This window comes from Aphis gossypii, chromosome 1, assembly GCF_020184175.1.
Source record: "Aphis gossypii isolate Hap1 chromosome 1, ASM2018417v2, whole genome shotgun sequence".
Classification (NCBI taxonomy): Eukaryota; Metazoa; Arthropoda; class Insecta; order Hemiptera; family Aphididae; genus Aphis; species Aphis gossypii.
The window spans coordinates 3,559,521-3,819,494 of record NC_065530.1 but is presented as its reverse complement, the minus strand read 5'-3'; the positions used below and the strand labels follow the sequence as shown (position 1 = coordinate 3,819,494).

Sequence of the window (259,974 nt, the reverse complement as noted above, 5' to 3'; positions counted from 1 at the left end):
GCGTGTTCGTGGGGCACGCGAGGCAACGTGTTACCACCGTATAATGTTGTAAATGATATTATTATATATACTTAGTGTAAATTAATACGGTTGAAGCGTACAAAAAATTCGAACAAACGTCTTAATCTATGTTTTAACTTGACAAAATAGATTCGCAATTTAGGGTTGAAAATATAATTCAACTGTATGGATAAAATGTACAGTTTCAACTTGCCCTGAAAACTATTTCAGTTGACACGTCGACTAATATAATATTGCATTTGACTTTGACTTTGGAGTGCAATATAAGTACAAACTACATACGGACATCGAAAAAAAATTTACGATAAATTCGACCACAACGGTAAACATGGAGGAGTGGTATTCGTTCACCTGCACGCGATGAGGCAAATTTCATAACATGACGATGGAGAGAACTCTGGTAATTATTTAGCATTGTTAAATCATTATTAAGTTATCATTGTTGTATAATATTATTTTCGATCATAATATTAGACACATTTATTAGGCTTAGAAACTAATAACTAAAAAGCGCACATATTTGAATACGGATATGCACCAATAATTGAAAAAATATGAATTAAAAAATACCAAATATGTACTTAAACAAATAAAAATAACTGTTGATTGAACAATTCAAAGTTGTATTTTATACTTGTTTGTGTTAGATATCGATTTGTCCCTTATTCTATAATATATGTACAACACAATCAAATCACATGTCTGCTATGTCGTATACTATCGTTAAATAAAAACAAAATCATGAGTCAATAAAATAATATGGAGATTTTCATGATTGACGGATGAGAAATGTCGTAACTTTATAAAAATATAGCCATCTTGATTTTTAATTTACATTTTTTATCTCAAAAGAAATATAAATACATAAAAAAAAGAAATCACACAAATAATATTATTATTATAGTATTATTATGATTATTATTAATATAATATACTATAATAATTAAAATCCATAAAATTTGCACAATTATACAAAATATAATTTTGGATTTTTATTTAACCCTGCTATATTTATTAAATAATTCAAAAATACACACAAATTCTAGAAGTTATCACGCTTATAGTAAAAATAATAATAATTTAAAGCAATATGATATGAAATTAGAATAAGATACCTATTTTGTGAAAAAAATAACCATTGCAGTCGGTCTTTTCCATGAATTTTAATATAGGTACAATAAGTACCTACATATGTCATATTATATAATATATATTTATTTTTTTTTTTTTTGACGAATTGCCAGATAAGTAGGCGTCAGCGGCAGTGGCTGTGATTATTCAGCTGCGGTGGACGAGTTGAATACGAACAGACCGCGCAAATAGATAATACTATAATGTATTCGCAAAATAATTTTCGGATTAAAACAACGAATAATCATTTTAAACGTAGGTATAATAACAAACAAATAATAACAATAATGTTACAAGGTCGCGAAAAGGCGCCCGAAATATTTTATTATTATATTTTATTAACAGGATACCACACGCGTGTTCGTTGTTCGTTGTCTCAGCCGTTATTTGTGCACACATCACAACAATATATACTACCTATTGCATATTTATTATATTTACTTTTCCCCTTCGCAGTTTAGTTATTTTAGAAATCGTATTAAAACTATCTGTTATCAAACAAAATACGATAAAGTTATACTTGTACTTTGTGTTCAGTATTTTTTTTTATGCAGATTTAAATTTTAAATTAAGCTGTATTTTAAATTAATTATACATTGTATACTGTTATAGGTGCTCATAGCTACTTTTAAAATAATGAAATTAAAATATCGAAAATCCTATAATAATAAAATAGTAGCAGGAATTATTTTTTTAATATCGTCTAATAGTATCTAATAGTGTTGAAAATATTATATCAAAAACATCGAAAATGCTTTCTAAATAAAGCTTTTTGCTTAAAAGTAATAATAATAATAGTCAATACCTGACTATTTTATGAGCCATAATAGGTTTTTGGTGTTAAATCTTTTTTTTTGAAATGGTTTGATTTTTTCGTACGGCCACAGCACTAACCAAATACTACCCTTAACTAGAAATTTCCAATATTTTTTCCATTGAACAAAATATCCGACTCTGGCAACAGTAACAGAATTTCCGGTTACTTCATAAAACGTTATGATAACTAAACGTAACATCATAATATTATATTATAATTAACCATACTCGAGATCAACATTTGCTTTTGTATAATGTGTTTATGCTACATTACTACTGAACATTTTTTAATTTTGGGAATTGTTGATACGTAGTATGATCAGAATCGAGGAAGAAGGGTTTGGAGAGATTATGTCCAGATTATGATTCTTCTCTTAAAAAATAATTATGCCTACTCTTCTAATTACCTATATCTTAATCAATAAGACATTTAAATATTCAGGTACACAATTTTTTTTACACTAACATCCCCCTATTAAATTTTTCCAATTAAAATTCTGAAAATGATGAAAGTATCAAACGCCTTATCAAAGCGTATCAGTTTAAAACCACTTTGTATCCGGAAATTATTTATAGTAAATGAAAACAATAAGCCTAGACAAAACGAGAAACATCTAAACATCTCATGTGTTTGTTCAATGTAGGCGTTCGAATAAGTACCCCGCCCGCCAACGATCCGATTGAAAACGATTGTAATATTAATAATAATATTATCATAATAATATACATTATACATTATATTAAGTGTATGTATGTGTTCGTGAGGACGAGCGCGGGGAGGGTCGTGAGAACGGGCACAGGAAACGACACCGAACGGGTATCGGTCGCAAAAATGTAATTGTTTGACATCCTTATTTTTTTGTTCCCCCTTCTCCACTTCCTCCTTTCGATTTTACACATCCTCTCACCCGTCCACTGCAGCCCGAGGAATGTAAATTTAACGATAAATACATTTATAAATATATAATATACATTATATCTGTATGCAGCGAGTGTGTGTGTAGTGTGCGTGTATAAAATTGCACACACTTAAATTATGATGGCCGATGGGCCACGGACACTATTATTCCGTCAACTATGAATTAATACCGAAAACAAATTCTAAACAATTTTATGTGATTGAAAAACTTCATAAATCGGAAGACTCGGATAAAATATATGCACATAGGGTAGTATCTTACTCATATATATATTAAGCAGTGGCGTATTTACGGGGGGGGGATATGGGGGATAGATCCCCCCTTGGTATTTTTTTTACTAGTAAGTTTAATAACGTTGGTAAGTGTACCCCCCTCACCGTCGAGGAAATTATGTTTTCCAACTTATATCCCCCCCCTGGACAAAATCCTAAATACGCCACTGATATTAAGTATACTCGTCTCACTTTAACTTGAAAACATATACAACTATTACTGAGTGTACACGTAGTGCTAGAAAATAACTGCAACGTCTGCAACTAAATTATTTTTTTATTTTGAGTTAGAATAAACTTAAAAAAAAGTGTATGTATAATTAAAGTTTAGGTCTCAATATGGTAAGTAGGCACGTTTTAATAGTACATAGTTATAATTGATCTTCTTCTTCTTTTCGTGTCGGGGTTATAATTGATTGAAATCATACTTCGATTTTATTAAAAAAAATTTATTGACCGAGACAACTGTCAAATTAATAAACAGAATGAGGCACTCTGTATAATTTTGGGGGAAAAAATATTCTTTACTTTGGCTGAGACGATCGTGAACAATATAAAATAATATCATACGTACCTAATTTAGTTTAATTACGAAATTAAATTCTGTTTTGAATAATAATTCGTTTTGTCACCACCGAGACATGTTGATATGTATAAATATAGGTACTTGAACGTTAATCATTATTTTAATTTTTATTTATTTAATTGGTGTGCGTTTTCCCATGAGCAAATAAGTAAAAGGCGCGGGATAAAACACAATATTGTTATTTTACAAACATAGGAATGTTCGAGAGAAAAAAATAATCCGATGTTATGCATAGCGGATATCTCGGGTCCCGTGAGTACGACGATTAAACAATTTTTTAGACATGAATTTTGTATGCGTTTTGGTACATCATAAATTCAATGTCAAACAACGTGGAAGTCTCTCTCGTGCATTACATATACAAATATATCTTATTATAACGCAATGGTGATTTATTTACCGATCGAAATTTCAGCACATGTGGACGTCGGAATGACAAAAAATTCGAAAAATGTTCGTTTACGCCTCCTATTGTACATTATAAGTTATACAAATGTTTCAACGTATTTTTCATACACATTTCACATTGAATCAATACACACATGCTAAACTCATGAAAACCACACGGAATCGCATACTGTAGTTGGATTTTAGGAGATAAATAATCTACAAATATAAACAATTAAATTAAAAAATTAAGGCTAAATTAAAATTTGTTTATAATCTTTTAACTTATTTAGTTACAGTATTCATTATGATAATTGATCTTTTCCAGATTAATTTTAAAAATAATACATTTAATCAAAAAACTATGTTTATACTTTATACAAACTTATACCTGTATAGTTAAAACTTAGAAATAAGTAGTTACATATATATTTCGTTTAATAATGTATATTGCCAGAGTATACAATTTACATTACAAAATACATTATATTATACAAATTAAAATTAGCAAATGTAACATTTTCCTTGATTTAATAATATTTTATTTTATTTCCTAAACCTCTACAGTTATATTGTGCATAGTGAAATAAGAAATAAAAGTAATATACATTGTAAACAAAATATTTATTTATTATATATAAAATTCAAAAGTTCTACATACACACATGGTGTGACCTGACCCTAGTGATAATTTTAAAAATAATAACTTACTTGTAAATGATTTTAAAATGTTATACTTATTAAATTATTAAATACACTTCTAAAGTTAAATATACTGTTATATATTAGCTATAAACTTAATACTTAGTTATAACTAAACAATATTATAACGTTGATTTAGCGTATGTTGGTGGTTTTTTTTTACAATTTATTTATAATAACGAAAGAACGCTAATAATTTAATATTTGATCAAATAAAAATATCAAATCAAATACACAAAATGTTTGTGTAAGTGTGTAAGCGATCCACAGTTATTTACATTGCACTTATGACTCTGAAATTTAGTACGTAGGTAATCTTATACTCAAAGATATGCATCTTGAAGTAAATTTTCTAAATTTTGTATTTTAAAGAGGGGCTGACGCAAGAATTTGTTGGCTCATGAATAATGAATATTTTTTTTTTTGTTTATACAGGATTGCCCTTTATTGATATTGGTTATAAGAAAATAAAATAGTTTTAATGATAGGATATTATTTTATACGTGAATTTTGTGTTTGTGCAAAACGACCAAAATAATTGTGTTAATTACATGTGTGCATCAAATGTATGTATCGCATTAAATGGAATATTGGAGTTAAAGAAGTGGTAATCAGTATAATTTTATAAAATATCCATCAGTATCGAGATAAATTATTACAATAAATCTTCAGTTTTGTGAGACGTTTCAGCTGCGAGTCATGGCCTGCAACCTACTGTTATCGTATTCGTTACACGACTTGAGTGTGATATGCTGGATTAAATTTGATAATAGCTGAATACGCATTATTTAGTGATGGATAAACTAAATGGGTGGCCTGCGTACACTGGTGAACTGTTCGACCCTTGTGATATAGTGTCCGTTTTCTTAGAACGTATTATTATTTTTATTATTATTATTATTATTATTGTTGTTATTATTATTACAGTGACCCTTTTCGGTCCTCGGAATTGTAAGAAAAACATTTGGTGTTCACTTTCTGCGGCAGTGAAATGCGCAAAACTACTACATCGTGAACTATATACTATACTATTATAGTATTATAAGAATAAACAATAGATATTTCGCAGATTTTTTGCTAAATTCAATACCTACAATGATTTACAATATTATGGAAAAACGTACTTTTTTGAACACACACTTATAGATTTGAGGTCAAATCCGATCAAACTTATACATCAAACTACGTATATAATTATTCATTATTATTATTTATAACTCATATTTACACTTTAATAATCTAACTGTTAAAAAAGCAAAAATTAGAGAGAATAATAATATTATGTCATTAATATATACAGTTATAAACCAACATGTCTTTCAGTTTTCACTTTGTCATTAACTGAAACAGCTCAACACGCTAAAATATATAATTGTTTTAATTATGATGCGTTGATGCGTATAATAGGTTTCTATAAAATATTAATATGATTAAATCAATAAATTGTTATTTGATGTAGGAATATACATAGTTATAGGCGTATTACACTGGCATAGATAAAAAAAAAAAAAAAAAAAATGTTTTTTAATTATTATAATAACTGTATAACTTTTGGTTTTTGTGTACCTATATATAGGTATTAATATTAATATTTTAAACGATTTACACGCCTAATGAATCGGCGGCACCTGTTGTACTGAACGTGGAATTTCAAATGTAAATAGCTCTCAACGAGAACCGCCGACGTACATTACAATGTGTATGTAAATCGTTTTTTACTGCCTAATTGGAGGTTTATGGCCACAACTTACTGATCTTCATGTTATGCACCATTTAAAAACGAATATATCGTATATACTGACTGTTATAATTTATAACACTGTAGGAGTATAATGTGTTGTATGTATTTTAAATATATTATTTTAAACTGCTTCTATAGGTACAGAGGTGTTTGTTTGGTGTTTATTCCGCGTTCCACGATGGTGAAACAATCCAACTAAAAAATGTATAAGCATTAAGCATCGTTCAAACATGTTCATATTACAACGTTAATCTTCGGTTAACGATTTATGAGCTGTCTGTAGGCTGCAATATAGCACAAGTAGTTACATTTACAATAGTTAATAATCAATATAATACCTAGTTAATAATCAATAAAATTATTTATTCATCATTAAATCGCAGTATAAAATTAAAGAAAATAATGCGACGGAAAAGTTAAATTTAATTAAATATTGTGTATGACTAATGACTATGTTTGGTATTTTGTTTTTATATATTATTATTAATTCAGTTAAAGATATTACTAACCCACTATCATAAAATGAGGGAATTTTTTATGGTCGTTATTTTTTAAAACATATTTTTGATAGTTTTTAGGGGATTTAAATCCGATCTTTAATTATTATTAATGCAAGTTTAAAAATTGACTAATTCTTGATATTCAGTGTATAAAAAATGTAAAACATTTGAATTTGCTCGAATAGAGTAATATAATTTGATCATTGAGAAATGTCAATTATGAAATAATTAACGATTTTCATATTTCAATGTAGTCAACAGTTTTAGTATATTACTGAATACTGGTGAAGTTTGAGATTTTGTGAGCGTTGGTTAGTTACATGCAACTATAAATTAAGAAATCTTGTTTGGCGTATGCATTAATGGAAATCAAACCTGGTTTATTCAGGTCAGTATATAAAGTGTATACAATAAATTTATATTATATTTACCAACATAAAGTTCTACCACTTTCCAAAGTTTCAATATCGGGTAGTTAGTAAGTAAGTGTATACAAAATAGGCAGAGGATAGAAATGTTAATTAATTTTTTTCAATAGTGCTCATTTGACCGTTTATTAATAAAAGGTTCTAAAGAAATCAACTATAGGTATATAATATATATATAATACGCCACGATGGATGAGAAAATTCGTTTTCAGAATAAATAAGGACCTCCGTCTCGTCCTGGTACAACAATGATAAATTAAAAACGAATTCGGAATAGAGTCCTGTTGAAACCTGTTCGTATAACATTATATAGGTACGCGATGTGTTTGTTTTTTTCTCTGTCGAAACTCAACACAAAAGACACGAAAAGAGGGTCGGGGTGTGATGCCGTAGAGATGGTTGGTGGGACTCAGGAAAACTGGGGGATGGTGAGAATGGTGGGAGTAAATTTACGGGTTTCTGTGACGGTCCATTCACACGCTATATAATACTGGTATGATATTATATTGTGTTTATATATTACACATCATATACGTGTACCTGTGCCTAAACGAAAAAATATTTTGGGCTCGTCGAAATCATTATTACCTGTAATACTATGGGAGGGTATATCTATAAGATTCCTATAGCAGATTCGTTTATTGAATTACCACCTACACTGCCGTATTGAAAGGTGTACTCCTGTAACGTATATAGTAGATAATATTGTTATATAATTCCGCGTAAACGAAAAGGTCCATTGGCTAAAGGACGCGGATTGCGGAGCGAGCACATAATATATTGCACTTAACATTATTATTATCTACAGTATTATATTGCACCTGCGTCCGCGAAATATCGTCGTCGACGGCCGATGACCGTTTTGCAACCCCATTTGGCGTGTGTATATGTGCAAGTGTAAGTCCAACCCATCCGATATTCGGCCCACACTTCTACAGCTACAGGTAGTCGAGTGAACAATCCGCGTAAAGGTGTTTTGCGCGATATTCACACTATAATATGTTATATCTATACATTTTATAACCCGTATTTTTATCGAAAATCGTTGTGATAGGTACCTTTCAAATGTGTTAATTTCAAAACGCATAAGCGGAGGTACGTAAAATATTATAATATATAAATAATATAACAATACTCGTTATTATTATCATCGTCATCATCGTCTTCGTTGCCGTATTATTATTATTATACCTTCTGTGGCCTGCTGAAACTGCTGGAACCGTGGGATTTTCATAAATTTACCACATCGCGTATACATCACACGCTGCACTTATTACGAAACAGAACACACACGCACGCACATCTGTTGTACGTATTCGTCAGATGCAAACACACCCATATAGCGCGTAATATATCACTAGGACTTTAAATAATTATATCTATTTAACTCGACTAGTGACGATTTTCTTTTGGTTAAAAAATACCCCGTGACTATTATTTATGACCACGACATGTTATAAGTCCATGTCGTTAATTCCTAATTCACATACCTTATTATACGTTTTAATATGAATAATATGAGTAAAATATACTTATATATTATGTTACAGTAAATGACGTTATATCTGAAAATAACGATATTCGCTGGTTATTAACATTATTTACCTACGAATGTGGGAATTATCATTATTTTCTAGTGAATAACGTAAAACGTTAATAACCTTACAAAATGGAAAATTTTGATTATAGTAATTTATAAAATAAATTTTCAACGAGCATTGTTAAGGTGGCTGTTGAACTAATAAAATTGTGGTAGGTACCTACTAACTGGACAAACTAATAAAATTTTATCGTGTATACAGATAAGGCGTACCTAAAAATTATACAATATATTTTAATATAATGGTCACACAACATTGGTAGATGTTAAATTTAAAAGTATCATACTTAACGAAAATTATATAGTTGATTATATCTTAATATGTATGCAAACGTCGTAGTATACACCAATTTGAAATGACTATTGACATACAAATTGTTCGTACATCTTAAAACGAAAAAATTAAAAAAATCCTTATAGACAAATGGGATTATAATAATTCTTTTTTGCCTATTAAGTATAATAATGATCTTATTGAACAAATAAATTAGAAAATCAAAAATATTGCGCCCGTTTTACCTGTTTTATTTAACTATGGGGTTCAATCGCGGTGCAATGAACTATGCCAGTATGTCACTGCTCTACGAAACATTATAATGAAGCCTATGATTTTTCAAATCTTTTTGATCAAATCACATTTATAAACTATGGATTGCAATTTGTAATAATTATGTACAATAAATAAATTATGGAATTATAAAAGAAGTTCAAATAAAAACACATCAATTTTACCTATCTCTCTTTGAAGGATTCTAACAAAAAAAATGTATATACTATACGTACCTATCTATATATATTAAATGGGCTCAAATATTGAAATATCATACCTTAACTATTACCGAACATTTTATTTATCATGTAATATGACTATAATTACATTTTATCATTGTATCAATCGATTTATGTACGTGCCATTGCTCAAAAAGCATTAATTGGATCAATGCGATATCGGAATTAACATTTGTGTTTGCCTTTGACGGCCGTTCTGATAATGGCCTCGGATTAAACGAATTCCGACGCGATCATTACGCGTTTCGTCATTTCATTTGCATTTAAAATACATTTTTTTGCTTCGTAGACTTGGGTTACATGGCCTTGACATTAGTCAAAGAAGTTTCAAAATTCCGTTGTATAATCGCTTGTCTCAATATCATTCTATTTCGTATCAAAATTGACTACTAATTTTCTATTGTTCACGAAATCCTAGACAGCTCGGGATTAAATTAAATCGAAACGTTCGCGCTGCGCACTCGACACATATATTAAACGTCTCGATTTCGAAACGATTAAAACACGGAGACTATCTAATAATATTATATTATAATATGTTCACTATTCAGGTTACATAAAACGTATAATATGACGTGTCTGATAAAAAAAAAAAAAAATAGTTCACTCAAAGATTTTTATCGATTTTACAAAGGTACCTGTACAGAATAATATTATTGTCTGGAAATTACGGTAAATAATGTGTAATATTGAGAGTTTTATACGTTTACCGTCACCTATTTAGACATTAAATGTATCTATTTTACAATAATCAGCGGGGAATCGTATTTTTATTTTATAGTTACCGTATCCAGTTTTACGACACACGATTCTGCACAATATAATTTTGGATCTACACGATTCCGTACATTTTCGTCGATCAAAATATTTTTTTTTTTTTTACCAGGACGTAACACGATTTCGCATAAATATTGCTTTGGCATTGCCATCTATAGTAAAATAAAATAATATTATTGAGTGATTTTTAATTTTTTGCATTTAAAATGAAAACAAATCAGTTAAAAAAATAAAGTTATGATAGTTGTTTTTATTATTTCCCATAATATCAATGCCTATCATTAATTTGAGACAATAGTGAATACTATAATAGTTTGATTTTTATGCATACAACAAAAAATAATAATAATAATAATAAGTAATGATTACATGTTTTAATAAATAATTGGCTAAAATAATATATAAAAGTAAGCAAATAATATAAACTATTATACATTTACTATGATAGTTAATTACTCTTTAAAATTCTAAGCACAATGATGGATTATTGTTCCTCGATATCAAGTACCAATTTATGATAAAAATTTAACAACAGTAATTTAATTAAATGTATTAAATTACATTTTTATTCGCCTATTACTTTTTTTATATAAAATAAAATAATTTTTAGAATAAAATTTTCAGATAACGTCACAGTAATTTGTGTTTAATTGTGTAAAAAAAGTATACGATGAAAAGGTAATACCTGTACAGTTTATATTTTTGCAACATCGGGGGTACTGTCTATTTTTACTTATTTATTATAATACACATTATGCTAATAAATTTGATAATGTAGAATCTGATCATTGGCGATCGATAATGATATATTTTTTCTAATACGGTTTTATATAAGAGGAGAATTAGTAGTATTATTAATAGCACTAATTTCACATGTTATATATTATACGCGTAGGTGCGTCATAATATGTGAGCTTTATATCGAAACATCTGCCACTGCGTATACATAGTGTATTATAAATGTAAATGTATTTTATATATATATATTATAATACTATTATAACACGTCCTTTGGCAACTGTTGAACTTCACCAAAAGTATACTCTTGTCCATGATTGCGGTGGGAGGTGTAAGTAAAGGAGAAACGCTTTCCAGACGGAAATAAATTGTATGAAGCTTCAGACGCCTGTTCAAGGATATATTATCGTATAACAGTAACTATACGTATATATATATATATATATATATGTTATACGTATAATATATGCATTATACAATTTATGCATACATAAAAGTATATTGTTAAAGAAGGTGATTATTTTAAAGGTTTACCTATACATAAAAATTGTTGGTAACATTTTTTTCAAAAATTACCAAATTTTAGGAAATATATTTTTTACATACTTGTACTTTAAAATTATTATAAATAGAAAATTTGAATAATCTAACCCCTATCGAGCATTTAAACAGATGAAAATCAATCGAATTTTGAACGAATAGTTAATAAGTTACAATTTTTCATAGTTAAGATATGTGGGATGGAGTAGCACATGTTGAGAGTGACCTGCAAAATGTTGGTCTACTATTATAATACTTACTACTACACTCGTTTATATTATTTTAAATACCAATAACTACACTGAAATTTGCAGGTATCTATGTACTTATGAATTATGAGAATACATTATTTTAACTTATTTACCGCAATGATATGTAACATTTTCTAAACAAAAATGTTATTGAATTATTAAATCATTATAAATTTAAATAAAACAGTGTCTAAAAATAACATAATAGTAGCATAACACAATATACTCTATCGGTGGTGAATTTATAGTAGTCAAGTTGAGGGTTGACCCCCTTTTCACTTTTGTTCCTACTTACAAGATTTATGAAATAACTGTTTACGTTAACTTTATACTACTCACGATTTTATTTATAGCTATTAAATTTTATTGAAAAAAACTATTAAAAAGTAGCAAATTAATCATATAGGTATATTATACGATATGTCATCCATAACACTATTATTAACAGAAACATCACTGTAGTAAGATAAAAAACTCAGAAGTAAAATTGGTAATATAAAAAGCAAAACACTTTATACAAGTATTGAGTCTTTATGATTTAGAAATTTGGTTAAAAATTAATAAAATTTGTAAATCTATCGCAATTTTTTCAGATTTACACATCATAAAATATAAAATACAAGGTAATGTACTCGTGTTCTACACGTATTGTATCATCTCTAAACTAAACAATACAGCAACATTCCACTGAGAGAGAAAACAAAATTATGGATCTATGGATTGTCTATTCACTGTCGTTTAAAGTTTTAACACTAATTTCCGATATTTAAAGAAAAAAAATCAATTTTTAACCATCGATAATAAAAAAAGAAACTTAAAAGTAGAGTTACACTTTTAAACGAAACGTAGCTAAAATATTTATTATGATACTGATTACTTTGAAGAGTAAATTGAAAACTATTGTACCTGGTTTTATCCACCATTAAAGCAAAATGTCCAGTCTTAATAATATTGTTAATAATTGTTTGTTTGACAAGATCTGCACAGATTTCTATAATTTCAACGGACACTCTTTTATGTAATATTCGGCGCTGAGTGGGATGAAATGGTAATAACTCAAAATACGCACAGACACCTTATTCTGTGGCTCAGTAAATCTATAATACTCGTATACGCGCCATCGTCAGTTGGAAAATGAAATATAATTATTCATATTCGATTAATGTCCAAAATATTTGGACTACACTTGCGGTGATCATGTGCTCTGCAGTAGCTTTGACAGCTTGCCAACTCCGGCCGAGTCAACCCCATCCGCACACGACTAGCGACGATGCAGTGATGGCAAAACGGAAAACGGCAGCAGAAGACACCGCGAGCTGCAGGAAGTCGTTCTACGACCATCATTATACGGCCCGCCCGAGGTATCTGCAGTCTACTTCCGGACGACTCGTGTATTATAGGCGACTTTTTCGCCTTTTTATTATTATTATTACTATTATCGCCGTCATTATACATTTCGTTTTTACGAGTAAAGCGAACTGGAAGCCAATAAAAACGACAATATAATAACATATACGCACTGCAGCAGACTCGCATTTTACGCATTATTGTCTTACCTATTATAGGGCGTCATCAAGACTATAAATTATAGCGTTATGTACGCACATATAAAATCAACGAAATGATCCGAAAAATAATATTCGTACCAACTGACTTCTGCTTCTGTACTACAAATATTATATCACATAATTGTTCATATAAATGAGTATAATATGTCGACCGGGCAGATATAAAAAATGAAAATCAGATAGTGCGATTCCTCGAATGTATTTTATTTATATACCATATATGTATATATATACACTATATATATATATCATATACAATGTACACACTATATAATTGACTAATACAATATTACACGCTCAATACTTTTTACACTTCTGAATTATTACTTAATATATTTAAATGACACACGGCAGGCAGTTCTACACTAACCATCAACACCAGCGAACTCACAAATACTTATTAACATATATCTCTAAAACAATAAAGAATTATTTTAAATATAACTTATTTATTTATTTGTTTATAATTATTATTATAAACATCTAAACTAAACGTGTATTATTATTGATAAAAACCTCATACGCAGTGCTATAACCCCCAGCTATAAAAAACTTATCCATAAGGAATAGAAAACCTTCTCTGGATAACTAATATCATAACAAGATTCTCTCAAATACGTTACAATATACGAATCAGTTATGTATTATATTATACACTGTTGTAAGAAAATGTATCATTGATTACAATAATATTAATAAACGATCATTTGGAAGGTATAGCAAGTTTACTGCCATGTGGACATAAAAATATAGACATGACACTCCAGATCAGCTGATCGAGCCACTATATCCCTAAGGTATGAAGTAATGAACTCCCAAAGTTGAAACTGCATTCGTAATTTAAAGGAATGTCAACAAAATGTATTCCTTTTTTATATAGAATAACAAAAACAGAAACACTTTGAGTATGAGTTGTATTATAATTTATAATCTTACTTTATTACAATAATTAATACTATGTTTTAATATAAATATTAAATAATTTAGTATTCTGTAGTATAATATTAATATATTATTTATTTAAGAAATAACATTATTTTATATTATGTCTACGGCAACAATGCTACAGTGCTACACGGTATGGATAGCAGTTAATTTTTTGGCGTTCAAAGGGATCACAAAATTTAGCCAAAACGCGCAGTGTCTTAGAACTGGTATCACATACAATATTTAATATATTTTGACATTATTTATTCACTTAAATTTAGATTCTAGAGTATTTAATTATATTATATAATACTGTTATATATGTGTGCTCATAAAATTACCGAATGCACGAGTACCTATCATACAGAAGACGTTTAAGGCAACATCAATGAAATTGGTCGGTCAGTCAACTTGATACGTACTTACATTACACATACGTACGTGTCACACAACTACATAAGACATAACATTTGGTGGTTTAGTTTGTATAAACAAACATCAAGAAACTCTAATAACATATTATATTTAAACATTTTCAAAATAATTCAGTTATAGTGTTTGAACTTCAAAGCCTCCTATAACTTCTGCCTCAGTTGCAGATATCCATCCAAATTATCTATGTGTAATAGTATCCCACCTATACATGACGTTTATATAACATTTTGTACGGAGAAGACGGTGTATATCGTTCTTTGCATAATATAATACGTAGATATCTATCCTCTCACGCGGTTTAGCGAGTTTTGGGGCGCGTAATGCACGCGAAACATGGTATGGTAACGTGTGTGGGCGTAACGAACAAAAGCCTAAATGGGACTACATATTATATTACTATATTAATATACCTGTGCGGCAGCAATGTTAAGCGCCGCGTACCTTTTCTCCCATTCAATGGGAGAATAAAAGGAAACAGTTTCTACGATTGTAACGAGAAGATGAATAGACCTGTGACGTGTTCTTGTTGCGCCGATTTAACAATATACCTGCAACACACCAACATGCTGCACGAGAATATAAGAGTATGTAGATAATATATCCTTCTCAGCGCTCCGTATAAAATCATTAAATAATATCATGTCGTGTAGTGCATCACAAGTATGAATATAGACAGCGTGGTGCATTTAATGCACAATGCCGGGGGGGGGGGGATTAACTGTTATTGAGTCTTGGCGCCAATGTATTAGGGCCAAAAAAATGTCAGTCAGATCAAGCATAATATAACGTCAAGAATCTTCATTAGAAAAATCAACTAGTCACAAATTTAAATTATATTTATAGATAACTAATATATAATTAAAATGAATAGCTATTTAAATAGAACGAATGTATACAAACACAAGTTGCGCGTCCCAACGATAACTATGTACAGGTCTAATCGAAGTATGGATCGGATAATTCACGTTATATCCAAAATGCAATCCAATTAATATAATTATCAGTTTAAAATTACTTGTATTTCATACCTATAATAGTATCTATTATTGTCTCCAGTTTAATAATAAAATCCAAATCAACATATTTGAATAAAAAAAAGAAAAATCAATCAAGTTTTTATCGGTTTCATATACTATATACTATATGATAGTATACAAAAATATAACAAAAAGAAAAATATGATACATTTAAATAAATTTTATAAAACAATATTTTTAACTTATTTATAGAAATTATACTACAGATAGTCCCAAGTCTATAAAAAATTCCACGATAAAATATATAACACATACTTTTATAATTTGTATTTTTAATTAGTATGTACCCATAAAAAACCCGAATCCTAAATTAGTGTGCACCGCAATTCAGAAGACAATATTATTGCAGAACATAACTACTATTACCAAATTTAACTATAATTAGATGTTTAAGATTTAGTATTGAACAGTTCGTTATTAACTGTATAACTCAAAAAATACTATCAAATATTTTTTTACGTAACAATGTATATTAGAACTTTAGGAGGTATAAAATTAAATCCGATTTAAATTTAATATGTTTTATCATTTAATGAAATGATAAACATTAAACTATTATTAAACGAATTCTAATTGTTTGTATTTATAATACAATATGTATACTATAACACAAGAATGATGACATTGCTCAAAGACACGAGGCGCCATTGATATAACATTAGGAGGACCGATTAAGTAGGTACGCTTAATTGTTCACAAATTTGCAAATAAAACTAATTACTTACAAAGCAAACATACATGAGTAGGTAATTATTGCTAAAATAAACAGGTAGATACTTGCCAAAAATGATAACGTGATGTGTAATATAATTTGCATATGCTGTATCTTCAAACATAAAAAGACAATATTGATAAGTCTAAAATATTTATTGTATCTATATATTATAAATTACATATTACGTAACCACCTTCATTATTCTTTTTACAAAGAAACCTTAAAAATAAATAAATTAATTAATTAATGGTTATTAAAATAAATATTAGTATTGTTGACTACTCACCACTCTTGATGATGCACCTAAATTTATGTTACTAAGATATTGAATTAATCTTATCAAAATCGTTATTTTATACCTACAATATAATCCACTTTCATGAGATTTTCATTAATCATTTTTTTTCGCAATATGAAAAAAAAACAGATATTCCTTACAGACAACATGTAATATTAAAATCGAAAATAATAATTAATATGACTATATAATTTTCATGAAACGTGTGATTCACACGTTTGGAGGAGGGTATTGTTGCTTTAACATCAAGTATCGGAAACGCAATGAATATTTATATTAGATTATATTTAAATACATGCGTAACGCTTATTATATAATATTATAATGTACATCTATTCAAATCCGTCGATCCTTCAGCAGGATGTCTGCAGTCCTGCGTATCCTTTACACACACGTTACCTACATAACTCTCACTAATATAAACCTGGTATAAATGCACCCGGCCTACAGTATGAGCATACAGTTTACATGCACGTTCTGTAGACACCCGACCACATAAAACTTCTGATCATACGTGAAACCCTTTGCGCGATTGAGGCGTGTTCCATTCCGTGTGAAAAGAAGAGAGAAACATTTTTATTTTTGACAAGTGTGCAACGCCCATTCAGTTTGTATAGCTGCAATGTCGAGTGATTTCCCAACTTGATATACCAAGGAAATGGAACTTGTAATAAATGTCTATACGGAGTGATCCACTCAACGTAAGACACTCATTCATTTAGGAACACTAACTTTTTAAATATTTCTCTTACACAATTTTAATTCGATACTAAACAATATTTTTTTTTACCTATTTTTTATTATTATCGTTTTTTAAGTTTCATACTCTTAAAAATATTATTCACAGAATTTCAGTCTAAAAAAATTAAATTTCGAACAAATAGTTTATTGCTAGATTGAAAAACTAGTAGTTATAATCAATAGTTATAACTTAATAAGTATTTAAAGTTTAGAAGATCACAGTAGTAGTAGACCAACATTTTGTGAAGTATTCCTGTACCACTTCATTCTGTTCATAAAAACTTTATATATTTATAATTTACAAACTATTGAGATATTCAAAATTTAATTATATATATGTATCAAAGTACTCTAAAAAATATTTTTCTTTAGAATAATAAATTAAAAAACAATATTTGTATTAAAAAGTAAATTTTTTTAAATTTTTATCGATATAAAATATATAAAGTTTTTTTAGAAACGTGGTTATAGACCATAGAATACATTTTTTACATACTTTTCTCATTACAACGGTAAATATAAAATTATTATCATGTTTATTACAAAGTCTGGGCGATTGTTAACAGGTTCAATTATAATGATCTGTAAACTCTACCAGTTTACTTCGGTACTTAATACCTAAAAATTTTTATGTTCATTCTACTGAATCTGTAGCAACTTGATAATTTTTACATTTCAATGATTATAATAATACGAACTTTGAACATACACATTTAAAAAAAGGTCAATTACATAAATTATTATAAATAAAAATATAAATCAATATTTTTCATCTGCGAGCTATTAATTGAGATACTAATAAAGTTTATGTAGATTGTAGGTATTAATTATTAGTAATAAGTATAACTGAAAAGTCAAGTATATACTTGAATATATTATACTCAATATAGATTGCACTGTTAAAGTCAACTGAAACTAGAACTTTTAATTTTGTGATAAATTTAGATTATATAGTATAATAGGTACTTTAGATAAATATAATGTTGACCCAAGAGAATTTACACCACAGAAGCTTACTAGTTTTAAAAATTTAGAGAGTTTACGATTTAACCATCAACCCTAAAATACAACAAACAATATTATGCGTAAGTTAGCAAACAAAACGGTTGTAAGCAACATGTTGATGCTTTAATAACCACCAAACGATTATAACATACATAATACATTACGTACAGGCCTAATGTAGTAGTATAATTTAATAATTGTATATAGTAAGCACTTGTTGTAGGAAAATTCAGTAAAATCCAAAAGCAAAAGCAACATGATATTCACTGCAAGCGAGTCGAATATAAAACATTTTTCTCGGTTTCACGATGAGCTATTATTATCCGTTTGCTTTTAATAACACAAGTCGGATTCGATAATAATTTTTATTATACATTTTCATCATTGAAATGGCCACTATTCCCGTAAACTAGAAAACGATTATTGGTCATCCACACCCTGACCTTTATTATTACTTCGAACTTCACCAAATGATGCAAAATGTACAGATTATATCCAAACGTCGACTAGCTATGATAATTAAATATACAGCTAGCACTTCTCCAGATCATAATTTATAGATATAATAAATCAGATTCCAAACATTATTTAAATCAAATGTCAAATTAACTGGTATTGAAATAAATGCGAACCATGGAAAATAAAAAGCGCAATGTACAATTGGCAAAACTTAAATTAAAAATAAACAAAAAAATAATAATAATAAATAGACTAAGAATTGGATATACCAAGATAACAAATGTTTTACTATGTCGAAGATAACTCTAACTATTTACAAGACCTTCGGAGTACCTAACACTAACAATTAATCATCTACTAACGGAATGTTGCAAGTATAAAGAGGAACTCGAAGAATGCTAAATACCCAACCCTGAGAATAAACAAAATATTTTATTATTCCAAAATAAAACAAAATCATAAAATGTAATTCAAAACAAAATTTCTAGTTTAAGTAAAATTGTACATAATAAGTGAGTATCTATATTCTATATAATATCTTAATATCTTCTTTTTATATAATAAAAATTTCTATGGGCTTGTTAATAATAGCTAATCTCTGTAACCACTTGTCAAATTTTGGACGCATGTTCCTTAAAAATTGACGAAGGCATCGATTTTCTGATGAACTGCGTGATACACTAAAACAATATAGGATACACAGATATATTATAGTGCCGTACATTTTCGTTTATTTCTCCTGGGCGAACTCGAGTTATACAGTTAGTAATATACTAATATGCCTATATAAGACTTATATCGTTATAAAGCGTCTTGTTTGATATTATATATTTGTGTATGTAGATAGTGTTGATCACGATATAATAATTATTAATAATTATTTATAGGCACCAGTACGCCGGTAGAGTTGCATCCCATTTACATTTTCATCACTGAGATATTTAGTCTGAGCTCCGACACGCCGCAAATGGGAAATTACGAATTTCTGAACTATCTCGTCGTTGTCATCATCATCATTGCTGTCATTAATTTCACTTTGCTCCGAACGTGTTTTCCGAAACGTATAGGCTTATTTATAATCACAGTCGGTTTGCGCGCGGAAACGCCTACGCACGGCCGAGCGTCTCTCCGTAGGGGACTTATAATAATACTATAAAATTAAACACACACTGCACGCGGCGCATATGTGTGTGTGTGTGTGTGACGTACGTTCTGTACACATCACTCATTCGTGTGTATACATGGGGTCGCGCGCGAACTTAGGTTGTATATGCGTCGCGTAAAGAAACATTTTAGTAATTTAATTAATTACATGCCTGCACAACACAACCAAAGGGGTTCTCCGGGTGGTACAGACCCCAATTACGACCAAAACTGAAAACGAATTATTTACAGTGTTCAAAATGGGATTTGTTAGAGAGAGAGGTAGACCGACGAGATATTAACCGATAGAGTATCGATGAGTAGAAGTGGAGTGTGGAAGGAAAAAAATTAGAGGGAACAGAACTGATTGAAGCGGCCGCAAGCGATAAAAACACCTGTATAATATATATATATATATATACGTATATGCTCGAAGACATCATTATGTACGCTGTGTGTATACTCAATACTCATCTTTCTTGATTTTACTCGTCGTTATCATAATATTATAATGCTATATGCTATAGATTAACGATATTTTGCTTCTGGAGCAGTGGCTTCGAACACTATAGTAATTTATAATATTTTATAATAATATACTCAGACCTATAGGTTTGTTATTTTTTGTGAATGCCCCTATCGATGTAGTAAAATTTGTTTAATACCTATATTACATTATATACGGCAGTTTTGAAAACGATCAAACGAATATTTCAATCAGTAATTATGTGTCAGATTTTTGAGATTATGTGTTCATTTTTTTTATTATAATTGAACTAATACCTGTATAGGGTATTCGAAGTTTGAATACCAAAATCAAAAGCGTTCTTTACGTGTTAATATTTATTGATGTATGGATGGTAGGATTGCTCTATGGAAATTTCTTTCGAATATTATTTAGTGCTGCAGCACGATTTTTTCGTATATACACTACCGTTGGTATCAATACAGCTATGGTTATATTTTACACTTCTCTAATGAATTGGTTTTAAAACACTTAATGTCTTAATAGTCACCTTAATGATGTTAATTTTTTTAAGAAGTAGTTTATGCTCATTTAAAAACTTTTTTTATTATTATTATTAAAGCTTTAAGCATTCAAAAACTTATACTAAATATAGTTGCGCTAGTATAATTAGTAGTAAATAATAGATAGCTGTATTCGTGTGAATTTGTTTGCAAAATTTAAACTTAAGTTATAAGGCATACGTATTAAAAAAAAAAAAATTATACCATTCATATAAAATTCCACTAAATTTCCGCATATATTTAATACGTGATTGAATAATAATCTTATATCATGTACCTATTAGTTGATTATATCTAAAAACTTATTATAATATTATAATTATTATTAAGAATAAACTAATTAATATTGATGCAGTTACATAATTTTGGTCTAATAATTAGACGCCATCAAATATTTTTTTGTCTACGAATGGTAATTTGTATATAAATAGTATACTAATACATTGGAAACGATGAAGAGACTACTATGACGATTTTACACAACGAATCAATTAACAGACAGTCAAAATCACTTGAACAGATGTACGGTGTATTTTTTCTGTCGGCGAGATTTTAACCATGTTTTGATAAGGGGCGATGACGTCCATAACATATAATATGTATATGAATGATTATGATGTTCTTCATTTCATCGACACGAATACGCCTTTTACAGGGTACAATCCTTCAACGGTTTATATAAGATCCAACCCCGTGTATAATATAACATCCCGTTTTAACCGTTTGACACATTTTATACACAGGGTTATTCAGTAAGCACGATCACCCTCGTTATTTTTTTTTAAAATTGATTTATTTAAATACCAATTTTTTTAAGGATCGTATTTTCAAATACTATGATGTTTTATACTATTTAAGAAGTTAGTACCTACAGCTTCAGAAAACTCAGTAAACAGTATACAAAATTTAAATAGTTTAAAAATGGTCTTTAAATATAGATACTTGGACGTTTAACAAATCAAAATTTGATTAAATAAATTACCAATGAAAAAATGGGGCGAGCTGACTCATATCACCTTGTAGAATACGCTTTTTATTATTTGGCGCCAGCTGAAACAAAAAAATTAAATTGAAACTAAATGTATAATACATTTCATGAATAATATTCGTATAAAAATCGTAACGACTATTTCTTTATTATATATATTTTTTTATGTGTACATCAATGTTCATTTTTAAATAACTCGATTAACAACAATTTTACCATTATTTTTTTACAAATATTGTTGTGTTTATCACATACAATATATTTTAAGTAAACATACATCGACGCATTGGGAGTAATTGTAGTGGAAAACCTAAAATATTTATCTACTAATTGTTGTCGAGACACTAACACTTTAGTTGCATTCTAGTTATTTGGCAGGACCCGTTGTGTAACTTTTGAAAATTATAAATAAATAAATAAGTATTATCTATATGTTTCTAGTTATTGTGCATTAAATAAATTAGATAAACATTAACTTTAAATGACATGAGGAGAGAAACCTTCACCGGTGGGAACCTCAGGTTGATGTAATTTGTATGCACATTTTAAGAAAAAGGGAGGGAAAAAATAATAAATATTTTTTGCCTATTACATCTAAGACTATAGTGTAGGAGGTGATATCTTCTGGACCAAATCTTCTCCTTAAATAATTTACCAATCATACATTTATAATTTATAAACATACATGTAAATATGTATTATAGCTGTAGTTATTAAAGATTTGTAGAATTAAAAACTTAATAAAAATTAAGTTAGTGACTATCCATATGATTATATGTATAACTGTAGATATTTACGTAATATAAATTCATGTTTTAAACGATAATTACTTAAAAAGCACAAAAAATATAATATTCAAATTAAGTATAATATACTTTAAAAAAAGTGGTTTTATAATTGTAAAATAAAATAGACTTGATATTACAAAAAGGGTGAAAAATGACATATTATTTGCCTGGTATCTCCAAACTACGCATATGAACAAGGATTTGAATTAATTTTCTGTTAAATATAATATTCCTACTTACTTGGCTTATATAAAATCTAAAACTCCCAAAATATGGGGAAAATACAATTTAAAGTATAAACAGGTTAAATTAATTTATTATTTTATTTTTTCTTATTATTTTGGAATATTAATGAATAATAAATAATATTTTAAAAATATTTTGAATAAACCTTGAATATAATATTATTACACATTATACCTGATTATAAAAAAATCAACTTTATTTAGCTTAAGTAACATCTTTTTTTGTCAATATTTCTGGTATACCTAGATGTGACTAACATATTATAAAAAACATGTACATTAGAATTTCGTATGTTATGTGTACAGTGTATGTGCTAATTTATGGCCATCGACATTGGGACATTGGGTTACTTGAAATATTTAACACGCAGTATACGAGACGAGGCGATAAAAAGTTGAGTGAATGATCAAATATTCTAATAGCGTGAATCATGAATTCATACAGAAATAATTAGATTTTCCCAAGTCTTGTGGTCTGTGGATGATAATAAAGTTATTAAAACGACAGATCATGCGCGTTCGTAGTTTTTAGCATAGTTTTTAGATACAGCAGTCATTAATGTCACTGTGGGACATCATGCATACGAGTAGATAAACAGCAAAAGTAAATACTACTGGATGCTTACCCTGAACTTGTCTTTTTGTAATAGTATTAAATCATAAAATTAGATAAACACATCCGAGAGAGTTGAATACACGGCGTGTTTCAGACAAAGCCAATAATTCGAGAGAGTATTATATATAGCCTAAAGCTGACCCGATATATCGATAGAAAAACAATATCATTATCCGCGCATGATACCTATAAGTAAACGCGTATTATAATAACATACCTAGGTATAGTCGTATTTATGTTGAGATAGCACTAGAGATAGCTGGATATACTTACGCGCTGCACCTGGCGGAAACGACGAGTCTGATACCGCAATGTTCAGCGAGATTTTTTGAAAACAGACCGCCGTAGACTGGTCAGTAGCAGCGGACGTTCCGTTGATCGCCGATTTATCCGTGATAAATCATAATATCATACACAGCACATCCTCATAACAGCCAAATAAACGAGGTCAACTCGCCAGGTGCACGGGTTTAATAGTATACCTACTAATGATAATGTTCGGCGATAGGTATCGGCACGCTAGTCTCAGACTCACGAATCGCGTCACCGCCGGCGTCATGACGACACAAGTCCGATTACTAACAGCGGGACAGGTGCACACACGTATAATATTCCATGTACGTCGCTTACGGACGCTGCAGTGGCATTATCATTATAATAATCACGAGAGCTCGCGCGCGTGCACAGAGCGCATTTTTTTTTTTCATTATTATTTAACTCCCTGTTTTTATTACTATATTATTGGCTAGGCACGAGCTGCTGCAGTACGTGCGTATATATATATAAATGCAGTGTACGATGGTCATCGTGTACACGCGTGCCCGGGCGAGGGCGAAACGAGCGTGCTTGCGAGATAGCTGCTGATGATGTAGGTATGTGTAGCATCGGCCCGAGAGAGCAACTACTATACAGTATATAGTATACACGATAATAATAAAATATAATATCGTCGGATGTGGGGAGGATGAGCGGGGTGTGCGATGGGTCGGGAGGTGGGTTGCGCTCCGAGAGCAGGTGTAAACGAGCAAAGCGCCAGGTGGCCCCGACCACCTTGCGCACCAAGTCTTCATTGTGAATTTCTTTCGGTTTTTTTTTTCATTTCTTCTTTTTCTTCGTCTTCGTCTTCTTCTGCTGCTGCTGCTTTGAGATTTACAACAAAATATCGTTGAACCAACCTACCCGTGTTATAATGGGAGACTGGGCGGCTTATGCGCGCGCGTAAGACGAAACGGGTACACGACGCGTATAAATATACCTATAGGTGTATTATTATTATACATACGTAGCGGCATGTACGCGATACGCCCTGCCGATGTAAAAAATAGACGTACGAGAAAAAAAATTGAAAATTAAATCGACAGTAGTAAGGTATAAGCTATTGTTAAATTTTTGGCGTGCTAAAAATTACGAGGACAAACGTCCTATTAAAATCGTTTACTCGAATCGATAAATCATAAATACGTAAAATGGTATATGGATATAATTTATATTTTATACACATTTATATTAAATGTATACTTTGTAATCGAATAGGTATTGTATGCGTATTCTGTATACCTTACAAACAGGATTTTTAAGATTTTATTATCTATATGGCGATATGTTTTATTTCACATTAAAAAAATTAGGTACGTAGAAGACGCAAATGCCTACATTTAAAATTGTAGAAAATGCATCTTACTTACGAAATTTTAGTTTTATATATTAATTTAAAGATTTAAATAATTTTTTTTCATATTTATCTCCGCTATTCGTGGAAGTTAATAATATTATCATAATGGGTTGAATAGTTTACATAAGTTAAAAAACTAAATTTAAAACTTTTTTAATTTTATTTAAAAAGATATGCCTTAACTGTTTTTTTAAATTTATGATAGGATTAAATTCAATTTTATTGTGTATAATTTTTTTTCTTTAAATACTTGATCAAAGCACCACCTTTGAAGTAAAATAAATTGTTTTCTATTAATTTCTATTCAAATAGTTACACCTACTTTCTTATTTTAAAAAGTAAGAAATATGCATTTTTGACTTTTATAGAATTTTTAAAAACTAATTAAAAATGCAGATAACTACTAGGTTGTTATAAAAATAATTTACTGTGCATATTTGTATGTTTTTTGGTATTTATTGTTTATTATATAATACTATAATTTAATATAAACGTACAATTATACACGTTTTTTAGTGTTACAAGTTCTGGAAGGTCCAACCCTTCTTATAATTAATAATGAACAATCGAGACTCACCGCTGGACCAGACCGAAAAATATTTCGGAATTTTTTGTTACTGGCTTTAATTACGAACTGAAAAGCGGTGAAACCCGATTCGACTTCGTATTTAGCCGTCGCCGTGCCGATAAAAACGAATAAATTTCAAAAAGGTTAAACTCAAGTCGGTTTTTATGTAAAAATAAAATATAAATCAACGTTTTCCGTTCGTACGTATGTATAATATATATGTTCAACGCGTTAGACGTAGGTACAGATGAAACGATAAACTATACATACACGACATATACTCGTAGGTTTTATATATACGTATGTGTGTATGAACTACCGCGGTAGATTTTATATACACTCGACTACCTATTTATATTAAATTTAATTCGTTTAAAGACGTTTCAAAAAAAATAAAAATCAAAGTATTCGGTCCGATAAACACGGGAAAACCATTACATAATACTTGATTCAAACGTTGTAAAGTGCCTAGTGGTAGGCATGCAATAGTATTTATAATAACATCCGAGGCAGAATTAAAATTGTTCATGATATACTTATTAAACACTATATAGTTAACACATAAATAGGTACCACGATATCGAAGTGCTTATTGTATACATCGTTTGGTGTTAAAATTCGATTCATACTATATACATATACATACATTTATTCCGTTACCAATATAAGCAAAACATAATAAGTACTTATATGTGTTCAATAAACAGAAAATCGAATAAGATCTTCATTTAAATACAGTTTTAAAACATTTTATACCTGATGTTAGACACTTATTATTTAAAAAACTATTAAATTCATATAATTTTAAATCGTTAAAAAAAACGGTTTTCAAAAAAAAATATATATTATTACTATAATCATTATTTTTAATTTTTAATACATTATCTCTAAGCAAAATATTTTTTGGAGTACCTACTTATCGATAAATAAAAATTTTAAGAATTTTGGACGAGTAGCTTACGGGTTATAACTTAAAAGTATTTAAAGATTAGTTGTGTAAACTGATGGAACAGGAATACCTCACAAAATATTGATTAACTACGCTGCTTATCTAAACTTTAAATGCGTATAGCTAATAAACTATTTTTTCCAAGTTTTATTTTCATAAGTCGAAGTACTTTGAATAGTATTCTGCTTCAGAATACGAAATTAAAAATGTATATTGTCTTTCAAAAAATGTAAAAACTATTGTAAACAACCATAACAATCGAAAATAATATAGAAAACTGTTATACCTTTATACAAGTATTGAATAATTATTAATTATTGTATTGTTTATGTTGACTTTACTTAAACCAAATGATATAATATTATAAGTACTATATAAAGGTACGTGCAGCCCTTTTTAATGAAGCGTATACGATTTCAAACGGGTTTAATAATTTCGTAGTTTTTTGTACAATATTTTTTGGACGTAAACCCAGTATTGAAATACTTGTACATAAACTCTTTAACCAGTTTGGAGTGTAAACTATATAGTGTATTGATCGTATAATGTGTACAATAATGTATGTATAGAGACAAACATTAAAAGTACATATTTCGTATAACAAAAAAAATATTACGAAAACAAAAAGTCCGCTAAGTCATCACTCCCATTTTCAATTATTGATTAGATTCTGTAATAAAAAATTTTTTTATCAAATCATTACCTAATTGACGACCCGAATAATCATTATTAATAATAAGGGTTTTATAATTTTTTAAAAACCAAAAAAAATATCCTGATTAAAAATATATTTACGCCAAACTCAATCGACTCATCATCGAGACGACATATTGGTCGCCGGTCGCGTGTTTTACAAAATTGATAATTTTTATGTTGATAATAATGTATAAATTATAGTGAATATCACATTTTTTTAAATAACATTGTTGAAATATCATGTCATGCGCTCATCGTCTGAACGCCGAATATGATTTATACCGAATATAATATAAATAATAGTAGGTATATGATAATATGCGTGTACTCTGAATGATTTGTTTCGGAAATCAATTTTAAATGTCATTCTTTCGGCTATACCATGACAGCAAAATATCACGAACAAGACGAAACATGGCGAGCGCCCACCTACGTAGTATAACATAAATCATAATAATATGTGTAGCTTAAACTACCTTAATATAATAGCAATGATACGTCTTGTTCGAGTTGAATAGTTGACGTGAAAGATATAATAGTGATAATATTATAATAATAATTTGATTATTTGATTATAATATTATATTATATTCGTCGAACGTATGAACGTTATTTGGAGGCCCAGTTTGGGCAGCATTTCGTGAGGTGCATCCAGATTACGTGCCAAAAAAATAAACATATAGTATTATAGTTTGAAGCATCTGAATTGCCGGTGCAATACGATTGCACATATTTTACGTTTCTACTTGTAAAAAAACACGGACAGTAGATACTATATTGTGGCTACGGGTCAGTAAATAATTTTATTTACAAAAACTAACGTTGTGTATGTTATTTGTGGAATTTTAAAAATGAATTTATTTTGAATGAAATATTTCTACCAGACTTAAAATTAATAATATAGAACAATTAAACTATAGTATAATAATATGTACGATTTTATAAACAGTTTAATAAAAAATATGCAGTAGTATACAAGCAGAATCTTTTGAAAACTTAGATTTCATTCAACACAACTGTGATGATATGAATTATGAGTATTTTACAGATTTGTATTTTCCATTAGGGCGTTGTGTTTTACGTTTTGGTTCATTGATTTGAAACCATCGACGAACTGGTTTAATTGACAAAATTGATAGAACTCAAAAAAGTTTTATAAAAATAACTACTTTTATAAATGTCTAGACTACACATTATTATTATTGAAAATCATGTTATAATATCCTTTCTAAATATAAGTCGTAATTATATAATTTATTTTTTAAATATTTATCTGGTATTAGATGGATATATTAACTGTCCAGAGCTTTTGAGTTATATCAGTTTTAAAGTCTTCTCAATCAACATATTATAACAAGAAAATCAACTATTTTTTACCACACTTAGTAATCGTAATATTTTTTTAAATAACCCCATTTATACAATTTTACTCTAGCTTAGATTGATATTCAATAATAGACAATAATTTCAAACTAATGAATTTTTATTTATTTATTTTTTATATGTAGTATCTTACCCGACGGATAAATCGAATACACAGGAATCACATAGATGATGAAAAAAATATCGTTATATAACTTCGCTTATTGTCACTTTTATCAATAGAAAAGCTCAAATCTTTGTCGTAAAATGATATAATACAAGTAACATAATTAAACCTAGTTCCATTCGATAAATTTAGATTATTTATGTAATTATTATTATGCAATAATTCGATAAATATGAATTTACAAAATATTACACATTCATAAACTATAAAAGTGCATAACATAGATATTTTTTTCACTTATACCAATTGATGGAAACACGTTTAGCTTTTAGAAAAAACTATTTGGAGCCACATAACACCACATAATTTAGGTTTTGATCAGGGGATCAATCTTGAGAGAAACTAAAATTTTGTAATGTTTATTGATATATAACATAAACTTTAGGTAGAGATCGGGTAGAAGTAATGCGAAAGCAATTCCTACCAGTTGTAAATAGGGCCAAAGGCTGGATCCGGAATAAAAAAAAGGACATTACACGTTGAAACGTTATAGTATAATATAAACCTTTATCTTTTTCGCGTTGAATGGACACGATTGCTTTCGCAACTCTAGGCACCCCTATAAGTTTATACTTTAATCTATATTTACTGATAGGTATTGCACTCGATAAAATAGTTTAAGGGGTGTTGGGATTCAGCCGAGAAAAGGGATAGAACACGAATGGAGAGATCATAATATGAGGAGCGATTATCATCTATTTTTGTATATTTATAATAAATGTATGTGTGTGTTACCGGAAAAGATGACATTCGGTCAATGTTTACAATGACTAATCAATAACAATAATGCCTGATTTAGTAAGGAATTTAGGTCAATAACTAATTATTTAATAAAAAAAGGCATTAATGATAAAGTTAAAAATAAAATAATATATCATGTATAATACCTATTACTTAGAATAATTAATCATAATCTTATACATTCTTTATTACATTGATTATTTATTTATTTTTTGTTTATACAACGTCAATATTTTATATTATATAATTTATAGTTTATTGTTACATAGTAAACACTTTGAATTACATAATATAGTAGATGTACAGCAAGCACGTTTAGTCAAATTTTAAGCGAATTTCATTTAAATCCACGTTGAAACAAATATTATTAAACACAATTACCTATTAACATTTCGCTATTTACTATTTCAATGAACAAACAGTACTGTATCACTTACATATTTTACATTTGACAATTTTATTATAGTTAAGCTATAACTAATAAACAATAAAAACAATAATATAAAACTAGGTCAAGCATGCTCTATATAGGTAAGGTTATTTGTTTTAATACGATTTAATAATATTGTATTATTTTCCAATATAATACCAACATTTTAATAAATCTACGTAATATCCAATATTACTTATTCTTTCGTCTTTCCAGCCATTGTCAACAATGACTAGGAAAGTAAAAAATTACAACAACTCCTAAATTAACGTCTTTTTCGATAACATATAATATATTATATTACACTAAATTATAACAATAATTATGATTATTGTTTTGTTACTCATTTTGGAGTCTTCTATTTATGTATCGTTATAAAATGACAGCCAGAACCCTGTCACTCTCAACGATGCGACGTGCTCTTGGACAAGAAATCTCGTTTTCACGCATCGCTGGACTTTTATTGTTATTCTATTATAATCAAAGGTGTACGCACACTCATATAAATATTATACATAACAACATAACAACTATTATTCGCGATGTGTCATCGTCAGTGTGGCGCGAAAACTCGAAGGGTTTTCGAATATTTAAGGTGTACATATTTAGCATATAATATTATTATGTAAATAAATTATAAATTTATACGAGTAAAAATATGCACTCTCGAAGTCTCTAATATACCAATTGGTCGTGATAATTAAGACTTATACTGAAAGAATTTTTTTTTAGATAGAACTGATATACAGGCAGAAGATATATATATATATATATATATATATATCAATAATAAATTAATACATTGATCAATCAATCGTTTGCTTTTAAATTATAAATATTATACTTGTATGTAATAAAATTATATATATATATATATATTATACATGTTATGAATTTAAAACGTTAGGCTTACCATTTGGCATTTATTTATGTAACCCCGTGGCAGACAACTTCCGCAAAATGTGTTTCGACCGTTTCAATCTTCACCGCCGACACTACCCTATCAAATCATTAATAAATGTAACATTGTTTGAAATGATTGGTAAATAACAATTACAAATATAAATTACTTACGGTCAGGTTTTCACTTTTCACCACTACTGAAATCAATTTCTCCATAATATAATATACTGTATGGCTGTATTACAATAATGAGTCTTTTGGATCTTCGATTGACAAACTTTCTAAATCATAATATCAATAAAATTAATTCAAGAATTTTGCAATAATAATATTATTAAATGCATCGTCATGTATAATTTAGTAAATGTACATTTTTATTATTACTATACCATAAAAATGTGCAATTATTCAGCTTTATATTATAAGGGATTACCTAGAAATTAAGATACAATAATATATAACAAAGATATTTATTATAATTAAGAAAGTCACTCATTGATAACACCTTCCAACGTTAATTTACACAAGTTAATTACGAGTCCAGTAATATGTATGTGTTTAAGTCCGTAAATAGACTTGAAGTTTCCAAGTTATGTATTTTTCTAGAATTTTATCAAGGTATTTAATTTTATTAAGGACTGAGATGTTCGATTATGTATTAATTATAATAATTGGACATTTTCCGATTTTAAGGATTAACATGACTTATGATTTACATTAATTTATTTTAATGAATCAGCTATTAAATTAAATATCTATGAAATTCAAATGTTCTTGGACATACTATAGACGTCGAACGGTAATAATTATTGGCTATAAAATAGAAAATGTTGCATTTTATTTCAAAAAAACATTGTAATACATCATTAAAAATTCATATTTTTAGATGTTTTCAGCCTATTTGATGCATATAATATGCTTAGTACATAAACGCACTATCGTATGATACTGCAACACTACAAAGTAACATCTATAATTTATCTATGATTCCTTTCACAATAAGTACGTCCTAGTATCTCTACAATCGCCATCTAAATCCAAATTTGAATATTAGTAACCTTTCAACTTAATATACAAGTATAAATTCTATTGTAGAACTTATGTCTCTCTATCGTTCTATATTAGTACTTATTTTTTTTTCATACAGTGTAAACTACAAAAAAAAATTACTACTATTATCATCTTGTAATTGTTTAGATAAATAATCGTAAAAACAAAAATTTTCCGAAACAATTAATAATTAAGTAAGTATAATAAAAACCTACCTCCACATAATAAATAACAATAATTGTTATTTACCATTTATTATTTTTTATTTTTAACAATATAATATTAATTATTAATACCAATTTAATGTTATATATGTTATATACATATTTAGATTATATAATATTATAGTATGTGAAACATGTAGAAAATATATTATTATTGTGTACGATATAATAGTATATTTTAAACATACCAGAATCATAAATTAAACAAAAATGTTAATTTTTATTAATTGTTACTCTTGTTGTATATTTCTGATTTTAAATCTTTGTGATATTCTAAGCAACATCTGCAGAATGCAGACTATACAATTTATGGTTTAATACATGGGGCGGAGTGGCCCATCTGGTTATCTACGAACGATTTCTGATGGCGCACTACATCTCTAACTATTTTATATTGCCTTATGCTCATTTTCTCTTGTTTGAGATATCTGTCGAGTAAACCACGAAATATATGTATAATAAGCGTTTGGTACAAACAAATTTTTTCAGTTGACATGTGTCAAAATACTTAAATACCGTATATAAACTGTCACCACATTTTTTACAAAAATTAAATGATTATAATATGTCAAGTTCAATACAGTTTAAAGCGTAAAAGACCTACATGTTCTTTTAATTTCTATATAGATCCGTCGTGGTTAACTAAAACCACTAAATGTTTAATTTGGCAATCGAAAGAATAAATTAAAAAAAAAAATTATACTCAAATACAAACAAGATTTTTAAATTGTAATTGGGCTTTTATTAGTCACGTACTTACGTTTCGCAAAGACGATCAAACGTTAAATATCTATATTAGATATATTATTATACATCGTATAGCGTTATAAATTATCGTTAAAATTAAAAATCTCTTACACTTAAATTATGTTTTATTATTGATAGATATTTTATATGTAATATTAGTCTTGACAAAAAGTAAATTAAAATGAATTTCGTAAAAAAAAAAAATCCTATATTTTAATTAAGTAAACGAAATGATGTAGAAAGCTATATTCAGTAATAAATTCTGTTAAAGGCCAAGTCCTACTTAAGTCTTTTAAGTTATTAAAATTATAAAAGCATATTACAATGTCAAAATAAAATATTATCAGTCAACCCTCCTTTCTCTAGTGTATTTCAAAATACGTAAGAGAATTATTTTCAATAATACATTATTTTAATAATAAACGCTAATAATTACACTTATAACTTTAACGAACTTGTGAGAGAATCCGGAGTTTTTATTAACATTACCACAGTTGACATAGACAAAAATTATGTGCATAGCAATACATAATAATATTTTATTATAATATTATTACCATTTGATTTAAATTTTATATAAATGTATATGTTTTATTATATCATAGGTATACCTATAGGTGTATATAACCTGCAGTGATACATTGTCGTAACTATATACATTGTTTCTTAGTTTTGTGCTCACGATGTACTCTAAACTATGCAAATACGTATCATATAAATAATATATACACGTATTATGTGTGTCGTAAATATATAAATGCGTGTGTGTGGGTATATGTGTATGTGTATGTACATAAATTTGTCGTCAATAACGCGACAACGTGCGGTATACAATACACATAAAGCGGCGGGCGAGTTATGCGCGTCGACTGTTTTTTTTTCTTTGCTTTTGTTTTGTTCGTCAGTGACTACGAAATAAAAAAAAAAAAAAAACGAAATACAATTTAAAAACACCAAGAAAGAGCGATCACATAATATATAATATAGACGAAAGGAAACAATAATAAAGTATTATTCTTTGACCATCGTAATCATGTATTGGTTGGCGTACGATCTCCTCTCCGTCCGAATACTTAACCGGGGTGAATGATAAGGGTCGACTTGGCCACGGAGGTAATGACTACCCACAAATTGGAATATCAAACGAAGTCGACCGAATAATCAGCAGCAGGAAGTGTCCATAAATTGATATATTTTATGCGGAACATGAATTTAAGGTACGCTGTTTTAACGTAATAATAGCATACTAATATAATAATCATAACGCTATGCATACGAGTAGGTGTACAAGACGTATAATTATAGGTACACATATTTTAAATGTTTGTAATACACTAGTAACGCGCATACAAATACATATAACATTTTGTTATAAATCATAAATTAAAATATATCACATTTTAAAACTGTTTACTAATAGCCATAGATCCTAAGTTATGCTCAGACCTTTCTGGCAGGTTAGGTTACATCATATACTGGGCGATGTCTCGACATACTTGCAGTTCCTCGCAAATATTAATGTTCATCAACTCCGTAAGGTCATAAATCGTGGGATAACTCAAACGGTTTTTAATAAATATTTGAATCAATAGTATCTTACTCAATGTGAATACATACGCAGCAGTATATAGGTCAATATATTGACATAGCGTAGCTGTTCTGAGCGGCAGTTTTTTAGAAACCATCATTGAGATCTCCCAAATTTGAAATTATTATTTTAAAACTATCAGTCATAATGCTATATAGATTTTTAACACCTATTTTTAATCTCAGTCGTCATGTTTATTGTTTTTGTTCGCGTCCATATAACATAATAAAAATAGTAATATTATACAAAATGTCATCTTAAATCGAATTTCGGAAGAGGTCAGTCAACCTGGCACCCCCAAAAAAGAAACACAAAATTGGGGGTCAAGACTAAGGTTACAAATTCTGATTTTGCGGTTACAAATTATTACTATTGCTATATATTACTATTTTATTATTACTATTGGTTACTAATTTTCTAGAGTGGTCTGAATTAAAAATTTTAAATTCGGGGTGCCGGGCTGACGGACCTTTGCGGAAGTATAGTAATAATCTGGGAAAAAGTTATAGTGACAGCAATAAAAACTAGTCGGTAAGATATTATATAATATTGTATACCTAAAAGTTAAAACTGTTGTTAAAGTCATAGTGTAATGATAAATTTACACGTAGCATATCACTTGCAATATCTATACGGATATGCAGCAAATGAACGAGAATAACGAGACGGTTCAAGTGGGGGTGAATAAGAGGATTAGGTTAAGTTAATATTTAGAGGAGCTGTAGGGGAGACGAAAAAATTAATAATTAAACAGTGTGCGCCAACCGTCTGTATAACAATATGATAATAACAACGAACGGACAACTATATAGACACAATATACGAGTAGTGAACTATAATATAATAATATATGTATAAACATGCGTTTCAGATATACTTTCCCAGACGTGTCTTGAATACGGTTGTTTCGCAATAGGTTCGTTCGCGGTTTGGTCTGTCGGCGCTACAAGGACGGGCGGCAGAAACGCGGCGGAAATCGGAAGACGAAATTCCAAACCGTTCTTAACGCCACTACCGTCTTCGCATTTTATCATTATTATTATATTAAATCGTTATGTTGTGTCGATGATATAAATATAAACGATTTTTTACGTGATGATGCGATAAAAAATAATTAGGTAGGATACAAATTTGATTAACAATTCATCTACAACAATTACGAAATTGTGATTTGCATACAAATGTTTTTTATTACATATTATGTGGAGTAAAAAAGTATGAAATGATATAGGTATTATACAATATTTGTAAGTGTATACATGATACTTTTTTTGTTAAAAACCTTTTTTCCGAAATCATCATATTTTTAAAGTTTTCACTTCATTGGACACATTTATATAATATATAAATTCCTCAAATTAAAATAAGTTAGTTTTATTAGTAAGTGTTATTTCTTGAAAATATTTTTTTATAAGGCCCATCTTTTTTTTAATAAAATAAATTTTTTACGTACAATTTTAATATTTAACAGCCATAATAATATAACAACGCATACCTAATATTTATTAGCTTTCACCTTTCAACACTACCTTTCAAACTGTATATAGGAATACACTATAATATAGTATAACAAATTATACATTTCTTACTAAGTTTACTATAATTTTGGGTATTTTAAAATCGAATACGTATTTGTTTGTTTATAGTATATTAATTTCACAATTCTGATTATTATTATTGTCTATTACTTATGCAAATAAAATATTAATAATATTATAGAATGTATAATGACAGCAATGAAGTTGTTAAACAAATCTCCGCCTATGTGCGTTTTATATCAAAATAATAATACTGTATAATTACGATTCAGCGTGGGTTTTCATTTAATATAATATAATATATTATAATATACTTAATATTTTAAATGATTATGGTATCCAATATTTTTTTTTTTTATACGAAACTGAATGGTTTTTTTATTAACAATTATATTTATAACTGAAAAGTACTCTTATCACCGTGTGAATTTTAATTCAATTATAGTTGAACAAAAAATCTACAATAAACATATTAAATTTACAAACTTTACTTTATATACACTATACAGTGTGTCCCGTTTTATATGTACCACTAAATATCTCACCTCAATGGCCTTAGATTGAAAATCAGTTTGCTGTGATAGATAAGTGGTACCGAAGTGCACATTTTGGAAAAATTTCAAATTTTTAACTTATTTGGTTCGCGCATGCGCAATTCTAATTAAATTGTTTTTAAATAGCAACCCTTATTTTTGACAACAGATATAGATAGATCATTTTCTTCTAAGACATTTTGATCCATTGGCCGTGGTCTTAAATCTAAAATTGACCAAGTTACAGGCCAACAGATTTTTAAAAATTAAAATAATTCAATTTTTTGAAAAACATAGTAGGTTGTAATGAGTGGATTTTTAATTTAACTTGAATTGCGCATGCGCGAACTAAAGGAGTTAAAAATTTGAAATTTTCCCGAAATGTGCACTTTGGTACCACCTATCTATCACAGCAAACCGTTTTTCAATCTAAAGCCACCGAGCTGAGATATTTAGTGGTACATATAAAACGGGACACACTGTACATAGATATCAATTGTGTACACGTCGGACGGTATTGACTTATTTATAATGATTATAATATATTTTTTTTTGTTTTGCAGAAGAACTGTCATCAAAATGTCAAATGATTTCTCTATAAGGAGCTGAGAGAATAAGAATCGGATAGGTCAAAATCGTTGAAAAAATATCAGTAAAGGGTGGTTTGAACTTTAAACCACGAGCTTTAATTAAAACTCGACCATAATAATTTCACATAATATGTTTATAACCTACCACTAATCCTCGCCAAGGCAACCCAACAATAATAATGTGGTATCTGTATCTCCACCAATTTTTTGTAATCGAATTTCGGTTAAATAACATAAATAATAATGTACACAAACGGAAATTAATTCATCGATTACCGAATCGTTTAGTAAGCCGGAAATAATATTGTGAATAAGCTAAACATCCTATAATACGATAACAATATTGAATTTGACAATGAAAACTGATTGCGTCTAGTGAATATGTATATATACTTGCAGTCAAGTATACTCGAAAAAGAACAATATTCACAATATTTATATTACTTTATTCATATTTTTGTATCATTCAAAATTTATACCATGTAAATACTACCACTTCTAAAACCTATCACTATACTCTGTCCACCTCAAATATGCTCTAGAGGTTTTTTTTTGTCTTTTAAGATTTTGGTAGCAGCATATACATTCTCCGCGATCATATTATATGACCATGTTTCGTTAAATACCGATTGTAAAATTGCTTGCAGTATCGTATAACATAATATTATTAAATCATTATTGTGTTGTTGTGCGGGTCGACGACATGAACACTGCCAACTGCCAAGCTTTCAATAAATTATATTTAACTATTTAGGTAGAAAAAAATCAATAATATATTTGTGTGTATTAAAATTTAAAATACTTGAAATATGATTACTATAGTATAATGTATTATCTTAAAGTTTTCAAATAATAAGAACGTAATAGAAGCCATGTTTATATAGTTAGTAGTTTATTAAGGAGTAATAACTTACTAGTGAGACTCGATTTTCTCGTTGAATTATTGTAATTGTTAGCTATCAAATATATTATTATTAAATTATCTTGTTATATGTATAATATTATAATACAAGTAGGTGTACCTCCTTTATGATAATTATATTTTCAAAAACCAAATAAGGTTTAACCCACCCCCTCCCCCTAAAAAAAAAAATAAATAACACAAATGTTAAAAATGAAATCGTAATATTGTTGTGCGATAATCTAAATAAATTATGAAATTATCAATCGTATTAGAAACCTAAAAACCTGTGGGAAACTGACGTAACTAAAAAATTAACAAATTATATAGGATTATTATTTGATTATCTTTACATATCTCCCAGTTTGTGTATAATTACATTTGTTATAAATAATTTAAAACACATAACATTAAGTATTATAATAAAAAAGAAAATTATAAATTATGAAAAAATTTTCAAATTGATTCACAAAACGAAGACTTATACGAAAACAACACGTGGAAATCCTATAGTTATAGGATTACCCTATTCTTAACTCTACTCATACAAGTGAATGCATAATATATTAAAGCGAGTTTTTTTGGTAAATGACTGTGTTGAAAGGTTTAAAAATTTAAAATTAAGTGCTGTATACAGCAGTGGACTGTTGCCAAAATCCAAAAGTCTCTTTCGTTCGGCTGGCCTAAAAAAAAAATAAAAGTCAAGAAATTGATTATACACATATGCTATAAGTCAAATGTTCCGCCGAAATCGCTTATATATATGATATCTCTAAAGATATTATATTTTCTTCCAGCAAACAGTTAACACGTCCTCGCACACAAGTATAAAACTCTGATGCTATCTGGATAATAAACATTAATTTAAATTGTTAATTGCGTTCTTCTATATTATCTATATGGTTATTGTTTAAACAGCTTAAACAATAATCATCAAATGAAAATTTGAAAATCTCTTTAAGGCCAATTTTACAACTTAAGAAAAAAAAATGTTTTGTATTTAATGTATTTAGGTTGATATAAATAAAAATTATTACACTAAAAATAATTCAATAATTCGATTGTTGAACATAGTTAATGCTCATCAATGATATTTATTAAACTTACTAAATACCGAACTTTCATCGATATGTTTAATACGTTTACAATGGTGTAAATGTATTAGAGTTACATAATTATTATATTGTCATCATATTATATATTAGATATAGGACTCTTTTATTCAAATTAAAACCTAGTTTATTAAAACACGACAACAACGTGGGATTTAATCAGAATAAACAACGAGTCCCGACGTCAGAGAAATTAAATTATACCCGACGCAATTATCGTAATGGTCCGTACTGAGTTCCTACAGCGAATAACGCGGTGCAACAGTCGAGTGTAGGACGTTTGTAACAGTCTTAAACGGATTAGAGTTTTAGCGGAGATCGCTTTTACGCTGCTGCTGCTGCTGCTGCCTAGGTACAGAGTGTATGAAAAAATGTAATTTAAAAAAATAAAATTAATGGCGGTAACGAATGAATTACGCAATACATATTATACAATATACATTATATTAAAGTATATTATATCCTTGTCGATGACAGCTGGTGATGCAGCACACATCGATATATTTTATTCACATTGTTACATAATAATATAATTATAATAGTGTCGTAAACTGAGCTGAAAAAAGGACTAAAAAACTGTAATTTGAAAGTAAAAAAAAAAAATAGCGATAACGTAATTTTTAAAAATCTAAGAGTTTGAAAACTATTGATAAATAATTAATTTTTATTAAATAACTGGATAAAAAAAAATTAAAACAAAAACATTTGATAATTTCTTCGATATGAAATAACAAGATGTAACGTGAATTCATTAATAATTCACAATTTATTACTGCTATCATAAACATTTATATACGAGATAAAATATGACGTACCTATGTGAAATTATGTAATTATTAACAATAATACATCTTACTTCGACATTTTTCGTTATTTTAAATGTTGAGTCCGTCAAGTTTTTGATTTTCTCGAGAAGTAAAAATTCCATGACGTTATAAAAATACTATATTACCACTATATTATAATTTTAAGTTGATATAAGTTGGCTTTACGTAATAGTGCTCTTATATAAAAACAAAATAAATTTCTTTAACTTAATAAAAAGTTTAAACATGTTGTGTAAATATTGTCTAAGTTAACCAACAATTCATGAAATTAACAATTTTCTTATTAATGTATTTCAACCTATTTTAGCAAAAAAATCATTACTTACCTAGCTTTGTACTGCAGTTTATAATATTTACATAGGGATTTATGGTAAAAAGTCGTTTTTACTAGTTTACATATCATTACACTTATTTATGTTATAAAGTGCTGTAATCTGAAGTCTATAATATGTAATAGTATCCTAAAGTTTTATCTTTGTAAAATTATTTGAATTGACTCAATCAAAAAATATAATTAGATTTCAACATGTTTGCATAGAAAGGTTCAAAGGTTAAAGTATTACTGCGGACATGCGTTAAAGCGATAAATCGTACATAAAGGATTTATACAGTTTATTGCAACACATTTTTAGTAATTATATGTTGTATTAGTTCATTTGTTGTTAGTTATTTTAAAAAAAGTACTAATAACTATAAGTCTATAGGCTTAATCTTTATTTTATACGATTAAGAATAAATTGTAGGTTTGAAAATCCGCAATGATACATTATATATATTGTATAATTAAATACATATAAATAAAAACAATACGTACTGCAATTTACAATATTACAATTCGGAGCAATTGAACACTCACAACAATGACCTTACATCGAAAAAAAACTCGGCTACAAGCTCCATTAAATCCCATTTATAATAAATAATGCTTATTTTACGCGGTCAGACGTTGAACCAATGCAGATACTTGTGTATGCTGCTTACGATGGTATTCATTGTAATCCCTTCGAAATCGGATTTCAATAATGCCACCCTGCCACCACAACGTCAACTTATTGTAATCCGACGGGCAGACAAATCTATCGCAGATCGATACCTACTATGTGCACCGAAGCGTTCAGAACGTAAATAATATTATTATAATATACGCGACCTACGTTGCGATAATATTTTCTTCGACGTGACGTCTAAAACTTTAAGTCGTATTTACTATAAATAAAAATACAGTGCATATTTTATATATTATTATAACAATGGTTTTAAATCTTTTGTAATGAATAGATGAAATATCATATCACTAATCGATCTACATATTGTATGATAAGACCAATTATTGAATCTGATAGAACACTTATAATTATTATCTTATGACCTTAGTATTTAATGCACATATAGTACCTACGTCTAAATTCGATTATCTATATAATATATATATATTCCAATAAATGTAAAATTAGTTTTTTCAAACAGCTAATTTCAGTAACGATTTAACTAATTACATCAATAGCGTATAGACTCGACAATTTCTCTACCAATTTTGATGAAAGTTTCATGGAGATCAGGAAAGTTTAGTAGTAGTTTAAACTGCAGTATGTTCAAAAATATACCAAGTGTTAATTTCAATCAGCCACAGGCGAATTATCCATTTCGATTGAATTAACTCACAAATAGTGAAGTATACCAATGCCGAATAGCCCGTGAACTGAGTATACTAAAGCTGAGATATACCGTTAAAGCGACACAGCTTGTATTTGTTCATGTTTAGCCGACTAAAGTCGGGTTAAACAGCAAGTATTATATAAACATAGCTATGAAACAAATCGTAAGTAAATAGTGTAATGTATCTGCAGGCGCGATCTTATAAAATAAACCATAATTATTTGAGTAATATTATCTGCTCATACCTACACTCTTCTATAAAGTGCAAGTGTATTATAACAAAATGTATGCTGTACTTCAACCAAATCTATTGATAATCAACGATGGATCGCAATGAATTCTATTTACTAAATTTGAGTCGAGAATCTGCGTTGGTCATTTGTCGCCGCAGACCAAAGGGCCAATTAGAGCCAGGAATATATGTGCATATAATATTAAGTGTATGTGTGCAGGGACGACTAAACTTTGTACATTATCTTACTAAAATACACGAATATTATTGGAAGTCTACATTAATAAAATTAACAACAAAATAAAGATATATAATTTGCACCATCGCAGATATATTCGAAACAGTGTTTATAATTTGCACCAAAATTGACGAATCTTAGTATTCGATTATTTCGTTTGTTTTATGGTACCTCATTGAAAAGCTTACGATGAAATTGACTCGAATGACAATAATAATTAATAATCTTTTGGTATTTCTAACTTATCGGAAATCATAGAAAAGTTAAGTACGTATATTATTTCAAAGTTTGTGCAGGTATAGATACTGTATATTAATGAACAGAACTGCACTCATATTATCACCTAATATATTGTTTCATTTTTTATATTTAAAGAATAACAAAAAATACTTATAAAACATATTAATTTTTTACGCGTGTTAATGTGTGATAATAGTTAATCTAAATAATGAGTCGTCACACGATGACGAAGACGTTATATTGGCGGAAACGCCTCGCGTCTCTCAACGTCCGTTTAGGTCGTTTGCGAGTACGTGACCGCCGGAGCCGACGACGTCGGGATCTCACGGAAATCGCATACGCAAAAAGAACGACTGCATGCAATCACCATAAATCAGAGATTCGACTGGTGACGGATATGATGGGCCCCAGACGCGTCGTCGTCGTCGCTGGTAGACATTCCAACACCAACCTCCCCCTCTCTCTACATGCACACACACACATCGAACCGTATGAAATATGCATACAGTACATACGACGAAAACGACGATAATAATAATAATTTAATATGAACTATATGACTTGGTGGTAGGGATCGCCTCCGAGTCCTTTGAACCAATTTCTATGCATCCAATATAATATATAATAATGAAAATATTAATAATTATCACGTTGCGACATATTAAATAATATAATAAGTTATATGTATATAGTTGTCAAATGCCATCATTTAAAAGTCTCTTCATTCAATAATATACTAAAGCCACTAAATGCGTACAACACTTACGCTAATTTTATTGTAAGAATATTTTATAGATTATACAATAAAAACTTAATTAAAAAAATATACATATATACAGCGATATGATTAACAGTTATGCGTATGCCTATAATACTTCATCATAATCCTAAACCCGGTCTTACGACTCCTTATACGAGTATTATGATATATTTCAAATTTCAATTTTATCCATCGTCGTCCTATACTTGGCTGTCGTATATTATAAATAATATGGCAATTATTTCATACACTATTTTTTGACGTATGAATACACTATATAGGTATTGCGTTGGCTACAGAGAGCAGAATTCACAGGAATTGAGTACCAATAATTCGAGGGAAAAATGCGTATAGTTAAAATTCAAAGTTCAAACTAATGTTAAAGTTTCCTGGTAAACAGGTAAAGCTGGAATAATAAAAAGTCTGTCAACAATTCACAAAAATTATGTACTAATAATTATTATTAACCTTCCCAGAATTCGATCTGATGGAGCTTTCTCGAATTCAAATTTTTACGCATGGTTAACTAAAATAGCATACACAGTACCCAGTCGACCATCGACGAATATTTTCTTGATTGATAATTGATATCATTTAATTTCATTTTTCGGCTACATTGATTATTTTAATATATTTGTTATTAGTTATTACAATAATACAATTATATAAATTATGATCATTACATAGTGCTAAATGCTTATCATTTATCATAATTACATAAATTATAGTCATGGATTCAACGCACTAAAAACTGTTAAATATGTATAAGCTACGTTACTTATATGCGCTATAAATTGACAAAATATGTAAAATATATTTATAATATATTATGTAACAGCATATTTAATATAAAAACACGAAAGTATTGATATACAAGAATAATAAAAATACAATGTGTATAAGCAAATAACATTTTACCAATCCTTCTGATAATATTATTGAATAAATTATATTAAATATTATAATATATTATTATACATTGAGTATGCAAAATCAAAATTGTAATTTTTTAAATATTATACACTATATTGCGATCCAGTAGTAAAATTTAAAATATATTTTGATCCAACTCAATGTCCCAGCAAAAATAACAACCTTGCTAATCTATTTAATTCACTGTAATGTTCCTGGTTACAATTTATAACTAAAATAACAACATACCTACTATAATAATTATACACATATCATATAAATATTACCAGCAAGCAACAAATCATCGTTAAAATAATAACAATAAAATCATGTAAAGAGTTATTTTAGTGAAAAAACCTTTACTAAAATATTTCTAAAAATTCAATCACTCGGTTTCTATGTTTATCTTTTGTCTTCGCTCCTCACAATTTTTGACCATATATGACAGAAATCACTAATTAATTTTGACGAGGGTTCATTTTAAAGCGTACCAAACTTCCCGCAGTCTAAAATACTTTTAATAACTTTTATTTATACTAAATTATTTTTATTAATATACCAAAAAACAGTCAAAAAAATCTATATACCACCTCGTTACCAAAATATACCACCCACCACACCTTCAAAATTCTTAGGTATTGTTATTATAATGTTATTACTCATATAGCAAAATACGTAATACGAAAAGGAAAAACAGAAAATATTTTCATTCGTCATAATAATATTAACATATAAAGTGTAATGTAAAAATGTTGATTGACCACTGATATAATGATATATATTATAACTATATAGTCTAAGTAACCGAAGCAAATACGTATCTGAATAATAAATTCTATCCTAGAATTGAAAATTTCAATTTTGAAATTCCGCCAAAAATGTAGTATGTGGTAATATGTAGTAATAATATAGGTTGGGGCAATGTGACCCGTTTATAACATACATTTACATAAACAATTCAAATTTTCAACGGCAATACGACACATACATATTACATTTATATACACATAAATAATACATTAATCGAAATGGTAAACTCATATATTATTATATAATATATAGTAAATAATGATCGTTGATATGACGTAGTGAAAATAAGTATGATAACAAAAACTGTACTAAATGTTAGCGGTAATGTATGTAATCCGTTATTTTATTAAATAACTAGTTATTCTATACAATTCTTAAATATGCACGTTAATATAATATACATTACACGGTTTTGATAGTTAATATATAGAATACCAGCTGAGGTTTTGCTAATGTATGAAATTCATAGTCATCGTTTGGTAGTAACCGGGACTGGAATAGATAACATACAATATTTTTTGCCGTTATTGTTTTATCATTATTAAAAAATAAGATAGATATATTAAAACAACTTTATGCAAGGTCACAATTTAGTTAATGTGCAGTCGTACAGAAAAGTTTATTACGCTCAATGACGTCCCAAATGAAGATATTTGTCTTCGAAAGGCATCCGAACTCCAATCACTAGGTACCTAATGATCAATAATTTATCAAATGCACATGTCAACTAAAGTGCACCACAAAACGGTGCATTTGTTTAAAATAAATTCCATTCAAATAGTTCGTGTACTATTATAAATAAATTGTAATTTATAAAATTAAAAATAATTTAACAATTCTAATAAATTGACGTTGCACAAATCAGAATTGACTTTTTCAAAATGAATATTTATATTTTATACATAGAAAATACATTAACTAAACCGTTATTGTTAGTTTATAAAATATCTAGTTAGTATGTAGAATAACTAGTTGAAGTAAATATTCACGGATTCATTCAATACATTAACTGAAAGTACCCATAATTCTATTAAATAACTAATTATTTTATAAAATTAAAAAATTGCATACATTAAACGCTAATATAATATAATTATATAACTATACAAGTGCCTAATATTAATATATTATGCTGATACAATACCTGAAACGGCAGAATTAAAAAAAGAAATGGGCAAGTTTAAACTCTGCCCCATAATTTTTACCAAAGAAAAATAATAAACTTGACACGATTTGATTGGTATTGTTAAAATATAATATTAAACGATAAAAAAAGTTGATTCATTTTTTTATTTAAGTGGTGTTTGCGTAACTGTGAACTATCACAGTAGTTATCATTGATTTAATGAAATACTTTTTAAAGAATAATTAATTAATAACTAATGAGAATCGTCTTCTCGTGAAGTCCTTTGGCTGGTGCCGCTAGTCTCTGGATAATACTCTAATGGGCAAAATGGTACTCAAAATATTATAGATAAGTTAATATCGAAATAGATAGAGAAGAACTGTTTTTTATTCGAACGATTAATGACGAGTTGTGAGCAGCACGAGCGCGATGTTGATACGATACTCGAAAGTCGTAACAATAATAATATTATTTTAGGTATAACCACGATGTGGTGAACCGCGCGCGACGACGATGACGACGCGTGCCATTATGAACGAACGGTTAAATGGGAGAATCATCGGTGGCACGGACGGACGGACCGTTCAGCGGAAAAACAGAAATTCCTCTTGTTTTCTGCCACGCACATCACAATGACCCGATAATTAGACCATTTGCATAACACATATTATTATATATTATACGTCGCACGGGTCGTTTCATTTTCGGGGCTCATTGTTTCCCGACGAATTAACCGCGTTCATTTCGAAATTCTATACGATCCATTTACGCTCGCCCAGTAGTTTGAAATTATCCTATCGTACATTATTTACGTAATTGCGTTTCACAATAATATTAATATTGTGTTAAAAATACGCCGCGTTGTCTTCGAGGTTGATGGCCCATCGTGTACTTATATGTACAGGGCGATTCCCACAAACGTGCTCACCTCCCCACAATTTTTTTGAATGACAAATTTATTTAAATCCTGACTTTAGGTATAATTGTATTGTTTTTTATAAATATATACGAAATATAATAAAAAATTACTCGAGTTGTGTCCCTTAGCGATACAAAATTCCCGTTGTAAATATTTATAATGAATATTGAGGATAATAGTTTTACACAATAGTATAAAATAGATGTAATATTAAAACCAGAATTTAGTATGAGCACTTTGAAAACTTTTGCAAGTAATAAATATTGATGAATTAACATTAATTACTAAAATTTTCAATTCGTTATAGCCCCCTTAAACCCATTATCATAGGTAAACCTATTATCCTTATTACATAATTTCCAAAAACTCAAAAACCGCTTGTTTGATTTTTATGCACCAAATTTGTCAAAAAAATTATCTGCTAAAAATAGTTCTCGTTTAAAAAATAAAAGTTTGGATATTCTTAAAAAAAAAAGATAAGCATGTTTGATGAATCAGCCTGTATAGTGTACGGTCTCGCGAACGACGACGTGCTGCTCTATACGATAGGTAATAATAGTAATATATTATAATATAGTGTATATAGGTACAATACAAACATATTATAATATTACTCGGTGAACCCGTCAATTGTTTGTCTATTCATCAGACCGCTGACGACATGTTCTACGAGACTATATTATAATATTATTGCGACGTATAATAAGCATACGACATAAGTCGTGTTGACTCCGTCGCATAACGATGACGGTAATTAATAACACTGTAAGACGGTTCACTCTCGTGTGACGATGGCGAACGTTCGTTACCTAAATAGTAAAATGCGTAATGATGTATATATATATATATATGTGACGTATGTGTTATGTGTATATTACGATGTTATATCACCGGTGCGGATAGTGTCATATCGTTATTCCGAAGTAGTCCCGAATTCGTTTGTTTTTCCGCTGTTTGATTGCCGAACTTTAATGTTCCAAAAATGAGTTAATTTTTTTATTATTATTTATTATTCTAGGATTTGTGTGTTTTAACACTGAAAACTATATGGGTCAATTGTTTTAAATTCAGATAGGTACATTTGAATAAATATTAATATACCTACCTGTCCTATTATTATAACCAAATATAAACTAAAATCGTCTAATTTTCACTAAAAAACATCTAATGTTTCATTTATATACAGTTTTAAATAAACTTAAAATAAATGTTATAGGTCAAACAAAAAAAATAGGTACTATAGTAAGATATTTCAAAACAGCCGTACATGCAAAAAAATCATTGGACCACGATACTATTACACGATATATACATGTCTTTAACTCAAACTTATAAGTATCATTATTTTACATAAACGCAGTGGATAATATTCGAGATCGTTGTGTCTGACATCAATATACTTATTATTTATTATATAAATTGATGTATAAAAGATAAATATTATTCTGAATTCTTCAAAAAAAAAAATATATATATATATATATATATCGAAACCATATTCACATATACTAGGTTTAGTTGGCACTTCCATACGTTTTTATATTAAGAACTATATCTGATTATTTGATACATTTTATGATTGATCAATTGCGTTAGATCACAAAAATCGAATATTTTTTTGTCCGATTTTGAAAAAACTTTAAGACTTTAAGACTTTAAGACTTCTTAGATATATCTGAAAAGTTTAGAATAGTTTTAACCACGTTATGAACTATACCAAGTACCTACTATATCTAATCCGCCATAAGTCAAATTAGTTCATAAAGCGTTTTTCCATGATCTGAGCAATTGAGGTACCCTAAAACCAAGATACACCAATAAGACGTCATATTTTATATTTTTTCGTATTGAATTCGTTTCAAATAATAAGCATAAAAACACCTATCACAGACAGTATAATAGACTATAGATTATAGACTAGTTATATTTAACCAAGTCATAGAATTGAAATGTATTATAAAGTATACTTATGTTATATAAAATTATAAAATGACTATTCGGTTGATATATTCGTACAATATTTAATCTAATAAATTGATACTTGGAGCGATGCTATATTTTTGTGTGTTTTTACAAAGATTAATAACTGTGGAATGTAGAGATTATTGAATTTTAAACAGGAGATTTTTTTATAGCAAATGTAATATTTTTATTTTATTTAGATTGTTTTTTTGTTTTTTGGACCTATTTAAAAATCCAACAATTTTTTTTTTTGATGTATTTATTAAAACTTCAATTGTTTTGAATACCATAGAGTTCATAGGATAATATAACAATTTGACTATTTCAATTGACTTACGTATTTACTAATTTACATTTACTATATTAACCAAATCTATCTTTAGCTATCGATATACAACTATACAATAATATGTACGATATACGATCTCAAACGTTCAATCTATCACTATAAACAGTTGTTTATTATGTACTTGTTATGTTTTGGTTTTAAAATTACTCTGTGAAAATTCCGTACATACCTAATATAATATATTATTTATACACAATGATATAATATAGAAAATATAGTAATATGTACGGAAAATATCTTTTGTTGTACTCTCAAAATATAGAATTTTTAAAAAGTTTAGAAATAGATATTATGGTATCTGTGTCCTTTTCTAAAATGTATATGAATAATAAATATCCTAATATATAAAATATATACATAAGAAATCCTGATTGACTGATTCATAACCACTTCATTTCAAACTATAATATTTAGAGACTTCAAATTTGTATGGTACATATTACCATCAAGTAGGGATGAACCAATAAAGAACCAGACTAAGTGCATCTGGTCAAAACTATCAAAATAGCTGTGTAGCTTACATAATTACAGAAAACGTCGTGTGCGGGATCAACTAGTACTATAATACTTTGTATAGAAGTTATAGTAGATAGCTTTAAAAGTGTTATTTTACCTTAATATATTTTGAAGTCTTGAAGAAATAGCTAAAAAAAGTCATTCCTGCCTGTAAATATTATAATATAATTGTGTACGTGAAGTCGTGAACTGGACCCAAGCCAACTGCAGCGATTGCATAATAGTTTTTGGCGCCAGGCGAGGGACGAAATTGGAAGGTATACATAATAATATACTCACGCATACGACGACGTGACAAAGTTTCCTCTCGCACTGCTCGCATTTATTTCCTGATGGGCGACCGGACACGTTGAGCTGCAGACACCGCTGGACGAAGCCTTATAACTCATATTATAACCACACACCATTCAATCGGTTTCAGTTGTTTGCTCAGCCGTTACTCTGCTCCACATCTGTAATAACAATGTAATATCATAATTTTTACAACTACTATTTATATACTCGTGGTTTTGTAAAGTTTAATTTACATAAAATATGTCGTGGATTGTATAAGATATAAAACTTAAATGTAAATACAATCGTTTATAGACCATTAAAACGTCTGTAAGGCATATTATATTGCATTATTATATTATGAAGAGATAGCGCTGTTTTTCCTAAATTCAAGTAGTGTAGTATTATATTATTATATTGATGATCACTAATAATATTTTAATTTAGTGATCATCCTCGTCGTAATTTTTATTTTATGACGAAAACTGATTTTCAATAACGTATAATTATATTATTTATATCATAGGTATTATAATATAGTATAATACGCCTAACCGAACCTAACCTAACCTTGTAAGTTTGTTACCATATACGTGTAATATTGACGATAAAAAATAATCACCTAAATGTGTCTAAACCCTTTTATTATTATATAAGTAGTACGATAAAACAAAATTTTGGATAGTAAAACATTACCCATTGTTCGGGTAATAACCGGATTTCTAGTAACGTTCAAGATCCGAGGAGGTATTTATTGTACGGTGGTCGATATTTAGGTATTCCTTAAAAATATATAATATAGACATATACCTAGGAATAAAATACATAATAATATGTAAAATGTGTATAATCTATTAATCTATATATTTATACTCAAAAACTTTCCAAGCAAACATTTCACATATTATACAAAAAAACTGTAAGAATTAAATAAAAAAATCAAGTCAATAAATTCTATTATATAATGTTTTTGTTGAAAAAAAACATTTGGGTACTTATAAAAACAAGAAATATATCTTGTGAAATCCAATGGGGCGCTTCAAAATGATAATGAGACATGACTAATCTATCACGTGCATTTATTTTAAGACAATATTATACTCCCCGAAAAATGTCAAATCGTTAATACCACCAAACATAAAAAACGATGTAAACTTGTGAAAACTTGTGAAAACAAAGTGTGGATGAAGATTGATAAGAAAATAAAAACAAAATAAAAATATAGCCGCCGATTTGCGGACACCGCAGTTCGAGTGATATCTGCATGACACTTATCTGTTATCAAGAAACCGCTGATATCGGTATAAAATGTGTATAATTTACTATCAATTGGTATAAAACAAAAATATTATAAAATTGATTATGTATGTAAAACCCACTCTCATCATTTGATCATGGTCTTAATAAAAACAATTATTTCGATCCAAAAAATCTGCATACCGATAAAAGATAACATTTTAAACACTACTGTGTATAAGTTAATTCTTGAAACTTACTTTATGTGTTAATTGATTCCTGAGTTAAGAAAAGTATGAATTGATCTCATTACACATATTATAATATTTGATTAATGAATTTAAGCGTAATTTTACAGCAAACACCGTGTAAAAGTTAGTTTATATAAGTATTCCAAATTTTTTTACTTATTAAATTTGGTTCAATCGTCATATTTTATTTATACTACTATTACTATTTAAAAGTAAATCTAACCTTTTTTTATTCATTTTTATACTTTGATTTTTTCATAAACGATAACTAAGGTAACAATAAGAAGAAGGTGAAATATTTTAAACAACATCATTTAAAAAATTGGTACCTATTTGCCAATGAAGTTTTGGTTATATTTATGCGTCATTCCCCTCATAAATACTTATTTCCTCATTTTCTAATGATATACAACAAAAAAGGAATCAACTCTTACTTACACCTCTTAATTATTGCTTCGTGAATCCATTCACCGGTATCGATTTAGAGAAACAGATATCTGAGAATCAATTCGTAAGCGGCCGTTATACAAATGAAAAAATTAATATTAAAATTAGATTTGTTAGTTACATTAAATATTAAAATCTATGATAAATGTAATAATGTAATAATTAATACCTATTACCTACATAGTAATATACGTTTAATTTTTTTCAAAATGTTTTAGGGAGGTGCGTGATAGAACCCTCTCATTTTTACATTTAATTTATCGCCAAATATCGGCATATAAGAATATTGTGAATTAACCTTAACATCGGATCTGCAATTTATGGGTAAAATCTTTTCAAAATAAGTACGTTACTTCCTCTCAAAAATGTTTTATAACTATGCAAGTAGTTCAAATAAAAAATAAAAAAATAGCCATTAACGCGCATTGTAAACCTTTAGTGAGATTATACAACGCGATATACGCGCGTAAACCTATTATATAATACCTACCTAAATAAAATACCAGATTTAATAAAATTTTAAATATCTGTTTGAAAAAATAATAGTTTATAATAACTAAAGAGAAAAAATACCACGAGCCATAGGCCAACCAATAAGCGGTTTAGGTATAACGTGTATATGGGTAATTGGAGCGCGCTGACTGGAGGGTCTTCGTCGGAGTCGGTCGTAAATTTCGTTTTAGAGATTAAAAACGTACGATACGTAAACACAGTTCTAACTTGTAGGTACACCTATGTATAAATTAGTAGATGTTTCAAAAAAAGGATCTTTGGCCGACTGGTCACCTTTTTATAAAAAACAATAGTGGTTTCCGGAATACGCATAATATAATGGGCTCCACTGTCTCGTATGTGATATTGATATATGTGATCCAATAATACGGCTTCGATCGACCAAACTAAAACACTTGTGACTGACTTTTGCGTATGAAGCAATCTAATATTATATTATTATCACATCGACATCGACATCATCATCGTTTCATTAAAATCACTATTTATGATGTTAAATAATGTAAACGCAACTTACACGAACGACCAATAATTTTAAGATCGAAATTATATGCACAGAAAAAAGTGTTTTAAATATAATACAAATACTGTGCAGAAAAAAAAGGTTAAATGATAAAAAAAAAATAGAAAAAATGATGAAACATGTCAAATAATAATAATTAGTAAATATTATTATTATTATTTAATTCATTCAACCATTTTTTTATCTAGTTATATGTTGTATAAGCAATTTAAATAGTTAATTTAATAATTATTACATCAAAGTGGAGCAAAAAACAGTTTGTATATGTTTTTTATTTGCTTTTAATAATAATAAGTTGTACGTTGTATCATACGAGTACAATACTTCTATTCAATTTATTATTTAATGAATGAAATTTTGCTTACGAAATCAGTTCGATTTTAAATGCAAACATTTCGGATCCTTTGTCATTCATACACATACAATATGAACACGAGAATGCACATGATTCAAGTGGTTATTTATACCTAATTCTTAGATGTATACTATTTTTATCTTAAAACAATACAAAATCGCAATTGAATCGGCGACCATTCGACAGTTGTAGACGAATTTCCGCTGCATAAAACCTAAACTGCAAGAGTGTATTTCATAAGGGTGTACACGTAGAGGGGGAGTCATGGTTATTATTTCTGCGTGGGTGATTGCGTATTATGTGTTTATATGTTTAAATATCTACTCGTGAAACTCCTTTGCTGACGAGAAGAGAACGCAGAGTAGTTTTAATTAATTTCGTTTTCCGTTCGAATCGCATTTACTTTTATTATGGTTCCGGTCGACTTGCAACGGTCCTATTGTCGAACCACGTCGAAAAGCTTCTCTCCTAGACTACCACTACAATATTATTACACATAACAGTATTATACTATTATTAGTATACAACTAATATCTGGTTGTAGGTACTTTGACTGAATTAAAGTAATAATACTATTATATTACGAGACACCCCACCAACCCACTTTCTCGATAATGAACATTTATCGATCCTTATAATTATGACCCTGTACGGCTCTAAACATCGGTGTTCTCAAATCACTTAAAGAACGCTCAGAAACAAAAGTCTACACCACTCCGCGGATACAGTTTACACATACATGATAAGTAGAGATTTTTCGATAAGAAAAATTAAAAACTGTCTATAACTATGTTAAATTTTAACATAAAATATGCCAATAATAAAATACGTAATATTATTTCATGATATATTTTAAATCCATAGAATAGCGATGAATGTATAACAACTATTATACAATGATGAGTGTGTTTTTATTCTTTTTTATGTGTGTGTATTTAGAAGTAAAATACCTTAAATTTTCGTTTTTGAGGAAAAAAAATAAAATTTGGTTTGATCTTTGAGAATTTAAAATAAAAATTTTAAGATAATTAAGAAAAACTAATAAAACTGCCGTATAGTCGTACACGTATAGTAGACAACGTGATGGATTGTCTCGATTCCGGAAACGGTCTGTTTACGGCCCAATTATAAATACCATATTATATATATAATTTGTATAGTAAATACTTCTATCGACGTTTACAAGCCGCATGTGTATCGCTGCACACAGGGAATTCGTTTTTATTTTCCGTGTATTCTTCTTTGTCTCCACCACTTGGTCGGATATTCATAAAACCTTCCTATTTTTCTTCTCTGCTACTCCCTTGCCAGCACGTGAAAGACGCTCCCAAAACCAATTTAAAGTATATTGTGTTTTTAAAACATTTGTAAAGAAAGTACTTCAAAAATATGTTAAGTAGTTTATTTAATTATATTAATTTCATTACCATACTATAGAAGAAAAACCATTTTAAATTATGTAGTATTTTAATTGTTTATGTGTTATCTATATTTGGAATATTTCAAGATAAAATTGTTATAATATAAATTTAACAAAAGTTAAGCACAAATAAAATTCGTACTTCTATTTATTTATTTTTAAAATCAGGGATCCCTACAATCAGATATAATAAAAAAAAAAAACGTTAAAAACGTTATACATAATTGTAATAATACATGCGCTGTGTAATAATCCTTGAAGAGAAAACTTATAGGTAATATCTATAATGTCATATAACCCTATTCAATAACATATCGCTAGTAGAGTTTTAGCACTTAAATTCCAAACTGTTTGGAAACTCTTAACTATACTTTCCATTATAATACTATATATAATATTTTATGGTACCGTTGATAACAATAATAATTGTCTAAGATATCTGTTGTTCATAATAAACTTTTTTATTTTATAATTTACAATAAATTATAGATTTAACGATCACTGCGAAGAATTAAAAAAAAAAAAAATCGAAACGAACATCTTATTAATCGTAATCATTTAGGAATTACCTTTTTTTTTTTTTTAACTCGATCGTAATATTTTACTACATTTAAAATGTATATAATGTATACATAGGTAATAGTATAGGTACGAGTATATAGATTCAAGAGAAAGTAAAATTAAATTAAATAAATATTTTTTATACGATTTTTTTTTTTTTTTAATACATAATATTATGCTTGGGCTATATTATCATTTATTAATCGTATCAGGTCTTTTATCTATATAAAAATATTATACTCATGTACGTTATTGTTTATTTTATATAATGTATTTTTCACTTAGATTTTCTATACGTTTTCTGTGCTGTAAAAAAATATTTCACCCCATTTCATCTACTTATTACCACTTATTACTACCTACGTTTCTTTTACCGAACAACTAATAATAATTAATACCTTAGTTTATACTTGGTATTAAATTGAATAGTATACGAGATTAAGTGAGCTTAAAGAAAATATTCTATCAGATTTAAAATTTTAAACTTCCGATTTTACTGGTCGATTCAATCACTTCAGTTTTACGACTTAAATTTAATATACGAAAATGGTTTTAAACATCAAGTCATAAATATTAGTTATAATTATTTCACTGGATTTATTGCGGTTTTCTTAATATAATTGTAGTCATACTTAAAAATAATGTAAAACCATATAATATTTTATAAGTTATTTTTAAATTATTTCATTGCATATTTTATAATAATATAATATCATTATACTATAAAATCTGTATCATTGGTACATATTTAGTTGCATACTTAAGTTTTTTACTACGTTAAATTCTGAAGTCTAATTAATCAGTAACCAAAATTTTACATTTTAAATAACTATATTAATCGGATATCCTTTCGTCATTTTTTACCGTAGCGGAAACCTAGACCTTGTACTTGTTTGTAAGTGTTGAATACTGTTGCACAGATACGCATAGATGTATTTAAATATTATATAAGTAGGTATTCGAACGGAATTTTGTGATCTTCGTGGATATTATAATAAATTTATAGAATCTCCAATGCATAACAATACATAACAATCGACAAAATGCAATCCATAAAGAATAAAATCATATCGTTTGTTAATTTACGTGATTTGAATGCAAAGACGTGCAGCTCAAGAATAGTGTTAAAATAAAGTTTTAAAAAGTTGAACAAGTCTACCGTATCAATTTAAATTTAACAGTAGGTATTTGAATTGGAGTAAGGTCGTAAGGGGACGAAACTCCTTTTTAAACTCCTTTATTTATATTTTGGGGGCACCCCAACTAATTTTTTTTCTCTATGAGCGATAAGTGGTAAGGGTTTCTTTTTTAAAAAACAAAATATTAGTATCTTATTATATCATTAGATAAATTATGTTTGATGAATATTATTATAATAATACTATAGGTACTGAATCACAGCTTAAGTATATGGAATTTAATATAATTATAATTTAAATAAATAAAATTAATATGATTTTAATTATATTTTAATAATATAAATAAATAACTGTTTTTCAATAATACTTATTTTAATCAGTTAAGAGGTTGAGCTCAATCATTTCAAGAGTTAATTTTTTTCGAATCTAAGAAAATATATAAGAGCCCTATCTTTTATTTTCCGATTCCAGTGCTGGATGTAAAATAAGACTTACAGCTCAATTAATAGAGATTTAGGTAATTTACGCAACTTGAACATGATAAAAAAACAATTTTAAAATTTAAAACACAATTTCGGTTACAACAAGTCATGTTACAGACTACAGTGTATACCTACACTGTGCATATTTACTTATATTGTGTGTGTTTACTGTTTACAATATTTTACATCAAAAGCGAAACTTGATACGAATTACTAGTTAAAATATTTTAGAAAATGTTTCTTTTATGATAACCATCCGTCGTTTCTGTAATAACATGTACATAGATAATAAAGACGTATTTGAAATATTAAATCTAAGCATGGATGCATATTCGATGGAAAAACCTAATTACCTAATTACCTAATATCAAATTTATAAATAAGAATATTGTCTAGGGCACCAAATAGGCTTTTATTGATATTTTTCTTATGTGAGTTTATGAGTATTTTAAAGTTTTAATAATTTACATAAAAAAATGTATTTAAAAAAGACAAGGTGATGCTCTAAATAATATTTTTAACTTAAAGTTTGATAATAGGTCAATTGACTTTATTAAATTTAAGAACATCAAATTAATTCTGCTGAATGCTTAAATTGGTATAAATAAATCTCGGTATAAACCTACTCTTTTATATAATATAACCACGGTGTCTTTGGCAACAGACAGATGGACGATCGCGCGATATCTTATATTCGCGGGTCCCCGCCAAAAGAGACATTTCATACTCAGGTCTCGAACGAAGGGGCCATGGACTGCAGATGGTACCGTGGTAATGGTGGGTGGAGCGCTCACATAATATAGTATGTACAGGGCTTATACCTCGAAGACATTTTTAAATCGTTCTAACCTGGTAGTTGGTAGGTACCACTACCCATCAATACACACACACACTCACGATATAGACACCCTGTATACGTACAACAATAATATATATATATATATATTATTGTCATATAATACGAGCTGTACACGCGTTTCCCTTCGCCCCTCTCGGGCAACAATAGCGTAATTGTGTTGGCAAGCCGCTGCCAAGTATCCATATACACTATACACATATATTATATATATAGCCACATGTATGCATATAGGTAAGTTTTCGACCTCATCGGGACTTGGCCCACAGCGCAACATCGTTTATACGTGCGTGGTCCTCTCGGTGCAGCGGTGGTGCACACAATGATACATAATTTATTATATTATTATATTGCGCGGCGTTCCATTCAGGAATCGAGACCGCTGTTTTTTTTTCACGCTTTTCTTAGAATTTCGTCTGTGCAACGGCGGAGGCCCGAATCTCTTTTGACGGCTTTCGTTTCTTCCCTCCACATAATAATAATTATATACACACGACATTTTTTTTCCGCAATACGTCATTGTATACAGCATCATGTACGCTTTGCTGCAGCGACCAGGTCGGGTCAGAGATTACGCGCGCACAATGCGTCCGATGTACACGCATGTTTTAGACCCCGATTCACATATAAATATATCACACACACACACACACACGCATAAGAGTGTACGCGCAGGAAAGAGCACGTTGAATGTATATAATATTATATATACATTGCGGGCACACGCCACCATCGCTTCCGGGACTGTGAATTTCATGCATTACAAATGCATTGAACACACATGCATTTATTCACTTAAAAAGCAAAATTCCAAAACACGCAAAAATATCATACTTATAGAAAAATTCTCTGTAAACAAAACTTAATTATTAACAATAACAACGATTTATCTAATACCTTAATATATGGGGTGACATTTGTAAAATACAAAAATAAACAGGGCTATTTTTTTATATTTACCAAAATAAAATATAAAATATTGTACATACGATACAATTTTTTTTAAATTTTCAATACTAAATGCCTTATATATTTATAAATATTATAATCTAACTTTATAAAGTATTGTATATACCAAAAATCAATTTTTTTTAGTTCCTAATGAGTAATCATACGATTTTTAAAAATATGAAACTCAAGCTATATTTATGATACCTAACTATTTGTTTCAAAAAAGTATGAGTATATTTTCACTAAATTATATAAACATCATAATAATAGGTATATTCGTTTTCGTTTTTGGCTTAACGATCATATTGCAATATTCCGATTACCAATCGGCGACCGCTGTTACCGGATCCGAAAAATAAACACTTATTTACGCGATATACCTATTGCTTTTGGCATTTTCACGTTTTCTTAATCATTTAGTTAAAAATAAAAAACACGTTATAAGACGCGATATCAATGCGTGTTTTACCTTATTTTAAAGAGAAAATAATAACATGTTATTTAGCAAATCTAATCAGCCGACACGTCGAATACGTGAAAATTTTGAATAGGTATAATCCACATGTTATTCTTTTTAGATTAAATACTGTCGGGATAAATTATATTTTCATAATTCCTTGTATTATTATCGAAACATTATTGAAACCCAACTCATGTAAAAAGACGGATAAGCAGTGTTACTGCTAAACTTATCAACTATCAAATTCAAAACTTTACTCAGGACAAACGAACTGGTATGATATAACAAAAATAATATAGTATAGGTCTAAGAATAATAATAATAAAAAAAAAATTAGCAATAACTACATACAATTAATATCAGTCATATAAATATCAATTGAATGCCTCCACTCGTAGTCATATGGAAAAAATGATGAACCATAAACATATTATAAAATATTGTATATAATTATAACAATATGTCCAATATACTATTTAAATATTTAATATTATATTAACTCTAATTGCTGTGCAGTTGGTGTGAAAAATGACGATGGTTCTAAGAGACAGTTAGGAGTCGTGTTTCGTTCCAAATTTAAGTACATGTGTGCCCAATTAGTAATGTTAAAAGTAATGTTAAATATTATACTTACTGAAGTACCGAACATGATAATTTCTTTAATTTACTATAGTAATAGAACTATTGTTTTTATAATAATAGTCTATCTGGAATAAATGTTGGTAAATCCAATTTTGTTTTCTCTCAAACAAAATAAGTCGCAAGTAAGTTCACGCCACGACTAAATAGTCATTGCACTTTTTAATAAATTGTTTAAGTAATTGATAAAACTATCTTTGATAATTATAGTATCAACCCCATCGACCTACTCATTTTACGAAAGTAAAAAAAGCACATTGTCCATGCGAGCGCGGTAAGAGTAATAAAGTTGGACCGTTGAATAGCCGTCATTGTACATTCACGATGATTCTGTTGAGTATCATCGCTACTATTGTTATTGTTTTCGTTTATAGCAGCTGATGCGAAAAATAATAATAATGACTTTGTCCCAACCAGTCAACGCGATTTAATCGAAACGTAATTTATAAATCGCTCACGATAAAGATTATTTGGAGAACACGATGTATACAGAACTTGTTGTCAAATATTTAAGCAGTTTTATATTCAGTAATAATACAACCCTACTCTATAAGAACTCTGCACATATATAAGTAATAATTTAACTATATAATTAATAAAACTGATATCATAACAAACGCATTTTAAGCTTATTGTATTTCCAAGGTTTTTTTTTACTTATTAGATATGTATCTGATAGTTAGATATAAGCTATATATAAATTAGATGTATGTGAATATTTAATAATATGAGTTATATATAGAACGAAATAGGTATCAAAAGTTTTTAGTACATATTATTTGATCTTACGAATTTTAGTGAATATTTTTTTTTTGTTTTTAAGGGCATAATTTTGGTATCATTTTAAATGCGAGTGTTTTATGTAAAGAAAAAATAATTTTACGATTTGTGTATTCCGTAGAAAAAAAATAAACACCATAAATACATCCAATTTTTATTTTATTATTAAGCAAACAAAATAGATGTATCGATATTAAGTTTTTCCTAAGAAAAAATGATGAAAATTTGGTTTTTGTCTATACATTTTTGAACTTGTTGCTCAATACTTGTTATAACAACTAAAATTAATAAGTAATAATAATAAAAATAAGTCATATGTGTATATAGTTTTGAGACAAAGTGATTCAGCGAAAAATAAGTTTTGAAACCTAAATTTTGTTTTACGCAATTCAGCTCATCGAATTTGACGAGTCGTGTCGAAAATTCGATTAAAAAAAAAGAGCCAACATTTTCATTAGGTCACCTTTCTTATCAGGAAAAAAAATGATATTAGGAATTCGTCGTTTTTTTTTTTTTTGTCTTCATCGACTATCTCGGATCATTGAACTTGTGCTGAACATAATATAGCACATTAGGTAATCCACTGTCGCGAGGTTAGATCATGTTAGGTAGGTTATTCCCCCGCGAACGTGGCTGCCAAACGGATTAATATAATGATGAATGTTAATAATAATAAAATGAATGATAATGGTTACAATAAAATCGCTGTTGCCTGTTTCTCTTACAAACGCACGAGTATAACACACATATAACTGTTACATATCGGTGATCAATCATTAATATTATTAAATTTATACTTGAACGAAAGAGTCCAATTATTATTATAAGAAAAAACTCGCACTTTTTTACCATTAATAAATTAAAGTAATTATTATAATTTCTGTCCTATATATTTTTTTTTAATATTACACATATTATTATAATAATATTGTAAATTTTACGATAAAGACATTTTAATGGACGACGTCAGACGTAACAATATATTCCTTAATTGGACGTTGTGGAATAATGTGTTATAATAATTATTTACACTGTTCGACGTTCGTTTTTAAAATAATGAGAACATTATATAAATATGTTTTATTATATTTTATTCGTCAATGAACCTACGTATTCTTGCATGAGCTGATTAAATTTTAAGCTATATAGTGTAATAGTACAAAGTGATAACCTATCGGATACGAAATCATTTTAATATTACCACATCGTTATGAAATCGCATTCACAAATTATTATAACACATTCATGCATTATAAAATAAATACATATATATACATTATATACGTTTATGAACGTAAAATTCCGGACGATAACCAACTCTAAATTAAGTACCTATTATCTAGCTATTGTATGCAGAGACGAACGAGCGTATCAGTGCCGTGCGTTTTGATGGTGTGATCGAAATTGGATGATGTCTGTGATAAACCGTGATTATAATATTGCAATATTATCAATCGACGGCCGTGGAGTAACAGGTATGTGCCACGGTTGACATGATATAAAAATACGATCTGGCACAACGCAACGTCCCAAATATTAATAAGACATTGATTATCACGTAAAGCTATCGGATCAGTAATACATTATATTATATACATGGTGATAGTGATTCTCCAAATATGCTCAACTCCATTATTTAATTTAATAATGAATTTATTCAAATTCTGATTTTTGGAATTTTTTCACAATACTTTCAAATTCTTGATATTTTTTTTACTACTTACCCTGTGTCGATATAAACTTTTATTTTTCAAATAAGAACCCCTTTTAACCGTAATTTATTTAATCGATATTTTTTTATAAACTAGGGATAAATAGAAAAAAAATCCTTAAAATTGATTACAAAAAAATATAAAATAGATATAATATTGGATCTAGTGTTAAATATAGATACATCGACTACTTTTAAAAAATTATGAATTTTGATAAATTAATTTTAATTACTAATATTTTATCATAACCTTTCAAACTTACTATCATACATTTATAGTACACAAAATTAAATAACTCTAAAACTATTCGTTCAAATTTTTCGTTCTAATTTGAAAGATATAAATTAATCTAACTTACTCTTGTATTTCTACAGAATACTAAAATACAATTCAAACAAATCTCAATAATTAAAAATATGTTTAAAAATACCAAAAATCTGATTTTGAATTATTATTTAAGTGATAATAATTATTATCACTCTGTATAAAAAATTGTTTTTTTATTGTTTTCGGCATTATTATACGTCATATAAGATATAATCGGTGTATGTAGTTTAAAAAAAATGGTAATTGTATATTGTGCATTTACAAAACAAAACAAAAAAAAATATTTCTGTTATTTATAATCGGATATTGACTCGTCGAATAGAAAAAGTTAAGTGGACGTTTTTATAATATTATTTCGTGTTCTAGAACGATTAAGTACCTACTACCTACACACAAATCTTATATGCATTCCACGTATTTCGTTCATCATTATTGGTTTTATATTGTATACTATACGAAATCTCAAATAATTATTATGTCAGAATAGTTACATATTATATTATATTATACTAAATACCAAGGTCTATCAATGAATTACCAAGGTTTGATTTTCTATTTTGATCCAAGCTGTGCCATAGTACATTATACTTAACCTGAGTATAGTTTTAAAAAAATTATACTGTTTAATATTCATCCGATTGTACTTTTGTTTTCACTCAGGTGCGATGTTCTGAATCTGGATTTGAACAGTGCTTGAATTATATACTATAGAACCCATTGTATTGTATAGATAAAAGTAGTACTTAAAGTTAATTGAGAAATAGTTTTTTGCATCATGGATTCCAAGTATAAAGTTGAATGTAATGTATAAAATATTATTAAACCTTTTAAATGTTAGTTTTATTTTCTAAAATTTGTTCTATCTTTGCTAATTTACATTTATTATATTATTATGCACATTCTTTTTATGTTACTCATTATATTATAATACACATTCTTTTTATATTGCTCATAAATCATAGATTAATTTGGGAGGTTAAAAAGAAAGAGAAAAAATAAACAGATAACGAATTCACACTTTTTGTTTTTCAGATTTTTGTGTAGAATAGTATAATTATTATTAGTTTTAAAATCAATTAAATTATTTTTTTTCGTAATTTTTTTATTTAATATGAAATATAAAGTAAAAATATCTATAAGTCTAAAAAAAAATATTTTTATTGTTGTTTTTTATATTTTTTATTGATATTTTCAATATATTTTCAGGGTATAGTTAGGAGTATCCTGAATACTTTAAGATTATTTGAGTAGGTATTTTATATTAAGGGTACGCCATCTTATTCATATAAAAACATAATTCATCACAGTTTTTACGAAGTCAATAATAACGATCTTAAAACTTAATCCGTTTTGATTATTTTTATGCTTGAAAACCTACATAATTTAAGTGTGTTTTCTTTTATTTGGTAATACGATAATGTAGACAGATGATAAGACATTTTTTAAGTATTGTGCATACAAATATTAAAAATTTGATAAAATAATGACGATGCACATTACAGTGCATATTGTAGCACACTTTATTAGTGTTATAGCTATAACAAGTCCAAGCCAAGTAATGACTAATGACGTACAACGCAGCAATATTGTCGATAAATAAGCTATTATTAAAAGACCGAATAAATGAATCGATGACCAAAACCGAATTTTATCATCAAAAGAAGTATAATATTCTCAATTTAATAATAATAATAATCGTTCGGGATTTTTGATTTTTGAAGATAACATTGTAACGACGTTATCGTGTGGCGAGTGGAGAACTAATGTAGTAATGTATGTTCCGATTTCTGGTGTTTATTTTAAACGCGGCAAAACTTTGCAACATGTGTGCAACGCAAAGCAGGTATTCCGATCGCCGATGGAGTCTTCTGTATCGTATATTCATTCAGATGAAGATATGCGATTATAGTGTACACATTTTGACAATTTAATGAACGGCCCAAATAATAATTTAAGAATACGATCGCGGTGATAACTTATTTACAAAACGTCTACAAATTCACTATATTATAAAAGCTGACCTTTGAATTTCATGTATTATCATTCATAAATGCAACTTAGTAGCCAAAAGTCAAGAACGCGATACCCGTTCGACCGTTATCGTCCATTATCAATATGAAAAACTGTATAGATTCATACTATCAAACAATAAGAAATAGGTACCAAAATAATATAAAGATAATCAATTTTTTTTTTTTTTTTTTTTTTAATCATTTTAGAAATAATAGTTAACTGCATTATATTAAAATACGCTTAAAAGCACTGAATCCAGGAATCTAGCACGCTCGTTCAGCGAGCTTTCCCGACTTGTTGATAAAATATTTTCTATAACGAAGAAGTCTCAGCATTTTACGTTTTAATAATATTTAACCAAACTTCTAACGTCAGCGTTTTCTTCATTACATAATGTGTTGCTATCATTGCTATTGAATTTCTTTTATAATTTCATAGTAAGGTATTTAATATTTCCCCCCTCCACCACCTGAAAATATTTCTTATACATACGCTACGAACCCTCTATTTAAGGACAATTAATTTGTTTATTCATAATATTAATTATAATAATGAGACAGTAGTAAAAATAACAATATTTACGGAACGAACTCAATTTATTACTGCAGTACCATTGATTATAAGCACCGCATATATATAATAATATATAGATATACCAATTCCAGATACTTAAATGATATACGTGCCTATCTACAATGTGTCTCGCACCGAGGGGTTTCGCGTTCGAAAACGTCATTTCGTATAATAATAATATGATATCTAACATACACTGAACATGCACTTCACTTCGGCTCTGCTGCCATCGTCATTAGGTACAATGTAACTGTATATTATGAAAAATATTATAAGCTTGACGACGTCAAACACTTATAAAAGAGATAAATAATAATATAATATATAATAATTGTCGTAGAGAGAAAGTATACCATATAGCGCGGTAGGCCTTGAAAGTTGGAAGACGTCGTCATCGTCGTTTTAGAATCTTTTATTTCCAAAATTGAATTCCTAAGCGGCATGTATATCGTATAATACATGTATATACATCGTATAAAATTAATATCGAATCAATTTTAACGGTGAGAACTATATACAAGAAACTAAAATGCTTACACCAAAAATCTACTACATAATGGATCACAGAATTGTCTAGAATTGTCGTATAATTTAGCACAAGAAAACCAAAGTTTGTAATAAAATATTTTAATTTTACTTGTTGATATTAGGTTTTTCTAATTTCAATTTATATAGCAGGTATATTGATTTTATAATTTTATGATTTATATAATATTATTGCATAGATTAAAATCTTTTTTCTGATTTGTAGTTTTATTTTAACTGTTATTTTTTTCAATTTAATGTATACTCTTTTACTTTTTTATGGTTTTAATTGAAATTTCTAGTTTCTACTTGTGAGATATACATACAGCTCGTACCCCATGCAATATCATTTTCTGCGTGTTCCATATACATGTCATTAGGTACTCGTGGATGTAAAACTTTCCTAAGAAAACGTAATAATTGCCTGTACGAATAAACAATATTATTGGCCTGTTGGGAGTTGGTTATTGCTGAATTTCAATTTTAAATTACATTTTTTTTTAAATTTTAAATCAATTTTTATAAAATAATTATTATTTTGATATAATTATTATAGTTTATTAATTCTGGTTTTTTCCAAATATTTTAAAACGATTTAGAGTATGATGATAATTACTTTTAATTTTATCGATAATTTTAACGATTTTTAAAGAAATTATTTAAAATCGATTATGAAATTATTTCAAACCTCGAAGAAAACATGATTGCACACTTATTGTCTCATTCTATATATATGTTATAATATTTAGACGCTCGAATTATATTATATTCTATACATTTGTATAAAATTAAATGCGGATGCTATAGATACATCACATGTGTACAATCACTACGTCATATATTGTGTGTACTTGAACTATATATATATTATATTTACATACATCCATGTATACTAAGTGTATTATAAATTATAATATAAAATATTATGAAGCTATGCGATCGCGCGCCCGGGAGGTCTCGTAGATTCGGGTCGTCGAACGGGCTTTGACGAAATCTGAGGCGGCCGCCGCCGCCCGCGGAGAAAGAAACCACTCCGACCCGAAAACGAAAAAAAAAATAATAACAACCGTTGCGATGTCCAAAAGTGTCGTCAAATCCGCAGGCGTAATAATAATTATTATATTTTATTATAGTTACCTACTTACAAGTTGAATTATATAATATGGTCAATACGGGCGTAAGATTATAATATTATCATCTATAGTATGCCGGAATTTGAATTCAATTTTTGGTAGAGAAGTTGGCGCTGTAGAAAAGACGAAAGCAACAACAAGGCATATCCAATTAAAATTTTTTTTTAGGATAAATTTAAAGCTTTCCGGATATGTTTGTGTTGGGTTAAAAAATAAACCAGATATTTGTACAATATTATGTCAATTTATTGTTGTTCCTCCTCTTAAATTGTACAAGTACAAGTGGTAAGGGGGTAAAGTATCATCTCTAAATAAATATACCAACAATACAAATATTCTAAAAATAAAGAAGGAATTCAATATATACATTTACATTTAATATTATATACAATATACATTTATAAGATAAAAATATTTTTTTTCTCAAATTAGTGTACCTATATAAATATATTTATTTGATGTTTCTCCTTTTACATAATATATTAACATATTATCGAAGTTATCATATTATCCATATTATAAAAATAACCCATTAATATTCACATTATTCTTTTCAGGCGAGTCAGAACACCATTTTTAATAAACTTTTACCTACTAATCCTACTATACGTACTATTCAACAACATAGGTAGTGGATATCTATGATTTGTTTTCAAACCATAAAATAAGTTTTAAGTTTTGGGTAAAATCAAACAAATTAGGTTATGCTTTCCATTTTGGTGAAAAAATTATTTTGTCTAAACCGATTATACGTGCTTATAAAATAATAATAATATTACTAAGTGAGCAATGTACTTATCTACAGAGCGCGTGCCTCTGATATTCGATATCATGAAACACTGGCGTATGGCATGCAATTACATATATAGGTATGATGGTATGCTATAGGTTACTATAATTTTTATAGTCACACATTGAAATGGTTTTGTTTCATCTTCTGAACTATTTCAAAACAGTATACTATAGTCTATAAGTATAATGCGTACTATGGCAGTTTTTACCTACAATTTCGGTTTATATAAACTAGCGCTACACGACTAACTGTGGAACATAACGTCATTTGAGGGAGTCATACTGCGTTATAATCGTACTAGGTTAGCTTCCCTAACCCTATTCTCTGAATGCATATAATAATATGTGTCATAGGCCCGCATCAAGAATACAATACGGTAGTTTAACATATATTAATCGTGTAAAACAAATAATAATGTGTCAATTGGCGATCGTGTGCGTTTGAATTATGTTTGTGCATAATGAACATAAACATATGGAAGATAAAATATTATATGACTTCTATGGTGTGGCTCAAATAGATGGCCCAATAAACAAAAAAATATTATATTGATAGTTTAATTAACTAATACACGCGAGTGGTAGGTACTAGGAAGGCAGCACTCGTTTGTTTATTTCTCAAAAAAAAAAACGTTTTAAGTTCACTTTTAACACTGCACTCGTCATTCGGTTATAATACACCATGACGTCATTACACACTTGAACGATCTTGTTTAATTTTTCAATCATTTATTTATTTTTCTATTAGAATAACGCGCCACTGATGCTCAGCCACCGTCAAATGCTAAGCCACTGCCACCATCAGTATTAACATCCCTTTTATGTATTATATATTATGCATCGGCGGGGAGGTCGTTAAGCGCGCGTGTGCTTGAATAACTAATTTCTAAACATCGAAAAATTCAACACCACCATGCCAATAATGCCATATCATAAAATGCATGACCAGCGGTCGTGAAAGTACACTTATGTATTGTATATCTCAAGACCCTAGCAAAATCGCAAAACGATTTGGCTTTTTATTTTTGCGGGTATATGTGCATTAGTGGCATAGGGGAGAAACTCGATAGCTCTATAAGGTGAAATCCTCCTTAAACACTGCAGAAATTGAATTATTAAAATAGTAATGGTAGAAACTAATAAAAAATATAATATATTGTTATTATTATTTTATTGTATATTTAAAAAAAAAATTTTGTCAGTTATTATTTTTTTTTTTTAGTGTCATAATAAAAACCGTGCCCCCCCCCCCAACTTAGACATACCTGGGGGAAGGGGATCGGTTCAAATATAATACTGATATATATATGGATAAGAGTAGTATACGTACCTGGATAAGTTCGCGATTACCCACGTATGGTGTAATAAAACTTTGATATAAAAATTAATATAAAGCATACACAATGGCACGATGACAAAGATGACTTGAATAAAAGTTTAAAATTCGAAAACGTACGTTTAAACAGAGGTAAACCATTATACTTTATTATCATTGATATCCGATGTCTATACGATAAGTCCAAATTATACAATAAATATAGGTTTTCACAATCTTCCGGTCTTCGTATAATACTAGCACCACACGCATATTGACGATTAATACGGTTTTTATCACGTATATGCGTATTCGTGTGTAATATAAGCCGTAGGGGAAGAAGTCACGTGTCGGCAGGTGCTCGACAGTGAGTTGTTTATGAAAACTCTACCTATGAAAACATATTATTCTATAAATATATATTATGCATATACAAACGACACGTGGACGTACATAAATACTATAAAATAACGTGCTTATAATTCGCGCCTCGGAGTTTCGGCGAATCGAATCGCGCAATAATAATATATTTTAATACTTACGTACATAGCTGCATCTGCAGATATACGTAGACGGGCAGCTGGACGTGTATAATCGTCGTAAATCGCAGTTGACCGTCGCACGCGCGGCTCGTGCCACTATAATATATTATTATTATAATGTATAACCTCCGCAGGCGGCGATCGTGCGCTGGAGAAACGGCTGGAGAGTGTGAAATATATTACGGCGGTGGCGGTGGCGAGACCTTTTATACGAATTTTTTGGATGGTCATAAAAAAGAGAGGTAAATACAAACGCATTTAATGCCCGAACGTGTGTATATACGTGACGGCGCATCGGGTGCCTGATGTAATATTATATTACCGTTTAACAGTTGTAGGTACTCTATATAAATATAAAACATGTACATATACGGCAATGATTGATAATAGTAATAATAATAATTTGACGGTGAAATTCATTTTTCAACTCCTTCCTACTCACTGTTGCTGCCGATGCGACAATAATATGCGGCGATAGGCTGTATAATATATTACATCGTGTTATAGATCTCATACTTGTAAATCGGCTCTGCCTATATATAAATAAAACTATGCATCGCGAGCTGAGGAAAAGGATACAATCAAGTGATTCAGTGCACGAAGAAGGCTGTTTTTAGGTCCATGTCTCGACCAAATTTGGTGATAATGGGTCCGAGGTGGTTGGATGCGTATTGCGTAAGACTGTAGATTAGTGAGTTTGAGGTATTAAACTATAGTAACCGATAAAAATATACAACATTTAACTTTTGCTAGTGGTGAGTGTCATTAATGCATATAATTGCTTACATTGCCGGTAAATATTTTATTTTTATTAAAAACATATATTATAAAAATAAATATATATGTTTATTATGTATTATTCACTAATCACATACACTAATTGTGCCCTTAAAGTATGGATTGTTTATTTCAACTAAAGGAAAAAACATTTAACTTAGAGTACAATCTATAAAAAATGTATAGGAAATTCGTATGATATCATTATTTTTTTAATTATGTAAGTATAAGACATAATATATACATTAACGTCTCTCGAGCGAGACGAGCCAACACTGCAATAATGATACATATTATGTACATATTATACTCGTACGCTCTTATAGATCCGAACCCTCGATCGAACGGCAATGACGTTTACGTTATTATTATCATTATGATCATAATCATTAAATCGCTGGATAAGCTACCTCGTATGCACACAGCACAATAACACTCGTCGTGTACACACCCGTGTATAATATACGACAGTTATTGAATAATGAAAAAAAAAGATCGACAAGGAAATCCACACTCAACAATGCGTCGCGATGTTATAAATAAAATATGTTATTAAGGGGGTGCCGCGTGGCTTGACGGTTATTGGCAATATTTTAGGGCTCGAGTACGGCCTTTACATTTATAATATATAAATCGATCGCGGTTATTGAAATACACGCACATCTCGCTCTATATTTTGGCTCTTACGTGCCACCGTCATCGTCATCGTCGGCATTTTACAAAGGCTGAAAGGCATCATAAAAATAATTGTAAATAATGAAATAATAATTCGTATCATCTAAGCCGCAAGCCAGAAATTATATAATTGTATTATATATTTATATTGTTATTTATTACACTATATTGTCGATCGCAAATGTATTATAATATTTGTTTTGGGTAATAAATCAAAAGGTTAAACTCTAATATAATACTAACTTAGTGAATTTGTAGCTTAGTGTGATATAACTGGCTTATTTTTAAAAGTTGATAGATGTAAGATAATAGATTTGTATTGAAATGTTATAAAATTTAATTATCAGTTTGATGGTAAACTACTACTGTCTAGCTTAACTATTATCAAGTTTTGTCGTCGTCCCATCTTTAGACTTTGGCCTCTGACTCTCAGAAAAAACAATTAATACGTATTTTTGGATTTAAATTTCACTTTTCACCTTGTCTAATGATATTGTTTTGAACTATATGCCTTCATTTAGTTGAATATGGATTGATAATTTGGTTTGCGTATGCTAAAATAAATATACAACTAAATCAAAATAGATTTCTGAATTTTATCAGATTCATTATCTGAATTGAAAGGTGTTCAATTAATAATCATAATTATGAATTAACTGATTGAGGGTAAGATTAATAGCCCTAAACTTAAAGTTCTTAAAAAGATATATTTTGAATATGTAATGTACTAATGTATATACTATACACAATATACTTTCATGATATAAATGTAAAATCCGTTAGCCATTTGTATATTAAAGAATAAATAACAACACTTTTGATAAAAAAATAATATAATCTTGTTAGGTACGCATTCCTGTAGTGGTGCAGTATTGAGGCACTCGCGGGTATACTGTATTACAATTAATACTTTATCTATTTGATCAATTTACTCGTACATACAAATTTAATTCTGTGCATAACGAATATATAAGAAAAAATGATATAACTGTATACATTAAGTAAATTAAGTTAAAATTTTGATTATCTTCAAGTAATACCTCAATATATTTAATTATATTATGAAAATTGAATATGGCTTTTTAATTTATGATTTCAAAACTTGAAATTTGATTTCATTGTCATTTTAGCCAGAAGCAAATTAACCAGATTGCTAATTATTCGTAATATACTGAAGAATAAAAACATAGTGATAAAAATATAAAAATACAAAAATTATTTTATCAACAATATTATACTACGTATTTAAAAAAATCATAATGTATGGTAAAAATTGTATCTATTTCTATTATACTTATCTAAACTTTATTATGATTTTACCATAACTTTTATTAGGTAGCGTATGTGATATAGCTGTGTGCTCAAGCTATATTATATCGCTATGAATTTATCAACTAACATAATGTGGTATTCTATATTTTTATATTAATCATAAATTGTAACTGCGGGTCGCGGGTCCCAGGGTAACGGGTATCCTCATTTAGTAGCGCTTCGTCACCGATTTGTATTATTCATGTTTGAGCTAGTGTGTTTAGTGTGTTATAATTTGTTTTGCTATTTTTATTATTGTACTGTAATAAGCATCTTTAGGTATTATTTTATATTGTAGAAGAATTATTGATATTATTTATAAATAAAAACTCATTTGTGTATTATATTAATTAACTATAAATAAATTAGAATTCATTAATAAATTAAAAGTAAAACCGTTTTCAAAATATTTAATCTTAGGATAATGTGTTATATATTGTATTATGATAAAATGATAATGCCCATACTTCAGAGCCAGTATTCACCACTAATGCTAACATTTTATAGAATTTAAAGTATTGAAAAAAACATAATAGGTCTAAAAGGAGCGACGAGAAAAATGTTTTGGCATTAAAAAAATGGCGTATATACCTAATAATATTTACACAATGGGTTTCTCATTCATCATCAAGCAAGCAACAGCAGCAGTGGGTATATATGCATTATTAAATGCATCTGCAATGCGTTTTCTAAAACAATATCACCGGCTGTTGAGTACTGCTCAACTGCCAAAACTTTATAACCACGCTGCGGTATCGGTATGGCTCATATATGTATAAATTATGCATAAATAATAAATAATAATACACGTTTTGAAATTCGTTTGATGTCCGTGTCAATTATATTGTCCCACGCGACGTGTTCTCGATGTCTAGTCGCCATTTATTAATAATAAATAAACATTTGATAAAAATTAAAATATAATCATGATGAACGGAAGGTAGACAGGAATATACATATTTAAGACAAACGAATTATTCATAAACAAGCGTCTGCAGACATCCTATAGGCGTACCGTGACTGATTATTCGCGCGAATAATTTCGTATAGCAGTAAAAATTAGCGGTTATATACAGTGTGATTCGCCAAGTATTCCACCCTTTTTCTTTAATAACATAACTATTCAAAGTCTGATTTAAGATTTTTTAAATATACTTAAATTTTACACTTTCAAGATCTCGAAATGTGTGAAACACAACTATCTAGTATCTATATTTACCTTACACTTAAGTCGAAATAATTTCAAACAATCTTTACGCTGTGGTTCGGCCAACGAAGCGATTATGCTAACACAGGTCTCAACAAAACTCGTTTAAGTCTCCCCAATTCAATTTCTAATGTTTTCGGATTTGCGATTATCTGACATTAGTTGTTAGTGACATTTTTTTGTCGATAATATTATGCGGGGCTCGAGTTCTCCCGGATAAATATTATGTAGGCCATTCGGGCCTACGGGCAGTTTCGACAGACGCGCCCGCGAAACGCGCGCCTAGCCGTTATTCCCACCGACCGAACGTCACACCGCGGGCAAGTAAGCGTGCACACACGACACGGACTGCGGCGGTCCACGTATGATGTATATTGTATGTTTTATGTATACATCATCATTGTCATTGTGATTTTCAACACACGCACGTACGCGCCGCCTCGAGATGCGGGTCATACGATATTATTAATAAATAAAAAAATAATAAGGCTTATGAGGGTAGTGGGCACGCGTCTCGTCAGCGCCGCAGTGGCAATCGCTCATTTTCTACTCGACTTAGTACACATCACGGTACAGTATTATTAACATTATATTTTGTATACATATAGTTTATCATAATATATTATTGTACTTTTATATAATATGTGCATCTTGTTCACGGTTTATGCAATCGCTGCCCCCATGACATAATATCCATTCAGCGGCGGCGGCGGTTCATCGATCGGACCACATTATTATTCTTATATCATTGAATAAATAATTATAATTCATAATATCATATTATTTTATATGCACACGGGTGACATAAATCGGGATCGTTTGAGAACTCTTATCCGCGATAAATCTCTCGGTTGGAGAGTAAGAGAAACCAACTAACCCTCCTCGACCCACCGCGATGATCATATGCCGGTCTGTAGAGGGTGAAGGTTTACAGAACCAGTACCAATCATATATTAAAATAACACAACGAGTCTTCCAAAAATCTCGGACCGTATACTCAGAATTGAAACGTTAATATGACACAAAATATACGGCGCCTATTATAATAATATATTTTGTCGATAGGACGTCGGAATGTCGGACCGGAAACACGACGGTCGTAACGGATGTGTATATGCAACTATAATATTATATGAACGACGGTAATATAATGTATAATATTATATACATATCCAAAAGGCAAAAACCATAAATGGACACGTTTCTTCATCTGTCGCCTTTGGCGGCACTCTTTTTTCATCTTACATTTCTATATATGATTTACTCGCCACCACAATATGTAAGCCTGACCGTTCCATTTTAAAATTATGTGTTATTTTAACATTCTTGTGTAGTCTGAGTTTGTGGACATCGGTGGGATGACCTATATATTAGTTAAACTTAAATGGCTTATCCTATTGACGCAAAATACGTTTATTATTGGTCCATATGGCCGTATATAGTACACAGAAAAAATAAAACCAATCTTAAATATTATAATTACCTATACTCGTATGTATTATGTATATAATAAAAAAAATGTGGAAAACATAAATTGTATTATTTATTCAAATTTTTGATAACTTTATCAGCAGCATCAGATACTTGCATATTTTAAAACGCAGATAAAAGATAAGATGGCATTTCAAATAATACGGGGCTGCAGGACCGATAATAATTATTATGGACATAATAAATTCTTATCGAAAATACCTCCGTATATACAGCTACAATCTTTTGGCTTCAAGTGGTTTCGGTCACAAGGGTTAGACCTTGGGGTTTGTGGAAGGATATGAACACATTATGACTTGAAGATTGTGGCATTTGGACTCAAGGACGACGATATGATAATTTTCTTAGTTATAGTTCAGTAATTTTAACTGTGGCTCGAAGTCTGTGAGCGTATAACACTCTCGACTACAAGAGCAGATAAAAGGTGACAAGGGGTAGTTCTATCCTTAGTTACTATTTTAAAGATAACTTTTTAGTTTCTCTTTTATTAGTTAATATGTTAAAAAAATATATATATATTTTAGTTTTTATTAATTTTACAGGACACTTACGATATTTATTAATATGTATTATATAATACTATACATGATTAATCATTTTTTTAAAGCTAGATAATATGAATCTAAATTATATAAATTATATAACTTTTATATAGGTGTATTATTTTGTCTATACTCTATAGCTTCTCCTTTTTTTTATATATATTCTTAGATTTACTACTGCTCTCAACCAGGTAGATCATAGCAAAAAACGCTACCACGGGAAAGGTTATTGGAAACCAAGTTCTCGAGACTCATTAGCCTGCAACTACAACACACGTTATATACTATAATATAATATTATGCTACCTATATACGAAGTAGATTTATTTCTCATTTATTAAAAAATACCATGATATTATTATTGTTCGTATGAAAATGTGTAAAAGAACGTGAGGGGTATCCAAAAAGCCACGGGGTGCAGTGGATCCGTCTCGAAACTTGCCCGCAACGCGACTTTGCCCGGCGGGTGTACAGTAATGTATTTCGAAATACAATTACACACAATATTTAATAACCTCTCTCTTAGAAAAATCACAGCAAGCCACGGTTCAGACTGTTGATAATTTCTGTACCCTCACTAATTTTAGCAGGGAAGGATTAACCATTAGGCTCAGTGCCTAGGGCCTATACGAAAAGAACAGGGTATACTATTTAAGACGATGTTATTTCTGATATAATCTTCATGGTTACAAACCAAAAAAAAAAATCATTTATAAACAGAATTTGTGTTATAAAAATTATAGAACTCACTATGTTACTTTATTATATTTTAAGGGTCAAGTACTCAAGTGTATCTATCGTTAATGATAAGATCATTGTAATGAATGTATTATGATGTATTTTAATACACAATAGTATACTTACAATGAAAAACTATTTTGAACTGACCGAGAGATCTGTCTATGTCTAAGGATATTTCATTACATATTCATATTTCTATAAGTAATTATTTTTTTAATACTACGGTTGGATAAAATAATTTTTGCCAAGAACAAATCGCATAGTACAGTGTATTGTTATAATATTATTCAATATCATATTAATAGCTATTAATTACTTTTATTATGAAAATACGACGTATCGTTTATCGGCGTGAATAGATTCGTAGTAAGTAGAGTATAAATTAATTTAAATGTTTTAAACATTTTATTGAGTATTATTATACGTAGTAACGAAAAGTTCCCTAAAAACAATATTTTAAAATTACAATTAGCAGTATGTAATAATACTAATAGATTTTAATTATATGTTTAATAATTGCTTTATAATTATGCTTAATCCAACCCTATTGCATCAATTGCAGTTTTCAACGTTTTATCGGAATCTCCGAGTAAAACATTTATATTATTTGGACACGAAATCTTTAGCTGACTGTAAAACGGTTCCCCCTACACATTCGGTTCGGCGCTGAAAATGTGTTTTAGACGTCCATCTACGCGATGATTTATACTGCATAGACAGAAAACTATATACAAGTTTATAAAATTATTTGCAAGTGAGTCTATAAAACGAGCATAATGTGCACAAGATAAATTATTGTACGCAAATCTCGGAGAGGAAAGAGTAATAGGGTAGTACAATCGCAGTCGTCGTCGCCGCCGCTGCTGGTTTCACGTTATCGCTACGAACGGGACTACTAGGTATACATATACCGTGCGGCGCGGCGAGGACGCAGGATATATACACCTGGTCGTGGTACCGGCGGTAACGATGGTCGAGAGGGGCCCGTGGGAAAATGACAACCACCGCCGGAGCTTTGTGTTATTATTATTTCGCGTTAACAAAAGAAGCGAACGCGTATACATAATATTATAAGCAGCGACGTGCATATACGTTGTATAATATTATACACCCGACCGATATAGAGCGAGAATTATAAACACTGCACCGGTGCGGTAGCCACTGCGTAGACATCGTCGGGGCGGCGTACATATTATATTATTATCGTCATGCGGGTGTCGCAGTTCAGTTGCCTACCCCTCTCGCGTGCTCAAACTCAATCGGCCGCCCCCTAACTGCATTTTAACAATTTTTATCCAACGTCACTAGCCGTTTTACATATTATTCTGTCTATTCATTTTTGTAACGATAATATTATAATAACTGCACAAAACGACCGTGCTGCAGCTTCAAGAGCCAAACCATTCGAGTTGGCAGCACTGGGGACGGCGATGCTGTGGTCCAGAAAGAGAGAGCAGGTAAAAACAGAATTCTTGGCCCGGGATGGACATCATACACGCTGCGGCGCACAAAGCAAAGGTCCAAAAGGAACACCTCCGGGCCACAGCGGCGTCGAGGACGATCTTTTATTATTTATTTTTTTACTCTCCTCTGGCCGATCGGAATCTTTAGAAAACTATTTTCGACCCAAACTATTTTTATAAATATCTTTCCGACACCTATTTATCGTCTCCTGCCAATAAAAGCCGTCCGACCCTACAGCCGCTACACAGACAAAGTCGTCGCCGAGCGCCACAATATTATTGTCGTACACAATGATACTTGTTACTTGTTAAGGGTACGACAACGACGCCAAGAAGTAACGGTCGAAACATCGGAGTCTGCGGGTGTTTTTCATCCCGCCTCTTATTGTTCATTACGCGCGAGATTTACGCCACGGCGTTCGTTTTGTTCACAGAAAACAGTTTATCCCCACCCGCCCACTACCCACCGTACAGGGTTTTAAACGAAAACCTTGATGGATATTGTTATTATTTTGATAATAAAACAGTCGCACAACATGATATATCTGTAATGATATAATATGGGTACTGTGTGTATTATGATACCGCAGCAGTCATATATTATACATATATATAATATAGGTGTACGCGCGCGGTCGAATAAATCTGATCACTTGTAATATAATATATCTATAGAGTATAATATGTTTGTATATATATATATATATATATATAGTATGTGTGTGTGTGTGCGTGCGCGCGCGCGCGCGCGTAAGATTGTGTCCAATAACATATTTTGGTTTTTTAAAAATTCGCTCGATCCTAGTCTTTTTTAAATTTTGTAATACATACACTGAACTGGTATGTTATGTATGGAATTAAATTTTTGTTAACTGTCACAAAATAATAGGCATACGATACAACGTAGTTATTGTTGCTGAAATACGAAAACATGCACACTGGATAACGATTTACTCGCATAACACCAAACAATAATATTGATAAACATAAATTCAGTTACCTAAGGAAAAACAAAACTGATTTTTTAATTAAACTATTAAGAGACGGTTCAAAATTTCAAAATAGTTTCAATTATGACGTGTAGTCGTAAATTGATGCACATATAAAAATATCAAATACAAAGTAAATCGTAGTTCTTGAGTCGTGACAATCGTTGATAATAATATTTATTATTACATTATATGTGGAAAACCTATGTAGCCAGTCCTCAGTAAAACAAAATATATTATTCTAATGTATTATTGCAATATTGACTAATAACAAAACAACACGATTCAGTGATAAAATCACAATTATAATATTATAACATACATTTACACATACCTACAGGTGGAAATTTAAATCTGTATTAAATACAGTCCTTGGGATATAAAAAATCTGAAATTTAAAGTTGCGTATGATGATGGATGACTCTGAATCCAGTTATATAATATTGCATGTCGTGGGTGTACGTATATATCAATATATGTGATGTATGTATATGAATGTAATATTCATGTATCATGTATTCGTGTGCTACAGATAATAATATGCACTGGATTGAACAGTTTTATCGAGCGTATACTTTTTGGGAAAATCAACTCAAAATGTGGTATTTTAACCGAAGACTTTTATACCGTTTGTGAGAGTGTTTATTCCAGCAAAAATACCGTTTTAGTGAATAAGTATCAATTTTCTCATATCGGTAAATGAATAAATTTATATACTGTATAATAATGTAAACTGCCAATTGAAAAATAAAATAAAATCACATAAGATATGAATAACTTATAATAAACTTTAACTTAAAAATTAAATATTGATAGAGTAATATTGTAATAAAATAAAAATGTACAGTTTAAAATTAATAATATAAAGTCATATTCGCATCAAAGACCATATTATCGCCTACACAAGTAAAAATAATTTCACTCGTTCAAACAACCACAGATAGTAAAGTTCTATGAGCTATTAGAACTTGGGTAATACCCGATAGAAATACTAAAATACGACAAAATAATATAAGACGTACTTATATAATAGTACATAAATAAAAAATAACCATATTATTATACTTATTCTTCTAACTTTAATTTTAATTTATACAGTTATAAACAAGTACGCTTAATTCTTAAAGTTTTATGTTGTGTTTTTAATTTTTTCGAGATTTGATCAGTTTTGAAGAACTTTTCCGCTTAACCGAATCGTGTGAGAGTGTAACACGCTTTGTAAACGAGATACGATAAATCACAGATTTTTTCCTATAGAGTAATGTCTAGAGTAATCATATATACAGTTAAGATATATACTATATTATGCATACTATACTATACTAGACATGCAGAGAGACCAACTCGACGATCGTCGTGTGAGACGCTTAACAAAAGTTTAATATAAGCACCGTATGGTTTGAAAACCGAACGAAATATCGCTTCGGAAATAGATTGATATCTATTTGAGATGCACCACTAAATGATAAAAGACAAATATATTGAAAAATTGATAATATTTGTATTTCTCTTTATTGTATATAGTTGAAAATAGTATTATCAACTACATTATAGGTACACTTCCTTTCATAAATAATCTAAAGTTTTTAATAATTAATTAAATTCCATTGTAATAAACTAATAAGTAATAACCTATAGGAAAATACTTGGTTACTCTTAAGAGTTTGCCATTATGTACTTCAATATTTGATGACTAATAAAATTGCACCCAATTAATACAATTTTTGTTGGCATAGACACACACATTTACTATCATATTTGCTGGTAAAAATCGTAAATTATTAAAAATTGAGTCTGATAGTTACAAAAATATCCGAGTATAGAAATAATTAAATGTAAAATGGTTATAATCGTATAACGACATCATAATTTTAATCTTTACATAATAATTAATAAAACCGATGTAACCTGCAATTAGTATTCATAGAAAAAGGATTTCGCACATTTGTGTGTATTTTCATGGGAAGCGCCATTTTATAATACGTAACAGAAATATTACGGTACACACACACACACACCACATACACATACAAAAGAAATATACAATCACACACTATGCTGTTTAATAAATCTAACAAGCGGCATATTATACCCCCCGCCCAGTTTGACACGAATCTCATTATTGTCGACGACGGCGTTCTACTGATCTTTTATCCGCCTCCTTCCCTGTCCGTTCTATTAAGGTTTCCTCTAGTGATCTAAAAAATCCGATGGTTTTAATAATTTCAAAATTTTTCCCTTCCTTAACAATATTTATAACACATAATATTCTGATATATAAATAATATATACGAATGTAATTGATTTATATTTTTTAAAGCAAAGATGGTGGTGGCGATAAACTACATAAACTGGTATGATTTGTTGTGCGTGTGTGCATTGTGCACAAGTATTACACAAGTATTATAAATGTAGGTACGTACCAGACTACGAGACGACGTGTCCATGTACAGTGTATACACATATATTATCAATATTATTATTATTATTATTATTATTATCATTATATATACACAGTATTATAGGTATAGAGGAAAACGATGAGCGACGTATTAAAATGTTTTAGTAATAATATATATTAGGTATATAATAATGTGGCTATAACATAATAGGTATTATATAATCTTATATGTATATATATATTCGGCGAGCGGCTCGTTTGACGGATATGTTATTATTACATATTCAAAAAGACGTCGCTGATAGTTTTCATGTTCGACATCGTAATACGTGGTAGATATTATGTTTATAATTTCGTTAACGGATTTCAACCTAGTATTTACCGTCTATATAATACAATGCTAGTCGCATACATTAGAATGTTCCAGAAACCAAAAACCAAAAAACAAAGATAAAAAATGTTCTTCCATTCCTCCTGTAACACAATAGTTCAATACTTTTTAAAATCAACACGGCACAAGTGGTTATATCACTCACGTAGTAGACAAACATACGGCGGCGGTAGATAGTATCGTTTCATACTAACTCGAAATATCCAAAATTATTTATTACGCCATGATTTGTACATATAGAGCAGCTATAGGTAATAATTAACGAGTGCATGAAAAAAAAACCATCGACAGAACAACGGTTTTTGACGAATTTCAAATACTTTTGCGGCCTTCCACTTACGACTATGCTAGGTTTTAAAGTCCAAAAGATTGCCTTTATACTATGTATAAACTAATAAATATATTATACTCGTATTCTAAATTGGTATAATTATCTAAATCTTTCTCTCCTCCCCAGATATTTTTATACTAGGGATTCTGTACTGACATACTAATTTATATACCAACGGCGAAAATTGGAAAGTAATAATATTTCAAGCTTCCCTGAAAAACAAAAAAATATTATTTTCTTTTATAAACATTATAGAAAATGTCTATAGAAATGTCTTAGTAATTTTCGTGAATATTCTGAAAAAAATCTTTATTGTCCTTTAAGTGTTTTATTAACTTCAATTGACTATCATTATTTAAAAAATTAATTATACCGACTAAACGTAACTTCTACTGCATAGTCAGTTTGAATTCTAAACATTCAAAAAATCGTACTTACAAAACAATTGTGTTGATTAAGAGACAATTTTAATTTGTTATGCTTATCAAATAAAATTATTGACATGGTTTTTCGATAAATTCAATGAATGAACATTATATCTATCACATTTTAAAACTTTGGTTATTTTTAAATTAAAAATTTGATGAAGTTTTAAATACAAAATACTTTGTGAATTTTCAGGATTTGAATACTTACTTAGCACAAAAAAATATAATTCATTTTGTTATATTATATATAGTGAAATTTTAGTAGCAGGAGCTTGAGTGAAAAAAGAAACTTTTTTTATGGATTCTTTAAGTAGTTAGCTCCCCCCCCCTTTTTTGTACCAATAATAGTTCTCGATTTCTGACTGTAACTAACGGTCGATATTTATTACCATATAATATGTATTAAATGAAATAATTACGCATGGAAAAACAATAGTGCCAAATTCGTTTAATTAGAATATGTTTTAATTTTATTTTTATAGGAGAACCAATAAAAAAATACGATTTATTAAACATTTATTTTTAAATTACTATTAATAATTTTTTATAGCTGCATGATGGTGCATTAATAACAAATTAATAATTTGTATTAATACAGATTTACGTAAAAAAAAAATAATTGTGCAATGAACCAATAAACAGAATAATAGGGGTTAAAAATTACAATATAATAATGTATTAATATATATGTGTGTGTGTGTGTGTACTGTACTACTGTGTATTAATATATATTTGTATATCTGTTGGTAGAACCTATTCCGGAAACGTGTTGCACGTATACAAATACTCTTATTGCACCAGGACGTCAAGTCTGCCAAAACGAGTCACCCATGGTTCAATGCTTTACAGGGTAGCTGACGACACCACTATATTATACATTATTATACAGAAAGTCGATTGTCACACGACGTGTATATAATATACTATTGTATTGTTGTTGTTGTGTAAAGAAGTTATCTGATTACGAAACGATACCACTGCGGAGACCTAAACTTCCCGTACCGCGTTTGGGGGATGAGATTAGAGGGTCGAGTCTCCCGGTACAGTCTCCGGTGTTGATTTTCCGACTTGCCGCCGAGCTGTCTGAACGGAGGAAAGCGTATGAACGCTAATATATATATATTATTATGATAATAATGTGTACACTGTACATTTATATCGAAATATTGATTATAATATTTTATACGTGTGTGAACTATAAGCGTTATTAACGTAATAGTTAAAATATACCATTATTTAATTGCTTAAACTAGCATTTTTTAAAAATAAAAAATATTTCAGAATTATTGTCGTTATCTAAGTAGAATAAATTTTCATAACTACAATAACTTATAACTAAGAGAAACAGTTAGTGCTAATAAATTAAATTCCATTAAATAAAACTGCACATACTATGTACTTATGTACAATAATTAAAATTATAGAACTCGTCATCGCTTTACATCCCTGCTTATAAAGACGTACGAAGTTAAAGATTGGCATATAGGTTCTCGTTTGGTCATCGAAAATTGTGTTCACACGTTTGGCCACAACTTGCATTATTTTTAATCGACTCATTTTCGTTCAGATGTTCCAGTCAAAAACGCACTCGTTTCGACTCATTAAAAACCGATTATATTTTTTAAAATGTTTAACTGTACACACTACACATAAAAAATATTCAAGTTTTAATCGCATTATGTCACTATTCATTACTATTGTATTTTATATTTCGGGTAAATTCCCTTTTTACAAAATTATAATAAGTAATAACTAATGTAAAATTTCTGAAAAGTACGTATTATTCTACAAAAATTAATACTAAAATAATAATTTTGTTAATTCTAAGTTTAAAATCCAAATATGTTGCAAGAAAGTACGAAAAAATATAATTTGGCAGAAATCGTATTAGCCAAAACAAAACACCTTTTAAAAAAATGTATTATTTCCATTTTTGGTACTATAATAAGGAATTATGAATAAATCCAAGTACTTTATGTTTCTATATGGTGTACAAACACCAATTTTCGATAATAACTCAATACAGTTGATGAGATTGTTCAAAATACCATAAACTAACATATTAATATGTGCTACTTTACGACTCAATGAGTCTAGATTTGAGAAACTTTTTACAGCAATAACAGTATCTCTAGTGATATTTACCTATATTAGATACATAAACAAATTATATTATATACTACGCTTTTATATAATTTATAATTTAGAGACAGGTTTATAGTTCTTATTAATCCTTTTATTATCTGATTTAAAGGTTGGTGTAATATAAGACTTTTTCCAAAATTTTAGGAACATCTTGGTAGAGAGATAAATTCAATAAGTAAAGAAGATGTATGATAAGTAAAGAGAAAAAGATTTTTAAAATACAGATGGTAAATTGTTTGGTCCCACCCCTATTACTTCATTTAGCAAGTTAAGTGTTTTTATGCAGTATTTTTGTTTCAGAACTATCACAGGATTTTAAATTCAGATCATGATAATGTTTTACCATATAGTATATGGGTTTACCTTTCCGATTAGTTATACAAATTCGATTGTTAGTCAAGTGTCTAATGTTAAACACCAATAAACGTTGTTTTATATACTGCAGACAACTTACTCTAATCTGTCGTTTTTTATAATTATATTATTATTATATACGAGTTAATTACAGATGTGAAATAATATTAATAGCAGTGATAGTTAAACGCACTACATTGCTATTATTAAAGTTATTACAGCGACTTAGGAGGTAAACGATGTTTGTGGTAAAGGTACAACTATTAATATTGAACAGTAAACTCAATTTTAAGTGCAAAATGAGCTTATAATTACTTTACATTTTGTTTGTTCAGTTATTCATTACAATTATAATACTCGGACATCATGTAAAGAGACGACCAATAAATCAATACAATTTGACACATACATATTAATTTTCATAAGACCGAAAAATGCTTAGGTTATTTTTATGGATTTGTAATGTTAAAGCGTTTTATCAATTATATTGATTACAATTTAGATGTATGGACGAAAATATTAACTATACATTATGCCTTGCGCATAGAGTTTAGTATAATTATAGTTTAAAATACTAAAATATAAAAGTTCTTATCTGTACATAACTACACTTGGTAATTAATATAGTTACAAAAATTGATAATTTACAAGATCTGAGTAATAATTAAAAATTCGAATTATGGGGCTAAAATATTGTACTTTTCTTAATTAACGCATATATTGTATGAAGTCGTGCATCATTAATATCTATACAATTGCGTTAATTATAATATTTATCACTTTATCAGCATTATATGGTAGATCTATGGATTATGATAATTCACGAACATACTAAAAAACGCTTGTTAATAGGACAAGTTAAAACTGTACAGCAACATTTTTGGTTTTTTTTTTAACGGACCGCCATCGATGCGACGACAATATTATTTGGTTAAGTATATACGAAGGACAATAGTGATAAAACCGGTAACATTGAAATTATGCCAAAGCGAATCATTCTAGGACATATTGTTTCCCGTCTAATAAATACCCAAATTATTAACCGGTTTCGTGTGCTCGATAATATAATTAGACAATATATTATTATAACCATTATAGGATAAAGTAACGTCGCAGAGTCCAATATAATATTTATGGTAAAAAAATACACATAACAAATTGAATAATACCTACCTATTGTGTTGACGCGGAAATAAAAAAAAAACATAACTTCATACTATTTGGTACATGCTATAAAACCAGTGCTCGAGTTTGTTTCATCTGTCCCGCCTTTACACATACATATTATATACATAATACCTACATATACGGAGTAATTCACTAGGAAAACTCCTCCCAAGTTTTACTTTAATAATAAATTTATTTAAATAATTTTTTCGAGGAGGATTTTTTAGTATACTTTGAAACCATTTTTTCATATACTTACATATTTTATGTCATTTTAGCGATAGTCACTAAATAACCCTATGACGATACAAATTTATTTTTTGAAATGAGAACACCCTCTTTTTACTATACATTTTTAATAAATAATTTTTTTTTTTATTTATATATTGATGTATAATATAAACAATAATTTTAAAAAGTGTTTTCTGATAATTAAAATATATGTATATGTAGTAAGGATAATCGTACACGATAATGGGTTTAATGATAAAAAGCTATGATGATTTAAAAATTATAATAATTAGTATAAATATTAGCTATAATTGCATATTAATATATTTTATAAAATAAATATATTATTATATTTTAAAGAATTAGAATAAGAGCTAAGAGACGAGTTCTTGGTAAACCATTCTGTATATATACAATATACATAAGAAGCTATGAAATAGTATATATTATGTAACTGCGTACTATATACATAAGTAAGGATACCTAACACAATACATAACAATTCATACTGAGACTATTCTTCTTCACTTTTGCAGGAGGAGGGAGAGTAATAAAAATATATAAAAAACTAAAAATGTATTTAACATTTTTGTTCGAGGTAAAACTAAACTGTTTATGCGTGGTTCATAAAAGATAATGTTTATAATTCAATACCTATATGATCTATAGAAAAATGTTATTTATGTTTATATAATATATAAGAAACACCACCATGTAACTTCCTATAGTAGTTGCCGAACTATACTTATAGGGAAACATAATTTAATTTGAATATACTTTTTGAATTTTGGTTATGGTAGTACAATAATTCAAATTTTCGTATGCTTTAATATTTAATGTATTTTTGTCAATAAAAAATAATTTCCTTTATAAAATGTTCTATTTTATTTTTGTATCAAAGACCTGCAAATAAAAAATGTATTGATTGGTCACAATATCGGACTATACAATTAAATTAAATTCAAAAAACTTAAAAATAAGAGGTACTAAGTTCTACAGAAACATTAAAAAGTTATTGGCCTGAGGCCGGACAATTCATAAAATGATCAAATGAAACACAGTTCAATAAAAAAAAAGATGAGCATTTAATATAATATTTATGAATTATGATATTATACAAGTTTATTACATAATAATATGTTAATAAGACGTGTAAAGAATACGATGCTTATAAAAAAATTAATAATCGTCTAATTCAAGTAAAAAACCTGTAATACTAATTACCGATTATTTTTTGATTATTCCTAATGAATCGAAAAGAAAATAACTTGAATTATCTACTTCAGTGGTTTTCAAACTTATTTTTTTCGCGGAGCCCTTGAGATGTTAAAAAAAATTTACGGAGCCCCAAAAACTTGAAATAAAAATTTTACAACTCATAACAAAATATGGATCAATAATTTGCTAATATACAAACATTATACAATATAAATTAAACTTGTAACAATTTAACGAATAATAATATATTATGTACTTAATTCAGATATGCCCGCGGAGTCCCTAAATTAGTTTCGCAGACCCCTAGGGCTCCACGGAGCACAGTTTGAGAACCGCTGATCTACTCGTAAATTTAGCGCGTAAATATGTAGATATACCACTTTTATATAAATCATGTGTATTGGTTGCGATGGCCAACTTGTCTGTCCGGTGAACGGACACAATCACTTTGTTGGACGACTCAAATGATATGATTTTATATTTATTATTTGCTTTATAAGTTAATGATCGGCATTGTTGAACCAGTTTCAAAAATTGTATAAGTACAATTATATATATATATATATATATATAGTTATTAAGTACAGAAATCCAGAGAAGTTGACAAAATATTTTGGTACTTCATACTATTTTATTTCTGACTTCTGAGTATCTATCAAAATTATAACAAGTAAAAAAGTAAAATATAAATAATATTATACTTATTATTTTATATACTTCATAACTTCATAAAAAAAATGTTTTGTAAAAATAAAAAACGCTTTTATTATTTTAAGGCACCGACACTTAAATCTCTACATAGTTGTATCGTAAGAGAGACGTATATAAAATATTATGATTATTACGCGCAATTTATTTAATTATTGTGTGTACAATTTATTATAATATGCTTAATGCTTAAAATATATAGATAATTATTGTGGTTTTTTTTTAAATATCTAAAATACTGCAGGTTAGGTTACGGCAAAAAGTGTTATTTTTTTAACAGTGCCTATATAAATATAAAGTTAATTTGACACGTAAATTAAAAAATAATAATGTATATCGTTTTTTATAATAATATATATAATGACTTTAATTCACAAAAAAAATGTAAACATACATTATATTACATATTACTTATATTGTATATAATATGTATGTATACTATACAAATATCCGTATTAAAGAAATTGAATAAACTCATCTGCTATCGCTGCTATCAGAATTACTCAATTACTATAAAAACAAATCCATGAACACAGACGTAAAATTGCATCATAATAATCTAAATGTTTCAACACATTGTGATTCGTACTTCGTAAGTATACCTACTATAGTAAGTATAAGATATTAAACAATTGTAATTTTTATATGAAATGAGAGGTAAACGGTGTACCTATAACCTTTTTACAATCTATCAAATTTAATTAAACGATCGTCTTACATGATTACGTAAATGATTAGAGTCGGCGGTTGAGTGTTAATATAGAATAATCGTTTCAGATTTTTTTTTTTTATTAACCACAGCAAAATTGAAAAAGATTTGAATAAAATTAAACATTTTATTGTTAAAAATCAAATATTGCTTGATGATATCTAGTTATTTTTTACGAGTTATTAAATATTATATATTTTATAGCATTTTAAGCGGTTCCACCGTCTGGTGTTGGACAAGATTCACTACAAATATATAATATATGAACAATGAACATATATTGCGTTATAAATAATCATGACATGGTATGTATAATATTTATTTTAATTGAAAACAAAATACAATAAATAATAATAGCGAGGAGACTTAATGATCTCCGTAACACGTTTTTTTAATTTTGTTTCATTCATATATTTGTACATTCCAACTAGTGTAAACCCTTTCCCACGATGATTTTGCTTTCTTTTAGCGAAGACAAATGAAAAAAAAAACTAAGTCTCCGTCTGCGATACTTGAATAATTTATAGTCCACGTGTTCAACGTTGTTAATTTGACACAGTAATACAACACATATTATTACAATTATAATTAATATCACACGAGTCGAGTTCGAATTTTCAAACGTATAAAATCATTAAATCACATTCAGCTAAACTCTTTCCACCGTTACAAGAGTTATAATCAATGGTGAGAGCACGTGCCCGAGTTATAAAATGTTTTGTTATAACTAAAACACAAACGTTATCGTTTGAATGGAAAAATCTTATTATCCGAGAGAAACAATATTTCTTAAAAATCTTCTAAGTTTGTATAGTTATGAACTGTTAATCATATAAAAAAAGGTCTTTAAATATTATATGATTGCAATTATACTTGCCTAATCAATTTATTGTAAATTAAGCAATTAAAAGCTTAAAAAAATGTCAAAGAATTTTTAAAGAATCTCTTCCCCATAATATCCTCAATAATGGATAGGAGTAAGTTATTTACTTGCAAGTGTAAATTGTAAACTGGGGAATGCAAAAATTCTAAATACCTACGGCAATGACTCTGTTATATCGAATACATTACAATTATAAATAATTCAATAATTTATTTGCAAGAATTTCTAATTACAGCACTTTAGTAACAATATTATTATATCACGATGACTGATCGTATACTCGCATAGAAATTTTTGCATATTATACTACATTAATATTTCATAAGTACATCATAAACCTCTTTTTTAAATGTAATTGCCGTTTAACGATCAGTCGTTGTAACTGAATAATAATAATATACATTTATCCATGAACTCATTCGACGGATCGTTATGATTGTGAATTGTGATAATTTAAAAATATACTTTATACGTCTACGAAATTAAAACAATCGTATTATATACACGTAGGTACCTATCTATATCAATAAGCGTAATAGCTCACGTACACGGTGGTATGTACGTTTTAATTGGCAGTATTGAAAAAAAAATGTGTACATAAATATATAGGTATATTTATCATGAATAAAAAGGTCGACAAATGTTAAATTTTACCGTTACCGAGTTTCCCGTAATAAATCGTTTTCCCGGCACAAGCCGTCGACAATCATCATCGATATACGGATCGGGGGCACGTTGACGCGACGAGAATATAGTTATAATTATTATATATAGTAATTGGCTTCCCATTAATAATATTACATTTCTATATGATAATTAAATTTACTATAAATGAGAAAATACTTTCAACGTGGGGTAGTAGTTATATAGGTATATATTATACCTACGAGACGTAAGTCCGCAATAACCCATTTAATTCTTTTAAGTGTGATTTTGATTATTATTCCCTTTATCAGATGACCATTTTGGCCTCGTTAGTGTTTTTAACATTAACTGGAACTAATAAAAAAAAACTAAAGGTCATTTGAATATTTAAATTTACTAATTTGTAGGAAATTAAATAATATATTTTAATATAGTATTTATATTATTTTCAGTATTTGTAAAGACATATAGTTAATGGATACAGACAATATTAGTTGGTAGGTACCTATATTAAAATGTTTTTTTTTTTTTTTTGAAAAAAACTCTTGAAAACAGTTCTACAAATTGGCCAACTTGAAATATTAAATGAACTAAAATAATATTATAAATATATAAACGTAGGTAACTATGAATTATGATATTACGTAAAAAATGTATGTGCCCTCTCCGTCAAATATGTACTAGATGCATGTTTTATTGTAAATACAACTTTGTTTAAAAAAATTTTAACTTTTAAAATGTACCTAAAGTAATTATTTGAAAAAAAATGTTATAGTGAACACGTGACATATGATTTTACGTAAAGAAGAAGTATTTATTACACAATATACCATATTGTTTTAAGAATAGAATAATATAGGTATACACTATACAGTATATAATATATAGGTACCGATAAAACAATTTAATGTAAAACACTTATTATTTCAAAAACTATTAATGGTTATAGATATGTTTTTTTGTTTGGCAATAAATGTTAAAAAGAACATTTTTGAAAAGAAATACAATATGGATTTTTAATTCTTTATTCTAAGGAAGAATATTTTTTTTTTTTGAAGTATTTCGATACCTTAAACCTTTATAAGAATCAAATTTTTGATCATTAGTTTATGAGTTATAAGTATTTAAAAATTCGATCAGGGGAGAGTGGTGTAGAGATACTAAGCAAAATAGTGATCATTTTGGTCTAACAGAAGCTCGCATCCAAAATTTAAATACTTAAGTTGTAAGTTTATAACTAATTAACTATTCATCAAAATTTAATACATATTTGTAAATCTAAATATTTCAGAATCATATTTTGCTTCGGAATTTGAAATAAAAAATAAATGTTGTCAATAGCAAAACTTTTTTAATTGGCGCAGACTCCAACATCCCCACGATGTTTTAAATTAGTTCATCCTTCTGTATATTTTACTTTTGAAAAAATCATGATTTAATTGTAAAAAATCTTGGGATAATTTATTACAATCTGTTATATTTTTAAATCTACTTAGTAATCTAACCAAATAATCAATGCAGTCTATCTGATACCCAAACGTTTTAACTTGTAAATTCGTACGCCTACATTTAGTTGATTTAAATCTAGAAAACTTATTTAATAATAAAAATAAAATTTGAAAAGAATAAAATACTTAAAGAGATAACGATAAAAAATTTGTTGTTTTTAATGATATCATGTTATGTAAAAGAAATATTTTCAAAAACATTTTTTTTTCTGAAATAATGATTTTATAATTTAAAATGAATCACTCTGTATATATGTGTAATTGTATAAAATATATATAATACAATAATTAATGTAGAAAAGAAAATACTATATAATATATATTATTATAGGTACGGACTCAAATAATATGTGCACCTCGATGATAAACGAAACCAGATCATTTCGTGAATTTAATAATCGTAATAAATAACAATATTATTATAATAAATATATGTATATATATATATATTAAACCGGTTCGATTCTTCCATATAGTTGTGGTCGTTTACCGAGTACGGTAGGACGAGGTGTTTATCTATGCATAACTATTTTAATTACTTTATCTACCACGCGAGTGTGTCTACGCGTGTGTGCGTGCGTGGTCGAAGTAAAAATCGAACACCACTGTGGGTTTATATCTATACAATATCGACTACAACACCTACAATATAATATAATATTTTAATATATATTAATTACATATATATACATAAAATACTCGTGAACAGAGTGCCGACGACTACTACACGCACTGTCCTGCTGCTTAATTTTACTCCTAGGCAATAGGTATAAGGTATAACACTATCGAGTACTTTTTTTACTAGTCTACAACTATAATTATTATTATGTGAACAAGAAAACAATAAACGTTCGGCGCTAAAGAGAATTAATACTTTTCGTCCGGGCGATTACACCGATTAAACGCGTTATTTACACACGCCGATGCGTTTAATTGGCTCTTTAACAGTATACCTACTTTTAGTTCGTAAATATATTATTACACTCGTCCTAAATGCGATGTGAAAACAATACGTATGTATTATACAATATAATAATAAGACTATTAGTAACAATAAAATATATTATAGAAAATTTAAACACATAGCTACAACGCTCCAAGCTCAGCTTATTTTATTGGAAGATTGAGGTTTTAAATGGAATCGTGCAAATTATGTTAAAATAATCTAATAATGTTTCAAACCATTTTATCAATAAAAACTAAGCCAAAGTAATTATAAGAAAGGTCTATATTATACACTCTTTATCAAACTAAATTGTAAGCATAATTTAAAATTATATAAATTAATATTAAATTTTTTACATAAAATTAATACAATATAGTTGTGCATTGTGTTCCAAAAGTTGTCTAACTCTCGGTAACTACTCGGTACAATATTTATGTTTTTTTTTTTAAACTAGGTATCAAATTTGAATGTTTGTATTATATTAAAAAAGCATATAAGTATGTATAAAATAATTTATCGAAATAAGGTACATTTACTTCATCAAATATGAGATTTTTAGTGTTCAGCACAGATTTTAATAGTAAAAAATAGATTAAGCTATTTATTACACTGCAGTTGTATATTATGTAACGTATAACTTAAAGTAATCATCCAAATCGTGATTGTAGTTGTGGTATAGGCTTTAAATATTTGCAATATAATTATATAAATACCGCACGGTAATGATTATCTTATTTTATATTAATTTTCATTAATACGTTTATTTTCATCATGTTATATTATCAAAATGCGTTTATATAAATCGTAAATTATAATATTAAGAAACTTTCTAAATATATTTCTGTATACGAATCTTCTACCGACGTCTATCCCACCAATGAAATGATACACAATATAATATTGTTCTTGTATTTTATTGTAATTTTAATCGCTTAAGACATAATAAAAATAATATTAGCAGCACTGATATTAGTATAAATATAAGTCAATATTTATAAAAGAAAAAAAAATAATTTTTCAATATTATAATGTCTACATAAAATAAATCTGAGCATAAATACGTTATACAATTAAAATGCCATTTATTAACATTGGCTGAAGCTAAGACGAATAATAAGTGATGTATCATGATTGTCGAGAAATTAAGTTTTTACTTGTTCTAAACTTCTAAATTTTTGTGAAAATATTTAATTCGTAGTTGGATAATCCAATAGTATGGTTTCATTTTCATTTAAACCAAAATTTAAAAGTTAATGTTTCTATTTATACAACGAGATAGGTTTAACATTGAATATTTTTTTTTCAGGTCTGGCTATAAACTAATTTTATTTTGAATTTCTTAATATTCGAATTATCTTATTTTAAAATCTTTATAAATCATTTTAAATATTGGTAGATTAACAAAAAATATGTTGTTTGAACGTTTTAACAACTGTTTTAAGTTGATACATAATAATATATTACATTCAATTGTTTTATATGTATAATTAATGTTCAAAATAAATTCCCTAATAAATATATTTTAATTATTCATTCTTATCTACACAAATACTAGAAAAATGCATGTTTTCAAGGTGGAAATTAATTGTTTACTATTTCAATACACTTGAGCAGCAATAATTATTATGTAATTATTATTTCCTTGATAATATCCTATTTTAAGGTGCTCACAATTTAATTAATTATTTTATAAGATTAATTATAACGATGAAAATTAAATACAAAAGTGGCCAGCGTTAATGTTATATTCTAATTTTTTTCTCTTATAATGGTAATTTTATGTAAACGTGTTCAATTTAGATGAGTTTTTTCTATTTCATCCATTTTCCCCTTAGCTTAATTAGTTAATTAAATTATATTAGCAGTTATACATTATAGCATAGAAAAAAGTTATTTAACTTTTTTTTTTACAAAAATACACCAAATACACAAAAGACAATATTTTATGAGTAATTGAAAATGGATAATGTACAAATCACAGCCATTTAAAAATCAAAAAAAAAGTTTAAAAAGACACTTTTAGTGAACAGGTACCTACTGAATAATACTGAAAACATAAGAAAAAAATATTCGAATACTTATTGTGTAGGTATACCATAGTATATAATATACATATATAATGAATTGTATTATATTATTTCACCGGGTAATAGACGAACAGCATGTCGCATGTGACCGTTTTATTTTGTCCGCGTGACGATATTATTTTTTCTTTTACATCTTTCATTGGACTAGTGCGAGTCGGAAATTGACAGAATCCCAGGCATGCGGGTCCCCGCAAATGCGTCGTAGTGTGGCGACATAATATACTATTTTTGAGTCAGTCCGTTTTACATCGAAACCCCCTACAATGTAACGAACCGAGTAATTTTTCATTTCTGAACACGATAAACATTTATTTTTTTACTTTTTTTTTTATACATAATAATATCATCACATTACGAATATAAAAATAATTAATCTCGCTTGTTGGCCATGTGCACGCGTAGATGCTGCCATCGACGCCGCCGGAGATACCTATATCCGCGCCAAACCGGCGGGAAAAAATATTTGCTCGTCGCGAATGAATGAATGATGATCGTATTCACAATTTATTCACATAATAATAATATAGTTGTTGTTAAACCTTGAGAATACACCGATGAGCCGATCTCGATAATACGGTTTTGTTTTATACAATGTAAAAAATACTAATTAAATCATTTAAGTCACGCTAACGTACACATTTACGTAGAAACAAAATAAAATTCTTATTTGGAGCATTTTCGGGATTTAATATTCTTCAACTCGATGACATACTAAAAATATTTGGACTTCACCAATTTCCGTAAAAAATGACCTTACAGTTTTCCACCGATATCTTTTATTATCCGTCAAATTATAAAAACAATATTCATTTTCACATCATATAACTACTAATTAATAATTATAACATAACAGACTAGGTATAGCAATGTAAACTAATAACTATTAACTAATATAACTACATCAAAATATAGAATAATATTGTATACATTTTTTTAATGTGCGCATATTGACAAACGTATTATATGCAATATAATTGTATCATAATACCTATTTAATTATAAATTAATAATACATTACTATGGGTTGTTTTTTCTGATAAAATTATGAGATATATATCCTCTAGGTAATTTATAATTTGTTTATATTTATTTTAAATTATTTCTTTGACAATAATAACGATATAATTATCGAATAATTTAAGAATAACAATATACGTATAATAACTATAAAATATATATATTTTTATCTAACTGAGTATTTATATTATATTATAATATAACAATATAAACCTATACATTTTATCAAACATAATGGTATTTTTATAAATTAAGTGTGAATTTTCCGAACGACTATAAACTGTAAGAAAATTAATATAAAAAGAGTTAATTACTTGAATATCTGGATTTTAATTATTTTAATTTATTTTGTTAAAATTACTAACAAACTTTGAAAAATATATTTTATGTGGTTTTTTTAACACGCAGAAAACAAATTTATACATTTACGTAAATGGTTTGTTTTCAAGATATAAAAACCTATAGTTTAGAAATAGTGAAATAATAAATATTTTTTTATCTAATTTGGCGGAAAATGTTATTGATGGAAAACAGAAAGATCATTTTATTCAAAAACCAGTGACGTCTCAATGTTGAAGTCGAATATGGATAAATGTTACAACATATTATATATATAATGATATTACGGGCTATCCACTTAGTAACTATTCACCTGTAGCTCGTGGCTTGTTCAAATCGTCGAATTAAGTCAATTCGTGCATAATTGAGTACTATAGTTATACTGTTGTAATGATATTTTATACGAATATAATCAAAGTTCGAGATAAATATAAGGGACGAACAAGGCTGAAATTACAGATTATCGCTGGCACTTAGGGCAATCTAAATAAAACTTTATTTATCCAATGCTTATCTTTGGATACTTTGTACTTTCTATATGGCCAATATTATATATTATATATAATATATACTATATGATTTTGTATTAATTATGTATATGTACTACAAAGACACTTATTTTCTGCGGCTAGACATTGTTAAAAAATATAAAACTGTTACCACTATATAATTTTACAAAACTTCGTTGTTTACTACCGAATCTCGAAAACAATTTTATCCAAGAATTACTTAGAATAAGACTGGTTGATGAGCTGATTAAGATGACAGAGATAAAGCGCAGTCTCCAAAAACAAATAAAATATTTCACTGTTTATATACATATGTGCTGGAAAAAATAAAAATTTAAAACTTGAAACGGTATAGCGTTATGTACAAGTTAGATTTTTTTATCAGATTTGTATGAATGATAAACTTTGGCGAGTTATCCGGAAAGTATTATGTAATACATAAAAATTATTATAGTACTAAATGTTGATCATCAGCCTGCTGTTTTAAACCGTAAAGTTAAAACGGTAATACACTGTGACCCACTCTATATAATACCAGTGTGTATATATTGTATAACCTACATATTAACGTCTGGGAATATTGCAGTAGATTAACAAGAGCTCTAATGCCGTCCAAACGTTTATATTTTATAGACGATAAGCAAAACCATTGAAACAACACGATCGATTACCGCCGGACCATGCCGTCGGTATAGTTCTGGTGGGCCTCACAGCTAGTAATAGGCAGCGGATTGTTATTTATTTTAATTAATAAACAATAATTAGAAACATTAATGTTTAATGGCGGCAGAAAAAAATTAATTGAATAATATTGTTATTGAAGAAATTATTTTATTTATTAAAAATTAAAGTGATTGTTAGGCATATAAAAAACTATGAAATTTTTTTAAATTTAAAACTATTTACTGTTTTTATTAAGTACAAAATATGAGTTATTTTTCTGAGTAGTTATAACCAATTTGAGGGCAATATGTTTTACTGAAATTCAAAATAAACATCTATTTATGCCTTAAAATAGTTTTACCCAGTCAATTTTTTTTTATAGTCCACTAGTAAACCACTTCTGATAAAGTATATACAATATACCTACTTATAAATAAATATTAACATAATTATACCATAATGATATAATAATATAATTATGTACCTATTATTTTAGTGCGAATGTTCTATTTATCATAATATTGATAATAAATCTGCGTGGTTTATACAGCAGTATCATATATATATTTAGATGATCGCAAAGGACTTTTATAAACTGAGCTTATTATGAGTAATAAATACCTAATCAAAAATAATATATGTGTCTTCTTTACGCATGTGTTTCCGGGAATCGAGCTATTGCCAGCTTATGCGTTCTATCTCGGACAGAGATGTCTCAAGGGCGTTTCTATGTGTATTGCACGTGAGTGCGTGCGTGTGTATGTGTGCAAAACAATGCACATTCCTCCGAGAAGTCCGGTTTGGACTTATCAAAACGGATGGCCGGAGGAGGATGGACCGCCGGGAGAGAGACAATACGTATTGTACATTATATATTACATGTGTATGTGTGTGTGTGTATTTGTGTACTAAAATCGTTTGCTGCACGTTTACACATCATATGCATTATATTCCGGTCTATCTTTTCAACACTCTCACTCCCACCCACGCAACCCCGTCTGAACTATCACCCAAAGTTACTATAACATATACAACAACAATAATAATATCGCGTGCCCTCGTAAATACGATTAATAATGATTGTTACGCAGATCGTAAAACCTCGAAGGGTCTCCGTTTTCATGGTAAATATTGTTTCTCGCTGATCCTGCATAGTGTTGACCATGACAAATTAAATAATACCCGTGGACATACCCCGTAGTTGGCCATCTTGAACTCAATTAAATGCGAGATGCGCATCTATTTTATTTTGACCAAGTATAAAAGTCCAGATCAAAAATCTTATCCAGTCCTTATAACTGTTATATTCTCTGTAACCGATGGTCACCCATTACATAAATAAAAAAATATTATTTTTTGCGAGTCATAAAATCCACTTGTGAGCCCGTCTTTAAAATGAGAATTTCATAAAATCCCTTTTAAGTATGTATCTATATACATAAAAGATAATTAGTAAATTACCTCAATATGTATACGGCAATTTGTTGAAAACGAATCAGTCAGTTAGGACTACATCTTAAATATATATTAATATAACATATTACGATAAATATGATTACGGCACGAGCGTTTACACTCGATTGCGTTGATTGCGTGTATGATCGCGATTTTTCCGTCGCCGTCGCCGGTACACGAAATACATCTCATAGACAGACGCGAGTCAATACCGTTACGCTACACACCACACACACACACACATCGTTGTCGTAAGAGAAAAAATAATGACCATGTGTGGTCGAGACTATGGAACAATTTTCGTTCATTGTTTAGCGAAACGTTTTTGTCGGCGGTGCGCATTCCTCGGCGACCGCCGCCGAGGCTACATTATACGCAGTGCTCACGTATATATATTTATTATATTAATACGTGAAGTTTACCATATTATACTATTATTTTATGACACAAAGTTAAATCCAATAATCTTTATTATTTTGGTATCATATGATATCTGCACTTTCTGCAGGCGTATGGTAATAATAAACGATGAACAATCGCACGATTGCGGAAAACTATACGAGTAATTTGATTAATATGCATAGTAAAGTTTATTACTATTAGAAGTCATTTATCTATTATACTTCAACGGTTTTAGGTGAAAAGTAGGTATCCAATCAACAGTCGATAAATCCGTCGACCGAGGTCTCTCGTAACGAATTTAGCTGATTCGGATTTTTATTATAATATTATTTATCTATGATTTGTTCTATTATATAACCTACGACACGTTTATAAGGCCTGCGGATGTACCTTCAAAAATTAATTGCTCACAATCGTCTTTTCGAGTATAGCACATACTATTACACCCAAAAGAGTGCGACGCGGCCCTGGCTGTCTGTGCGTGCGTATACGCATTATTTATGAATCGCCGCAGTTAACAAGTCGATTTTGTAAGACAAGTATCCCAAAAAATAAAAACCGGTCGATAATAGCTACGACCGGTTTCTACGACGATCGGATGAGTTAAAATTTGACGGGAAAAAAAATTCCCACTTAATTTTTTCGCCTATAATGGGGTAATTGAACGCATAAAACTACTAAATACGAGGTCGCGAAACCGTCGACGGCGCATAGTGTTCAAATACGCGAGCACGTTCAACGTCCGTGACGCGAGTACTACGCTGTATATATAATACCTCCACTGTGCTAATGGTCTCTAGGACGCGCGAGCTGTGACGTTGTGTGTGTGTGTGTGTGTGTGTGAACGACGAAAATTAATTCAATTATTTTATAATAAGCGATTTCTATTCAAAACGACGTTTAAATGCAAAGCGTTGTGTGTATATAGTATCGTACGTATATATGTGTGAGTACATAACCCGGTATACCTAAGATAATGATAGGTGGTATCTGGTATAGTCGTAATGTTGAACCGAGGAGATCGTATAATATGTAATATTATACATAATATTATGGGGTTTTAGATTCTCTCGATACACACGCGCACGTCACAATATTATTGTGGTGTCTCCGAAGACGACGGCTGATCCGTAGAAACGTTTGTTTTTCAAATTTTATAACTTAGGTAGGTACTTACCTAAACGCGCATCGTTATTTTAATTCTTAATAGATACTTTTATATCGGTCACGCGACTGAGCACAGTGAAAAGAATTACACGTTTTCTTCCACTATGCGCGAGTAAAACGAGCGAATTGGTCATAAATCAGTGTCTCTCGAGTGTTTTCGCGCCAGAAAGAATTATTACTGCTGTTGTATATTATATTATTTTTTACTAAAATTTATTGTTTTTTTTTAAAAAATGTTAATGAAATACACATATTATATCGTTGCTTATACAACCCACTCAAAATATTTCATAATTATATTTTAGTCGAATGTACAAATTAAATTTCAAGTGTTTAATATGATTTTTTATACATTTATAGTTGAAACTCCTCGGACTATTATATGATAATTAATCACAGTTTGTGTAACTACCCTAAATATTTTTATGAGATAAAAAAGTCTATATTAAAAAAATTGTACACGCTTGGTATGTAAATTTGTATTCATGCAAAGAGTAAAATGCACAAAGTATAATATATATTAACCATTTTACACATTTAGATCAAATAGACAAGACAAGCATAAAATGCATAAATATATTAGTATGGATAAAATCGAATTGGAAAATATTCATGATTGGGTACATAATAATCCAAATCAATGGGGCCAACTAGTGATTTAAATTCCTTGTAAAATCATATAACAAAGTTGTCCTACACTATATGTATAATAATATATGAGACAAAATACTTCGGTTATGAATAGAAAACGATCAAACTGATCAAATGTACGTTTGGCCTTCAGCTTTGATCAAACGACATAGGTATGTAATAGAAAATAATTATGTATTTACTTCGATATTAACATAAATACGGGATTGTGTAAAAGGAACAAGTTTTTTCGGTACTTTACACAGGAAATCATGTTTTCGCATTAGAATCGATAAAATTTGGAGACACCATAAATGAGCATTTTTCAAATATCTGCCCCATATCAGTGTAATTTACAGACTGAAATTCTATACGACGCATCTAATTAACCAGCGGTCCTAATAAAGTCGTCATGAACGGACAACTCGGTATAAAGACACCATACAGGTATCTCAAATCTCTCTAAATTAATGAATTATTCACAGAGATAGTATATATATTATATACTATTGAGTAAAATCTAGTTTAAACTTATATACATTTTTACGTTAAAATAATTGAAATGAAATTGAACCGTTAAACCGTTTAAATCTGCTGCAGAAGGAGGTGTCCGGAAGTGCTACGATTTATCGACATCGCGATATCCGACATCGTGACGCCGATCTATAAGTACCTACACGATTCGCGATCAATTGTTGATTCGCGTCACGCTCTATACATGCCGTGCGTTAATTGTATACGATTTAAACGTTCTCGCGATTCGTATTGGCATTCACGTCCATATCTATATAATACATACAATGTATACGAACCGGAGCACAGTTATTTAAGTATCTAGTCTACTATTATAATATTATACCTTTCGTATGGGTTTCAAACCCGGTGGTGGTTCTCAGAAAATATATATGTATTTTAGGTATTAAGTTAAGCAAGACTAGTAAAAGTATAATATGCTTCATGTATTAAATAGTATTCTTAAATGGCTACACGCAATATCATGTTCTATACACAATAACGTTTCAATAAACGTTTCTAAAGAAGTTTCAGATCTATTATACGTAATGTGGTATATAACAGTGAAATACAGGGATATATAGTGCTTGTGACTTAAGTCGTATTACAGCCCTTCAACATTCGGTAACTATATTACTATAATATATGCACAGTGGGTGTATTGAGAATATATCAATATTTTAAATGTTAAACATAAACAAGAACAACATATACAATAATACGTCTTGTTTAATGTGTTTAATGTGTAACAATGGGAACGAGACGTTTCCCCTTCAACCATCACCCCCAACTCACACCACCATTCTCGCGTGGGTAGTGATGTATAGAATTTTGAAAAACTTAAGAGAAAAAAATCTAAAGCCGGCGCGGCTTAACGCGCAGCAGACACCGGAGCGCGAACAATAAAATTAAAAAAAAAATGTCACACATCTCATCTGGCTGGCTCCAAGGCCCTGCAGAGAGTTGTTCGCCGTGTGCGTATTATTATTTATATAATATAATAATATATTTCTACATGGTCCTATTAATACTCGTTTTGAATGTTAAAACAATTTTTTTGATAGTCGGTGATGTATGAAAAAACAACCGACGACGATTATAATGATTTCTTTTTTGGCACTACACGCCGGATTTGTATATATACATTATACAATATACATAAACGAACACACACATACACGTATATGTGTGTATATATAAATATAGTACGTGGAACAAAAGCGAAAATATTTTTTTGGGAATAAATTAGAACCGGCCGCCGCTGCCCGTTTCATTCATTCATTGTTATATTTGCACGCAGCATTTCCACGAGCAGCGTCTCTATGATAACCACTGTTGAATGAATAAGTAGACGTGAATAATACGATGAAATATGATAGCCCCGAAGTCCTTTGAACACACACACACATACACACACGGTTACATGCACGCACACGACTCATTTCGGTCATTCAACATTCCGTTCGGTCAGATGGTTGAGAAATCGCCCGCCGCCGTTTATTATTATTCTTCGGATCGCTTACGGGTTTTCTTGTCTTTTTTTCTGTATGGTTTTGTTTTATTACTTACACACGTAAGAATATATTATTTATATATATATATATTACGTGGGAGTGTATTATTATTGTCATATAGTAGTATTATAGGTATATAGTAGCACCAGTGGTGGCTGGTATGTCATTATAACTATATGGTATACGGTGATTGTCCATTTCGCCGGATCGTATAAAACAACGGATAATACAATTTACTGCGTGTATTTAGTATTATTAGCCATCTCCTGCATAATATTCGATATGCGACAACGGTCAGCATACGCGTGACCTAAATCTCAAAACCAAATGTGCAAAAGAAATATCTAATAAAAATATTCGACAGTGGTCATCGGACGATTTTGATATCCGTTCAAAAACATTCCAGACGTACCTAAACAGACGCGTATATTTCGGAGGTCATCAGAGGTGTCTATAGACATACTTTTGAGTTTGGACTGATGGTTTTGGCTCGTTGGGCCAAGCTCATTTTCTATTTTTTCTACACACCTAACTGTCTGAAAATCAAATTTGACGCTACACACAGTGTTTATTTCAGGGGATAATTAAGTAGAAAAATGTATACAATATTTTTAATTACCTTCATTATTTATTCATATGGCATACCTCCTGGAAAATTTACAATACACCCTTCCCATCGAGATAGAAGGTGTGAAATAAATACTGACTAATACAGACAGTTAATATTAATATATATAATATATACTAATATTTACTAATATTCTATGGTGAGGTGATGAAAAAATTCGAATTTTTATATTATTTAAATACATTATAATGCGTATTGGACCTCTGGACTGGTCTTTGAGTACACATCACATTAAAACATTTTGAACTACCTCCATGACGGCTAGATAGTATCACAGGTGTGGACTATCTACCCCACACCTCAATTTTTAACCGCTCAGTTTAGCCCAATGGTCCAAATCCGATAGTATATGTGCACAATGCACATATTAAAGTGATGAACTTGTAATCGAGTAGTAGTGATTACAAAGGTCAACGACAGATTAATTTAAAAAAATAAGCTTTCAAACAAACGGGGTATTTTTGAATTCCATATTATATTATATCGATTACAATCGATGTCCAATTTTCAAGCTATAATAAAAATGTTACATAAAACATTTTGAATAACATTTAAAAGTATTTAAACCGTAAAAACACGTTAAATTATATGATTATTATATTACTCCTCTATCAGAATGTAGAAAACCCGTTTTTGTAAATAAATTAAAAATATGAAAGTGTCTCAGTATTGAATAAAAAATATAAGGGCTTAAAAAATAAAACACCTATATATATCCATATAGATCTATTTGACGATTGTATTGAACTAGGGAGACTTAAATTATCCTGAGGGCTAAGATCAGAACACCTGTAGGGGGCATGACAACACAGGGAGACGGAGCTTCTCTACAATTTTTATATTTTAAGAGCACGTAATTATTTTTAATAGAACCCATTTTTAACAACGATTTTCTTATAAATAATATTATATTTTAATTAGGTACTTATAAATTATTGTACAACATATTTTTTTATGACATTGCATAACAGTTATGGAGTATTTATAATTTAATCGAAATTTAAAAATATCTTTATAACTTATTAATCAATTTAATATTTTACATTAAATACAATTATTGTTAGCGTGAATAAACAGTAGTAATATTATTCTAAAATATTAATTATTTAATCGCACAAAACTCATAAGTAGTTATTATATACTGGATATTGGCAAACTCATATTATTTGTTTGAAAATCAATAGTTGTTGGTGTTGTTAAATTGATAGTTATTGAGAAGTTTTACACCTTAAAGTTAGTTGAAGTTCAATCATTTCAATAAACATTAATTTTATCAAGTTGAAAACGGAGTCCCAATTTTTATTTTTCAAACTCGAGCATTGCCATCCGTAAAAAATGATTTATAAATATAGATTTAAAAATAATAGAAAGATAGATTTGAGATCAACAAGTCACTCTCCTCTCTACCCGTATCTGGGACATTAATTATACTATGTATAATGTATATATAATATATATTATAGTTCTATATTATGTATTTTTTGGTTTATTCGTCTCATGTACATTTTTTTTTCCTGAAGACTTCATAACTTTATATACATAATCAGTTGACAATTTTGACCTGTGCAACCCAAATAAAACTATGGCACATACGTCCTATATTATACTATACTAAACTTTCTTCATTTTGTATTATCACCTTCATTCCTATGCATTCTTAAACCATTTACTTGTTAGGTATGCCTTTAGATTATTTACTGCAACATTTGCAGGTAAATCGATAGATCGATATTATATTTTATTAATTGTAGACTACATGATCATTTTTACATATTATTATGCATGAATACCTATTTATGCTTATATATGCACCCTTTTTTGATGATAAACATTCGTGATGATATATATGATTACACGTCGAACGATTAAAAATTAACGACGAAATAATTGGTAAGCAACCGGCAACATTGTGTACACTGTACTTTGTAACTGCGAGGTTCTAATGATTATTATTCAACTCTATGTATGTATATTATCGTCATCACTGCGAGTTGTGAGCATTGATTTACCGAGAATTAATGCAATCAAAAAATTATTGTCTGAATTTATTCCAATCAAGTGCGTTGGATAAATTACCATCAAAAGTTAACGTAGTGCCTAATTAAAATATTCTTTAGATGATTAAATGCAATTAAACTAAAAAAAAATTGAACATGAAATAAATAAATGATAGCTTACAATTGAAATATATAGGTATTTGATTTAAAAATATCAAGTTTATAAATTTTAATAAGTAATATAATAATCTTGTAGGTATACTATTAACATAGTATCGTTTACATTAGCAATTTGTTATTTACAAAAGTTTTATGGTCAAATTATATCTGTTTAAAAACCATTACGTCCATTAAATTATAAATTATTTCAATAATATTGTATTTTACTTAAAATATATATTTCAACATTTTTTTTTTTTGGAAATAAGGTTTCAACATTATAGTTTATTAGCCTAACGTAATTATGATATAAATAAGAAATTAAATGAAAACAAATAATAAATTATATAATGTGACTTGAAAGTTGAAACTAAGGAAAAAGATTTTTACAATGTTAAGTTTATTTATGAAATTAATTTTGGTTAGAAATATAAAAATTTAAAAATTTTTTATGTAAACATAAATTTAGATAACAGTTATTACTTATTAATTTAGATTCTGATAAGAGCTATGAATGTATTACACCATTGATAATTTACGATGATACCTACGTGTTTGTTTAAGCTATTCAAATATTAAATCTTTAAAACTGAAAGTAGTATATACTTTCTAGTCATATTACCTATTGGGTCTAATTGACACATAGAGAGATAGAAATTTAAAAATTCCAATCACTTCAAAAATGGAAGTTACTACAACATTATTTTAAAAAATCCAAAAAAAATTTAGGGAAAACTAGAATTTATGCGATATTATGAAATAATTTTCAAAATAAATAAACTCATTCATCATGTTGCTTATGAACATTTTAAATATCTTAATAATAATTTTATTTAATAGTAAAGTGTAAATTACATCATGTGATATTTAAATTTTTAATTTTAAAACCTAAGACTTGAATTGTAAAATAAAATTCCTTATAAGTTAATAAAAAAATTTACAAGAAACCATATAGTTTCATAATTGTTTTATAAATAATTCAAATTCAAATTTTGACGAAATTGAGTATTATTCCTTTAAATAAATAGGTATGTGGTTTTTGTGAAAGAGAAGAATTAAACTATATAGATATTGATCATTAAAAACAAAAATAATCATTTAGTACATATATAGTATTTACTCTTCATAAGTAAATAAAGAAATTTATGATTGTCAATTGTATGAGACATATAAAATATTCTCGATTGAATATTTTTTTCAATTTAATACTTATTCAGAATACAGTAGAACCTTATGTTTGTTATTAAAAAGATTGAAATGTTTTTGAATAGTTTTGAATAAGTCTGTTAAACAAATTTAATTTTTATTATAATTTAAAAGTATTCGAATGGACAAGTACAGAGTCAAGAGCTATTGCATATTAATAGCCAAGTGAGAAGTGAGTTTAAAAGTTTATTCTATAGTTGTTGGTTAACTAGCAACAACTTTGTGTCTACCGCCATGCTACGCCATTATATTACCTATACTTAAATATTATAGTTTAGTATATTTTACATAATTGTTGTTTAGTTTCCAAGACGATGTTGTTTGTTCATGGTGCGGCGTAGTAGCGTTTTGTTTCCGTCAAGTCGTTTAAAACCACAAGTGTTTTGATATTGAACTTGAAATGGTAGCCAAGAAACAAAAAAAAATGTACAGTAAAAATATAAAAATACACGAAGAGTGATTGGTAAAATGCCATGAATTTTCTGAAATGACTAGTCACGTGCAAGATATAATAACTCTGTTTAGATCTAAAATTTATTCTTTTGTATGTACTGATCCCAACTATCTACGCGTAATCATATTATTATTCGATGGTCGTGGTGGTAAAAGGGAAGCGAATGTAGCACAGGGTTGTTTGAATTACAGTAATAGCATTACTATGAAATCACGTACATATATATATATATATATAGGTAGTATATATACTATATACAAGAGAGTATACTACTCAAGTTAACAACTACTCACTATAGTAGCTATATTGTTTTGTACAATATAATATATAAGATAGTAGAATATATAGGAGACGTTCGCGCCCCGAGATTTAGATTGATGTGTGCTTATATTATTATACACCCCCCAATATCGCGAGACCAAGAATTGCATAATATTATCACGCTGTACACAACACGATGAACGTTATATATGTACATTATATCGTTATTATTATCATTATTAATATTCATGCGACCTATGCTCACCACGCGCGTCTAGCCTCAACAAACGCGTCGGCATCTGCAGTCTGAAGACAATCCGAGTAAATAACCCTTTACTATACGACTGCTCTGACTGGCAGATATTGTAATATAATCTAAAACTATACTGACAACTGTTACTACTAATATTATAGTATTATGTTATAGTTACAAATAACTTAAACATAATAAATAAAAATATATTTGTTTTTTATGATACAAAAATCCCTTTTATCGAAAATGCCTCGAGCTTTCATTATTTTGGCTATACTTGATTATAAATCAGTCAGTCAGGACTTTTTTTTATATATTATACAAATAAACGAAAAATGCAAATAGTTTATTACGAGTACATAATTTCGGCTACTGGTAGCGGCAAAAACGTTGAGCAGCGAACGTTACAGAATAACGGCTCTCTATAATAATAATTCTCTACCGAAAAAATATTAAAAATAGATATACTGACTAGCGAGTAATACGAGCATAATAAGTCAACTCCACAAGATAAATTATTATGTGTACAACAACTACTGGGCCTACTCATACCCCATATTTTTATAAAAATAAGTTTTACTTCATATTACGTTTGAATATAACGACGAGGAGCAAAATTATGATAGTAATATAATGCTGCATATCATTCGACATTTGTTAATCTTTAAAATTTAAATGTGACATACAACCGAGTATACACCCGACCAACAACATTCACGACGGATAGATTCAGTGATATTTTTACAGAGTCCCCCCCTCATGGTCAAGGGGGTTTGGACCCCCACAAGTCCCGTGTTTAGACTGATATATTACTCGTATGAGACTGTCTAGCTGTTATCACGATTTTTATGTGCAGAAATACATTTATATATAAATCTGGTTATTACATATTTCTATAAATAAATTTATATGAATATATATGTTTCTTAATAATAATATTATTAGATAATATCAAAGAACCAATCCCAAAAAATTTCTAAAAACCACCACTGGATAGATTTATATTTATATAGTGAACCGATGTTTAGTAAATGATATGACGTCCAGGGCACCCTAATAGGGAAAGGATGATGCAAGGGGGATATGGAAATTGCATTTTGTTCATAAGAAATGTTGGGATGAGTAAAATCTTGAGCCACGTTTACACTATAGAGTAAGCTCAAATTGAGCATTTTTGCTCATATTTTCAATATTAATATTGTTTTTATTTTAAAATGTTATTAATATACTATGTATGAAAAGTTCATTTTTTATTTCAGTGACAAAATGCTATATTTGATTTTAAATAAGGCACCAATTGTGTAATTTGCATTTTATTTTGCTTATCAATTAATTTATCATCCCTCTAGAGAGTATGGATTTTGAAAGTTACGCGCGCTTGCAAGACGCAGTTGATGTTTGCGGCGGACTACCGACTACACGACGAAAAAAATATTATATTTTTATTATTCGTTGTTGATCCGTTATCTCCTACTTACATTAACCAATAACAAAACATAATATTTTATAATAATATAAGTACAATTATTATGTACAATGTATATAGTGGTATTTGTTTTACATTATACCACGCGCGTGTTAAGCCCGTAAACATTACGTGTTATATAATAATATTATATGAATGGTTTTTCAGTTTTCTTATTAATATTATTTTAATTATTGTTAGTTTGCTTTATATAGAAACAATTTCCATATGATGAGTGGAAAATTTTCATTAAGACGCCTGACTTATTGAAACTTTGGCTAACGCCATTGAATAAGACGATATTACATTATTATATTTTAACTAGAAACGTAAATTAGGTGAGGATTCAGGGTGAGTAGCTGGGTAGGGTAGGGATAAGGTATTATTTATGTTATACATAACGTGTGTACAAGAAAAAATAATATTTAATATTTAAATGTTATGTAATATATAGGTAGGTTATTCTATAAACGTTGGACAGTGCGTTATCAGAATATTATACTAACATTATACTTTTGGATTTTACGTCCTATATAGCTACCTATATATAATATACGTATACATTAATACATTATGTAACATAATATTATGTAAATATTATTGCAATAACAATCGTAACAGGAAACTATTTAGTACTACTTTGGCTAATCATATTGATTCCTACAAGAAACCTGAAAATACTCTATAGGGTACTTATGTGTATCTTACCTTGGTGGCTGTTACCCAGTACAAAAACCTTAAGGTACGTTTTCCAGATGCAGCAGGGAAAACCTACCTTTAAGAAATGGCCAACAAATAATAGTCACAGGGCGGATGTTTTATCAAAATTGACATACCACCAATTAATACATTTTTATCGACATTCATGAAAAAAAATTAAATGTTTCTAAACAACTCAAAAAGAGTCAAAATATTATAGGAATTATACTATGACATGTATAGAAAATGTTAATATTTTGTTTTATACATTTTTATGAGCTTAACTCTTTTTTTACATTTAATAATGGGTATATTAACTAATAAAAACATTTTACGAACATAATTCATTGTATCTACGGTTATTTTTCTTTAAATTACAGCAAAATAAGAAAATTAATTTTGTCAAAAATAGATTTTACATACAAAATTTAAGTTTTTTTCTAATAGTACTTATAATTGTTCACTTTAACTTCTCAAAGTTCAAACTAATCTTATTTTTCAATTAGAAAAGATATTGAAGTCAAAAATCTAGGCATTTGTGCTGTTCCAAACAGTGATGACACACAAAATTCTAAAAAAATACATAATTATAAATTCAATGTATTCTTTGCACCACTAAAAATGTAATATTATTATGTATCTAATTCACCTAATAAGACGTACATGACATATAGACAATTTCGTGCAAATTTGATCTGATGACCACCACAACTCGTGAATAATCAATTAAGACACCGTGCAGGATTGTCGCCTGTCAGCTAATTTAAATGCGCATAGAACTTATATTAGTTGAGAGTTAGTCTATGTTATAAATTATAGTCAATGTTTACATCAAAAGTTTTTTATAAGCCAAGGATATTATCGATCCATTTATATTCATTATGCTTTCCTAGAATTCCTATAGTGGAAGTTTTATTTCCGAGAAAACTCGATGCAGGTTCAGCAATCGTCACGAAATGTTTTATTTTTTGCTCACAACATTTTAACTATAAATATAAAATACATACAAATACAACAAGACATTATTTTAAGCCTTATAAGGACGTCGTACTCCCATGTGTTGTCTCCGTCTTACTAATGTACAGTATAGCAAATTTTTGTTCATTAGAATCCATTTGATGCTGTTAGATTTAATATTAAAATAAATTTACCTTTTATAAAACTTAAAAGCAAAAATATTATTTAAACACCACATAATGTGTTTTTATTGATATTTTTTATTTTAAACTGAGTTATAGATGTGTAAAATATTAAACTTTATAATGATCACAACTTTCTTTCAAATGTAAATATCAATAAAGACCTACACAATGACCTAGATAATATTTATACTTTTAAGTTTGATTATTAGTAAATGTACTCTAATATTAAAGCAAATAGTAGATATAAAATACATAAAATTGATTCTGCTGAACGAAAGTTTGCAATGATGTACTATGTAAACGGAGACAGCACGTGCGACTTCTTCTTGACTTAATAGAGAAAATAATATAGATTGCTCGCTTTAAAATTCATAGTATTCTGTTCAGTCAACAACGTAACGAATGATAATATTTAATAACAAAATATTATATGCAAAATATTATAAAACCTATTCCACCAAATTATCAAATGGTACTTATAATTAGGATAATTCTAATTATTGTATTATAAGTTAAGTATATCTAAATTTTGTTGGGCAGTTTAGAATTCGAATTGCGCATAATATATAGATGTATAATAATTAATAGTATAAATATTTGTGAAGTGGTAGACATTTAATATCAATAATATTGGTACTGTGAAGGATTATATTAAACTCAGATTAATTGGGGAGAGGGTAGAATTATTAAATGATTATAACAATCAAACACAAATTCATGATAATAAATAGTTTTTGATAATAAAAATAAAAATTGACTTAAGACCCATAATATACTATGTATATTATATATATAGTACTACGTACTATATAATATCATTAAAATAATGGTTGCAACTACAAATACTCATTGATTTAACAAAATATTTATTATTTATATTATCCCACGATCAATAAACTGTAGAATGTAGATACATATATATTAAACCTGATTTCGTTTTTTCTACTAAAATATGTTTTTAAATTTTAATAGGTTTTGGATATTTTTTAGTAAAATAGTATTTAAATATAAAATAACAAATTATTATAATCGGAATAGATAAATTAATGTTATTAATATTGTGTGAAAAAAAAAACAACACATATTAATATAAAAAAATGCAGTTTGTAATGTATAGAAGATTATTTAACAAAGCATGCCCACTCCCATTATTTACTTTAGAAATAAATGTATTCAATTTTTTATTTTTTTTTTTATTTTTTATGTACTTAAGTAATTCAGAATTTAAAAAAGTAGATTCATAGTATAAAATTACTAAAATGTTAAAACTTAAAATCATCATAGCTCCCATATACCCTTCATACCCTTCGAATCTATTATTATTAATCTAAAATTATTTTAAGTACCTACACAATGTTAAATAACTCAAAAACTACGCGTTAAAATTTTCATTTTGACACATTACCATTTTTTGAAAACATTATCAACTAAATGTATACTATTTACAATAGAAAAGAAAAGTTTTAATTTGAAAAATAAAGATTTTATCTTTATAGGACACTTCTCTAGTATTACAAAAAATATCAAAATTTTAATATGTGGTTTTAAGTAAACTTAAAAATTCCAAAAATCAAATTTTAAATAACTAAGTTATTGAAAAGAAAAAAGGGGGTAAGCATACTTGATGAATCACTTTGTATACCACGTATAGTATTATTGTTTATCGGTGTGTGGTTCCCTCCTTACTGGTCGTTACCGAAGAGGAATAATAATTATAATAATCATGTTATACGGAGGCGGTGGTTCTTATATCGTCGCGCCAGCCCGTGACGATTAATTAACTCTTTTGGCCTCGTCGCCGCCGCCACCGTTTCCATTCACGATTTATAATATTTTATTATTTTTATTTTACACATGTTAGTCAGTAGATACATAATATATTATTATACCATGCTCACATCCCGTCGATCATACACGCAGCGTTCTGTCTCGTCATGTCTTTATGTATAATATAATATTTTATTTTATTTCTTTCCTCCTCCTCCTCCTTCTCCTATACCTCCTCCACCTCCTTCTCTTTTCCATCCTTATCCTTCACATAACGGCCGGTTTGATAGTACCGGCCGGTGACTTTCTTTCAACATTCTACACAATATTATAATGTACTATATACGCATATCATTGTGATTCTTCGCGCTCCCAAGATAAAGCTTTGAAGTTAAAATCAAGTTATCACAAAAAAAAAATATTTTGAATTCCTATAATATTCTTACGAGTTATTGTAGTATTATTATGTAATACTAGTGTATTACAGTCGTGAGATGTAATTAGTTATACATAAAAAATTGATAACATGTGTACTAATATGATCAAAATTGGTAAACTCGTTTTACAAATTACAATACCTACATTTTAAGTAAAAATTAAAAAGTAATCGATTTTGTATTTATTTTAATAATTATCTATTTTTAATTTTTCTTTGATATTTTTTTTTAGTTATTATAATTTAAATACATAAATTATTATCTTCTACACTTTAAATTAGGTATTGTATTTGTATTTGTATCTCTGAATAATTACAAAGTATAATTTTCTAAGATTAGTAAACCAACAATGCTCTTATATTTTAAAATTATACGAAATAATACATTTGTTACGTTATTAAGATAAATTTTGTAAAACGAATAAAATGTAGATACAGCCATATGGGTATGTGCAGTGGTGTAATCGCGAGGGGGGCGAGGGGGTACTTTTTTGCCCTATTAATTTTGGAGAATAAATTGTTTTGTCCCTTCTCTTAGTATTTTACTCAGTTACGTCACTGGGTGTGTGTGAGAAACATCATAATATACGTACGTATATTTAAATGAAAATGAAAACTTATAATCCTATTAATTCTAAATAAATAACATTTAATATACTCATTTATAAGCTTTATATTATGTATTATTTTACGTTGTTAATTTTTACGATTCGGTATAATCATTATTGTAATATATTAGAAGTACGGCCAGTCGTTATGACTATACATCCGCGCAAGTTTATAATTACTGACAACAGTTACTGATCTTTACTAATAATTTTATATTATCACGGAATAGTTGAAACTGAGATGGCAATCTCAGTTTCAACTCTTCAGGCAGCGCGGATCTCTCCGATCGTATATTATAATATCAACATGCACCGTCGTCATTGTATCGCATGTTAGGTATATCGAACGTTATTGGTATGCGTACAAGACTAAAAATTACGAAACACGAAACTTGTTTGGCTCCGGTCTCCGTCCGTCCGTCTGGGTCGGACGATGCGCAACCGTGCAGTCTACCCCGTTTCCAGCAGGACCGCTATAATACTATAAGGCTATTATTATTATTAATTTATTATACGGTCGTCGTGTCCGACGTTTACGACATCGTAGGTATATAATATGTATACATAAGTATGTATATCACACTCGTATTATATATATTATATATACCTACTTCTATTATCCAGCGGTCAGAGTGGTTCAAAATAATAAGCAATGGTGGTGGTGGTGGTGGTGGTGGTGGTGGTGGTGATGGTGATGTTGAAGGAATATTAGAATCTCGTAAACACATCCTACTAATGTCCCATACATAAATTTATTGTTAGCTTACACATTTTTTTTTCGGTACTATAAAGTGGTAAGAAATATATAGGTCTAACGGTTTAGCGTGCGATCCACCGTCACTTATGAAGCATTTTCGGTGCCATGACCTACATAATATTACGTGTATTATGTATAAGTATAATCAGTATTGGTTTCAGAAAGATCATCCGTGTCCCTATAATATGTCACAATATAATATAATATATAAGCACTGTCTACTCGAAATCACTGATAGAAAAAAAATGGAGTTGCGCATTTTAACTTCAATACATTTCGATACTTCTTCATAAATCTTTAAAAGTATAGTGTATAGGTACACTTTACATTGTAGTTGGTGAAATTGGATCTACAAATCTGTTAAAAGTAACTTACCACGTGTATTATCTACATTGTATAATACCTATACAATAAGGTTTACATGTTATACTTTCGGATACCTATATGTATATGAAAAACATTGATTTTAAGTAAAGTTTGGGATAAATAACGTATTATTGAAATTGGACATGTAAATCTATACTAGATCGATACATACGTAACTATAAAGATAAGTAAACTCTGATTTTATGTTGTATAGTATTTTGTTGTAGTTTTCGTGAAAACTATAATACATATATTTAATATTTAAAATTAAAAATGTTTCAGAAATTAATGAAATTTAAAGGTAGATATGAGCAATGTTAACCAAAAAAAGATAGCGAAACGACATCTCCCACTCCCTTCGACCATTGTTTCATAATCGTTTCAAGAGTCGAGACGATTAAATTTTCGTAGAAATCAAAATAATAATATAATAATATGGAATACCACCTCACCGCGATTTCCGTCGGGTGTCGATTATCGCGTTGAACTCTCTGAAATTATTATTTGCGTTCTCGTTATATCGTGTATATACTATAATGAATTTGATGTCACGCAGCTATTTTGGCCGGCAAACAGAGCAAGACTCGACAGGCAATCAAATTGTATACGCGTAATGTACATGCGATATGACGTATATACTTATATTAAATTCGATGGAAACCTTTTTGATGAAATATCAAACATTTATAACTAACTTAGAATACGAATGAATCGTTTGTACTTTATAGTAGTTCTTCATATTTTACTCGATTATAATATAACATGTAATACGAGCGAGTATTTTTCATTTCAAAGAAAGGTGTCAAACTGTTGCAGAAAACTAAATATGCACTATAGATAATATTCAAATCTCATAGGCGTGCATAAAATATTAAAATAATTTTATAATGTTATTTTTAGATCGTGCAACGTTGATTTAAAGCGAGATGATAAAGCTGCGCTATACGTATATACACACTGCAGGTACAGTGCGAGTCGATCTTTGTATGATATACATACGGCTAAGCCATTTGAAAATTACTACTCACCTTGAAATTTTTGTACAACCACTACAGGTGACAAATTTAAATCTATTACCAAACATAAAATGCAAGAAAATTTATCATTTTAAAAGTCACGCGTATTCCGCGCATAGTTTTCTTACACAACGCTTGTACTTTTTGAAAAAGTAACATTTACAATATAGTTAATATCGTTTTATCAACTTTAATTTTTTATAATAAATTTCCTATAATTAAAATTACTCAGATCTATTTAGTCCTACGGCTTACAGCTCTGGGGCTCAGCCAAAATATCAAACAACCGCATACAAGGGTTACAATCCAAAATCCAAAGTCCTAAGCATCATCTCTAAAGCTCCATTTTACATTTCTAATGATACCCTTTACTCTGACTTAAATTTACTCATTAAAACTAAATTAGCAAAGTTTCAGTATAAGTGATTCAATAACAAACTAACTCACCATCTCAACCCCCTATCATCCAATTATCATCTGCAACTATTCCAGAAAATCCACATAAAAAATTAAAAAGGTAATGGTTTCGTGACCTGCTTGTTTAAAATTAAAAAAATAAATATTATCACTTCAGCTATGATCTTGTTATTTTAATTATTATTGTAAATTCGCTATCTAAATTTACATTTACGTGAAGTACCTCCGATGGGAGATCTACTCTGTCTATTTTTTCTTTCTCTTATCACTTAAGCTGATTTTTCAAAACTGTAACAGATTACATAATAGAGAAGTTTGTATAAAAAAAAAAATTAAAATGATTATAAATTATAACTATAATATTATAGCAGCTAGTATATTATACTGTTTAACCTAACACTTAATCCAAATCTGACCATAACGCTACAGCAAAGTTAGCCTCACCAACTCTCCTTGAAACCATTGACAAATTTAACTTTCAAAATTCTACCAAATCAACCTGGTTAATTTGTCATAATTTCGTATTTAAATATTATATAAACAATTTACCCACAAGTTCGACGACCAATACCTCAATACATAAAAGTTTGCGTGTATTTTTTTTGTATAATTCACATCATAATATTATAACTATGGGTGGTTCTGCAGAATAATGGCCAACTTGTGTGAAAATCAATTTACCAATGTATTTATTATCGACTATAGGAATTGACGGAGTTTCACAAACTATTTTTATTTGGAATGTGAGAACGGTGATCCAACGAAGTGAAGTGTATTAATACTATCAATTTAATAATATATATTATAATAAAATTTTTTTCGTTTAGTATTTTATATTTTATTCGTATTATAATATTATTAGAGGCAAATTACAGCATGCGATTACTAATAATGTACCTATATTATATTATTATTATGTGCATATAATTCGAGAGCAGAAAAGGCGTCGTATTGTGTTTTTTTTTTTTTTTTGGATCTCGTGAGATTTCTTAAAACGTTAGAAAAATTTACACGCGCGCAATTCAATGTAGGTATATATAATATTATCACTATTATCTATGTACACGTTTCAAAAAAAAAAAAAAACTATGTATGTCCTGGAGTCACAGCACACACACACACACACACTAAAATCGACGTTCTTTGTGTTTAACCGTTAATCAATGAACTACTATTATTAATATACGTCGTGTGTGTACACACCGCGCATGTTATATAATATATAATATAATAGTATGCATACACGACGCGTGTTGAATAATCCCGTAGCTCGATATTATTATTATTATTATAATAATACGTCTACGCGCCGCAGTTGTCGTTTTCTCCGTTTTCTATAATATTCACCATCTCGTCACGGCCAACGCAAAATGGGTTTCGCAACAAATTTTGCTCGAACTTAAAAATCGGACATTAGCGACTAGATAGTATAGAGATGGAGCATCAATTATATCTATAATATCTATTTACTGCAGAGTATACCACCCTAATACTAAGATACACACGCAAACACCGTTCATAGCGGATTTAAAATGTATAATGTATGTCTCGTTTTTTATTTTATTTTTGATTCAGACAAAAATGTATCAATCGATAATTTGGTAAACCAAATTCGATATTTTGAGAGATATGGAAAAATTAGAGTTTAAACACGTAAACTCGGGTTTTGTTTAAAAATAATATTGTCCTACTGAAAATGTTACAGTATACACAGTAATTATACACGCGTGAGAGCAGTTTATCATTTTTTTTATAAGATTTCAAACCATTGTGAAACATTGTTTTGGTATAGATAACATTCGAGTAAATCATATCATGTGTTCAATTTTAATCAAATAAATATTTAGAATTTTAAGCTTAATCAAAGAATGATTTTCTTATTTAGAGGATTTATGCGCACTATTTTTTCACTCTTTTTGATTACTTAGTAACATAAAAAATTTAAGTTCAGCAAAACTAACTTTGTGTTGAAAGTTTTAGTATCAAATTAATGAATTGACCTATATTTTAAAACTCAATACTTCAATTTAAAAACTTATTTTCTTTTGTTTAAAGATATTTCTATTTGTATGCAATATTAAATGAAGAAAATGTGTAAAATGTTAACATTTAAAAATGCTCATATCTTGTTTTATTGTTTTATAATTGAAATATCGTAAGAAAGCCAACTTAACCCAACTTTAAATTTGATAACAAGCCTATTCGCTCTAATATTGAAGTTAACCACATAACGTTGGTCGTTGACTCCGTCGAATTTCATATTCGCCATGTAGACGTAAGTCAGAGAGAGAAAACAAACGATGTGCTGCATATTAAATCGTCTTAATATTCAAAAATTTAATAAATTATTCATATGATAATTCCAATATAAATTCCATATTTTTCTTAATAATACGTTTACTATTTTTTTATGATTCAGTAAATAATGTTATTTAGTATTTTAGTATTAAACAATGAACATATTTTTTTAATATTGATATTCGACTTATTTGTGTTTTGTTATTTCCCACAGGACCGAATAATTTGTTTACATTTATTTTTACACTTCTTTACTAAAAGGTTCACCTTAACACTGCAAGTCTACTGCGGTCGATCTATATCGACCCGACATGCCTGCTTACCCGCCATAAGGCCTAATACTAAGTGGGCACGTTATTCAATTATGTACCACAAAGGTAGAGGTATAAACCCAAAACTAATAAAATCATAACGACATTGGGTAGACAGTTCGATAGGTGTGCGTATATTTGTTTATACTCGTTTAAACGTGTGTGCGCGTGTGTGCATTGCGGTATAATAAGGGGGACCACAAAAAAAAAAATGATTTGGGAAATAATAATAATATCACTGGCGCAGCAAGGCTCGTCCGGTTTTCGAGCGGCTCCTTTGTAATCGTCGTAGTCGTCGTATATTCGTTTTGCGGTCGAGATCTTTGAAAATGGAATCGCGTGCTAAACAACAATAATAATAGGTACAACTACCGCCACTAATAATAATGATAGAAACCAATCGTTTATGTGCGAAGTCTAATAAAATAATAATAATAAATCTTGGGATGTTTTCATGGTTCAATATAATATAAGACGGACGTAGGTATTGACTGTACGAGGGAGACTGCGTGTGTGCAACGAAAAGCGAGAGCAATAAAAGGAGGCTTTTCACATTATACATATATATATATATATATATTGTCTGTCGAGTGCGGACCGCTTCTGACAGGTAATAATCGTATAATACGGCATTTTAATGGAGCTAGCGATGGCTTTTTTGGCAATTCACTTACATATAATATATATAATAAATACAGAATGATTCACCAAGTATGCTCACCCCATTTTTTTTTTAATAATGAATTTATTCAAATTTTGATTCTTGGAATTTTAAATATACTTAAAAACATATTTTCAAATTCTTGAGATTATTTTTAAAAAAATTAAAGAATGTATTGTTGAGATACACACTTCTATTTTTCAAATGAAAACACTCTTTTTTACTGTAAATTAAAAGCCCATACATCTTCCAAACCATTATTATATCCATGATACACAAAGTTAGTTAAATAACTCATAAACTATTAGTTTAGAATTTTGATTTTGAACGTCATAGTGTTCAGAAAAATTATTCTCTAAATATTTTAAATTATAAAAGTAGGTTTCCATTTGAAATATAGAAGTTTGTTTCTCCTCACGAAATTCCTTAAATGGCTTAAATAGTACGAAAACTCTCGAAAATTTTAAAACACGGTTTATTTCATAACCATAATATTACTTAGGTATGTTTGAAAATTTCAAAAATTAGTTTTTGAATCACTCAATTGTCAAAGAAAGAAATAGGGATAAGTATGCTTGGCAAATCACTCGGTATAATATCAATTCATCTTACATATAGTGAAAAGTGAAATACCTGGTGTGCACGCGCGTGTGATTTACTGTGTTTGAAGGAGAAATGACGAGGTCAGGGGTGCAACCGCAGTCGCCACCAGTAACTAAACGTATCTGTATAGTGTATATAATATAATAATATTACACGCAAAATAATAATATTATATTTGTGTGTGTGTTACTATTTGTGGTTTCCTTTGATTGTGCGACCAAATGGGCGCTTGTATTATACATATATATATACGATGAATAGCACGCGCTGTAATTACGATCTGCTTTAAAACTCGTCGTAAATTTTATTTTATTATTACCTATATAAATGATTCCAGGAAAATCACCCGCGAGTTTAAATCTTCTCACCTAACCGCAATAGATATGTAATATAAAATATTGCACCTGAAAATCCTACTTAAACGCGACTCACTGCTTGTTGTATTATGTATGTATATACATTGTTTTTTGTTTTAACATGAAATTATATTATTATACTCCCGATGACGGCAAACTTAAAAATTTGTATTTATAATGTATAATTATAATATGGGTTAAATTAACGTTTTCATTTAAGCAGGATATCTGCGAGACGCCAGATCGTTTATGTAAAGTTTAAAAAAAAAAGTTTTATTTATTTTGTTCTGGCCTTATCAAGTAAACGTCAATAATATTTAAAAATTCTTTTTCACAAGCCTCAATAAAAACCAGACTTTTTAATCATAAAATAGAAATATCCGGTCTTCCGAACGACTGCGATATTTACCTATACATAGTGCCCGCAAGCTGTTCTTGCATATTCAATTCGACTCGATATGATAAAATCGATGCATCTTCAGCATCATCAGTATATGTGTATTCATGCATTTATGAGGGCAATTGAAACAAAGAAAATAACGGGAACGTAAAAATTCTACTTAATAAATAAAACGCGTTGGAACATTCAAACAACAATAATAACAAATATATATAACATAGACCAACACGACGCGCTGCACGCAAATCGTTTAACATTTTATACATGTACGTCAATGCCGCATATCTAATTTATAAAAAAAATCCGAGAAATCGGAATTATCTATTCTTTATTGAATCAATCTCTTTATATAGGGTGTGCCTAGTAGAAAATTTATTTTTCAAACTGTCAAGCTATTGTTTTTTTTTTTTATTCACGAAATAAAATATAAACATAAAACTACGAAAAAAAAATAAATACCAATTATTTTTTATTTTGTTGTTATAATATGTTTTATTAGAAATTATTCATAATTTTCTAATTACAAATTTATATCAATAATATAAAATTGACAGGGCAAAAATAATGAATGAATAAATGAAATACAGAAATAAGATGAATAAATTTGTACTAGTAGTTTGGTTTTGGTTCAACTGTTCACAGTGTATTTTAGAGTGTATATAGGTTATGTTCTACTGCGTCACTAAACTTATGTCTCATACTGATTGCGATCACGATTCACGATCAAAAGTTTTAAGTAATTTAATTTTATCTTATCTATTAAAATATATTTCTCGGTTAATATATACCGTACAAAGTGTCCACGATCGATTTTTACAATTATCAACATTCAAAGTATCCAAGGTCGTTTTTTAAATTTCAGTTATAAATTCAAATAAAATAATTATTATTTTATTATTAATCTGAATTTATAACTAAAATTTAAAACTAATGTCTAATTAAGTGTACAAATTTGATTTTGTTCCTATTATTTTTTTATGTTTTGATCTGTTTAAATTAATAATAATAATATATATTTTTAACAACAGTGGTAGATACGACAAGTACGTATATTATATACTCGAATTATACCTGTATGCCAATAATTCTGCGTCGCGGTCTACGACTATATAATTATTTAAATGATACATTGGTCATTGATACATGATATGTTATATTATAAAGAAAGTATAAAATACCAAAGAAGTTCAAATAAAGATCACGAGAGAGCCTATACAACTATACAAGTCGTTCTGAAATTTGCTTAAATTTTTCAATGTTTGATGAGTAGTTATATTTACGATGATAAATATATAATATAGCGCACCTCTTCAATCGACTGTTGTAGGGGTGCCGTCGAACCCCAGGCACCACCGTTCACAACCCCTTCTGTTCGCGGTGTACACCGTTTCTATATAATTTTTTGTTCTCACACTGAAGTGTAAAACTCTTATGGGAATGATAATATAACATTCGCAGCGTCCAGGATAACTACCGTGAGAAATCCTTTTTTCTCCTAAATCAACAGGTTGATTAATCAGAAATTGTTTTTTAATAATTTATTATTTTTTTCAATTGGTATCAAATCAAAAATAGCTCTAATCCTCGTCCATGTCTTTATTTATATTTCAATTCAATTTTAATTGACTATACGCGATGGCTATACGGAAAAGTGAAATTATTCATCATACCGTTCTAAATCCTATGATAATTGCAACAATATTGAAAATATAATATTATTTTATGAGTCTAGGTGAGTACCTTATTGTATTATATTGCATATACGTTACTTCTATACATATTAATATAGGTACACGTTTATATCAAATAGGAGGTTGTAATTTAATATACACAATACGCTTTGTAGTACGTCCGCATTAATTATATTTTTCTCCGTATGACCATATAATTCCAAAGATGTGATTTAAAGGAAAAAAACTATTTCTCCTCTTATTATTAGAGGTTATATATTTAATAATTTTAAAACTAAAGCACGAAAACGTGCCACAGCATGTTACTGTACGCTCATTCAAAGGAAACGCGTCACAGTTTAATATATAGTGTAATGAATTAATTAATGATAAGTCAGAAGTATATATGCGGTCTTAATGTAAACGTTTAATTTACACAGCATTAATATTATTATATATCAATACATATAATGTGATGTAATGTTCAATTTTTTTTATACATAACAAATTTTTACGTTAACACTTATCTTAATTATCGCAGTTATTGAATTTTATAAAACAAAGTATTAGAATGAAAAAAAAATAATAATGATAATCCGAGAATATAATATAATGTATATATGTATGTTTTATAAGTTATTGGATAAACGTATAAAAACATTGATTACCAATTACTAATTTAAATTTAAATTATAGTTGAATATTACACGGGTCGGACGTTTAAAATTAATTCTGGCTATTTTCGTGTGATGTACCCATCATTATATTTAATACCAATTCTATCTGAAAATAATGTACTTGTATCATATAGGTATATTATATTGTATTGCAGTATGTAGATGTCTTAAAGAAAAAAACGATACCTAAATCAGCTAGGTTCAATGCATTTTAATATAAATTTCTTAAGATATTTGTAACATACATTATATTATAGGTACCTATACCATCGTGCGAATTGTGGCGAAAGTTGTTAAAATACATTAAATCACTATTTTAATTAACTGGTTAGTAAATTATTAAAAGGTTAACCTATTCTATCAGGTGAAAAATTATGCGTTGCTAATGCGATAGGATTGGAAATTATTTTTTCAAGTCATTCATTATTTATTAATGGTTTTAACTCAAAAATGATATAAAATGATTCGATTCGATAAAAATATAACAATATAATTGTTATTATTCAGTATACAGTTGTAGGACTTAAATATAGGTAATAATATATTAAAATTTAGTATACTCGAACGTTGTAATAGTAACCAAATTATTTATTTGTGGTATAAAGACATAATATTTAATCGCATCTAATTAAACATACAAATACGCGCGTGTCCGAGATGCAATTAATTTGAACTTTTTATAATAAATAATTGTCGCAATCACACGTAAAAAATACGTCTGGTGACGTACGCAACAATTATATTAGCTAGTGTCAATGACTGTGTTGTATGCTCACAATGGTAAACATGACACATTGTATTAATTAGCTATTATAAATATATAGTTTTTAAAAATTTTGTTAAAAGCTGACCCGTGAGAAGTCATAATACCTATATTTTACACTTTTACGTATGTTTGAAATGTTTCATTGAATCCACTATTCGAATTAAAATTCGCAAATACTTTACTATAAATTAAAACGTGTTGCTCGCAACAAACGAATTCGATTTAAACTTTTTTACAAACGTTAAAATTTTTACGTTTTAATAAATATATAATATATACATAAAATATATAATATATGTGTGTGAGTTTACGGCTACTCGTCATGAGTCATAATACAGATGTTATTATTTTTAATGATGATAAAACATATTTTGTAATTGTTGACGTCCCGGAAAACGTGCAGGCTCCGGAATTCAGGTACACTGACTTTTGAATTTAGACTGTACACTAACAATATGTACCTACATAATTTAGTTCGCAAACGTAAGGAGCTACACGATGGACTTCAAATAGATGGTTTTTACTGCAGCAAACCGCGTTTCTTTAGTTCTTGTACGTCTCAACATAGAGGGTAGAAGAATACATTTTTCTGATTGGAAAGGGGTAGATATAGAGTTTACTACTCTTATTCTCGAAATAATGCACCTTAATAGGAACTAATATCTAATAATAATAATAATAATAATATATAGATTTTACACGATCAATATTCGCCAGACAACGCGATTTCGCATGTCTCGACCACATTAATTATCATCTCTATACCCAACACATCATACACACTCGGTTCACCTTAATTATCGCAGCTATTTTCAACGTTTATATTATATTACATTATGTATAATATATTCCTATATCCTGTATAGTTGTATTATATAGTTGTTGGAGGTCAGCTATAGGTGTTGTCTACGATCAGAACACTGCTCTGCAGATTTAATTAGTCGGATATACAACAAACACGAATATACAAGACAACAAACAATTATTTCATTTTTGATCATTATTCGGCGCTTTACGCTTAGTAATTTATGTAATATAGTTAAGTAAACGTGTTTCTCAATTTAGATAATTCATAGATTCATATTATTGTTATACGATATTATCGGCGAACTTCGCAGATTTGTGCACATTCATCTCGTGACATAGTCGATTGTTAATACATACGTATAATGTCTATCGACTATAACTTGGAAAACATCCCGCATAAATAAATATACTACATAACATGTATGGCTGTATAGTAATAATTATTATTATAGTCGTATTATTCGAACATTCGTAACGGTCCGCTAATTTTCTTCTTTGTATGGACTATATTATTAATATCTATTATAGATGTTATATAGTAAACGTACGTTTCAAACGAATAATTTGAAATTGCTATTGTGAAGCAATAGTTATTATATCAAAAATGAACATGAAAACAAAAAAAAGCGCGGTGCAGAAAACAAACGCAGCCGAACACGCGTTAATTCGACAGCTTACTCGGAAAATCGAGTAAGACTGTGATGTGAAAAACGTATACAATATTTAGAATCACACAAGTATATATATATAAAAATTTCGTGTCACGATGTATGTTCGCGATAAACTCCTAACTGCTTTAGCGTACACTATTGTAAGTGTCGAGTATAGCTCGTTATTGAATAAGTCACTGAAAAATGTACTTGTTAAATTTAAATTAAATGATAAATCATTTAAACGATGAAAAATTAATTTATTTTGATTTTTCCGAATTATTTAAAAATTACTGAATATTTTACATTTTGCCCTCCAAAAACCAATTTTTACCGGAAACTTCCCTCGGAGTTTATAATCGGAGCACTTTTTTTTTTACAAAAGGTATTTTTAAACATAAAAATAAATAAACAAAACACTTCATTATAAAATAAATCTGCTCAGAATCTAAAGCTACCTGTTTAAAGAAAATTTTATCGAATAATATACTGCGTAGCTAGGTATAAATAACGACACATATAGTATTAGAGGGTAAGTTATTATATGTTTATTCTTTTCGTTTCCGACACCACGACATAGAACTGTACCGAATTTGTGAAAAATAACATTTGTTGTAAATGTGTCATGTGTGTACAATCTGTATTTTTCAGATTGTTGTCGGTTTTTTTGTGTATGTACCACGACTGTATTGCTTCACTACAGGGTCTTATATGACTTCCTTCCTATTAATCGCATTATTCGACATTTCGACCGGCTAAATAGTGACCGATGTGAAATCATCGTATGAGGTCGACCGAATAATAATAAAATGTCGACCTTTTTTTGTGTCGGACGCCGGATGGAAATTTATCGGTTTATTGTGTGAAAAAAACCATGTTTGTCCTAGCGGGAGTCTGAGGGTAAAATATAAGAATAAAGAAAAAGGAAAAAAGAGAGTGATAAAGATGGCGAGATAGAGAACGAGAAGGGTGAGTGAGAGAGAGAGAGAGAGAGTGTGAGAGAGAAGAACAAAACGAACGATCAACCCTCGTTAGTATATTTTCTTCAAAGAACAACCGTAACGAATGCATTTGGTACGGCACCGAACATGAAATAAGAATATTACATTATACTATTTAGACGGAACAGCTCGATCGGGTTACAGCTGAGACGTATAGGAGAAAAAAGTCACCAACAACTCGTTCAAATGGACTATTACTTTTTATTGTGTTAAGTTTATGAGAATAAAACTAAAAGGAGAACGTCAGAAAGTATATTCGGTCGGTCATAATTTTGTTTTTAAATGCGCGAGGTCCATTTCAGACGTTGTAAAATCCAGTTGGACCAGATTTGGGTACATTTTATTATATTACATTATACCATATTCTCTCGGTCGGCGTATATAATACAATAAGAAATATGTACATAATATGAAAATAGAAACGAAAACTATCTTAGATATAATATGTACTCATTGTACTCGTACATATTGTATATTATACAATACATTTGGCATTTTTTTCAAAAATTGTCAAATTAAACGACGTCATGTGCATCTTTAGAAAAGGACCGTGGTACATAAACCAATATGCTTATTACTAAATGTGCAAAAATATTTTAATCGGCTAATCGCGACAAAACAGAAAAACGCAAAGTAGATAGGTACATTGTAGAAATTGGTGAGAGAATGAAAGAAACAAATTGAATAACCTTTTTTGTCGATGTATGATCTCCTGTCTGCGAGGGGGTCCCTTGTCGTGGGGTCTACGGTCTAAACACACGTCTAAATCCGGCGCGTACACAAATATATAATATTACACATGTATATATTTTATAAATACGACTTGGGAGAGAATTTGCATAACATTATATAATATAATGTCAACGACGAAAGTTTTCACACGCGCGTTCGAACATATAAAATATATAAATATATATATTTGCCACAACTATACGGCGGTACTAATATACACCTGTATGCAGGTTACACGTATACATATTACATACATATATATATTATAGGCATGTATAATTATTAAATATATACTATCATCGAATTATACTACTGCGATACGTCTACACAGCCGGTCTTATGTTAATCGATGGCCGCCATCACCGCATCAGCGGCCGTATAGTCGAGGTCGAAAATACCCACAAGTCGAAAAGCCAAAGGTGAAAACTCCCTCCGGCGGATATCGCGCGTGTATATATGTGTGATTACGTGTGTATACCGTATTTCCATTGTTCTGCGGCGGTAGGTCTCAGAGTCAACTATTATAATATACCTATAAATAATATTATTATATATGTGAGCTGCTCGTCTTTCGATCCGGTTATATTATTATGACGACGAGCAGAGAGACAGAGACAGAGACGGAAACGATGCCAAATATTCGCTTTTTATCAATAGCGTACGCTTTCTAATCGGTCTTCTTTTTTCTTTCAAACCCGAACCCGTAGTGCCCCGTTCATATCGCCGTCCCTCGACCGTATAACATATAATATATATATCGTATACGTCTGAAAAACCACACACACGCACACATAACCGAATATCGTTGACGCGTTACTGTATGAGCATATATACGCGTTTAAGTACGCGCATGTGATGACGGTCCGGAGAAAGTGGATATAATATAGTGTCGTTGTCTGCCGCGCGTTTATGTACTCGGCCGAGTGCGCGGGTGGCGCGGTGCCAATATAATAGACGTTATACTTCTCGTCCATTTCGGAACCCGTAAAATTCGTATATATAAGGCCCACGACTAGCATCAACAGTATATATATATATATATACAGGCGTAGTCTCCCCTACGACGACGACCTATCTATGCAACAGTACATATATATCGATGCTGCTTTGCGTCCCTTTAGCCGACTTATTATTATTGCACACGACGATTCTGCAATAGCTATAATATAAAAGAATTTTTAACCCGAAATCTTTAGCCTCGGAGACCGCCTGGGTCGCTATCCGGTGCAATATGTGTTTAGGGTAATGTTGAATAAGTGCGTATATCACTAATACAAACAAATTATTTTTTATGCAATACTCTGTATTAGTTTATCATTACTAATAATTATATAATATTGATGAAAAAAAACAAAAACAAAAATTATGATTACAACTTTATTATATTGTGAATTTTTTAAAACAATTATAATAATGTTAAAAATTATATAAACGATATTGATAGATGCTCGCTTTTTGCAAAACTAGAAAATACAAATGTAAAAAAGTAAGACAAGCTAATCTAAGTGCGTCATTTCAGTAGATCATATATAAATAATAATATTTTTTTTTTGTTTTTCCATCAATATTACATAACTATTAGTAATAATAAATTTAACACAAAATATTTCACAACAACTTTGAATACGTTACAAAATATGACTTACATCGAGTATATTGCACAATAATAAATATAAAGATGGAGACAATAATTATCAAGCAAATTTTTTTTTCATATGTTTAGAATGTTATCTCGATATATACTAGGAATATTATACCTACACGCACCTACAAGCATTTTTTGTCTTCGTACATTATATCGGGGATAAAAAAAGGTCACTTTTTGTATATATATATATATACACACACACACACATAAAAGGTATTTTACATTATTATTATAACTCTTTGTTTTTCGTTTCTCGATAAAATATTATGTACTACGCATGACGTATAGTTATCCATATACCGATATAGGCAGTAGACTTAATTATGTGTAATAAATAATAATATACAGCCTCGTCGGTTATAACGAAAAGAAATACTTATTTTTAACGATGTTTTGTTATGGAATACGCGATTGTATTAAACAAACCGTCAAAAACCTCATCGGCGCGCAACTAATTGAAATTAAAAACGATCGAAAATGTGTGCGCATTTCGTTTTTCTAGTTAGTTGAAATCATTTCTAAGAATTAATTCTAAATAAAACAACGTTATAATCTCTATAACTAAATATTCATTTCTAATTAACATAAAATAAAAACATTTATTTATAAAAACCATATATCTAATTTTATAATTATAGCGTAGAGTTTATCAATTAATTTTCATGTAAGATTAATCTTTGCGCAGTATTTGGACACTTTTTATTTATTTAACTACAACACTAGTAATTATTATTAACCATCTTTTTGACTTAAACTTAAATTAGGTTAACATTTTTAGTTACTTGTAGTTTTTTTTTTGCGTGGAATATTCATCGATGATTCCGTCCAAATGTATAATTTATTATAGAACCTATACTATGACTTTATATTATTATATATACTTATAAGTATGTAACAAAATATGTTTCTATGTTTTTTTATGCATAATTCCAGGTGGTTATCGTGTCTATAAACACTTCAGCGTGCAGGTGCAACAAACTTGAATAGAACAAGATGCTAACCTCTCGAACCATATAGAACTTGTATTAGTATACTGGAAAAATACGGAAACGTTTAAAAAGGTTTTTTTTTATTGCTTGCAGGGAAATATAATAGTATTACATAGGCGCAATTGCATTCTAAAGAACACAAGTTCTTTATCAATCCTTTCGGATAATATGTTATATATAAATCTGTTTACGATTACAGCACGACATGCAGAAGTAAGGTACCTATTACGACAAACAACAATAATAAAAACAGTTGAGAGATCAGTTGTTAGAGACACAATGATTGAAGGTGGAACGGACATGCGAGTGTAAATAATGTAAACATAAAAGGGGGTGAGGGTTACAAACGATAAATGTATCAAAATTAAGGCTGGAAAAGACGTACCTACAGATATTGATGAAAAGATTCAATTGAGAGAAATAATTCAGAACAGTCCATACCATTTAAGGTACTGGTCTGAGGGAGAAAATCGACCAAACTTTTTATTATATTATATGAAGTATATGACATTAAAAAAGCACCATATATAATCGAAAACCTTTTTTACTGTTTTCTTGGTATCATGACGGAAAAAAATAATTGTCCGGAAATGTACAAACAATTTGTTACAACAGACGATAAAATAACTGTTATATTATAAAATCAAAATACAAAATGTACGTATACCTACAGACCTACAATTTTTAAATAATTTTAATTGGAACACATTCATTTTGCGCTTAAAAAAAAAATAATATCATTCGTTTTCAACATTTAATAATAATAATAATTTAAGGTGTATTAATTACCAATCAAAAATATTAAAGCAGTTAAATTTATTAATCGAAACATTACGAGTACAATATGCAGTAAAGCATAGTAGGCCTTAAATCGAAACAGTCATAGAGAGACCATAAATAGGAGCAAATCGACAACATTTATTAAGGAAAAGTTGGACTACATTATTTTTAAGACGTTCAAGAAATGTTTTGCTTATAATATATTATTTTTACGTATATTTACAGTTTATTTACCCACTGCGATCTACGTGCGTATATTAATAAAACGATATGAAGTATCAACTATGTTGACCAAGGGTAATACGAAGTGTTTTACACATTCATATTATGTAATAATAAGTAAACCAATAGCACGGTATAAAAAAGTATGCAATACGGAGACGCACGTGGCTGTTTGTGTTAAAGACAATTCAAATAACGCGATCAATTTTGATTTATAACTTTTCCACAACAACATATTATTAAGTCAGTCGTTGTAAGCTTAAAAGTTCAGAGTTGCGTGTAATCTGCATTGTATTGTATACTCTACAACTTTAGCCAGCCTTTATTGATTTGTAGCAGCTCTTAAACGAGTAGAGAGGTTGATAGACTCCTCTAGAAGTGACTACTGCACATATATAATAAATGCCCGTAATTTAAAAGTTATACATAGAGTTTAACTATACTGAAGTGGATAACTCTAAGTAAAATAAACTGACTACAGACATAATATGAGTACCTATAACGAGTGATTACCTCGGGATCGTTAAATCACAATGTTGGTGTTAATTGTTACTAAATCTAATTATCCGTAATCCTGTGGCGTTTGACGTGCATGCAAATCGCCGCGCATGATGTTTATTTGAATTTTAAAATGAAATCCGATACAACGTGACGATGCAATAAGATGACATATTACGTATATAACTGAATTTGTGAGTTTGCTGACTTATGCACTCCGACGAGCAAACACAACGTATATAATTATAACGACGAAAGAAAATGTCGGATTAGGGCTTGAGTATTCATTGCAACAGCCCGATTTATAGTATTCTATAAAGTATACTATAGTATTCCCGTCGAGACGTCTTGTCGACCCTTTCCCGATTCATTTGTATACATAAATGGTAATATAATATACATTCAAGGTTTAAATACGTTTACGAGTGACAATTATATATTTATTTATCTTATATTATGTACACAATAAATGTACACAAGTATACATATTTCACTGACAGCATTTTTGCGCACCCTAGCTAGTACGATACTGCATAATATACGCACACAAAATTTGTTCCCGAGGGACATCGTAGTACAAAATTATATGATATTATATGACTTTGGACTCCATGCACTCTTCTGTGTGAGATCGATAAACACAATGTTATTATTATTCCCTAAGAAAATCGTTAGTGTACAAAGGATCGGTAAACGCGTTACGAGGGTTTTATAACATATACATACACATCAAAGGTCTGTTTTCCGTCAACACAAGTATTACAAGTATACCTATAGATTAGTATTATATTATACATATAGTATATACACTCATACATGTATGTACCCATTCGAATATAACTTTGTTATCGACCTTTTGAAGAAATATCTACAAAATCGCTCGATATTTTTTTTTTTTACAATTTGTACGGGAGCAACACTACCCCTAATACTACCTCTGATACGGTAACATATCGTTGATATACATTATATATTTATTTTAATTGTCTTCAGGACAACTGCAGTTAAAGTGGATAAATTGAGCCACTAGACATCAATTAATATAGGTATAATACTACTATAATAAGAATTCATTTTTTACTTTTTTACTTTTTATTTGATTATCATTACTTTGTGTATACTCGATTGAACAATATAAAAAAAAGATTTGTTTTTTTTGTTGCTGTAATAAAATATGGATTCTTTTTAACATTAACTGTAAATAGCGCTAGCGAGTTTTTAATGGTTTGTTAGAAATTCTGAAAATAAAAAAAGCTGCAAAATGTTTAAAAAATATATTTAATTGAGTACTTTTCTTGTACTGACAATTTCCATGAAATAATCAAATCAATTTATTATTATATAAAAAAAAATATTTTCCTATAGAGCTGCTCGGTGTAGTTTGGATTGGTATACAGAGTGTACCAGAACTATTTAACAAATATAGTAACATTAATTGTAGTGGAAGTTTGTGAAATAGTCTTGTTATACCTTATATAGTACAAATGCATAAAACTTTCATTGAAAATAAAATTAAGTGTTTTTAAGGAAATCAATTAGTTCACAATTAAACGTTTTCTTAAAAAAATCCTGTACACTTATACACCTAATATCTCACCAAATCTCAACGAATGTTTATTTTAAGTATCAACCAACGAATAAATATATGATATAATATTATACATATAGGTAAATATATATATATATATTTTTTTTTTTTTTATTATTATTTAATTTTAATATATTATATTAAATACCTACATATAAATTAAAAAATATCAATAAATGCATATAAATGAAAAAACGTACATAATTAAACATGATGTACTTCGAATAGCATATTATATATTATATAGGTATACCTAATGAAACCGCGTTAGGCGTTATACACATACAACGGAATTCAAAAACCAAAACGAAATAGCAAAACGGAGATAGAAAAAACAAAAATGTGTTTTGTACATAAAATACGTCTAGCGCGGCATGTTGATGGGACATCGGTGCGTATATTATGTGGTACATGTATTCAACTCAAATAATATACGTGTATACATATCACGTCCCAGAAACGAAATTATATTATATATTATTATTGGTGAGGACCGGAAACGGCGATCGATACGCGCGTCTCTCGATCACGGTGCTGTATGCAGCAGTATATAATATATATATAGATAATGTGTGCCCTCCACGAAGACCATAAAACATCGTTGCGAGGGGATGACACTCAGCAAGGGGCGTCCGAGGCGATAAAATCGTTTATCGGCAAAGGAGAAATGGCAAAAGACGGACGACACGCGTATATTATACGTATACATACATATTATATAAGTACAATACGCTTATTATGTTTATAGGTACTTACACGTGTGTGTATATATATATATTTATATGGGGATGAGCATGGAATAAGAACAAGATAGGGACCCGCCGATACACATAGATGGTCTCGATACAATTAACCAGCACGGATACGCGAGTATTGTATACTGCCGCCGTGGTTACAAAGCGCGAAAAACCAGCGGGTAACCGCTTTCATTAGCCACCGAGGAGCTCTTGATCGGCGGGCAAGGGACCCCCGTAGGAACGCGCGCCGAGTATATTATATATTATGGTAGGTAGGAGGTATATATAATATACATCCTTGAAGATGATGTGTACTACATAACATATAATATATTATATTATATATATATATATTACATATGGTGTAGCGGACGATGGGTATATAATAACGCACAGTGTATAATAATCAGTGCCCAGTGGTGTGTTGTTTACGAATGGGCGGGGGGGGGGTATACCTTATACTACGTCATATCCTTATTTCTCTAATTTCTTTTTTAGCGTAAATACTCTTAAAATGTACGATACAAGGATAACTATAACTATTAGATTTTTCAATGACGATAACAAAATATTCTACAACTATTTGTGATTTTAAACTTTAAGAACCAATAAAAAGCTTAAATTTTAATCTTTAATTTATCCTTGGAAATAGAGGCTGACAACGCAGTTTCTACTATCAAAATCGTTTATCGTATACAATGAACTATCGTTGAATTTCAATTTAGCATATCGAACATGGTGACCTACTCGTCTATTCATCAATAACTATCCTCGAATTCAACTATACAGTAGAGCTTCTTCTTCAATTTTTCCTTATAAATAAATTGTAATTGGCTTATAATACACTATGTATAATATATACCAATATACAGAAAGATTTATCAAGCTCAAAGTCTCGGAAGATATGGAGGTTATCTGATGAAATGTAAGTAAATTTGTTGTTGGTGTTATTAATCCATCAATATTTATAAAAATAATCCATGTATAATAAATACTAGATCCACAATGAAATATGTTTTATTTTTTTATAAAATTATTTTAAGGACTATTATTCCTAGTACACAAATTTTAAAGAGAAACTTCTCAATCAAATTTGGAATTAAGTAAGTTATCAACATTTAAAAAAAATATATAACCACTAAATAATTTACAATCAAAAGGAAATTATAATTTAAATAACACAAGTTTGTATAGCCACAGAAAATTCCTTAAATAGTACAAAAAAATTTAAGAATTTGAAAATTATGGTCTTTAAATATATTTTAAAAGTAGATTTAGAATTACTACATTATTGAAGAAAAAGAGGTACCTATAGCAAGGAATAAGCCAATAAGCAATAAGCCGGGCAAGGGTTTAGAATATATTTACTGGAGGAAGGGGGGGCATATTGAATAAAATGTCGCTAAAAACGCTATCGGTGAAACAATGCATTTTATCAGCTGACGAAAATAGACATTTTTTTCAATTCACCAGAATCTACGGAGGAGGGGGCATGGCCCCTCCCCCTTGGTTCCGCGCCTACTATAAGCACGCTTCGTGGAATTATTCTATGTAGGTATAATATAAAAGTACATACCTTAATGGTAAATTACACATAAAATATATATTTATCATAATATGAATAATTATAATTTATATTCAATCTTTCGAGCGGCATTGTGGAGAGTTCAACTATATAATTATAGTTAGTTGCCCGGTTATTATTTTTAGGTGTCCGAGTAAATACATACTATATGAAAATTACTCCTCTGATCGAATAGCACTTTTGTTAATATGCATCTGCATATCTATACTATACCACGTTCGGAACTACTGTAAGCGCAGGTGAGAGTCGATTAAACGATTTTCAGTCGATAAAACTACGAACATAATATTATAATAATAATTTCGCAAACAACATTTGCATAAAATAAACTTATATTGTTATTATACGTAATCGTTTAAAACGTTTAATAAATGAATCGACAATCGACATCATTCCGATACTAACAATCATATTTTTGCATGCATCGCCGATATTACAATCATCATAATAATAATATTAAATCAACAACAATTAATAAGAAACTAAGTCAAAAATAAGTATAATACAATATTCAATTAGAAATTTTACACAGGTGATTTTTTTCATGACATGACCAAAAAAGCCTTTTAAAAAAGTAAGTTTTTACTAGTCCCCCCCCCCTAACACACACACACATCGCCCTAAACTATATTATATACGTGCAATAGAAATATTATATCGTAACACACTAACACAAGATATAATATTATACATACCGCAGCAGGTATGAACACGCGTGTTCGGTATGAGTATGTAATATATATATACATAATACATCATATTATAATATGGGTATAGGTATATAATATACCTACATACACAATGTCAATTATATCCTAAGAGTACAATGGTTGCTTTTGACCGTGAAAAGTATTTTTTTTGACACAATGTATACGGCACCTATATACAATAATACGCACGGCGCGGTGGCGCCTCCTCGAACATTTCGGGTTTTTATTTTTAGTGAAAGTATCTCGCATGTAAGACACGCGCGTGTGTGTGTAATACTAATACATGTATATTTTATGATATACATTAAGATATTATAATGAAAAACAGATTATTTTTATAGAAAAACCGTGAAGGCATTCTACGGAAATTCCATTGAAAAACTATTCGATGAGTGGGAGAGAATATTGCCCATAATACCTACTTATTATTATATGTTATACCACACTTTATTACGTTATTATTGTTGTAAGTATGCAATATATTATATAATGAGTTCGTGAAGTTCATTTGCAGTAGTCGATTTTTTCATCTCTCGTTCGTTTTTATTCAATAAAAGACGAAATCGTACTTATTATCATCTCCTCGTATTTTCAAAAACCATGTTTCACTTGTCTCCAGCTGTCCGTCTTCTACACTAACATCTATAGTATGCAAGAATGGGAGTATCTATTATACACATATTCCCGCAGAAAGATAATCGTTGTTCCCGAAAATTCGTTTCTTCGAATTATATTATAGGTACCTTCATCACAATAATATCCTTCGCAGAGTACCTACTCGACAGTTGACTCTACATCCGATTGCTTTGTATTTCATATAATATACTATTATTATTGTTTACACGCGTATTGTATCGTCAGCTTACGGTTTGGATTAGTCGGGTCGCTTAACTGTGTAGCACACGAGAGCGTTACTGGGTCTTTAAGCCCCTGTACGTGACGCTCAATAAATAAAATCTGAAACACAGAACCTGCAGACGGTGTCGAGTCAAAACGGCAAGAAAATAATATCACACATATGTACCGACTATATTGTTGTGCCGGCGACTGCGGCGACAACAGGGTCGACGACAAAATAATAATATATACCGAAATCGTTTAGAAAGTGGCTTATACGTCTTATATTGAGTTGTATACTTCTATAATATACGCACGCTACATGTTGTAAAAATAACGGACCATATTATTATTATTATTATTACTATTATTTCATCACATTATTGTAGGCGACATTTTATTTTTTTATTTTAGACCCACATTTTTAGATTTTGGCCTGTGTTATAAAAAAAAGTGTATATAATATACCAATGGACAATATGCACTGAATTGTCATAGCGCAGGGCTAAAAATCATGACATGTGCCGAGATTACCGGCACGTACGTACGTGATTGTTATACATTTGTTATTTTATATCCATAGAGGTTCACTAGAGAGTAGAAACTAGAAGTTTGTCATGGAGTAGGAGAGACTTCAAGCAGTTCAAACACACTTCTCTCCGACCAAATTAGTGTTTGTCTGCAATTAAAGTAATGAAAACTAACTCACCCAATAATTATTAATTATTGGATTTTAATCTAAAATCATTTCAGGAACAAGACTATTTACACACCAATAAGATTCAATGTCGTGATACCTATAAGTTAACGACGTTATTCACAATTTTAATTCCCTCAAAATTTTAGGTCCAGTTTCAATGGTGGACACTTATTTTCTGTAAGGGATATCTTAATTTGTTAAGATATACCCACTACTTTTATACAAAATAAATGTGATTTAACCTCTTTTTTTTATAATTTTATAAACAATATTTATAATACTTATTAGTTTATCCCATACTGAAATAATTAATAATCCAGAGTACTACTAATCTCAGAGTAGTTAATTGAATACTCACCCAGCCATTCACCATTCATTTTAATTATCATTTTAATAATCAACAACTTCTGTACGGTTGTACCTACCCCTGTGTGTGACATTGTCCAGTTGCGACTTTAAAAAAAAAAATAAGATTATATCAGAGTTTAATGTTTAGGACTTTTGTAACTAAGAAGATAACTATTTAAGTTTTTTAATTCCAACATTTTTATATAGCTTGGTCTATAGTACATTTTTTGCTATCCTAAGTGGCGTAAATATCAAAATAGTAAACGCTTGTCGATCTTTTTTAATTACTTCTACCAAGTAAGTACACATAGGTACTTTATATTATTATTATATTTTTGTACAAGCAATTTTATTTTTTTCACGAGACAAATATATTTTATGGTTTAGAACGTTATTTTAATGCGATTTAGATTTCAAAATTAATCAACAAGAATCAGAGTTCCAAGTTGGTTTCAAAATTTTCACCGGGCCTTCTATAATCTATAGGTATATAATATTATAAATGTTAGATTCTTTAATAAGTAATACGTGTCTGAAATCTTTTTTACAATACAGTATTTATTGGCGTTTAGTATTGCGTTCATGTTAACTCAACACCTGTCAATACTGCCCACATATCTTGCGGTACCTATTATTTCAATTTTTTTTTAATTGAGACGTAATCTCGGCGGAATATTTAGTTTCATTAAATATTAATATTCGCGCACACTGTACATATATTATTAATAAACACTTTAGTGGAATATATGTTGAAATTATGGATTGGTCGTAAATTACGGAAAACGTGTAATTTCTTTTACACGTTAAGTTGTCGTGTTGACCGTAGCGTACGTAGAGAAGACTCGTTTGCTGTTTGGTATTCCCGATTCATAAATAATGTGTGCGGTATAATGCGACTATAATAAATTTTGTCAATTCTTTGTTTGACATTTAAATTTTGAAACGTAATAATGCTATGTATTAGTATTATTATACTAGGACAAGAGAAAAAGTATTTTCCTTTTATACATTGTTTTGACTACATCGATTCTGTGAGATTTCATATACATCATTTAAGTCTGCATAATAATTTATTAATTCTCAAAAAATTGTGTGCGCAGTTACAATAGGTAATTATCAAAATATTTCATTTTAGAGTTCAGCTATTCAGTTCTGTTTGTGAGAATGGAGAATTGAACCGGTTTAATTTTTGTGAAATATTTAAACTTATTTCCTAATTAAATAAATGATTTAAGTTATACAACGTAAATATTAATTATGAATATCCAAACATGTATTATATGTTAATATACTGAAAAGGAAAATAATTTAACAATAATTGTATACATTTTATACAAAAAACATCTAACAAATATTTGAAGACTTTCTAGTCAACTTCCAAGTGGTGTAATGTTTAATGGACTGAACCAAATCAAACTAGTTTTCCTAAATAAATAAGCCTGAAACCAACACCCGTGCACTATAAAAGATATAGGAACTCAACTCATGCCGGGTTTTGAAATTTAGGATCCAAATCAAGATAATCCATCAAATTATTTTATTTAAAAAAATATATATTACAAATTATTCTAATATAGGTACACCCTAAATACATAGAAATTAGAAATTATTAACCAAAATAAAAGTAACCAACGGTTAGGGAGTGGTAATCGGAATAAAAATCCCCGGGAAAAAAATAGAGTATTATATAACTGATTTCGATTTTTTAGGTATTAGATTATTTTTGGTTATGATTTATTTTTAAAAATATTTTAATCATCCATAAAAAAGTTAAAACAATAATAATATTAATAAATTATAGCATTATAATTGGTATATTATGTACGATATACCGGTTTATAATAATAATAATTATTATTAGTGCGACTGTGTGCTTGTCGTAGACATAATATTAAACTGTTAGTTTTAAACTTATTAATCATTAATTATATATTATTTTATTTCATGTGGCTTTTGCGACCTATACACGCTTATTAAAATATTTTTTCACAAAAAATCTATGGAAAAAATCGACAAATCAATCTTACCTATATTTCATACTTATTGCTTATGTCTACTGAATACTATCATACTGTGTAAACAGTAAACACATAGGTATAAAATATGTATCGTTTCTTTTGGACACTAAAAAATGAAAATATTTATAGACCTATATCGAGAAAACGCGTTAAATAATAGATATTATTGAAACTATTATTATACTATACAGGTAAACGCAACACGTTAACGACTAATAAACGTACGTATAAAGTTGCATTTTTAATGCATTCTTTGGTATTTGACGGCGATTAATGTTTTTCCTTAATAAATAATACATATTATTTTATATATATATACACCAAATATTCAAATGAATAGAGAGCCGCGTAATAAAATTACAGTTTCGATTTTACCATTATTATACGGATCGGGGTAACCGATATACAAGTTACAACTATAATCACTATACACTATACGCATAATACGCATATTATAAGTAGGCAATAATAATCTTAAGATGCTCAATGCTTGATATCTATAATATATTGAAATAATTCACGACTTTACACTCACGACACTATATTTTATTCTATTAAACAATTTATTTTTAAGTCCAACAAATATTATTGAGAACATGATGATTATAATCATTTATAAAATATCATCGGCAAAGCCCCTCTCAGCGCTCATGTATAAAAAAAATGCCAAACTACCAGACTCGAACGCCATTAAAACCGTCTTATTATTATATCGACGGTGGCGTATCGTTAAAACTTTAAACAAAAGAAGTTAAACAATAAACGCCCTTTGCCGGGGCGTTGTTTCCTGTCGTAATACACCCCGGCTCTTTGGCGCAGCGGTAATGTATATAGGCATATATTATATAGGTAGGTACATCGGAGTCGAATTACTTCAGAACAAAAAGCGAAATTTAAAAAGATAGTCAAACAAATGGCCAGAAAAAGTTTCAAGGTAAAATATATATACAAGCTGTTCTCTAAGACCTGAGTGATTTTCCAAACTGCGTTTGATGTCTCTCACTCAAAAATCGACAGATCAGTTTTACTGTGTGTCCAGCTATTTTGCCCCTACATTGAGTATTAATGGTGAGCATCTGTCGAAAAAAAATTATCGTCAACTGTAGTCACTGACGGAGAAAATTTAATTTACAATTTAAATTTAGAGTTAAATAACGACTATAAAATTGTATGTGTTTGGAACTTTGGAAGGACATCACATCAAATTTTAGTTTGTATAATGATGAGTGATGAGTGATGACATTAGACCTAGGAATTAGGATAGATATAGTTGAAAGCATTTCACCAAAATAAAGTTGATCAAAAACAATTCATCAATACGATTTTTTATCAAAGCATTTTTCATCAATCGTAAAAATATTTTATGAACTTTATTTAAAATATTAAATAAGACATACATTTTTTTTATTTACTGAACTAAAATAAAAGTATATTCAAGTATTTTAATATATAGGTTATATTAATATTATTACAATATAATATTATATTAAGTAATTGAAAATAAATATTTTTATTAATTAAAATTGCTTTTAAATCATTATCTATTAAATTCAAACACTAAAAAAAAACAAAAACTAACTTGAATAATTAATAATTGTCCAACTGTAATTATTATAGATTTTATAAATAAATTATTTTATTAATTGTCTTTTTAGACAAACTATTCGAATATCGATGAAACTATTTTAAAGCGGTTATTATTTGTAATTTATAATTGAAAACAACCAAATAACTTATTTATACCCCTTGTATAAAATTATTACAACACATATACGAGTTTTAAGCGACTATTAAGATTTACCTATCGCCACTTGGTCAATTATAAAAAGTATTATGAAAAGTAGACTTATTTCTTTCTTGTTAAAAAATGAATTACTGTATAAAAATCAATTTGGTTTCCGACCTGGTAAAAACACAACTGGAACATTATGAGGCAACAAAATGTATTTATAATGAACTCCATAACAATCAAAAATTTCTAACAGTTTTTTTAGATCTAACGCAAGATTTTGACACAGCTAATCACAATAAATTATTTGACATTTGGCATTTCACTAAACATAGAGATGAAAACTAGATTGGTTTACAAGTTACTAAAAAAATAGAATACAGATGGTTTCCATAAATGGTATAAACAATATTCTTAGTAATAAAAAAATATTATCACGCTGAGTAGTTTTAAGATAATGCAGTTCTAAAACCAGTGTTGTTCACACTCTATATTAATGAAATCTTTTATATGAATACAAACAGTTAAATCATAACGAACGTAGATGAATAGATATAGATGATATTATACATGCTTACTTTTCTCAAGTGACAATTGGATTAATATTCAAAGCGAATAAACCGTTGTAAATAAAGTTTTCAATGAATTAAAGAATTTTAAATAAACTCTAAATATACGTAAAAGTATATTTGTTGCTTTCTCAATAAATAAATATAGTAAAATTAGTTAAGCTAAATAAAATCTCACCAACAAAAATTATGTGTACTGTATATGTTTATGTATACTGTACATTGTATATTAATTAAATTTTCCATATGGATTGATAACACGACGATAATGTACAGATAATATATTAAGACCTCTAGAAATAAAAAAATTTGAATAAAAAAGATTAGCCATGTCTAACAATAAGAATCTAAAAGTATTTCCAATCAGATTATACTGTACAAACAATTGTTATTATTAAATATATTCAAGAAGTTTAGTCTTATAAACAGTTAAATTATGTGTAAAAATAAGACTTAAGATGTTTAAGTTGGATACAAAAAAAAAACTTTGATAAACATTTTCTAGGTTATATAAGTTCATTTAATTTTAATGTAGTATTTTTTTATTTAAAAAATATATTCTGTAATAAAAAAATAAGTCTAATATTATTTAATAAATAAAAACTCTACTGTAAACTGGTTAAGTAAACTATCTTTTACAATTTTTATGTAGATATGTTGTTATTTAAAAAGTTATGTACGTAAATTTAAGAATTTTAAATGTTAAAATTAATTTTGAAAAATTAAAATAACTTATTTATCCCACCACTAAGGACTTAATTTTGAGGGATAAATTAATTTGAATGCATTATTTTTTAAACATTTGAATATAATTTATAAAAAATATTTTTGAAATATATCAGCAATATCCCCTCCTCAAATGAAAAATTCCGTGAGCACCGCTGATCTGATAAATAACGCTTTATATAAATTAGAAAAAAACATTTTGCCATGCGTGCACCACAGAGGCGCCGAAAAGCCGCGAGTCGTTTCGGTAAAATTATGTACCGTATGATATACAATATTACAATTACAATATTTTTCTACATATATCTATCCTGGCGGCTGAAATCGAGTTATGCAGGACCCGGGCAAAAAAAAAGTCATGTCGCCAGCGGATACAATTACGTATAATATTATTTACCTGTACATACACGTTGTGTACGGATATGTTGAATATTATTTTATTATTACGAAAAAAAAAAAAAATAGAAAACCAACACTACACTCGGATGTCTGTCTATACATCAATCCCGTTGACGACGCGCCATCGAAATTCATTTGAACAGCGTTTGTCCGCCCATAATATAATATTATGACGGTGTATATTATATTATATAACGCTTAACACTTAATCTTTGTAGAACGGCCTTTAGTGTACTCACAAATTTTATTCCCGGCGCGTGTTTTGTATGGGGTATTAGTGTATTGCATTATGTTATTATTGCTATTATATTATGAGGAAAATTCAACACAATATTATATTATATTGTATACAGCCATATAGGCACCACCTACGACGGTCGACGAGTATTTCTATACGCTCTCCGTTATTATACTATTTTATCAGTGTGTGGTAAAACACACGTCTACGTTGCAATGGTGTGCGCAATAAAATTGCACAGCATAATATTATAATCGTCACCGTTATTATTTTTATTGTATACCCATACGTTCAGGTTCCTGCACCGTCGCCGAGTAATTTGTCGATAATTTGACATTCGTTTGACCCATTGCAGCAACAACGTATCCACTATATCTCAACAAATCGTCATCAAAGAGTCTTTTATAAAAAATTATCATACCTATATTCCATTAAAAGGAATTGAGAGGGATGGACGATTCACTGGTTGAACTCAGTCATCTTTGGACAGGTATGACCGCCGTCATAAACACCAGACTATTATAACGCATAATGGACAAGTCGGCGTTTTACCTGATACACGGTAACAGACAATAAAATAATATTCATTTTATAGGTAGTTTACAGGGTTATAGCAGTAATATAATTTGTATAATATGGAACCTCCGAATAAGCAAAAACGTAAGAAACTACTAAATATTACTCCGCAGCAAAATTCAAAATAATAAAGACGACCTGTCATACATTGTGTAGATAAAGCCGTTTTTAGCACATCGTTAGCAACATTATTAATAATACATGTATAATCAACTGTGACTATACACTAATTTACAATTCTGAAAGTAAATTGTACGATTCCGCCTTTTACTATACCAATTCAATTACGTATAGGTACTATATAGCAAAAAATACGATTTGATACAGTTTGTTGATAAACAAATGTATATAGCTAGAGCTATATACATTATACATCTATAAATATATATGTATAAATTAGAGAATAATAAAAAATAAACATTTTTTATTATAACCTAACCTAACATTGTTTATTTTTTTATTATTCTCTAATTTGCATAACTTTATATTGAATATTATAGTAATTTTACTTTAAATACATTTTATACATTATTATTAAACGTGTGTTATGACTTATGATCCTTCGTCTAAAAAAAAAAAAAAGGTTTTAAAAATAAAATATTGTATTATACTATTAGAAAAAACGCCATGTATATATTCTTTACATATAATTTAGAACACTATGGATATATATAATATATATATAGCTTACGGTAAAATTAATATACACAGCTTACTTAAAGAAATAAATCTAATAATCTAATAACCAAAATGTAACATGCAAATGCAACCAAGTTCGAACTTTATTTCTAGACATTATTATAGTTGAGTTTGTAGTTTTAAAATAATTTCGTAAACATAGAAAATAGTACCTACATATTCGCTATTCGAAAAATGTTGGCTCTAAGAAATTTTCCACCTCTAGAAAATTTCCCCTTACCACCCCAACCTATTGATAACCTATATAAATTATATTTAATATATTTATGTCACGACTCGCGACATGTGTTACAGGTGTTACGGCCCAAATAGCATTCGTTAAATTATTCTCGCATAAGGCACGTAATCATTATTAATATAATATAATAATATCGTTTATTCTATTCGGAGATAATATTAATTGTTTATTATTCAAAACATTGATAGCGACCGTGAACAGCGTGAACCGTATGTTATATTAATACTATAAAATATTGTCACTGCACGCGTGTGTAAAAAAAATCTGATTTCATGGTCTGAATTTACACAGATACGGTTATTTAAAATAATTTAAATTGTTGATAATAAACGCGAATACGATAAGTTGACTATACAAATATAATGCGTATTTCATATAGCATGCCATACGTACGTCGTACAAAAACGGGTCCGAACGATAAATTTTCCAAAAATACTTCGATTCTAGTCCGATTACCGGAATTCGATTGAAGAAGTATTATACACCTATATATAGTGGTTATTTTTGCCGATTTGGAGCCATCGAGAACCGCCAATTGAGTAGAGACGTCCATGCTATTATTCACACAGCACGTCCGTGTCTGTCTCGTCGAGGGGACAGTCTTCTTAAGAAATAATAATACATTTATACAAGTTTACTGGTATTTTCGAGAAAAAATACAAAGAAGATCCCACAGTTGTCGATATAATAATATAGGTTAATCCTTAAATACTACCCAATGCTGTTACTACTATTGAACGGTACATCCGGTTTCGTACGGACGTCAAAATGTAAATAAAATAATAAAATAGTTTCGAGTTTTAAACACAGTAGTTGACTTTTTTTTCGGTCAGATTTCAGTTTGATGTGTTTGAATTTATTTTCCTTTTTTTATAAGATAAAATAAATAATTTTTCTTAAGGTATATCATAGGAATTTAATTTATTGTCAGTAAAGATAAATAGACCTGGAAAGCCTGCAGATGGTATTTTAGATTTTATTTTACACAAAATACTGACAGAACGCCCTAACATTTATTCAGCATATTGTGATAGCAGTCGCCTGCCACGGGAGGCTAAGTAAATATAAGACACAATAAAAAGATCGTAGTTGAAAGGAACATGACGTACAATGTACAATAGTGCTAATCCGACACATCGATCTATCTTTAGGATCTTTTTTATTTTCTAAAACTTATGAACATTTTAGCGAAATAATATTGTCTTCGATCGTATAACCTCCCAAGGTTAGGTACCAAATTTCTGATGACCAGTATAATTTTATTAAAACCACAACTGTGTAGGTTTGTAGACCATTTGAAAACATTTTATTCGAAATATATTTACGTCATTGCAAACATAATATTAATGTTAAAACAACAACGGTTAAATATTCTATCAAATGACTACTGATCGATGGTGGGCTAGTTGTGAGTTATGGTTTTTAACAGCTTGTGGCACTGACAACTGAGGAAAGGGATATGCTCGAATAAGAAACTTTGTATTATCTAATCCCATTCAAGCAAATAAATATATTTTATTCACTCATCGACTGCGGTTGTTAGAATTTATGAACGCCAGAACGTCGCGCATGTGCAAAAATGTTTGTTTTAATTTAGCTTCTTTTGACCAATTAAAAAGGATTAGGTAATAATATTATTTATTTTGTAGAGAACGTGTAATGATTTGCACTGTGTACACTGTAGCCGTTGAGTGTCAAAGTGTTAATATTACGGAATAGCCCAAAAATTCCAAAAGTACAAATAGACATTTATCTCAATAGCAATTACGATGACGACGATATGTGAACTCGCGATTAATGATGTCCATCATATTATACCTATCGGTACAAACTACAAAGTAATATCATGATATCCTTTTAGATAGGTATAAGCGGAGTAAAAACAGCTATTATTATTATTAATTTATAACATTATATGGGTGTGGGAAAAGTGAAAAATGTTTCCAAAAATAATGATGAGCTTTCAAACATACGAACTCTTATTAATAATAATATTTTTATCAATTACAACTACGACGACAAATGCGATAAAACGCATGATAATACGTGTAAATCATGTTTCTATACACAATAATATGACTTGTGTATAATGTACATCGTGTTTATTTTTTTTACGATCAAAATGCGCGACGCGGTAACGACGACGACGAACGGCGACGCACGTCGTAATACGTTTTTATGAATTGTTTTTCCTTCTCAACCGCGACCGCAAAAAGAACGGTTTTTTTAACCCATGACTTGCATTGTGACCCTAATGAAAAAATAAAAAAATAAAGCCCCGAATTTTCACCCTTCGTTTTTATTCCGTTCGCGTAATGAATTAGCGTTTTTTCAATTACTCTCTGTCTGTTTTTCTGTGTATGTACTCGCTCTCTCTCTCGCTCTGTCTTTTTCGTTTTCACCCCGAGAACCCAGTAAATAATAGAAATTTCTCTAACAATAATTTTACCCCGAGCAGCGTATAATGTACTCTAGGGTAGGTACATGCTGCGGGGGATAAAATATACGAAAAAAAAATAATCACAAAATTCGAGGGCCGTTGAATTTTTAAGGGACCAACTCCGGACGACGATATTGTTTAATATATTATATAGGTTATGAAGAGGAGGACGATGAGGTGATGAAATTTCGAGAAAAACAATCGTTTGAATTTTCCTAGCAAAAGCCCCACATTATCACATTAGTCCTAACCCCGAACAAGTGTCGACATGTATATACGGTATATGCATAATATTAATGTTGTGTTTCGTACAATATGTTACTATGTTGTATAGTATACACCCGTATACGAGGTATAACACAATATTATGTAATTATACGAACGAAAGCAAACGCCAACGTCTCCGCTACCAATCATGGACCGTTATCTGGCAGGGTCCTTTTACGCAATGAAAAAACATAATAGGTACAATATTATATTAAATTATGTATATCGTATTATTACGTGTACAGCACTGCAGTCTGCAGGGACCACCCATATTCTTAGAGAGACATTCGTCAAAAGCGAACTAGAAATCGGGTTCGGCGTGTCGCATGTGTAACGCACTCGGTCGGCGGTATAACAATAAATCGTCGTGGTAGTGGCGTGAGACTATACGGATATTATATGGAACATTATTAATTATTATGTATACAATGAATTAGGTAAATATAATATATTATTGTTATTCGTAACACTAAACTCATGTAAATATTAAACAAATAGGAATATATTAATATTATTGTTAATCCACAAAATAGATAGAAATCGACCTATTAGCGTTATATGACGGATGATCAATGATCGTTCAAACCTCTTCCCTCTTAACCATGACACCACATCTTTAATTCTTCAGTTCAAATTTTTACTTATTTAAAAAATTATGATAATATGTACAAGGCTTGGACTCTAATACAAAGTGCATTATTTTTGGATGCTCTATAGGAAAATGCATTCCAAGTGCTTAATTTGTTATACATGTAACAAGTATGAAATTTTTATTTTGCAAATTTTAGAGTTTTCAGATAACTTCTGCAGTACATATATTACTATTATTGTAATATATTGTACGAGTTTTTTATGTCAATTGGGAAATTTTAAATATTATATCGAGTAATATTGTTTTTATAATATTTGCTTTAATAGCAGTTTTTAGATATTTTTCATTCGTACTAATTGTCAATCGTTCTATTTATGAATGCGATAGCGTCTTTATCTATGTCCAGTGGTTATCGGATGTGGTGTCTTACCGAGACTCAAATAATTAACAACTAATTGGTCAGTGGATGATAAATCGCGATTGCTTTTATTTCTAGTACCTATACCGTTCATTTATTGATCACGTCTAAGTCTAGTATTTTGTTTTTGTATTATTATTAATTTCGTTGATAAATAAATGTTTTAAAAATTCTGAGAGTTAAGTCGTCTTTTCCCGCTTGAATTGATGCGTGCTGATAAATAAAATTTTGGACATCCATTTTTTAAAAGCATTATCTTGTTGACCATTTATTGTTGGAGTATTTTTTTTATAGTTTTTAGAGTATTTAAATCCGGCATCTAATAATGGAATGTGTTTATAACTTGGGTGATCACTAGAGTGACGACATAAAATGCCCTCTATGTGTTGGGTATATAGCGGGTTAACACTATTATCAAATGAGTAGTTTAATAGGTATTACGACTGTACGACTGGTATGAGCCGATAAACTCAGTAGTCACCACAACAGTGATACAATTGTTGCTAATAATAATACTCTGTTCTGTAATCGCAATTACATGGCCCGTGGCCGAGATCGCCATAATACGTGTAGGTACAACATTGCTGAAAGCATATCACACGAACTATATTATATTGTTTACACCGACTGCATCAAAAAAATTTTTTAAATTTTTCGAATATTTTCACTAGAGTTCTTTAACGGTGATTCACATATGCGATTATATATTATTATGGCCAGTGGCGTATATAGGGGAGGGGGGAGGCTTCAAACCCCTGAAATTTATGGTTGGTATGGGCATTGATTTTGATTGTTATAATATTATTTATAATATTATGATACATTTTATTTTAACCCCCTTCCGAAATTAATTTCTATATACACCACTGATTATGGTTAACAACGGCATATTTCGCGTGGCATATTTCGGCTGTTAAACGCGCGCAACGATCTGTGCACAACCGCACTGTTTACAATGCAATTTATAATAATATTGTCAATAATAATATCGTCATATGCGTCTAATAATAATATTACGTTTATCAATTTATAATATAATTTATTATTGTGTCACAGGGCTAATTTCACTGAGAATTTATGCAAGTGTGCCGGCTGTGGTGTACAGAAAAAAAAATCGACGCCGGAGCAGGATTTATTATTATTAGATCGAAATCTGCGGTAGCAGATATCCCGCGGGATAGTGCCTCTCTCCTTTGCAATCCTTGTTATGTGTGGGGATGTGAAAAACCGCAGAAGGACATATTCGTTCCGCGTCTACCCTATACACAGCCACACAGGACCAACTGTCCCAATGGATCATACTTTCTAGAATTATTCGGGAATCATCGCACACATTTCACATACGCTACGGACCGCGAGGGGCATAGTATTATATATATAGGCAAAGGTAATATTATTATCCTAGTCGGTCTGGTTGGTTCGAATTTCCCGGCATCAGGTGATGACTTCAGAATATAACACATACAAAATATAATAATATATAATATTATATTACATAGCACTCGGTACTCGATAGTTGGTACAGTAAGATGTGAATGAGCAGTCGAAAAATATACACCTCCACCGGCAGCCACCGCACTGTTAATCGGTTATTAATTATTATACTTTATTATCCATCTCCAGATGTCAATTTATCGTTGTAGTTGCAATGGAAAAGGTACGATCAAATTATGACAAATTTAAAATTGTAGTGACGCCTATAAACTATTACCGGTTTTTAAACGGCCGACGGATAATACAGCATTGCCCGTTTATCTCGACGGCCTTGAAAATGAATTAATTAATTAAATTATATATTTATATATAATAATAATATACGTCAAAAATTAATTTAAATATTGATACTATTCGAACATTAAAAATAAGCCGATAATTTTTACAAATATGTAGGTTTAAACTTATTCAAGATATTGTTGGTTAATAGTGCTTTTATGGTGTATTAATTAATGTCAACTTAATATTATATAAGATAATAATTTCTATTTGTATCCATTTAATCATTTATAATAAATTGTTATATCTATTATATTTATTTATCATTAAATCTATTTATTTTTTCTTTACAGGTGTATATTTATTATTATTAGTACTTCATCATTACAAACAAAAGGTTATCCTCTGTGGTGAGGTGGGTCATTAAGTAGTATAATATTATTATATCATAAATAAGTACCATATTATTATTGTAAATACATTGATGACCAATAAAAGTTAATATTACAGTATATCCGAATAGGGTATATGTCATTTAAAGAAGTTTGCGAAAAGAAGTTTAAAAAACAATATAATTTGGTAAAATAATTTCAAATCATAGAAAAAAGTATCGAAATATTTATTGTTATTAGATTTTACTTAGTATTTTATAATTGATACTATTTGATAAAACTGTTTACGTTAGTATATTATATGTAAATGCCAATATGTACATGTAGTAGATCTATCATACCTATCTAACATTATTTATCTTAAATTCATAACCCCCATCTTTAGACATCCAACTATTAAAAATTATATTATTACTTTTTGCAATGCACATTAGAAATATAAGATTGTTTTCTCTTTTATAAGTTATTTACTTTTTATATTGTTTATATTCAGAGGTAAATTAGCCAGGGAGATGAGAGACAATTGTCTCTCGGGTCCTCGATCATGTTATATTAATAAAAAATTTATAAAATATATACTATATATAGTATATACTTATAAAATACCATTAATTTACTTGTATAAAGATTTTAAAAATGATAATTGAAAATACAGAAATTGTGCAATAATTTTGTGATGGATTTTTAAATTCGAATAATTATAAAAAATTTAATATTATCGACTGAGTATTAATATACTATTACCGTTAAGCGCGTCGCAAAATAATTTAATGCTCGTTTATAAATGAATATAATTTCATATTTTTATGAGATGCGTTAATGTCGTTCGAACTTACGTACTCACAATTTACTAGGAGAATCTACTATTCTCAAATTCTTTACTAAATGTCTGAACTAAGTAGTTATATTAATAATAATATATAGTTTATTGTATACAATATGTCAATATTAGTATTTACCTATGTTTGCAATATTATTATAAATGTAGTTTAAATAACTATATTACAGTTTACTTCTTGGTAATTCTAGACATTATAATAGCATCTACATAATTTATTAACTATTAATACCAATTAATAAATAATTTATACTTTATTTGAGATGTATAATAATTATTAATTAATTGGTATAAAAATCAAACACGATAAAATAAAACTATATTATCTTACACTGAACTGCATATTTTACTATAAAGCTTTCTAAGTAATATGTAATGATCAATAGGACTTTTAAGACGTATTTATAAATATTATATATAATATGAAGCTAATCTAATTATAATTTTGTACTTTAATGTTTTAATTAATTTTGTATTATACATATTCTGTTATTAGTTATTATTTATATAATTGTACAAAGTTTAAAAGTATAAAAAAATACTGAGGTGATAATTTAACCATTGATTAGAAAGATAAGTCATTTAAAATAATATGATACCAATAGTTTAATTCCGGACCATAATAGCTGATTAATCACCCATACCCATTGAAATTAGGTTACCCCTGATTATTATAAAATTATTTTTACAATGTTTATTAAATACTATAATGATATACTTAATTTATTAATTATTAATCTTATGTTTTTTATGGGACATTATTTTTCCTAAATTTGGAAGTTTTACTCATTTCAAAACATACAAGCAAAATTAAAAAACCCAATACTTATTAAAATTATATATTATCTGCAGTAGGATAAGTTAGGGGGTAATGGGAGGGCACTGTCCCTTTATATTTTTGTAGGAGTTAAACTTATGATTTTACTTTACTAATTTTGATTAGAAATCATAACTATTGATTTTATTACTTTTACAAATGGTATTAAAACTTGATTTAGTTATTTACATTTGTAATCGAATTATTAGATTAAATAAAATTTTTTTTTAATGGAGAATTATGTATGCTTGGTCCTTTGGATCCGGTTTTGCATACAATTCGCTTAAAGATAATTCGTGCCGCAAACGTCGCGTAGACTATAACGTGCTGGGTAGCCTAGTTTCTTTTTTATTTTGCCGACTTTTGTCATCTATACTACTACGAAACTATTAGTGTGGCCATCGGTATATTTGTATGATAATAAAGTATAATAAGGAAATTTGTATTATAATACCTCGACAGACAGACGGAAACACGATTCCACCGGTTTCGATAAATTATGTTTACGCAATGTAAACCTGATCGGTGTTTCGTAAACTTCATTCGCACAAGTTATTTTGTCGTCGATTCTTTCCATTTTTTTCAATAAACGCGCCGCGCGAACAGACGCTTTCCATTCATACAGGTATAGATACCTTACTCATAATATAATATACTACGACGACAACGTTACACGCAAATCGCGTATTATCTTATTGTTATTATTATTGTTGTTATAGAGACATATGCCCACATAAACGATGCTAAATATATGTAAATATTAAAAAAAAAACAGTGACGAAATCGAATAATTTCAAGGCTACCATTTAGCACCTATAACGTATATTATAGACATAGGTAGTATATTAGTATCGTCCAGTGTCGCGCGTGGGAATTACATTCGTTTTTCCCAGAAAACCGCTGACAGTAGTACGACTCAAATTTCAATTTTCAACTCGATGTAATCAAAAATGTTATTACGATTCCAAGATATTTTGTAGTTACAATTTTTAAATTTTTGTCATAGACGTTCTTCTACAAAAACCTAGTCTTTCTCATATAGTTCACAACATACACACTACTCCGCTATCCTATCGTAATGCCATCAATTTGTCTATGTATAATATTAGAAGTGTACAATTTCATAAATATAATACTGTCAGCGCATCGTCTGCAAAAAATTATTCGGACATATTTTCCTCCCACTCTACCTTTTCCGCTATATGCTATTTACACTATTCGAGAGAATTTTTCATGCAATATGTATAATAGCTAAGCAATAGTTTCAAATTATGTACATGGTAACTGATCCCTTAGGAGTTAATTGGTTAAGGTATAGTGCTATACAGTTCAGATAATCAGAAGACCGCAGTCAAATTCTAACTACGGTAAACAGAAAACTGGACAGTAAACATATACAGTCATATTTTACTTAATTACGTTCTTTTAAATTTAATTTATTGATAATTATTTTCATAGTAATTAATAACATTAAATATACCTATAATATTATATTATTCTTTGTTTTAAAAATTTGGATACAGATAATGTTATCTTAAAATAATAATACGTGCTTACAACGGTCAACGCCATCGAAAATTTAATACCTATTGTGTAACTTATTTAATACATTTTTGTAACGAATAGTCGATTTACCACTTTGTGTATTTAGTTTTGTATATGAAAATAATGCTTTGCAACTATTATGAAAATAGATTTTTTTTTTTTGGAACTTGTTTTTAAATTTTTCTTTTTTACCCTGTCCCTGTGCGGGTTTTCGGAACAAAATTCGATTGGGATGTTATTAATTTTAACTACCTATCTGTTACGATAGTTTTTCGTTTTTCGAGTGATTTTGTTGTTTTGGTGGTAAGGAGAGGGGATAAAAGGAATACATCTTAGATTCTCGTTAAATACGCAGCTGCAACGGTTTAGTATACGTGGTAGGTACTCAACAATATTACCTACCTACCTATATAAATATGCATTATAAACGGCCCATCGCGCCATCGATGCGTATGTGTAATGGAGGGGGCTGGGTGAGAAGTTCCTAAACAATACAAAATTCCTATTTTTTCAGTCCAGAAAAAAATCGGTCGAAAAGATGACTTAAACATATAGTAGCCAGCACTAGCCGACCGGCGAGATCATGTTCTGATAAGCATCATCTGATCTCCGGACAAAACTTTGTCGGCTCTTTACTCGTCGGCATTGATCGGCGGCGATAGATAAGAATACACACACACACGCGGCTTAATGTTCGACTGGTCTGCCCCCGACCTATATATATTGTATATATATATATATGTATAAATCTACCCGAATTTTTTGAAATATAGGTATATGATAATATGCTTATTGCTTATAAATATATGTATACGAGTGAAAGATGTACTATACAGTCTATACTTGCCAGTCGCCACTGAACACCAAAGTCGTATCATTATTATTATTATCATCACATTCATCGACTCTATGATTTAATTATTATAGTACCTATCTATATAGTATAATATATCTTTAAACCATTATAAGTACTGTAGTTTTATTATGTGTTGCACTAGACGAAAAACGCAGACATTGAGTAAATGTCACACATTGCTCCGGGACCAGGCATCAGGCCATTATCTCAAACAATGCAATGATATATTTATTATAATATATCAGGGGTGGTTAACTTTTATGAAATTTTGATCATCCACTGAGTTTTTTTAGGTCTTTGCGATTGGCCGTAAAAAAAAGATCGTTAATAATTAAAAATATACAAATATATTTATTATAATATGCATTTCTTTTTTTTAGAATATCGTCGCGATCGACTTGATCGACCCCTGTTATATATTATATGTACTCTCGACTGGATTTTATTGATTCCACAATTTTAATATCAATTCCGCTGCACAACTATACAATATGTTAATTTCGTCATACATTTTATATTTTAATTCCGTTCATCTGTTGGCTTATAAAACAATATGATACATAAACAAAATAGTATAACTCAGCTACCTAATATTTATTTTTATTTAAATGATCGTCAAACATTATTACCCACAATAAGAAAACTAAAATACATATAGTATGGTTAAAAAAGACATTAAAATGTACAATGTAAGATTTGATACAAAATCAAATTTAATTATTATCATTAAAAATAGTGATTTTATGTTAATTTAATGTAGGTACATAGGTAAGTGAATTGATCAATTATTTTAAATTATCAGAGTCTACCACAACTTGGTCAATCAATAAGTTTCTTAAAGGTAAAAAGATCATTTCGGTGGAATCGATATACATCCCTCGTTGCAAATATGTTTTCTCAAAAATTCGGATTCCAGATTCAGTTTTGTGATCTATCATCTATCTATCTATCTATATTTATAAATATGCAGTACTTTATACATTATATTTTAAAAAATAAAGTCTTTGTGCATGCATAGAATTTTATTATAATTTTTTCCCCGGCTTGGAACCCCCGTGGACTACGCAAATCGATTCGGTTCGTGGAAATTTCGTACGTGCTTTGCAATCCCCTCCGTTCATCGCTCTATATAACAAAAATAATGCGCTCTTCTCTCACTGTCGCCCCCGCAGCCTCCATCGAATTCCACAGACACTTTTAGCTTTATTATAGACTTTTATTTTATTAGTCTTTATACTCATAAAGCGTATCCTACATAATAATATGTTAATACTCAATATTGTTGTAGTAGACGAGGGTATACGGCTCAAATTAAATATTCGTCGTCAACGCGCACATCTCTAACAAGTTTCGTGATGCATACAGCATACTTATATTACATGGAATTAAATATGTATAACAACATTATGACGTGACACCAAAAAAAAAAAAAACAAAAAAACGATGTGCAATAATTCACATTGTTCCAAAATCAAGTATAGAGTATACTTATACTTAGAACTACAGAACTACTACCTTAATAGTTTAAATTGTGGAAAAAAATTTAATCAAATTGTATGCTTAGAGTTACGTAGTGACAAACGCTATGTAACAATAATAAAAAAAAAATTTTTGGATGACGCGTAACGTTTCAATATTTTAAAAATATACTGAATCCATGAACAATAAAAAAAAATACTACCTATTTACCTATTAAAAATTAATAGGTAAATTAACCAACACGATATACATTGTTAGTGAGCACAACTGACAATAGCAACAAGATAAACACTTAAAATGTAATTACTTAAATAAAAATAATAATTACACACCTAATATATCTTACAACTATATGACGTGTAATAAGTAGTACTCAATATTTTATTTTATTATTACAATTATTTTATTGACAGTTAATTAGTTTTGATATTTTTTGTTATACATGTTTTAATTTACTAATTTAAAATATATAGGTATTTATAATGGTACTATTAGTACCTAAACAGTTTAAATAACAGTATTAATTTTATTTTTTATGTAGATATTTTTGTTTTAAATACGAATATTAGACTTTTTTAGCTTTTATACTCAATTTATTGTAATTGATTGTTTTTATTATGATTGGATGTGTCGATTTTTATACAATCATACATTATTCGTGTGTTAGTAACGACGAATCGTGGTGGAAATAATAATAATAAAAAACGTAACATTCGCATTTGTACGGATAAATTGAAATCGACGTCAAAAATTCAATTAAAATTAAAAATAATATCAAATTGATAGCTTTTCTCATAGTAATAATTGGTTTTCATTATTATTTTTTAAACGATTCATAAAGTTTCAACTAGAGGTGATATTTTCACGAATGGTTAATTTATTATACAGCACAGAGGTATAACACTGTATTCTGTGTTATTATACACTGGCAACAGTGATACACCAGAATGTAAAAACCAAATACAAATAATACGTTTTAGCACTTTTTACGGAAGTAAAATATAAATATACTTGTTTTCGGCTCGATAAAGTAAAATCGATAATATATTTACTGCATGCAGTATTGTAATTTAGTAGTAATAACATTACCTTTGATATTCTAGTGTAAAATATCAATATATAATAAACAAACGGACTTAGCGATGATCGAAGTGTACATAATGTCAGGTATAAATTTAGGTATAAGGTCTTTAACTAATATTTATAGATTATTGTTAGAGCCACTCAAATGTCTAAAATTATATTGCAGTTATAGTATAACATTTATTTCTGAATTTTGACGTAACGGTTATAAACTTGGAAGTAACTAGCTTTAATAGTTATAGGGACTAGAGTATCTACTAGAATACGAAAGTTTAAAATAAGGGAGTGTGAAAATGTATAGAAAGATAATATATATAAATATATATATTAACGTTTTTAATTGTTCTGATTTCAATATAGTTAACTTTATTTTGCTTTTTTACCATCTGATTTTTTTTCAAATTTTTTTTAATAATTTTCATGAATATTTTAACATACTTCTATTTATTATATTATATTTTGACTATAATATTATTATTGCCAGAAATTATAAAACCAGTGAAAAAACCAGCTATAAACGGAGGATTGATAAGAATAACTATAGGTATCGTTATTACGTTGGAATTGTATAAATTTATCAAAATGACCGCAATTACAGTTTTATTTAAGACTTGAAGAAAGGGAAAATTATCTGTATTATCAGCTTATAATTATGACACATCAAGTACTTTAGTTGATCGGTAAATGTCTATCAGTTAGTTTAGTGTTGTATATACAATTTAACAGTATGATTTAAATGATTTAGTTTTAATGAAATATGCATCAACTACTTCAGCTGATGTGGAAACGTCATTTTCTATGTGTAAAAATATATTATTACCAAATAGGATGAGTTTTAGCAAAAATAACTTAACCAAATATATGATTGTAAATTCGTTTTTTAATACATAATAAATGTATTAACTATAATTTAATGTGTAATTTAAAATTAGTTTTTTCAAAATTAAACATACTAAATGCTGTTTTTGCTTTTTCAGCTACCTACTTAAAATACTTTTTTAAGGATTTATTTTGCTACTAAATTTGAACCTTAGTAATTAATAACTAATAATTATTTAATTGTTATGCATTCTAAGTTGCGTTAGACAGTTCTAAATTATAATGAATATTTGTAACTCATACAGTGATGAATTGATAAACAATAAAAATAAAATTATTTTATTATATTATTTATTCGTACTATAAAGCGTATATTCTATCTAAATGAAACAGTGCATCAACTATGACGATATAATTGTGTAAGTTTGGAAAATGAGTGGGTACCTACGCATATTACAACGTGCCACAGTGGCTGTGACGGTCGGTGGGGTAATCTCCGTGGACACCCCTAAAGTACATATAATGTACACAACTATATTATAACGTTGAAGGGGTTATGACGTCGGCGGTGGTGATGTTGTTGTTGTTGTTTCCGTCGTCGTCATTCACGGGGAAATCGATGTGACCTTGAAAAATAAATTCGATTCAAGGCGGGTGGAATCCTTTCGGGTATACAGTAATCGGTCAGATGTCTCCGTACTATAATATTTTAATATATATACGGCTGCCCCTCTAGTTCGTTAGCGTGATAACAGTAATACGGTATACTATTATATTCTATTTTCGCACGTTTATAATCATTATTTTACCCGTCTTGTCACCCGTTGTCGGGGCAAAAATTACAATATAAATATAGGAGCGTCCCGCGGGCGTTGGCGCCAAAATGTGTCGGAGAAAAACCAATTTGATGCAGTAGACAGACGCCATTGTCCAAGTGAGTGACAACTGACGATACAATAACAATACATAATATTATATTATTATTAATGTTTGTAGTTTATCGGTGGTCTGCTAGTGGGTGTAGGGTGGTAAATGGTGACTCAGTAGGACACTGCTTTATAAAAACCGCAACATACACCACAACAGTACGAAACACACGAGAATACGAGATGTTAGAATTATTGGACTCTTGACCCAAAGTCTTTGCTAGATGTGGTCCCATCAATACGTAATTTAATATCCATAAAAAAATCCATTATCACATTAGATTAATTTTTAAAAATATTCTTCTAAAATATTAACTAATTGTAAAAATTCAAGTTAGCAATGTTAGCATGAACGAATAATTCAAGTGTTCAATTACAAATTAAAACTTTCATATCATACACGATGTAGATTTACTATTAAAATAGTTGAAAGTTGAACATTTTTATTTGTTCTTTTTATGAATTTTATTTATTTTAACTGCAAATTGCTGCATGCGATAAGATAATATATATTATGTAGTATTGTAAAATAATTATTTAAGATTACTATAAAAATGTGATTTAAAAAAAGGTTTTACGTTTTTTACTGTTTCACCATAGTTGTGATCGCAATACTATGGAAAAATTCATCTATTTACTTCCCAATAAAACTTTGAAATATAGGTAAGTAATATACTAATATTGTATAGAATTAAAATTAAGAAACTCGTAAAAAAACAATTTTATGGAATACTGATTAATCAAAATATAAATTTCATAAATTAATCAATTATTATTATTTTTTTAATTTCTATTTGAAAAGATAATTATTATACAATTTTACAGTAGATACAAATAAGTGTATTATTTTTTTTTTGTATTGCGTACAATGTACATCATAAAATAATTTAGAAAAAAAAGGTACCAATGATGTGTAATACGCGGTGAAATACTCAACATGACCAAATATTATGAAAGTCATTTAGTCATATTAACATTACATCATTACATACATTATTTATGCACACGTGAAAATCTCCAGAAATGGTGAAAACAGTACATATACATGTCCCAATATATCACTGGACGTTTTATGATATATATCGTGTTCTTATATGTATATACGACAATGGGATTTTATGGGCTTTTTTTTGCTCTTTATATTTTGATTTGTGATCGCTGCCGTGATGTTAATATTATTATTATTATATATACGTTGCCGATAATATTAAAGATCTGTCGACGCATATCTCGAGTGCCGTTTACGCGTGTTGTAATATATGTTTACGTCGTACAAAAGGAGGGGCGAAAAGTGAAGAGAGAGAATTTAGCGTGAAAAGTTGAAGATTTATTCTCGCCATCGTAAGCGCATGGGAAAAACTCGCAGAACGACGATAATAGTGTTAAAAAAACCCGATCAGAAAGTTTTAAACTTGTTTAAGATAAGTTCAGCTCAAAAATTTAAATACAATTTTCAATTATATTTGTTATTGCATCAATTATTATTACATTATTTTATATTTACTGTTTGGTACACCATAAAGTAATAAATAATAATAAAGACTCAATAGTATATTAAATAAACCTAATTATAGTACAAATTTAAAGAAATAAAATTTAAGATGAGAAATTTATATTTAAAACAAGAGTATATAAATATTAAAATTTTTTTTTTTTTGAACATGTTTTGACATTTAATAAATATTTTCACCATTCACAAGGTTGGACATTTTCTGATTTTAAAAATAAACATTACATCCCAATCCCACCTTTGACAAACCTTATAGACTTCCCGAAACCCATAATTATTATTATTATCACGTCCGAATACAATAATAAATTATCGTTGGCAATGTAAACGAAGCGGTTTATGGTTGTCTTTAAAATATTGCCATGACTATTCGAAAATTGCATTACATGAAAACAGGTACATGAATAAGATATGATGCTTTTTTAAGTCTCAAGTTTAAAGTCGTGGTCCGAAAATTTATATGAAAAATGTTGAAATGTGCTAAACGTTTAATCACAAGATACTGGTCATTTTGTGTTATGTCGTATCACTTGTATTTTTGTAATATTTATAATTTATACATACATACATCGATTATTGTTATACCTATACTCGCTGTAATAATCTTATCGGCTATCTGGTTTGTACTTTCCCGATCAGTCGCGAATATAATGCCATAAGATGAACGCATCAGTGCGAGCGACTATAATTAATATTATAATATTATTATATAAAGATTTGCAATAAAAGTGCATTTAATTCAATTTATCAACTCGTAATTAATACCGTGCATACCAATTCGAAACAAAATGTATCAAAAAAATCATAGAAAACATTACTGTTAATATCAAACATTATTATTATATTTAATTTGTACGTGTGTTCAAATCATTTTTAATTTTTTGTGTTTTCTTTCTTATTAGTGTTTTCATTTTATACAAACATGTTATTATAATGTATTAACGTACACGAATACTGAAATTTATCATAATAATACATTATACATTGTTTAACCATTTTACATGGTTACATATTTGGGATCGGTCAGTAGATTCGAACTTAACGCGATTTGATAATTTGAGAAAATAACAATCTTTAGGTACCAAGTACCAACACGTTAATAGTGATTGTACTACGCGCGACGCTGTAATAAGAATAATTGGTTTTCGATCAACAACACAGCCCGCATAAAATAATATTATTTTCAACGGCGTCTTGTATTATCTGGGATTTGATAACTTTTAATTTCCAAGTCTATTTTGGACTAGCTCCCACTTCCGGTCATACAAGACTCGGTCTCTAATGTCTAGACGGAACTCTGTGACTCTGTCGTTATTCCAAGAACGAGTAGATATTAGATAGGTACAATAGAATATGACGAATATTATCAAGTCTTTCACAATAGGCTATATACTACATAGTTTATACCTAACGATACCGAAGTACGAAAAATATTAATACGACAATAGTTACTACTTTGATAGATACCATAATAATATCTGAATCGAGCAGTTGTATAACTATATCATTAACTAGAGTTAGAATTTCGATGCTAGTATTTTATCATATTATTATTTATTACTAAACGTTATGAACGTTTAACGTAACTTTGAATCGAAGTAAGAGGTTTTAATTTGCATTTTTTGATAATTTTCATTTTTTAGATAATTTTAGGGTTTTAGGGCGTCTAATATAAAATACTAGTTTTTTTTTTTAAAAAAAAAATGAATTTTAAAATTTTTACTTTTGGTGATTCTATTTAACGGGTAGCCTCCTTCCCTACTATTCATATGATTGCTTATATTTTCTTATTATGCTATAGATACAAGCATAATTTTAGTTTTCTTTAAAAAAAAAAAACAAAAATATTTGTATTAAAATTTTTGTAATAAATAGTTTTGTAATATGCCACAACAGTGGTTTATTTCGTTGAAAATTTTAAATAATAATAAGCCCAATGATACTTATAGTGCTTAGAGAAAAAAACCTCACGATCACACCTTCTGAAACGTCATCATTCATATCATAATTATAAGTTATAATTATGTTATGAATAAATGTTACAATATTGTCAATATTAATAACGTTATTTAATAATAATTATAATATATATTTTTATTACAATAATATTGTACCAATGTATCGTTCGCGCCGGCTGAGCTGTGCCGCAATTTATTTGCATGGACGCATATGGCGTCATGGCCGGAACACGATTACGTGCCACGGTCCAGATTCTATTTTAATCGATATTTTTCTGGCAATAAAAATCGCTTTACGAGTTTTATCGTTGCGTTCATACTTCAAGATAATATTATATACATGTGTTCATAGAAAAGTAGCTTGCTGATGTCCCACCCACTCGCGTGACAAATCGACTGCCACTTATAATTTTTATTTTACTAAGTCCCCCGCTTTTTAAGCCAGCTTAGTTAAATAATTATAATTACCCATCACCGAAACCACTTTTAGCTTCATCCTATCATTTTTAAACTCGTTGTCCCCTCTCTGTGAAAACTATCTACGACAATACGACATAATATACTTTATAAAGTGTACAAAAATCTAATTAAATTTGATACGTTTGCATACTTTAAGCTGCAGTTTACCGTTTAGCTGTTATGTAGTTAATTATACTAGATAAGTACTAACAATTTAAATGGGTACACGAATTAAATAAGATTCCTTAAAAAATGTAAAAAAAACTAACAAAAGCTTTAAATAATATTACAATACTCTTTTGGACAATTCTTATAATATAATGTTATCGAAAAATCATTCGTTCGAGTTGGAAATCATCAAACGATTATTATTCAGAATTACGCGACGAACGAAAAAATACACAAAAAAAGGAAAACATAAACTCCTACGGGCCAAAATATTCAAAATCTCTGGGTCTACCACCACGACATCAACACGTTCACCGTGTTAATTATACACAAATATTGGAAACATGGTACCGACGAACGATGGGCGGTAGATACGTTCCCGCCGAAAATCCGACATTTCCCGCGTGCGCGACCACCAACGTGTATGCAGCGCGCCGCAGTCGCGGTGCGTAATCTCACCGGGAGAGTCGCGGCGTCACAGGCGGCAGACGGATCGCCACACTCACGGTGGTGCCGGTGGTGGTGGAGGCAGCGGCGGTCCTCCACCGGCTGCGGACGGGAGGACGAGCGGGCGGGCGGTCGAGACGCAAAACGTTGCCGGCGCTCGCGCGCACGCACCGGGAGCGCGGCGCACTTATCCTCGTGGTGGTGGGAGCGATGCGGCGGCGGGCATTGTCAACAGACGGACAGGACGAGAAGTGGTAGTTCGAGGGGTATGCCGGCCGGCGTTTTCAGGCGGCGGCGGTTGGGGGGCACGTCGCGGCCGTGCGAGTGCGCGCGCCCGCCCGTTTTCGAGCGTGTGTGTGCGTGTGACTGTACCGCCGACACCTCGCCCCGGCCCCTTGTCAGTCCTTTTACGGAGACCGTTTCGTACGCACTTCCATTGCCCGCGCGCAACACACGCACCGCTCGTGTGTGCAAGCCCACCACTACCACCACAACCGCGGTAGTAGTTGTAGTAGTGACGAAGACCGCCGTCGCGTACAGTACTACAGTCTCATCCGCACCGGCGCCGGTAGTGAACGTGGTGCGCGTGTCTGTTTCCGTAATATCGTGGATGTAAAATTTCGTTGACATTTTTATACATAAATTTTTTTTTGTTTTCCGATTTCGGTCTATACACGAGATCGCGAGTGTTCCTCACGTTAAATTAAATATCATATCGCTTGTGCCTCGAATTTTTTTTTTCATTTTCGACGGTACGTCCCAGTCGATTTTAAAATAGATAATCCGTCGTCATCGCGATTGATATTTTGATTTTCTCGTAACCGTCGGGAAACGCGGTAATTGCGTGGGAATTTCCCGGCTTTTTCCCCGACGGGATAACAGTTGTTACGTTTTAATATTAATTTTTGAATATCTCATCGTGTGTGCGTGCGCGTTGGCGACACGCCGAGTGACCGTGGAAAACGACCGGTGGGATTACGCGGACTAAAATCACGTTGCCGGGTAAGTCGTACAATATTTCTTAATAGTTATAAGACATTAAACGGACGGTGAACGGCGTCAATCAACGGGCCCGCCAATTTAGTTCGGCGGTCCCTTTTCCCGCCAGCCGGCGACAGTTGGCGCGACCAACGTGGCGCGCGCGTTGGGCGTATGCCGGCCGGCGTCGGCGACGCGCCGGCGCGCCGGCGCGCCGGTCGCCCTTCACTTTCGCGCGCGCCCGTTATCGAACCTTTTTTCCCCACACCGTTCCTCCTGATCGGCCACCGACGCGCCCGGGAAATCGTCACGGCGGTATAACCGACCACGAAATTTGTATCGTATCTCCCTGTCCCCCATCGACAATCATCACGACCTCCCCAAAAAATCGCTTTCCCCAGTAGGTACCTATTTTCTATTTTTTTGTTTTTTTTTTCGACTTTATTGTCATCATCCTCCAATCCCACATTCGCACTGAACGGCTTACTGACCTCTGTTGTATCGTCACAGGTGCCGCCGAAATGGTGAACCCGAGCACGGAATCCATACTGAACCAGATGACCAACCTGGCCATGGACATCGCCCTAGACTATGTGTTGCCCGCGTCGCCAATGAGCGACGTGTGCAAGAGCGACTTGTTTGAATTCGAACGGGATGTGGTGGTCGCAGCCGTCAGCGGCGGAGCGTCCGCCGGTGGTCTGTTGAGCAGCTTGGTGGCCGGCACCGCGGGTACGACCGGCGGCTGTTGCGGGCGGCCGCCTACCGACTTGTGCAAGAAGAACAGTTATATGGGCGCAGCGGGATGCGATTCGTGCGACGCGTGTCTGGCCAGGAACGCCGCGGCTACCGCAGCCGCTGACCTCTACTTACCGAGCACCTGTACCACCAGTGGCGTGACGGCGTCACCGCCTTCGTCGAGCGCTTCGTCGACGACGTCGTCCGCATCGTCTACACCGTCGCAGCAGCAGACCGCCGAGACGACGATGGACATCAGTTGGTGTCAGTTCGATGGGTGCGAATTCGACACGGCCGACAACAGTTACCTGGACATTTGCGATTGGATATTCTACGCTGACCGGTACGCGCTCACCGACGAAAATCGCGAAAAGGTGCAAAAAGCTTTCCAGATGGTGCCTCCGGGCGAGGTGACCGGTTACGTCGCCGAACCCCCCAAGCACGTCAAGAGGAATAGCAACTCGACCGCCGGACGTTCCCCGATCGGCACGTCTTTGACGGTCGGCGATGATCCAGCTGTGGCCGCGGTGGCTGCTGCTGCAGCGATGGTTGGCGGTGTATCCGTCAAATCCGAACCGGACGACGACTACTTGTGGACCAGCGATAACCACTTGCTACCTATCATACTCAAAGCGGAACCCAATGCCGATATATTACAGATCACTGAATTGGACCACAGTTACCTGCAGACGCCCACCAGCCACGGCGGCTGCAGCTCTGCCAGTTCATCGACGGCCGTGTCGCCTGCCAAACACCACCCCAACCACTTGGTGGACATGCTGGGACTCGTCACTCCACCACCTTCCCGTTCACAGTCTTCCGGTGAGTACAATTGATTAATAATAACAATACAATAGTTGTAATTTTGGTTTTTGTGACGAGAAAGATTTTAATTTTAAATATTGTCCGTCGAGACGTCGTTGCGCAACATGCGTGCCGGTGATGGTGCGGCGACCATTGCGCGCGCATCATCTGTCTTGGTGCGTAGGGGGGAAACGCGCGGGAAACGGTGGCCTAGTTCAAGGCCCGTCTCCACTCGGCCCCGTTCAGCGGTTTCATTTAATTTCGTTTTTATTCCCCTCCTCTATGCGTTCGTCCACTGCTAGTTTCAACGACGTCGACGAGATTACACCGACGGTGGTGCTCGTCATAGTCGTCCGCTCGTTTTTATCAGTCGTAAATCCCGCATCGGGTGTTCCGCGACGATGTGTGTTAAACGTTAATATTTGATATTAATTATATTATCGTTACGATTCATTCGCAATCGTCAAATGTTCCGAGATAAAGGTGTATTTTGGTCCCGGGCCTGCCCCAATCCGTTTCCGGACGTCCGCCTACAGAAAAAGCGATATTCGTCGTCGTCGTCGGACTTTTATCTCATAATATTATTGTCTTATCGTAATAATATTGTCCGGTCGGCGGCAGTTATTTTCCCTCTCAAAATAACCCGCGACGTTAATAACGTTTTTATTTTTTTTTTACGCCGTCGCTCCCCTCCACCGTTTGTCTTCGTCGGGCGGTGGTGGCGCACCGTTCAAACGCCGTCTGTGCCGCCACCCGTCTGCACGTCTTTTTCGTGTCTTCGTTTCAGTCGTGGTTGTTGTTGTTGACGATATCTGATCTGTTCCTCACGGGTCGTTCGGGGTGGTGGTGTAAACGACAATGTAGTGGTTTTTTTTTTCACTCCATATCTTATGGTTTATTCTGTGAATCGACTCGTCGGTCATATTATTATTTATAAAAAATGCGCGCGTGTAAACGATAATAAAGAAAAAAAATGGCAATAATAAACACAAATTAATTCTATTTTTGGACGAAAAAACTCGCAGTATCTTCTATCGGATAAAAAATTCCAACCACATCTCTTGCAGCTCATTATTTTTTTTTTCTTTCAATAACCGTTAGATTTCTCCGTATTCACTCTCCCGCGACGCTGCCCGGGCCACCGCGTTGGTATGCTCGCGAATAATAATAACGTTTCACTTTTAACAAAATAATTCGTCTCCCGAAATAGGTAGTACATTACACTACTATTACTTACGTATTTTTCGATTGTTAAATATATCCACCTGATAAAGTATTCGAAGTGCAGGTTTATGATTTTACAAATCTTAAATAAGTACATTATCATTAATTTCTTATTTTTAATTAAATATTTGTTCAATTAAAATTAATGACTGCGTGTTAATACCACCAAGCCTTCATAAATTTAGAATATAAATAGTAAATACTGATAGTCGCTAAACAACTAATATTTCCAATATTACATATTGTATATTGAGAATTCAATAATAACAATTCCTATTTTTAAATGTACACATTTCATAAGAACTCCTAGGTATTTTTAATAGGTCAAAGTAGACATATCTTAAATGTCGAATAATTTTTAACTTATTTTTAAGATCTAATTTCGGTAAAAATGATTCGTGATCCGAATTAATAAAATACAAGACAATAACTACAACATGGATCGGATCTTGTCCATGCGAGAATTGGTTTTTTGAAAACTTTTATAATAATACGTGATTGTATCCGATAACGGTTGCTGCAGTCAAGAAAGTAAGAGTGTTCTAGTTATCAACGGCATTCCAGTGCGAGGGGTAAAGTGATAAATGTAAATATTCCGACGACGACCACGTCAACTTTAAATCATACGATTATTAGTGACGGAATTGCAGCGGTTTTTTTCTGGTCGGAAGATAAATATTAATATCCCTCCACCCCCGTGCGCGAAAACGGTGGGAAAAAATAATAAATAATAAACTTATAATAGATGAATGTTGTCATCATCGACGGGCGGCGATGGCGTACTCACGCGCGCGTATCGATAACATGTCTAAAAATACTATTACTACAAAACGGCGTCTGTGGTCGTGAGTGAAGAGGGGGTTGAAATGGTGCGGAAGGGTATGTCCAGGAGAGGAGGCGAAAAGTATTTCAGTTTTACGGGCGATCGATATACGGGCGACGGCGGTCGTGGACTTGCCCTTGAACCCTAACCGGGGCCCCTCGCGGCGTGGCGAGTCGCGACGTGTCGCGTGCGCGCGCATCGCGGCGGCACCGGCACCGGCGTTGCTGTTTTTCCCGGCAAGAGATTTTCCGCGCGCGCGAAAAACGCCGCCGCCGCCGTCGCGCTCCGAGTACACCGCTACGGTATTAACGCACCGACGACGTCGTCCTACACGCCATTGAGGGCAGCCGCGCACGTTGGCGGGAATTGTCGGCGGCGGCGGCGGCGGCAGTCTTCACTTACACATACACAAGCGCGCGACCCTGACGTCACGGCCGCCGCCCGATCGATCGGCGCGCTCTCGGCGACGGTGTCGTCGACCCGCCCTTGAACGACGCCGCGCTTTTTCCCGCGCCTTCTTACTCCGGCAGAGGGAACCGTAAATTTTTTTTTTTTTTTTAATTATTTACACCGTTGCGTTATTACTACATCAATTTATCGTCGTTGACATGATAAAACACCTATATGCTAAAATCCATTTTTTTGGGAAATTAAAAAAAATATAAAATAATTATATATAGAAAATTGTCGATTGTATATACTATATAGTAACTAATTTTAATGCTATATCAAATCTTATTTTGAAAAAGTTGCAAGCATGTATAGAAACTTTTATTTATTATTTTTCATTCATTCTACGATGGTGATCAGCGATACCATAAAATTAATAGAATATGTTATCAAAATAAATAATAGTATTATTATAAATAATAATAACAAGTTTAGTGCAACATCTACAATTTTTAACATCAAAATTCCCTTAATAGTTATTTTTATATAGTATTTTTTTAATGACTAAAACAATACCGTAATCGTATATTCGGCACATACAACGGTTTTTCATGTCGACGACCTTAGCATTTTTTTCTTATTATTTTTACATTTAAAATATTTCGTTGTACTTTGAATATTATTAACGTGCGTTGGGTATTTTTGTTTCCGGTTTTTTTCACAGAAGAAGAAGAGATCGACGTTGTCAATGATAGTTGGGACACACCAGACACCCCGCGCAAAGGCGCCACCATGGCAGACATAATGAAACGCGGCATCGTCAAGAAACGCGAACCACCCGTAACCAAGTGGAAGAATACGGTCAAACGGAAGCACAAGACCGCCGGACAGTCTGCCACCGCTGCCGCCGTAGCAGCAGCTTACCCGATGCCTCCGCCTCCGCCCAAGAAATTGTGCGGCGGACTGTCACTATTGGACCGATACAAAAAGGACAACAACTGGAAGGGTGCGACCCACATTAAGGAGGAACCCGTCATCAAGGAAGAACCCTTAGACGACGCCGGTTCTTCAGCCGACGACGACCGCAGTGACGACGACGAGTACGACAACCGACAGCGACACCGACGAAAACAGCGGCAACAGCAGCAGAAACATCAACAACAAAACGTGCTGGCGACGACCATCAAGCCAGAACCGCTGGACGAAGACGAAGACCGCAGGGTCGACGACGATGACGAAGACGACGATTACGACATGGACGCGGACTTCGAGTCGCTAATGAAGAACGAACCGGACGACATATTCGATGACGATTACGATGATTACGACGACGACCACGACATGGATTGGGACAAAGTGTTGCGCGGCGCGTCCGCGTCGAGCGGCGGCCGCGGCGGCAAGTCTTCCGGCGGATCGTCGTCGTGCAGCTCGTCGTCCACGACCACGGGCGGCGGACGCAAAAAGAAGAAGAAGAAGAAAAAGAAAACGTCCACGTCGTCCGGCTCGGCAAAATCGTCGGCTAAGCTGCACCACCAACAGCAGCAGTCCGGCGGCGGCGCCGGCAAGAAGATCAAGTACGAGAACGTGAACGGAGGTTACAGCTATAAGACCAAGCTCATGGATCCCGTCAAGCGGGCGCTGCACAACGACCTGGAGAAATCGCGACGCGTGGAGACCAGCATGCTGTTCATGAACCTCAGTATGCAAGTGTCGTTCCTGGACGACAACCGTAAGATACCGTCCAAGCTGAGCATACTGCGGGGCGCCAAGCGAGAGTGTGACCTCATGATGCTCGACGAACGGCGGCTACTGTCCGAGAAGCACGTCATGCAACAGAAGCAGCGCATGCTCCGAGAGCGACTATTCGAGCTCCGGCGCGAGCACTACCACCGGCGGTACGGAAAACAGAAACAAACATCATCCCACCATTCACACAACCAACAGCATCAGCAGCAGCAATAGTTCATCGCGGTGAGGACGAATCTTATAAAATAATATTGTCATTTTTATAAACATTATCAACCCCCCCCCCCTGCACACCACACAAACACACATACATGCTAGCGTGACGTACTCGTTCGTCCCGGGCGTCCTTTAATTAATATTATTACATTTTTTTTTTTTTTCATTTCGAAGAACAATTGCTCAAATATATTTAAATATATATTAATTTATTATTATTTTTATCAATAATTATTATCGATACGTATTATATATGTATGTAGAGGTAGATAAGTATAGTTAGACGTGTGTGCGTGTGTGTGTGTTGTGCATGTGTGTATCGGTGTTAAAATATTATGTTTGTGTACATATAGTTAGGATATGTTATACGCGTATTATTATTATATTATGAATATTATGATAATTCGCCCGAGACGAGCGAGTGCCCGTGTTTGTTATTGAGGTTTTTCTATTTATTATTTTCTGATTTTTTCGAAACCCGAAGTACATTTTATTTGTTTCAAATCGTGGAAAGCATCAAACATGCTATTTTATTTTTTTACAATCGGTGAACTACCGAGTTTAAGTCGGGAGCAGGACTTATAATGAACTTTCGTTTATATATTTTTTAAAAATTGCGTCTGAAATATTTAATATTTCGTAATATTTTGACACTTTTTTTTATTTAAGATTTCTACTACCGCCTTTTCCCACGCTCCCATGGCACTGCTGTGTGTAGTGATAGACATTCTTGTAAATATGAATAATCAACATTTAATTTACTACATAATATATATAAATAAATATATAAATTTTATTATAAATAATCGTGTAACACTTAGGATATTTGGTTTTTTTTCAAACGTATAAGCCTATACTGAATATATTTTAAAATATTTTATTATTTAAAATCGTGAAATACAAGTAAACAGCGTTTAAACGATATGACATGTTCCTATTGTACAGTTTTTTTTTTAATATATATAAATATATATATAAATGTCTAATGAAAACTTTTAGTTGTATAATATTTTTAACGTTATCCATAAACGTAGACGATAAAATAAATAATTTTAAGTATGAATTTATTGTTAAGTCTACGAGGATATTATTACATGATGCTTCCCCTCCCCACACGTTTTTTAATGCACAGTACAAAATAGATTAAGTAAGATCTTAAAATGTTATAGTTGGTAGTATTGATAATTATTTTTTTCTGATGTAGGTATACTATACTTGTTAGTTTTTTTTTTGTTACGTTTTACCTGATTTCGTTGCATTTCCAAGTTGTGTTTGCGCATTTTTCCTTTATTATTATTATTATTATTATTTTTATTATTATTATTATTATTATTATTTCATTTTTAAACATTTCTTTTTTTTTGTTCACTAGACGGCACCTAATTTAAATGCACTTGTAAAAATTAAATAAAATGTACGTAAAACAATATTATTATTATTATTATTATTATTATTACTATGATTATTATTATTATTATTATTATTATTATTATTATTTTTATTATTATTATTACAATTATTATTATATTATAACAGAAAGTAATTTATAAAAAGCGCTTATTTGTACATACAGATTAATTAAACAAGGAATCCCCATAAACAAATAAATAAAAATGGTAAAAAGCTTTCATATTTTTAGATATAAATATTAAAAACTATGTATGTCTTAAGTATACATACATACATATTGAAATAATTGTTAATGCAATTATTTATAATTAATTATACCAGTGGAAGTAACAGGAGTGTTCATTAATATTAGGTTTTTGTTAAAAAAAAAAAAATATTAAGTAAATAAGTCATAGACATTTTTTAACAAATTTTCTCCTACGATACAATATTGTGATAAGTGCTGTTTTTTATAAATCGTTAAGACTTTGTTTTAGTTATTAGGTCACAAAAAAGAATATGTTTGTTTTTTCTCCAAAACAACACGTTTCTGCCGTAAAATAAACGTCCCTAAATTTTTTAAAAAATTTTCGTTTTTGGATTTTTTTTTTAACTCTAGTCTCGAGTGCCATCCTCGTTCATAATATTTATAAACCCTTCCCTCTTTTCATATATTACACGCGCGAAAGAGAGATATATTTTTTAAACGCTAACTCTTTATCGGTCGCACATATATTAATTATTATAATATAATATACGATGATATATATAAAATATAAATAAATGTATGTGTGTATATTATAACTACGGAGAAAAAAGTAAATTTAGTGAGACTAATTTTGTATTAGATATTATTATTTTTAATAATTAAGGCTGAACGTGATTGTTAACCAAGTGCTGCAAACATTTTATTGGAAAATTAATGATAATATTAAAAAAAAAAATAAAAAAATAAAAAAATAAATTTTCATCTTAATTCTAAGCCATAAATTTACCCTATTTATCGAAACCTAAGTTATACACATATATAATATATTTTTATGTACAGTCTGTGGCATTAGCCTAGAAAGTTGTTAGACTTGCTTTTATCTGTTATGATTTAAGTTTGTTTTTTTTTTTTTACTCGTATTCGAGTGTCGACTTCTTTTTATGATTAATTTATTTATAACTTCGAGTTAATTAAGTAAAACCCATATGTACCTCTATCGTTTTTACACAACAATACAAAAATTAGTGTATAATTACCTAATTTTTTAAATTATGTAATATTTTAAAGAAACGATATTAATTGATATTTTAGAGTCTATGTTTTGTATTTTATTCATACTTATATTAGATAAAAAAAGCAAAAATGAAAAAAAAAACTTTCGGCAAAATTGTTTTGTTATATTGGAAAAAATTGTAATTTGGAATGGAAAAAAAATGGCGTGTAGAAAAAAAATATTGTATTTTTTATTTTAATATCATTATCATAATCTTATTCACATTTCCTCTATTCCTTTTCCCACACCCATACAAATGGTCAGTCAACTACACTTTTCCGTTAAATCAACCGATCGGAAAGTCAATAGGATGTGTTGTTTTCTATATAAACGAACATTTGTAAGAACATATTACCCAACTGCTCAGAATCGAATCTGCAGTCGTTCCTTAAGAGGTAAGTATAATTACAAAGGTACAACAATTTCTAGTATAATGAATAATATACGTATATGAATATATAACTCGACATGGGATAAGAAAATAAGAAAATTGACTCGAGAGGACTGGGAGTCTACATTGTACTCTGCGAAAATGTTCTACGTACTTCATATTATTTTTGTTCTATTTACAAAAATTATAATTTTTAATCACAGGTAAAAATGTTGAATAAAACAGATAACCGCTCTGTTGTATAATTTAAGTGTAGTGTAATTCGTCATTAAGTTTATATCACTGTAATTAATGTATTACTGTATTTCTATTATCAATAACCAAATGCGATTAATATGGTAAAACAATTATTTTAAACGGAAATGGTCTGAATTTTTAGTAATTGATAATTATAGTTACGAACTAATTATTTTAATAATAATATTAATATCTTAACAAGTGCACATAAGTACTTATACACACCATTTCAATTCAATCAATTCATTCACAGCTAATATATTATACATACTATGTATATACAAGACAAATGTTTAGGTCTTCATCGTGTTTCGAAAACCGAACATTTGCCACCTACACCCCTAATTGGGAAAAATCAATTAAAATAGGTGTGTCAAAAAAAAAAAATAAATTTACAAGTTGTGAATAGAACAAATACCTTCAACCTGCGGCATCTGACTGCGGTATACAGGTGGTACCTACTACCTACCTATCTTATCTATTCGTTGGAAGAGTTGAAAAAAGCACTACCATATGTCGATCGCACGATACTTACATGTACCTAAACATACGTACATGTAGATATTATACCTATGTACGGCGGCGGTACGACCGGATTTCGTGGAACGCGCCCGGCGACCAGGTTCAAGGTTGTGTCGCGTGTTAGCAGTAGTCGATGCTGATGCTGGAGTGGTGGAGGTAAGCGTCGCGTACAGTCGGTTGCCGTCGCTCGCGCACGACGGCTAAAGAATTCCGAACTGGCCGCGACGCGGCGGTACTCCGCTGGGCTAGCGCCAAACGCGTAAAGTTGAAATACGACACCGACCGAAAGTCGCTACACTACTCATTTTTCCAGCGCGCACGCGCTCTCCGACACCGGTTTACGTTGCGATCACCTCTCTTACGACACAGACGTTCGTCCGTTTCCCCACTTCCGGACTTAGCAATTTATTTTCAACATTTTTTTTCACTACGTCCGAGTTTTATTTTCGGATGAAGAAAGTAGATATTGCTTTGTTCTTACATAGGGTACACCGCCACCGCTCATTAATCGTCAAAAAAAAAAAAAAAATACTTCCAAGTCTTGACAGACAGCATCACCTTGTAGATATATGATATTATAATAAGTATAATAAATCAGGGTTAAGATTTAAGTACTCAAAAGCTTTAAAAAATAACCAAAAGAACCTAATTTTTATACTCAATAATTCCCCCAAAAAAGTGACTTAAAAATTGTAATGTTTATAGGCACGCAATCGCGCAATCGATAGGAAACGAACTATTTAACTTACAACATTTTTGACACTTCTTAATCTTAACTAAATTTACTAGAGGACAATATAATTAAACAAAAATAAAATACCAAACTACGGTACACCAATAAATAACAATAAATAGTATGCTGGAAACAAATGAGGTTGCAATGTATTTTCTAATTGCCTAATATTATTTATTTGAGTCCCGGTATAGGTGTACACCATATCCGATGATTGGTGGAGGTACAGATTGTAGATGATAAAGACAGAATTCATAAATAGAATACCTCGCAATTTGTGCTGATGAAAACTACTAAAAACTATTAAGTAAATATTATAAAAAAAATATATTTTTTGACGTAATATAAACAATTTTCACACTAGAAGCTTGAACAATGTTTAAATATAGGTATGCACTATGTACCCAAAATTAATAAAATAACATAAAATGCTAAAATTTACTCCAAAAATAAAAAACATCGAAAAAGTTTGACTGAAGTTTTTGTTACATGTATAAAATTATAAAATATTTGTACTTGAATACATTTTCCTAAAGTACCCAAAAAACAATGCCTTATTATAATGCACTTTTCACGAAAGTCCTAGCACTAAATCTATAATATATAAGAAAATATGGTGTGAATATTCAAAACATCATTCGCAATTTTATATCGTTTTATTTTATGAAATACGTCTTTATATTCGTTTTTACAATGTAGGAATAATGTTATTCAGGTAATAATGATGACGTAATATATACGCATCGGACTTGCGATGTTTGTAACTGCTCGATTGAAAACGATAAAGTTTCCGAGAAAAGAACGACCGTTTTACGACTTTTGTCTAGGGTTGGTGGATGTATAATACAATTATGAAACTTTTTTCATATATAATGTGTCTCGGCGACAGTTGTTCGTCGCCACCACAAACATCAGCAAACGGGTAACTGCAAGTATCTAATCGCAATCACTTGAAAACACTTGTGAAAAGTTTATTTAAAAAATTACATATTATATGTTAGATATTTCATATATCATTTTTGTACGGAAATTTCCCACATTGCTTTTAGGCAGAAATGGACAACTCAATGTTAATAAAAGACCAAATTTTAAAACTTAAAAATCTAACTATAACCAGAAAGTATATACAGAAAACAAAAAAAAAAAAAAATGTAATAATAATATTTAAAATTGTATTTTACTTATTATATTTATAATATCTTATAATGTTTAAACAAACATATTAAAATAAAATACAGATAAACGCTATAAATTGTATTAAGTAATTTGAAAGTATAATATGAGCCAGATAAAAAAGGTACCTACGCTAGTTGCTTGCAGTTGCCCATACCTGATATAAGGGAATAGAAAGACGCCATATATATAGATTCTCGAAATGGTTTTCTCGGGCATCGTCGTTATCGATCAAAATATGGAAAACTACAGTAGAAAATTCTTGCCGCTAGTGAACTGTCAATCAAATCTTAATACTTGGAAATATAGTATTTAATTAAACTTAAAATTTTTAAAAATCAGAATATTAATAAATGTGTTGTATAATGATAAAGAGTAAATAAGCTTAGTAAATTACTTTGTATACATTTATATTTTAAACCCATATTTGTTGCTTAAAAGTAAAGCTTTCAACTTTTAGAAAATATTCTGTACGCGTTACTATATGTTGGTACTTGGTTGTCTATACATTTCAGGTAGGTAGGCAAAAAATACAGTGAAAGTGTTTGTGCGTGAATATTCATTTGGCGGCAGCAGCCCATATAGATTATAGACGACTGCTATATACATTATACATACTATTTTATACTGGTTCGTAACTATTATATTTATATACATATATACATGTATAATATATATAGTAATAATAATAAAAGAGACAAGCCTATACTCGTATAGCTTGTTTGTGCCGCCACTGATTGGTTGTACCACCAAAAACTACCGCCGCGAGCGTTATTTTACCTATATTTTTATTATATGTATATATACATTTTTATACACATACTCGCCGGTGGTGAGCGGACGACGTTGTGAAATCGCCCTCAGTGTGTGTGTGTGTATAGTCGATTTTTGATTTTTTTTTCTGAAAGTAGTCGCGTGTAAATATGCGGCGGCGCGCGCTCCGGTCAACTAGTTTTATTATATATATATAATATAGAATGTTTCAATGAACATGTTCAACCCCTTTGTGTAGTTATTCAAAATCCGATACTTGTTATTTTTAAATAACTTATACTAAAAATCATATTTTCAAATTTTTTGAGTTGTGGAATTACAAACTTCTGTTAACTTCCGTTTCAAATGACAACCCTTATTACTGCTGGGAATTATTTAGCGAATATTTTTTTCTAATAATTTTGAATCGAAATTAAAATTTGAACAAGTTGTTTTGAGTTATTTAAATTTTCATTCTAGAATAATAGGTTAGGTCATGATGGTTCGGAAAATATAGAAATAATAAATTGCGATTTGAAAGTCTTAATGATTGGTATTTATCTATCAATATTTATAATTCTTCAAAAATATTTAAGTACCTAAAATAAATAATAAATGAAATATTAAATTTAAATTAAGTATTGTTTGGTTTTTCTAATTAGGCATTCTAAAAATGAGAAAAAAATCAATAGGATTTTGGAATTTTCATTATAGCAGTTTGAGTTTTTTTTTATAATTTTTAATGCAGTTTAGTTTAGATCTATAATATTAGAACTATAGGATAATTATAATGGATGGTTGTTGGGTGAGTATATCATCAGTTTTTAAACAGCTTAATATAATATATATATTAAACAACAATTGAATGTGATAATTGGTGTAATTTCTTTAGTTGTGCATGTTATTGTGAGATGTACTTTACAAACTGATTAAGACGTACAAAAAAAAAGGGGGGGGGGCAGTTGGAAATTGTCAGTCGATATGCATTTGTATATTATATATAAGTGTGTCTTGAAACTTTATTGTTATTAATATGATTTTACTAGATTTTACAAAAAATATAAAAAATACCGCTTAACCTTTTTGTTAGTCGCCGCCTTAGCCGCTGCACCGTAGCGTGTAAAACGGCGGCGTAATATTCATGTAGGAGGTAAATAGGAGGCAGTAGTGGCCAATTAGTAGACGAATAATAATATGAAAACAGTGGCGCTGCCGAACCGTATCAATCGTATCATTAAAATATTAAATAGCTCTGTTGTGTGGGGCGTACTGCAAATGTTTATACTCGTAAAATATATATTATAAATATGCGTGTGTGTGCCCGTGCGCAACATGATTGGCGGGCATATATTATATTATCTTCTTAGTTTTTATTTTATTTAATACTCATCTAATAATATAATTTATATTTTACACATAATTTTCTAATTCGGAAAATGTTAGTAAATAATATATAATAATCAATAATATCGGGCCAATTTCGTCGCTTTAAAAATATGAACCCTACTATTTCGTCGTCATTTCGAAGTTAACCGGTTAAGATTTGTATTATATAAATTAAACACCATTATACATATGTATAGGCAATGCATGGTAGTCAAACTAGTCAATATTACTTCATTAGGTTTTTTAACATTAACAATATGGATCGTGTCCATATCATCCCTTCCTGCAGAGACCAAATATACATTTAAAAATCCGACTTATCTGTAGGGTTTGTATATAACGCTATGCACGTTATACCTTAATAATATAGGTGTACACGTGTATTGTAAAACCATGTACAGTGTACACCGTGCATATAGCTATATGTATATACTATATTATAGTATTAAATACACGTATTCATTCATTTCTTTTATGACGTTATTTGCGGTCTGTATACCAACTATATATTGTGAGATTATTTCTAATTATAATATAGGTTGATAATATTAATTTATATTATACGTCCATTGTGTATGTATATATACGATCGGATGGGTTGCAAATAAAAATGACGTTGAAGACGTGAAGTTGTGGTTTTAACATGAGCCCTGGTAGAATGTTTTTCAAACTTGATAATTGAAATTTGATTATGTAGATTAGTTAAACGTTTAAAATGTTATAGAATTTAAATCTATACGTATTGCATGATATACCGGTGTCTCGGCCATGTGGTATTCTTATCCAGTCTAGGGATTTTTTAATTTGTTATGTGGTACGACGTACGAATTTATACTATAACTTATAAGATACGAGATAGAAATCCGTTTTGTAAATGTCCGAGTAACTCTTCCTCGTTTACCCCCTGGGAAATACTCGATTGGACTTGTTGAATACATGAATATTTGAATATCCGTCGCCCGCTGCGTTGCTCCCTCGAGTGGTACTCTACAATGTGGTAAGTTTATCTAATACTGGACCACAATAAAAATCACTCAACAGTTAGCAGTGAACAGATCTGTAGATTTTTTATACATGTTCAGATATTCCTATATATAAATTTTATTTATGCGGGCAATTAATATTTGCAATGCTACTTATATTATATGCACACATGTATTGTGTTGTGATAACTCTCGATTTCGTTTATTTTACTGTATTTGGTTTCCCAACACCCAAAGTGCCAAGTGTTAAAGGGAACTCAAGAGCGGGGTGGGTTGTTCGGATTTTTTTTCTTTTCAACGACCACTATACACCATTATGCAGTAGTACTTTTCCAGACCTTTTTAATCGGTGTTGGACACAATGGCAGTCGTCAAGGGTCGTTTGAATTATTTAAGCGTTATTGACTTAACCCATAAACAACAATTAAACAAGTGGGTCGCTGCAGGGAGTATAATGATGATGACAATATATTCAGCAGCGCGTTAGCTTTCAAAACACATATGACTGGGCGCGAACTATATGAAAGGGGTGACAGCTAGCGTGGCATTTTTAAAATCTAGGTTTCGACATAGGACTGTGGGATATGCGTATAGATTTAAAATAATAATGAAAAAATAGTAGATACCTACCTATAAAATTAAAGTTAAAAGTCAAAAGATTGACTTCGATAAAAATTCAATCGAAATTCTCACACCAAGTGTTATATAACTTTATAAGTGTGTTATTATAAAAAAAAACTATTATAGTTAAATATACCTAAGTAATGAGTATATTATTATTAAATTTTATTCGACTAAGAAATCACAGCATTCGATGAAAGCTCGATAAAAAAATTTAAAATTGTTAAAATAATAAATTATATTATATTTGGTTTCATGCAACCTGTGGACAATAATGTGACGACGTGCTTTTATAATAAATACACGGCGTGGCTGCCTCACGACTACGAGTTTGACTTTGAGTATTTGTGCTTGTGTTTTGAAACAATTCCAATTTACGCGATCGATTTCGATTAACGACTGCCGCCGCCGGGTAAAAACGAGTTAATAATATAATATAGATATTATTTAATCGAACGCAGCATGGCGCGGACACTTGTAGAGTAAGTCTTCCGACTATAATAATAATAATAATAATATTATCACAATCGTTAATATTCGAATTCATATAATATAATATTCGAGATGGTGGGAACACAAATTATGTTATATATCGATCAACACAATATGCATACTGTGAGTTACAGATCAATGTCATACTACAGAAAATCGATCGCACGCAGCGTTACTTATAATCGTAGACTGGATTATATTTATTTTTTTAGGAAGTTAATGGGTCCTACAGAATACGTTCTTTTGTAATAGTATGTTTTAGTGAGAATGCTTTTTTTTGTTTGGCAAAAGTCGCGCTATAGTGTATTTATTAATACTACCTACTATATAGGACATAGGTATATGCATTAGTGCATGGGTTTGTTTTCTTTTTTGGATATTTATCTGCCTTGTACAGTGTTCGATTGAGACAAAATTAGGTGTATTAATCACGAACACGCTTTACTAAGCGGTGTACTACACGTCTACCCCTACTCGAGAGAAAATATTAACACGAACAATAACACAATGAGTGAGTGGACAAGACGAATGTCACGTGAACTATTGACTTGAGGAAAGCCAAAAAACTCATCAGCGTATGGTGGACATATTACATTTAGCGTGTGTGCAAAACGTTAAAATGACTAAACTTTCATTACACATTATTATTGTTGTTATATTTTGATGATATCTATATATTATAAATTAATACGTGTGTATTATAACATCACATGTAACGACGATATGAATAACTTATGGAATAGGGCTTTATAGTTATCGGCGAATATTGATGATGTCTATGATGGTGATGATGACGCAGTTTCGTCCGAGTCAAGGATGTTTGAATAACATACTCGCATACACATAGAGAATTTAATCTAATTTTTTGTGTCTTCCGTTTACGTCGAAATGCATTGCACGTACCACGTTTTTCTTTTTATCGATCGACGGCGAGACATTTAGAGATATGTAGACATTTTTATTACCGTTCTTCGCGTCTTATCTTCTTTTCGTCGCTTGATTAAGTATCGAATTGCTTATAACAATGTTACTAATTATTGTAAATCAACATATTATACATGTTTGCGAAAAGTAGAATGGTACCTACTAGGAGGGGGTATCCGCGGGTATAGTCATGGTATACACAAATACTAACTATATATTTATTATAAATAGTACGCACTACGCATGTTGATTTTTCATTTGCTAATGCTTAAGGCGAGAATAAAATGATAAAAAAAGACATCATATAATCCGAAGTATATAATACTATAATCGCATCAACATGTGGGAAGTATTAATTGTTTCAAGAGTATATTTTTATATTTCTGTTTTTTTTTTTGTGTTTTTTGTTGTAAACATATTTTTGACAGAAACGGTTTAATTTCGTAAACAGCAATAATTAAATAACCATACTCCCTCACCGTTGGCAAGAGACTAACCTCTGTTTCAGCTTGGATAAAAAAATTACACGCACGAACATTTACGTTGTCATCGCAATAATAATAACGACGATGAAAAGCTAATAATATCGTCATGTCGTCTTTTTCGTTTTATTGGCGATAAATTAAAATGAAAACAAATTCATAATATCTATTATTAAAACGTTCCACTGGTAACAAAAGTTTTCGATTTGTACATCATGAGGTATCAAACGAGTTTTTGAATTCTTTTTTTTTGCTGTTAAAAACAAACAAAATCTAAAAGTTTTCCGTGATATATACTGACTAATATTTACAAACAGTTATATTTTTTTAATTTATTTACAGTTAACGATGGATGATAACAGTGCATGTAAAATGTATTAACGTGAAAACCGTTATTGACAAACAACGGATCGCAGCGGCGGTGAACAGGGAAGGACTTTCTGGTTGATTGGTTTTCCATCTCATGAAAACCGTCGCAGACGAAAAATAAACACAAACAAAAGCGTTGAAAACTATCTTGTTCACAGAGACATCGTTCTATTCTCCGTTGAACTTTTTGTTCTACCCGTGTTTATATACAATATTTATTAGGTACGTCTATGGCATTTTATCGCCGTCTAGAGTAGGGTTCAATCAAACGAATTATATTGTTACAGTAAAACCTACCTATATGTTTTAATATTTAATGACACTTAATCATGGAATAGGTATATCACACACGCAAAGTAAAGTTAAATAATAAAAAGTAATATTATTGCTGTATAAAATATGAGGCATGCGCACGGGGTTGTCAGGGTGGGCCATTGAATGCACTTCACATTTTAGCAGAAGGTAACATAGTTACATGGGTAATAGATATATAATAATATAGGCGTATTGTATTGTAATATCAAATTAAAGCGTTTTACACTTTATTATGTGTAATATTTTATGTACTAACTTTTTACGTTTGATTTGGAAATAATTTAGGTACCAACTTACAGGTATACATTTATAAATTAAAATATATTTTATTCATAAATAGACTTTAAAATGACTAGAATATGAGTATGAATAGTTGACTAATTGTTCCTTGTAGGATCATAATTCATGATTTTAGTCATTTGTAAATAGTATTAAAAATTAATTTATGATGTTAAATATTGCAATGATTAAATTACAGTAAAACCTTATTAATCTGGACTAATTGGAGTTCTAGATTATCCAAATTAATGAAAGTCCAGTCTAAACAAAATAACCAAAATATCATAAATTATAAATTTAAAAATATTTTACTATATATATATTATACTTAGTATGATTCGTATATCTAATAATATTAAACCTAAAAAAATAGTACTTAATTGTATATTATATTCATTAAATATACATACATATAATATTAAGGCACACTTTCTAGTATAAACTAGCGTAATTTTTGTATTATAAATGGCTGTCTGGATTAATGAGGTTTTATTGTATATTGTGATTATCATAATATCATATACCTATGGCTAATCGTTAGAACGATAAGTAAATTTGATAGAACTACGAATAGTAATTAAAAAAATATTACTACTATAGTTCTTCATTAATATTTGTTAGAATGGAACTTAATTTGAATACTTATTTTATATATGACTATCCTTCTGATAATATCTACTAAGTCTTATGTCATGTAATGTACAGTTGTACACTTGTACTGCACGCAACGCGCAGAAAGCGAAATACCGTGTATTCAATATGGCTAATATGATATATTATAAAGAATCACTCACTGTTAATAACTTTTTCTCTGATTAATATCTTTCAAATATGTTTTTGGTAAATAATTGGTGTATTAGTGAGCCAAAATTATTATAATCTATAATACTCGTTTAGTTTACTTCAATTGAAAATAAAAAAATTTTTAATACTCGTAAATCAGAGCTCCGAGATTTATTTGAATTATTAATTTGTATTAGGCTATCAACATTTTAATACTTAAAACATAATTGTATGAATTTCAAATAATTCCAAATTAATTTATACTTTAAGTTTGATTATTTGTGGTTAGCTAATTGTGGTTAATATGAACAAGAACAAATACAGTGAGATACTACAGTTATCTTGTGTATATACAATTAATTACAATATACATATATAAAACATAATATTATGCAGGGGTTGTTGCGAATCTGGCATATTAAATGACGTAACTATACAATTGACGGAACAATTCGAAAAATGTATACAAAAAGAAAATATGTTGAACTGTAAGGAATGATTTTTTCCTCGAGTTAACTATACGCGTATCTATTTTTTTAAACATAATATTATAAAATATATAAAAATAATAATCATAATAATCACTTGATGATGTACTAAATATTTGTATCATTTACAGCATATTATTTGTATACATAAAACAGTAAGCTGATTGACTGATCTATCAACGCACAACTCCTACCATTGGACGGATCGCGCTGAAATTTTGCATACAGATTACAGATAGCTATTATGACGTAGGTCAATCGATAAGTTTATGTATAATAAGTTTAATTAACGTTATTAAGTTAAACTTATATCTTAAGAGAAGTCGCCCAATGACAAAAGTCCTATACATTACGTAGTATTTAAATATCATTATACTTTTGTTTCTAATCAAACCGAACACTTGTAAATTCATGGCAGCGTTTCTAGTATTGGGATAATTATTGTTTATACATACTAGGCAAAAGTATAGGGACTACGCAAGAAAAAAATATAAGAAACATTGATTCACTTCAAATGACACATGCCTCCAAAATTTTCAAAAGAAAAATATTAAACTGTTATAAAGAGCAAAACGATGTGTGGGTGTATATTGTATAACGCATATACCTAACGGCTAACACTGACACAATACAACAATATATAATGTTATTATAGCTAGTATACTGGTATACTTATGGGATACGACATCAGTAGCTTTATATATTATAATTTATAGCGCTTCACAGAGTCTTTAAATCTATTCGTGAAGTATCTTGTATATAGTACGAATAAAACCGTATGTATGTATACCTGCGCCACAAGAAAAAAATGCATCAGCAAAAAGTTAGGTTAGGAGTTTCTAGACGAGTCGATGCTTACACACTGCCTTTTACATTCCCTTTTTAGATATACCATTTGCATGATGCGTTATGCGTTACACACATAATAAGCAAAAGACCACTGAAAATGCTTACAATAGATGGATGATAATTTTAGTAAACTCAGGCTAGCTCCCCTTTAGTGTTCCTTGGATTTTTGGGCGTAAACCGTGAATTTAACGTCTGTATTGGGGCGGAGATTTAGTGGTGATAATATTGACGAAAACTAGGAAAACAAGCAACGTGTGTAAAACATAAAATAAAGCAAAAAAGTTGTTGTAAATGAGTTTTGTTTTTTATTTTATTTTAAATGACTGATAAATAACTTATATGTTATAGTAGTATAATACTAATAATAATAATATGTTATTTTTGCATTTTTTTGCATCGTTTGTGTCAATGACCTATACCTAACCTTCTATTCTCCAATACTCCATCTCAGAGGACGTGTTTTATTTTTAATATAATATCTTTGTATTATTATTTTTTTTATTTTTAACATGCTATTTGACTTGCTGATCAACAATAATATAAAAATAATTATGCTATTTAACTATTTAAGTAATAGGTGAAAAAACAATAGAAAATACCGTTTAATCTGCAATGACGTGCACATTGTACAAGTATTACCGAGTCTGTATAATATGCTTATATCTCACAATAATACAATGTAATGTTACCCACCGTGTACCAGCCACCACCGCACCGTGTCACTGGGTGACCGAGTTACTTTTAACTGTTTTGCGATGATGGCCGGTTCGCTGGTTATTACCACGTGACCCGGTTACCTTCTTTACGTTTCATACATATACCGGCCACGAGTCATGTAACTCTATAATATTATATATAATACCTATATGTCTAAATAGATAAGGAAAATGAGACAATTGTGTATGAATTGTTTTCTATCTAAATAGGTTCTATATTTTCCCCTATACTTTATATAGGTAAATATTCAATTTCACCTAATATAGTAATATCTATCTATAACAAATTTATCTTAAAAATATTTTTGATATTAAATTATTTAATACATTTTTATAAAGATTCAAGGTAACTATGAATACATCATTAATATTGTAATGACTGCAGGGTTTTACATTTGTCATTTGTATTGATAAATTATCTCGTCTCTTTCTAATCAAGTATACAGTAGTGATTTTGACGATTACAATAGATACATTATGTCGAATTACGAAATGTCAATAACATAAAATAATACTTTATGTATTATAATTATAATACGTTGTACTTAGATTACTTAGATTCATCAGACAGTACAAACCGTTACTATGGCGACCATAATAAAGCACTGTAAACTTTTATAATACTTCATAATTATATAAATATATTATCTCACTTATAGGAGGAGACTCGTGTATTTTACAATGAATACTTTTTTCTCTATGTTATGCAATAATGTCTACAATTTTGTCTTTCCTAATTTTAGTATTATCGATCCTGATACTTAATACTTAAATAAGTAAAGTCAGAATTAAAAATATAGTTAATTTTTTAAAATATAAATTAGTGTTCATAATTTATAATATATTACAATAAATAATATGATATAAATAAATAAATCGTAAATGTACAAAATTTAATTAAAATATGTTTTTTAATCATTATAAACGTTGCATTACTACACTTATTTTACCAAAACCGAGTATAACTCGGAATTTGCACAGTATGTTTAGGTATACTAATAAATACACATGTAACAGCGATAAATAACTATCGTTTAGAGACGTGCGAGTCTGTAATCTATGTATTACCCTATAAGGAACCAAAAGTACTTATTTTTAATTGTATGTATCTTACTAAATATGACTTATTCGTCTTACCTTAAACGTGATTTGCTGGGTGCGTAATAGACAACGCGTTTCGCAGGACTGGTTGTGGTAGTGAAATATGTTCAAGACACATCTTAGGAATTTTATCGCACTGTGACACTGTGTTATAACTTAAAACAAATAATACGCACTCGCGGATCGCAACCACAAAAAATTTATCAAAAAGTTAATCGATATATTATGAACGGTGAGATGTTCGTGGATAAAATAAGCAATGGTAACCGTTTCCTGTAGACGAATACATAGATAAGATAGTGATTACTCGTTAGCGAACCCTGTGGGTACATAACGATAATGTGGATATCTATCATCCGACGGCCAACTTTTCGCGATTGCGTCGATTTGAAAACTTCGATTGCAGAAAACAATTAGACTGTAGACCAACTTCCGGAAAATTGTATTGATACTACTCCTTGAGACTTGAGAGTAAGTATTTACTGAAACTCGTGTGGTCTTCGAATGTTACTATGCACTGCACTAACTGCAGGCCAAGGATTCTAGCTAACTCGGAGAATTCACTTTCGCCACTATAAAAGTCGTATTTATGTATTTGTAGTGATTGGGGTGTGTTTACGAAATGACGGTAACGTTTGCGGTCGGCGATGTAAAAAACGGTTTGTATGAGGTAAAGTCACACCACTATTATTCACTTGTATAGTATTATAAAAATACGCACAAAAATAGCCGCGACGATCGTTTTCTTAAAACTGCAGTAGATTGTTAGAAAACATCACTGTAGTACAAATATGCAATAGGTAATAGGTATATTGGTTTACAAAATGGATTGCGGTCGTGGCAGTTGAATGTTTACCGTGGTCGATTGCGAGTTTAGAACTTCACATTATACCGCGAGTTCACTGGATTTCGCTAGCGCGTTCGAAATCTATATTCCCTGACTATTACGACTCGGCGGGGCGTGCTTATCAGTGTTTAATTGTATTTAAAATGCTTTCAAGCGTATTTTATGAGTTTTAAGAATTTTATATATACCTAAATATTAACATACGCAATATATCATATAATAATTATTATTCTATTCTGTCTTCGTATACCTATATAAAGCTTATGTTCACATAAACACTGTTTAGTTTCAAATGATGTTTGAATTATTCTGATTAATGATTATTGCGTTTTATTTTTATATATTACAAGTATATATTATTATATTCAAGATGTTTAATCACGAATGGCAGAAGGTCGACAATTAGGTAAGTCACTGTAATATAATATTATTATTTATCATGTACCTGTTAGTAGTATACGATCGAAATTCTATTATTATATTATATATTATACTTATTAAGTACTAAATTATTTTGTATTTAAAATTTATAAAATTTTCCATTCAATAAATAGCCAAAAATATTAATACTAGCTACTTCACTAGCATTTTTTACTGAAATAAAAATATAAAATTAGCGTAGACTAAATAGTTGATTATCAATAATTCAAATCAAATTATAATAACATTTGAACGATAAAAATTAGCGATTTTTTTGTCAAGTAATTTTAGTTATTGTATTGTAATTTTAGTCAAAAATATTAAATAGAAATTTAAATTGTCTGCCACAACTTCTTTAACATTTTATGTTGTAACAAAGCAATTTTCGTAAATATTTGACTGATTTCTAGCTATTTTCATAATAATTTTTCCACAAACGATGTTTAAATATAGAATTATTATCGTTTATTTTATGCAATGATTTATCATTAAATTCGAATTTTACACATCCATTTTGGTGTCTTAAAGAATGTATTACATTGAAAATTAAAATACATATAAAATTATAATTTATTATTTATTTTATTTACTTCATTTACATTTAAATACTTACGTGCATTATGTTTGGGAAATGGGAGTAAAATAATATAGTAAGTTAAAAGTTAAGTCTGTTTAATTTTGATATTAGGTAAAAATTTCAAACCCTTAACACATTCGCCAAGAAATTATACAGCCCAGTCTAAGATTTAAAATTATATTTATTGCTCTATTCTCTTGGATAATAAGCATAATTTTTTTTAGAAATTTAAACTATTATTTTTAACGTAATAGGTATTAACAGTTCTTAATCTATAAAATTAGAAGAAAAAAGTTTTCTTTTAAACTCAATTAGATTATTTATTTTTCGGATTGAATTAGGTATAAAATTGGTTCACAAGGTACAACTGAAATCCATATATATCGCCAATATGTATTTTTATTATATACTTATTATAATATAAAATGTAGTGATCAATAAAAAATTCGCATACTTGTCAGTTATCGTCAATCATATTCATTAAATTCTAATATTTATTTTTCTTTAACTCGTTTACTCGGATTTATTATGATAGACGCGGTGTTTAGTGTTCCGACTATTCTGACCAGTACCATGTTCTGTTACATATCTATACGATTCGTAGTAAACCATTATGAACCAGAAAATCCCGTCTATAAATAGAAAATCTACTGAGAAATATTGCCATCAATAATATATTTTGAGACGTTTCTCAGAGCCAATAACTAAATCAGGCCCTACACTCATTCCTAAATAATAGTTTATTGATGTATAAAACCATTTAATATATTATATTAAGTTGATGGTACATTTTTAAATTGTTAAGTAATTAATAATATAATAAAAATTAGGCATTTTTATAAATATGAAATGAAATAATTAAGTTGTATAATATTCAACTTGTAAATTACCAGTTATTTTTATGCGTGTTTTATACCTTTCAATTTTAAACTATTGAGTTACTCAATAATTCACAAGGTCCACCTTCGAGTCCCTAGTCATATCTTTATTGAACTATATAATACTAATAATAATATTGTAGTACATTATATTGAAACGATGGGTCATCGGAATTTTACCGAAAGACTATTTACCTCGCCATACACAAAAACATGATCGCCGTTTACAACCATCGTGGTTGATAAAGTATTGTATTTTACGCGTTGAACTTCATTTTCGCAGCAAAGGTCGCGCTTGTCATGCGTTATTACTTATTACTGTTATAAAATGTGCCAAATATATTATTGTGTTATTACAAGGTACCGACTTTTGGCTCACTCTGTATATATGTGTATATAGTATATACTATATTATTGTGTATATAAAATGAAAACATATAGTACGCGCACGGCCTAGTACGTTATGAAGTGTGCCCAAACCCCAAAGGTTTTCGTTTATTACATCGATGTTCGCGGTCTCACTCTTTATCTGTCTATCCGTCTTCGACTCTTCGTGTAATATACAAAACATTATATTATATACCACGCGCACCTGCCCCTTCCAGGGTGCAGGCCGGTGGGCCGGTCGGACCAGGCTATAATATTATAATGTCAAAGCGCTGACACCGGCGGGACTGTCCGTGTGTCCGTGCTGCAGGTCTCTCGGGGAAACATATATAGCACATTATATACGAACGTCTAGGGTTATAATACACGCTCTAGTCATTTTATACAATATTTATTACACAATAAAATGTATATACCATGTACATAATATACATACAGGGTGATTTGTCAAGCATGCTCTCCTTCTTTTTTCGTTTAATAATGAATTTATTAAAATTCTAATTTTTAAAATATACTTAATTAAAAGACCATGTTTTCCAATTCTTGAGATTTTATTAGGTATTCCTGGGAATATCCTGTGCAGGTGACTGGTGATACACATTTCTGTTTTTCAAATGAGAATCTTCCTTCCTTTTTTACTGTAAATAATAAAGTAGATAATTTTTTTAAAAATTATATTATATACCTTCTTAAAAAGTCCTTAAAGTCCTTAGTAAACAATGATGAATAACTCAAAAATTACTCGTTCGTTTTTGGTATGACAAAATTTTCAAAAATTAATATCCCCTAAATAATTTACAGTAGAAAAAGAGATTGTCATTTGATAAATAGAAGTTTGTACCTCCACAGATAACTCTTTAGGTAGTATAAAAAAATCTAAATAATTTAAAATGATTATTTTTTTAGTATACGCCTATACTTAAAAAATTTAAAAAACAGATTTTAAGTAATTGTATTATTTAAGAAAAAAGGGGGTGAGCATACTTGATGAATCACCCTGTATGTATATTGTATATGTGTGTGAATATAGGCAGGATTTTATTACTTTTTCCTCGTACAGTATACAATGTTACTTAGATGCGGCGTTATACGACGTAAGCGTATAATGTACGACGATAGTCTGCCGGTCGCGTGCCAAAACGCCTTCTTCGTCTTCTCCTTCTTCACCTCCTTTCATAGATCGTTATTATTATTATTAGGTTTTTTTATTATTATTACTCGTGTGAATTTTTTTCTCGTCCGCCGCCGTCACTTGGCTAAAAAAATAAAATATGTACTTAAAAAACTGAATAGTGTCTAACAAAGCGAACTCTTCTACTGCTCCTCCTACTCGCTAGAGCATTATATTATAATCTTATAAATTACTAACCGCGTGGCGCTATACATAGTCATCGTGCGATCAGCCGGCGGTACCGCACGTTAAATTGGACACTTGGCGTTGGCGGGAATGGTCATAAGAATTAAAATAAAGTGGAGGAAACACTGAAAATCTCCGTGGCTTATAGTGAATAATATTATGATACGCATATCCCACACCATGTGGATGGTGCCTCAATTTTCGGGAGCGCCGAATTAAAAGTTTATATCTATATATTATAGGTAGGTATGCATCTAATACAAATGCGTAATGCACAATACATAATGTGTTGTACCGACTTTATAATGGTTGATTTATTTCAGGATTTAATAATTCCCGTAAAATTACCTTACCATTATATTATCATAACAGATCCTAACTGTTATTATTGCAGGTTTACTTAAAAAATTTAAAAAAACACGTCGATTACTGCTAAAAACAATATTCTACCAGTTTTTTTAAACTTGTCATACATTGGTTGGTTTTAAGTATTTTAACACGTCAGGCACTCAGATATCATGATAAGGTATTTGTTACCAAGTGAATAATTTAAGTAAATAATTAATTTTAACAGGTTAATATTATATAAATAGTTTACGTATCCTACCTATATTTTGAATTACGTTTACTGATCGAAATTCAATAAGAAAAAAATTTTAATTTAAAAACGAAATAAAAATGGTTATCAATTCATTATTGTATTTTGTAATAATATCATATAGATAAAATATGACCAGTGAGACCAGTCGATATTTTTCCAAGTTAAATAATAATTATAAATCGATGGATGCATAACACGAAATAAAAACCGAGTGAAATATTAATTTTGGCGGAAACGATGCATGCCATTCTTATTTATTAGCCGCTAGCGAGTCATTGTGGGAACGGAAAATCGGTCGTGACTTTTATGCCCGCTGTAGTATAATATATATTATATTGTATTCAATAATCGTAACGCGTATAAAATGTAATGTACGAATGACCCAAGTCAATGTCAAGGCCAACGGCACCGGACACATAATATTATAGCTCTATATATCTAATATTATTATGAATAAGTTATACCTATACTGGGTGATTCATTTAATGTTGTTGACATTTATTATTTCAAAAAATATTAACGCTGTTGAATATTGTTTTTTAATTATAAGTGGTTAAAACTAAATGAATTAATATTAATATATATATTATTTTTTTCATTTTTTTACATTTTCAATAACAATATGCATTTGAGATTCTGACGGAGTAATGATTCTATTGATTTTACAATGGTGTTTGTTTTTTTTTTGTTTACCCTTAGCTTTTTGGGAAGTAAAAATGCTTGGATTTTTAACATAGAATATGGTTCCTGGAAGAAAATCGGTTTGTAAAACAGTCCTGTACTTTTTTTTTAATCTGGAAAAACATTAAGGGAAAACGGGAATTTTTATGCTTAATCAGTTTTTAACAAAATTAACAAAAATGGTCAAATTTTAAAATATTTTAACTCTTATTAGTTATTTTAAATTCTTTTCTTTTTGTATATTACCGTTAAGATCGAATGTTATTATTATTAAGTATATAATTGGGCCTGGCTCGTTTAGAACTTAAATAAATAAATAAACTCTTTTTGAGCTATTTATAGTCAGGTGAAATTTTTTATTTTTATAAATTACGATAAAAATTTATAAATGTGTAAAATTCTTAAAAATGTAAGACAAGGTTTCTAATAAATAGTTTATTTACCAATTAAAAAATTATCAAAAATGTAGGTATAGTCGCAATAAATATTTTAAGTTAACATTTTAACAAAATTCACGAAAATCTTTTGAAAAAACATTATTTTATAGTTTGAAATTCATAAAAAATTTCAGTTTATGTTTAAGATTTTAAAATTCACTGAGTGTATCTTATATAATATATTTAAAAAATTTTCCACCGGAAAGCCAAATAATTTAATTATTTCAATTACATTTTTACTTTACTTTGGATATTCATTTATATAGGTAATAAGTAATAACGATTTTTGTTATTTGTTGTAATTCAAAAACGAATCGAATAATACTATTGACACTAGAGAATTTCACCAAATGTTAGTATTATGTTTCTATATACATAATATATTTTTTTTAATATTTAGACCCTTTTCGAACTAATTTATTGACATGATACATTTTTGATTTTTTTTTCTTTATAAATGTCTATAGAAAGTTATTTCACTTATTGTAACATATTCTTGAAAATTCAAATTTTTACAACATTTATCAAAATCACAAAAATTTAACATCTAAAATTATGATTTATAGTAAATAGTTTATGAAATCTTTAATTTTTTTTATCCAAGTTTCGACAATGCAGTATAATATTCCTTATATGTACCTATGTATTTCATACTAGAACTAAAAAGTCTAAAAACATATTTTTAGTTATTTTTTATAAAAATTCGAAAAAGTTCAAATTTTAATAAAATTACGAATTTTAACAATAAATAATGATGTTTATTATTCATTGTAAATCAATAATATTATTCGTGGACTTATAGAAAGATAATATTAAATTTTGACTAACCTATATATGTTGATAATATAACATAAAATACATAGGTAACCTAACTTATATACTATTATAATAATAAAATAATCAAAAATTAATTGTGCATCGGTAACTATTGCCATTATCTGTAGATTTATTTGTCATGATAAGATACGGTAATACGATAGGTATGGTAGGTAAAACCAAGGTGGTCATTTATCCGAGAGCTTGCAACGCTGGTCGGTATTTAACCGCAACACCATTCAGTGACTGTCCAAACACTATACGTCATACCATATGCCAATTAAATAGGTACTAAAAATATAATAAATGCAATATTTTTTGAAAAAATTATATCAACCTACCGTACCTAATATTAAAAATAGAATAAATTTATTACTTTAATAGCTGTATAAAAATAACATATTATGAAATATACTGAGTAATATACCAATAAAGGTTAACAATTCGTTTCTGCTTAGAATAAGTCTTCGTATACAATGAAATATCATTGAATTTAAATTCAATAACACACCCATTACAGTTACTCACTTGACATCTAATATATAATAGGTATCATAGTGTTACCCACTTGTCTATTTTTTATTTAGTTTGTTCTAATGCAAAATATTTTTTGGAGTACTTTCAAATTTTGAACGATTACTTGAGTTATAACTTATACGATTTAAAGTTTAATTAAGTGGAGTAGCACGGTATACATACTACAGCCTACAGAAGAATTCTACAAAATGTTGGTCTATTATTCCTCTCATCTACATTTTAAATAAGTATATCTAACTAATCGACTAATTAAACTACTTGTTCGAAATTTTATTTTGAAAAATAAGAACATTCCGGACAATATTTTGCTTCAGAATAAAAAATTAATAATTTTGTTATCATTCAAAAATGTAAAAAATATAAAGATAAAAATAGTAAAAAAATAATTTTTTCAGAAAAATGTAACTCTGTAAATACTTAAAATTATTTAAAATTTTAAAATTATATTTTTAAAAACGTTAATGTTTTCTAAAATAATAAGTATTACGTTAAATGAATCACTCCGTATATAGTAAGTAACGCCTAATCAGGCGAAATCCGTATTGTCATCGTGTGACGCATTTTTACCGCCTGTATTTATTATTGTTGTTGTTTTTATTATATTTTATTTTCACCGGAAAATCGAACATCGATCGTTTAATTCGTACGTATATACCACGATAGGTATACCGTATAAAGTGTAATTTATTATATAAAACTTTTGACGAAGGGTATACGGCAGCGGAAGTATAGGCGTGTTGACACTGTGACTAGCAGGGGTGTGGGTGGAGTTCCTTAATTATCTCTAAGGTTCACATTTAATATTTCACACTTGGTAAAATAAGAATAAAATACTGGTGTAAAAGTAAAAATATTTTACGATGAGGTTTGTGTTGGAGAAATCTTATTAAATGTAAACGCCATTCGGTATAATATTATGTTTCTAAGTATCTATGTAGATTAGAGTAGCATTTATTTTTTGATATTAAATTTTTCAGTCTTACCACCTGAATTGATTCCAATATATATATATTTTTAATGTTTGATTAATATCTTGTTTTAACGAAATAATTTCTGAATTAATACAAGTTCATAATTTCATAAATTACGAAACATTTAACAATATTATTGTATACGAATTATTTTTAGAAATTACTGAAGTTAGTTTCTAATTATTAGATTCGAATGATTCGATAGAATAAGTAACCATTAATTGAATACGTGGAATTTTATATTTCGTTGAATGCAAACTAAATTATAAAGGTTGTAAAACTGTACTTTTCGAACTGTTTGGGTAAACTATTTATACTGATAATCTTTTACAACTTAAAGTATGTATTGTTTTTGATCTTAATTTTTTTTAAGACCATACTATTATACACCTTTAACATTTCACACGTGGTAATAAAAAAAAAAAGACGAGAATTAGATGAAACATTATACACTTTACGATGAGGTTTGCACCGCCCCAATCGCATCGAATGTATTGCCATTCGGTATAACATGATGTACAGATACTATCTTCATCATTATTCCACAACTACCTACTATAGTTACTATAATACCTACCTTCATTGGAACTAATAATAATAATTTACCAATACAATTAATTAACTCGGATACTTACATAAAAAACGTCACGTATAGGAACCCGGGTGGTAGGAACGGGGATGTTTAGGATGGACGAAAACAACAAAAAGGATTGCTTGATGCAACATGCGTTGTCTTTGTATATAATAGTATAATATTATATTGTACATACACATATGGTGTGACACTGTGACAGTTATTAAATAGACTTAAAATCTCAGTGTACTTCCTTATTTTTGTTAAACTCAATACCTAATTTATATTATGTTTATCATAAGTTATATGTGATTTTTACCAGAGTTCTTATCGTAGTATACTATATATAATATAGTATATAGTATTTATATATCATAAAATCAGTTTGAATAAGATTTAAAATGTTTTGGATCTTCGATATCCATTAAAAAAGGATTTTGATTATTGATTTTAAAAATCATTTATACAAAGAATTTCGATTTGATTTTTGAGTAGTCAGTTTTTAACAAATGATATGAAATAAATGTGATAATGTTACCAGCAGCTGGTTTGTGGTTATCAAAGAGTATCGTGTTCAATATTTATGTATTGATACTTAAAATTGATTTTAATATAATACCATATCAATGTGTTAATTGTATGGCATCGATTAATCATTAATGCTATAAATACACAGACTACAGAGCAAGCATTTCACAAGCCCATGTACGTACAATATACTATATAGGTATGTAAACACTTTTATTTTGTTTTAGTAATTTATAGTTCATACTTCTATAATCAATAACCATTCTTGTTATATTTTATAAGTATTGTGTACAATATAATTTTATAATTAATTTAGATTATTGCATTAAAAATATACGAATGGCCTTATAAAATGGTACAATAATTAATTTAATGAAATACTAATATAGATAATAAACAATTTTATCAATTAAAAAACTAAGATATATATATGTACATTATATACATTATAATACATTTTTTGATGAGAATTTTGAATTTTTCAAAATTTTTTAAGGATTTTCCCAGCTTTGTATATAATTTACGTAAGTGTAGCTAGATTAGGCTGTCATATTACGTTAATTTTTTCCAAGACTTACGATTCGTTTTCATAGTTGTGTATTGTGATGTTATAAGATGTATTTCTGCGTATCATTCTTGTTGGTTCATGTCTCGATTACACGAACTCTTTGTAATATGAACAGCGCATGCGTTAAAACAACTAATCTCACGTTTGAATATGAATAGTATTAGTTTTTTCCATATTTTTTTTTCTCTTTAACCGTAGCTGTAGTCTCATGTTTTGAAATATTAGTAACGATTTGGAACGCTGAAAAATGTTCTCGTATATACTTTTCGGGGGAGTAAAAAAAAACAACAACGAAAGGGTCATTACCGCCCCATCTGCGACCAACATGGTCGATGAGTCGTATACATTATATAAAGAGGGCGAAGCGTAGAGGTGCACGTACTGTATATATGCGGCGGTGGTGTGCTGTAGACGAAGAAGACTGCACATTATATGCAGTTAGGTTTCCTATATAATATGCGAAGAAGATCCTTTATATATATTGTACCTAAGTAAAAATACTCATGATATTCTACTTAGGTTTTAATAGAGCATGTATTTTACGTTCGACGGTGCTGATAGTTTGATGAGATTAAAAAACTTACTTTTAGCATATCGGTTAAAACGCAATACATTATCATTATGTGATATTCCAAAAACTGTTTTCTTTCGTGAAATTGCTTTAAAGTTTGAACGGTTATGTTAAACTAAGAGTGAAAAACTTTTCTTAGGCAAATTATTATAACTCATTTTCTGGAGACATAATCAGAGTACAAATACATAAAAGCAATTATTTTTGTATACGTACTAACATAATATAACGGTTAATTTATTTTTCAATAAAAACAATAATAGTTGATATTTTATGCATACGATATTATTTAAATAATAATTATCAAACTGAATATATTCGAAAAATAATCAATAAATTTCGTGGTTTTAGAACTTTTGAACGCGAGTACCTACATAATTAAATTATTTAATATCGCAAAATTTGTTTGTACCTACTTCGCTAACTTTTTTTTTTACTGCAGAGTCGTTGTACAATAGTTGTACAAACCACAAAGGTCGATAATAATATGAGGATTTTCGAAACATCTCATTAAAAGTTTTAAGTTAAAAATATTGTTGAACCCTCCGAGTATCTACATTTTTTCGGATCGACAAACACATTTGTTGGTGGCTCATTGTAAACTATACAAATAGCCATCATCAATACACGAACAAATGAAAATCAATTTTGTCGCTGTTTCTTCAGAAAGCTTGAAAATTCACTCGAATATGTTGTCCAACTGGTATGCAAAGTGGCTTGTCAAAGTAACCCGTGATATTATAATAAAATGACAACTTTTACTCTTGGGCACTCCGTCTTGTCCTATATACGTATGTACCTATTGTTCTCTACAAAAATATGAAATACTAAAAGATTGAAAGTATACTTTTATGGTTTTATTATGATAAATTCTATGTAAGAATTGCCTCCATTCAATTTAAAAAATAATTGTTTAGGTACCTATATAAAATATTTTTACTCAAATTTCGATCTCAAAAAGCTATCATAGATAAGTATTTATAAGTATATTAAATTTAACACCTACTTCAAAGTTCAAACACATTATAATAATATTTTTAACTAAAATTACCATACAATCGTTATATTATTAATATTTCGTTGCTTATAATAATTGTTTTTATCAATATCTGTCCACTACTATCAGAAAACCAACATGTAATACATAAATACATTGGTATTAGTCTATAAGAGAATATTGAAATACTTACATTGTACGAATTCTTTTTAAAATTCATTTATAATTATATAACAATTAAAATATGGACAATTAACATGGACATATTATGGTATTAATCCAACAATTCCAAAGGATACATATATTATATAGTATTTAGAAAAATTACTGACGTTTTAATAATAGAAGTCAAATCACGAGCTTCGTAACGACCTTTCTCTCAGAACTATTCGAGAAGAAGCTGTACTTAAGATTTTATTTAGGCGGTCTTGGTGTTTTACAATAGACTCTAGGTACAAAACCATCGAAATCATCTCGTTAGCAACCTATTCACCCGTATACCATCGTAATATACCAAGCAGTCAGTCCCAGTCACCGCCGTTTGAAGCGTATAATAATTGGTGTCGTGACCAATATTATTCTAAATTCAAATGCATATAGTTATTATACATAACCGATGACTTCTTCATCTGCAGACATGATGATCGATGTCAACTAAAAAATTAATTCTGTTTTTGTACACTATACTCTAGTTTTGTAAATGGCAACCAACAAAACAAGCCATTACTCAAATAAATTATTATTTATTTTTACCGTATCAACTTTGAGATTATATTGATCTGACTTGTTCGATTGAAGTTACGTATGATTGTTTTATCGTTATTTACTCATAATATTGACGAAGCTTATAGCAAAATAAATAAATCGACATGTCGAAGATACTTTAAATATCTATATTATGTATTTATAATTTATATATCTCACCAATTTTCGTGTACTGATTATAATATATATTTTGTGTTATGTCTAATGAATATGAAAAAAATAAACTGGAACGCTCCTAAATAACTTTAATTTTCACTGGTATATTGTTCTAACTCCTCACTTAAACGTGTGTAGGAATAGATTAAACCATGTTAACTTAAAAATATTTTAAAGTGACAATAATTTATTTAATTGCATATCAATATATTATATAATATACAACAGCCAGAAAACTGTCATCTGTCATATCGTTGTCAACACAATTTGTATTTTTAATTTAAGGTTTTTATTTATCTATATATTTGAGCTTCATGTAGAAATATTTAGTTGGTTGTCAGTATTTCGCTTAATATTATTGTATTACATACAATTTTCATATTACAATCGTTCTAGTTTAATATATACCCACAATATAGAGTAAACGTGCTAATTTCCATTTTTTCTTTAATAATACTAATTTATTCTTATTCTAATTTTTGAAAATTTTAAGTATAATACATATATATAATATGTTATAAATATTATCAAAGACCATATTTTTAAATACTTTGATTTTTTATGTCAATACAAACGGTTTTTTAAAATTATAGAACCCTCTTTTTTGCAAAAAACTGATAAACAAATCATTTTTTTTTAAATGTTGATGTATATTAATTAAAATTTGAATAATAGTAGTTCAAATATATTTACTAAGGACAATAATTAATAATCCATAATAATGTAGGTGTAGGTTCAAATTAGGTTAAAACAATATTTAATATATATTACTATTTAAATAACGTAAATTTAATATTTCAAAAAACTGTAAATAGATATATTATGTCTTATTGTTTACGGACTTTACATTTTTATAACACAATAAACAAACATTTCATAACGTATATGTTAGGTATTTGATAGTAATTATTATTGATATAAGTAATTTATATTCTAATATCAATAATATATATAATTCTTAATGTTTTAGAGAATAAACACTAAATGCCTTGTTAAATTTTTAGAACTAAATATATTAACTTATACTCCACACCCTCAACTTTCCCTGTTCGCCCCAAGTTTTCTGTTTAACGTGTGGCATTCATCCATGTTATATATTGTGAATTATTATACAATATTTATTTCATAAACATAATATTTTAAATTTTTTGTTTTGTTTATAAAAATAATTTACATATAGATTTAATTTACAGCTAAAACAGCTAAAACAATATAAAAGAGCATACATAGTATACGGATTATCATATAAAGCTTAATCCGGTTTGTAACAGCTCTTCCGGGTAATCATTTACGACATAATTCAGAACTTTTATGGCCGGATATGTAAGAAATTGTTTTACCAAGTTTGATAACGTAATATTCTTTTCAAACGCTCATAATATATAAAAAGCAGTCTTATTTTTGGATCGTTTTAGTTTGGATGAGTTGGACTTCATCGTTTTAAACGTACATAAAAAACAAGTGTAAAAAGAACATATTATTATTATTTATTAAATATTATTTAGGATGCGTGGTGAATTAATATTCAGCTCCGTAACAAGTTCATCTGTCGCTATATAGCTGCTGTAGGGGTCACCAGAACGTGCGTGCGTGTGTTGTACAACTTTAGCGCACCAGACCGAAACAGACGGTATATATCTAACGACAAGAAGAACTACCATGGTATTGGCAACCAGCGTATAAGTATTAATTATATACTCGGCGCGCCGGTCGAAATTAAGGGCAGCACGTCAAAATATGCGGAACAAGCTATATACCAGATATAGCGCAACACAAGTCCTTTTGATGTGGTCGAAATAAAGTGTCTGCCGGCGAATAATAATTGTGCATACCTACGCTCCACGTCTACATTAGACGTAGACGGTATACACGTGACTCGCGGCGCTTCGAGATGTAAACACAACATTGCAACTGTGATTATCTAATGACTGATAGAACAATAATAATGATGAGAAGATGATAATAATACTTACCTATAGAGTATATACTTAATAGTATTCAGATTAAATATTCGGTACGTGAGACTGTATTAAAAAGATGGCAAAACATTTGGGTGAAATTAGTTAAGAAATTCCGAGCACCTTAGTTGCGTCCTATAAAAATGCCTTGCCCATAATCAAAATTTGACTTCAAAACTTTATGACTCATAATATATGATAATTTTATACTAAACAATTTTTATCATTTAGACTTTTTAGTTTTTTCATTTTATTACGTTACAATTATACTTTGTCAGTAATACAAATTATTTAAACTATATATTAAAATGAATCCTTTAAAAATGTCCTTAAAAGTTTATCGTACAAATCGTCATTTTTTCTGGTGATTCCATTGCGGTAAAATGGTAAAATCATTATGATAATATAACTTTTTTGTAATGAAATGGTAAAAATATCGCGAACAATAACGTTTTACTTTAGGACTGTATTTCTCAGTCTAATTTTACGTAAATATTTTGTCGCGCCTCCGTTACTGCAGGACACGTACCTCCCCCGGGCATAATATGATGTCCACACGCGTCTTCTCATAACACCGCTCCTATACCACGATATAAATAAAACGTTTATAGTCTGCGCGTTGCAGGAATGGCAGGATAGTACTATCTTCGCAATATACAGTATAATAGTAAAATAATAATATATCGCTATACGATAAATAATACGTTACAATAACGTATATTATATTATATTATTACGTATGCCTGCGCGCATGCACGCAGCTGTAGTTATAATATTTAGTATATATACGTCATAATATCGATGCGATTTTCTATTGTACGTACTACGTATACATTATAATATTAAACATATACGGGCATAATCTCCGCGATTTTTATTATAATACTGACTATAAAAAAAAATTTGAACGGTTTTTTTTTTTGTTCTTGACGCTCTTTACGCGGAGACAGACGCGAGTTTATTAAGTACTCTCAGATGAAAGTGCAATAACCGGCGGCGGCTATGTCAATGACGGCCAAAATATCGCCTGGGTTAACCGGTAAGCTGTAACAGGCGGCCGTTCAACTTGGCTCGCGCGCACGTGTATAAGCCGACGGCGGCGTGGCAGTCGTGGTCGGTGCTGTCGAGGTGTCACCGCCGCTGCCGCCTCCACCTCGCGTTCTAATTGTGAGCCCTACACGTGCCAGTAACGAAAAAAGCTCGTCGCCACCGACGAAGGATTCTTTTAACGTTCAAATTTTTATTTATTTTTTTATCGTTTGACCCATTAGACGGCGCGCCGACTGCGTTTAAAATAGTACTATGTAATATTAAAAATATATAATGCCGATCAATCGTTTAAAAAATTATAAATAAAAATCGTACGAGTTACTTCAATTCATAGGTAACTATAACGTTAATAACATTGAGATGATGAGATTCTGTGTTTCCCATGAACATTGTTAAAAACTAATGCATAGAAAGTGATGATTTTATCTTTTATGCATGTTGAATATTATACAGACGTGAAGTTGAGAACAGATTCTTTTCCTATATTATAGAGAAGTTTTCTCGTTGTAGACAGATAGTAGTGGAGAAAATCAGCTGGACTACAGCAGATAAACAGACCAACCAAGAAGCGAGCATTATTAATTTAAATCCAGATGATATAAGAATTAATATAATATATTAAACTTAAACTCACAAATCGAATATACCTACCACAATATAAAAATTAAATTGTGATGTTGACGCGCATAATTATCATATTAGAAGAATCGATCGTATATATTTATATATATACCTAGTTACGATGTAAGCAGCTAACTTGTTAACATAGAAAAATTGATTTCAACGATATTATATTTCAAGACTAACAAGCACGTGAGAGTAAAACTATAAAAAGGCTAACAAAGGATCGAGATTATGTATGAAAAATGAAGCTTGAAAAATCAAATAGTGGTGTTTTAGTTTTCTCAAATATGCACATACAGTTAGGTAGTATGACCTTCGTCGCAAGTCGGGAAAACTGAAAATCTGTTTGTCGTTTTCGTTTTCGGTCAAACCACTTGTTTTCAATGCGTGCGCATATATTATGTAGATTATGCATATTAGTATAATAGTATATTACCTAGGTATGTAATATATTATATAGATTGTCAATCGTGTTTTTATTACTATATTATTTACGTGCACACGCATAACCATCGCGAGTTGTGACGATAGTTTCACGAATGGTAAACGGTGATGAATGATGATAATAATAATCGTATACCATTTAAATCGATTATTCATCGAAAACGATTTCACTTGAATTTTTGTACAGCTTTTAAAAGCACCTACACATATTAAGTAGTAGGTATACTATAAAAAGTTTTAAAATCATAGGTTAGGTAGGACAGGTAGGTTAACTTATCGATATATTATTATACTTTAAAAATTTATTCGATGAAAAATTATCAGCGTGATAAATTAATAACTCATTTATTATTAATAAACGTATGTACGTGATGTATAAAGTATAATATATATATTGCAGTGAACCTTATTTTTTTTTGGTTCAAACGAGTTATAGATTTTGTTCAATATAGGTACTTATATTATGTAATAAATGATATATACCTATATAAAATATTAATATTTGTGTGTTTTCGCTTCCGCAGAGGTTCGGTCAATGCCCATTGAACATACGTCATACAATATACTCGTTTTATATGTTTCGTTTATTTCGATAAAAATATTAATACAACGGCCGTGTTTAAAATCGCATCTACAGACCTATAGTGTATGATAATGAAGTTATGCGCTAATTTACAAAATATTTCATTTTCATTGCGAACGAGAGATTAACAATTGTAATACTATGCTAATATGTACGTAATGTGCATCGTTTAACGTTTATTTCAACCGCCAATCGTTATGAATTATTATTAATATTTCATTGATAATTGGTCGGACTTAATAATAATTATTGTTTACGGCGGTCGAACAATTCGACTACGGCAGCTATTGCAATACGCCAATATTAATTTATATTTTTATGATTTCTCGGTATTTTTATGTGATAATAATAAAAATAATTTAAATAACAACAATAACAGAACAGAACAACTACAGTCTCCAATAGCATTATGCAGGTACATTACCTATATTATTTAGCATTAAAGTCACTTGTCTGTCGACGACGGTGACGTGTGTTGTAATTTATTCTGATTGCGTCTCGAAACTATTTACGATCAAGATAGCAACGAATTTTAAATTACACTCGAAGAATAATATCATACTATTATCATAGTATGTACACATTGTACACCCATATAAATAAATAATACGATGCGCATAAAATCAAAATCGTATTACTCGAGTGAATAGAAATATCTACGATAAAAAAAATAAAACAAAAATGAATAAACACTCTCTCCTCAAAAACCAACGAAATAAAAGCGAACGCGTGCCCATGTACACATAGACTCTTCTAATAAATAAGTATATATATTATTCTTATTATTGCGTTGTATAATAGTGTAGCTCTGTGTATTTCTGAATACTGTCTAATTATATTACATTCACCCGACTTACTGTAAGTATGACTTTGCTGGTGCAGCTTTTTCGATCTAGAAAAATCATCCTATAGGTAGATAGGATAGATGGATATAATATCGTTTAAACAAGTACGCTTCGTATGTGGAGGTATCTATAATATAATGCAGTCGGCGGTCGCAGCTACGATACAATAAATGTAATAAAATATTATTATTATATATTATAAGGGTCGTATATCCGTTCGGTGCACATAAATTATTATTGCATCGGTTTTTGGGGGGCGGGGGAGGAGGTCTTATACATTTTTAGTCAAAACCTGTTTATCGATCAAGTTAATGGCAATTACCGGTGAAAAAAAAAATAAAAAAATAAATACCTATGCACACACATACACACACTCCCCGGAGTGTACGTAAACGCGTATGCTTCTCGCTATATTATGTGTATATATACCGTAGAAAATTCTTTTCCACCGACATACCGGTTTTCGGGACGCCCATACTCAATATATAAATATACTACCTTCTATATACAATATACATACCCATACAAGTAATATTATATATACGCTCGATGGTACATATTATATTATATACCGATGCTGCTGAGAATGTTGTACTTACCTGTATGTATATATACATATATATATGTATGTATACAAGGTGATTCACCAAGTATGCTCACCCCCTTTTTCTTCAATAATGCAGCAATTCAAAATCTGATTTTAGGAATTTTTGAATATCCTACTTAAAGTCTTTATTTTCAAATTGTTGAGATCTTTTGTAATACTCATGGAGTGTCCTGCGTAAATAAGAAATTCTATTTTTATAATAAGAACCCCCCTTTTAACCATAAACTATTTGGGGGATAATTTTCCTAAAAAGTTGACGCAACAAAATTAAACGACAATTTTTTGAGTTAAAATATTTAATTTTGTGAATTAAGGATAATAATATATCTATGATAATAGATTTTTGGTTTTATGATATGACGAGTATGGAGACTTGAAAATTGTAGTAATTAATATTAATCTATCAACAATTATAATAATTTTAAATCCAACGTTAGATAAGTACATATTATTATATATTTTTGTAAACTATTTTTAAAGACTATCTTTAGTATAAAATTTTAATAACTGAAAAACTACTTATTCGAATAATGAACTAGTTACATCGATATTTTTAAAAATATTTTCCACGAAATAATTTATAGTAAAATAAAAAACCCGTTTTTGTGAGAACCCTCCCCTTTTATTTAATAAATAGAAGTTTTTATTACCAAAGAATAAATTCTTTTGAATTTGTAGTACAACAAATCTCAAGAATTTCATTTTAATTGAATGAAAAATAAATAATTAAATGAAAAAGTAGAGTTGAACATTCCACGTGGTGGCGAGGCTTGCGTATACACGTTCTAAATAGTATACTCACTTGTATATACCTATACTATACTTGTGTTAATCGTTATGCTTATTTCTGCAGTCGCGCGCGGATTTCGTGTCATGGTCTAATGGATTATCAATTCAGTCTATGACAATCCCGTTTCATATATTTTGATGGCAGTCCCATAACGGTGTTTGCTGCACAGTGTCTGTTGTAACTATCAGCATGAAATGAAATGAAATGCTGCAGTCTCCGTGCGTTGGAGATGACATATCATATAATTATCTTAATTTGAAAACGACCATATCACGGAGATAGTGAAAAACCAACTATAATATTATACTGTGCATAGTGTATTTTGTCCCGTCTTAAGCCCTGCCAAAAAATGTGAAAAACTTGGGTTTATGTAAACTTTCTCCGATCCATTGAAAAAAGTGACGAGTTTTGAAATGTAACGTTTGAACAAGTGTTTTTTTTTTGTGTACCTATACAATATATAATATATGTGAATTGCGTGGTGTATGTGTGTGTTTATAGTATGTATATAAATAAAAGTGACTTTAAACATGTGCGAACGTTGAATCGGACACGCGCGTTTATGCCACTCCGCATTTTTTTCTACGCATATAATTTAAGTTAATTTTTCGAACGTTTCATTTTTAGAAAAAAAATCAAGAGCTGGTACGAAACGAGTTTTTGTTTCCCGCAATATACACAATATATATTATTATTGTAATCGGCGCCAACTGGTTATCCAAAAAAGGAATAATATTATTTCACCCGCATATACCTATAGGTAGGTATGGGTACGAGAATGTAGCAAGTGTACCTACACAGATAATTTACAATATACATAAATAATAGGTACAAACATATAGTACATGTATGTATTATGCGCGCGCAAATCGAATTTTATTGGGGACGCGACGTCATCGTCGTGGTCGTGGAAAACCCAGAAGATAAAATAATAATATTATATTGATTTTAGATACTGTATCCACATATTATTTGAAATTAATTATTATATTTCGCTTAGGATCAATAATTCAATGGCATTTTGTCGTATATTTGTGTATCATTTCATTTGATATATCATTATATTAAAATATAATAAAATCGGCACAACAACCACGGTGGTGCTCATTTTTAATGATGTACTATAATATTTATGCCTGTGAATTAGTTTTAAACGACTTTTTTTTAAATGGTCTTTTTGGGAACTAGGTACCTACACCTAATAAGAGTCAACATATGAAATTAGTCCTTTAAGTTTGAGATGTTTTGGAGTCCTGTGGTTATTTTCTGTAGCCTAATAGGATACATGAATACAGATTCCTCTTCATACAGTTAAAATACTTATAATTATGAAATATTTAGAAACAAGTATTTTTAAAATTATTTAATAAAAATAAAGTTTTTACAATATTCTTATATACCTACCTATCTACACATTTTAATATTCACCATAAAATTATTTGAATAAGCTCCAAAAAGTTCTGGGGGGAATTTCAGTGCCTCCCTCAGTTACATCTTTGTCTAAGACACAGTGACGTAAATCTGTAGTGGGACTGACATAATATGAATATAATAATATGGCAATATGCGATCAACGGTTGATGCCTAACGCAATCTCGACTCGTAATTTTTTGCGGTAAGTAATGCGAAACTGTGTATATAATAGCCAATATATCCACTATCCACTGTATCCCCGCGTTCCAATCTATCGTGATTTTGGGTCAGAGAATTTAAGACATGTGTCGCGCAATATATTATACTTTTATAGATCTCTTCTATAGATCTATAGTCGTTAGTGACTTTAATTGAGAGGTGTGCGTCATTCTTCGTAAGTATGGTCGCTCAAACGCGTTCTGAAAACTACCTCACCGACTCCGTCGTCGTCGACAAATTGGAAACGTATATGCCTACCAGCTGAAAATGTATGAATGGGAAGAAAAAAATCAGTGATTCCTTTATCGACTCCCGTTTAGTTACCACAATAGCATTAATAACGGTTATTATAAATATTGTTCGAACCGGACAACCATATATACATGAACGGAATAATCACGTCGTCGGCAACTGGATGGTAGTGAATGGTGGTAAAGCGTTGTTATTTAATATTTCTGTAATATTGTCCGTGCCGCCGTCGGGTCACGGACAGGATCGATTCTGAGTGCGGTGCACATAATGTTATGTTGGACTCAAACGTCCATCTATACCCGTGTACCAAATTATACTATTATTATTATTATTATTAATGTATACAATGCTATCGATTTGCGAGCACGTGGTGTTGGCCGTGTGGTCCGCCGCACACAACCGGAGCCGCTCATCGATCGACGATATATTATGTTATATTATACAGGTAACTATACGTATTATTTTCTACCTGATGCAGAGGCTGTGTATTGCACCTAATATCATCATTACACCGTGTTACGACGGTAATACATAATATTAAGCCCACGACCGGAATAACACGTTTCCCGGTGCGCCTGCGTGTATTATTATTATATAATAGTAGGTATAATAATAATAATATGTAATATGGGCCAATGCAAATAAGTGTATGTGTTACGAATAATGTAGGATATCAGACAATTTGGTCTTGTCGGTCAATTTGAACCGCGAATACAAACAAATTATTTTTTTGTGCAATATTTTGTATTGTTTTATTATTTAATACTATTAATTGTATAATATTTATGTGAAATTAAAACTATTAATTATAATTTTATTATATTCTGAATATTTAAAACTAATTATTATACTGATAAAATGTAACAATAATTATCTATAAAAATTTAGGTACCCAATATTAATAGATGAATGATGTACTAGTACGTAGCTTAGCATTTAGCAAAACAAATAAATGACAATTTGTGAAAGCAGACAGACTTTTCCATTCTAGTTAAGTACTATTCTTGTATAAGTTAATAGGTAATTATATAATTCTAAGTAATCTTAATGTAATATTTTTTTTCAATCAAATAGTTAATAATAATACAATAAAAATACTGCATAAAATTGAATTTGTTTATTTTTGGTTCGAACTACTCAGACAAAACTATATTGCCTGTAATTAATAACATACGTATATTATATAATATTATAATATCCGTCGGGGTATCGGGAGGATTTCAGTCGTCTCGTTGATGCGTGATAATTTTACTCGTTCTGGGGTGAAATGTGTTTGGTATAAATGAATAATAATAATAATATATACGTGTAAGAACTGAAGTTTCCGCTACGGTGGTCGCGTGATCGACGCCGATAAAAAACAAAACAAAATGAATTTTGTATGCACGTGCCGGAAAATCAGGAAACCGCAATAAGTGATAATTGTTGACACTTGCAAACGGGTATGTTATCACAACACATCGATTTTCAAAAGCGTAAAATATACTACTTACGATCAAGATTAAAACACCCTACGTTCGCCCACATTTACCACTGATATTCTTCAGGAATGAATACCGAGATTTTACTAAAATAATAGAAATTAGAAACTTCGTTCCGCGGGCGTCGACGCTCAAAAGTCGTATGATGCTGATTGCATAACTTTTTCCAGGTTAAGTATTCTAACCTTTTCCAGTACTTTTTTCTCAAATACAATAATATACAATTTGTCGATGTTTTTGTGCACGACTAACGAGAACGCATATCAAAAAATATACATTTAATAGATATATCCACTTCACTTTCATTTTGTCTTATATTTTTATTATTTGATTGCTGCGTTATTATAATAAAAACATTAACAAATTATGACAAGTACACAGTAGTAAAATTATTGTAGGTATACGTTCTTATTGAAGTATGGCACAGCACATTATAACAGTGTGTATAGATTGCAGTGAGTGATGATCGATGACATTAATTTAACGTGTATTGGCTTATAATTAATAAAAAATTTAATTCAGTGTAATAAAAAAAAGATACAAAGTCGGTAGCAGTAAAAATTTAATCATAAAAATGTTCATTAAAATTAGCGATGGTAAATTATGTATTTTGATGATAATAAGGACGCTATGTTGATCGCTAAGATATAAACACATACACACACTATTTCTATCCCATTTACGATCGACCTCGGATACGCGCAAGTGAAATCATATTGTCGATCAACATAATTATTATTTATTAGTAACCGCTATTATTATTAAATTATTATTGTCGCATTCAAAAACCAGTAACTACATTGCGTAATTGGCGACTGCACCGGAACTATAAAATATATCACGTCTGTATGAAAATATTTAGCGTTTCCGGTAATCGCGATATAATAATAATAATAATAATTTCGTATACACAGTACACACGACATCGTAATGTTTAATTGCACGTCGGTACACGTCGGTGCATTCAACCGAACGCCGTCTGCAGTCTGCTGCACGAAGTGCATTTAAAAAGTGCATAATAATGTGTATGATATTATTATATGGTTTATAGGCGTGGCAATATTGAATTTAATTTCAAGGTCCACAATATTATTGCGCGGCCGCGGTGTTGTCGACCCCAATAAAATCGCACCTATATGGAACTATGAAAGAAACGAGCTATATATGAGTGTGAATGGCCCTCTGGATACGTGTATGAGCACGTGTGTGTGTGTGTGTGTGTGTGTGTGTGTAGTATAATATTTTACGTCCGGTATTTCCCGTACGGTGATGCGTGTACAAGTGTACAACAGATCAATCATATTATTATTATTATTATCTCGTACAATAGTCGTCGTGAGCGCGTACTGCCGTCGATACCGTCCGTGCGCGTTTATTGATTTTTATTATTAATGATTTCGATTATATTATTATTGTAACACGCGTACACGCGTTCTACATTATAGTATTTACTTCCGTTACTCGCTCCGTATTTTTGTTCTCCCGGCAATATCGTATACACCGTTTTACCATTCATTCTGTCGATTATATAGGGTTTTTTTTCTAAAATATACAACAATTGCATTCTTACCATGTGATGTATTGGTAAACACTTAAAACAACACTTACTTTAAAGATGTATACTGTAAATCAATCGAATAAACACTAAAACTAGTGAAAACCCGTTAAAGCCAATGAAAACTTTTCGTCGGAATCGTTAAAACACGATTTGACTACGTTGGTCTAACCCATCTATTTGGAAATACGGTCCACGATACGAATTGGAATCCATAAATTTAAATACAATTTCATAATTCATTCACATCTACTTTTACATAATTTAATTTTTAAGCCGGCAGTAATTCGTACTAGGTATAGGTTTAATAAATTATTTTTTACATTATTATTTATTACAGGTATTAAAATAATTGTTGACATATGTGATATCTTTGAAAGCTATTTTGGTTTACGGGACTTAGCAGTACTATAACAACTTAGAACATTAAGTCCCTTGAGTCTATTTTTAGACACACACCGCAGCTGGTTAAACTGTCGTTTTTCCTCATATCATCAAAGACGTATTTAGAAATTTTGCGCCCCAGGTTATCTGAGTGCTTTTACTTTTTTTTATCACCCAAATGACCTAGGTACTGTGTTATATTAAAATGCTCTCCAAAATTTACCGCCGGGGCCTAAGCCCCTCTGTCCCCCCTAAATACATCACTGCATATCATCATTACGTCAAAGTTAATAATATATGCCCTTTAAAATTTTTACCAATTCACGCCCACCTAGCCCGGAAGTTTGTCGAGGTAGTGTATACTCAGTACAACCATACATTATATCATTGTGTTTTCGGTATCCTAATCATATTTTTCCTATACACCAAAAAAATGTCTAAAAGGTGCTTTTAATAAATAATAAAATATGTGTACAGTATATACTATGTACACATGTTTCATGTTTGTAAAGGAATTCGGCTAGTTGATCAATATGCAGTATATAATATAGGTGATAGTTGACCGACAAAGATAATAAAATAAAATTACGTTCGAGCAAATTTCTGATCTTTGTAAATCACCCTACTTTATTATTGATTTAAGCATAGTAATGTAGATAATGTAAAACGATTGCTTTAAAATTATAATATAAAAATAATCTAAACAATATAATTACTTTTAAATTTGATTATAGGCCAATTCACTCTAATATTAAACAAAACAGTACTGAATGGATTATTCAGAACATATAATTTTCTAAATAAGTACATGTTTTATGTTTGTAAGACGGAGACAACGTACTCTCGTGTATCGTTCACTACTCCACTTAACGGACGAATATTCAGTAATATAATAATTTCGCGCTTCCAAGATATCATCATTATTATTATTACATAGTACGATGATGACCCGGCGGCGACCATCAGTCATCATTGTCGTTAGCCGAGCGCGTCGAAACGATTTTGAAATCTCAAAATCAACATCGTCGTATAACATAATAGTATAAACAAACGCGCGGTACACCCGGTGGTCGCACTATATATATTATATACGTGTGCTATATATACGAGGAATGTTCATTCATAAAATAAAAATAATATGAAGTATATACAAATCGTAAACCGCGAAACGTCGACGATGCTCGTACCGTGTACAAACGTATTATTATAATATATTTCGTAATGGTTCTCGTCGAGTTTACCCTCCCCCACCAATCTACCACCAATAACTTTTTTCTAATTAATATCTTTCAAATATGATTTTGGATAGCTATACAATTATTATAATTGATGGTATTTTGTGGTTTATTTAAAATCAAAATTTTTTGTTTTCGTATTGCTTACAAGAAATGAAAAGACGGCCATAATAATATAATATGCTATAATATTAAAATTTCGCTGCGTGAATATTAATTTTAAGTCGAACTACTGACTTTAGGCAACACATAATATCAAATCGATGCATAAAATCGAAACCACTACATAATAACCCATACTTTCCTATTTTATATCTATGAGATGATAAGGAAGCGGTGTAGAGCAGAGTCAGTGCTGAATTATACCCTGGCAAAATCAAAAGAAGATTTTTTCTGACTATTTTTTATTAATGTATTTTTAATTTTTTTTATATTTGTTCATAAATAGTTATCAAAAAAAGAGGCCCCTCTGTGTACAACAGCTAATATGTTCAACCCAGCGTATTCCAGACTAAGAGGCCGTAGTGTTCATGTAGAGAACGCAGCAAAACACCTTGCAGTACACGGTAGTCAGTAAGTATAGTGATGATGTTCAAAAGTTCCGCATGACGTGCGTATAATATTATTATGTATGTCAACGAGTATCGAACATTTTCGCTATAACGTAAATTTTTTTTCGATTATATTTTTTTTCGTCAAACGGAAACATCCGTCGCCACTGCCTTGTAAATATATTTATAACGCGTGGTCATTATTAATTTCGTTGCAATATATAAAATTCGTACACATCGTACATATTATAATATGATGATTTCCCAACCAGAATAATTTAATATATATGTTCACGTTTTGTCGTCCGATAAGACTTATCAACGCGTCAATGCCAAAATATGTCTGCGTAACATATACACATGCGTATATTGTACGTTTTTAATTATTATACATTTACGTATCGTAACGTATATACGGGGTGATTCATTAAACATGCACATCACCATTCTTTTTTTTAATTTTGATTTTTATATTATTAAATACGTATATAATAAACTTAAAACCCAAATTTTCAAATTATCAAGATTGTACTATACAATGGCGTAATAGGAATTTTCCTAGAAGGAGGATTAATTTTTTTTAGTGCAAAATATTTGTAAAATAAGGCTCTGGGGATAATTTATCTCCTTCATCGCCCCTTAATTACGCTCCTGTAACTATATTCTCAGCGTATTGATACAAACATCTATCTTTCAAATAAAAAACCCTATTTATTGTAAATTATATAATTGGTAATATTTTTTTAAAATATTTATGAACTTAATTCAAAATTTTAACGTGCATTTTCTCTTCAAAATGTTTTTCCTAAGAATAGAAATAATATAGTTATTTAAAATCATTTTTCAAAAATATTTTAGTTATACTTGAAGAATTTTTATAAATTATAAAACATGTTGGATAGATTAATGTAGTTATAATAACTAAAATTTTCAAATTACCATACCTCCCATATCTTTCTTCCAAATACAAGCATGTTATCTTTGAATAAATTTTAAATTTTAAAAAATCAGAATTTGAATAACTGTATTATCAAAGAAGAAAAAAATATGACCATGTTTGGGAATCACCTTGTATATAATAATACTGTAGGTAGTTAATAGTTATTAGTATTGCGTAATAAAATTATTGCGGGGCGGGCGTTATGACTGAGCATTTTGTGTTTTTTCCTCAAATAATATACATTATTTTTTTAATAGGATGCACATCGCCGGACATCACCAGTACACACGCAATTTAATGGATCCAGGTAAATATTACGATGTTATTATTATTGCTGAGCCCTGAGTAAACCGATGGCGAGAAATCAATGAGCGCGCCGCGCGTATCCTCGTAGTCATATTAGTTACCACGTTAATAATTTATAATAAAATATTGTTTTATCGATAATTTTTTGGACGACATATTTTGATGAACCGAAAATCACGTGTAAAAATTACGGATGGGGAGTTTCAGATATTGTCGACAAGCCAACAAAAATGTTATTCCGAAAGGTGCAGGTTAATACATCATATTACAATATTGTATTATATATTTTCATATTTAATTACTTATTTTATTTTTGCGGTTCGGTAGTCGTTATCTTATCATATATAAACAGACATGTTTCAGTGTTATGTAATGAAACAATTTTTTTATTTTCTTCGAACTTTTTTGAATCAAAAGAAATATATATTACATTAAACGGTCGAGTAATCCAAAATAAGAAGGCGATGGATTTGGCGTGAAAAATCAAAACAAATTCATTTATAGAATAGTAAAAAGTTTCGATTTTGAATACAGTTTATTATGTATAGCACTTTTGATTGTTTTAGGGTGCTAGTCCTCCGCAAAATTTGTATCAAAAATCGAAAATGTATACTCAGAGACTTCCATATTAAAGAGTCTAAAATATGATATTTAGAGCATATATAGGCATTATCCGCCCCGAGTGATAGGACGGAATGGCGGCTATCGATGATGCTACCCGGATACGTCTGTGGTTACAATTTTTGAGACAAAAAAATAATTAGTGACCATCGTTGGTTTAATATTGAGGTTATTGGCCAGATTATGATTCGCTAGTGACATGTAATATCGAACATAATGGTACTTGATGTGATATTACTACAATATATCTAGATGCGCGTTAACTAATATATAGGTAATAGATAGATAGGTAAAGGTAATATAATATTATTATGTGGTTGGTATGTCGTTATGATATACGACCTCGAACCTATCATGATATATCAAGTGATCCATTTAACGTAAGATCCTCATTATTCTTTATTTACTCATTTTTTTTTTATACATACATAATTTGATGACAACATTCATTTTTAGTTATTTATTTTAAACCAGAATCGGAGTACTTCTATAGTTATACCTATAAAAATTAAATTTTTTTAGAGTATTGTATGAGTAGAAATGTATAACTTTAAGTTTAGTATTAAGTTTATAAAGTATTTATAAGAGCAATGAAATTATAGTGGAACCTCGATAACTCAGTTTGTTTGGAGCGAAAAAAAAATTGGAGTTACCTATCGAAAGTTCGACTTACAAAAATGTATTAAATAAATATTGTAAGGCTGGGACTAAGGCATTCCTTCGAGTTATTATCGAAAATTCGACCTATATAGAGGTTCAAGTTATCGAGGTTCCACTGTATATGAGGTAGGTACTCCCCAAAATGCTGGTCTATTTTTCATCTTAACTTAAAAAGCTTAATATAACTAATTAACTACTTGTAGAAACTTGATTTTTGTAGATAGAAATACTCTAAATAATTGAGAATAGTCAATAAAAACGGAAAAATAATTCTGCTGCGTAATATGAAATTAAAAATGTATATATGTTGCCATTTAAAAAGCTTAAACTTCAAAAATAATAACGTTAAAAAATGATAAGAAATATATAATTTTTTCCAAAAATTTTATTTTATATTAATTTAAAACTACATAAAAGAAAAAAAATTCAAAAATTTGACTAGTTTTCCGTTATAATATATTTCTTAAGTTAAATAGATCACCCCGTATATTCGTTTGACAACGTCCTTATAAAATCTTTTTATCCATCATAGCTCTGAATCGTCCAATATTTAGTTTAATAATAATTTATCGTTTATCATTTTAATTGCAACAAACTGTAATATATAACAGAATGTACTTTAAAAAAATACGCCCCTCGGCAGTCGATCGTATTTTACTTTTTACGTTTGTTTATGTTCGGTCCGAAAATAAAATAGGCATTATTATATATAGTATAAACCTACATCAGATCGTTATTATACTTCGATTGAATCTCAATTTCTATAATATTGATCGAACTGATAATATATATAATATTTATGGAAGGTTGGTACCTGTATCACATATATGTATATAGGTAACGTATGTATAGTTTGTGTATGTACTATATAGTATATAGTTTGTATTCTTTTTATTTCCGCCGCACGAATCACTGATTCCGGTTATTGCTAATTGGTTTATACTTTAGAAACACAACAAATATCTACTTCCGTAGTCCAGGCATAACGTTTTATAATTATTTTTTTATGTGAATGGTAGTATACATATTGTATTATATATTATAATTGTTTATTTTATTTGCCTCCCAATGTTCGGGAAATCAATGTTTCTAAAACGTATAGATAATTAATTTACGAATCATAAAACAAATTTGATGAATTCTATTCATTATAATATAAATATATCACATCGATACACCAATATACGCATACAAAAATAAAATATCAAAGAATTTGGCACATTAATCAATTAATAGAAGGTCGAATTTATATACTGTAAAAACATTGAACCACGATGATGTCATTGACTTACTGGTAGAATGTAAATATAAGTATAGGAGTTGATTATTGCGTATATTTTATTTACTTTATTCTTTTTAAAAATCACGTATATCTGCAGATATCTATATGATTTAGACACGTCAAATGTCATATGATGTGTACATGATAATATGCACTTACGTAGTTGTGCAATTGTGCATTCATTGCAATTATCTTTATTCGTCTTCTAAGCTCTTCACCAACTTAAAAACATTACACAACCGCTACTATGTTTTATCGTTTCTATTTTGGTTATTTTGATACTGTATCATTACATAACTGAAAAACACTATACAGCACTTAGCTGTAACAACACTATTCAGTGTGATTCATCGCAAGACGTGCTAACCCCCTTTTTTCTTCTTCAATTATGAAGTTATTCAAAATTTGATTTTTTTTTGAGTTTATAAATATTTACCTAAAGTTCACATTCTTAAATTATTGAGACTTTTGTTCTACTAAACAGTTGTTTTATGGAGATTGTACAAACTTCTATTTTTCAGACGAGAAATCAATTTAGTAAAAAATGTTTTAGACAATTTCCCATGTATCAAAATCATATCGAGTTGGTAGTTTTTAAGTTACTTAACTTAGTAAAATAAGAATAATAGGGTTGGACGATATAAGAGCTATAATATGATTATTTGGAAATTTAAATAATTAATATTAATCTATAAAAACGTTTATTATTTGTAAAAAAAAAAATGAACCAAGCATAATAAATAGGTACTTACATAGTTACATCCTGCAATATTGCATCTATTTTATATTTTTGTAGAATTATTTTATTGACTATTATATTTAGTAGTATAAACATTTTAAGAACTGAACAGTAAAAAAGGGAAAGGATCACCATTTGAAAAATAGAAGTTTTCTACAGGATACATCGTAAGTAGTATAAAAATCACGACAATTTAAGAATATGGTTTTGAAGTATCTATACTTAAAAATTCTAAAAACCAGTATTTGAATAAATTGATTTTTTAATGAAAAAATAGGAGTATGCGAGAATTACCCTGTTTAATATAATTTAATTTAAAAACTTAAATACAGGCGAAAAACGTTTTCGAAATGGTTCTTTGCATATTTGGCATCTAATAAAATACTTAATAGTATTATTATAGAATAATAATATCCGAATACTTATACATAATCTTATATATGTAGGTACACTACTATGTATAAAGTCGTTTGGCCGCTGATCGTTGCAGATCTGTTATAGACCAGTTTATCCGGAATCTCGTATTTACCGTACTCGCACAATACATCGCGGTAACGGTAATTATTTGAAAATGTCTATTGTTACGCTATCGACTGTATGAACAATTTTTTTTTTTTTTTGAAATATATTCGCATACTCGACATTGCTGCAGTACATCGTTTTTGGTATCATTTCGCGTTGTCTATACATATAATATGTACGCTTCACAATGGAAACTTGGATCACTAAATTCCTAAGCTGTGACAAAAAAAAAAACCACAAAAATTCGCTTATTCGGCTCTATTGTTTTCCGGTCTCGCAATGTGTTTATTTTTGTTTAAACCCGATTCGGTGGGCATCACTATTGAATTATTTCACTATTGAATTATTGTTTTTTTTTTTTCGTTTTCAATCCGTTTTAGAACAATAGACCTGATATAGTTACGTGAAGCCAACTTTTGTTAAAACGATCTTTTCCGGAACTTTACATAGTTGAATTTTACATTAGTACAGTGCGATACATATTATTTGAAAAAAACTATGTATTAGGTAAAATCATATCGGAGACCGGGAGACTTGGTTTTATCTTTTGACGACGACGTCGTGATAGCGCCATCTGTTAGACAGGTTACTGCATTGTTGTGTTCTTAACAGGTTTTTAAATTCAATGACTTACTCCGATACATTCGTAAGCTGTTTTGAGAGCAAGTGTGTGTGTGTACAAAATTACTTGATATCAACAATGGTGATGTAGTTATTCTAATACGATTAATAATATAATAACATATGTATACATGAAATAATATTTCATGGCCAATGACGTGTAACTACTATGTATACCCAAAATTCATGACCATACGGTGAAGAAATAGACCGTTCAGCTAAGTGAAACAGATGTGTTTCATTTGTGTACTTACAATAACTGTTTTAAACAGGTGTAGCTGGTTTTGAAAGTATTATAATTGTACGTTTAATGTTAAAAATAATGACATGATCCGTTTTTAGCTGGCGTGAATCCAAAGAATGAAAAAAAAAAGAAAAATGAAGAATAACGACAATAATGATAAGATGCTACCGTACACGTTGTATAAATCCAGTAAAACGATCACAAGAGATAAACGAAAAATGCAATAAGAAAAACAGTTATTAAATAATTATGTTACACAAAAATGTCATCAATGTACAAACATTATTAATAAACGTAAACAGTATCGACAAGCCAAAGGTATCGAGCGTGTGGTACGTACTTATACTTAGATAATTTTCTTCTTACTGAGTAAAATTTTAGAAAACGAAATATTTTGTTTGGTTAAGAGGTAATTTTTAAATTTAAAAATAAAATAATAATAAAATAGTCCACGCGTTGTAACTTTGTCTGATATACGTGAAATTACCCCCTTCCCTCGAACTTTGTTTAATCGATTCGAAAACGTATTAATATTTTGAAAATTAATTGCAAATAATATTACTGATTTTAAGAATTTCTAATAAATGTTATTTATTTTTTTTTGTAACTTAATTACTTACCAAAAATGGCGTGCAGCTATAGCTTATAATTTAAAAAATATTTTTATGAGTTAAATATATATTAGGAAACCTTATGAACCATTTTTTAAGTAATTCGCAAAAAATTGTCTAATTTTCGAATAAAAAATAATTTTGCGTAATAGCTGATTTAAGTCAATCATATTAATATAACAATAAATTATAATTTTATTCGTTATTATTAGTATCTATACTTACACTCGTAGATACAAATAGAGTGAGCTAAGTTCTTCAATGATGAATAAAATTTGCTTAGATCGAGTATGCTCTGCAAGATTTTCTCAAATTTGAAAAATTCTTCGGTTTGTTGTATCATAAGAAGTGCTCTGTGGCGATATCATTTATCTTTTTTTTAAATGCGAACTAACCTTTTTTTGCTATAAATTATAAGCAGACTTTTTAATTATAAATCTAAATAATTGAAAATATGTGGATATGCATGTACGATGAATCATACTGGACAAATATTATTAATAAATATTGATGTACGCCATTACACGAACACCACAAATGACAAGAAAATACTGATTATAATAAATAAACCAATATTATTGAACACGCACGAATAGTGCAATACATTTTTGGTAGGTTTATCGTATATCAACAGAGCATCAAATTATTTGATTCGCTTATTTTTTTTTAATGTAATTTATGAGTTTTTATTAGTAATTAATAATAAATAATACATAAATTTATTTGTCTAAGTCATAACAGTTGTAGAACATATGATATTAACATTAAAACAAATACTTAGTCTAATATATAATTTTTTTTTTAAAAGGGTTGAAAGGCCTTTGGTAATAATAATATAAAGTATGTACTCAATTCCCTATGTATAATAATCCAGATCTACGACGGATTAATGTTGGCTGGCGGTAGGGTGTATGCTACAGTGAGGATAATATACACCATGGTCACACGGCTTAATGGTGGGTACGTGTAAACCTAAAGTTGAATAATTATATTGCGAAACCATGTGGACGCATGGTGTACCACCGTGATTCGTCGTAAACATAAAACACGCAACGTTTCATGGAAAATTGTATTATAACATTAAATAATATAATATGTTGGCGATAATCAAAAGCGAAAATCATTTAAATTTTTTCAATACTCTGAAAGTATGAAATTTATTTACGCTTTGATTTAAAAAAATATTAATTGTACAAAAAATGACGTTTATAGGTATAATATTGTAATATTATTACTATAGTTATACTTTGGGTTTCCGTTTAAAATTTGACTCTTATTATATTCAATTCTCAATTATAGTGTATTTTTATACTTAGAAACAACAGTGTCGAGTTCAATTGAAATTTATTGTATTAACTCTATTAATTATGTGGTGATGGTTCATAAAAACGAACCGAGTACCGATAATGATTTACAATATATTTTGATTATACGCAACAAATCGACGATTCATCTACGTGATCATCGTAGTCAAAACTTGAGCGCAGTTGTTTGTGCTATCATTATTTTATCATGTTGTGTTATCCTTTTATAATAAAATATATGTATTATGTGTATACATACATATTATAATATTATATTGTATATAATATCGTGTATTCGATACAATCGGCACGTCAAATGTACTATTCGTCATCCTACGAAGTGCCCACTCTTTTAATTTCCTAATGTCATCGGATAATATCCGTACTATTATTTTATATTATACATTGTTATCGAAATGACGTCAAGTTTGAAGTTATGAATTTGTTTTTCCCTTATATTCAATTGATGCTCAGTGCTATACCTTGTGGCCTACACCTACAGGTGCATATCAATGATCAATTAATGACTTGATATAAAAAAAAATCTCTTCGGCGTCAAAAACTAAACATATAACATAATAAATAACCTACCGGTAATGTTAGATAATGTACACTTATGAAATTAATGGTTCACGGTTATTCTAAATTGATCGTTTCTCAACCTTTTTAGTGTCGCGACCCCCAAAATAGGTATAAAATATGGTCAATCACTTCGCGACCCCCTCCATTTTTATTAAGTAAAAATTTGAAAAATAAAAATATCCTATCATATTAACCACACGAAATTTAACATTTTAAATGTCATTTTATAAATACCATGTCTATATTAACTTAAGTTTATCAAGTTTGAACTTTATGTCTCGGGTCGTTAGGAATTCCCATTAGTAGAAAAGTGCCCGTTTTATTGATGAGATATCTACATTTAATCGACTGCTTATTATTGTTATTATTAATTTCATTTTTGTGTTATTTATGTTCAATAAAACGTTTTAAATATTTAAATAAAAAGGAATATTTTATAAATCAGCATTTTATTATTTTTGACCTACGTGACCCCCTGGTTGAGAAACTAAATAGAAATCTAAATATTGTGTTTGGTAATAATAATAATATTACGTAACTTACCTATTAATCTAAATATTTTACTATATTACGAGTATATAACTATTATTATTATTTAAGATTGCAAAAATGACAATACATCATATTATTATATTCGACATTATATACTATAATTATTAATTTATTATTAAGTGTAAAATAGCACCAAATTTAGTTGAGAAGATTAGCGGCAGCGATTATAGTGGGGATAAAATCGGAATCCCGATTGATCAAATTGGCCAGTGGTTCAAGAAGTTTAGATTTTTCTATTTTCTGGATATATGTATATACAGCATTCGGTGAAAATGTGTGCTACTATTATTACTACGTTGTAGTTCTTATTAAAACTATAAGTATATTGTATTTAAAACGATTATATCATTAGCAATTGTATATTTTGCAAAACAATAAAATACAGTGTTTTATCCAAGTGCTTTGGTTATCTACATTCTACAATCTGACTCACTTTGCACACATCATATAGTATATTACACTATACGGGCTATACGGGTATTTTGTAATTTATTATAGTATTATTATTTTCGTACCTATTTATTTTTCGTTTTTTTTTTGTGGTTCCTTTTTGCAATGAGTAAGGTTAATGTCATGTACTCGAACGATGATTTGAACAAAATGTCCAACACGATGGCCTCGAGTGCCAACTTACGGTCTACAGTTAAATCAAAAGTACCTAATTAATTTAAGGTCTCGACAAAGCCGGCACGAGTCACCAGACAGAATATCGAGTGCGAATGATAATCAAAACTTATAACCAAATGCAACGAATAGTATGAACCAACCCTCCCCAATATATCGTATAAGATTCTCTTCAAAATCATTAGCATATAACTATGTTATAATATACTATATGAGTATAGACTTCTAAACTCGGCAATGCGGTTGGGGAGCTTTGCAGACACTTGGAAACCAGCCATAATCGTAATATACGCAAAACCAGGAAAACCTAATAAGCAATAATTCAGTAACGAATTGCAGACCTATTAAGTCTTCTTTTGGTTTTTTTCGAGATTCTACGAACGATTTTTGTAGTCCAGAATATCAGCAGAGTAAAGTGCAATATTATTAATAGCTTCACAGAACAAAATGTTGAAAATTCTTCGTATATTATACGTATATTTTTTTAGTTTATATCTGAAATACAATTGGTATATATAGTTGGTGGACGTTCGTATAATATCGTGGCGGTCGTTCGGAAAACCGTTCTTGTCGTTGTTTTATATATAATATCTATAGACTATAAGGAATGTTATATATGTATATGCGGACGGTACTTTCGAAATTTATATTCATGACATGTCATGCGAGAACGAAAAACCGATAAGTGCGAACGACGTTCGTGCACCAAAGTCACATCGATCGATGACGGTGACGGCGACGGCAGTGGCGGCGCGGTCAGTAAGGATAATAATATCCTCGGCTACAAGGCGCCATGGGCTAAAACGATCGGCTGCGAGGCGATACACGCACATACTCCACATGCATATAAAGATAGGTATAAGTTTGTGTTTAATATTATATTATATAATATAATATTTTGTCCAGTGGGGTGTCGTAGGGGATAATTGAGAGGCAACTGCCTTTGAGATTTTTGAGGGTAGTGGGTGGGCGAATGGTGGCCAATGGGTATAATAATTTAGTACCAACTAGTATTTTAGTATTTATTATACAATAAGTGATTAAAAATAATAAATTTGTCAATCAATCGAGTTTTGGGTGAAATATTAAATTATAACTTAGAAGTATATTAAGTTGCGTGAGTCAAGAGACGAGACGGCCTAAATGCAATACACAAAGTCCAAAGTTTGTGAATCGAAAAAATTGCCGAATTTGATACAGAAACTTTTGATGTGAACACGCAAATTAAAATATAAATTTGAAAACGAATTCATTACATCAGAAGAGATTAATATAATATACTGTACGGCGTACACAATGCTTAACGCTGCAAGTACGAGTAATAACAAGAATCTATGTTTCGAAGATGCGATTTGCCAAAAAAATATAAGATCATTTAAAAATGTTCAAAATATTAAAAAGTGATTTTGTCAAGTCTTCTTACACTAGTTCGTTTTAAAAATATATTATTCCCGCTAACACAATATGTAGACAAAAACGTACATAGATAACATAATTTGGGCTTGGATTCTAATGCGGGGTGTATTTTTTGTTTTGGATGCACTATAGGTAATGTATTCCAAGTACATTATTCATTTCATATAATAAATACCGCTCAAAAGTGAAACTTTTATTTTGTATTTTTTGCATTATTTGATTTTTTTTCATTTTTTGAATTTAATTTTCACTTTTCAGGTTATTTTATAAATTTTTAAATTCGTATTTTAATAAATTGTACGAGTTTTTAATGTAAATTAGAAAATTGAAAATTTTGTTTTCATAATATTTTCTTTAATAGTTTTTAGATATTTTGTATCTGTAGAAAATGTCAATCGTTCCATATCACCATATATATGAATGCGATAACGTCTTTATCTAATGCCAGCGATTATAAAATGTTGAGTCTTCTTACTCAAACAAATAACAACTTTAATTGGCCTGTGGTCAGTTGGAGGTAGGTACATAGCAAACGCATTTATTTCCAGTATAAACTATTAATTTATTGAACGTACCAAAGTTTGGTGATTATTGTTTGTGTTTAATTGTTTAGTTGTAGCATTGTAATTTGTTGATAAGGATAATGAAGTTTTAAAAATTCTGAAAGTTAAATCGTTTTTTCCTATCGCTTGTGTAATTTCGTGTAGGTATACGAAAAAAATGTAGTAATTTTTCAAAAAGATTATTGCGTTTATTAAGTTATTAAGTATTAGTTTTAAGATAGTTTTTAGGGCATTAAAATTTGGGCCCTAAAATATGTACCTATAATATATTACTTACGCATTATTATCACTCAGCCGCACGCTAGTCGCATATTTCGGTTTCGGTGTCGTGTTGCTCATGACGTATAATATTGGACCTGGCAAGGATGTGAGTGCCGTTCGCCAGCGGCTATAGGTGCAAAAAAATGTTGCCGCGACGGTCTTTGATAAATAGTCACAAAGTCTGCGGCGACCCGGTCAGTCTCGCGGCGTTTAAAAATAAAACCGTAAACGCTTAACGTGGTACGTAATGAAAAACTGGGGCGCCGACAACGACATTAATGTACTTTATAGGTAGGTACTGAAAAAATCGCGAATATGCACGACACACTAACGGGCGTGATTTACGTAGAACAGTACGAGAGTGTGCTGTACGTGTGCGTCACATATTACAAAGAAACCTTTAAATACCGGACACTCTCTGTCGCCAAAATTGTATACTCTATTTGGAGATATCCGCTATTTAGAGTGGGTGTGGAGGTAAATAAAAAAATGAATAATATCCAAGTACATCAAAAAACTGATACACATGTTTGTATATATATATATATTATTTGTATGCATGAATAGGTATACTATACAAGAATTGTTATTTAAAACAAAATCAGTTATCGAAGAAAACTCTTATACGTGTCATTTCCTACGATGAAAAAATATAAACTATATAGTAATGTAACAATATGTGAAAATGAAAAATATATATTGGCATAACTAATAATTAATACAAATTATCAAAATCTAGCCATAAGAGTATCTAATATTTTCAGGTGTTCGCTATTTAGAGGAAGGATAGGGTAGATTTCACTGTATTATTATTATTACTATACGTACGCCGGGATACTCATTCATTATTTTCTCACTTTTTTCATTCTTCTTACCGTTTTCAACATGGCCCGAACTCCGAAATAAATATTATACCTTAACACTCACACTGTAGTCTGTAATTGATTTTGTGGCACAATATTATAATATTATCTTAGTTACAGATATCTCAAAAAGTGCAGTTCGGTATATACAGTAGATACTTAGATCAAAATATAATAATTTAAAAAGTTAATTTTTTTAACTTTAAAAACTTGAATTGGTTTGTTTTCTAATAAAATAATGACTAAATTGATTAAAGTATAAGTGATATATAACTTAAGCTTTTCCATTTAATTTAACATAAATTTAAAACCAATTATTTTAACCTTATCACATTTATAATTGTGATTAAAATAAATAAAAAAGTTATTATTATTTTTTTTTTTAATCGCTTTTAATCACACCGTACAAGTATAAAATGGTATTATTAAATAAAAATAATTAACTAAGAAATAAATATTTTTGACTTTATCATTAAATTGTCTTACGTCTACGTGTAAGTTCCTAAACCACTATAACTATAGTGTGCAATATGATGAAGGAATATTATGATGAACTTCAACGAAATTAAAAATGTAAAATCACTTTTATGTGGTAATTAAAAAAATTAACATATTTTTTACTGATAAATACTGAAATAAACTGAATAGTTTTCTCTATATTAATTTTACTTTTAATTAGCGAATTTTTAGAATTAAGTACATAATACAAATTATTTGTGCACTATCAATTTATAACGTTATTGACTTTCGCTTAATTTAACTAACGCTAAATTTTTAAATTAATTCGACCACTTTTAAGAATAATCCCTTATTTAATTAATATTCAGCGAAACAAGAGTTTGTAATTATATATTATTATTTTGCACAACACCAATGATGTGAAAATGCATTAGCTTGTTATATACTGAAAAAAGATTAACAAGCTCGATATATTCATATGATAAATGTGCTTCAATATATAAGATGTATGAACAGGACTGTACATTTAAGGGAAGTACATCTTTAAAATATAAGTCGAAGTATAGAATAGATGAGAAATGTTTAAGTAATCAAAAATCAAATTATAATATTGTTATCAAGTACATATTATTAATAGATCTGAATTATTTTTTACAATAATTTACAAATCGGGAAAATGTTAAATATTGTTAATATTGTAATTTATTTGTATGATTATTTTTAAAAGGTATTTGATTTCAATCAATTATTTAAATAAGATAGTATCTTAGATTTTTTACAATTTCTGCTTCGTAAAAAATGAAAGTAGATAATATCGATGTTTGAGAGTGACATAAATTATTTGTTTAAGAATATATTTTGAGTATTGCCTTGAGTAAAATAATGGTTAAATTTGATTATTAGTACGATGACAATACACTGTAGCAATTGCTGAAAATTATGTATCCGTTGTATAACTTGTAACTCGTGCAGGCGTTCAGCCGAAAACGCTACGCTGTAAATGTGTAATATATGTTAGCTAGCTTCTTTCAGAAATGAAAATTCAATTATCTAAACGTGACCATACATATATTTCGTTTCGTTGAAAGTGATAATAAATTGACAAATTAAATTAAATTACGGCTGTGTTCGCCGTCAGTAGTAAAATAATACTGAGAAATCTACTGTGGCATGTATACATTAAGTTTATATGCGTTTCAAAATCAATTTCCATAGTTTTTTATACAATATACCCGAATAAAATATCCAATATCCCCTTAATAGTCGACAAATGTTTGTATACCGTATGTCTACGTCCGGTCGAAACGATAATATAATAATACGATAATCTTTTAACTTAAAAATCAATACTGTTTTCTTGGAACGGAAACTGCGTTTCCGCGGTTTTTAATCTCTATAAATCTAAAAACATATCGTTTTGTGAAACGAGAACAGTATTCATTATGTCCTGGTTAGAATTCAGCGAAGAAATGAAAATATTTGCGCTATTCTCGAACTGATAAAATGTGCATGTGTTATGTGATCTAATTTCGAAAACTATTGCCAACTACGTTGAACTATAATAAGTGCTAAATCTAATATTTTTTTATTACATTTTGGACTATGAATAATTGGTCAATACTGTAATTTGAACAATTTCCTACCAACGGAAGCTGCTAAATAAGCATATATTATAGTGCGTGCCTAGAATACGTACGCGAATTTTTCCTATTAACCGTATTTTTAGATTAAAATCAAATTCAGCACAATATATTATAATAACTAGTGTAGAAATATTTGATATGGAAAATAGTTTTCGTTGAAAGCTATAAAAAATCGTACAATTAGCATTTTTTTTTTCATTTTAATAAATCTTCGATCAGCTATTATATTACACAGGAATGCTAAATTAAACAATTACAAGCGCGTCAAAAGTTTTGAGTGCATTGAACTGCATTTATTTGTATTCTATTCGATTAGATTTCGTGTAAAATCATAATAATAATGTATTCCGGTATTCGTATCGTAATCGGACGAAGTATGATGAAGACAGTGATCGACTAAGAAACCATATTTTACACAAAATCAGTTTTTGCAGATCAAATTGGTTTTGTTTTTTGGTGTAATTTACCGCCGTACATGCTTGAAATTTTCACCAACTGCTTATAATAATATAATAATATTCTAAACACGATTAAATTTTCAACATTTTTCAACTCTTTTTGAGTTATTTAATGATATTTTTGCAAGTCGGTATCAACTTTTCCACCTCTTTTCATTTGTATAATATATAATTGTGAGGACTATTTTTGAAAGGGTGGCGTATGTGAGGGTAAATTCTAAAAAATGTTATTTTCTATTTTTCTTTAAAATTATATTGTGGTTTTTTTTATTTGTACATTTACCACTACCGAGATAAAAAAAAACATGACACAATCCTAGTTTGATTTACAATGAGTAACATTTCAAAATCAGGTCAAAATGGGTAGACGGTATAATTATCGTACTATAGTTTGACAGGAACTAACCGTTTTCTCCCACGTTTTATAATTGTGTGTATACCAATGAATAGTAAATTATCACTTAGACTTTGATTGATAAACTAATACTAATTGCTATAGGTAAACAAAAATACTACGTTTTATTCCAAATTATTTGAAACTAATTCAATATTAATTATCCCATTAACTTGATATTTCAAGAACGAAAAATATTTACATTTTAGATAAATAAATTTATAACATTTTGAATTTAAATCAGTTATATTTGTTATAATGTTTGCCGAACGAGTTCAGATACGCTAATGACTATAAAACGGTCTAGTCGATACATGTGGGTGTGATTATTTGACAAATATATTTTGTCAAATGGTCCTATAAAATGAACGGTTATAGATTACATTGAATAAACTAGGGCCGTCATTATTTTGCGTAAAGGTTTGATACGGTCACAAGATATCAACAAAAATGTCAAGAAAGCATAAAATATATTTTAAAGTTAATTCCGGTGTTCTATTTAAAGCATAAAATGTACTATCATTAAAATATTCTATTACATATGCGGGTTTTTTATAAGAGTATAATTATTACAGCGTATAGACGATTTTTAGGGTATAAGGTATAACTCAATTATGATACCCAAACGATACTATTGAAATTTTTCATTTAAAAACAAACATAAATAATTTTTACATTTTTAAATAATTTTGTAATCGATATCATACGAAACGATACATATTAATGTCATGAATAACTTAAAAACCGTTTCAGCGTGCCGCTAGAGTAGTATAAAATATCATGTCAAGTATATATGCATATATTTGTAGTTGTGGTTTGTGCTCTGGACTTTTTTACACCTAAAAAATGTGTTTGTAATTAGTGACTGTCCGTAAGAGCTAAAATATCAATTTTATTGTTGGTGTTGACGGTCGCTGTACGACGTACGTATATAATATATAATTTATGTTTGGTAGGTAATGAATACATATAAAATGATTCATCAAGCATGTTCACCACAATTTTTTCTTAAACAATGAATTTATTCATATTCTGGTTTTTTGAACTTTTTAGTATGTACTTATTTAACTTTGTGTATAGCTATATGAGTTATGATAATAATTAATAACTAATAAATCCATAATAATAGGTTTGGTAGATATAGGAGTCTTATTATATTAATTTCAATTAAAAACTTATAAAAACTGTCTAAATATGACAAATATTTTTACTTAGAATATTAATTATATTTAAATTTTGGTTAAAACATTTTTAAAGGGTTTATAGGTTTATTTAAAAATTTTAACTACTCTGAGACTGCCCTTCGAATTTTGATATAGATACTTACTTAAATAAACATTTTCAATAAAAAAAACATTTTCTCATAATAAAAAGCTGGTTCTCATGTAAATAAAAGAAGTTAGTTTTAGGTTTAAGCAATCTGAGTATTTAAAAATATTGTCGTTAAGTATACTTAAACATTTCAAAAATCAGAAAATTTGAATAAATTTTTAATGGAAAACTGAGTGTGAACATGCTTGATGAACCACCCTGTATTTGTACACTCACCACACACATACATACATATATATGCTTATAATACAAATCGAACCCGGATCAATTTCGATGTAGGTACTCGTCGTCGGAACATTTGCACAGAGACTGACAGGTTTGGTATTCGGGACCGTCTGGTGAAATACGTGACAGAATTTCTCGTTTCGTTCGTATTTCGATTTTCTACACCGTACTTCCATGATACATAGTATAGAGTAGGTAGTCAACACTATATATTATTATTTATTTATTTATTTTTTATTTATTTTCCTTTGCCCGAATGACAACAAAGACACGTCCGCGTGCGTGCGAAATAAAACCCGTCGTCCCAGTCATTGCTGGTTATACTTAAAATAATATTTGATGAATGCCACCCTAAACGTATATGCCGTGTATAGGCACGCAACACTACTGCAGGATAGACAATAATAGTAATAAAATTCAAATTGAAAAGACGTGTAATTTCACTACGATAACCAAAATACTAGTCGGTAAATACATGGAGGGTAACAATATATAGGTATTCCAACAGTGAGTGTACGGAAAAAATATATTGTAATATTCTATCATAATTATATTATATTTTGTATTCGTAATATTAAATTTTAAATTAAGTATATGAATATCATGAAAATTGATTCCTCTTAGAAATATTTCTATATTAATTTTGCCTATTGCGATATCAAAATGTATGTCCTATAGTATAGGGCCTATACACATTATAACACTCGTACTATTCAAGCAATTTTTTTCATTTATTGTTGATATTCTTTTTGATGCTGTTTTATACCTATGTCGTAAAGTTTTAGTTACGGTAATTTTACTAGACACCACTCAAAAATTACAGACAGGTTTCAACAAATGATACTGTAAGAATAAATATACCTACTAATACGCATTTCGACGTGGAGCATAATATGTATATTTATTTTTTCTACGTCGAAGATAATATGTTTGGCGCAGAAATATTTTATGCCCAAAATATCGTTCAATTATTCAGTTTTCACGTTTTCAAACTGTGACACGAATGGATGGTTGGTATATATTACTATAGATATACTAAGTATTTTGTTAAACATTTAGTTGTTTTCCCGCGTCACCTGAAAAAATACGTTTGACAACATTTCGCGCGGTAGGAAAATTAACGGCAATAAAATGAGTAATCTGGCTGGTAACCGTCAACAGCACATGGGACACTGACCGTATCCGCGCCGACGTATTATAATAATTAAATAATGTGTGACAAGTCATACTTACAAACCTGCAATATAATAATATGACGAACCACCAGCCGTCGTATACGGGTGAGCAACCGTATTTTATATTCCCGTGTGACAAGTTATCCAATATAACAATAAGTAAAATTTATTAATATTAGTGATTGTTCTTATAAGTCATAACATTGACCACGATTATATTATGTTTTTATGATTAACATAATAAAATACATTACTTAATAAATAATATAATGATGAACATATTTTATAGAATACTGTCAAAGCAGCAAAATAGATGTGCGGTGCGGTGCAATAATATTATTATAAAAACAAAAACAACCGTTAGCGTTATATTAAACGTTTTACATTAGTCTATAACTAAATAAAAAACATATTATTTTTTTACTTTCGCAACTTGCAGTGTTAACCAAATTTTTAACATGAAAGACGACATAGTGTGTTTTCCGAACTGCAAAATCGAGGATTTTTTACTTATATAGATTTTGTACCAGTATATTTACCTATTGAGAAATCAAAAATATTTTAATTTCGTGTCCATTATTGATTTTTTGTAATTATTCACATGCGCACATCGGCGAAAATGTAACCTTTTGGCTTTTAGCGTACAGTGTAAAAACAAGGAAGTACCACACACAATTAAAACACGACGTGTTGATAATGTGATGGGGGGGGGGATATAGTAGGAACTATGGTTCACTAATTATTAAGAACAAATCCTGACCATTTTAATATTTTATATTTTATAATTACAATTAAAATAATAATCAACCTAACATAATAAACAGGTATAATATTATAATAAATATATCTACATGCAATTTATATATATATATTGGGGTACATATCTGGATTGTCGATTCATTCTTTTTTTCGTTGTAATATTTTTCAATTTCCCGACCCCTTAATTTAGTATATAGTACTACATCTCTAATAACGCTATATAGTACCCGCCCGAAGATTACAGCAGCAGTTAGAGCTGATCTACGCATAAAATATATTACCGTTGTAAGAAACGTATACCTACGCATTTAGCGCTGTGCGAGTTGTCAAGACTTAAGCTCCTACAAAATACTAACTGCTGCTACCCATACAACACAACACAACAATATTATACAGTTTTCGCGAACACGTCGGACCTTCGTTATTGTTGTCACCCCGGCCAGACAGGTATAATCCAATTACGCACCGTTTGTCGTACAGACGATATTTCACACGCGCACGCGCGCACGCACACGGATGCGAGAAATCAAAACACACTCCACAGCAGCGCTGGTTTCTTCGCTACGTTTGTAATTCGCGTGTATTATTATTATTATGTACAGGGCGATCCACCAAACGTGCTCATTTCGCTTTTTTTCTTTACAATAGTTAATTTATTTAAATTATTATTTTTGAATAATTTGCACAACTATTAAGAAGTGTCCTGTGACGATACAGATTTCTATTTTTTAAATGAGAACCATCACTGCTTTTTACTGTAAATTATTTAATAGATATTGTTTTTGAGCATGTAGAATGTAGATGTGTCCAATTTAAATTTGAACGAGTAGTTTTTAGAATCTTAAAAATGGCGGTACAAAAATAAAAAATAATTTTACGTAATAGTATTGCTATTTTGCTTAAACCATTTTTATCAATATGTTTCAAATCCATTATCAAGAATCTATTAACTGTTCGTGCATAAAATTAATCGTTCGAATTCTGATTTTGATGCTACAATATTTTTCAGAAAAATGATTTACTAAATAATTTAGAAAGTAGAAATGGACTATGGAAATCCTTGTTAAACAAAAAAACGAAAGTTATTATTTCCGCAGGACACTCTTTAAGTAGTATAAAAAACTCTCTAGAAATCAAAATAATTTATCTTCAAGTATACTTAAAACTTCCAGAAAATGTTTTTGATTAACTGCATTATTGAATAAAAAAGGGGGATGAGCAATAAGCACGCTTGGTAAATCGTCTTGAATAATACGGATATAGTCTGTGCTGCAGCAGTTTCACGTATTTTAGAACTCTAGTCGCAATGGTACGACGACGGTGACCGATGCTGCAGGCTTGTAGAACATTTTAACAATAATAAAAACATACATAATAGAATGATGATGATGAATTCGCGGTATTTGTGCGTACACCCTGCAAACTGCACTGGGTATACTCTATAGTATTGAGTCTATATATATATATATATAAATGGTATTTCCATTGAACTACTACGGCGCGAACGATGATAATAGTAATAATAATAATAACGATGCGATGGAAAAAAATCGAAACCGAATAAAAACCGATATTTCGATTATAATCCGGTACGGGTATAGGTAGAAAATCTTTTGGCACCGGGGCGTTGTCGGTTTCTTGCTCAGGCGGCGGGTAGCGGGTACCTATATATAATACATTATATTTTATACATAGGTACCTGCATACACACATCCATCCGGCCACCTCCTTTGTGTGCTATAGCGCTCGCACTAAGAGTACAATAGGACTATATGTATATATATACACAAATGCCTTCTTCGTCGAATGTCGTGAAGAAGGGTGCGCGAGGGGGAGAAAAAAAACGGCCGTCTACCTACCTGCCCGCGGCGGTAGTGGCGGCGACGGCGGCGTCTGCGGCAGCCGGCCCGGCAAAATTCGAGAGAAAACACATCACATATTTTAATAACCACCGCGGTATGAATGCGGTATACGAGAGTACCGCGTTATTGGTTACCTCGGGCCGTCGGCCGTCGTTTAGTACAATATAATGTATACGAAAAACGCGCGGACGAGTTCCCGTTCAATTTTTTCCAATTCCGATCTGTAATTGTCAGAATCAGTAGTTTGGTCAGAAGGGTGGAATTCGTACCTATTCCGTTCAATACAGTATTACATCCCCTAGACCATTTCTTTTAGAAAAGCCATCTTCCCCAAGCTGGCTCCCTAAAACTAATTACGCTCAGTATACGGAGAACAACTCGCGTTCTCGAACGCCGCAATGGTATTGTGATAATCATAGCGGTGAATTATAAGATATTATTGTACATTAAAATATTACATAGTTTTAAATTTTAGAGACCGACATCAGTAACGAGCAAAATAATTAATTTTCATTTTATTATTAATAAATAGCTGTATAAATAAGCTTTAAATTATCGTTTAAGCAGTATTTTTACTATAAATTCGAATTGAAAAATTGTTTGAAATTACGATTTTATTTAATTAATTTATTATTAATTATCATCATATTGTTATCAATATAGGTTCATGTATATATTGTATTTACTTATATTATTAAGTGTTTTTTTTGTATGATAAAAAAGAAAACACCCGAATTGTGTAGGTTCTAAATCGTGAAAACTTATAAGTTATAAATTATAACGAAGGCAACACTTTTATTTTCTACGTAAAACTAGCAACTATAACAATGAATCGTTTTCCTTTAAGCGTAATATTTTAATTAAATACATTTTGTAGTCAATAAATATAGAACTGTGTGAATGATATTAAGTTTCCAACCGTTGAAAAATAAAAATATATAGATAAAATAATAAAATATGATATTCCCACATGGTAGAATACTATTGTTGTGGGCGAGACGATGATAAAACAAATAAAAATAATTATAATAACGTATAAGTATATAACTCATAATATAGCATCACCTATATTATTATAATATGTGAGAAAATATATAATTTTTCTTTCCGCCGTGTCAAAGTCGCCGTTAAAAAAAAAAATTCAGTCATAAAAGTAAAAACAGAAACCGAGAGCGAAACTGTCGGGCCTAAAGTTTTTCCGTAATCGAGGCATATATACAGCATACATGTTTATAACATTATACGTACACATCTCTCTTTCTTTATCTCTCTCTCTCTTTCGCTCTCTCTATCCATCTCATCGCAGCCGCCATCGTACCGGAAAACTCTGTGGTTAACTTGAACGTATACATCAGAAACTTTTCCGAACCGTCGACGAGTTTTTGCGGCGCAAACGATATAATTGAGACTTTTGGACGCAAAAAATTTAGTCCAGTTGAGGAATTATAACCACGGTTTTGTACAGTTTTACGATGCGTCCCGTTTTACGATTTATTATTATGCAAACGTTTCATTTTTTCCGACGCGGTTATAAGTCAGTGCTGCAGACATCCACACATTTTGTGTGTACAGAGTGATTCACCGAGTATGCTTATCTCGGTGTATTCATACACCACATATTTATTATTATTACTTATTAAAATTGTGATTATTAGACTTATTTTTTTTATACTTATATTTCGGGATACTTAGATTTTTTACAGTATTTAAAAAGTATCCCGTTGCAAACTTTTCTCTAGTATGTTCTATATAATATAGTGTATGTAATAACTCAGAAACTACTCGTTCAAATTTCGATACATCAAAGTTTTTTTTTTTACGTCTTTCTCTTATCAATTCGCAGTAAAAAAAAAAATATTCTCATTTGTAGAAAAAAAGTTTGTGTCATCGTTATATTTCCGGTCCTCCTTAAAATGCCCTAAAACAACAAAGAAACTTGAGTGCGATTTCGACGTTACGGTAGTATTCGCATAATCACATAATACAATTAAAAATGCCTAAAAACAGTAACTAAATGAATGCACGATTAAATAAAAAAATGGAGCGAGCGATGTCGAATTATCCTGTGTATACTTCGTATTATGACACAACATGTCGTGTATAAAAAAATATTATACATATTATTACGTATAATTACATGTAGTTTACGAGGTATCGTTAATATTAGCGTAAATAGTGTATTGTGAAAAAAAATAAAACAGTAGTCATTAGTCGTTTAATAAATAATAATAATAATAATAATCTGGGCGTGTGAAGAAACGTTTCGTGAGAACTGTGCAAAATCGAAATGGCAAACGCGAGTCGTTCCGAGAACCGGCGGATAAGCCACCTCAGATAACGCACGTTTATTTAAAGACGTGTATGCTTATTGTTATTATTATATGTATAATAATATATATATTATATACGAGCGTTATTATAATAAGTATCTTTGTATTGTGTACGAGGCGTCAAGATCGGTAATCGGTGACAAATCAGATGTATAGGTATACATAAATTTAATACCTAATTGTCATCACCACAACGGGGAACAGCCAAAAATGTGTATTCATTTATTATTTCTATTATTATTATGGGTATCAACAATCACGATGTTGATATTCTTTTCAAAAAATCTGTGTCGTTTTTTTATTTTTTTTTATTTTTTGTCAAGTATTAATGAATTGTACGTTTTATTAATATTATTTATAATATAAGAAGAGCCAAAAGTAAAGCATTTTTTTTGCAATGATACAGTTATGGTATTTTTTTTTTTTTGCCTTGCGAAGAGAGGGTAAAATCTCCCCCTTTAAAGTTATTCTATAGACTTTTATACAATATTGGTTGTTTGATTCAAATTAAATTATCATATTATTATATTATATTCTTGCAACTTTTATAGAAGTGGTGATATATTTTGATAAGCATAAGGTAATCGATTTAAGTTTACACTTATTATTTCAGTGCGTTTGAAAATATTTTATTTACGTAATTTAATTTTATTGCAAAACAACATTACTCCACTTATCCACTACCTAATCTAAACTCTAAATACTTGTAGATAATTAATTACTCGTTTGAAATGTGTTTCTTATGTATCTCGAAATAATTAGATACTCCGAATATTCTGCTTCGAAATATCAAATTAGAAATGCTTTCATTCAAAAAAATAAAAACTTAAAAATTATGACAACAAAAAATGTTTATTTTTGTTATTTTGCAACGATATCAAATATGCGTTATAATAATATTTTCGAAATTATGAGCGCACTTAGTCATCGCTAGTGCATCGCGATTTTAAATCTGATCTCGTCACCGTTTAAAATAGTTTTAATTACTACAGCTAATGATATAAATTTCTTTATGGCCTAAAACGACTTAAAACGGAATACACAAAAGCGTTGAAGTACTTTATAGTTAATAATAATATTAAATAATATTTTTTTTGTAGGAATTTCTACTAAAAATAATTATAAAACGATTTATTTTGTAAATTCATATTGTTTGCAATTCAATTATTCTCATATGTGTGGATGGATGTTTTTCTCCACATTCGAGTCGTAAATTTTCTGTATAAACTGCAGTTCTTCGGTTTTTATGTCCATTTCAAAAGTATCACGCTGTTACTTACTGTAACCCAATACAAATAAATCATGTTTATCGATCAATGGGTCGAACAATTGAAAATTTATCGTATTGTATATCTATGTTGCAGTAATAAATACGATATAGTACAAAATGTGTTGGGGAAGAATATCAAAAACGACGTACACGTTTACCGCGATCATATTATAAAGGTTTCCATTTGTGACACAAGCGCACATGACGTCCAAGCGTTTAATTTAAGATTGTGCTCAACCAACTCGAATCTTTCTTACAACGTACCTACATAATATTGTTATGATGAAAATAATTCATTTTATTTAAAGTGTACCTATCCCCCAACACAAGCGCAGCTGCCGCAAGAACCTCGGCGCTTGTAATTTTAAATCCGATTGCCCTCTGTGGTGCAATCGTTGCACAACGTGGCGGGTTTTTTAGTTTTCCTCAAAAGCTACCTACTGTAATCTTGCCTCAATTATTGTATTTTTAATAGCATTACGCGAACACTGAATAAAAAAGGTTAAAAAGAACGTAAACCGGGGAAACAGAACGATATTCCTCTAATGCGTATATACTAATACGATGTTATTATAAAAAATCAAAGCATCAAACGTAGTTAAGTTTCGAATAGTTTACTCTTAAGTCATTAAGATATGATATTATAAAAATATATTGCAAACCTTAATACGAGGAACCCTCTCCAGTGCCAATAGTAACGGATGTATACATATCACATAAACATTTTATTATGTTTGCAGGTATTTATATTTTTTCGGAAAACTAAAGTAAATATAATTTGGCATTTATTAAATAAATATTTATAAAATGTACAAAGTACTGAGTTTTACTTTTATTTGCCTTTTAAACAGTAACTATTAGTAATAATATAAACATTTAACTATTAAATGTTTTTATTTTAATTAATAATAATAATAATATGTTAGTATGTGTCATTTTGACTTTGTACGAACGCATGTCACAGCTGTTACATTGGGACTGACTACATAGGGGATACACAATGATTTTATTGTAAACACTTTTGTTGTATTATTGTTCAATTATCATTTAAAAATTAGGTCCGAAAACAAATATAAACAAAGTTACTAATTTATCGATATTTCACGTAAATTGTAAACATATAATAAATTGAACACAGAATTTGAACCTTTAGCAGCTGATATCGATTAAAATATAATAAAAAACTTTATCAGAAAATGTTATAATACGATTATTTAGTATAGTCAGTATAAAGGTCCGTCTATCCTGCACCCTCGTCTTGAAAATACAAAAAATATTTATTTGGGGACAGAAACGTACTTGGTAAAGTTAAACACGATTATGTAGGTACACTGTTAGCTAAATTCCTAATGGTATAATTTTCTGCAGTACAAAAGGAGTAAAAATCATAGTGGTCTTTACACGGTTCACTTACAGAACAAATGAAAAAGTCAAAATCTTGAACTTCGAGTAATTTTGATACTTTGTGGAAAGAAAATATTCATTTTTTGAAAATTATATTTTAATCAATTATAATTTTCTTATCCCATACTAATAAAGTAATAAATGATGATACTTAATTTTTATAAATAAAATGCTAATACTTTTTTCACCTATTTGTGGCATAATGATGGTTGAAAAAGAATTGACGAATTTTCATAATTTACTAAGAATAAGTAATTGCTTTGTTCTACCTTTACCCTCAAATGATATATCTGCTTACTACAATTTGAAACCTACCTATATAATAGTTTTATTTTGAGAATTATTATATTTTTGTTATGATTATTATGATGTATAGATATATTCAATTTTAACTATTTATGGATGATTTATATACTTGTATCAACTTTGTTTTATCCGAATCGCATAATATAATAGTAGGTAATGTTTATGTGTATCTACGATTAAATATAATGTATTATGGATGTGAATAGCGGGGGATTACGGATCTGCCATGGGTTAGCAAATATCGTAACAACCACGATAATAACCTTTAGGAGAGGCTTACCTCCCAAAGGCCAAAGAACAGACCACAGACTGCCTAGACCTGAGTTAAAGTTTAAAGTTTTGCTGCCGGTATAGTTATCATCTTAATATCATAGTATTGCTGCGTGTGTTCTACATAATAATATTGAAGCTACCCATTAAAATCGTACTTACGGGGTACGCAAGGTATCGCACTACATACTTCGTAGACCGCCATTTCAAGAAACTCGATAAAGGGTCTATTTTATTCCCTTGAAATTTCTCTTTTCCTTCTTAAAGACCACAATATTTACAAATTAAAAATACTATTTTCAAATAAATACCCTTGGAAGTCAAGAATGGGTATTAAAGAAGTTATGATAAGATTAAAACGTTGTAAATATTTTTTAATAAAAAATGACTCAAAATGTTTATAATTTGATGACAATAATAATTGTGATCTTATTTTACCACTTTTTTCAAGTGTACTGTTGTCGAATTTCTTGTTATGTAAATGTAGTTTCGGTAGGTTATTAGGTACGCCTATTAAGTTTCCAAGTGTTATCTGTAAGTATGAACGGGCTAGTGCTTAAGGGATGATAATCTAAAGGTAGCTTCCTTGAGTTTTTTTTAAGGATGGTAGATGAATAGCCAATGAATATTAATTTAGTATTAATTTATATTTTAGTGTTCATTATGATACGTACCTATAGTTAAAAGTACGTCAATAAATGTTTTTATTAGGTTAATGGTGTTGGGTGGAATTTCGAAATATTATACTGTACAGTTTCTGAAAAATGTCAAGTTCACCACGGCACTAATAGTATACATATTATAGTTATATTGATGTTTTTTTATTTTATATCACTTAACTGTATGTATTAGATAACTTGCGTCTAGGTATACGAAAAAATTATATACATCATGAGTGTGATAAAAATAAACATTTGAGCATGTTTCATTTAAAACTTACGTTACGACGACGATTTGAACAGGAGAAAAAACGTCAGGGTAATAAAACCGAGCAGCATGCTTAAATATTATAATGCTAGCTATTACATCAATGTTGAATGTATATTAAATTAGTGGTTATAAATTAAACAAGTAAGGAAAGCTCACTCTGCTAGTGTGCTAAATTATTTCCGGTTTCTAATTAATGTATTTTAATAGAATGCAATTAAGTATAATTCCATACGACCAAATTCGATTTAAACGAATTTGGTAACTTTATTTATATTTTAGTATCAATTTTAGCTAATATGCTAACTGAATAATGATTGTTAACATAAATTATTCCTGGTTGCAAAGCTGCAATACTCATAAAACTAGGTAAAAATATAAAATAAAAAAACTTTTTTAACATTTTAATCTATATATTTTTAATAATCAGTTACCAATAGTACCACATATTTATGTATTTACATCTAAATTCTAAATTATATCTATCTTATTTACCTGGAGTCTTTTAAAAAAAACTTATAAATAGTAAATAATTACTTTTATTTGAGTCGGCATATTCATATAGTAAGAACTTAAAAAAACATCAAGCTTAAACAGTAACTTTAGTAAACAGTAACTATACTTAACGTGACAACATCTTCCTTTCTACATCATAATAATTTGTAGTGCATGTAATTGCTACAATCAAAAATCGATATCGACAATTATAAGATGCACAACATTAGTTACTATAATGTATATGTTTATTCACTAAAAAATCAATATAGATTATAGATATTATGATGACAATGTTTAGTAATTATAAGATATTTTATAAATCTGCCTATATACTTAATGTAACATTTTATTATTACAATTTTAATTTATAAATATTATTACAAGATTTGAATAGAGTAAACTATTGTAAAATATTGTATGGTATATGCAATTCAGTTGAATAATATAATAACACATTTTATAATACATAATATTAAAAAAAGGGCCAAGAGGGGTTTTAATTTTTAAAATCCCTTCCTTACCCACTGTACGCAGAGATCCGTTAAAACTGATTTCCCTAGTATATTTTCGTATTTGTTATTATTATTATTTTTTTTTTTAATTTTAAGTGTGTTTTTACAATTTTAAAAAACAAAAATGTTTACCTTTTTTTTATCAAAGTATATTTTTTACCAATGACAACCTTATGTACCTATGTACTAGATATATTTTGTTACTTTATTTTGTCATATACGTACAGAAGCGGAACACCCAACTTAAAAAAAGTCGTGACGCTTGAAAATCGATTACAGCGCAAAACTCGACTAGAAAAATATTACTGACTGAAGTCAGTTAAACGGATCGTTTAAACGGGTCAGTTTACGGATCGTTCCGTAAATTCACACCATATTGAGCAGCTAAGTACCACTTCATAATAATTACTATTTATACATTATACATTATAATATACTGACGGCTGACGACTGACGACAACGACGCGACGACGATGATGAGGAGACGCCACAGTATAGTACAGTTAGAGCTGTACCTTATTATTTATTTATTTGATATAAATACGCGGCGAGTTGATGGCGGTGTGAACTTGGGACCGCGTGTCGTCGGTGTCGTTGGCCTTTGCGGCACGGCGATGGGCGGCCGTCGTCTCTGCACCGCGTGGCGCGCGCGGTCGCGACGAACCGTTCCGGAGAAAAAGCGCGCGCGCACGGATATAAATATAGAGGGCAGCGGATCTATAAAAAGAAGAAACGAATTCCAGGCGCGTCGGACGAAAATGGCGGGATCGAAAACTCTTTGGATCCCGTCCAATATTTTGACCGTACGGTTGCCAATAGCCGCGCTAAAGTCCGACGAACGGCGGGCGCGACAGTTAGTGTTTAATATTAAAATGACGATGATAATATATTAATATTACGATAATGCGAAGAGTCTGTATGATAGTGTACCCGTTGGCCCCGAGTTGTACTTACTTCTCTAAATACCGTCAAATACCTCCAGTTATTCCGAAATAAGAGAGTATAACTTGTTCGTTAGACTAATCGCGTTTATAAATCATAGGTATAGCGGCACACCTAGTGAAAAATTCTGCATACTTATAATTTTTGATTTACTAACAAATATTATTATAATTTTCAATCACAGGTAAAATGTATAATATAATATAGGTAACAATTCAGCTGTATAGCATATTGTATAATAGGTTATAGCAGTTGTCGAGTGTACTATTCGTTATCGAGTAGTTAAGTAAGTCACTTTAATGAATGTGTTAAATTTACATTCAATGATAAATCTTTGTATACAATGAAAATTTATTCTGAGTAAATTTATTCTAACTTTTTTTAGTAACCATGATTACCAAACAGTTATAATAATAATTCTAATACATTCAAATTCTATTTGAATATATAAATAAATAATAAAATAATTTTTAAAACTTTATTTTTTGTTTAAGTTGGCTATTTAAAAAATGTCTACTTTTGACCCACACAAATATAGACTTAATCTGATTTATTAACAAAAACATTTTTAGAAGAACCTCTATGATTTCTTCTACTAAAAATGTTTCTTAAAAAAAAAAATATACATAAAAAATAAACATCGTTGTTAACTTAATTCTTTCGTTTTGAAATCTCTAAATGGCTAACAATATCCTGATTAATAAACAATTGGTTCGTCCCTCGAATATCTTAAGTGACATTCAACATGCAACCTCGGGGGTCTACTGCATAACATCAAATTATTAAAGTCATTCTAACTTACAAATTTTTGATTGCGATTATTATAGCTATGCTTTTTTTTATACATTGGTTTTTCGTCATGACACACAAGTCAAAATTCGTCAATCATTCAAATCTTGATTCTAGTATACTTAACCATTTATCAAACGTTTTAAAATAAATTGGCCACGCGATCTCTGTCAAATCTTATTAGATTAATTTTAACCTCAAATTTCGTTCATTCGTTATGTTCATACTTAAAATGGGATTTAGTTTAGTTTCTTCGATATTTAACTGACAAATCAACCAAATATTATAACAATTTATAAAATATTTCGAAAATGATGAATGTATATGTCAATACTCGTAATATTTTCAAATTTCTGAGAAATTTACTTAAAGTGATGATAAAGAATATAATGTGTATATTACATTATATTATTTATCTATATAGATAATAGTTAAAAATGTATAATATTACACACTTAGTTATATTTTATTAATTATTAAAGATTCTAAATTTTCAGTTTACTACGAGTTCGTTTACATTTTTATTTTTTACCAACCGTTTTTATATTCAGTTTTGAATTTTTGATTGTACGCCGTACGCCTGATTGCGAGTTCAATCATAATATGACGTGTGTACCTACAAATATATATCCTCGGATGTGGTTGTCGCAAATATAACATGCTACGTATATAATTGAATCTCAATAACTCAAGAGGGATAAAAATAAATATTCGACTTGAGTAATTTTCCATTAATACAACGTTAAGTGTATATTATGAAGATATTTAAGAAACAGGAAAATAATTCTAGTTGTTAAGATTATCGAGTTATCGTGAGTTTCAACTTATCAAAATTCAAATGTATGTATATAAGTATATTAAAACGGTTATTGAGTGTTTTTAAACAAAAAAAAAAAATATATTGTGTAGTCACCGCTCTTATCGTAGAAGTACTATTACTTCATCAAGTTCGAGTTAAGGGAAAGGGGACAAGCTCTTCCTAGAAAGTATTTTTTTTTATGCATGCATTAGAAAGAAACTTCAAAAAATTTATTAAAAAATGCTCACGTGACGAAAAATTACTAAATCATAATAAATTTATAATTGAGTCCGCCAAGTGTGTTTAGTTTTTCGTGGCCTAATATAGATCTTGATTATTATACATAAAAATTGTGTGCATTTTGTTTATTTATTCGTAAATGGCATATAATATGTTTTTACATATTATATCATAGGCACCTCCGTAGATCGATATATATAAAATATATAAGTAATTTATATCGATATCTGCCGGTTTACGTGCACAGTAAACGGAAATTATTACAATATTATTCGTTTCTTTCGACAATGCACCTCCGCGGACGACGATGTATGCATCAGGTACATAATATATATATACACACAATATATACCTACTGCCGTATATATTTAAAAAGCAATTATATATTCGTGCAACATGAACAAATAAGGGCACGTACCTATAATATTATATTATATGTGATCAGTGATGCATGTACGTATTAGGTGTATATGTATTATGTTCGTCGGATAATAAACGTTTCCATTTATATCTAGATGCAGTCGATACATTAAACTGTAATAACGTGACGTTAATTAATATAAACGGCACACGGATATATAATATATAAATGAATTTATTTTTCAAACATAAGTACATGTACTTACGTTTATGCATTATGCACGTATCAAACATTTCCCGCTAAAAAATAAAAATGAGATGTATATATTACGTATGTGGTAAATAGTGTGATATTATAGTTAGATAGGTACACGAGTATAATAGTAAATGAATTATAATTTTAGCGCAATGAATTTTAGTAGGTAGGTAGGTAGGTAGTGTGAGAGAGAGAGAGAGAGAATGAGTATGTATATGTATGCGTGTGAGAGAGAGAGAGCCGGTACAGAACTCGCGGAGAAAATAACCACGATTGCATGTGACTTGCAAGTCCGCAAAAATTCCATGTAAGTACTATAATATTATTTATTAGGTAACATTTTATATTATGTTTCATATTTTACTGTTGCGTTTCAAATTTGTTTGTCGCCAACTCCTTGTATTTTTTTTTTTTTAAGTTATTTGATTATAAAACTTTATTTTATTACTGATACGAAGTAAAATATTTTACTACCTGTGAAATCGAAATTTCTTTTATAGTTTTAAATCTTTGATAATGCCTACTAATCCAATTTGAACATATATGCAAGGTATCCACATATACGTATGAATATAAAGATAAATCAGTATAAACGAATTCAATACGTTGATACTTGCTATAAAAACAGTTAAATAAATTATTTATTTTATTTATTTATTTAACAAATTATTATATTTTAATCGCCGTGGTTTGTATGTCTGTGGTTATAATATAAAATTAATTATCCATCTAAAATATTCATAATATAATCAATTACGTTCAAAATATTTTTAATAATCAAGTGATGAGAAGGGTAAAAATATATTGTAAATAGCTTAGATTCAATATACATTATCAATTATTAGGTAAATTAAATTTCTTATATATTAATATCAATATATGTTATATTTTATAACAAAAGTATAGTGTGTAATACATTATTTTATTAAATGATTTCATAAATTGTATTTCAATTTTTAATTGCATATAATATTACGCAGCTAGAGGTATACATTATACCGCCGCAAGTTAAAAATGTTTTAAATGTTTTTAATTGTTTTAAACAATTATTATATAAGTGTAACTTTAGTAATATAGCCTATATGCAAGTATGCAACAGGCTACAGGCAATAGTGACAAAAGTTTAAAATGAATAATTATATGAAAACAAAATTAAGTATCAATTTTACTCAACTCTATTGATTTTTATGAAATTAAATACATATACCTATTATATCAATGTATTTTGATTGAAAAGTAAATATCATACCTAAGTTGAGATATATTATACACATAATATTTTATTTTTATAAAGCTTAAATATATTTATATTTAAATGTTTATTATTAGTTGTTATTATTGATTATTTTATTGTTTACATTTCGGTAGTCGGATGGTGGTCTTTTTGTAGCATATTTTTTTATTACGAAGTAGCTCGGTAAATTAAATCGTAAAAAAGCATGAGCTATAAATTTATTTTTCTTCGTATAATTTAGATTTATCTTTTGTTCAATATTTTGAAACTACAATCAGATCATCGAATTTCGCGATATTACGTTATGACTTAGATTTTTAAAAAATTTAAAAATAATAATGAGTTATGCACAAATGTTAATGTCACAGTAGTTATCATATCATTAATATTCAATAAGCCTACTTCAAACGAAAAATTATTTTCAATGGGACAAATCACAAATGTTTATCACTTTTATCTATGAATTGCTTTAATACTCGTGTCGAGTATTTAATTTTATTATAAACAATATTTAATCATCAATGAAATAATAATAATAATAATAATAATATACACAAGACGAGGTTGAATTGGCGACATTGTAATTATAACTGTTGGATCCCATTGGTTCATGTCGATATGTGTTATACGGTTATCGGTTTGCTAATTCAGACAAGTTAAAATACGCGTCAAAATAATATTCATACATAATCTATGTACTACGCGTATAATATTATATTTATGTGCGAATATACGTGAATAATATGTATATTTGAGAGACAAAAACGGGAGACGTAAAAAAAAAAAATCGATAACATATCCGACCACGTGATTGCCGTTATAGTCAATGAAAATGGCACGTTTGCGTGTGTGTGTGTGCGATTTAGTTTTGCATATATTATAATATTATATAACAGTTATAGGAAACAGTTCTAGGAAACGAAGTATCATCGGCCAAATTAGGAGGCGCCCATGGCTCAGACGGTGTAGTACATGGCGTATATGTGTGTGTGTGTGTGTGTGTGTGTGTGTGTGTGTGTGTGTGTGTGTATTATCATCTACGATAAAATAGAAACGTAATAAAATAAACAGATCCCAGACAGTCGCCGCCGCCGCCACAAACTCAAGTACAGAACAAATTTGCCGAAAATCGATTTGTGCGATGTGTATACATATATATCCCACTGTTCCGAGAGGGGGGGGATTGGATTTTACGAGCTCCAAAAGAGACGATAAAAATTTTCGAAAAAAAAACAATAAAATAATAATAATAAGTAGAAATAATAAACTCGTTTGTCACGCCTCTACGGCCATTATTACACTACATGTCGCATATACAAGCACGGAATCCATATAGAACACCAATACACATAATATACAATTATACTATATATATAATATATTATAATATATATGTGTACACACGTTTTCCGGTTCTTTTAAACATGTTTTATGCACTTCGTCGCCGCCGACACACACACACATACGAATGCCACTTAATATGGTAGTGTCGTTGTTTTTGCCAAGAACAATGCGAAATGCACGAGACGTGACGCGGGGGTGGGGAAATCGGTTTTTTATTGCGCTGAAATCCTATTCATACGAATATGTGATATTTTTCAATTACGACTGAAACAGTACACAAATAATAATAATATCCATATTGCATATTATTATATAGTAAATATTATGCACTACTGCAGTGGCGGCGGCGACAATGGTTTTCCAGTCGTTATAATATAAATTATAATATTTCTACCATCATCGTTCGAGTCCGTTTCCTTTCGCGCCCAAACCCAATATGCGCTTCATCCTATGGTTGCGACCGTTGGTATCAATTATTATTCTCGCAACGGTTTTTCACGCATCAACTATTCATATACGATAATTATTCGTAAAAAAGTAAATCAAAAACTTTACTGCACATAAAATGTTTTTCCTTTTTTCAGGTTCCCTTATCAGTTGCAGGTCAATTACGCAGCGTTAGAAAGTTTAAAAAAATAATACATGTTCGTCTACGTGTTCATGTAAATCTTTTTAACTTAATTTTAATATTCCTGAAAAATTTAAAAAGACTACAGTTGATAACGGTTTTCTTTTTAACACTGTATAGAATATTATGATTTTCGATAAAAAAAAAAAGAGTTCAGCTTTGAATAAATTACCTTAGTCGATTTTGTAATGGAACTTTTACTCGTTCACCTATTTCGCTCAAACAATTATATATTTATATACCATTCACAATGTATTAAATTGTTATTCCTTCTACTAAAGTTCTTGTACCCAACAAAAATGCTTACCTAAATTTTACTTTATTTTTTTACATTAAACTAATTTATCGACTTTTGAAATTATTGTTACCGAAATGTATATTTATTTTAAATTAATAATATTTGGAGCCTGCGAACAGGATTATATCGCGAACTACATTCGGCGATTGACGAATAATTAAAGCATATTTGCGACGATTGACCGATAACAATTTTTTTAAGGTGTGTACAATAGGGTAAATTTTATTTGCAAATACATACATCAAAAATCAAAAGTCGTGCAATAACATAAGCTATCATAACGGTTATATTCCGTAATATTTTAGGTTGGTTCGACGCCTTTTGTAATTTGTTGTCTCCGTCCAACAAATTTGTAATACAGGAAATTTACGTTCTCATTTAGCATCATTAGTTTTAATATTAGAGTGAATTTACCTATTACTGAACGATATAATATTTTTGTGTTTGGTGGAAATGTTTTTCAATACTTTAATTTTGAAGTAAGTTATGAGAATTTTTAAATTTGTATGTAATGTTGTACACCATAACTTACTTTAAAATTAAAATATCAAAAAAAACACAAGAATAATATGGAAATAACATATTATATAATAAGTGAGTGGTCCTATCTTTCAGTATAATCAGTAGTGTATTTAGGCTTAGGTCTAAAAACTCTTTTTAATTTTGTAAATAAGCATGTCAAAAATAGTTTGAAAAAATTTAAAATTTGAAAATAATAAATCTTACTGCAGTGGTATTTATTCGAAACTATACGAGCCAATAGAAATACTAAAAAAAGTATATCCAATATATTTTTCTGTAGAAACTATCGTTAGAGATGTTGTATTGATCAAACCAAAACAATAAAAAGAATTTATAAGAATTTCATTAATTAAACATTATTAAAATACCCCGTTGGAATGATACATGCACTACATTTATATTATTCTCGATATTATTATTTTTAGTTATTATGTTTGTGGTAGCAAAACGATCATTCTCGAAACTGAAAATGATAAAAAAATTATTTGGTGAAGTATGATGGCAGAACATTTGAGTGGTTTATTAATATTATTTCCTTTGAAAAGCGGGTATGGCAATTAAATTTAGAGGAAATCAAGTGAAGGCAAGTTTGCTTATACGAAGGCTCAAAAAGTTTATTTTTAACTATGTTATACAATGCAATATTGTTTTAAATAAATTTACTTTAGTGTTTAGTACTAAAACCATTAGATTACATAACATAATTTCTATCTCTTAGGGGGCCACTGTCTCCTAGGGTCACCGTGAGTTTATCGCCGCTGAGTATTATATGCATATAGCATATATATAATAGCTTACAAACATAGACTTTCATCTTAAAACTCCCTACGGCATAGATGTTTGCCAGACATTTTGCAGTATACATAAAACGTATACATATAATATTATGTAAACATAAATTTGTGTATATTATATTCACCGAATTCGTCACGGCCGCGGCTATAGTTTACCACCCGCAAAAATGTCAACTCGCACCTTCACGCCTCCCCACCACTAATAGGTACATCGGCGTTTACTGAACGGCCCACTATGTTAACCGCTTGTTATAAAAACATGGTAAATATTTTTCTGCACCTCGTTGCACACGCACGTTCAGTCTGCATCGGCCGGATGTCGATTGTTATAATTTAACATATTTTAATATTATGTACCTATATTATATTATTACCTATGCAAATCTCCGTTTGTCGCTGAGAAATTCGAGATATCCCCGCTTGCGAGAGTGGCCATATGTCGCTACTTACCTATATAACACATAATATAATAGCTATCGATAATACAATATATATAATACGGTACCTAATATCCAAATATAATATGTATATCACGCGGACGTGATTCTTTCCGGCACTACGAGCAGCGTGATAATGGGTGGGTGGGTGGGAGGATGAGAATTGTGCAGAGGCTAATTTTTTAGATTATTAGGTATATGCCCTACAGAATAATTGTGATTTTTGAGACGCTGCCGTAATTCACAGACTACAGACGTACTACGATGGCCTGTTAAATCTGGCGGTATTTCAAATTTGGATATCGGTGTATCAACAATATTACCGGTTATATGATATTTCCGGTAATCGAAAATATCGTAGGGATTTCGTTAATTACCAACCTAAAATGCCGTTTCTTTATATTCAGTATTTTCGGTTAATCTAGAATATAGTTTTCCCAACAGTTAGGTGGTATTCATTTAGACGAATGACTTACAATTACAAACCTAACTAAGGATTTATACTTATTATTTGAACTAAATTTATTTAGACACCTAATATGTTTAATACCTTGTTTGGGTGAGCTTATATTTATCATTTGACTGAAAGTTCTATGAACACTTGACATGTTTAATACATTTTCCGCTCCCATTTTTAGAATTACATCATAACAATCTAAGATTTAAGATTAGCTGAGTATAATTATCATCATTTTTTTTTTATTATTATTTTATAAAACAAAATTGTTATACTTAAAAGTTATATTTTTTTTTGAACTCATAAAGCTGTATATATGTAACCAACACATCATTTCACAAATAAAGTTTAACATATAATTTTAATTGGTTTTGAGTTTAAGTTTATAATATTTACTTTTATTTTTACATATAGGTACTGCAGTTACTTTTAATTGATCTAACGTTAAAAATTTTAAGTAAGTAACTAATAGGTATTTAGTGTAAACAACAATTTTAAGGATAAATTTGTTTGAATTATATACCTATTTTGTACCTATATTATATGTTCTATATAATATATATTCTATAGTTTTACTCGAGTAAATGTTGTGTCGTTCGCCCAAATGAGGACGCCCTTTCCAACCCAGAAAAATTTAATTTAATTTAAAAAAATGAAATTCTTTGAAATTTTTGTTTAACAAAAAGTCACAGGTTATATTTTAATACCATGGGATAGAGAGTTTTACAAAATTAAAAAAATATTTAGAATAAATGAGGTTCTAGTTAGATTAAAATATTTGTAATCGTGAACCACCATATAATTAACAAAGTAGAACTTCGGATCATTTATGTCGTATGTGGTTTAAATACTACATCAAAAATAAATTTTCCGAATATAATACGAACCGATACCCTCTATTATAGCAAGAACAGACATATTTCAATAAACCGACATTCTTAAATACCATAAATATATAGAATGCCAGTAATTACCAGTATATTGAAAATATCATCTGCAGCCATAGGGTAACAACCAAAAATTATTTTGGCTGAATCCAAACTTGTTAAGATGTAAGACGGAGACAACTCATAGTTATTGCTGATTATGCGGTAGCATCCTCAACATTTATACAACGATTAAACTTCTGTTGTCAGTACATTTATTAAAAACATTCAGCATTCACATTGCAAGTAAATGAATCGTTTTAATCTTAACGTTGTACTTGTAGGTTTACAATTTGTTCGATTTGTTAAACAACTCACAGAATACAGACATGAGACAATGCACTGTACGATGTAATAATATATATTAACTTACATGAATAATATTATTTGTACTTTATGTCTATATTGCCCATAGTTGTATTATACTGTATGACATTTTACCTGTATTTCCTATATATTATATAATACAAACGCAATAGAAATATTTGAAATTCTGTGTTACTCGTAAATATGTTTTGTTGGTTTTTTTCGGATTGAGTGACAGCACTTGAAATTATAGATTGTGTGTTATTGTTGATCCGTTTAATTTATACACATAGAACGGCTTCAGAACAATAAAGGAATAACAAACGTCAATTGTAGCTTATGCAAATAGACCGTTTATTCCAAACTAAATAACAAGCACAGAAAATAATTCATGTTTCATTAGTTTTTTTTTTAAATATAAGCTGTAACAGTTGTTTTTTTCGGAAATTTATTGCCCAAATAATTGTGGAACATGCGATTGTAATTTATGTCGTTTGGAATAGTTAATTTTTAATTACCATTTCACTTGACAATTCCGTCTACACTATAGTGAAAATCAGGAAGTTCACATCCGTTTACTTTAACACAACATAACATAATAAATCAATGCGTATATTGAAGAAAATTTTCTCAAGTGACGAGCGTAAACGTTTTGGTTTCATTAAAACACACACAAAAAAAAAAAAATTATTAAGTATGAAGGGAAAGTTAAAAATTATTTTTAAATTTTCTTTTAGAGATATGGACTTATGCAATTATAATCAATAATAATATAAAAATAGTTTGCGGATAGCGAGAACTTTTTTAAAATTTGTATAGAATTTTTTCTTAACAATATATGTAATAATCTAAAATTGTTATAAACTTAAATATGAAATACGTAGTGTCATTTTCATTTTCATTCAAATTGCTTAATTGTATAATATTATGGGTTATTGATGTATTGTTTGCATGCTTATATGGTTGTGTAATGTATTATGTGTTTATTAATTATTCTTCCTATAACACAATTATTATTATTTTTTTTATTCATGATTGAGTACCGCATTTATACAAGATTAACGAGTGATGACAATAAAAACATGAGTATTATTTTTGAAATTTCTACTCGAGCAGATCTTGTATGCATAACTGTACCTAAATATAGGTAGATGATCTAGAGTGTCGCCACTGGGTGACTTCCTCACTCATGCTTCCTGACTCCTTCTTTCATAACACATTTACTTGTTTTACGTACCTATTGTATTTATGTTGTACACTTGTACATATTGTAAATTATCATATTTTAAATTTAAAAAAAGTATCGAAGTACAAAAGTATGAGTACAAATTAGGTTTATGGCCTATGATAATAATAAAACAAATACTGCACCCACAATCTACATATTATTATATTCATACCATGCGGATTTAAGTATTACTGATCGTTTGTTATCACTAATTACACAAAGTAAACCTTGCCTTAAAGCGGTCGCAAAAATTGCTAAATAGTATGTACCTACATTAAGAACATTGATTTTGCTATTGGCTATAATATACGCATTATATATGTATATTCCAAAATCGCCAATAGTACATTTCTAGAGATTTGAATTATATAAACGTAAGATTATTATAAACTATTAAGCCGAAGTCGTGTAATCTAAATTAATACGTAAATATCATAGCTATACACTATAATAATGTATTCCCAAAACTCGCTGGGCTTAACTAATGACATTTTAAAATATGTAAAATATAGAATGTTGAATGAAATAGTTTAAATACACCTTACATTACATTATCATACCTATATATGTATAGGTAGTACAAATTAAAAACTAAAACAATAATAAATGATTAGGCTTAAATTTATATTGTCTTATTTAATTAATCATACTATTGCAGCAATATTATTATGTATGCAAAGTAAGTAATATGTAAGTAATATGTATGCAAACACCAATAAAAATATCTAACTCGTTGAATATTTTATATAATATAAACCATACAAATTTTTATTTCGATTTATATAAGTCCGGTATAATGCAACTACGGTATATAATCTGATTTTCGACACGTTTGTGTGTAATTTAAAATTTATATCGAAATGCAACGTATCTTATTCGAACAAGAAATTGGAGATTGTACATTTTTTCTATATCATAAAATGTGTAGAAATTAGAAATATATCTTCAACTTGTACAATAGATGTAAGGGTGTCTTATTTCATAATACATCAAGTAAAATATTTTTAATTTTTATCGGTTCTGATTCTAGCAGTTATGATAATGTCTATTATTTATTTAGACAAACTAAGACCGATGAAATATAATTACTTTAAAGTTTTAATAGGTACATAATACAGTTGAAAAATGGCTGAAAATTCACTGCCAAAATTGTTTAAATTATAAAAAAAAAGGTTATTAACTCCTTATATATGTGTCGTATAGATGCAGTGATGACGTGCTTAAATTGTTTGAAAGGAATTTATGTTAATTTAAGAATACTCTCATACCACTACGTTATTGAAAAAAAATATATTGTTTTGCATTTATCTTTAGGTTCTAGGTAATTATAATAATATTTAATTAATCGTGTGTAAGGGATTTATGTATACGTATTATGTTATTATTTACAATTTACTTATTAAAGTGATATTTTGGCGTAAATTACTCCGCGATGGCGGTAAATACCTATGCTTTCTTTAGGTATTTTATATCAATTACTTTATTGTTATCAATTATCTTACTTACCTGAACAATTAAAAATAACGCAGAAAAAAATTAAAAACATGAATTTGTATTTTAATAATAAATTATGAGAAATAATCAATAGACAAAAATACGCCGAGGACTATTACATTCCCCTTCTACTCATGAGTAGGTACATCAAAGTATAATGTATAAAATATGTTTGTAAGACTTATTGAAATACATCCTCCACTATGGCCAGGATACATAAAATCGTCAATTTTTTATTAATAAAATTCAGTTTAAAAATACTCTTTACCTACATGTATAATATATATAAACTATTGTATAATTTGCAATTTTAATACTGTACTGAAACACTTCCCACTGATAAAAATAAAAAATAACAACTGTTTTTATAAGAAATTTAACTTTTTTTTTTCATTTCAGCCAAGTATAATGTTGAAAAAAATACGTAGGTATATCCGATAAAACGAAGACGAGCAAGTAATGCATTGACCTATAAGCGCGAGCTGTAGGTAGAAAGTAATAATAATCAGGTTTGCTGTATAGTAGGTAGTATATTGTCCATAACTAAAGTATATTATGTGATGAGTGATGATATGGCTGTCTAGCTTTTATAGGAAATTTATACGATTCTCTTAACCACTAATAGGAAAAAAGAATTTTAATTTCATTCAGTGAATAGTTATCAGTCATTAAAAAAGATATCTTTAAAAAGAAAACTTGTATTATATTATAATATATTATTCTATTATTACAAATATTTTCTGAATTTGATGGATTGAACTTATTTTTGTCAGTAACGTGGTACATAGTTTATAAGCAGGAGCTTGGAAGTTATAGCACTAAAAAATTACAACGCTTTAGTATACACTTAAAAACACCAACATTAGTATAAAAGTAGCGCTAAAAATTGATTAATACGAAAAATAAAATTGTCAAACAAATTTGTGTCTTACTTTCAATGTTCTATGACTTATCAGACAAATATAGATTTGCTAAAATTTTTTAGCCCTGTTTATAAGTCAGTACCGATATATCACACTTAAAAGTTAAGACAAGTGATTAATAGAATTTTGTGGTCCAAATGCTTAAACTTAGCTTAAACTTTGTTTAAACCCATTTGAAAATGTGATAGTAAATACATAACAATAATTTTTGTAATGGTGAAACGTTTATATGTTGTCTTTACAATTAATATTTTTAGAATATTTACAACAGAATAATTATAACCTTTAAAGTAATTATATTTTTTTATTTATGCATCTCATTTTGTCAAGATGTTTAACTCAAATGCTTATAAAATATAAATTGTGAGAGAATTTTTTATATTGTTAAATAAGTAATATAGGAAAAACTTTCAAGGAACCATGTATTCAATTTATCAGCTTTTTGATCTATAAACAAAAGTTTTATCAATATAAGTAAAAGAAGTCTAAAATTTCAAATGTTTATAAATAGTTCAAGAACATTCAAAATACTTAGAAAATTTAGAATCTAAAAAGGTTTAATATCGAGTGAGTAACGTCCAGAAAGAAAAGTTCAACACGTCTATATAGTTTTATATCGTTCATTATCCTTTGTAATTGTTTAATTTATAATAATGCACCAACTATCAATATTTAAAAGCTACTAACTTTTGATTCCATACTATAAGAAGATACTCCAATTTAACTCAACATAAAATTAACTCTATGGTCTGTGTTAAATTAGTGTTAAGTGTACTTAAGACACACACACGCGCACGCATACGCACTGACAGATTGAAATAATTTTCCTTTTGGTGTGTTTCCGAGTCTCGAACTCTCAATATTTATATTATTATTTAATTAATACATAATGAATATAGTATAAGAATAAATACCTATCATGAGAACAATAAATAAACTAAACTAAACTTCCAACCCCAAACGTCACGGTATACTCTATAATAGTCGAAGTGAGATGCACGAGACGTGTTTGTAAAGTGTGTGAAGTGTTCACTATAATAATACACATTATTTATGGATAGTACCTATAGGTATATTACGCACTTTCCGCATAGCCGTAAAAAAAGAACTAAATACTGAATGCACGCACTAATCATGAAAACATTTTTTTTTATATATAATATTATAACATCGTAGGTTAACTGAGAATAATAGTTCAGATAAGGTAATAAGTATAATCATATGAATAAATAATATTATGATATAGCTGGTGTCGTATAAAATAGGCGTTGTGGTCAATAACTCTATAATTTGGTCGTTGTAACATATTAACAATTTTCAACTTGGTCGCATGGAACATCAAAACTAATTTATCAAATATTTTGGTGTATTATAACCCTAGTATTATTTTTAAAGTAGACGGTGTACGCTATTTAGCCAATTTACTGACGAACTCCCTCCTAAGATTTATAAAACAATTTAAATAAATACATATAATATTGAAATTGTACCTGATAAAATCGTGTTAAATTCTTAAAATGAACAAAAAGTATGTAAAACCGATTATTGTCACCTTGGCGTGAGGACGAACGAATTGCTGCAGTCGGGAAGTACGTTGAGCACAAGCTGTCGAAAGTATAGATGCTATCGATGTACCAATATTGGATTCCAATAGTAATAATAATAATAATAATAATAATAATAGTTATAGTAAAAGACAATATTATATTGCGGTGAATTAATCGTGTGCCACTACAGCTGATTTATCTTTGGTGCCTATACCTATATTGTTTCGGTCCGTCGTCGAGGGCATACAAATAATATGTGTATAATGAGGCAATATTTGTTTAAAATTTTCATTATATACGAGTGAGCGCCGTATATGTATACTTAGGTGTTCCGATGAACAACGATGAAATTCATTCGTAAATTGTCTACTACGCGCTGCAGTCGGACGATATTATATACACCGCGACGAACCTTGGTGTCAAGTGTGTGAGTTGTGTGTTTGTGAGTGTGTATATGCCTGTTTGCCGTTGAGTGTATTTGTTTAAGGGAAACGAGAGTTCCTATATACTATAGCGCCCGATTACAATATTATAATAATTTTTAATTGTTACGTATAATATACATTGTTGTAAATCCTCACAAATATAGCCGCCAGAATTACAAATTCGAGTTCATACTTCTTCAGATATATTGTTTTAATATTTTAATACCCGAACGATTTCGTAACATTCACTCATTATATACTTATATCGATGATGACATCGATGAGAACTTTAACACCGTTCTCGAAATAGTATTATAATAAACTGTAGTGCTTATACATAATGTTATTCGATAGGACGTTCGTCACCTATCAATAATTATAATTTAAGTTTTAGGTGTTTAAAATAATATTTCGAATATAATATTATTATCAAATAACATTCGACGGGTAATTATAATGTCTTACATTTTTTACGTTATTTTTCCCGGAAAATCAAAGTCACGTCTCCTGTTGCTACAATCACGCGACGTGTGTGAGTCGCCTATAAAGGCGTCAATCTTTGTGTATTATTTTGACGAACATTTCCGCCTGGGTACACATTGGATATGGTACACACTATACACACCCAAAGACTAAA

The 259,974-nt window shown here is 29.5% G+C and overlaps 1 protein-coding gene and 2 long non-coding RNA genes across 4 annotated transcripts; 2 read left to right on the top strand and 1 right to left on the bottom strand.

The window, feature by feature from the left end:
- Positions 1–22,489: 22,489 nt before the first annotated feature.
- LOC114128991 (uncharacterized) lies at positions 22,490–188,434 on the bottom strand. 2 transcript variants are annotated; one of them, XR_007603370.1, is made up of 5 exons: positions 188,231–188,434; positions 50,811–50,983; positions 31,873–31,982; positions 31,712–31,798; positions 22,490–22,606 (listed from the first exon to the last, which is right to left on the bottom strand). It is a non-coding gene; the product is annotated as an uncharacterized LOC114128991 (long non-coding RNA). The 2 variants fall into 2 exon arrangements; XR_007603371.1 differs by lacking the exon at positions 188,231–188,434 and adding an exon at positions 70,350–70,496.
- LOC114127267 (uncharacterized) lies at positions 165,356–174,299 on the top strand. The gene is made up of 3 exons (XM_050197798.1): positions 165,356–166,032; positions 166,519–167,565; positions 170,709–174,299. The coding sequence occupies exons 2-3, from the start codon at positions 166,530–166,532 to the stop codon at positions 171,944–171,946; spliced, it is 2,274 nt and encodes a 757-aa protein (XP_050053755.1). The 5' UTR covers positions 165,356–166,032; positions 166,519–166,529; the 3' UTR covers positions 171,947–174,299.
- An 828-nt stretch (positions 188,435–189,262) lies between the features above and the next one.
- Positions 189,263–221,237, top strand: LOC126549087 (uncharacterized). Its single transcript, XR_007603232.1, has 4 exons — positions 189,263–189,447; positions 214,751–214,875; positions 216,051–216,100; positions 220,887–221,237. It is a non-coding gene; the product is annotated as an uncharacterized LOC126549087 (long non-coding RNA).
- Positions 221,238–259,974: the final 38,737 nt, after the last annotated feature.

Excerpts from the sequence above, each read along its gene's own strand:
- LOC114127267 (XM_050197798.1), top strand. The coding sequence starts at position 166,530 with ATGGTGAACCCGAGCACGGAATCCATACTGAACCAGATGACCAACCTG. Across the intron at positions 167,566-170,708 it reads TTCCCGTTCACAGTCTTCCG|AAGAAGAAGAGATCGACGTT; the intron begins GTGAGTACAATT and ends TTTTTTTCACAG.